The 288,358-nt window shown below is 41.6% G+C and overlaps 1 protein-coding gene across 1 annotated transcript; it reads left to right on the top strand.

The window, feature by feature from the left end:
* The first annotated feature begins 57,803 nt into the window (after positions 1-57,803).
* Positions 57,804-281,603, top strand: LOC110500599 (phospholipid-transporting ATPase ABCA1). Its single transcript, XM_036956518.1, has 42 exons — positions 57,804-57,846; positions 58,439-58,578; positions 61,086-61,202; positions 67,506-67,703; positions 77,223-77,428; positions 78,415-78,591; positions 90,912-91,134; positions 93,999-94,220; positions 106,134-106,335; positions 107,020-107,136; positions 108,890-109,061; positions 114,642-114,773; positions 119,177-119,316; positions 120,723-120,860; positions 135,567-135,781; positions 137,408-137,486; positions 148,234-148,436; positions 153,688-153,736; positions 161,222-161,335; positions 161,477-161,512; positions 163,399-163,538; positions 170,914-171,041; positions 176,269-176,370; positions 178,019-178,208; positions 191,387-191,481; positions 191,775-191,880; positions 201,467-201,541; positions 202,836-203,005; positions 210,736-210,913; positions 213,896-214,011; positions 214,625-214,769; positions 225,856-225,979; positions 232,116-232,245; positions 232,646-232,766; positions 242,429-242,491; positions 244,699-244,805; positions 246,923-247,064; positions 247,977-248,111; positions 254,070-254,173; positions 255,484-255,576; positions 273,743-273,986; positions 280,384-281,603. The coding sequence occupies exons 1-42, from the start codon at positions 57,804-57,806 to the stop codon at positions 280,507-280,509; spliced, it is 5,757 nt and encodes a 1,918-aa protein (XP_036812413.1). The 3' UTR covers positions 280,510-281,603.
* Positions 281,604-288,358: the final 6,755 nt, after the last annotated feature.

Genomic DNA, 288,358 nt, shown 5'->3' with positions numbered 1-288,358 from the left:
ATATATATACCTCTGGCCCTTCTTTGGACACTGTGTTAACTAACCTCCAGACGAGCTTCAATGCCATACAACTGAAATGACATCATTTGAGTCAATTGGAGTTGTACCTGTGGATGTATTTCAAGGCCTACCTTCAATCTCAGAGCCTCTTTCCTTGACATCATAGGAAAATCAAAAGAAATCAGCCAAGACCTCAGAAAATGAATTGTAAACCTCCACAAGTCTGGTTTATCCTTGGGAGCAATTTCCAAACACCTGAAGGTACCATATTCATCTGTACAAACAACAGTATGGAAGTATAAACACCATGGGACCACGCAGCCGTTATACCGCTCAGGAAGGAGACACGTTCTGTCTCCTAGAGATGAATGTACTTTGGTGCGAGTAGTGCAAATCAATCCCAGAATAACAGCAAAGGACCTTGTGAAGATGCTGGAGGAAACAGGTACAAAAGTATCTATATCCACAGTAAAACAAGTCCTATATCGGCATAACCTGAAAGGTCGCTCAGCAAGAAAGAAACCACTGCTCCAAAACCGCCATAAAAAAAGCCAGACTATGGTTTGCAACTGCACATGGGTAAAAAGTTTGTACTTTCTGGAGAAATGTCCTCTGGTCTGATGAAACAAAATAGAACTGTTTGGCCATAATGACCATCATTATGTTTGGAGGAAATAGGGGGAGTCTTGTAAGCCGAAGAGCACCATCCCAATCGTGAAGCACGGGGCCGGCAGCATCATGTTGTGGAGGTGTGTTGCCTCAGGAGGGACTGGTACACTTCACAAAATAGACAGCAACATGAGGAAGGAAAATTATGTGGATATATTGAAGCAACATCTCAAGACATCAGTCTGGAAGTTAAAGCTTGGTTGCAAATGGGTCTTCCAAATGGACAATGACCCCAAGCATACTTTAAAAGTTGTGGCAAAATGGCTTAAGGACAACAAAGTCAAGGTATTGGAGTGGCCATCACAAAGCCCTGACCTCAATCCTATAGAACATTTGTGGGCAGAACTGAAAAAGCATGTGCGAGCAACAAGGCCTTCAAACCTGACTCAGTTACACCAGCTCTGTCAGCAGGAATGGGCCACAATTCACCCAACTTATTGTGGGAAGCTTGTGGAAGGCTACCCGAAACGTTTGACCCAAGTTAAGCAATTTAAAGGCAATGCTACCAAATGCTAATTGAGTGTATGTAAACCTCTGACCCACTGGGAATGTGATGAAAGAAATCAAAGCTGAAATAAATCATTCTCTATACTATTATTCTGACATTTCACATTCTTAAAATAAAGTGGTGATCCTAACTGACCTAAGAGAGGGAATTTTAAATAGGATTAAATGTCAGGAATTGTGAAAAACTGAGTTTAAATGTATTTGGTGTGTGTGTAAGGTGTGTGTGTATAAGGTGTATGTAATCTTCTGACTTCAACTGTACATTGGCCATATAGCACACACCCTCATGCCTTACTTATCCAAAGTACATGCATAGTACTTTGTGAGGGGCACACAATATGCAGCATTTGGTATACAGTAGCTACAGCCTTTCAATAATAAACAGATGTTGAACAGTATTTAAGTTGCTGTAATTAAGAATATTTTCAGTCAACTCACCTGGTAATGCAAGGGTTAAATGAACCACAAAACAACTTACACTCACACTGAGGAACCCCAGTGTTCTCACTGAAAAAAAACAGAGCGGTGCTTGGTTATTCATGTTGTAAATAAAGTCTGGAAATGTCTCAACGTGTTCCTGAATAAACCTTACCAGCTGTTAAAAAATAGCTTGGTAGAAATAAGGGTGACAATACCTTGAAGGGACAATTCCATGGCCACATTTTTATTAAAGCACAGATGTTCTGGGGAATTTGTTTTGGATGTTTAAGAACTATTCTTGAAGGAAGTAGTATCAGGAAAAGAGCAGAAGGCCCTTGGCCCTCCTACATTGCACAGTTGGTGGTATAATCTGCTCTGACTTTGGAAAGCTTTAGTTACCAAACGGTCATTGACAATGCAGGTTAGGTTCCCTTTTAGGTTTTGATTATGTAGTCGAATGTCAAAAAACTGTTATTTTAATCCCAATTCCACAAACACAAGGAGGAGGCAGACAGTCAGTCTCTACAGTCCTTTAAGATCTTTATTTTCTTAGTATTAAAAAGTGGTTTACAGGATAGAAGTAACACAGAACAAAAACACAAGGTCGTTCGGCTTTTCATCCCGAGCAGGGTCGATCCTTTCGGCTCTTTCCGGTCAGACACGGCAGTAGTGATGCGTGTTTCAATCAGTGTAGATGAAGTGGAGAAGACAAGTCAAAAAGAAATGTCTGAAGCTTTGACACATGGATTGTGTAGGTGTGCCATTCAGTGGGTGAATGGGTAAGACAAAAGATTTAAGTGCGTTTGAACAGGGAATTAGTAGTAGGTTCCGGGTGCACCAGTTTGTGCCAAGAACGGCAACCCTGCCGGGTTTTTCAAGCTCAACAGTTTCCTGTGTGTATAAAGAATGGTCCACCACCCAAAGTACATCCAGCCAACTTGACACAACTGTGGGAAGTATTGGAGTCAACATTGGCCAGCATCCCTGTGGAACACGCGCGACACCTTGTAGAGTCCGTTCCTCGACTAATTGAGACTGTTCTGATGGAAAATGGGGGGTGCAACTCAATATTTAGGAAGATGTTCCTCATGTTTTGTACTCCCAGTGCATTTTATTCATTATAAATGAGGCAAAGTGTATAAATGTATTCAGCAGGAGGTCCTGTTTCTATCACAATAATGATCATTGATAACGCAGTACTGTATTTGCCACCGACGGGAAATGAAGGTGAAGTTGGCTGAAAATACCTTTGATCGTGGTTAATTCATCTGCGCTATAATGAAGACCCCATCTATGTCATCTCAAATACAACGATATTCAGAGAGGAAAGTGTTGGTCAAGAATACTGACGTGTCAACCAGAGAATGATTTCTTGGTAAAAGCGGACTGTTTATTTGCGTGACCCAGCAATTCACCTTTCCCCTCAGGTACTAATTAAAACGAGCTGTGCCATCAGCCATCCCTATTGAACCGGCCTCAGAGACTTTTAAGATTCCCACATGTAAAGAGAGCGTGTGAGCTATAGAGAGAGAGATGGAGGGCGAAGAGGGAGCGGAGAGAGAGTCATAACAAAAATAGAGGGGGGGGGGGGGCAGAAAGAACATTAGCTTTTTGGGAGAGGGCTTTTGTAAACGGATGTTAAAACATTCTCTGCCTTACTCCGTTTGGATGACAAAATATCTGTTCACACGTTCTGTCATTGCAGGGGTTGGAATGATGCATTCTGATGTAGCAAGTCCCCAAAAACCAGGCTTGTACTTTTATCTCATACTACATGCTTTAATTTACTTTCTTTCTTTCTTTTTTCCTTCTCTCCTCTTTTTTCGCTCCGTTTCTTTTTCTATTTCCTCTGCCTCGACTGTGCTCTGTTCTCGGATCCTCTTTGGTACTAATGACACCATTGAGACGGCTTGAGTGTAAAAAGTGGCACAGCAACATATTTAAATTATTCAGTAGTGTTTCCTCTGTCACTGAGACAGAAAACAATTATGGAAAACCAGGGAGACTGTACTGTATGGCTATGAACTCACAAGGGCTTGTGTTGTGTTTGTCTAACTCTGACTTAGATGCAAATCTCCATCATCAATTCCCATTTCCTGTTGACTGAATATTTCCCTATTAAGCAGGCCTCTATGTAGCTTGATCCTGCGACATTCACGCTTCTCAAGGTATAGACGATGTGCTGGGAGAGTGTTATTTACCCTTCATGGTTGACGTGACTTCCAACACAGAAGGCTATTACGAGCTGTCCTTCCCTATGTGCAATGCTTGTTTCTAAAGAAGGGGGTTGAAAGCTTTGCAAGCGAATGTGGTACATACTCAATTATACAAGCACTTGAGGGAGACAAGTGTTCATGCATATACAAGGGGGGCTGCTATATAAAGGAAACATGCTGTTTTATCCTGGTGACATTTGTCTGCTCCTTAATGTCAACTCACCTCAAAGACATGGGAAGTATGGGAAGACTTTTTGGAGCCATCTGCTTCAAGGGTCATACAGAGAGTGAATACATGTATATCTGCAATATCCAACTTTTTGTTTTGTTTCATGTGTGTTGACATTTTTCTTTGGGTATGAAACAATATGCGTTATGGTAATATTTCAAAAGATTTATTCACTTCAATGAGAAAATTCCATTGATGCCCCACCTATTCCTATATTTCAATAATTCCTCATATCAGATGTTTGTATATAGTATGATAATAGTTGTATATACACTGTTGTACCTGGACCCAAAATGTTTCTACCTGGAACCTAAAATTGTTATTCAGCTGTCCCCATAGGAGAACCCGTTAAGTTAAAGAACCCTTTTTGGTTCCAGGTAGAAACCTTTTGGGTCCAGGCACAACCCTTTTGGGTGTCATGTAAAACCCTTTCCACAGAGGGTTCTACATGGAACCCAAAATAGTTCTACATAAGACCAAAAAATGGGAATTTAGTCCAGTTGGAGTCTCAGGAGTTTCCAGGTTTGGTTTTGTCTATGTTTTGTCTGTTAGCCTTTACAGCAGCTTAACGCCTAATAGAAATGGAACTTTAATTATTCAAGGTTTTCCGGAAACAGCGTCTGGGGACCTAATTCTCTTTTGCACCATTAGAGTATCTTTCTGGCCACCTGGATGTACAGCTTTCATGACAGTAAATAAAACATCTACGGAGTGATGGTAAATAATGGAATAATACAGGGTGGAAATGGAAGGGAAGGAAATGGAGCGTTAAAAGGGGCACATTTGTATGTGGCTTCGACTCGGGCTAAAACTTGCATCCTCTATTTTTTTTGCTACCAAAGTCCTACTGTTGTTTATGCAGGAAATTAAGCTTCAAAGTAGCCTTAGAATAGCACACTATATACCATGTCTTCAGAAAGTATTTATACCCCTTGACTTATTACACATTTTGTAGTGTTAGAGCCTGAATTATATATTTTGTCTCACCCTTCTACACAAAATACCCATAATGACAAAGTGAAAACATGTATTTATTATACATTTTTGCAAATATCTAATTTACATAAGTATTTACACCCCTGAGTCAATACTTTGTAGAAGCACCTTTTCTGGGTATGTTTCGAAGAGCTTCCAACACATGGATTGTGCAAGATTGCCCATTATTCTTTTCAAAATTCTTCAAGCTCTGTCAAATTGGTTGTTGATCAATTCTAGATAAACATTTTCAGATCTTGCCATACATTTTAAGGAACATTCACTGTCTTCTTGGTAAGCAACTTGTCACGCCCTGGTCTTAGTATTTTGTGTTTTCTTTATTATTTTGGTCAGGCCGGGGTGTGACATGGGTTAATTATGTGGTGTGTTTTGTCTTGTTTTTTTGTGTGTAGGTATTGGGATTGTGGTATAGTGGGATTGTGGTATAGTGGGGTTATCTAGAAAAGTCTATGGTTGCCTGAAGTGGTTCTCAATCAGAGGCAGGTGTTTATCGTTGTCTCTGATTGGGAACCATATTTAGGCAGCCATATTCTTTTGAGTGTTTTGTGGGTGATTGTTCCTGTCTCTGTGTTAGTTTGCACCAGTAGAGGCTGTTTAGGTTTTCACGTTACATTTATTGGTTTGTATTTGTTCGTGTTTATCTTTTATTAAACATGTATCAGAATAACCACGCTGCATTTTGGTCCTCCTCTCCTTTGTCGAAAGACAACCGTAACACAACTCCAGTGTAGATTTGGCCTTGTGTTGTAGGTTATTGTCTCGCTGAAAGGTGAATTAATCACCCAGTGTCTGGTGGAAAGCAGACTGAACCAGGTTTCCCTCTAGGATTTTTCTTGTGCTTATCTCCATCCCATAAATGTTTTTATCCTGAAAAACTCCCCAGTCCTTAACGTTTACAAGCATACCCATTATATGATGCAGCAACCACTATGCTTGAAAGATATGGAAAGTAGTATTCAGTAATGTGTTGTATAGGATTAGCCCCAAACATAACACTTTGTATTCAGGACAAAAAGTTAATTGCTTTGCCACATGTTTTGCAGTATTAATTTAGTGCTTTGTAGCAAACAGGATGCATGTTTTGGAATATTTTTTTATTCTGTACAGGCTTCCTTCTTTTCACTCTGTCAATTAGGTTAGTATTGGGGAGTAACGAAAATGTTGTTGATCCATCCTCAGTTTTCTCCTATCACAGCCATTAAACTCTAACTGTTTTAAAGTCACCGTTGACCTCATGGTGAAATCCCTGAGCGGATACCTCCGGCAACTGTTAGGAAGAATGCCTGTATCTATGTAGTGACTGTGTATATTCATACACCATCCAAAGTCTAATTAATAACTTCACCATGCTCATAGGGATATTACCCATCTACCAATAGGTGCGCTTCTTTGGCATTGGAAAACCTCCCTGGTCTTTGTGCATAAATCTGTGTTTGAAATTCACTGCTCGAATGAGGGACCTTACAGATAATTATATGTGTGGGGTACAGAGATGAGGTAGTCATTCAACAACCATGCAACTTATTATATGAATTGTTAAGCAAATGTTTACTCCTGAACGTATTTAGGCTTGCCATAACAAAGGGGTTTAATACTTATTGATTCAAGACATTTCATCTTTTCCTTTTTAATGAATTTTTGAACATTTTGAAAAATACTTCCACTTTGACATGATGGGGTATATTATGTAGGCCAGTGACAAATAATCTCAATGTAATCCATTTTAAATTCATTCAGGCTGTAACACAACAACATTTGAAAAAAAGTCAAGGGGTGTGAATACTTTCTGAAGTACAAGTAGCTTTTCTAGCTTAACGTTCACCTATAAGGTCCATGACATTGTCCATTTGGGTGATACAATTAACAAATACTGCATGTGGTAAATGGTGTAGTGATAGCTCTGGTCCAGGGCTTTAGTGTGCGTTCCTTCACGTGCTCACCCACGTCCTGGACCATAGCTAGTGTAGATGTAGTACTACCAAACAAAGAGAAACTGAGTTGAAACCGAAACCGAAGTGTGTTGATTACAGTAGGCACTTGTTATTATAATGGTAAATCAGCAGGTTAAATGTATTATTTGGTTTAGAAAAGCTTTGGTGATGTCTAATGTAACGTAATAGAATGCAGGTAAAGGTTACAGTATGTCAGTGATGGATTCATAATCTAATAAGGCCCTGCCTGTTGTGCAATTATTGAGTTTTTAATAAAGGTCACGGTGAGAGTGTAAAATGCCATCGTATATCAATCTGTGTTTATTATCTGATTAATCAGTGTGCCAAAGCCACTAAAATCTTTCGTAAATCCTTTTATTATTATCTGAAATATAAATAAAATCTACATTGACTTGTTAGTCATAAATGAGTTGTAAATACACAGTACAACTAGTTTTTGAATTGACATTTCATTCAATTAATTCCATTCCAAGGAGTAAGACCGATTAAGGTCCACAATGGGTGTATGCATATTTTGTTTTTCATCACAAGTGACCTTTTCCTTTGCACAAATCTGGTATTGAATTCAACTGTGATTTATGTTGCTTAGCTACTGTATGCAGACATAGAACATTGAAATACTCAGAACCAGAACCAGAACCAGTTATTGCAGAATATTGAATACAGCGAGGAGTAAAAATAAATCATGTGCAATGTCCCTGTCAAAACCTTGTTGAGTAAAGTCAAGTAAATACATGTATAGAGTATAGGTTTTCTAGCACACAGCTTTGACCTACTACTGTCACTATGTTGGTATTGTACAAACTATGTGTAGGCAGGTTGCTTGGAAGTCAAACCTTCTCAAACAGCCTAATGTATACTCTTCAGAGGTACTGTATAATGGACTTAACAGTGTCCTGCTATTAAAATGATGTATACTGGTATATATACAGTATATATCACTTGGCTGTATGTATTTTTAGATATAGGCCTATTTTAAAAGTGTATTATTGTTGCGTCACCAACATTATTGCAACAAGAAATACAAGTACAAACATAGCTTTAATCTACACTGAACAAAAATATAAACGCAACATGTAAAGTGTTGGTCACATGTTTCATCAGCTGAAATAAAAGAGCCCAGGAATTTTCCATCTGCACAATGTGCACAAAATAGTTTACATCCCTGTTAGTGACCATTTTTCCTTTGCCAAGATAATCCATTCACATGACATGTGTGGCATGTCAAGAAACTGATTAAACAGCATGATCATTACACGGGTGCACATTGTGCTGAGGACCAGAAAAGGCCACTCTAAAATGTGCAGTTTTGTCACACAACACAATGCCACAGATGTCTCAAGTTTTGAGGGAGCGTGCAATTGGCATGCTGACTGCAGGAGTGTCCACCAGAGCTATTACCAGAGAATTGAATGTTCATTCCTCAACCATTAGCAGCCTCCAACATCATTTTAGAGAATTTGGCAGTATGTACAACTGGCCTCACAACAGCAGACCATGTGCATGGTGTCGTGTGGGCGAGCGGTTTGCTGATGTCAACGTTGTGAACAGAGTGCCCCATGGTGGCAGTGGGGGCAGGCATAAGCTACAGACAGTGAACACTATTGCATTTTATCGATGGCAATTTGAATGCACAGAGATAACGTAATGAGAACCTGAGGACCATTGTTGTGCCATTCTTCAGCTGCCATCACCAGCTTGATAATGTATGGCCTCATGTCGCAAGGAAAATGTCCCAGTTCTTCCATGGCCTGCATACTCACCAGACAAGTCATCTATTGAGCATGTTTGGGATGCTCTGGATCAACTTGTACGACAGCGTGTTCCAGTTCCCGCCAATATCCAGAAATTTTGCACTGCCATTGAAGAGGAGTGGGACAACAGTACACAGGCCACAATCAACCGCCTAATCAACTGTAGGCGAAGGAGATGTGTTGCACTGTATGAGGCAAATTGTGGTTACACCAGATGCTGACTGGTTTTCTGATCCATGCCATTAGCTTTTTTAAAAAGTTGTCTATGACCAACAGATGCTTATCTGTATTCCCAGTCATGTGAAATCTATAGATTAGGGCTTAATGAATTCCTTTCAATTAACTGATTTCCTTACGTGAACTGTAACGCAGTAAATTCTTTGAAATTGTTGCGTTTATATGTTTTTTCAGTATATGATAATGCATCACTGGGTTGTCCCGAACCAGGTACTTTGCTATGAGACCAAGGCCTTGGGAAGTGGGTGATTAGTGGCATTCCCTCCGGCATGATGCACTTGTTCTCTGTATTAAAACCAAAACCCTGCTTTTATTCCCTTTAGGGTCTATTAAGTGGGGGGTTGCCATAACAACGCGTTGGCAGGATATTGCCTAGATACGGCATAATGGGTCTCCTGACACAACTTGGTCTGCTCCTGTGGAAGAACTTCACTCTCCGGAAGAGACAAAAGGTAACTAACTACACACCCTCAAAATAAATCAACCTACATCTGCTAAAATCATGGACACAGGGCCGTAACTAGGGTTAGAGTTTTAGTGAGGTCTGGAAAAAGATTTTACTGCATTTCTATCAAATTAAAAAACTTTAAAATTCTATTTGAAGAACAGCAAAGACAAGGAAAAATTACCTGAGCCATTATCACATTGGCTGCTATAGGTTCATTCATCTCACGCGAAGAGTCGGTCTTTGTTTGTTTGGTGGATGTCTGTAGACATGGCAGCCGCAAAACTTTTTTACTCCTGTTTTAAAATTGCATTTTATCCGGTATCTCGCAAACACACTCATCAACTTCTCTAGACTAGTTGCCTATAAGGCCGGCTGCAAGCGTGATTTGTTTCACGTCACCCTCAGTCTGTGCCACGAGAGGGCGGAGTTAGCCGTTTGAGAGAGTGGCGAATTTGACGCTAAAAAGTTATGGGAGGAAAATCCAGGGGATGCAGGCAAACATAACGAACAAACCACTGTTCATGATTTCACTAGTTGCAAAGATGCAGGCGCAATTAGAACTCGGTCAGATCAATAATATCAGCTTTCTGAGCTTTGATCAACTCTGGAAGCAATATTTATATTATATATAGATATATACAGTGGGGAGAACAAGTATTTGATACACTGCCGATTTTGCAGGTTTTCCTACTTACAAAGCATGTAGAGGTCTGTAATTTTTATCATAGGTACACTTCAACTGTGAGAGACGGAATCTAAAACAAAAATCCAGAAAATCACATTGTATGATTTTTAAGTAATTAATTAGCATTTTATTGCATGACATAAGTATTTGATACATCAGAAAAGCAGAACTTAATATTTGGTACAGAAACCTTTGTTTGCAATTACAGAGATCATACGTTTCCTGTAGTTCTTGACCAGGTTTGCACACACTGCAGCAGGGATTTTGGCCCACTCCTCCATACAGACCTTCTCCAGATCCTTCAGGTTCCGGGGCTGTCGCTGGGCAATACGGACTTTCAGCTCCCTCCAAAGATTTTCTATTGGGTTCAGGTCTGGAGACTGGCTAGGCCACTCCAGGACCTTGAGATGCTTCTTACGGAGCCACTCCTTAGTTGCCCTGGCTGTGTGTTTAGAGTTTAGACCAAAAAGCTCTATTTTTGTCTCATCAGACCACATGACCTTCTCCCAATCCTGCTCTGGATCATCCAGATGGTCATTGGCAAACTTCAGACGGGCCTGGACATGCGCTGGCTTGAGCAGGGGGACCTTGCGTGCGCTGCAGGATTTTAATCCATGACGGCGTAGTGTGTTACAAATGGTTTTCTTTGAGACTGTGGTCCCAGCTCTCTTTGGGTCATTGACCAGGTCCTGCCGTGTAGTTCTGGGCTGATCCCTCACCTTCCTCATGATCATTGATGCCCCACGAGGTGAGATTTGCATGGAGCCCCAGACCGAGGGTGATTGACCGTCATCTTGAACTTCTTCCATGTTCTAATAATTGGGCCAACAGTTGCTGCCTTCTCACCAAGCTGCTTGCCTATTGTCCTGTAGCCCATCCCAGCCTTGTGCAGGTCTACAATTTTATCCCTGATGTCCTTACACCCTCTCTGGTCTTGGCCGTTGTGGAGAGGTTGGAGTCTGTTTGATTGAGTGTGTGGACAGCTGTCTTTTATACAGGTAAGGAGTTCAAACAGGTGCAGTTAATACAGGTAATGAGTGGAGAACAGGAGGGATCTGTGAGAGCCGGAATTCTTACTGGTTGGTAGGTGATCAAATACTTATGTCATGCAATAAAATGCAAATTAATTACTTAAAAATCATGCAATGTGATTTTCTGGATTTTTGTTTTAGATTCCGTCTCTCACAGTTGAAGTATACGTATGATAAAAATGACAGACCTCTACATGCTTTGTAAGTAGGAAAACCTGCAAAATCGGCAGTGTATCAAATACTTGTTCTCCCCACTGTATATACAGTACCAGTCAAAAGTTTGGACAGACCTAATTATGCAAGGGTTTTTCTTAATTTGTACTATTTTCTATGAAATAACACATATAGTTACTACATATCATGTAGTAAACAAAAAAGTGTTAAACAAATCAAAATATATTTTATATTTGAGATTCTTCAAAGTAGCCAACCTTTGCCTTGGTGACAGCTTTGCACACTCAGCTTTGGACATTCTCTCAACCAGCTTCACATGGAATTCTTTTAGAACTGTCTTGAAGGAATTCCCACATATGTAAAAATTAAGAAAAACCCTTGAATGAGTAGGTGTGTCCAAACCTTTGACTGGTACTGTATATATATTACAAAAACGAATTAGAAAACACTACCGCGGTGTACTCATATGTAGTTGGCCATAAGTGAGTAAGAACCTCTAAGGTATTGTGTTAGGGCAAAAATAGAGGGATTTGTCTTAAAAACTAGTACATATCTATGTGAGCTGCTGCCCGAATTCTCTCGCTGGATAAAGGTTTTTACCCTGACACACACAAGCTGGAAGTGTCACATTCAATTTGCAGAGATTCATCCCTTCTAAATGTTATGTCACTTGCCCCCTGTGTTTAATCTGTAACAAAGTCAGTCTGATGGGAATGGATGGGGCTTTGGGAATGAGTGGTCAAAAGTTTGTTTAAAAGCTAGACTATACCTTTACCCACCAAAACATCCACCTACAGTATTACGTTAAATTCGATAACATAGGGGTATGTGAATATGACACACATACAATTGTCTCTGTCCTTGCAACTGCTTTAATAGTGGAGCATAAAGACTGTTTTTTGAAAAATAAAGAAATCCCCCTTGAACCTTCTTCAATGAGATTCAAAAATGGGCTCTTCATGCTCTTTCGTGATTTTATGGTCAGAGAGTCCAAGGACATTTACAACGCCCACTCGTTATTCTGGTCTCTGTCAATTCTTGCTGACTCCTCATCTTAGCCAAGGTTGGAGTGTGACATCCCAAGTTTGTTACCAGCTGAATTTCACTACACAGCTTTGACTGTAATGTCAACTTTTAGTAATTTAGCAGACACTCTTATCCAGATGTCAACTTTTAGTAATTTAGCAGACACTCTTGCTCCAAGGGAGCAAATAAGGTTAAGTGCCTTGCTCAAGTATCAGCAGATTTCTCACCTTACCGGCCCAATGCTCTTAACCGCTAGGCTACCTGACACCCTTGTTGACAACTATGTAACATTGAAGATCCATCCTCATCTTCTCATCTAATACAAAACTACATACAGATGTAGGATTATAATTGGATCACCCTGTTGCAGGAGAACTTTCAAGAAATGTCGAACTTGTAGTGTATTTGAGGTTTAAAAAAGCTTTGGGATTTTGTCATTTCCACTTTTACATTTCAGACTTGATTTCCCATTATGAAAAATGTATCCCCCCTTAAAAATGTCTATTGATTGTAATCCACACAATAATTCACATTTCCTGTTGCTGCAGGATTATTTTCCTACTGTAGAAAACTGTCTCAAATTAATTTCATCACCCTGTTGCAGGAGAAATTTCCTGTGATGCAGGAAATGTAAAACTTGTTGTGTATTTGAGGTTTAAAAAGGCTTCTGAAGTGTGTAATGAATGTCAGGACTCTGTGTCGAGCTCAGGTTAAAGGTTCAACTCCCATTATCCCTGGCAAATTCCCCCAACCCTAGTCGTTAGCTCCTCACCTCACTCTCATTACACACACAACCCTCTCTTTCACACAAGCCTAATGTAGCAGCTAATGATGTATAGGCCATATAATAGTCTGTGATATCACCAACCAGCCATAAGTGAACAGACTATACTGACTAAAGAGAGAGACCCATTATGGCCAATGCTATCCGGGATCCCTGGGATGTCCCTAACCCCATTGAAGATGACATTTAAAATGGTTAAGGTAAGGGGTTATGGTTAGGGTAAGGGTAGGGGTTAAGACAGGATTGGATTGGTGTTTAGGGTAGGGACATCCCAAGAATCCCAGATTGCACCAACCAGAGCCATGTACTTAGGGAGTTGGGATAATGCATTATGATGGATTTACATGACCCGTCAACTTTCTATGGCAGCCATGTTAGCTTCCCATTAACATTACATGGGGAATATTTAAACAACACTTCATAACTGAACATCTCAAATTTGAACAATATTAACAGTTCTAAAAGTTGGCCTAACTCTCAAAATATCTAGGAACATACAGAGAAGAAACTGTCAGATGCATCACAATACCCCCGGAATTAGCCGCATTGGGAGCCATATTTAAAATGGTATACATTAAATACATGGAGCGGGTGGAAAAAAGTCCCGGAAGTGACCCAGTGGTCTCCTTTGTTTGTGCGGTTGTGATGGTGGGAGAGTGTCCACTTCACAGGAGGTTGGTGGCACCTTAATTGGGGAGGCATGAAAGACATGGGCCACTGGAGAGCAGACTGGCCAGTCCTTACAGTGAAGTGTTTGATGGACTCCACTACAGCGAGGAGCTCTCACCGGGTGACACGGTAGCGGTGCTTGTGCTTTTTGAATGTCTTGCTGAAGTACGCCACTACTGTCTCCCCTTCTGGCCCTGGGCCAGCACCCCACCCATGCCCACATTGCTCGCATCTGTGTCCAGGATACAGGTCACAGTGGGGTCGGGGGGGATGAGCACAGGGGCCTCGGTCAGTGCATGCTTGAGGGTTTTCAAGGCCTCCTGGCACTCTGCTGACCGTGAGAAGGACTGGTCCTTTCGTAGCAGGCGGCTTAGGGGAGCGACAACGCTGAAGAAGCCCCATACAATCCTCCAGTAGTACGAGGCCAGGCCCAGGATGCTCTTCAGCTGCTGCTGGTTGGTGGGGATGGGCCAGTCTTCGACAGCCCACAATTTGTCCTCCATAATGCTGATTCCCTCCTCCCCCACTTGGTGCCCCAGGTAGGACACCTCTCTCTTAATGAAGTTGTACTTCCCAGGATTGAGCTTCAGGCCTGCGGCAGCCAACCTCTCCAACACAAGCCGTAGAGCCCCCAGGGCAGACTGGAAAGAGCTGCCATGGGCCAGGATGTCGTCGAGGAAGAACAGCACCTTATCCATCAACCGCTCAAAAGTAGATGCTGGAGCATTGCACAGACCGAAGCACAGGACGTTGAACCACCAGTTCCCAGTCTTGGATCTGGGTAGAGGGGAACCTGGCAGTAGCCACTGCGGAGGTCAAGTGAGGAGAACCAGGAGCACCTCCTAACCATAATGAATCCTTCCTGGTTACCGCATTTAGCCGAATGTTGTCCGTACAGAACCTCAGCTTGTCCCCCTTCTTAGGAATCATGACTACTGCTGCCTTCTCCTGGCATGCCAGCAGGATTTGGTGGAGACGCATCTTGATGGTGTCGATCTCGTGCTGCACCAGATGAGTATGACCCACTTCCTCTTCACTCAGAGCAAAGCTGTCTCTGAACTCCAACAGCAACTGCCACAGCTGTTCCTGCTGCTCAGGGTCAAGACCATCACAGTTCCTCCCCCATATCTCTCTCACTTTGGACAGTGTCCTCTCCTCTCCCTTCTGGGGTTGCTGGGGTAGCTCCAGGCTCACAGAGGGAAGTGTCATGGAGGTAGCTGGAGAATGTAACACACAGCTGTCACACACAGATGTTTGGGCCGCCATGGGTCTCTGCTGCCTTGACAGCCTGAGTAAGGGGGTCGTTGGGCTGCTTGAATGTGACATTAGGGTAGGCCATGGTGACGGCAGGCCTTCGCTGGAAGCTCAGTGTGCCCCCGTCTAGGACTAGCTGGCAGACTGTGCTCCTAAGAAAGTCCAACCCCAGGATACAAGAGTCCTGCACTGCCAACCATACAGGAAGACACATACCGTAGTCCTGCCCCCTACTGTAAAAGTAATCATCCCCTTCCCTTTCATGGATGCCAGCTCACCTGTGATTGTGCAAATCTAAACAGTAAGGATTAGTAAGGATAGTAAGGATTCTGACCAGAGTGACGGAACTGACACACCTCAGTCTCCTGACATACCTCAGGCTCCTGAGCGACCTCAGTCTCCTGGCAGTCCTCAGTCTCCTGCGTCAGACCTACCTCAATCTACCTCCAGATTTTAGATTACAGAGACGTCTCACTCCAGACAGACCTCAGTCTACTTCCAACCCATATCTACCCCTGTCTACCTCAAGACATCACATCCAGGACAGAAGCCAGACTCTGGACCTACTGAGTACTTCCAGACATCAAACTCAGGACAGACGTCAGACTTCGCACCCATCTCCATCTACCTCCATACATTAGATTCTGGTCAGTCCTCTTCTCAAGACTTACTACAGTCATCTGATGATGATGTGATGTTTTCCAGTTATGACACCAATATGTAATTTGACGATCTCTGTGACACATTAATATACTCACCATTACATGATGATTGTATAACGATTGAAGCAGCAGTGGTGACAATACTGGAAAAAGGTCCACCTCAGTCAGATCCAACCTTCAATGTACCAGGCGCATTCTGTCAAAACCAAGCTGATATTGAAGTAACTGAGGGAACACCGCCAGTGACGGAAGGTCCATCCTAGTCATTTGACTCTCAGGATCCAACCCGCAACGAAACAATTATGTTTTTTGAAAACCCAACAAATATAGTTGAAAAGCAAACCATTGTAATTCACAGAGTTAATTGCGTGACTGATATGATTCAAGCCTTCTCAGACAAGAACATACTACATGCCAACATAGAATTCAAACGCCTGGTTGAAAATGGTGAGGATGAAGCTGTGATTGGAAATGGAGTGTTCAAGGACTGTCTCACTGATTTCTGGGAATTTTTTTATGCAACAAAAACTTGTGGAACAATGTACAAGATACCCACTCTCCATCACACCTACCAGAAAGAGAGTGGGAGGCTGTCTCACGGATTGGGGCCACTGGATAGCAGCGCATTGGGTATTTGACAATCCAGCTGGCACCTCCTTTTCTGACAGAGGCACTATCCCTTCCTTTATATCCCTTCCTTAAAAAAAAGCTGTCAGATGGAGGTGTTTTTCAATTACATCAGGTGTTTTTCAATTACATCAGCCCTACAGAAAAGGACGTGTTAACCAAAGCACTCACTGACTTGGTGAGTAGACATGGATGAGATCCTCAGTGTCCTCAGCGGCCACAACTGCTCTGTGCTCCCAAATAAAATAACCTCCCAAATATACTGGAATAAATTGCACATAAGGAGAGGGTGTAACAAACAGCCTTCATAATAAAGTCCTGGCATCCCATTCTGAGATCTATTGGGGAATCCATGAGTGCAGACAGGCTGGAAAAGAATATTGAAGATCTCCAACTAAAGGCAAGAAGTGTGGCAAAATTCATCAAGTTCCCACAATCAATGTGACCATCTAAAACTGTTTACATTTGACATTTTAGTCATTTAGCAGACGCTCTAATCCAGAGCAGTAGTAAGTGCATTCATTTTCGTACTTTTTTCATACTGTTTTCAAACCATCACATCCAATCACCTCCTGTGATTCATTGAGGAGAGAGACCAGATGGAGCTTGGTCTCTTCCTCAGATATTGCAAAGGTTCCAATTTATTTATATCCATGATATCGTTCACAGAATGACTGAATTTGCAAGACAGTCAGTTGTTCACACTTGTACTTATCGCCTAGAGTTGGCATGTGACTACAGCACTTATGCAGAATTTAGGGCAGAGTTTTGCTCTATGCTGAACAGTGGAGTGTGGGTAATGGACATGTTATAGATGTATCTGTACTCAGGTAACAATTCCTGGGTCTAACTTTCTTAGAAAGTTGTGGTTTACTGTTCCCCCTAAAGAAACAATGTCCCGTTTGGGCTTAATAGCAGCAAAAACAAACAAGAAGTAGTTTTGTAAAATGAAACACATACTCCAACATTTCATGTAGTGTCACGGCTTCAATAAGTAGTGAGTGCAGGAGTCAGGCGCAGAGAGCAGGGTAGTTCAAAAGATGTGGATCTTTAATATTCCAACAAAACCAGAGAGACGGTCACGCCACACACACAAGGGCGCGTAAAGTCCCAGTCCAACCAAACAGGACGAAACTGATCGGAAAAAGAAACCACAAGAATAATCAAACACCATCAACAGAAAAACAAGCCCGCACAAAAGCCGGCGGGCCTACTGGGTTTAAATCAAATCAAATCAAATGTATTTATATAGCCCTTCGTACATCAGCTGATGTCTGAAAGTGCTGTACAGAAACCCCAAACAGCAAGCAATGCAGGTGTAGCAGCACGGTGGCTAGGAAAAACTCCTTAGAAAGGCCAAAACCTAGGAAGAAACCTAGAGAGGAGCCAGGCTATGTGGGGTGGCCAGTCCTCTTCTGGCTGTGCCGGGTGGAGATTGTAACAGAACATGGCCAAGATGTTCAAATGTTTATAAATGACCAGCATGGTCAAATTATAATAATCACAGGCAGAATAGTTGAAATTGGAGCAGCAGCACAGCCAGGTGGACTGGGGACAGCAAGGAGTCATCATGTCAGGTAGTCCTGAGGCATGGTCCTAGGGCTCAGGTCCTCCGAGAGAGAGAGAGAGAAAGAAAGAGAAAGAGAGAATCAGAGAGAGCATACTTGAATTCACACAGGACACCGGATAGGACAGGAGAAGTACTCCAGATATAACAAACTGACCCTAGCCCCCCGACACATAAACTACTGCAGCATAAATACTGGAGGCTGAGACAGGAGGGGTCAGGAGACACTGTGGCTCCATCCGAGGATACCCCCGGACAGGGCCAAACAGGAAGGATATAACCCCACCCACTTTGCCAAAGCACAGCCCCCACACCACTAGAGGGATATCTTCAACCACCAACTTACCATCCTGAGACAAGGCCGAGTATAGCCCACAAAGTTCTCCACCACGGCACAACCCAAGGGGGGGCGCCAACCCAGAATAGCCCACAACCAAACCTAAACATGAAACAGGTGCAACAAATCAGACACAACTAAATGAAACAGAAAAGGGAATCGGTGGCAGCTAGTCGGCCGGCGACGACGACCGCCGAGTGCCGCCCGAACAGGAAGAGGCACCATCTTCGGCGGGATTCGGGACATGTAGACCACAGACTGTTTGTTATTTCCGCTGCAAATGGTGGGCAAAATGTTGTGGTGCTGAAAGACAGCTCCGCCATTAATCCAGGTATCCTAAAAACATGTCTAAATGACTAGAAATATACTGTAACACATGCAGTATGTTTGTAATTCCTCGGCTTGCCATTGTTTGTATTTTCTTGCTGGAGGCCCCAGCCTGTACACTACGGTACCACATGGCTACTTACAGCAGATGTGCTCCAATCAACGGTCTTAGATATTTGTAGAGTCTTACCGCTCTGGTGCACTATGCCACTGCTCTAGATCATTTTCCTCCATCACTAGCATACAAAAGTCAAATACAGTAGATCACGTACAAAAGGAATGTCAGATATTCAAAGGCATACATCCTCTTGGAAAATCACTTTGAGTCTGTCAGGATCCACTGGATGCAAAGAGTCCAGTGCACAATGCCATTCTAGTAAGTTAAACACAAGGAAGGTTTTCCATGGTTGAAATCCTGTCCATTGCTAACAGGTCTAATAGAATGGTTGTTCCACATGTTCATAACCGTGTCCAGTTCATCCTATGGCATAAACAATAATTTAATCATAATGATTGCAGAAATAAACAAGAATAGCCTAGAATAGGTCAGGGACACTAAATTACAATCAAATAGCCTACCCTGCTCTACATGCCCATTACTGTTTTAAGATTTGATTGAATCTAAGTGTACCTGAATTGGTGGAAGGGTACATAATTTAACGAGACCCTTGTCAATATCATCGCCAGTGAAACCCCCTTGGACTAACATTCGTGAAACACGTCCCTCTAGTAGTCAGCATTCTGTCTTCAATAGATCCCCCAACAACTTTCAATCTGTTGATTTGCTATACTTGTTCCTTGCAACACACATGGTCTATGCACTGTACCCATGTTGTCTTCGTGGAGAAATTGCTGTAGTCTGTTCACATTGACATTTTCATTCCCCAAATCAGACCTTACTATGTGTGTGCAACTGCCTCTTTCACTAACTGCATGGAAGAAGGACACAGCAATAACTCTTGGGTTATTGTTTGTGAAGTTTGCCTGCATACAAATTACTGTATGTGACATGAAAACCTGTCGATACAGCCGTTAATACTAATTCCAGGCTTAAATATATCATACAAGTCCAAATGCCATACTGTGGCTTGTGAAAGTATTCACCCCCTTGGCATTTTTCCTATTGTGTTGCCATACAACCTGGAATTAAAATATATTTTGGGGGTGTTTGTTTAAAATTTGATTTTAAACAAACACCTACCACTTTGAAGATGCTAAATATTTTTTATTGAGAAACAAACAAGAAATAAGACAAAAAAACTGAAAACTTGAGCTTATATAACTATTCACCCCCCAAAGTCAATACTTTGTAGAGCCACCTTTCGCAGCAATTACAGCTGCAAGTCTCTTGAGGTATGTCTCTATAAGCATCTAGCACATCTAGCCACATGTTTTTGGCCCATTCTTCAAGGCAAAACTGCTCCGGCTCCTTCAAGTTAGATGGGTTTTGCTAGTGTACAGCAATCTTTAAGTCATACCACAGATTCTCAATTGGATTGAGGTTTGGGCCTAGACTAGGCCATTCCATAACATTTAAATGTTTCCCCTTAAACCACTCGAGTGTTGCTTTAGCGGTATGCTTAGGGTCATTGTCCTGCTGGAAGGTGAACCTCCGTCCCAGTCTCAAATCTCTGGAAGACTGAAACAGGTTTCCCTCATGAATTTCCCTGTATTTAGCACCATCCTTAAATTCTGACCAGTTTCCCAGTCCCTGCCAATGAAAAACATCTCCACAGCACGATGCTGACACCACCAAGCTTCATTGTGGGGATGGTGTTCTCGGAGTGATGAGAGATGTTGGGTTTGCTCCAGATATAACGTTTTACGTCATGGCCAAAACGCTAAATTTTAGTCTCTTCTGACCAGATAACCTTCTTCCACATGTTTGGGGAGTCTGTCACATGCTTTTGGGGAACAACAAACGTGTTTGCTTATTTTTTCTTTAAGCAATGGCTTTTTTTCTGGCCACTCTTCCGTAAAGCCAAACTCTGTGGAGTGTATGGCTTAAAGTGGTCCTATGGACAGATACTCCAATCTCCGCTGTGTAGCTTTGCAGCTCCTTCAGGGTTATCTTTGGTCTCTTTGATGCCTCTCTGATTAATGCCCTCCTTGCCTGGTCCGTGAGTTTTGGTGGGCAGCCGTCTCATGACAGGTTTGCCATATTTTTTCTATTTTTTTTATAATGGATTTAATGGTGCTCCATGGGACGTTCAAAGTTTCTGATATTTTTTTATAACCCAACCATGATCTGTACCTCTCCACAACTTTGTCCCTGACCTGTTTGGTGAGCTTTTTGGTCTTCATGGTGCCCCTTGCTTAGTGATGTTGCAGACTCTGTGGCCTTTCAGAACAGGTGTATACAGTATATACTGAGATCATGTGACAGATCATGTGACACTTAGATTTCACACAGTTTGACTTTATTTAACTAATTATGTGACTTCTGAAGGTAATTGGTTGCACCAGATCTTATTTAGGTGCTTCATAGCACAGGGGTGTATACATATGCACACACCACTTTTCGGTTTTTTATTTTTTATAATTTTTTAAATCAACTTATTTTTTTCATTTCACTTCACCAATTTGGACTATTTTGTGTATGTCCATTACATAAAATCCAAATAAAAATCATTTTAGATTACATGTTGTAATGCAACAAAATAGGAAAAATGCCAAAGGGGAAGAATACTTTTGCAAAGCACTGTAAGTAATTAGGCCCCGGGACACTATAGTGATGTCTCCTTGTCCTTTGATGCACTCCCTCTGGATGGAGATATGATTGTACTTCTCACACTATGGCTCTGGTAAGCCGTAACCCGGCCAATCCTTATCTATAATGCACAAAAAATAAATGGATGCGCTGATACACCATGGGCTCTGCTGCCTCAGCCATACTGTCAATCTGTCATCAATATTGTCCACTCCTGTTTACAGAGTTTATCTCGTGATCTCAACAAAACAACTTTTGTTATGTGGTGATCACAAGAAAATGATCTTGTCATCTCATTAAAACCAGGGAATAATTGTTTATTTCATATATCCTTTCTAGATTTCTGTACTAATCAACTGTATGGCAAGAACATAATCCTTTAGATGTGATTACATTGGTAAAATCACTGCTCTATTAAAATATATTAATCTTATGGTATTTCTCCAATGCCGAACCTGTGTGTCTTGTTTGCAGTGAAACTGTCGCTGTATGCAAAGAATTCAATCGGAGATTCAATCGTTTCTATTTACACTTTTATCCAACTGTTGGTACTTGCTTCTGTTTACAGTTCCTTCGGAAAGTATTCAGACCCCTTGACTTATTCCACATTTTGTTAGGTTACAGCCTTATTCTAAAATTGATTTTAAAAAATCTAAATCAATCCACCTACACATAATACCCAATAATGACAATGAAGATAATGGCAAAACAGTATTCAGACCCTTTTCTCAGTACTTTGTTGAAGCACCTTTGGTAACAACTACAACCTCCAGTCTTCTTGGGGATGATGCTACAAGCTTGGTACACCAGTATTTGGGGAGTTTCTCCCATTATTCCCTGCAGATCCTCTCAAGCTCTGTCAGGTTGGATGGGAAGCATTGCTGCACAGATATTTTCAGGTCTCTCTAATGATGTTAGATCGGTCTTAAGTCTGGATTCTGACTGGGCCACTCAAGGACATTCAGAGACTTGTCCCAAAGCCACTCTTGCATTGTCTTGGCTATGTGCTTAATGTCATTGTCCTGTTGGAAGGTGAACATTCGCCCCAGTCTGAGGTCCTGAGGGCTCTGGAGCAGGTTTTCATCAAGGATCTCTCTGTACTTTGCTCCATTGATCTTTGCCTTGATCCTGACTAGTCTCCCAGTTCCTGCCGCTGAAAAACATCCCCACAGCATGATGCTGCCACCACCATGCTTCACCGTAGGGATGGTGCCAGGTTTCCTCCAGACATAAAGCTTGGCTTTCAGGCCAAAGAGTTCAATATTGGTTTCATCAGACCAGAGAATCTTGTTTGTCATGGTCTGAGAGTCCTTTAGGGGCCTTTTGGCAAACTCCAAGCGGGCTGTCAAGTGCCTTTTACTGAGGAGTAGCTTCCGTCTGGCCACTCTACAAAAATGTCTGTTTGGTGAAGTGCAGCCGAGATGGTTGTCCTTCTGGAAGGTTCTCCCATCTCCACCGAGAAACTCTAGAGCTCTGTCAGAGTGATCATCGGGTTCTTGGTCACCTCCCTGACCAAGGCCCTTTTCCCCCGATTGTTCAGTTTGGATGGGTGGCCAGCTCTAGGAAGAGTCTTGGTGGTTCCAAACTTCTTCCATTTAAGAGTGATGGAGGTCACTGTGTTATTGTGGACTTTCAATGCTGCAGACATGTTTTGGTACTCTTCCCCAGACCTGTGCCTCAACACAATCCTATCTGGGAGCTCTACGGACAATTCCTTTGACCTCATGCCTTGGTTTTTTGCTCTATCATGCCCTGTTAACTGTGGGACCTTGTGCCTTTCCAAATCATGACCAATCAATTGAATTTAACACAGGTGGCCTCCAATGAAGTTGTAATAACATTCCAAGGATCATCAATGAAACAGGATGTACCTGAGCTCAATTTCCAATCTCATAGCAAAGGGTCTGAATACTTGTGTAATTAAGGTTGATCTGTTTTTATTTTGTAATAAATTTGCACCAAAAAATAAATGATCTGTTTTCACTTTGTCATTATTGGGTATTGTGTGTAGATAGCTGAGGAGTCTTTATTTACTTAATCAATTTAAGAATAAGGCTGTAACTTAACAAAATGTGGAAAAAGTCAAGGGGTCTGAGTACTTTACGAAGGCACTGTATGCATCCTTTAACCACTGTAGTATGAGATTCTTGTTTCCTAATTTCCTAACGTTATGCCTTTACAATTTTCTGAGTCCCCGGGTGTGTAACTCAAATGTGTATTTGACTCTGGAATGGGAAGGTGTGAAACATATCAACGAGAGAAAGAATCCAATCAATGTTATCTTATAGCCTAAGTTCTCTTCATTATATGTGCTATCACTCCTCATGCCATGAAGGAGAAAACAATACCAGCATTAAACTTTGATTGAATGAAACTATGTCAATGAATTTGAATCATATAGAAAAGTGAAAACAACTGTGATTCCGATTCTGATGTTTGTCCGGCAAGAGGAAATCTTAGCACTTCTCACACATAACATAGGCCTGAACAAAACATAGAAAACACAGCAGGAAAGAAACAACAGGAACAGTCAGACAAATAACTGCCCATATGGGGATGAAACTCCCCCCAAAGCATGTGCGCAACATTTAATTGGCTGATTTCTCTGAGCTGATGGGAGATCAGAGCAGTGGTAGAGTGGGTTGTCTGGGCTGGAGATCATGTGGCGGGCTTTGCGCTGTATAGGGCGTTCGTTCAGTAGGTGAGGAGGATCCAATCCGTTTAGATGCAGTGAAAAAAATGAAACAGTAGGCCACTCCAGTGACATTTTTTTATTTAAATAGGCAAGTTAGTTAAGAACACATTTTTATCTACAACGACAGCCTAGGAACAATGGGTTAACTGCCTTGTTCAGATGAAGAACGACAGATTTTTACCTTGTCAGCTAGGGGATTTGTTCTAGCAACCTTTCAGATGCTGGCCCAACACTTTAACCACTAGGCTACATGCCACCTAAACAAATCTTCAAGACATACAGTGCGAAACTTGAAAGTAGTTGTGGTTCTCACAATCAAGCGAAATGATACAATGTGCACCAGTGATCTGTGGAAAGGAAACAACTCGATATACAGTGTAACAACTTCACGCACAGATGTGAGATTTTTTTCCTGCTAGAGAAGCAATTGTGCTCTTAAATTGTAATTCAAAGTTGCACATGAAAATATTTAGCATCATATGACGGTCTGCTCTGCCATTCCTCCCCTTTACACCGAGGCTTCCAAAAATATAGGGCTGCTATAAGACCTAAATGGGAAAATAATGGACCAATGAAATAACTATAAAATAGCTCACCACTACCATGAGCGGTATATGTTTAAGGTATTAGTTGAATGGGGACAACAGCCTTTCTGAAAATACATTTAAATCATGTTTTAATTCATTTTTTTCCCACCCTACTCAATGTATTCATTGTATTCCATTTCAAATTTGGCTCTCAGTGTGACTTTAGTTCCGGGCTATTATGACGCATCTGGCAGTTCTTTCTCTGTATGTTACTAGCTAAATATATGGACCTGGTACTAAACAAGAGAGATGTTGCCATAAACAGAGCTTGTTGTCATAGAAACTAAACTGTCTCCAGGGCAGTTTCATTGTTTGGTGTAGATACAGTATGGCCCTTATTCTTTTCAGTCAATGTCAATCACATGGTTGTTTTGACTTTACCATGGGGACGGTGTTGAGAAAATCCATCCACCAGTACACCAGGCTCCCTGTGGATAAAGCACAGTAGGGTGGGCCTCATTCCAGCAGAGAACAAAAGACTACATAGAAAGTTTTTAAATCAGCTTTTTTATTAAAGTTTTGACTTTATAATCGATACTGACAACATGTAATTTGAGGCTTGACAAATCTTGTTTTGTAGCTGAAGCATTCTCTTATTAATCGTGTTAAGAAGATGACAAAGATGTTATTTCATGGCAATCATGAAGGGCTCTGTGTGCGGCTTGTTCCGTGGAATGTCGTCGAAGACAACATAGATATTGTGCACAGATTATATGTCAGGGGAAAGAAACAAAAGGGATATTGGCTAGCAGAAACTGGATGGGAGGAGAAAGGGTATTTTAGAGGTTAATGTCCAATTAAATTAATCTCTCACCAAGCATTTGGGGATTTTATAACACGCATTAAACTGATTTTATTGTACATTATTTCACATAATTTCATAGTGAGAGGTTATCTATTCACAAATAAGCAAGTTTAAAGCGGCAGGTAGTCTATAGTGGTTGTAGTGTTGGGACAGTAATCGAAAGGTTGCTGGCTCGAATCGCCAAGCAACCTCTTACGCACGGATCCTGTTATAGGGATCAAAATCGACAACATCCGGTGAAGCTGGAGCGCTCCAAATTCAGATGACAAAATCGTAATATTAAACATTCATGAACATACAAGTGTCCTACATAATTTAAAAGCTTAACTTCTTGTTTATCCAGCCGCTTTGTCAGATTTCAAAAAGGCGTCAAGGCGAAAGCATACCATGCGATTATCTGAGGACAGCGTCCCACACACAAAAGCATTAAAAACATTTTCCAAACCAGCACAGGCATCACAAAAGTCAGAAATAGCAATAAAATAAATCACTTACCTTAGAAGATCTTCCTCTGTTTGCAATCCCAAGAGTCCCGGCTACACATCAAATGGTCGTTTTGTTCTTTATATCCCAAAATTATCACTTTAGTTGCAGCAATGATTCAGTAATCAACCGGTTCCACTAGTTGAACATGCATACAAAGGAGTCCCAAAAGTTACCAGTAAACTTCATCCAAACAAGTCAAACAACGATTCTAATCAATCCTCAGGTACCCTAATATGTAAATAAACAATAAAACTTAAGATGGAGAATAGTGTGTTCATTACCGGAGATAAATAACGAAGTGCGCGCCCTCATCCACGCGCTCCACAAGACTACAATCCAAATGAGAGCCACTTTGAAAAACTACAAATTCTAGCTCATATTTCAAAAAACAAGCCTGAAGCCCTTTCTAAAGACTGTTGACATCTAGTGGAAGCCATAGGAACTGCAATCTGGGAGCCAGTCACCTCAAAACATGCAACCAATTATATGCATATCCTAGCTTCTGGGCCTGAGAAACAGGCAGTTTACTTTGGGCACGTCAGTCATCCGAATTCCCGAACACCCAAACAATATGCCCTGACTCTCTTGAAGCACTCATTAGACTATATACAGTTGAAGTCGGAAGTTTACATACACATTAGCCAAATACATTTGAACTCAGTTTTTCACAATTCCTGACATTTAATCCTAGTAAAAATTCCCTATCTTAGGTCAGTTAGGATCACTACTTTATTGCAAGAATGTGAAATGTCAGAATAACCGGAGAGAATGATTTATTTCAGCTTTTATTTCTTTCACCACATTACCAGTGGGTCAGAAGTTTACATACTGAATTAGTATTTGGTCACATTGCCTTTAAATTGTTTAATTTGGGTTAAACGTTTCGGGTAGCCTTCCACAACCTTCCCACAATAAGTTGGGTGAATTTTGGCCCATTCCTCCTGACAGAGCTCATGTGACTGAGTCAGGTTTGTAGGCCTCCTTGCTCGACTACGCTTCTTCAGTTCTGCCCACACATTTTCTATAGGATTGAGGTGAGGAGTTTGTGATGGCCACTCCAATACCTTGACTTTATTATCCTTAAGCCATTTTGCCACAACTTCGAAAGTATGCTTGGGGTCATTGTCCATTTGGAAGACCCATTTGCGACCAAGCTTAACTTCCAGACTGATGTCTTGAGATGTTGCCTCAATATATCCACATAATTTTCCCTCCTCATGATGTATATTTTGTGAAGTGCACCAGTACCTCCTGCAGCAAAGCACCCCCACAACATGATGCTGCCAGCCCTGTGCTTCACGGTTGGGATGGTGCTCTTCGGCATGCAATTCTCCCCCTTTTTCCTCCAAACATAACGATGGTCATTATTGAGAAGCAGTTCTATTTTTATTTCAAAAGACCAGAGGACATTTCTCCAAAAAGCACAATCTTTGTCCCCATGTGCAGTTGCAAACCATAGTCTGGCTTTTTTATGGCGGTATTGGAGCAGTGGCTTCTTCCTTGCTGAGCGGCCTTTCAGGTTATGTCGATATAGGACTCGTTTTACTGTGGATATTGATACTTTTGTACCTGTTTCCTCCAGCATCTTTGCTGTTAGTCCTTTGCTGTTGTATGCTGTTGTTCTGGGATTGATTTGCACTTTTCGCACCAAAGTATTTTCATCCCTAGGAGACAGAACACATCTCCTTCCTGAGCGGTATGACGGCTGCGTTGTCCCACGGTGTTTATACTTGCGTAATATTGTTTGTACAGATGAACATGGTACCTTCAGGCGTTTGGAAAGTGCTCCCAAGGATGAACCAGACTTGTGGAGGTCTACACATTTTTTCTGATGTCTTGGCTGATTTATTTTGATTTTCCCATGATGTCAAGCAAAGAGGCACTGAGTTTGAAGGTCGGCCTTGAAATACATCCACAGGTACATCTCCAATTGACTCAAATGATGTGAATTAGCCTATCAGAAGCTTCTAAAGCCATGACATCATTTTCTGGAATTTTCCAATCTGTTTAAAAGCACAGTCAACTTATTGTATATAAACTTCTGACCCACTGGAATTGTGATATAGTGAATTATATGTGAAATAATCTGTCCATAAACAATTGTTGGAAAATTTACTTGTGTCATGCACACAGTAGATGTCCTAACTGACTTGCCAAAACTATAGTATGTTAACAAGAACTTTGTGGAGTTGTTGAAAAAATAGTTTTAGTAACTCCAACCTAAGTGTATGTAAACTTAGAAATGTCCTTCTTTTTGAAAGAAAGCAGATTTTTTTGTCCATTAAAATTGATCACAAATACAGTGTAGACATTGTTAATATTGTAAATGACTATTGTAGCTGATTTAAAAAAAATGGAATATCTACATAGGCGTACAGAGACCCATTATTAGCAACCATCATTCCTATGTTCCAATGGCACGTTGCGTAGCCAATCCAAGTTTATAATTTTAAAAGGCTAATTGATCATTTGGAAACCCTTTTGCAATTATGTTAGCACAGCTGAAAACTGTTGCCCTGATTAAAGAAACAATAAAACTGGCCTTCTTTAGTCTAGTTGAGTATCTGGAGCATCAGCGTTTGTGGGTCGATTACAGGTTCAAAATGACCAGAAACAAAGAGCTTTCTTCTGAAACTCGTCAGTCTATTCTTCATTAAATAGTACCCACAAAACACCAGTCTCAATGTCAAGAGTGAAGAGGTGACTCTGGGATGCTGGCCTTCCAGGTAGAGTTGCAAAGAAAAGCCATGTCTCAGACTGGTCAATAAAAATAAAATATTATAATTGGCAAAAGAACACAGACACTGGACAGAGGAACTCTGCCTAGAAGGCCAGCATCCCGGATTCACCTCTTCACTGTTGACATTGAGACTGGTGTTTTGCGGGTACAATTTGATGAAGCTGCCAGTGGAGGACTTGTGAGGTGTCTGTTTCTCAAACTAGACACTCTAATGTACTTGTCCTCTTGCTCTGTATTGCACCGGGGCCTCCCACTCCTCTTTCTATTCTGGTTAGAGCCAGTTTGCGCTGTTCTGTGAAGGGAGTTGTACACAGCATTGTACAAGATCTTCAGTTTCTTGGCAATTTCCCACATGGAATAGCCTTAATTTCTCAGAACAAGAATAGACTGACGAGTCTGGGCATTCTCCAGGCATGGTTGGATCAGAGTGGTGTAGATCGACAAGATCATCAGCGGGAAGGCCGTTTCTTTCCATCACAGTCAGGAAATGGAGATAATAACGTGAAGCCTCTTTCAATGTCTGGTCAGTATGTTGTTCCCCAATGAGTTGGTTGTCCTATTGGAAGCCTTGTTATTATGTGCTTTTCCAACTGGAACAGCCTGTCCACCTATTATTAGTGGAGCTGTTTGGGGAGGATTTTGGGAGAAGCAGATTCTTAGTTTGACAGACTTCTTTCCATTAAGAAGCATGTGGTTCTCTATCGTCCAATCCTCCAGTTGCTTTTCCTCCTCTTCCGTTGAGGTAACATTTTCAATGTTGACTAGCCTTAAATCACAGGACAGCCCAATGTCATCGGCGTAGCAGGTGTCCAGTGTATCCTCAAATATGACTCTCTGAGTGGACATGTGTAGCAGGAAGACGAGACGACCACACCCTGTGGGACCCCAGATGTTACATCTGTCCATGAGCTGTAAATTCCATTTTCCATCACCCTCTGTATTCTCCCTGTTATATAGCTGTGAAGCCAGGTGAGTTGCCTTGGACACAGACCCAGACTGGCCAGATGCAGGAGGAGTTTAGCATGGTTACCACGATCAAAAGCCTTTGACATGTCCGCCAGCAGAACCCAGACCATTATCGGCTGCTTTGAGTCTGTCTCCATAAGCCAGGTGTGTCCGGTTCTGATCAGCGCATTTGTTGTGCTGTGTTCAGGCAAGTATGCATACTGGTTTTTGCATTCTTCAAGTGCAAATGGTATGAGCTTCTTGGCAACGAGAATTTCCTGGAATTCACCCAGACAAAATGTCAGAGAGATTGGTCTCCAATCACTTTTCTATCCAGGGCTGGGGACCTTAGGAATGGGGCAGATGTTGACAGTCTTCCACACTGTAGAAATGGAGCCCTATTGTAAGTGAGTGAGTGACCACTGATGATAGATCCTCAGAAAATTCCTTCAGTAACCAGGGGGATACCATCTGGACCCCTTGCTTTCTTTAGACGGAGTCTTGAAAGACCTTGATTCATTTGTCCAATGTTGCGTAGTTCTCCTTCCCCAACAGGCCTCGGAAGAGGAAAAACAGTGAGGGTTGTATTTCCCAGTCATGCTTCAGCAAAGAACTTGTTCAAGACCTCAGTAACGTCGTCATTTTCCACACAGTCAATCTGTATCGTCTCTCCAGATGATTTTGACCTACAAAGCACTTGGTTGATGAAGTCCCGCACTTTTTGGGGGTTCTTATTTTTGAGCGCTTGAATTTAATTTGTGTAGTAGTTTTTCTTTTCTTTGCCCATCGGATGAGCTTTTGAACAGGGTTTCTCGTTTTTTTTTTCAATTTCTCCGTTTTCCCTTTTCTGTCAAATATTTGTTGCATTTTCTTGGTGGCCGTTTTTAGTTGTTCCGTCATCCATGGCTGATGTTTTTTTCTTTTGTAAGGGCATACAATATTGTCAGTCCCACAGGAAACCCCACACACATTCATATACACTACAAACGCACATATGCACACACTTTTGCACTCATCATATGCTGCTGCTACTCTGTTCTTTATTTTACTCTTATTACTATCTATCCTGATGCCTAGTCACTTTACTCTGCCTTCATGTACATATCTACCTCAAATATCTCATACCTCTGCACTGGTACTCCCTGTACGGGGCGGCAGGGTAGCCTAGAGGTTAGAGCGTTGGACTAGTAGCCGGAAGGTTGCAAGTTCAAACCCTCGAGCTGACAAGCTCACTCAGACGTGTGGAGTTTGTCTAGATTCTGAAATACTAATTTTCACATTCATATCTCAAAACTACCCTTTGATTTAGCTTTCTTTCTGTTTTTTATAATCTGTCGTTCTGCCCCTGTACAGGCAGCACTGTTCCTAGGCCGTCATTGAAAATAAGAATTTGTTCTTAACTGACTTGCCTAGTTAAATAAATAAATATAGCTCCATTCTTGTGTATTTTATTTTATTCCTCTTGTGTTACTATTTATTTTTTAAACTCTGCATTGTTAGGAAGGGCTCGTAAGCAAGCATTTCACGATAAAGTCTACACCCGTTGTATTCGGCACATGTGACAAATACATTATATTTGATCCTTCTGTCTTTCCTCTGATACTGTGGAATATATTATGATAATTCACATTCTCAGTGGTACCACAATTTCCCTGACACATGTAAAGCTGAGGAAAATGGAAGAGATGTGAAATTACCTAAGACATCCCTCAATAAATTGTGGTTTCATATTGATATTCAGCTTTGACTTTGGTTACATACCGTATTACATTGTTGAGCAACAGATAAATATTATGTACTGTAGTAACCATATTCAATTGGTGTGGCTCATTTAAGTTCTCTTTAAATCTAGGGACTGTAAGTCCATGTCACAGCATCGGAGAAGCTACAACACTCAGTAACAACAAATAAAACAACTAAATAACAACTACTGTATTGGCCGAGTACCATCTCACAACGCCGTTGGGCTGAATTCAGAAACCTAAAAGAGTTAGTATGCAACAAGAAATAATAATCACATGCCATAGAGTGGTGTTTTGCGGGTACAAATAAGTTATTCATATTTGAGAGGATTGACAACAACAGACATCCAGTCAGTCGAACAGCAATGGAGATTTTTAAGGCCATGGACTCTATTGAAAGCCGCAGCACAATTGAGGCTAGGGCTGGCTTTGATTCCTCTAAGCAGCTAGGTTATTCCACAGCAGAGAAGGGGGAGATGAACACACCGGCAGAAGAGATTGGCGGAGGTGGAGGGAGGGAGAGGGAAAACGCTGAGGGACACATACATTTCTAGGTGAGGAGGTGAGGTGGAAAGTTGAGGCCGGATGTAGCGTTTTAATACCGTTCTCCCTAGTTGGCTCTTTGCGAAGCCTGTAGACAGCTCACGCTGTGAGAGCACTTTGACTGTTGTTCTAAATTGCCCTCCTACCTTGTCTCTGAGCGACTCAGGTTGCTATGGTATACATATAGTCAAGCTGCATATAGGTGTTGGTTCAACATTAGCTAGCTTGCAGAATCGGTGGCCAGTCTATAGGCATTAGAATGAGATAGCATAGGGCAAGAGTCCCATTGAACTTCTGATTAGCTAGGAGGGTTTCAAAAGGCTCCAATCTCCCATGCCACGGTGAGATTGTGCTCACAGTGTCACTAGCCATCTCTACAAAGGGCAAATGAAGAGATAGAGTAAGAGAAAAACTCAAAGGGAACACATCAAGCCTCCATTGTGTGACTTGTTTTTTCTCCCCTTTTCATTCCCTGGGGTTATTTGGAATAAAAGGCTGATATCTTTGATGTGGTAGGGAGAGATGCAGGAGGGTGGTGAACTGGACACATTAACGAAGAGAAGGGACCCAGGGGTCCAGACACTCAGGTTTAAATTCCATTTATAGCAGGATAGACTGTGTAACTGCGTCCCAAATTATACCCAATTCCCTCAGTAGTGCACTACTTTTGACCAGAGCCTTATGGGGAAGCCCTAAATAGGGAATATGGTGCCATTAAATTGCACATTTTGGGATGCAGCCAGTGTATGAGAAGACGATGTGAGTAAGCTCTGGCCAGGCGAAGTAGTAGAGGAGTCATTGGAGCTTGCAGTCTCATCCTCGGTAAAAGCTCAAAGCTATGGTGATGTAGAAGCCGACTCCACCGCAATGACTATGCTTTGACACACACACACACACACACACACACACACACACACACACACACACAGAGGCACCAATACGCACGCACACACACACACACTGGCGCTTATACGCATGCACACACACGCACACACACGCTCCAGTGAACCCTCATTAACTTCACTGAACCATACCTAATGATTTAAAAAGCACATTCATACATAACAGGTGATTTTGCAGAGGTGCTGCAATTTACTGAAACAGGTGATTTTGCAGAGGTGCTGCAATTTACTGAAACCTCGACTCTGTGATTTGTCACTGTACTTTGAGTTCTGTTATTTCAGAGATGCGTGTTTCGTAATCATAGATGGATGGCTATAGTATTTGTTTCAAATGCCCTTTAATCATCTTTAAATATCGTGGACAGTAAGTGTCATAACCACAGGAGGATGACGGCACCTTAATAGAGGAGGTCGGGCTTGTGGTAATGGCTGGAGTGGAATCAGCGGAATGGTATCAAATACATCAAACACATGGTTCTCTGCTCAGCAGCCTCTACTGGTCATAACATAAAATGCATGACACGTCATTCATATTAGATTATATGTAATTTGTTGTCAAAGTCTATGCACTTGGCATGCCAATTTCAATATACAGGGTATTTTATTGCAATGACAAACAAGGTGACCCTAACTCTTCTTCAATAACACTGACTATATCTTTCAGAAAAGTGTCAGAATGACTAGAATGGGATTCACAAGGTAATATACTTCAATATGATATAATATGATATGATGTAACATGAGGCAATCTCTCTTCTTTAACTTCAATGCAGGTGTGTCTGGTGGTGGAGTTGTTGTGGCCTCTCTTCCTGTTCTTAATCCTCGTCAGGGTGAGATCAACCAATCAACCCATTTATCAGGGCGGATGTAAGTAGAACAGTCCCACTCTAAGCAAATGACAACTTAGAAAGGCTTTATAAAGCATGTGAACTCTCACTGTCAACTGCATTTATTTTCAGAAGACTTGTAAATATTTGTATGAACACAACAAGATTCAACAACTGAGACAAAAACTGAACAAGCTCCACAGACATGTGACTAACAGAAATGGAATAATGTGTCCCTGAACAAAGGGGGGTAAACATCAACAGTTAGAGTCAGTATCTGGTGTGGCCAACAGCTGCATTAAGTACTGCAGTGCATCTCCTCCTCACGGACTGCACCAGACTTGCCAGTTCTTGCTGTGAGATGTTACCCCACTATTCCACCAAGGCACCTGCAAGTTCCTAAACATTTCTGGGGGGAATGGCCATAGCCCTTACCCTCCGATCCAACAGATCCCAGACGTCCTCAATGGGATTGAGATCCGGGCTCTTCGCTGGCCATGGCAGAACACTGACATTCCTGTCTTGCAAGAAATCACGCACAGAACAAGCAGTATGGCTGGTGGCATTGTCATGCTGGAGCATCATGTCAGGATGAGCCTGCAGGAAGGGTACCACATGAGGGAGGAGGATGTCTTCCCCTTGTTGCCATCCTGTACCTGTCCCGCAGGTGTGATGTTCGGATGTACCGATCCTGTGCAGGTGTTGTTACATGTGGTCTGCCACTACGAGGACGATCAGTTGTCCGTCCTGTCTCCCTGTAGTGCTGTCTTAGGCGTTTCACAGTACGGACATTGCAATTTATTTCACTGGCCACATCTGCAGTCCTCATGCCTCCTTGCAGCATGCCTAAGGCACGTGAGCAGGGATGAGCAGGGACCCTGGGCATCTTTCTATTGGTGTTTTTCAGAGTCAGTAGAAAGGCTGCTTTAGTGTCCTAAGTTTTCATAACTGTGACCTTAATTGCCTACCGTATGTAAGCTGTTAGTGTCTTTAAGACCGTTCCACAGGTGCATGTTCATTAATTTTTTATAGTTCATTGAACAAGCATGGGAAACAGTGTTTAAACCCTTTACAATGAAGATCTGCAAAGTTATTTGGATTTTTACGAATTATCTTTGAAAGACAAGGTCCTGAAAAAGGGACGTTTCTTTTTTTGCTGAGTTTATAAAGTATTTCCAAAATATATAGATATATATATAGAGATTTCATCATAGGTACACTTCAACTATGACAGACAACATGAGGGAAAAAAAATCGGGAAAATTACATTGTAGGTTTTTTGCCCCATTGTAGGTAGCCTGGGTTTCACTTTTTGTTTGTGGGTGTTTGTTTCCGTGTGAGTGTTTGTCGCCACACGGTACTGTTTCGGTTTTCGTCTTCATCACATCGTTTATTGTTTTGTATTTCAGTGTTCAGTTAGTTTTTAATAAATCGTCATGAACACTTACCACGCTGCATCTTGGTCCGATCCTTACCCCTCTTCAGACGAAGAGGAAATCTGCCGTTACAGATTTAATTCAACCCCTGCTATCATCTGAACACACATAAAACATGGCAAAATGTTTAGAATTTCAGGAAATTAGCATTAAAACTGCTAAATATTCTCTCTGCCAACAAGAAGGGTGTGAACTGTTTGGGGTCACATGGGTTGTGAGTTGGAGGTTTGTTAATACGCTGATAAATTATGATATCCATTCGAACCGACATTTGTGTGACTGGACCTTCTCAAATAGTACACCTGCTATAAAGGGTGCATAAAGGGTGACATACTAGCTCCATTTGTATGCCAAAATGGGAAATAATTCACTGTGACATAGTCCCCCAAAAATGTCATCCAATGCACTCCAATCACAACATTTCTAATCATGAAATGCAAACTTGTCACTTCCTTTCTGCATCTTCTTCTGTAACTTGGTCACCTGAAAAAAAGTAGCAATGTCACCATGGACCAGCAAATGTCCTACTGTCCACTGTGACACACACTGTTCAGTATCAATCCCCTTACAAACTCTCATTAGTATGATGTACATTTTAAGACACCGCTACTCCCTAGATACATACAGTGCATTCGGAAATTATTCAGACCCCTTGACTTTTTCCACATTCCGTTACGTTACAGCCTTATTCTAAAATTGATTAAATACACATTGTTGCTCATCAATCTACGCAGAATACTCCATAACGACAAAGCAAAAACAGTTGTTTATAAATGTTTGCTAAATTATACAAATAAATATACAGAAATACCTTATTTACATAAGTATTCAGACCCTTTGCTATGAGACTTGAAATTGAGCTCAGGTGCATCCTGTTGAAAAGGCACACTCCTGTCTATATAAGGTCCCACAGTTGACAGTGCATGTCAGAGAAAAAAACAAGTCTGTAGAGCTCCGAGACAGGATTGTGTCGAGGCACAGATCTGGGGAAGTGTACCAAAGCATTTATGCAGAGTTGAAGGTCCCCAAGAACACATTGGCTTCCTCCTAAATGGTCTTCCAGTTTGGAACCACCAAGGCTCTTCCTAGAGCTGGCCACCTGGCCAAACCAAGCAATTGGGGGAAAAGGGCCTTGGTCAGGGAGGCAACCAAGAACTCGATGGTCACTCTGACAGAGCTTCAGAGTTCCTCTGTGGAGATGGGAGAACCTTACAGAAGGACAACCGTCTCTGCAGCACTGCACCAATCAAGCCTTTATGGTAGAGTGGCTAGACGTAAGCCACTTCTCAGTAAATGGAACATGACAACCAGCTTGGAGTTTGCTAAAATCCACCTAAAGGACTCTCAGACCATGAGAAGCAAGATTCTCCGGGCTAATGAAACCAAGATTGAACTCTTTGTCCTGAATATCAAGCGTCACTTCTGGAGAAATCCTGGCACCATCCCTACGGTGAAACATGGTGGTGGCAGCATCATGCTGTGGGGATGTTTTTCAGCGGCAGGGACTGGGAGACTAGTCAGGATCGAGGGAAAGATGAACAGAGGAAAGTACAGAGAGATCCTTGATGAAAACCTGCTCCAGAGTGCTCAGGACCTCAGACTGGGGAGAAAGTTCACCTTCTAACAGGACAATGACCCTAAGACCTGAAAATAGCTGCGCAGCAACACCCTCATCCAACCTGACAGAGCTTGAGAGGAGCTTCAGAGAAGAATGGGAGAAACTCCCCAAATACCGGTGTGCCAAGCTTGTACCCAAGAAATCTCTAGGCTGTAATCGCTGCCAAAGGTGCTTCAACAAAGTACTGAGTAAAGGGTCTGAATACTTATGTAAATGTGATATTTCTGTTTTTAGAAATGCACATTTGTCTAAAAACATGTTTTTTGCATAGTGATTATGGGGCATTGTGTGTAGATTGATGAGGAGAAAAATAATTTCATCCATTTTAGAATAAGGCTGTAACGAATCAAAATGTGAAGGGGTCTGCATCCTTTCCAAATGCACTGTAAGTAGGGACATTTAGCATGGTGAGTAGGGATGTCCTAAAATGTATACCAAACTGGTTATGAGCTCCCCAATGAAATGTCAAATTCAACTATCAATGTGGCCAATTGCCTATTTAAGATGACTGCTGAGCCAGCTGATGGGTTAGGTGGTCATCAGCTGACCATATTAAGATGGTTGAGACAGAACACACAGACACACACCAATCAATTCACTAAATGGAAGCCAGCTGAGGACATTGCAGCAAATAGGGTGGATAAATTAAGATGGCCGTTTACCAATGAAAAAAATGGTCAGGTCCGCAATGCAATAGCAGCTGGGTCTCGTCTACTTTGTTCCTTGACTTCCATTGAAACAAAAACAATTAGGGAGCGGGAGGACTCACTTCCTCTTCTATCTCTGACTGCAGTATGTATCTTTGAAGGAAAGTGGAGGATGAGGACTTTTTGGTGGCCATGTATGAAAGGAAATCATTTTTCTGGTTCCAGGTCATTATCCAAATAAAGCCATGCCGTCCTCCGGGTTGCTGCCTTGGCTTCAAGGCATGATGTGTAACATAGGCAACCCCTGTGTAAACCATCCCACGCCAGGAGAAGCACCAGGACAAGTCAACAACTTCAACAATTCCATGTATGTAGAAGGGCAACCATTTCAAACAATTTCCATACAGTGACAATTTCCAAATGTACTTCAATATATCCTAGTTTGACTTACATTATTTCACCTTGACAATGGTAGGTTGTGATGCTCATTTGGCCATTGATATTGTTTTAGGATGTGAGTTATAACATATGTGAAAAATGTTATAGCTATCTTTATTTAGCCATGAAGTTTGTTTGTTTGTTTATTTAAGATTTTTCTTGAATAATGTTACTTTTTTCAACCTTCCTCTGTCTAACCAGAATTGCTGGGATGTTGATCGAGCTGCAGTCACTTCTGGCAAACAGATCCATCCTAACCAAATTCCAGAGGCTTTCAGAGGATGTGGACCATTGGGCTTTGATTATACAGACATCTAACCCTGCAAACGGTACAGTATTTCAACATTTCAACTCAAATTGTTCAAACTGTTTTTAGGGCCCTGGAAAATCATGAGCCCTTTGGAGTGGTGATCTACTTTGGCACACAAACTCAACCGATCCAGTACCCACTGTTCAAAACTAAGTCTTAAACCAAACCCTGAAAATCTCATGAATAATAAAGCTTTTACAGCTTGTCCAATTACTGGTTCAGCAGTAATTGGAACAGTATAATACTTTACCAGACTGACAATCACTTCGCCATGGATTTGACCAAGGTCCTCTATCAACGAGAGTAGCCCATTCACAATTTGTTATTCTCCAACATCCCTTGAAAAACAATGACAACTGATTATTTATGATCCAATTTTCTGTGTGAAGTGGCAGATCGTTTATCTTTATAAGTTGTTACTTTGCATTTGGCTCATTTAGCCTGATGATATTCAGATTTTCATAAGGCACCTAATTTGCAAATAGGCAAAAGGGGGCTTGGCCATTGTTGAGCCTCGCACAAACACCACACTGAAAACCACATTTGCATTTTGGGGTCGCGGGCTTGTAATATACAAGATTAAATCCATCAGAGATCTGTGCCACAGCTTAATTAATGGGATACGCTGTCTGAGGCGAGATGGCGAAAGGTCATTAACACAAGCAAGAAGCAGAGGAATATCAAAGGGATAGGGATGGCAAAGGTGACTGTATTGTGCTTCTCACCGGAGATGATTAAATGTGCTAGGGTGGGGACGCCAATCTCGCAACCAAGTTCAGTCGGAGGCGAGAGCATGTTTTTGGTTTTGACATGTTAGCGTAATGTTGTCCTACCTGATTGGTGGTGTTACAATGATAATGACAGAGGTAGTAATAAGTGTATACTATTGGTAAGTGTATAGTATTTGTAAGAGCATAGTGGTAGTATGAGTATAGTATTAGCAAGAGTATAGTGGCAGCATGGTTATAGTATTAGCAAGTGTATAGCATTAGTATGAGAATAGTGGCAGCATGAGTATAGTGTTAGCAAGAGTATAGTGGTAATATGAGTATAGTATTAGCAGGTGTATAAGATTAGTATATGTATAGTATTAGTAAGCGAATAGTACAAGTAAGAGTATAGTATTGGTAAGAGCACATTGATAGTCAGAGTATAGTATTAGTAAGAGTATAGCATTAGTAAGAGTATAGTATTGGTAAGAGTATATAATTGGTATGAGTATAGTACTAGTAAGAGTATAGTGATATTAAGAGTATAGTAATAGTACTAGTATAGTATTAGTAAGAGTACAGTATTGGTAAGAGTATAGTATTGGTAAGAGTATAGTATTAATATGAGTATAGTGATATTAAGAGTATAGTGATAGTGAGAGTGTGGTATTAGTACGATTATAGTACTAGTAAGAGTATAGTGATAGTAATAGTATAGTATTAGTACGAGTATTAGTAAGCGTATCAGTAAGGGTATAGTACCAGTAATATTATAGCATTGGTAAGAGTATAGTGAGAGCAATAGTGTAGTATTGGTAAGAGTGTAGTATTAATAAGAGTGTAGTGATAGTAAGAGTGTAGTATTAGTAACAGTGTATTATTAGTTAGATCATAGTGATTGCAAGAGTATGGTGATAGTAAGAGTGTAGTGCTAGTAAGCATGTAGTTATAGTAAGGGTGTAGTATTAGAAGAGTGTAGTACTAGTACAAGTGTAGTGATGGTAATAGTGTAGTGATAGTAAGAGTTAAGTGATAGTAAGAGTATAATGGTAGTAATAGTATAGTGATAGTAAGAGTAAAGTATTAGTAAGGTCATAGTGTTAGTAAAAGGATATTATTCGTAAGAGTATAGTATTATTACGAGTATTTTGATAGTATTGTATGGTTTAAGTGAAAAAGTCCTTAGCATATCCACCAATATTGAAATTAGTTCCATAACAGATTTCATTATGTTCTATTTATTTACTCTAGAATTCTTAACCGAACCATGTAGCCTAGTAGCTAACCACTGCACAGGAAACTAGTACTGGGATGTATTTCGCTTGTGAGCTGCACCCTGACATTCTCATTCAAAGCGGGGAGGTTTGCATTCAACAGTCGATTGGTTTTGATTTTGTCACTGCGATCATGACTATCAGTGGGAATATATAGCTAGCTGGCTAATTGTTTTTGTTTGAATGATGCATCTGGTTACTGTACCAGCTTTTTTGTATCACCTGGTTGCTGGTTCCTGGTCTTTTGAAAATATAAATTGAAGAGTCGTTTGAAGCTGGCTCCTACTCTGAACTGTGTGTGGTGAGCTTTCTGGCTCCCAGAGCTGCTGAGACATCACCCAAGTGGGTACCATACATTCTGGAGGAGGAGAAGTCCAGTTGCTACACGACTCAGGCTGGTTCCCAGAGTAGCCCTCTACATGATCATCACCAGACTCCATCTTTATCAACCATCTCCCTGACCCCCTTCCTCTGAACTGTCCCTCTCCATCTTTGGAGGATGCATGCACTCAAAGACTTGGCCTCTATTGGTTGACCTTACTAAAGCTAGGCTACTCATGATGATGTATCGGTTGACCTAACTATAGGTAGGCTACTCATGATAATGTACTGCTTGTACTGTTTTGCTTTTGAAGCACTTTGAGATTCTTATGAAAGGTGCTATAGAAATGTCATTTATTATTATCATCAGCACAAAATGGCTACTTAACTGACTGATACACGTTTAGCAATGATGTGCGAGCTCTCACTAAAACAATTCAACTGTTCGACCCTCCCTCGCTCTTATCCACATTTTATTGCAACATTCACTTGGAGAATACAATACAATTTCAATTCTGATTCATCAGTAGTTTATGACCCAATGCCCTCCAAAGTGATGAGTAAACGAATCAAAGCAAAGCACTCTGGGGAATTCTACACCTAATGCTGTCAACAACAACATGAGAAAGGAACATCACCTCTTTCAGAAATATCTCCCAATCTTTGATGTTTGACACTTTTAGGGAGTATATTGCATTCCATCTTCCCAAAAGAATGACACAGCTCCCTCAAAAATAGTTTTCACCCCAGATCCATTCTAACACGAAAGCACAACTTGTTCTCTTCTCTCCCTTCCTGTTTAAGGTCAGCCCATTCCTCTGAGAAGTATCCTAAATGACAATGAAATGTTCACTGCATATCTGAAGAAGAACTTGTCCATGCCATTGACAGTAGTCAACAGTCTGATGAACTCAAATATTCACCGGAATGAGGTGAGTCAGCAAAACGCCACACACACATTTATTTCACGTCATAGTACTGCATGCAAAATATGTGCAGAAAGGTCCGGAAACAACATTGCACTCTTAACAAACACAACACAAATGTATTTGCCTGCTTTTCTCTTAAACACTTCGCCCACACAACACACGAACACAGACTTTTCAGCAAGGGTGCAGTGGCCCTAGAGCCAGTTTTGAAATGTCTTGTTCAAGAGCAAAATGGTTGGAGATTGTAGTTGGGATAGTAGACGAGCAGTCTTGCACTTCTTTTAGTACCCAGCTATTGATTCAAACCAGGGACCTCTCCAACCTCTAGGCTACTACCTACCTCCCAAAATGATTGAACATATCACTGAATGTATTGCAAGGACATCATTTTCATCTTTGTTCAAGCCCAGCACTAACACACCTGGTTCAACTCATTTTACTAATCCCCAAGTCCCTGATTAGTAAAATCAGGTGTGTTAGCCTTGGGGGTTCCCAAGTGTGAATACTTGGGGGTCCCCCAGTAGTTGATTGAGGAACACTGCTTTACCTGGCTGGGACCTCTGTCTTTGTGTTTGGGTGAAATAAAGCTATACTGTAAGTGTGATCTATGAGCGACCCATTCAGATGTTCCCAATTGATACGCTGCTCCAACTGATATCAGAAGATGTGGAGGAAGACAATTATGTGTGCCAGGCAGTACACAATTCCCTGACAAGGGTGTTCAGATAGAATGCACAAGGATTAGGAGATCACCATCTCCTCCACTCACTGTCTAATGTGTGCGTGGGCCGGGGGTAGTGTGTGTGTGTTGTCTGTGTCTGTCTGCTCATGTGCATATGTGCAAAGTACAAAAACTGAAAACTGAATCAGATAGGTTTCTTTCACTTCTGACACTCATCATATCCTTAAACAAGATGATGGGCATTTCAAGGCAAGACGACCTGAGAACCAACCTCTGCAATGGAACAGCACTTGATAGATATGTGGAATTCACCAGCGCGTCTGACAAGGAGGCCTTTCAGAATGTCAGCTGCTCCCTCCCAGCACAACAGATGAGACGAGCCAAGGAAGTTTTCCTACAAAACCTGAATACAAGCAAGATACTCACCAACGTAAGTAATTGGAATTAGGCTTACAACTGAATGCTATAAAATGTACCTTACGCCTGGAATCCTTAATGGTGAAACGGCCACGTCCGTTTGGGATATTACAACAACAAAGATGTTACAGCAAACAATTGACACTGTTCCCCCCCCCCCCCCCCCCCCCCCCCCCGACATCATTGCACATGCGATAGAACAGCAGAATACCCACACTGCTCGATGCAATAACGAAGATGCTGGGTCGGACAGTGGCGCTGTTTCCCCTAATGCAGATTCCATCTTCAATTGTGTTGTTTGTTTCACTGTGACACACAGTGCATGTAATGAAGCAGCATCGTATTTCACTGACCTTTTCTCTCTTTTGGATCTTAATTGTTTGAAATCTATGGTAGTCACTGGCTGATGGTTGTGGCATGTGGCATATTGGTGATTTGCAATTAATGGCTATTTTCAGTCCAAGACATCCACATGTCACCAAGTAGGGAACAAATATTAAGGCTAAATAAGGAGTTCTTCGACTGTAGTCAATTGGAGCTTGTTACTGTCAAATTGCAGGCACATCCTGTGCAGCTGTAACACTCAACTTAATACTGCTGTATAATAATACATATTTTAGTTCTATTGAGCTGCATAGTTTCTAAGAAGCAAAGAAAACATTAAATTGGACTTACTTACTTATTCCTTTTAGCTCGCAGTAAACCAAAGGGCCTCAACAGTGCATTGAATTGGATATATACAATATTATACAATATTGTGTAGTCGGCAATCATTTAGGTTAATATTCTAGATCATTTTCTCTGGAGTATTTTCATTACTGAATCTCACTGTCTCCATGAGTTCACTTTTTCAATCTTGCATCGAACAGAGCATCCTAAGGTCAAAACTGTCCAAGACAATCACCATCTTAACCTGCGTTGTTTATTGCACATTTGAAATATGTGAGAGTGTATCTGTCTCAATATGTTGGCATGGTGGTATAACAGTTTGGACGGCTGTAGGGGGAAAGTATGTTTGAATAAACCCAAGGTGAGAGATTTTCCCTAAGCCTGAGAAGCTGAGCTTTTTGCTTTGTTAAAGAGGCTGTATGGAAGTTAAGTTACTAAACTCATGGAACCACACAATACCTAGTTTTCGGCTAACAAAATGCTTTTGCTCATGGGCGTTGGGAGTTGTATCCCTTTTAGTCAAATGAGGTCAATTCTGGGCAAAATACAGTGTATTCAGAAAGCCCTTGACTTTTTCCACATTTTGTTGTTATAGCCTTATTAAAAAATGTATTATATCGTTTTTTTGCCTCATCAATCTACACACAAAACCCCATAATGACAAAGCAATAACAGGTTTTTAAACATTTTTGCCAATGTATTACAAATATAAAACTGAAATTTACATAAGTATTCAGACCCTTTATTCAGTACTTTGTTGAAGCATCTTTTGCAGCGATTACAGCCTTGAGTCTTCTTGGGTATGGCGCTACAAGCTTGGTACACATGTATTTGGGGAGTTTCTCCCATTCTTCTCTGCAGATCCTCTAAAGCTCTGTCAGGTTGGATGGGGAGCATCACTACACAGCTATTTTCAGATCTCTCCAGAGATGTTCGATCGGGTTCAAGTCCGGGCTCTGGCTGGGCCACTCAAGAACATTCAGAGACTTGTCCCGAAGCCACTCATGCGTTATCTTGGCTGTGTGCTTAGGGTTGTTGGCCTGTTGGAAGGGGAACCTTCGCCCCAGTCTGAGTTCCTTAGCGCTCTGGAGAGGTTTTTATGAAGGATCTCTTTGTACTTTGTTCAGTAGATCTTTCCCTCAATCCTGACTAGTCTCCCAGTCCCTGCCGCTGAAAAACATCCCCACAGCATGATGCTGCCACCACCATGCTTCACCATAGGGATGGTGCCAGGTTTCGTCCGGACGTGACTCTTGGCAATCAGGCCAAAGAGTTCAATCTTGGTTTCATCACACCAAAGAATCTTGTTTTTCATGGTCTGAGAGTCCTTTAGGTGGCTTTTAGAAAACTCTAAGCGGTCTGTCATGTGCCATTTACCGATGAGTGGCTTCCATCTGGCCACTCTACCATAAAGGCCTGATTGGTGGAGTGCTGCATAGTGCTGGTTGTCCTTCTGGAAGGTCCTCCCATCTCCACAGAGGATCTCTGGAGCTCTGTCAGAGTGACCATTGGGTTCTTGGTCACCTCCCTGACCAAAGTCCTTGTCCCCCAATTGCACAGTTTGGCTGGGAGGCCAGCTCTAGGAAGAGTCTTGGTGGTGCCAAACTTCTTTCATTTAAGAATGATGGAGGCCAATGTGTTCTTGGGGATCTTCAATACTGCAGACATTTTTTGGTACCCTTTCCCAGATCTGTGCCTCGACACAATCCTGTCTTGGAGCTCTACAGACAATTCCTTCAAACTCATGGCTTGGTTTTTTTCTCTGACATGCACTGTCAACTGTGGGACCTTATATAGACAGGTGTGTGCCTTTCCAAAACATGTCAAATCAATTTAAGGTGGACTCCATTCAAGTTTTAGAAACATCTCAAGGATGATCAATGGAAACAGTATGCACCTGAGCTCAATTTCATGTCTCATAGCAAAGGGTCTGAATACTTATGTAAATAATATATCTCAGTTTACTTTAATGAATATGTAAAAATGTCTAGAAACCTGTTTTCGTTTTGTCATTATGGGGTATTGTGTTTAGATTGACAATGATTTTTTTCATGTAATCCATTTTAGAATAAGGCTGTAACAAAATGTGGAAAAAGGACAGGGTCCGGAAAACTTTCCGAATGCACTGTATCTGTCCATTTAGGGAAACCTTTTTGGCTCTAGAGCATCAAAGCCTAAATGTTTGCATTACCTCTTTAATTTAAGTTTGTTCTCTATACTTCTCCTATCATGGTCTCCAGTGGTCGTAGTAAAGTAAAAGCAATTCAATTTGTTTGAATAAAAATTGATATTTTCTTGATTTCATTTAAACATTATTTCCAGTAGAGGCTACAAAAGAGTGCACAAGTTTATCTTTGAGAGAAAGTGTATGGGACAGCAAAAGCAATAAATAAATGATAAGGCAAGAAGTACACAGGCGGAAAAAAAAGCCATTTGAGCAACTTAAGCCCGGAGGCATTTTCAGTCATAGACAAGAAAGCCAGACAAGCTCCGAGCAAAATGGAGCTGGAAAAACATCCTTTCACACTCAGAGAGATGGGAGTTGCGGAAAAGTGTCGATAACAAAAATATAAAGAAAGGGACTTAAGAAAGAAAGAAAGAAAAAAGAGACAGGGTTTATCGAGACAGAGTTGAGTGGTAGTGGGTGATTTGGACATTTGTTGCAGCTTAGCACAGTGCACGATAGATAGTAAGGTCATAGGAGGTGTTGGACAGTAAGTAACTGGTGCTCTCTACTTCTGTCATACAATGGTCAAGGTGCACAGTAGGCTAGAGATGTATGAAAATAAGATGTTTTGACCTTAAATTAATTTAATTCAAAAAACGTTATTGATCCCCATAGGGCAAATAGGATTGGTCACCGGTGTAGAATGCATACAGTGATTAAAACTCATACAACAGATAGGTGACGTTTTTACAGGATCAGCCATAGCAGTACAGTGCCCATGGAGCAAATTAAGTTTAAGTGCTTTGCTCAAGGGCACATTGACAGATTTTCTTGGGTATTCGAACAAGCAACCTTTTGGTTAATGGCCCAAAGCTCTAACTGCTAGACTACCTGTTGCCTGAGCACTGATGGCTGTTGGAACAAGTACAATACATTGCGTCAATGGCATCAACAGAATAAATATAATTTAACATCTTACAAACTAGTAGTGTTGTTATGAGAACAGATGTTTTACCTCAAAACCAATTCCAGGTTTAGTATCATGATACCGAAACGATACTCAATACCAAAATGATATTTGATAACAAAATGATACCACAGCAAAATAAAAACATGTATTAGGTAAGGACACATAATAACCACTGGGCCTATTTATTTATTTTTTACATTTAACAATATGTTGATAACTGGTAGAACAAATACAAATAAATGGAATATCTTCTATTCTATATTACATTTCTTGCAAAAATAAAACACGTATTAAATAACAGAAGAATACCTTACATTTTCCAGATGAGAAACCATATCGGATACTTTTTTTTTTTTACAATTACATCTAAGCCTTTTTAAAATGTAATTTAATACATATCAGGGTTAATTTGCTCATCCAAGATTCATAAAAGTAGCAGCTTTTTTGTCTTAAATTAAGGTTAGGATTAGGTATAAGGTTAGCGGTGTGGTTAAGGTTAGGTTTAAAATCACAATTTAAGAAAATAAATTATAGAAATAGACGGGGTTTGTGACTTTGTGGCTGTGGTAACTAGTGACAACCCTGCTGGCTAGTGGCTACTGCTAGCAAGCCTAGACAAATAGTCTAAATACTGTATATTGCTGTCAAGTTATCAGTGCATTTCACATTACTTTGGGTTGTGTAATCATATTATAATGCTAATATGAATGTCATGCTGAATATATGTTGATGTCTTGGTCACTCAAAAATAATAAACATTTAGTCTAATAATTATAGCGTTACAATGAAAATCTAACGTGTAAAATGTGTCATTTATGTCATTTTGGAACTAAATCTCCCTTGCGCTGCACTGCTTTGGTCACATTTTGCTTAATAGTTTATGTGGGCTGGTCCTCATCTCCTCTGTAATCAAAGTATTCCCATAGTTCGCTTCTGCAGACAGTGTTGTCAAATAGCTGCAGGGGTAAAGGTATGATGTTTTCATTAGAAGAAGCCATGCTGCCGGCTATGCATATTCATGGCGTGAGGCTAGTATCATAGCATCTCTCTCCATTTAATACCAGTAGTTGACGTCAACAACCTTTACCAATTTTTCAAAAATGGATTACCATAACGAAATGTATCCACCAATCCAAAGAAAGGATAGGCGGAAGCTAGAAAGTCTGCCATGCCGCTTTGTGGACAACGGCTCCTATTGTTAGGGCGGAGAGACATGTATCTTGTCAGTATATCCATAAACTTTGTTACTACTGCTCACTGAGAAGATTCAGACCAAATACTAGACAGACTCAATGCTCTCAATCCATACATGACGTGAGACACACGGAAGTACCGAAAGTAAAAACAATTCTAGTACCGAACTATGTTCTAGTATCGAAAAAGTACAGACGTTTCGGTGTACTGTGTAAACACTTATCCCAGGATAAATATATAATAATAACCAGTGTTATTATTTTTTTATATGATTTGAAAGTACATGGAATTACACAGGAACAATAGTTTTTGTGCCTGACTCATTTTGTGACAATAATATAACTATATATATATATATAAATAATGCCAAGAGTGTGCAAATCTGTCATCAAGGCAAAGGGTTTGAAGAATCTCAAATATAAAATATATTTTGATTTGTTTAACACCTTTTTTGGTTCCTACATGATTCCATATGTGTTATTTCGTAGTTGTGATGTCTTCACTATTATTCTACAATGTCGAAAATAGCAACAACTAAGAACACCCTGGAATGAGTAGGTGTGTCCAAACTTTTGACTGGTACTGTATATATTTTCAGTAACATAATATGCTGCTTGGGTGTTATGGACTCTGAAACAACACAAACCTGAGGGGTCATTTTTGGGCATTCCTTAATTAAGAAGTTACAGTACCCATTCAATCTAGTAAGGTCACTGTCTTACTAACCTTTGTAGTTTCTTTAGTCAACAAGGAAATTTGTTTTCTATTTTTGTAACCCCATTCCATGCTCTTGCCTTCTTTGGAAACACAGCTGAGAAATGACACATAATGCGTAAAATAAAGACTGTAACATCATACAGTTTATCAAATGGCTCTGAGATAGTGCCTTGGGTCTACTTTTAAAGCCTTTAATACGATACAGCCCAAGACCTCTCTCTCTGCCCGTTGACTACTTCGCTGTGATGTCAAGCTGTTTCACCCAAAATGTCCTGAGTGAGATGCCCATGCTTTTCCAATCAGCTTGTCTTAGCTTCCTTGTGTGTTGCTGCCGAGGTTAAAATTGAACCAAAATTAATGTACTCTTGAGTAGGGCTGCCTCAATTGCCGGGATAAACGGGGATTCGAGTGACACTTCCTTGAATTCGTAAACACTTTGTGGCTTATACTTTTCATAAACTCAACAGGGGGATTAAGATTCTCTCTCTCTCGATTTGAGATATATTTTTCTCAGTGAAGGTCACCAGGGACTCATGTCAACATACTCCGGACACATGGAAATGATAGTGTTTAAGGACATGTACAGTGGCTGGGCTCCCTTGGGCCAGTGTGCTCTAGCCATCAGATACATGGTATGGATATGAATCATATTCCTACCATTTCAGTAAAAACACATCCACTTAAAACGATCACTGCACTGTTGGGGAAGATATTGTTCTTGGCCATGTTTGAACTAAGTTAACACATTTTGATGGAGAGCACTATTGGAAAAATGCCTTGTCTAGGTTTTTTTTCTTCCAATGTAACAGTTACTATACTTAATATGGTGTTGTTTGTCCTCAAGCAACCATTGTTTTAAACTGAGAGGACATGCACCTGAACAAGGAAATACAGAAATACTCTCTGTCGGCCACTTTTATTGCAAACACCTGAGGTGTTTGATGTAACATTTGAGGTGTTAGCTAAAAGGGGAAGTTCAGTATTTTACAACTTTATGTTAAATGGTTCCTCACTCTGAAAGTAGTCTATTGGCTACAATAGACTACACCATGGTTTTAAACACCCACTACAAACATTAGCTAACTTGTAAGCTAAAAGCAATGGGAGTTATGGGCAACAGTTTAATTCAGATTGAGGAACCATGCATCTTACATTAAGTTGTGAAATACTGAACTTCCCCTTTAATACCCTTAAGCCTGTTACAAACAAATACGCATTATGTATTGGATATTACTCAACAACATTTGCTAAATCAACTTCTTATTCCCTCATTTAGTTACCTTTGGATGTGAATCCGGCAGAGACATTTGGATTAGTGGGGAGAACTACAGAAGATGCATTACATGTGATTGATGAGGTTGGTGTGGTAGTTATTTACCATCTGAAAGGATAGTAGGCCTACATGGAAATCTAGTAACATTCAGTATGTGTCACCCAGTAACCCCTATATGTCTCACTGTATGGAAATATCAAGACAAGTATATTGAGCAATTGCATGATAATGGATAGAATCCTATCAATTTGTTGTCTTCAAGTCAATAAATGAAGTACTACACTGCCATTTTCTGATCATTTGTTGTTGTAATAACACCCTTCACCAATACAGGTGAACAAGTTGCAGAACTCAATGCTGTTCAAGTCCGCTAACACGCTGGATTTCAGAGCGGATGCGTTAGGTAGTCTGAACATGCTACTATGTGGCAAAGCTCCAGACTCCAACTCCACAAATACCACCATGAATTTCTCTGCTTCTGGACTGACGAGGAATTACACAGAAGACAGTGAATTATCTGATTCCAGGAACCGCAGTTCCAGTAAGTATTGTTAATAGTTCACAATACCTTCTTGACCTATGAAAATATTTTAGAAAACAAGTACTGTCAAACTGTCATAACAGTTTTGGTGTTGTTCTCTACCAGATGATACACTATGAAGCAGACACAAAATTGTATATATTTGTGACACTAAATGGTTCTTCTATTTTTATTTGATACAGTGTATTGTATTGTCGTATAGTCACCTCCCAGTAAGCCGAAATTGGTTCTGTGAAAGTTCCCAGAACATTTAATTGTGGTAAAGGCGTAAGAAATATTCCCTCCAAAAGATATAATAACACAACAGCTGTCCAGTTGTATAGAAAATTATACAATGTTTGTATTAGGGTGCAAAAAACATTCCTCTGATGTTAAACAGAACATATTTCTTTGTGGGGACAATACAAAAAATAGGTTCCCGAAACACAAAATAGTTGATGACCTTCATACAATGTTTGTATCAGAGGTCACAAAACTTTCCCTCAATGTTCCTTAACAATGTTAGTCCTTAACAGTAAATTATATTTTACTGTAAAGGAATTTTGTTGTTCAACAGTCCATGTGGAAACGCATATGGCAATTGTGATATTTATAGACGTTTTTGAATTTTTTAAGAACAAATAATTATATGTCGATCCATTGATTCTTAAACAATATCAAGCCTTGAAATAGCGTATTATTATTGTGAAAAGGGTTCTTCGATCAGTTGTTCTGTCAAACAGCTGGCCATGTTGTGTAATGTACAGTACGTATACACAGCACAGACATGGCACTGAACCATGTTCAGAAATGACATTCATGAATGCTTCAAAGGTCACATTTGTCAAGTGGAATGTGTATGATTCCTCTGAACACTGATGATTTGTTTAAAAAAAAATAGGCTGCAATAGGCTTCCTCCAATGACAACAAATCCATTTAGTTGTTACGGTTTTCTTCCTCCTCTTCCTCTGAAGAGGTAAAACAGGGATCGGACCAAAACGCAGCGTGGTTATTCATAAACATCTTTAATGAAAGATGAAAATACGAACAGTATACAAAAACAATAAACGTGAAAAACCGAAACAGCCCTATCTGGTGCAACAGAGACAGGAACAAGAAACAATCACCCACGAAATACTCAAAGAATATGGCTGCCTAAATATGGTTCCCAATCAGAGACAACGATAAACACCTGCCTCTGATTGAGAACCACTCTAGGCAACCATAGACTTACCTAGACTACTCTACTAAACACAACCCCATCAATCTACAAAAACCCCTAGACAAGACAAACACATAATTCACCCATGTCCCAAAATAATAAAGAAAACACAAAATACTAAGGCCAGGGCGTGACATTAGTACAACAGTTACCTGCTAGGCATACACATGTGGTTGCTAATCCCAACAACATGAAATAAATATGTAGCCCGTTTCTTGGGTTTCTGTTTTCCCGACAAACGGGTGCTTTAAAATGCAGAGCCCTTGACTGTTCTGTTTATTGATTTATTCAGAGAGTTAAAGTTTTTTAAGGTCAGAAGATGCCAAACTAAAAACCCAGTGAGTCAGAGGTCATTCAATTCATCAATAATAAAAAAGCAGTTTCTGTCTAAAGAGAAAAGACGAACAAAGGAAATACATAAACTAATTGTACAGGTAGTTAGCAATAAAAACGATACTACTGTCACGTATACAGCGCTTGAGGTCACCAGACTGATCATTATTACACACACCTGTCTACATTGTTATGCGCACCAGCGCCTCATCAGATTCACCTGGACTCCATCACCTGCCTCAGCTGGCTCGTCGGGCTCCCATGCCTCAGCTGGCTCAACGGGTTCCCGCGTCTCAGCAGAGGCGACTGGCCCGCTCCTGGTCCCTGGGATCGTCCCTCTGGTCGGTGTCCTGCGGCCGGAGCCACGCATCAGTGAGGGGATACTGTCACGTATACTCCCTCTCTGTGCGCTATTACGCACACCTGTCACAATCGTTACTTGCACCAGTGCCTCATCAGACTCTCCTTGACTCCATCACCTGCCAGATTACCTTCCCTATATACACCGCTCAAAAAAATAAAGGGAACACTAAAATAACACATCCTAGATCTGAATGAATGAAATATTCTTATTAAATAGTTTTTTTCATTACATAGTTGAATGTGCTGACAACAAAATCACACAAAAATTATCAATGGAAATCAAATTTATCAACCCATGGAGGTCTGAATTTGGAGTCACACTCAAAATTAAAGTGGAAAACCACATTACAGGCTGATCCAACTTTGATGTAATGTCCTTAAAACAAGTCAAAATGAGGCTCAGTAGTGTGTGTGGCCTCCACGTGCCTGTATGACCTCCCTAAAACGCCTGGGCAAGCTCCTGATGAGGTGGCGGATGGTCTCCTGAGGGATCTCCTCCCAGACCTGGACTAAAGCATCCGCCAACTCCTGGACAGTCTGTGGTGCAACGTGGCGTTGGTGGATGGAGCGAGACATGATGTCCCAGATGTGCTCAATTGGATTCAGGTTTGGGGAACGGGCGGGCCAGTCCATAGCATCAATGCCTTCCTCTTGCAGGAACTGCTGACACACTCCAGCCACATGAGGTCTAGCATTGTCTTGCATTAGGAGGAACCCAGGGCTAACCGCACCAGCATATGGTCTCACAAGGGGTCTGAGGATCTCATCTCGGTACCTAATGGCAGTCAGGCTACCTCAGGCGAGCACATGGAGGGCTGTGCGGCCCCCCAAAGAAATGCCACCCCACACCATGACTGACCCACCGCCAAACCGGTCATGCTGGAGGATGTTGCAGGCAGCAGAACGTTCTCCATGGTGTCTCCAGACTCTGTCACGTCTGTCACATGTGCTCAGTGTGAACCTGCTTTCAGCTGTGAAGAGCACAGGGCGCCAGTGGCAAATTTGCCAATCTTGGTGTTCTCTGGCAAATGCCAAACGTCCTGCACAGTGTTGGGCTGTAAGCACAACCCCCACCTGTGGACGCCGGGCCCTCATACCACCACCCTCATGGAGTCTGTTTCTGACCGTTTGAGCAGACACATGCACATTTGTGGCCTGCTGGAGGTCATTTTGCAGGGCTCTGGCAGTGCTCCTCCTGCTCCTCCTTGCACAAAGGCGGAGGTAGCGGTCCTGCTGCTGGGTTGTTGCCCTCCTACGGCCTCCTCCACGTCTCCTGATGTACTGGCCTGTCTCCTGGTAGCGCCTCCATGCTCTGGACACTACGCCGACAGACACAGCAAACCTTCTTGCCACAGCTCGCATTGATGTGCCATCCTGGATGAGCTGCACTACCTGAGCCACTTGTGTGGGTTGTAGACTCCGTCTCATGCTACCACTAGAGTGAAAGCACCGCCAGCATTCAAAAGTAACCAAAACATCAGTCAGGAAGCATAGGAACTGAGAAGTGGTCTGTGGTCACCACCTGCAGAACCACTCCTTTATTGGGTCTTGCTAATTGCCTATAATTTCCACCTGTTGTCTATTCCATTTGCACAACAGCATGTGAAATTTATTGTCAATCAGTGTTGCTTCCTAAGTGGACAGTTTGATTTCACAGAAGTGTGATTGACTTGGAGTTAAATTGTGTTGTTTAAGTGTTCCCTTTCTTTTTTTGAGCAGTGTATGTCACTCCCTTTGGTTCTTTCCCTAGTCGTTATTGTTTCTGTTTCAGTGTTTCATGTCTATACGCTACTCATGTTTCTAGTTTTTTTCCTTGTGTTATTTATTATTAAAGCCACTCCCTGTACTTGCTTCCCAATTCCCAGCGTACACGTAACAACTACAGAGATCCAAAATAAGCTAAAGGAAAACAAAAAGAAGTGATTCAAGATTCAAGAACGGTCTAATGTAGTCTATTACAAACTGGATGGAATATGGAGAAAAATTCTTCAACACAAGAACACTACCAAAAATAATTTGAAGACACTCATTACTAAAGATGTTTAAAATATAAAGAGGAAGCTAAATATTTTAAGCAGATGCTCTCTTTTCCATCTCATTCTCACCCTCTGAATGACAATTACTGAAAGGAATTCTTTCAACAAAAAAAATTAAAATGAACAAGTGTACAGAAAGATTAGTGCAAATGCCAAATTACAGAGGAATAACTTTTTGAGGCTATTAAATCCTTTTGGTCTGGAAAAACCCCAGGGCTTGATGGCATACCCGTAGAGATACAGTATATCAAGCCTTTTTTGATATAATCAAAGCTCCATTGTTAACTTGTTTTAACTACTCTACTATTATAGAAATGGTAGTCTGCCAGTCTGGCAGGAAGGTCTGATTTCACTATTATTCACAAGATCCAAATGGCAAATATAAAGATCCAGTCTATCTAAAAAACTGGAGGCCTCTTATACTTCAATGCTGTAATGCAGAATTTAAAAGGTTTTACAAGGTATTGTTCATCCTGATCAGACAGGTTTTTTACATAGACGATACATTGGAGAGAATATACGACAACCACTATGAATAATAGAACAACATGAAACATCTAAGAAGCCAGACCTGGTATTTATAGCGGAAAATGAAAAGGCCTTTGATAAAGTAAGGTTAGATTTTATTTATAATGATTTTTATAGTGATTTTTACAATTTCTGTGATTCTCTTATAAAATGGGTAAAAGTAACTTATCTCAACCCCAAGTGTAAAATAGTAAATAGCGGCTACTCCTCAGAGAGTTTTGAAATGTCAAGAGGAGTTTAACAAGGTTGTTCGCTGTCACCATATCTATTCGTCATGGCCATCAAAATGCTAGCTATTAAAATCAGATCAAATAACATTAGAGGATTAGAAATCCAAGGCTTAAAAACAAAGGTGTCCATGTATGCCGATGACTCAAGTTTTATATTAAGTCCACAAGATAGATCCCTGCAATGTTTCATTGAAGGTGTACATAACTTTGCTGGACTCTCTGGACTAAAACTTAATTAACATAAGTGTACAATATTATGTATTAGATCTTAAAAAATACAGCTTTTACATTACCCTGCAGTTTACCTATAAAATAGGCTGATGGTGAAGTAGATATACTTGGTATTCATATCACATAATATAAAAATGAGCTCTCCACAATGAATTCCATTAGAAAACTTGCAAAAATAAACAAGATCCTGCAACCTTGGAGAGGTAAATACCTGTCCTTTTATGGAACAATTACACTAATTAACTCCTTAGTCATATCTCAGTTTACTCACTTACTTATGGCGCTGCCGACTACTGATTATTCATTTTTCAAATCATATGAGCAAAAAATATTTAGCTTTTTCTGGGATGATAAACAAGACAAATAAAGCGTGCCTATCTATATAATGAATATGAACTGGGTGGGTTTCGGTTATAAAATATAAATGCTCTAAACCTCTCTCTAAAAGCTTCACTTATCCAAATGGTTCTCAAATAGATTACTAAGAAAAACTCATCCATTGTTTAAAAATTGCCATTTTGCCTTTGTGCAGATTGCCATGTCTCTTTTTCGATGAATAGAAAATAAAACTTTTTTCAAAGAATCTCTCTTTTACAAACAAGCATTGCAGAGCTAGCTACATCTTGGAAGGCTGGTGGCCTGGCGGTTGTGAGCTTGGGCCGGTGGCTGATGGGTCGCTGGTTCGGGACCCCGTTTTTGACCTTGTGGGAGATCTGTCGATTTGCCCTTGTGCAGGACGTTGACCTTAGTTGCTTCTGTGGGTCACTCTGGGTGGGAGTCTGTTAGATGACTAATGTGATGTAGATGTTGAGCGGCTTCACTGCAAGTAGATCATATGTTTTCAATATTCAACAGACCCCCCCCCCCCCCCCCCCCCCCAAAAAAAAAAAAAAAACGGAGTCTAGAACCTTATCAGGGGTCTGACCCATCAAATCAAGCTATTTATTTACATTGCTGAGTTCCTCATTACACAATTGTTTGTCCCTCTGCTTACCACAGATCGCAATTTCTCAAGTGTGATGTCTTTGGAGTTATACTAATTAGGGGCTGCACAATCCAATTCCATTAATTGCCTATTCGTTTGAGGATCCACAGAAAAAAATGAACGATTTTAATAAGCTTGACTCTTCCCAGGAATAAAGTTACACTCTAAAGTGGATTTGTGTGCTGGTGCCACTACAAATTAGTAAAACAATACAGCAGCCATTTGAAATGAGCGCAAACACCTCTGCCGGCATGCTAATAGCTTTTCTTGCCTCTTTTTATTGTTATGTAAAGTAAATGGGTATGGAATAAACATTTGCAAGGCTCCAAGTGCACTCTGAGGAATATTAAAATAGAAACAATAAAGGCTAGAAAAGACATTTGGTAAATACTCAATTTTGTTATCCCTCCCAAATTAATTCATGATGGCATTCGGCACCATCCAATAGCATCATTAAGGAAAATAACAGTGTGATACATTTCTTTCCTTGGCAGTAAACAGTATTTTTGTTTAAAAGATTCTCCCACAATGAGATTAGCCCTTTCGATCGATCGTTTACAACCACCAATGTACTGGAGAATCACATATCTATTCATTCGTAGAAGAAAATGTGTGTAGGCCATTGACATTTTTGATTTTGAAAGCCTATATAATACAGAATGACACATTAATTTAGCTGTTGTATTTTTATTGGTGTAGTTTTGTACAGGGAGGCTCTTTCTGTGAACTGGCATGATTGTAAAATATTGATTAGATTGATATTGTAGTTGCAGTACAGTGGCAGTGGAGCATTGTGTGTGTGTGTGTGTGTGTGCATGTGTGTTATGTGTGAGTGACAAAAGGAATTGTCTGTCTTTCACGTAAGAGAAATTCCTGCTTGAATGACACATATTCTAGAGAGTTCTATTTCAATGTTGGACGCAAGAGATGTTTGTTGCGGGCAAGAGAAGCAGTGAAGTCTGAGTGAGTGATGTGTGTGTTAGCCCAGTTAGGTAGGTGTGTGACTGACTGTGTGTGTGTGAGTTGTCTTGTTTCTGCGCTGTGCCGAGTTGATCCACTCTCCAGGGTACAACTCAAATTGATTAAATTTGCTAGGTAAGATGAGGGGCTGCCTAAACGCTCTAAGCAATTACTTGGCTGCAGCTCCCTGTGTAAAATATGGATTCAGTTCCTCACCGTTGTGTGATAAATCGGAACCTTTGGTCAGAATACGATGGTGAGTCACAGTTTTGGGGGAGATAAATATTCGTACGGATAAGAATGGGCGGAAGAGATTCATCCTGATGTCAATATTTATTGGACGGAAAGCTACAAGCCATGTGTCCCTGTGTACTTCCTGTCTAAGCAATGTGATTTTAGGAAATGACATCTGTGTGGTCGGGGGAAACAGCTGGCTGCAGTGAGGGCGGCCATTAGCTCTTGACAGAGTCTCCCCGGAGCACCTGAGTAGGGATTGCCGCAAGGCAAAAGGCAAACGTTTATCGCACATCCTGCACTGCAAATGGCCACTAAAATCTTTGACGGCATGATAGGTAGCCAGCTGTGAAGAGAGCACTGTGGTAGAGGAGGTGGAACAGTCTTTTGGGTCGAGCTGACGAGCCAAGTGTAGACATACGCACCTGAGCCCAGACAGACGGACGGACAGAAACACAGAGCAGGACAGACCGTTAGACAAAGACGCAGTTACACATAGGACAGATGGACGGACAGACCACCATCAGAGAAGGACAGCCAGGCTGGCAGACAGACAGGCAGATACACAGAGATGCTGAGCAAGACAGACAGACACATCCGCACACCCCTAGAGAAACACACACAAATGAAGGTTGCAGCACCTGTCACTGTGCTGTTCCCTTAGATCTATGTCTCTGCATAACCTACAAAGCACTCCAACCGACCTAGCAGTATTCACATTGGCAGATTGGATAAATTAATAATGATCCCGCTGCAGCTGAGCATATTGACTTGTTTTCTCCCTCCGTGTTGAGCACTCCCCACCTCCTATGTATTCAGCTAGACTACCGTACAAATGTCTTGCTCCATTCCTCTCTCCCCAGACATTGTGTTATTAGGTACACATTAATGGAGTCATTTGGGGTCTTTGAAGTGTGGTAATTACATTAAATCTTCTGCATAGTGAAAAGTTAAAACTTGACCGATTGTGTCATATCGCCTGCTACTTCTGTTATTAAGATGACTGTTTATTATCTCAGCAGTGACGTGCTGGTTTGCTGTGATTGCCAGCAGATTTCTGGCGATCTTTGTAATTGTGGCTCATCCATTATATTCAGCATTCAGATTGTCCTTTCTCTAAACTAAGTCCCAAATGGCACCCTATTCCCTATATAGTGCAATACTTTTCAATAGGGCTTTGGTCAGAAGTAGTCCACTATAGGGAATAGGGTGCCATTTGGGATGGATATTTAATTTTAGGCTTCTAACCCTGAAACACAACAGATGAACAAACTTGCATTTTGATGGTAATTTTGATGGTAACAGATGGATAAAATGTGATGCCAATATAAAATGTTTTTGATGTTTGTTATTATCAAGATATCATTAATTTATCTTGTGTTGTATTGAGTTGTTTGGCCCATGTACTCGTTCAGACAGATTGCATTTTTCCATTTTGAAGTTATTAACAGGTGTATTATCTCTCACCAGGTGCCTTCTGCAAAACATTGATTGATACTCTTGAGGGAACTCCTGGCCTATATGTTGTCTGGAGTACGTTTCGGCCCCTAATCCAAGGGAAGGTCCTCTACACCCCTGACACACCTGCCACTCGACTAATGGTGAAAGAGGTAAGTAAAAGAGAAACTCATATTGTATGCACATTGGTTCAGGCGCTGGACCAGCAAAAAAAACATAAAAGTGAATATATATCTGCTAGGGTCAATTTGAATAGAAGTCAGTGAAGAGAACTGAAAGTAAACTGATGTCTGCAACACTCATATCAGTGTCATGGACGTTTACACTCGTATCAGTGTCATGGACATTTACACTCCATGACACTGATACGAGTGTAAACGTCCATGACACTGATACAAGAGTAAACGCCCATGATACTGATACGAGTGTAAACGTCCATGACACTGAAATGAGAGTAAACGTCCATGCCACTGAAATTAGTGTAATCATCCATGACACTGATACAAGAGTAAACATCCATGATACTGATACGAGTGTAAACGTCAATGACACTGAAATGAGAGTAAACGTCCATGACACAGACATGAATGTAAACGTTCATGACACTGACATGAATGTAAACGTCCATGACACTGAAATTAGTGTAAACGTCCATGACACTGATACAAGAGTAAACGTCCATGATACTGATATGTGTGTACACGTCCATGACACAGAAATGAGAGTAAACGTCCATGACACTGACACGAATGTAAACGTTATGTACGTTTACACTCGTATCAGTGTCATGTACGTTTACACTTGTATCAGTGTCATGGACGTTTACACTCGTATCAGTGTCATGGATGATTACACTCATTTCAGTGGCATGGACGTTTACACTCATACTGTATCAGTGTCATGGATGTTTACATTCATATCAGTGTCATGGATGTTTACACTCGTATCAGTGTCATGGATGTTTACAATCTTATCAGTGGCATGGACGTTTACACTCGCATCAGTGGCATGGATGTTTACAATCTTATCAGTGGCATGGACGTTTACACTCGTATCAGTGTCATGGATGTTTACAATCTTATCAGTGGCATGGACGTTTACACTCGTATCAGTGTCATGGATGTTTACAATCTTATCAGTGGCATGGACGTTTACACTCGTATCAGTGGCATGGATGTTTACAATCTTATCAGTGGCATGGACGTTTACACTCATATCAGTGTCATGGACGTTTACACTCACACTATCAGTGTCATGGACGTTTACAATCATGTCGGTGTCATGGATGTTTACACTCATATCAGTGTCATGGATGTTTACACTCGTATCAGTGTCATGGACATTTATACTTATTTCAGTGGCATGGACGTTTGCACTCATATCAGTGTCATGGACATTTACACTCATATCAGTGTCATGGATGTGTACACTCATATCAGTGTCATGGACGTTTACACTCATATCAGTGTCATGGACATATATAGTAATTTCTGTGGCATGGACATTTACACTCATTTCAGTGTCATAGATGTTTACAATCTTATCAGTGGCATGGACGTTTACACTCGTATCAGTGGCATGGACGTTTACACTCATATCAGTGTCATGGAAGTTTACACTCACACTGTATCAGTGTCATGGACGCTTACAATCATGTCGGTGTCATGGATGTTTACACTCATATCAGTGTCATGGATGTTTACACTCATACCATATCAGTGTCATGGACATATATACTAATTTCTGTGACATGGACGTTTACACTCATATCAGTGTCATGGACGTTTACACTCATACCATATCAGTGTCATGGACATTTACACTCATTTCAGTGTCATAGATGTTTACATTCGCATCAATGTCATGGATGTTTACACTCGTATCAGTGTCATGGACGTTTACACTCATATCAGTGTCATGGACGTTTATTCTTTACACTTTATCAGTGTCATTTACTTTCATGTAGTACACTTACTCACTAATATTTCCTAAAATGTACAAACCTGTTATGTGACATTACTTGGGTGTCTATGTAAGTAGCTTGTACCATTAAAACTTTTGCAATTGTATCTATTTGCATATTTTCACTCCACAAATCAGTTGGCATTTACATTAGCTGGTAAATAAAAACGTGATGATATACGCCATGAACCCGTCTCCAAAAAAACAGCTAGGAAGAGGAGATGGAGAACACACTCGGGGGAGATGGAAAATGTAATGTATTTTTCATGAAGTTTCTTCCGATATTAACATCATTTTGACAACGGCATAAACAAAACAAACAAATGTCGAGAAGCTGTAGGGAATTGGATGTGGAGAATATCCAGTGAGATGATGACTTCTAGCGGATCCACCAACTTCACAGTGACCGGCTCGGTCTTGGCATAGGGGCCCGTCTTTACACTCGGCACAGGCCGATTGTTTACATCTCAGTGCTCGGGATTAAATAACCCTGTTTACATTAGTCACAACGGGGGGAATATGAATCAGATGGGTCTCTTGGGGGTTAGGTGAAAGTACGAAGAAGCAGTATGTTCTCAAGGTCGGACTGGCTACAAAATAAATTAGATAGCACAGTGGGAATTCCATCAATTGGAGGACAAACAGATATGGCATTTTCCATTTTTTAATCACCATACATCTCTCTATCTTGTTTCAGGCAAATAGCACATTCAATGCATTGGCCATGATAAAAGAGCTGGCGGAAGCTTGGGAGGATTTCGGACATCTTGTTTGGGACTACTTTCAAAATGGCCGCCAAGTCAATGCACTGCGGGTAAGATTTATGACTCCTTCAATAGAAACACGGATATTTGATGTACCGTACTGCACCGGAGAGCTGGTTTACATGTATCCGATGTTAGACAAGGCTGAGTGACTTGTCATACATGCATCAGTGTCACAGTGTCTTATCTATGGTGATTATGTCTAATGTTAAAGTAACTGTCCAGTGTTTCCAGATTTCTATGAAATATGAACTGTAATTAATTACAATATGAGTTAAATAGTTTTCCTTCCCCAAAAATGTTAATTAAGTATGTTAAAAATCAGTTTTTCTGTGTTGGGATGGTGTGGACATAGCCCAACAACAGAATGGTGTGGGCGTATACTAGGGTTGAAGGGTGGGAACCACCGAGATTTCCCGGGATTTACAGCCTAAAACCACTCCCCTTTCCCGGGATAAATAACTGCGAGAAACCAGTAAATTCTAATAAATCATTTATATAAACAGCATGGCGTGAAATGGAACTGTTAAATTACATGCAATGTCTAAATCTCGCTTCTCGTTGGCCTCTGAATGATGAATCAACACTCAGGGTGGGGACAGACAGTCTATCTCAGTATGGAGAACAGTTCACAATGCATGTAAACCTATCATCTCATTATGGTAACTTTTTTTCTTGTGACAAGGAGGCCTACATTTGCTGCAGCATAGCCTATGCTACAGTAATATAAAGACTGAATGTTCGTCTAATTTACCCATCTCCATCTGGCTTTCGGGGGTCACCTTGTTTTTAATTTTACAGATGATAATTTTTTTAACTGCAGCTGCAGTTTTAAAACAGCTATCAAGCACTCTCCTGCCGTCTTTCTCTCTTTCCATCAACTCTAATCAAATTGCATCCAAAATAGATAATCCTGTTCTAAATTGATATATAGCCCTATATATAGGCATCTTAGCCTACCTCTTTCACATAATACATCCAATGCAGTATTAGCCTTATATTTAGCTAATTAATGATGGCTTATGCATAATATGCTTCTAACTTATAGCTTTTGTCTCTTGCGCAATACGCACACACCTGTGCTCTGCTGGCCTCTCAACCTCTTAAGGATCGGACCCTTTATTTCAATTTTCTCCTAAAATGACATACCCAAATCTAACTGCCTGTAGCTCAGGACCTGAAGCAAGGATATGCATATTCTTGTTACCATTTGAAAGGAAACACTTTGAAGTTTGTGGAAATGTGAAATTAATGTAGGATAATATAACACATTAGATCTGGTAAAAGGTAATACAAAGAAAAAAACATGTTTTTTGTATTTTTTGTACCATCATCTTTGAAACGCAAGAGAATGTAATATTCCAAATGTAATATTCCAGGTTAGGCACAATTTAGATTTTGGCCACTAGATGGCAGCAGTGTATGTGCAACGTTTTAGACTGATTCAATGAACCATTGCATTTCTGGTCAAAATGCTGTATCAAGACTGCCCCAATGTGCCTAATTGGTTAATTCATACATTTTAAAGTTCATAACTTTGCACTGTCCTCAAACAATAGCATGGTATTCTTTCACTGTAATAGCTACTGTAAATTGTACATTGCAGTAAGATTAATAAGAATTTAAGCTTTCTGCCCATTTCAGATATGGCTATGTCCTGGGAAATGTTCTTGTTACTTACAACCTCATGCTAATAACGTTAGCCTATGTTAGCTCAACCGTCCCACCGATCCTAGAGGTTGCTCCTTAGCTCTTGGAGTCCCATGCAGGAAAAGCTAGACTAGAATAGCTTGCTGGACATTATATTTTTAGCATTTCTTATACCAATATACTATTCAAAGAGGGACACAAGCTATTTTTTGCTAAATGTTAAATACAGAAGCCAATTGAACTCATGGGTAGTTTGAAAGAAGAGCGAATGCACGATGGCTATAACAGATATTTATTCATACCCATAACCATTCAATCTTCCTGAGGAGAAGTAAAAGCCTTCTGCATCTAATTTTATTCCTATATTATTCAAGGATGTCATTATAATGATGAAGATAAGGACAACAAAATCTATTTAATTGAACTGGTAAAAGCAAGGAATGAAGCAACAATAGAGAGAGAAAGAGGAGGTAGGCTAATAACATTAGAGGAAATATTGTGAAAGGTATAGATGCGTCAGCCTGCTAATTATACAAACAGGCACTATTGTTTTCAAATATTTGATCAAACTCTCTAGCCTGTACATGTAACTTTGTAGACCGCATGTGCGGCACCAGAATCGCAGGTTCTCTTCTGCTTTATCGTGGTTTGAACGATGTGCGTAATTCCAGTCCTTATAATACAGTATAATACAATACAGTAATACAGTTCACACTCAAAAAGATTAGCCTAAAGGAGCTAGTTTAATTTATTTACCCAAGAGAGCACATCGCTAGCTATATATACTGTATATATATATATATATATATATATATATATATATATATATATATATATATATATATATATATATATATATATATATGTATGTATATGGGATTTTATGTTTTTATGCCTTATAATGCTTTTGAATGACACTTCTGGTTTTGGCAGGAAATACCGGTTTACCCGGGAGAAAAGGGATTTATTCTCGGGATGGAACATTTGTAAAATACTGTGTTTTTCAAGTGTTGTTTCTCCAATTAATGCTTTGGCCACAAATATGAGTACAGGATGAGTCAACAACATTATTTGGGTATTAGTTAACAGAATAGGAACGTTTAATGTAAGTGATAAATTAATCAAGTTGAAAAGAGCTTTAATATCCTTATCAATTCGTTGTAATAATCCTTGTCCACTTTCATTTTGAATGACGTACTGTACACAAGCCTGTCTGATGTTGAAAATACCCTCCTGCAGCAAGAAAGAAAGAGTATACTGTTTCCACTAGGAATATTTATCAACCTTTGTATTTATCAACCTTTGTAGGAGTCTACGACTCCTACATTTCCCACCATAAAATGTTTTTAACACTAATTCAGCTGAAAATATATACATTTATTGTAGCATATGGAAATGGTGAAAAAGAAAGTAATTATGGGTAAGTGCTGCGTAACTTTCACCTCGGCAGTCAGGGAAGAGGATTAGCTTCCCTGTTCCCTTGAAGCTGACATTACTCCCGTGTCACCTGAAATGAGCTTATGGGCAGCTAGGGGAGAACGTAGCCGAGCGCTCCATATAGCCAGGGTATTCATTACCCTAGCCCTAACCTTTGCACAAATGGACCCGGCAATTCTCCTTTGTCTTCATTTTCTCCCTCCGAGTGGCGGCCGACCGGACTCCCCTCAGAACGGGTAGCTCTGCTGGTATGTCATCTTCTCCAGAGGTCTCTCAAGGTTTTGGCAACTTTCTACATTGATGGCAATCATGGCACAGCTGAGTTATCAGCCGAGCTGAAGAAAGAGAATTTCTTAAATCCCAAATGAACCCCTTGCCCCTAGACACAGAAAGGATCTAGGAGGATTGAATAGGTCTAAGCAATATGGTGAAAATGTCACCTTGTGTCACGCTCTGACCTTAGATATCTCTGTTTTCTTTATATTTTGGTTAGGTCAGGGTGTGACGAGGGTGGGTATGCTAGTTTTTGTATTGTCTAGGGGTTTTGTATGTCTAGGGGCTTTGTAGGTCTAGGTATTTGTATGTCTATGGTGGCCTGATATGGTTCCCAATCAGAGGCAGCTGTTTATCGTTGTCTCTGATTGGGGATCAAATTTAGGTAGCCATTTTCCCTTTTGTGTTTGTGGGTTCTTTTCTACAGTAAGTTGTCTTTGTGCACTCATTTGTATAGCTTCACGTGTCTTTTTGTTATTTTGGTTAGTTTGTTCAGTGTTCATTCTTATAAGGCTGTGCCTTGGTCTGATTCATACGACGAACGTGACACCTTGACTGTCAAAGGGCAAGATGTTAGTTCAAGACGTTAGTTCTTCACGTTTGGCTGAGAATTCGACTGGAAATTGCGGTCACGACCACTTCGAAAAATATTCAAAATTAGCTCCACAATATCGACAGAAATATGGCAAACGTTGTTTATAATCAACCCTCAGGGTGTTTTTCAAATATCTATTCGATAATATATCAACCGGGACAGATAGCTTCTTAGTAGGAAAGAGAGAAACAATGGCCCCATTTGTCCTTTACGCACAAAACACTGAGAGACTTCAGCTGACCACTGACGCAATGTTGACTTTCAGGCTCATTTTTCAAAATAAAAGCCTGAAACTATGTATTGTGACACTAGACACATTAGGGAAGCCATAGAAAAATGAATCTGGTTGATATCTCATTCCCTGCTCAATAGGGACGCATAGGCACACAGAGGTTTCTAAATAAGAGTCACTTCCTGATTGGATTTTTCTCAGGCTTTCGCCTGCAATATCAGTTCTGTTATACTCACAGACAATATTTTTTACAGTTTTGGAAACTTTAGAGTGTTTTCTATCGTAAGATGTTAATTATATGCATATTCTAGTATCTTGTCCTGACAAAATAGCCCATTTACTTAGGGAACGTTATTTTTCCAAAAATGAAAATAGTGCCCCCTAGATTCAATATAACTAGTTCAAATCTTGCCAACAGGTAAAACTATAGGTTTTACAACATCAATTCAACATTACATTACTGTAAAATAGAAACTGATTATTAACAGTTGCCATTTAGTAGACGCCAAACCAGTGACCATCTTGCAAAATGTCAAGCAGAAATTATTATTATTAGAAAATGCTAAGGAGGGCTGGTTTGAGTTTTCTTTGGCTGTTGGTAGTCTGTTTTCGTTCGAAGACCTCATGTCGGATAATGACATTTGACACGTGGACGCCAAGGTTAAATGGCATATATGCAACAATCTGGCCCAAATGCCACTGAACGTTAAGAGTAGTAGAACAGGGGCGGCAGGGTAGCCTAGTGGTTAGAGCGTTGGAATAGTAACCGGAAGGTTGCAAGTTCAAACCCCCGAGCTGACAAGGTACAAATCTGTCGTTTTGCCCCTGAACAGGCAGTTAACCCTCCTAGGCCGTCATTGAAAATAAGAATTTGTTCTTAACTGACTTGCCTAGTTAAATAAAGGTAAAATAAAAAAATATATGCCATGTTTAAACAATTAAATTTCAGTGACCTCTTACAAATACTATTTACTCTAAAATAAAGACACTGCATTGTTTATAATACAACTCTCTGCAACTCTCTTCAAACCTAAATTAAGTATTCCATTCTCACTGACACAGAATGGTTGAACTGATTTTTCGAAAAGGTCAGGAGAAACATGGAGATGACATCATTTGACACTTTGACCCCATGCTAAACGGAATGTCATTCCCGAAGTGTTGACTTAGAAATGCCACTGAACACATTGCTCAGAATATGTTTGAGGCGTGTGTATGTGTGCGTTTCCAGCATGTTTTGACTTCAAATTATGCACACTACATTATGAGCAGACCATGTTCAATTTATGAAGTTATACAATACAACACTGCAATTATCGTGTTATTACACTGTTGCAATTTCATGGTTGCCAGCATACTGTATGTACCGTACAAAGCACACTGAGTGGAGCAGTCCCAGACAGACGGAAAGTCTGCATCCTATCCCCTTTATAGTGCACAACTTTAATCTGGGCCCATAGGGATCTAATCAAAATAAGTGCCCTATATAAGGAATAGGGTGCAATTTGGGACGCAGACCAAAGTGTTTTAACCAAACCTGTACCAGGGAACGTACAGTACCTGCGTAGGAAGCTTTTATGTAAGGACGCCCCAGTGTTCTACACCAGAGGAACAGGCGGCCGTTAGCTTTTTTTAAACAGCACAAATAGGGCTGTAACAGCAAGGTCGTTTGCATCTAGATTAGCACATCTCTTCGTTAACTCTTTGAGTGCTGAGCGAAATCATGGCACGAGGCTCAAGCCGAGCTGACAGTGAAGAGTTAACGCACAGCTGGTTCTTACCACACTGGGGTGAGGGCTGGGGGAAGAGGGGAGGATGGGGAGAAGGGAGACAGTCACATGAATCGCAGTGTGGGTGTGAGTGTGTGTGTGTAAACAAGTGCATCTGCGTATGTGCAGTTGTGTGTGCCTGCATCATGGACCTCCATGGTCATAAAAAAAGTGGTTGTAAATTCCCAAGCCTGCAGTACAACAGTGCCATCTAGCTTAATGTTTCTAATTAATTCTCTCCTAGAGAAAAAAGCAAAGTCCTGCAGGTGGGATGTCCTGGGATTGTGCAGGTCCACAATTAGCTTCCACTGCATTCATTTCTCAGTGCATTAATTGTTTTATAATCTGATGAGTGTAAATTACCCAAACAAACCCTCTCCTCTTGTTGCCAAACCAGGCCCTGCTGGATAACCCTGTGTTTGTAGCCTTGCTCAACCAACGGCTCAAAGGCACAAGATGGACGGCAGAACTGCTCGCCAACTTCCTGTACAATGGGCCCCCTGAGGGTCGCCCCACGGGCATGCCGACGTATGACTGGCGCAACGCGTTCAACACCACAAGCCAAATCCTGGACCTCCTGAAGAAGTTCATTGGGGTATGTTCATTATTTTGCTTCACATTGTCAAAAAAGTGATTTGATACCTTTCCCCCCACTACAAAATACACTGACATTTTGTAATGTGTTTGTCTATGCACCCTAGCTCCATGATGTGGGCTACAACTTTCAACACTGTGTACTTTCACAGTATGTAATTTGATTGGGTGAATACGAAGCAAGGTTGCCAATTGTTTCAGTATATACAAAAGTCCATATCAATTGACCTTGACAGCATTCAGAAAAACACCTTACAACAGCCAACTGCTGTGGTAATAAAAAAGAAAGATCGTTATAAGCATCCAAGGACACACATTTCTGCTACCGTTACAGCAGAAAACAAACGGCGCACATCTCCACACATGAGGACGTGCAGGCAGTTGGGCGGACATTGACATATTGATCTGTAAGTTGGTTTGCAGCGATACACTACATTCTCCGCTGCTATGTGGCCCCACGAGTAGACTACAGACATACCTCAAATACCCTTATCCTCTTCCTTATTGCTAATACCTGGGAGATGACATCTTAGCCTCCTGGGGTTTAGCCACATGTGACAAATGAATTCCAAAGTAATGCAATCCATTTTTAGTCCTGATGGCATTCCATATCTCAAAATGGATGCCGGAATGAAGATGTTTACTCGCACCATTTACCTGTTCCCTGTCACATAGACTCAATGCATGCTGAGCGTAGACGGGGGGAGAACATTTTAAATGTGCTCTCTTTCTCTCTCTCTCTCTCTCTCTCTCTCTCTCTCTCTCTTTCTTCCATTCTCTCTCTCTCTCTCTTTCTTCCATTCTCTCTCTCTCTCTCTCTCTCTCTCTCTCTTTCCTCCATTCTCTCTCTCTCTCTCTCTCTCTTTCTTTCTTCCATTATCTCTCTCTCTCTCTCTCTCTCTCTTTCTTCCATTCTCTCTCTCTTTCTTCCATTCTCTCTCTCTCTCTTTCTTCCACTCTCTCTCTCTCTCTCTCTCTCTCTCTCTCTCTCTCTCTCTCTCTCTCTCTTTCTTCCATTCTCTCTCTCTCTCTCTCTCTTTCTTCCATTCTCTCTCTCTCTTTCTTCCATTCTCTCTCTCTCTCTCTCTTTCTTCCATTCTCTCTCTCTCTCTCTTTCTTCCATTCTCTCTCTCTCTCTCTATCTCTTCCATTCTCTCTCTCTCTCTCTCTCTCTATTCAAGGAGCTTTATTGGCATGGGAAACATATGTTGACATTGCCAAAGCAAGTGAAATAGATAATAAACAAAAGTGGAATAAACAATCAGAAACTAAAAGTAAACATTACACTCAAAACATTTCCAATAGAAGAAAGACATTTAAAATGTCATATTATGTCTATGTACAGTGTTGTAAAGATGTGCAAATAGTTAAGGTACAAAAAGGATTTGCAATGGTGTTTGTTCTTCATTGTTTGCTCTTTTCTTGCGGCAACAGGTCACAAATCTTGCTGCTGTGATTGCACACTGTATTTCACCCAATAGATATGGGAGTTGGATTTGTTTTCAAATTATTTGTGGGTCTGTGTAATCTGAAGGAAATATGTGTCTCTAATATGGTCATACATTTGGCAGGAGGTTAGGAAGTATAGCTCAGTTTCCATTTTGTGGGCAGTGTGACACAACAGGGGAATTAAGATTCTCTCTCTCGTTCTTTCTCTCTCTCTCTCTCGTTCTTCCTCTCTCTCATTCTTCCTCTCTCTCTCGTTCTTCCTCTCTCTCTCTCTCTCATTCTTCCTTCCTCTCTCTCTCTCTCTCTCTCTCTCTCTTCCATTCTCTCTCTCTTTTTTCCATTCTCTCTCCCGTTCTTCCTCTTTCTCTCTCTCTCTCATTCTTCCTCTGTCCCTTTCATCTCACTCTCCCATTTGCACAACTAAAGAATGTTTGAATTTCTCTCGTGCTTTAACATTTTTTTTATCAGTGTATTAATCAAGAGTTCATGTAGTCAATACATGTCAAGTTGAGGAAACATGGCAAGATTGAACTTTATCTTTCAGGTCCTTTAAACCTAATAAGTCATGTTACTAGTAATACAACATTGATGCTTTTTACATTTGTTGAATACATTTTACACTTTTTGAAAACAAAACACCAAATTGGATCCACGCATTACATCCACAAAATTGATTATTCCACTATTAATTGTGTTAATAAACTTGAAACAACAATGTAGCTAATCATTGATGATATCGTCATTGATGATGGTTGTTAAAGATGTTGACTGGGTGCCTACAAGCTACTTCCTAAAGTGAGCCATAGATGAATTTAACTGATTTATACTCTGCGTTATCACCAAGGAAGCAGGCAGCTAGTCCTACCCAGCAAAATATGCTGGCATCTGGGGGAAAACACACACACAGTATAAAGTATAAACACATGATTATCATATGATGGTGGGCCATATGAGAGGCATGCTCATCTCATCCCGCAGCTGTCAGTTAGCAGTCCTCGTGTGGCCTCTACATCCTCTACAATCACTGTATTTGCTGCTACTCCCTACCCAATGTCCTTCCATATCTGGAAGTGGTTCTACACCCCAAATGGCACCCTATTCCCTTCATAGTGCACTACTTTTGACCAGAGCCCATAAGGTGCCTTCAGGGACGCATCCTGGGTCTAATGTAGGACAGCGAGAGCTTGATGGTGGTAGCACTGTCAGTAGGTTAGTTCCTTAATTGGGATCTAAGTCCAAACATGGCAACGACTCAGGCTTGGCACCATCATGTCAAGTGGTTGGGTAAAAGGATGACGTCTTTAACATACTTCCTGTTTCTCGTAATAGGATGGAGTAGTGTGAAGTTGCCTCTAGACAGTGATTTTGGATCAGTTTTGCATTTTCCACGCTAATGGTTAAAGTTAGGATTGGGGCAGTTTTAAGCTGATCTGATGCCTGTACCACTTAGCTAATAGAATTTCGATGGGTCGACTTAGGACAGTGGGCTTGTGCTGAATGACTGCTTAGCCTTTCCTCACTGGACCACTACAGATTAAAACGTTTTTAATGCAGTTGGTGTTTTTGTGATATGTTGTCATGGAGATGATGAAGTAATTGAAATATGGGAAGAGTTTTAAAAATATGTATTTGTTTAAGAGATGCTGCCACGTGGTTTGTCATAGTATGTAAACCAGTGGTGGTCATGATGAGGAGGACAATTTTTTTTTTCATGAGCATGGACTTATTTCTATTACAGCTGTCACGACGTTGGCCGGGGGGGGGGGGGGGGGTAGGTTTATGACAGTCATAAATACCTCTTCCCCCTTTTTCCTCTCTCTAACCTACTGAGGTTACATTTGCAAAACCCTTGGTTAACATAGAGATTCTGGGAACATCAGAAGGTGGGGGGAAATGAACTATATTCTGGCAATCCGATCAATTGAACATATGCAGTGGTACTTAATGAATATAACGTCAGTTCGGTTGTCATCTGAGACATTGTCATCAATGATAAGATGCCATAAACTCTACAGTGGAAAGTCTACACATCAGAGTTATCAGATTCATATGGAATTGTTGTTCAATTTAAATGTTTGAATATGAAATTATTTGTGATGGGATGAAATGTGATTTTAGGTTCTAAAATGTGAGATTTGGGTTTGTGCTCAATCAGTGGCCCGCCCCTGTGAAGGGACATGGGCTATAAAACTTTTCAAACACGCCCTCCTCTCCCTTCCTATATAAGCCCTTGACGACAATATAACTTCCTGTTCCGAGGATGTAGGACGACGGTCTGATGTCAGAATGGTTCAGATAATAACTACAGAATGAAGCCAACATCAGCGTGAGCTTTGGTTGCGAATGGTATGAACTTTGAACTCTTATTCACTACAGAAGTGATACCTCCTAGCCGTTGAGTTAGCAACAGCAGCAACAAACGCAGGTTAGGACGGAACAGACAGAGTATCCCGTCTATCACACAACAACGTTACTACAACGTATCCAATTGACGACCAGAGACATTCTTCAAAGGACTCGGTTTGGCAACACGGCCTTCCATCTACCACCAACCTACCGGAGCGCAGCTCAGAGTAAATATTTATTGCATTTTCCTTTTCCAAATGGGCGGTAATTTAGAATGCATAAGATACTGTATTTACGATAGCACAGCTTCGCCCTTTGTTTCTCAGTCTTCCCGCTCCTTCACTCAAACCCAGCCCTTTTCTTTTGTGTAACAGGCTGTCATATCTGTTCCGCCCGCTAGGGACGTTTTCCTTCATGACGTAATTTGTAATCAAGTTATGATTTAATTATGTGTATGTGTAATTCTGTGTGATTTTGTAAATAAATTATTAAACCCAATTTTGTATTGCTGATTCAAATTGTTAGCCAGGGTTCGTGCAGATAACCAAGAATTTACAACTTTCAGATGAGACTGAATTAAGATGACGATTAATATTGACTGCTATTGATGTAAAATATTACTAGGTCTTTAAGAGTTTATTCGGAAGATAACAGCTCTATAAATATTATTTTGTGGTGCCCGACTAGTTAATTACATTTACATGATTAGCTCAATCAGGTCATTTTAATTACGGAGAAATTATTTTATAGAATAGCATGTCATATCCCTTAATTCGGCATAGCCAAAGACACGACACAACACAACATATTGGATGACTGTCAATCATATTCCATTCCATTCATCCAGTTCAATGTAAGCTACTACAAGATACTCAAATTGACCCTATAGCTTTTCATGAGGTTGCTACAACCTAGCCTATGAATGACAGTTTACAACGTAGGTGCACACAGGTAGAGAGAAAAAATTGATGACAGACAGAGACACATGAACAGACAGTCCATGTCTCACTGTCTGGGGATGAGAACCAATAGCCTCCCAGTTTTTGTATTGAAGTCAGTGTACCAAGAGGAGGACGGAAGCTAGCTGTCCTCCAGCTACACCATGGTGCTACCCTACAGAGTGCTGTTGAGGCTACTGTAGACCTTCATTGCAAAACAGTGTGTTTTTTTTGCCCTCTCTTCTCCCCAATTTTGTGGTATCCAATTGGTAGTTACAGTCTTGTCCCATTGCCGCAAGTCCCATACGGACTCGGGAGAGGTGAAGGTCAAGAGCCGTGCGTCCTCCAAAACACAACCCAGCCAAGCCGCACTGTTTCTTGACATAATTCCCACTTAACCCGAAAGCTAGCCGCACCAATGTGTCGGAGGAAACACTGTGCACCTGGTGACTGTGTCAGCGTGCATTGCGCCCGGCCCGCCACAGGAGTTGCTAGTGTGCGATGGGACAAGAACATCCCTCCCGGCCAAACCCTCCCCTAACCCAGATGACACTGGGCCAATTGTGCGCCGCTCCATGGGTCTCCCACTCACGGCCCGGCTGCGACAGAGCCTGGACTCGGACCAGGATCTCTAGTGGCACAGCCAGCACCGCGATGCAGTGCCTTAGACCACTGTGCCACTCGGGAGGCAGAACAGTGTGTTTTAATCAATTATTTGGTGACATGGAAATATATGTAGTATAGTTTTATCTAAAAAGGAAAACTGTTTTCAATGTTTTAACATTTTTATTTTTATGAAATTCACTGAGGAGGATGGTCCTCCCCTTGCTCTTCTGAGGAGCCTCCAAGTATGTAAACTGGCTCATGGTAAATACATTTCAGGTATGCCACAATATATAGCCCTTTATAATGCATTGTGAGTATACAAATGCATTAAACAATTGTAAACTTTCCCTACATTCAGGACAAACTGCCCAAGAACCATATAATGTACTCTATAACTAACAGCCAAAAATGTGACATGCTGAATTTGGCCGTTCTGCTAACTCAATAAAAACATGTACATCGTATGCTGTCTGTGAATATAATATAGCATTGTATAGGACCTTCTTTACTGAGAGAGAATGTCACAAGGGTGGAGGAGATGTGTGCATGTGTGGACAGCTGTCAAGACAGACTCACTCCCCTGATGGCTATAGCTCATTAAAGAAGGACATGGTGAGTTCCAGCTAACTACCAAGCCTGTACCTCGTGAGTATGTCTCAGCCGTAGCCCAAAACATATCCCTTGGCACCTCCACATCATTTGTAACTCCGCTGTTGTCCAGTGTATTGTTTTCAGTGTCAGTACCCAAACATGTTATTTCTCAGGCAGGTCTTATAGTTTCTGCCCATCGCTTATTTTTGGAGAGTGGTAATTGTAGAAAGGCTACACTATAAATGTTGAAAACAAATTGTGGGGAGCATTTATGCCAATATGATACGATCATGTTTAAATCTAAATCTTACTGTCTGTGTAGGATACAAAATATTGTGTATGATAGTGCAGAAGAGCCAACCTTTATATGCAGAGGCTCGAACTTGAGATCTACACACTCAAATCAGGTTTACAATAAGTTAGCAGTCTACCCTGAGAGCATTGATCAGAATTACAAATCATGTCATTTTAAACATTATGTACAACAATCTACCCAAGGTACTCTGATGTTGGATGTAGTTGAGTATTGTTGCTCTGAAAGCAGATACATATTGGTGAGTTGAAGTGAGGTGAGTACCAATTGCAGTGTTGGGGAAGCTACTCTGAAATTATAGTTTACCAAACTACCAATTACATCACAGAAGTTAAGCTACTCTTAATAAAATAATAGTTTACTTAACTGAAGCTACTTTGAAAAAGTAGTTCACTACATCCAAGATACTGAAAATGATCATATCTGAATCTGAAATGTCAGACTACAAATTGCAAGAACACATCACACTAGAGTCAGATGTTAACAGGAGGCAGATGTTAACAGGAGTCAAATGTTAACAGAAGTCAGATGTTAACAGGAGTCAGATGTCAGATGTTAACAGGAATCAGATGTTAACAAAGTCAGATGTTAACAGGAATCAGATGTTAACAAAGTCAGATGTTAACAAGAGTCAGATGTCAGATGTTAACAGGAGTCAGATGTTAACAGGAATCAGATGTTAACAAAGTCAGATGTTAACAGGAGTCAGGTGTCAGATGTTAACAGGAATCAGATGTTAACAAAGTCAGATGTTAACAGGAGTCAGATTTCAGATGTTAACAGGAGTCAGATGTTGACAGAATGTGTCATTTAGCCTATTAAATACAAAAAACATGTTTCAAGTGAGAATTTGGTCTGATACCGAAAAAGAAAGGGAATTCTTGCATACTTCACCCGTATTTTATTTTATTTTAGCCAAAAAATGAGTGTGTAGTTCCAGTAGTTAGCTACACCGCTATATGGCAAAAAAACTACGTTTTTAACTACAGTGGGGCAAAAAAGTATTTAGTCAGTCACCAATTGTGCAAGTTCTCCCACTTAAAAAGATGAGAGAGGCCTGTAATTTTCATCATAGGTACACTTCAACTATGACAAAAAAAATCCAGAAAATCACATTGTAGGATTTTTTATGAATTTATTTGCAAATGATGGTGGAAAATAAGTATTTGGTCACCTACAAAAGGTTATCTCAATACTTTGTTATATACCCTTTGTTGTCAATGACAGAGGTCAAACGTTTTCTGTAAGTCTTCACAAGGTTTTCACACACTGTTGCTGGTATTTTGGCCCATTCCTCCATGCAGATCTCCTCTAGAGCAGTGATGTTTTGGGGCTGTTGCTGGGCAACACGGACTTTCAACTCCCTCCAAGGATTTTCTATGGGGTTGAGATCAGGAGACTGGCTAAGCCACTCCAGGACCTTGAAATGCTTCTTACGAAGCCACTCCTTCGTTGCCCGGGCGGTGTGTTTGGGATCATTGTCATGCTGAAAGACCCAGCCACGTTTCATCTTCAATGCCCTTGCTGATGGAATGATTTCACTCAAAATCTCACGATACATGGCCCCATTCATTATTTCCTTTACACGGATCAGTCATCCTGGTCCCTTTGCAGAAAAACAGCCCCAAAGCATGATGTTTCCACCCCCATGCTTCACAGTAGGTATGATGTTCTTTGGATGCAACTCAGCATTCTTTGTCCTCCATATGACATTCTCCCAATCTTCTTCTGGATCATCCAAATGCTCTCTAGCAAACTTCAGACGGGCCTGGACATCTACTGGCTTAAGCAGGGGGACAAGTCTGGCACTGCAGGATTTGAGTCCCTGGCGGCGTAGTGGGTTACTGATGGTAGGCTTTGTTACTTTGGTCCCAGCTCTCTGCAGGTCATTCACTAGGTCCCCCCGTGTGGTTCTGGGATTTTTGCTCACCGTTCTTGTCATCATTTTGACCCCACGGGGTGAGATCTTGCGTGGAGCCCCAGATCGAGAGAGATTATCAGTGGTCTTGTATGTCTTCCATTTCCTAATAATTGCTCCCACAGTTGATTTATTCAAACCAAGCTGCTTACCTATTGCAGATTCAGTCTTCCCAGCCTGGTGCAGGTCTACAATTTTGTTTCTGGTGTCCTTTGACAGCTCTTTGGTCTTGGCCATAGTGGAGTTTGGAGTGTGACTGTTTGAGGTTGTGGACAGGTGTACTTTATACTGATAACAAGTTCAAACAGGTGCCATTAATACAGGTAACGAGTGGAGGACAGAGGAGCCTCTTAAAGAAGAAGTTACAGGTCTGTGAGAGCCAGAAATCTTGCTTGTTTGTAGGTGACCAAATACTTATTTTCCACCATAATTTGCAAATAAATTCCTTAAAAATCCTACAATGTGATTTTCTGGATTTTTCTTCTCATTTAGTCTGTCATAATTGAAGTGTACCTATGATGAAAAGTACAGGCCTCTCGCATCTTTTTAAGTGGGAGAACTTGCACAATTGGTGGCTGACTAAATACTTTTTTGCCCCACTGTACTGAAAACACTACCAAGATATTAATTTAGTTCAACTACCAGCAACCTACTGGAAAATGTAGTTGAATTACTTGTTGAATTACAAGCATTCACTACTCCCCAACAGCGGTCGATTTGAGATTCCTTTCTAAAGGTAATGGGACTCCATTGAGTGCAAAGAAGTTTCATCATGTCTTTGACATTACAACTGGCATCAATGGCCTTGAAGTCTCCAGCATTCAGTGTTGTTGGCAAGATGGTAGATGCCGAGAGTGGGTATAGTGGTTTTGGACATGTTCTTTCTGTGTAATATCTACGAAACATGCAGGGCTGGAATGGCCATAGTGGATAAAGATGCCTGTTTGTTCAGTTTGCTGTATCTTACATTTGCTTTCCGTTACTCTTTTTTTTGTATCGGCATTAGGACAGTATACATGATCACCACCCCAAAAAAAATAAAAACGAAAAAGTAGATTGTGCTGATTTACTGGCACATTGAACAATGGTGCGTGCTGTAGTTTAAGAACAACGGTGAGCTCTAAAAACAATGATGTGATATCTGAATTCCTCCATCTTTATGCACCTTCGCCATTGGTTGGGAACTTTTAAGAAATGGTGTTTCCAAAGTGAAATTCCCAGTATCCTGATATATATTTTTTTTAAACAACTCTCATCTCTAATCTTATATTAACATCATATTCTTGTTTTAGTAAGACCCCTAGCAGTTTGTAAAGAATTACACTAATTTTCTCTCTTTCTTGTCTTTTCATGTTACAGTGCTTGAACCTGGATAAGTTTGAGGCTGCCGACAGCGAGAGACATCTCATGACTAGAGCGTTGGAGCTACTAGAGAGCAATAGGTACTGGGCTGGTATCGTTTTCGAAGACCTCAACCCTGCCGCCAGCCACCCCCCTCCTTACGTCAAGTACAAGATCCGCATGGACATTGATAAGGGGGAGCGTACGAATAAGATCAAAGAAAGGTAGGCCCAGTGCACAGCCTTTGCGCCCTCACCATGTTTTAGTGCTAATGAGAAAACATTGGACAACATGGCCCATATTCATAAAGCATCTTAGAGGAGAGCTGATCCAGGATCAGGTCCCCCATGTCCATAGAATGTAATTCAATAGGATCTAAAGGCTAAATTGATGCTACACTCTTTGAAAAAAGGTGCTATCTAGAACCTAAAAGGGTTCTTCAACTGTCTCCATAGGAGAACCCTTTGAATAAGCCTTGTTAGTTCCAAGTAGAACCCTTTTGGGTTTCATATAAAACCCTTTCCACAGAGGATTCTACATGGAACCAAAAACGGTTATACCTGGAAACAAAAATGGATTTTTACCTAGAACCAAAACGGGTTCTCCTATGGGGACAGCCGAATAACCCTTTTGAAACCCTTTTTTCTAAGAGTGTAGAGCAGCGCTCCTACTCTGAGTCACATTTTGAATACAGGCCCTGATGTTGCTGAGACACATTATCAATACAGGCCCTGATGTTGCTGAGACACATTATGGATACAGGCCCTCATGTTGCTTAGCCAATTTTTTCAACTGACATGTCAACTTTTACCAGACAATTGTAGTAGTATCTGAAGCAAAACAGAAATTTTATTGCATAGTTTCTGTCCTATGTCTCAGGCGATTTATAATAAGCATGCAGTGCCAAAAAAAATATGATTCCATGTTACTCATGGGACAAATGTCATGACCCATGACATAAATATTAGTGTAACGTTTGACTGTTTCATCCATGATGTTTTCAAACCCAGCTTTCTCTTAGGCTACATTTACACGGAAGCCCAATTCTGATAATTTTTCCACTAATTGGTTTTTTGAACAATCACAGATATTTTCACATCAGCTCTTGTTCAGAGCTGATTTGATTGGTCAAAAATATCAAAATTGGATTCCCTGTGTAAACAGCCTTCGACAATGATCGTTGTGTTATGTGTGTCCTTTCAATTTAAAGGGGATGGTCTCCTGGGGCCCGTAGCAACTCCTTTAACGACCTGCGCTATATATGGGGAGGCTTCGCCTATCTGCAGGACATGATGGACCATGGCATAATACGGGCACACACAAACAAATCCCAGCCGCTCGGCGTGTTTGCCCAGCAAATGCCATATCCCTGCTATGTGGACGATGTGTGAGTACAAAAGCTGTTATCTGTCTGTCCCGTGATTAGAGAGGGAAGAAGGCATTACCGCAATAAAAATCTACTCACTTGGGGACTTGCCACTCACCGCTACCACAGGCTAGAGTAATGGGCTTATCTGTCACTTAGCCCGCACAAATTTCCCTGTGGAAACTCTTCCAAAGCTATCTCTCATGTTGTCTTCCGTCCCTGGATACTGCTGTCTGCTGCATCCACAACTCTGGGAGGTAGAGAGAGAGGAGAGAAGTGTTAATATTCAAATTCAAACTTGAAAGTTTGATGCCCTTCATGAGTTTTTTAATTATGAATTGTGTCAAAGCTGGGGGAAAACAAACTTGTTGCAAGATGGAGATACAACAAGACAGAGCTAAAGAAATCTCAGCTATTGATTTAGTCCAACCACATGCAGACCATGTCCTGAGCATTGGAGACCTGAATGCTTGATGTATCTTTAAATTATTCAGGCTACATTCTTATGTTCCCTCCCTTTCATTCAATATCACATTTCCTCCTTAAGAAACTACCCAATTCCCTCATGAAACCACACACAAAGTCCATCATATGTAGAGATTGATAGGGACCATTGTATTCTGTGTGAATCAGGTATTCATCAGCGTTACTGTTCTAAAGCACAATGGATAGGTGTATTTCGCCAAGGGAGATAGACTGCACTATAGCGCTCAATCTTAGGCAGTTAAGATTTCCTCAGAGGCAGGGAAATTACTCCAATCTACACGGCTTTATCATTTCCAATAATATACTCAGAGCTCAATGATGTCATCGGGGGACAGATCATTTCAAAGGAGATCAAAGTCCACTAGTGCAACAAAGTAGGTCCCAAATGCCACCCTATTCCCTATATAGTGCACTACTTTTGACCGGAGACATATGGGCCATTTGCAACAAAGCCACAATGTTTCAGGAGACAGACACATATTTCCCCCGTTGGAAGTCACTGTCCCTGATTAATTTTTATTTTAAATACTCTATACGGCATCAGAGCATATTGCATAACAACCTTCATTGGAATGTACAGTAGCCTTACTATGATACAGACATGCAGTATTAGGACCAGGGCTAGAGGGAGTGGTGACAAGAGTCAAGAGGTCAAAAATCGAATCAAATTGTATTTGTCACACGCGACGAATACAGCAGCTATAGACCTTACCGTGAAATTCTTACTTACAAGTCCTTAACCAACAGTGCAGTTCAAGAAATATAGTTAATAAAATATTAATAAAATAAACGAAAGTAAAAAAATATCTAATCAATCAAAAAGTAACACAAGAAATGTACATAACAATAACGAGGCAATATACAGGGGGTACCGGTACTGACTCAGTGTGCTGGGGTACAAGTTAAACTAGGTGATTTGTAAAGTGACTTTGCACAGATAATAAACAGCGAGTAGCAGGAGTGTAAAACAAGCAGGGTGGGCATTTGATTAGTTGTTCAGCAGTTTAATGGCTTGGGAGTAGAAGCTGTTAAGGAGCCTTTTGGTCCTAGATTTGGCAAAAGGGTACTGCTTGCAGTGCGGTAGCAGAGAGAACCATCTATGACTTGGATGACGAGTCTTTGACAATTTTGGGGGGCTTCCTCTGACACCGCCTGGTATAGAGGTCCTGGATGTCAGGAAGCTTGGCCCCAGTGATGTACTGGTCGTACGCACTACTCTGTGTAGCACCATACGGTCAGATGCCGAACAGTTGCCATACCAGGCGGTGATGCAACCGGTCAGGATGCTCTCTACGGTGCAGCTTTTAGAGGATTTGGGGACCCATGCCAAATCTTTCAGTCTCCTGCGGGGGAATAGGCTTTGTCGTGCCCTCTTCACAACTGTCTTGGTGTGTTTGGGCCATGATAATTCGTTGGTGACCCTGAGGGGTTGGGGATCAGCGTTGCAGATGTGCTGTTGCCTACCCTTACCACCTGGGGGCGGCACGTCAGGTGGTAAGGATCCAGTTGCAGAGGGAGGTGTTTAGTCCCAGGGTCCTTAGCTTAATGATGAGCTTTGTGGACACTATGGTGTTGAACGCTGTGCTTTAGTCATTGAACAGAATTCTCACATAGGTGTTCCTTTTGTCCACGTGGGAAAGAGCAGGGTGGAGTGCGATTAAGATTGCATCATCTGTGTATCTGTTGGGGTGGTATGCGAATTGGAGAGGGTCTAGGGTTTCTGGCATGATGGTGTTGATGTGAGCCATGACCAGCCTTTCAAAGTACTTCATGGCTACGGGGCGTGAGTGGTGAGTGCTACGGGCGGTAATCATTTAGGCAGGTTACCTTCGCTTTCTTGGGCACAGGAACTATGTTGTTCTGTTTGAAATGTGAGGGTGTAACAGACTCGGCCAGGGAGAGGTTGAAAATGTCGGTGAAGACACTTGTCAGTTAGTCTGCGCATGCTTTGAGGGCACGTCCTGGTAATCCATCTGGCCCCGCGGCTTGTTGACCTGTTTAAAGGTCTTGCTCACATCGGCTACGGAAAGCATGAGTATGGTACAGTTGTATATCAGACCTGGGTACCAAATAGTATTCACTTTCTGTTAAATACTTTATCTGTGCTTTATCGACCTAGCCCGATGCAAAGCAACCCCTGAATTAGTTGCATAAGTCCCAACCCTTCCCACCTGGCACTCAATCAAGCTCAAAGTATTCATATCCAATCCTTTTTGAACCCAGGTCTGGTTAGAAATGTGGTGTTCTTTTTAATTATGGCGAGTTACTCGATATGGTTGCCTTGGAAACATAAAGACAAGATCAGTGCTAGTCTTTCTGCACATTGGCATAGTTGGTAATGTCTTTATTGATTTGGCATCAACATCTGGACTAGCAATTGGATCTTCATGAAAAACATGTATTTTCTTAGCCGATAATCAGCTTGTTTCATTGTATAGCTGATGTCTCTTCCACAAATGAAATATATAGCCTACTAAGCCTATACTATGAACAAGGTATTATATAGCTAACACGATCAAAGAAAATAGAACATGTATTAGTTATTTGCAGTTGTTGTGCACATTATAAAAAAGGAGAGGAGCTTCCTTTATCCTGTGATGATTATGGGAGAGAGGGCGACTCACACATACAGTATCCATTGTGCTTTGCTGTAGGCCTGTATTTTTAAGAATGGCCCCCTCACGGCACAGTGAAAAGCATCCATTTCCTGTTCATTATTTTCCAGCGAATGTTGCAAACGAGCTCAAATGAGACAATCAAAGCACTTATATCCTAATGCCTCCGTGAAACATAGGACTAATAATCACTGAAAATGAATGGGGCCCATAAAACACTGCAATACCCCCCGGTCCCCCCGCCATTTACTCTTTCGCTTGCTTAGCCATTTGGGCATTTCCGTAAATTATTAACCCTTGAAAACTGTTATTTCATTCATGAATAATTGAGAGAGGAATTGCAGAAAAAGGGAAGATGCAGGGAAGCATGACAGACAGGACCTTTCAGGGTAATTATTGTGATCTGGAAATGGGGAAAAGTGGGAAGAGCTGCATTGTGCATCCAGATGTTCCTGTTTGTAATCTGCTGTAAACACTTTTTAGTTTAGAAAAATACCAAAAAGCCTAATCTGACTTTAAAATGTAATTTAAAAAGCAGAGAATTCTCCAATAATTTTTAGACAACCCATTAACAATTTAATGTTGTGCACTTCACCTAGGCAGAGCGAAGCAAATGCAATATATGGATTAATGTTATAAATTGTATATGTCTGAAGTTCAATGTAACCTCTGGCAGTTTCTCATAGCTATGTAAGTAGCTATGTATGTATGTATGTAAAGTCCTTTATCAAATCTGTATTTTGTGTAATGCCCTTTAAATTGATAATAACACACTTTCACTTTACCTGCATATTTTAGATACAAATGGCAGCCCAAAAATGCTTTTATGAACAGTACTTGCAATATTTCTTTGATTTACAATGTATTGTTCCATTTGCCGTGTTATAAAAGACCAGCCTTGCACTTTCCTTTTAACATCAAGCTTGGCACTTCAATCATTGCAACTCTTTCTCAAGGATACTCTTATTCAGGAAATAATACATTCCCACTGGGCACACCACGCCAATTGGGTAATATTTGGTTGAGACGTTGATCAATAACATTGCAACCTATTTTCACCCACAAAAAGCTAAATTCCCTATGTGTTATCACTATGCCTTCAGCCATCTAAAAGCAGAATCAACATGAGGACTTAATCCTGTGGTTGAAATTTCACCCTCCAAACAACAGTCTACATTAAAGATGTTTTTACAAATTTAGTGTATTTCAAACGTAAATTCCTCTTCACAATACGTTGACAAATTATGTTGAGTTTTCTTTCTCTTACGGATTCCTATAGTATATTATCTGACAGGGAATGACCTATTGACCCTGTGAGACCCATGGATACCACTGTTTCCAGGTTTACCCTCTCGCCTTCCTCATTGTCTCTCTCTCCCACTTCAGTACCTATTTACAGTACAAGGTAAAGTTAGTCCTTCAACAAGAGCGGGCTCTTTTACATTTTGAATTGGAGATAAACAAACTGCATTAGCTCAATGCTTTTGTCGCATTCACACGCCAACCATGAGATGAAGGCTGAGGATAAGAACTTGTGCTGCTCGGTCTTTAGGGGCGAGATAAAATGGCAGTTCGAATCAGAGAATCTGTTTGTAACTCAATCCTGTTCCATATCAATAGTTGTATAACAATGCCAACTTGATAGTATTGAATCAGAACTTAATTACAATAGCATGTACATTTGTTGGTATTGCACAGGACAGGTTCCCATGAGGCTTTTGAAATTAGTGTATACAAAACAGGCATAGGAAATAAGTATTGTGACTCCATGCAAACATGAAAATGTATGTATTATCTGCAATGCAAGTGACAGATCAACATAAATGTTTCCTTTATTTAACTAGGCAAGTCAGTTAAGAACAATGATATTGCCCTTTTGTGCCTACATGCAAAATAACAAAAATACAACATTTTGTTTTATATAGAAGATACTTTGAATAAATGTTTGAGAATCACCACCATAAATGTTTGCAGCGGCAGTCTAAATTATCTCTGAAACATTCCCACTAATTATGGGCAGATTTGACCACCCCCAACCTAGTAAATTTGCTAGAAATATGGTGAGGACATATTTAACATAATTACTCAATTCTCTGGGGCTTCTCTGCTCCCCATATCACTTGATTTACTAAAACCCCAAGTCTCTTGACTCTCCTTAAATTAGGTCACGGCTGCGATGTAACTCGAGCCCTGTAACATGCACCTAGTAGGACTTGTATTACTTAAGCACCCTCAAATCGATCAGCAATGTATTATTCAGGAGCATCTGGTGGTAAGGTTGTCAATGTCAAACGTGGTATGCATGACTGATCTACTCTAGAGTGACTAGTCTGTGACGAGTCGACAAGGAGTTAATGGTCACAGACTGGACGCCATTAAAGGGGCAATCTGGGATTGGTACATCCATTTTTTTAACACTTTGGTGTTGTTTCAATTCCAGATTGCCCCATTAAAGAAATATTACGATAGAACCAGGACTATGTAATAAAATTATTACTATTCAATCTGATGCAACTGTTAGCTGAGGCAAGATGACATTGTATGAAATCTTTTAGGTTCTTAAAACTTACTTAAGCTCGTAAGCAGACCTGAGAAAGTGATGACATTAATATTTTTATTCAAATTGGTGTCGTCGCATCTTGTGGATTACAAAGCTTCCTGTGAAAGTGATATATTCCACAAGAGAACAGGCAGTGACCTCAAAGAACAGGCTCTCCCATTCAAGCACTCGCATTACTGCATTTTCTCTGAGTCCCATTGGGCACAACAGCTGTCTCTACATTGGGAGGTAGAGGACATGGTACACCATAACTCATTTGGCCTTTAACAAACTTTAAAATCCATTTAACAAATCACTCACTCAAAAGTTTGCAGAGAAATTAGCCCAATGTAAATGCCCTGGAAATGTACTTTGATTAACTATTCATGTTCAATGGCTTGAAAGTGGGATATCGTTTTGCCTATTATGGCATAGTCCTTTTGTTCTGTCTGCCTAACAGTGATAAACTGCTGCTTCATTGGCGTTCTAAGGATTGTATTTATGGTCGGTAAGCATTATTGATATGTGAAATCTACACATTTTCAAATGCTCAGTTCATTTGATATATCTTCTTCACTGAGAAACAGAAGCACTATTATATTGGTGGCGTACAATATATTGACATAGCATTTTGGTGACATTATGAAGCTTGTTTAATATCATCTTGTTGTATTGTAACATCAAATGATCCATCATCCTGAGCATGACGGACGGTTCTAACTGGTTGGATAGAGCTGACGCTCAAGGTTAGCCCAATGTAAAAAATATAGCTGGACCTATAAACCCGTTGGACCCTTGATTAAAAAAACCCTAGAGTGTGTCTATTCTAATGGATCATCCATTGGGACAATGACATTTACCACATAGACAACTTATTTTCTCTCTCCTTCTTCTAAGGGGCAACGGTCAGTTCAACGGATGAAAAAGGAGGAGTGTTCAGACAAAGTGTTATCAAAAACTGTGTTGAATTTATTAAAATTACTAAAAAGGACATTTTAACATTATAATAATGGTTGCCAAGGCTCCCTGTTCAGTACATTATCATGCTTAGCTATGAAAGTAAGACGAGCTAACAACGTGTGAAATACTAGAACATTCAATCAAGCTGATTTCTAGATACGCATGGATTTGAAGACAAAGGATGAGATTGCGCTAGAAGATTGATTTTGTTTTTGTTAATGGTGCAAAATGCCCCGTTCAACCCATCTCTGAAAGCCTGATTGTGAGAGTTCTGTCTTTACATAAGGAATGGGGCTTATACAACAGATTATCAATAAATAATGCATTAGCTCCCATCTGGCTGCATTCATTGCCTTCCCTTATCAAAGCCTGGGTTTGTCGATATTCCCAGCTTCGCTGTTTCCTGACCTCTTTGATTGCCTCCCTTGCCTTCCCTTTGCACCCACCAGCTTCATCCAGAGTAATGGAAACATGTTTCCCATGTTCCTAGTGCTGCCGTTCATGTACACCGTCTGCATGACCATCAAGGGCCTCATCCTGGAGAAGGCTCAAGGAGCTCATAATGGTACCTTTTGGGTTGCCTGGTTCACCAAGAACTTTGTCCTGCTCTTGGTCCCATGCGCAATCATAAGTGTCATGGTTAAGGTCAGTTCTGAAAATGTAGACAACAAAGAAGCAAGGTTTCAAATGTCAAAGCACAATATCACTTCATTACTAAACTAAACTGGTGTGGGGTAACAGAGACCAGTTGTTAGCTAACATTGATTGTCCTTGAGCTTTTATACAGTATATTGTTTTCTGATAGTCATAGTTAGTGTGCACAGTAATAAACTAGAAGATTACTTGGCAAATTAGAGAAACTTTTATGTTTTTTATTTTTACCCTCTTTTCTCTCCAATTTCGTGGTATCCAATTGTAGTTACGATCTTGTCTCATCGCTACAACCCCAGTATGGGCTCGGGAGAGACGAAGGTCGAAAGCCATGCGTCCTCCAACCCAACCAAGCCGCACTGCTTCTTAACACAGCACGCATCCAACCCGGAAGCCATGGACCTCCCGGTCGCGGCCGGCTGCGACAGAGCCTGGGCGCGAACCCAGAGTCTCTGGTGGCACAGCCCTACACCACTGCGCCACCCGGGAGGCCCAAATTAGAGAAACTTTGCCTGAAGATTGATCAACACACATCCGTGTTGGTGTAAACGCATTACAGGAAATGTACACTCCTGGTCAAAAGTTTTAGAACACCTGCTCATTCAAGGGTTTTTCTTAATTTTTAAAATATATTTAGATTTGTTCAACACTTTTTTGGTAACTACATGATTCCATATGTCAAAATAAAGAAACCCTTGAATGAGTTCTTTTGACCGGTAGTGTATAGTAATGTAATTTGTTTAAGGAGAAGTACACATTACAGGAACAGAGCCGTTTAAATATATAATAACGCAATATTGTTTAAGGAGAAGTACAGAGAAAACAAATATTATTTTAAAGAGGTGCACAATCGTTTTTTTTTATACTAGATCTTAAAGATACTTGATTTGTAAAGTGATTGTGTTTTGTTCTTTGGAACTCTTGCTCCTGTTAATTGCGGGACAACTAATACCAATAACAAATCGAATCAGGCATGATGTTGATTATCTCAATTTACACTATCATGCTAATTTATTGAGCATGGCACTGCAATTGTAATTTCCCTCCATTAAAATCAAGTTTGGATGTGTGTAAAAACCTTCCATAGTCTGCGTTGTTTTAATGTTATATGCCCATGGGGAGAAATTATGGTGCTTGTAAATGTAAATGTAAATGTAAATTATTTGTTCTCTTTTTAGGCCTTATCAATAATGAATTTAATATTGCTTATTGACAATGTTTGGCATGTCCATGCCCAGCCATAATGTAATTTACAGAAAGCCTAGCCTCTATATCAGTGTGAATGCTATTGAAACCATGAAATTACTTATAGCAATGTGGACTGCAAATGGGTTCAAATTAATGTATTTAGCAAAGATAGGTCTACAGTTTGTTATTTTGTGTCTGCCATTTAACAAACTTACATTGGAATTGGAGTTGATTCCAAGCTATTCAATAAAATACGGTAAATACACAACTTGAAGAAACCACATATTTCGCCACGGAGCATGTTCTGATTCGCCAGTAAGAGGCTCCGCCTCGACCCACCCACAGCTTTTTCCTTCATCAAAACCCAGGCTGTCGTGCTAACGACAGCAAGTGGGACGATAATTGTGTTGTGAAAATAGCTAAATATTTCTGACACCCCTGAACCTATAGCGCTACTGACCTGCATTTAGGCTTAGATTTACCATTGCGTTAGGCTGTTGCTCGGTAGCTTAAATGTACTTTATGTCACTCTTCTGTGTTATCGAACTTGCCACGTGCAATTTAATGGCGTATCTGTTCAATTGATCCCCTGTCTGTGGACTAATGTGCGTCTAAGCTAAATTGAAGAATATTTATTCCAATGAGATGGGCATTTTGTTTGCTCATCATCACCACACATTTTTATGCATCGTTATCTGCCTCTTAAAGGTATGGTGTCCTTTTCAGGCTCCTAATTCATATTCACGGTTACATGACAAAGAAAATGATTATTCTTAATTTAGATCAGCTAATCAATTTTTTGCAGTTTAATTGGAAAATTCTCATAGTAAATAAAACAGCTCTGGGCTAAATGTAATTTCGCCGTCACCCTAATGTGTTATCCAGCCAACAGCAATTTGTAACATTAATAACAATAAATTGAGTTAGTTGGGTGCCTTGGAGGAACAACTGGGCATGATGTGTATTCAAATCATAGAGCCCTATTCTAAATGTCATGGCCATTTGCAGCATGTTAGTATAACAGGGAATTAGAAGGCAATTATTTGACTGCTGTGTCTGGATTAGGTGTGACTGCCATAAGATTTGTCATCCACACCTGAGTCCCCCTGTTCTTTTCCACTTGCCATTTCACTCCAGGCGGATGTCAACACACTAATGTCCCTCCTATCTAGACTGATTAATTGGAGTTTATTAATATTGTTGGCCCAAACACTGTGGCCCTTTTCTGCTTCCCACTCAAGGCAACAGTAGAGTATAGGGGGCATGTTGATCACCACTAAAGTCATACAGTAAATCACGATTGGTGTATCTCTAATGGAAATACTGTATGACTTTAGTGGTGATCAACATGCCCCCTATACTCTAAATGTAATATGTCCTCATAATGTCCCCTCCCCATTTCACTGAGTCATTTTAGCATCTGTGAACAAAATTCACATTTTCTTTGAGTGTACCTGTCTGTGGTTACCAAAGATCCCATAGCACTTATCGTAAGAGTAGGGTGTCCTGGCTAAATTCCAAATCCCGGCACAAGAGGACTGGCCACCCCTCATAGCCTGGTTCCTCTAGGTTTCTTCCAAGGTTCCGGCCTTTCTATGGAGTTTTCCTAGCCACCATGCTTCTACACCCACCTGCATTGCTTGCTGTTTGGAGTTTTAGGTTGGGTTTCTGTTGGGTTTCTGTACAGCACTTTGTGCACTTTGTGACACCAGCTAAGATCAATTTGATTTATTGATTGATTGATCATGGCCACCTTATTATATTATTTATTTTTATTTTACCTTTAATTAACTAGGCAAGTCAGTTAAGAATGAATTCTTATTTTCAATGATGGCCTAGGAACTGCCTGTTCAGGGGTAGAACGACAGATTTGTACCTTGTCAGCTTGGGGGTTTGAACTTGCAACCTTCCGGTTACTAGTCCAACGCTCTAACCACTAGGCTACCCTGCCGCCCCAAGTGATAATGGTCACTTATTAATCATTACCTCATATCATTCTCATTCTGAACGTCGCAGACTTCTTGAATCTGCACAACCCGAGTCTTACGGATCATTCCATACTACACAATTGTCTCCCCTGTAACTATTCCCAAGGTTGTTGATATTGTCGTGACGTGACTCTCATTAATGTGATGTAATTTATCGAATAATTACCTACTATGCTTAATTGTTACTAGATTAAATTAATAATGTAACAATTAACTCATTAGGATGTTGGGGCACCACGGGAGAAGTTGTTTAACGAGTTACCATCTCCAGAATTAAACTAAAGAATATATATAGTGATAACGGTCACTTATTAATCATTACCTCGTATCAGTCTCATTCTGAACGTCGCAGACCTCTTGAATCTGCACAACCCGAGTCTTACTGATCATTCCGTACTACACAAATGTATTTGATTATTTATTTACTAGCAAACTAAATGATAACATAAGATAGACACACACGGTATAGGTTATTGATTAGAAACTAAATACGATGAAAACAGGTCCCTAGCGGACTAACACAATATGACTTAAAGAGTTAAAGAGAGAGAGAGAAAGCGAGAGAGAAAGAGAGACAACACCTGTACACATTTGGGAACTACGCTCACAGTAATCCTAATACCTTGCCCCGAACTGACACCCTTTTGGAAAATAAGTAATGCATCTATTTTTGTGTTGATGGTCTTCGTCGTGTATCTCTGTTGGACCTAGGCCTTCGTGAAAGGGTTCGATTGGGCCTTCTCCTTCGGATGGGCCTTCTCCTTCATTCTCAGGTGTAAGGCTCTGATTGTCCACAGTTGTCTGTGTTTACTTTCACTCGTTCTGGAAGAGCGGTCTTCTGAGGACAGCTAATCAGCTGTGTCAATGATCCCCAGAGCGGTGATGAGAGCAGTGTAGGTGACCATGATTTGAAGAGAATAACCAGATGGTCCTACTTAAATTCACTTTCTTAGATACAGTACTTAGAACAGCTACTCAACTGTAGCATTGATTGTTAGAGGCTCCTTTGTCTTCTTCAACCTTGTGTTAATTTTCAGGGTTGTGACCAATCTAGACCCAGCTGCAGTGGTCTAGTCTGGTATGTTAATTCTTAACCCAATCTTTTATACCCTCGGCTATAAAGGAGCGTTTCCGTCATACTGACACGTTGTCTGAGCTCCCTCGGGCGTGGCTAGTTACGAGGCAAGGTATCATCACTACTATGATCTTGTTAGATAACTAAAATCACAATCCTATCATCACAAAAATATTGTCTTCATCCTTGATATTTTCCTAATTCGGACTATGAAATATATTGTCCCAGTGTTCATTGATGGATGTTGAAGTTTTGGGGCAGCAAAACCTTCCGTAAAAAAGGGATAGTTACTTCCCAATACTGAGGAGGAAGGGGTGAGAATCCCCTCCTGCCTAATTTACAACCGAGTGTTAATGTGTCAAAACTGGCCCACCCCCCATTTCCCTCTTTTGTGGGTAAGAGAGTTTGGTAGTTGTCAGCTATTTACCAAGCTGATGTGAGGCCTTTGATCCTCACCCATGAGAGTCATGACAATGTAAATACGAATGTGTTTTCAGTCAACTTACCTGGTAAAATAAGGGTTAAAAAACAATGAATAAATAACTGCTGCCAAGGTAACAGAGTTACTTTGCAGAAAATGAATGCGATCAAAAAGTTGGAAATCCATATCTCAGGCCACTTGAATACGCCATATCAAGTAAATTTGCTGTAAATCTAATTGTATCTAACAAGTTTGTTGCTAGAAATCAAGTTACGACTGTAGGTACATCATACACTCATTGGGATTTTGCCACAACCATAGCTCAGTAGAAAATATCAATCAGCATCCGGATGTGACTGGGCCATGTACCCTCTGCCCCCACTTTCTTCCTCTCCCATCTGACCCCTCCCCCTATTAGGTTCCTCCGCTCGCTGGCACGCTCTCTGCCCCTGTACATGACCCTGGCCTGGATCTACTCGGTGGCAATGATCGTGAAGGGCATCGTTATGGAGAAGGAGGCGCGTCTGAAGGAGACAGTGAGGATGATGGGGCTGAGGAGCTCCACCTACTGGCTGAGCTGGGCCGTGTCCAGCATGCTGCCGCTGGCTGTCAGTGCTCTCCTCCTCACCCTCATCCTCAAGGTGATTCACCACTAATTCCAGACATTCACCAGTTCTTGGAGGGCTGTGGGCATCAACTGTGGGCTTAGGCTGTCAATGACTTGACGAGAGGAAAGTGATACTTGTATTATAATAAGCATGTAATAAGCCTGTAATAAACTATAATTAGAAGTAATACCAAACAGCAGACCTGGGCCTAGTGTTGTAACATTTTAGACACATTTGGATGAGTCTATCAGCTCGCATACCACTGCTTGTAATAAAAAAAGTGGTGTAGCATTACTCCTAATGACAGTATTCAGTGGGTTTGGGTTTGTTCAATCAAAATGGTAGCGAGGAGGAGAGTTTAATCAAAGACTTGAGTTGCCCTGGAGCACAAACCTCCAAGACTGGGAAATTATTTCCTTGTAATGCTGATAAGCAGTGTTACGCCACTATAGGGATTATATTACAAATAACCATAGACTAACAAATAAAGGCTCACTCCTACAGAAAAACAACAAAATGGCAGCTCCACCAAATGGATTGCTGTTGAGATCGGGCAGGGGTGTAAGCACTTGCATAGACAGATTTATGGATGCAAGGACTGACCATCCTTTTGTCGTGTCTTTGGCTATGCCGGATAATACTAATCATGTAAATATAATTAACTAGAAAGTCAGGGCACCACAAAATAATATTTATAGAGCTGTTATCTTCCGAATAAACTCTTAAAGAACTAGTAATATTTTACATCAATAGCAGTCAATATTAATCATCAGCTTAATTCAGTCTCATCTGAAAGTTGTAAATTCTTGGTTATCTTCACGAACCCTGGCTAACAAGTTGAATCAGCAATACAAAATTGGGTTTAATTATTTATTTACTAAATACCTAACTAATCATACAGAATTACATGTACAAATAATGAATTATACCTTGATTACAAATTACGTCATAAAGGAAAACGTCCCTAGTGGGCGGAACAGATATGACAGCTGGTTACACAAAAGAAAAGGGCTGGGTTTGAGTGAAAGAGCGGGAAGACTGAGGGACAAAGGTAGAAGCTGTGCTATCGTAAATACAGTATCTTATGCATTCTAAATTACCGCCCATTTGGAAAAGGAAAATGCAATAAATATTTACTCTGAGCTGCGCTTCGGTAGGTTGGTTTAGATGGAAGGCCGTGTTGCCAAACCGAGTCCTTTGTCCTTTGAAGAATGTCTCTGGTTGTCAATTGGATACGTTATAGTAACGTCGTTGTGTGATAGACGGGATACTTTGTCTGTTCCTTCCTAACCTTCTTTTGCAGCTGCGGTTGCCAACTCAATGGCTAGGTATCCCTTCTGTAGTGGATAAGAGGTCAAAGTTTATACTATTCGCAACCAAAGCTCACGCAGATGTTGGCTTCGTTCTGTAGTTATTATCTGAGCCATTCTGACATCAGACCGTCGTCCTCACATCCTCGGAACAGGAGGTTATATTGTCATCAAGGCTTTATATAGGAAGGGAGAGGAGGGCGTGTTTGAAAAGTTTTATAACCCATGTCCCTTCACAGGGGCGGACCACTGATTGAGCAGAGCCCTAACCTTATGAAAACCCAAATCTCTCATTTGGAAGCTAAAATTACATTTCATCTCCTCACCAATAATTTTATATTCAAACATTTAAATTGAACAATTCCATGTGAATCCGATAACTCTGATGTGTAGACTTTCCACTGTAGAGGTTATTTCAAATTATCATTGATGAGAATGTCTCAGACGACAACCGAACTGACATCATATTCATTAAGTACCACCGCATATGTTCAATTGGTCGGATTACCAGAATATAGTTCATTTCCCCCCACATTCTGATGTTCCCAAAATATCTATGTTAACCAAGGGGTTTGCAAATGTAACATCAGTAGGTTAGAGAGAGGAAAAAGGGGGAAGAGGTATTTATGACTGTCATAAACCTACCCCCAGGCCAACGTCATGACACTTTACATCAACATGATGATAAATCATATTTTGAAGCTGTGTTAGAAGTACAATAAGTGATACATTTTTAGGAGTAGTCTTGATAAGACGCTATCAACACCTGGTGAGTAACTCTGCCTACAGCTTGTCAAATCATTAACAATGAGTCATTTTAATCAAAAGCTTTATTTCTGTGCCGCTTTGTGCTGTCTTCACAAATAATAAGTTAATCACCACAATCAGTCGCAATCAATCTGCTTTTGTCTGTGAAGCTTGTTCATTGTAAGATAGCCTTCTCTTGCCTGAGCTGCTAGACGCAAGAAATGGTTATGCCTCGAACATCCATCGGCAATCAATACTCCCAAAGTGATAACTTGGGTAGTTTAGCGGCTACCACTGGAATACTTAAAGAAATACATCCTTCCTTTCTTCCTTGAAGTAATCAAATATGTAAAATGTTTGTATTAGTGAAAGTAAATCCATGATCATGTAGGATTATTTTATAGGATATATTATTGTTTTCTAAATCATGGTTGTGTAGTTCTAAAAATATGGTGAATCAGCTGTTTGGAATTGCAATGGTAATTGCTTATCTACCTAACAACTGCTTTGATTTATGCTGATTGGTCAGATGTTTGTTAATTGTTGGAACAGGAAGTAGTTTAGTTTACGCATGGCTGTAGATATGGTAAATTTGTCATTAAACCTGCAAAATAGTAATCTGTATATATCCATTGTTTATCCGTAGTCATCTATCCACTATTTAAAGAACCCTCAAACTACAACAGCCTTGCTTTCACCTATCACCCATCACTTGCAGATCTGTGATTAACTAATGAAAACGAGGAAGGAAGATGTATTTCGAACAAGATCACAGTGTTGTATCTTCCCCCTTCTTTCCCCTTTTATTATCACTTTCATCCTGACCCTTTCCCGGTGCAGTATGGGAAGGTGCTGCAGTACAGCGACCCCTCTGTGATCTTCGTTTTCATGCTGGTCTTCTGCGTGGCCACCATCATGGAGTGTTTCTTTATCAGCGTGTTCTTCTCCAAGGCCAACCTGGCGGCAGCGTGCGGGGGCCTCATCTACTTCGTCCTCTACCTTCCGCACCTCCTCTGCTATGCCTGGAGGGACGTCTTGGGGTTCCAGGTCAAAATCGCTGTGGTGAGTGGACCTATGGAACTACTCTTGTGTACTGTTACTTCCACCACAAGTCCATAATGGACAGCAGAGACCCAGTGGGTGTTTATTAGGGTTTGGATTTGGAACTGTATTGAAGACTAAGTAAGTGATTTTGTAATGGTGTTGAAGAGAGAGGAAGGTTGTACTTTGACCAAGAGAATTGGATTGAGGTCTGGGCTTTGACTAGGCCATTCCAAGACATTTAAATGTTTCCCCTTAAACCACTCAAGTGTTGCTTTAGCAGTATGCTTAGGGTCATTGACCTGCTGGAAGGCGAACCTCCGTCCCTGTCTCAAAACTCTGGAAGACTGAAACAGGTTTCCCTCAAGAATTTGCCTGTATTTAGCGCCATCCATCATTCAGACTAAAATTGAGCTTTTTGGCCATCAAGGAAAACACTATGTCTGGCGCAAACCCACCCACACTTAAATTCTGAACAGTTTCCCAGTCCCTGCTGATGAAAAACATCCCCACAGCATGATGCAGTCACCACTATGCTTCACTGGTACCACTTGCTTGGTGGTGCCCCTTGCTTAGATTGCACACAGGCACTTAGATTGCACACAGGTGGACTTTATAGAACTACTTATTGTCTTCTGAAGGTAATTGGTTCCACCAAATCTTATTTAGTGGCTTCATAGCAAAGGGTGTGAATACATATGCACGCACCACTTTTCTGTTTTTATTTCACTGAATACTTTTACAAGGCAGTGTAATACCCATAAAATCTAGCTGGAAAACAGGGAAATGGTTCCAATCGTTTTTTACATTTACCCATAGGGGATTTGAGAAACACTTAAAATGAGGGCTGTGTTTCGTGTAGGCTTACCCTGGCATGACGTAATGATAACCGTGTAAATCTCTCTAGGACAAGGTGACTTTTAGCAATATATTCACCTGTATTTACCCCGCCAAAATGAAATGCTAATTTTGCCATGATGATCTTGATGAGATTGCTGAATTTAGGCAAAGGTAATAATCTCTGGACTAACTATATATTATTAGCTAAATGTAGTAATTAATAAATTGGCAACATTTCTTTAAATAGACAATTCTGTGAACTGTCTTGTGCAAGTTTTTTAAATTGACACAATACCTGTTAGCAAAGGTGTCAGCTAGAGATGACGTGCAGGAGCTTGCAGGGATTTGTAGTCTTGCATGATGTCTACTTTGATTCCAATAAACCTTTTTGAATTTGAGAGTAAATTGAGCCAAATATATTGATAAAAGCCAGCGTAAGCTTATACGAAACAGCCCTTATTTTAAGTGTTTATAAAATCCCCTATTGGAAAATGAATGGTGGAGAAACGATTGGAACTTTTTCCCTGTTTGACCGCTAGGTTTTATGGGTATATGACACCACTGTGGTGCTCTATTAATGATATTCCTATGTGCCTTGTAACCATTCTTCTCTCAACCTTTTAACTCTGCCAATGTATCACCAGAACTATATTGTTAACTTCAATAACCCCCTGTTGTTATTGTATTTGCCATTTGATCCAATTATTTATTGATCTCTCCCAACTTTCCCCATTAAGTTTGCGTGTTTTGCGGTGTAGCACATTGCCCTTAGCCCTTACTGTATACAAAATCAATTTGCGATACTTTTTTCTGTGATCTGAAAGTCGGAGATTTCCTCTGACAACAATAATAATAATAATAATAACATTGAGTCATGTTGTTTCATTTCCTATATGGTGCAGTTATTGAGCTTTTAAGGTTTAGTTCACACGGTGATATTACTTTTCATTTTCTGACTGCTCTCTGTCAGAAGTAGGGGAGACCGGGGTTGGTTGTTACACGTTTTACTCTTGTGTGTTATTTCTCAGCACCAGTATATCTCACAAGACTCCTTTCAACATTAATAGAAAGACCAAGGTCTTGGGTTGAAATAGGGACCCTTTTTATCGTCATATCTTCGTCCACTCTGTGCACCTGTGACAACCAGCCCCATCACAGGGTTGGTTGTGTCACACAGTATGGGGTTGGTTGTCACAATGTTTGCTGGCAGCTTATTCCTTTTGTAACAGGAAATTAAGCAATATAGCACAGTCTTAGAAATAGCATTTCTTTGATCGAACAATGTCTAAACTTTAGCATTTTATGCATGTGTATGCATGTGTTTGCACATTCATATGTACACGTGTGGGTGTGGGACAGAAACATGTGTGTGAGAGAGGGAGGCAACAAACCCACATAGCACAGATACCACTGCCCATTGGATATATACAGTACATGATGCGGTTTAGACTTTGGACCAACGTCTCCACACTACATATTCCCAACACACTACACATTCCCAAAGGAGTTTGTGTTTACTGGGAAGGGAGGTCTCTATAGCAACAACAGCACAAAAGAGCTTGAGATGTATTGTATTCTGGCTCTGATCAATGTGGTTATAATGGAGTTGATAGTGACAACCAACCCCACATTCCATGTGATAACCATCCCCAACCAACCCCCAATGCTAATTGCCTCCCAATTTTACTTACAACATGGCTTGACTTAGCAAATCAGAAATAGGTTTGGGATGCAGCTCCCCATTTCCTCTATTCAACAAACCACATTTTTCATGTACACTCCCATAATTCAAACATTTAAATAAAGAAAACACATTCCCCTCACCTCAATGTTTTGCATTGCTGACATGAATTGACCAGGTAGATGAGTAATTTTCAAAGAATTCACACATTTTAATCTTAAAATTTTCACACAGCACCCTCTAGATTGGAAGTGATAAGCAGAGGTGGGACCAAGTCACTATTATTTGAGTCACAAGCAAGTCTCAAGTCACAAAAGTCCAAGTCCCAAGTAGAATGGGTTGAGTCCAGTGGTGTAAGCAGGAATATGTTTATGGCATGGCCAGCAAAAATGTATACCTACACATAATAAACTAGAGGCCTATAATTAATTGATTATGAGACTGGAACATAATGTGCTGATATAATAGTAATAATGACAATAGGCTTGGCAACCTCTCACTGATAGTAGGCTAGCCTAGGCGACCAGGAGATAGTAGGCTAGGATAGGATAGACTCAGTGACCAGGAGATAGTAGGCTATGCTAGGCTAGGCAGCCACAAATGTAATCATTATTGACTCAAAACGAATGTATTTTTTTGAATGACTTTGCCATTTTTAAAGTTATAAAGTTAGTCTAAAGACAAGATTAAACTGACAATAGTCTGAAGGGAGAGAATATTATCAATTGTTACATTGTATATGAAGAACAGCAGAGGCTGGAATATATACAGAGGCAGGGATACGAAACTCAGTGACAAAAAGTGACTTTTGCAAATTCTCCTCCAGAGCCACCAGAGGGTGATCTGTTTTGAGATCTATATAGTATCAGAAATAGCAGATTATGTCATTTCCAAATCACGTACAGTGCCTTGCAAGAGTATTCACCCCCCTTGATGTTTTTCAGATTTTGTTGAATTACAACCTGTAATTTAAATTGATTTTTATTTGGATTTCATGTAATGGACATACACAAAATAGTCTAAATTGGTGAAGTGAAATTTAAAAAATTACTTGTTTCAAAAACATTTAAACGGAAAAGTGATGCGAGCATATGTATTCACCTCCTTTGCTATGAAGCCCCTAAATAAGATCTGGTGCAAACAATTACCTTCAGAAGTCACATAATTAATTAAAGTCCACCTGTGTGCAATCTAAGTGTCACATGATCTGTCACATGATCTCAGTATATATACACACCTGTTCTGAAAGGCCCTAGAGTCTTCAACACCATAAAGCAAGGGGCACCACCAAGCAAGCGGCACCATGAAGAGCAAGGAGCTCTCCAAACAGGTCAGGGACAAAGTTGTGGAGAAGTACAGATCAGGTTTGGGTTATTAAAAGTATCAGAAACGTTGAACATCCCACGGAGCACCATTAAATCCAGTATTAAAAAATGGAAAGAATATGGAGAGCGAGCGCCGCCCACCAAAACTCACGGATCAGGAAAGGAGGGCTTTACGGAAGAGTGGCCAGAAAAAAAGCCATTGCTTAAAGAAAAAAATAAGCAAACACGTTTGGTGTTCACCTAAAGGCATGTGGGAGACTACCCAAACATATGGAAGAAGGTAATCTGGTCAGATGAGACAAAAATGTAGCATTTTGGCCATCAAGGAAAGCACTATGTCTGGCACAAACCCAACACTTCTCATCACCCAGAGCACATCATCCCCAAAGTAAACCATGGTGGTGGCAGCATCATGCTGTGGGGATGTTTTTCATCAGCAGGGACTGGAAAACTGGTCAGAATTTAAGGAATGATCGATGGCGCTAAAAACAGGGACATTTTTTGGGGAAACTTATTTCAGTCTTCCAGAGATTTGAGACTGGGACGGAGGTTCACCTTCCAGCAGGACAATGACCCTAAGCACACCGCTAAAGCAACACTCGAGTGGTTTAAGGGGAAACATTTAAATGTCTTGGAATGGCCTAGTCAAAGCCCAGACCTCAATCCAATTGAGAATCTGTGGTATGACTTAAAGATTGCTGTACACCAGAAGGAACCCATCCAACTTGAAGGAGCTGGAGCAGTTTTGCCTTGACGAATGGGCAAACATCCCAGTGGGTAGATATGCCACGCTTATAGAGGCATATCCCAGGAGACTTGGAGCTGTAATTGCTGCAAAAGAAGGCTCTAGAAAGTATTGACTTTGGGGGGGTGAATAGTTATGCACGCTCAAGTTTTCTGTTTTTTTGTCTTATTTCGTGTTTGTTTCACAATTAAACATATTTTGTATTTAGTAGGCATGTTGTGTAAATCAAATGATACAACCCTCCCAAAAAATCTATTTTAATTCCAGGTTGTAAGGCAACAAAATAGGAAAAATGCCAAGGGGATGAATACTTTTGCAAGGCACTGTATCCTTGCCAAACAACTCTTAAAAATGATCCCTTGAGCTGTATTTATTTTTTGGGGGGCAGAATTACTGCTATTACATGTGCTTCCCGCATGAACTCGCAACATTCAAAGCAGACGGCTTTCGGTCTATTGATGGAGGGGGCGAGATCTGAAAATAAATGTAGTGCTGCTTTGTTGCATTTTCCAAAGGCTCGATGTGATACTCATTGCACTATACATTTTTGTGCGTTTAGATATAGTTGTCCTTGTTTGATAGGTACATCGCTGAAGACATCCAATGGCTCTATCAGTGGATTCATTGCTAAATATACAAGTTGACACATTTTTCCAGTCTCTGAAAGACTACAACTCTGGGGTGGTGCGAACTCTGGCCGTGTTCCTCCCTCAAGGCAGACTTTTTTGAAAGGGAGGCGGATACTAAAAACATAATCCTTTGGGAAAAACTGAAAGAACTGCCCAGACCAGAATGGCGTGATTCAAAGATGGAGCATAGCTACATGGTGACATTCAACCATATATTATTCAACTGAAATATAGCGAAGAGGATTCTAAACAAAGAGTTGGATTTAGCTAGAAACTCAGCTAAAGCACCATATGACAAATATGGTGGCTAGCTAAGTTCGTTATTTTTCCTGCAAGCCACCTAGCTAGCTACCTAACTTTAGTTGATCTACTGAGACCCATTTTATGTATTGCTGGCGATTATACTACAGTGTTACAGTAGGGGGAAATCTAATTATTTTTCTGTTTGCTAACTTAGGTAGCTAGCTAAGTTAGCTAAACAATTACAGGTAGCCATATCTATGACTAAAAATAGAAGAGGTTTTACAATCGGAGATCAATTGTATCTCGATTGTAAAATCTCTTCTCTTTTTATTTATTATCCCCTTTTCATGGTATCCAATTGGTAGTTACAGTCCTGTCCCATTGCTGCAACTCCCGTACAGACTCGGGAAAGGTGAAGGTCGACAGTAGTGTGTCCTCGTAAACATAACATAACATAAGTATCGTTACTTGCACACTCATCTTCTGCACATCTATCACCCCAGTGTTTAATTTGCCATACTGTAATAATTTCGCTACTATGGCCTATTTATTGCCTCACCCCCCTTATCCTACCTCATTTGCACACACTGTATATAGATTTTCTCATTTGTATTATTGACAGTATGTTTGTTTATTCCATGTGTAACTCTGTGTTGTTGTTTGTGTCGCACTGCTTTGCTTTATCTTGGCCAAGTCACAGTTGTAAATGAGAATTTGTTCTCAACTAGCCTACCTGGTTAAATAAAGGTGATGCAGTGCCTTAGATCACTACACCACTCGGGAGGCCCTACCTCTTCTCTTTTTAGTCGTAGATATGGCTACTAAACAGCAAGCTGTAATGTTACAACCAGCCACCTAAAGCTAGGTTTACCAGCAAATGTTAGCACATAACTGGAATTGGCTAGCTAGTTAGCCTGGCACATGCTAAATTGTTATGTAACTTTTTGGCAAAAGTGTAACAACAGCAAATGTAAATACTTCTACTAGCTTGCTATGTAACACAATTGACGAAGGTTGACATTGGTTATGATTATGACTGTGGATGCATTTCAAAATTGTATTATTGGCCATCCAGCATGTTAGCTGCTAGCTAAGTTTACTAACTAACAACGAGGAGAAACAAGAATACAACAATTTAACTGTTATAAATCTCTAAAACTGCCTCCCGAGTAGCGCTGTGTTCTAAGGCACTGCATCACCGTGCTTGAGGCGTCACGTGTCATAGCCGGCCGCGACCGGGACACCAATTTAGTGGTTTTTCTTTCGTACATATAGCCTACAAATCAAATCAAATTGTATTTGTCACATGCATTGAATACAACGTGTGTAGACCTTACAGTGAAATGCTTACTTACAAGCCCTTAACCAACAGTTCAAGAATGCAGTAAAATAAATATTTACTGAATAAACGAAAGTTTAAAAAAATTATATATCAAAAAAGTAACACAGGAAAATTACTTAAGAAGAATGAGGCTATATACAGGGGACACCAGTACCAAGTCAATGTGCGGGGGTACAGGTTAGTCGAGATAATTGGTAAAGTGACTATGCATAGATAATAAACAGCGAGTAGCAGCAGTGTAAAAACAAAGCAGGATGGCGGTCAATGTAAATAGTTTGAGAGGCAATTTGATTAATTGTTCAGCAATCATATGGCTTGGGGGTAGAAGCTGTTAAGGAGCCTTTTGGTCCTAGATTTGGCACTCCGGTACCGATTGCTGTGAGGTAGGCGAGAGAACAATCTATGACTTGGGTGACTGGAGTCTTTGACAATTTTTTGGGCCTTCCTCTAATACCGCCTAGTATATAGGTCCTGGATGTCAGGAAGCTTGTCCCCAGTGATGTATTGGGTGTACGCATTACCCTCTGTAGCGCCTTTTTGGACAGATGCCGAGCAGTTGCCATACCATAACACTCGCTCCACTTCAGCCCCTATAATGTTAATGGAGGCCTGTTCGGCCCTCCTTTTCCTATAGTCCACGAGCTCCTTTGTCTTGCTCACATTGAGCGAGAGGTTGTAGTCCTGGCACCACACTGCCAGGTCTCTGACCTCCTCCCTATAGACTGTCTCATCGTTGTCGGTGATCAGGCCTACCACTGTCGTCAACCAACTTAATGATGGTGTTGGAGTCATGCTTGGCCACGCAGTCGTGGGTGAACAGGGAGTACAGGAGGGGACTAAGCACGCACCCATGAGGGGCCCCAGTGTTGAGGATCAGTGTGGCAGATGTGTTCTTGCCTACCCTTACCACCTGGGGGTGGCCCATCAGCAAGTCCATGATTCAGTTGCAGAGGGAGATGCCCAGTCCCAGGGTCCTTAGCTTTGTGATGAGCTTTGTGGGCACTATGGTGTTGAATGCTGAGCTGTTGTCAATAAACAGCATTTTCACATAGGTGTTCCTTTTGTTCAGGAGGGAAAGGGCCGTGTGGAGTGTGATTGAGATTGCGTCATCTGTGGATCTGGTAGGGCAGTATGCGAATTGGAGTGGGTCTAGGGTATCCGGGAGGATTCTATTGATGTGAGCCATGACCAGCCTTTCAAAGCACTTCATGGCTACCGATGAGTGCTATGGGGCAGTAATCATTTAGGGAGGTTACCTTCGCTTTCCTGGGCACAAGGACTATGGTGGTCTGTTTGAAACGTGGTTATTACAGACTCGGTCACGGAGAGGTTAAAAATGTAATTGAAGACACTTGCCAGTTGGTCCACGCATGCTTTGAGTACACATCCTGGTAATCTGTCTGGCCCCGCGGCTTTGTGAATGTTGACTTGTTTAAAGGTCTTGCTCACATCGGCTATGGCGAGCATGATCAGACAGTCGTCTGGAACAGCTGGTGCTCTCATGCATGCTTCAGTGTTGCTTTCCTCAAAGCGCTTATAGAAGTCATTTAGCTCGTCTGGTAGGCTTGTGTCACTGGGCAGCCCGCGGTTGAGCTTCCCTTTTGTAGCCCGTAATAGTTTGCAAGCCCTGCCACATGCTCCTGCTCCATGAAAGTGGCAGCTCTTCCTTTTAGCTCAGTGTGGATGTTGCCTGTAATCCATGACTTCTGGTTAGGATATGTACATACGGTCACTGTGGGGACTACACCATCGATGCACTTGATTGATGAAGCCGGTGACTGATATCAAGTCCAATCTCAAGTCTGGAGTTAGACTCAAGTCCAAGACATGTGACTCATGTCCACACCACTGGTAATAAGCACTGTTACAACAAACCCCAGTCACCCCTACGAGCACTCACTCATACTGTGTAACTCAAGTCTTTATAATGCACATACTTGAGAAAGAGGATAACTGAGACCGAATAAACCCATGGGGAAGTTTTGTAATGAAAAGATAAATAACACATACATGCTCAACTTTTATTGTAGCCTTTCTGAGTGACCTTTCTGCTCTGTGTAGGATCATTTGTCATGGAGCTGTCTGTTCTGCAGAGACAAAGACACAGCCGTTCGTAATCTTCATTGCCGCGGAGACACATCTTTCGAGACTTTAAAGTAGAACCGTGATTCCTTGTTTCTGAAAATTGAAATATTTAGCCGCGGCCTCAAAAAATAGCCTACCCTGGCACCTGACAATGTTCTGTGTTTATCTTTTCACGCCAGTATACACGCCAGTATACATTTCCTTTAAACACATTCAAACAAGTAATGCCAACTCAACGACACTGATCTTCTCTCTGAAAAGTGTTTTCAGGGTTTTTTATTATGTTCACTTTCAAGTTTTAATGTTTTGTGCACAATTACAGTGAAATGCCTTTCTTGCAAGCTCCAACCCAGCAATGCAGTAATCAATATAAATGTACAGTAGCACTAAAAATAACATAAGGGAGAACAAAAACAAGAAAAAACAAGAAAGTAAGAAGCTTTTTACAGGGTCAGTTCCAGTGCAGTATTTACAATGTGCAGCCATACTGGAGTGATGGAGGTAGGCATGTATAGAGGTAATGTGACTAAGCATCAGGATATACGATAAACAGAGTAGCAGCAGTGTAAATTATGATTGTATGTGTGTGTGTGTGTGTGTGTAGAGTGACTATAAATGTGTGTGCATGTTATGTGTGTGTTGGAGTGTCAGTGTGCGTGAGTGTGTAGAGTCCTGTGAGTGTGCGTAGAGAACGTGGAACACTATAACACAAAGGTCACCTCAGATAGTTCATGTAGCCATTCTGTTGGCTATTTAGCTGTCTTATGTCTTGGGGATAGAAGCTGTTCAGGAGCCTGTTGGTGTCAGACTTGATGCACCAATACTGATAGCCGTGCGGAAGCATAAAGAACAGTCTATGGCTTGGGTGGCTGTAGTCTAATAATTTTCCGGCCCTTCCTTTCACACCGCCTGATAAAGAGGTCCTGGATGGCAGGCACCAGTGATGTACTGGGCTGATGATACTGGGTGATGCTGCCAGTCAAGATGCTCTCAATGTTGCAGCTGTATTTGAGGGCCCATGCCAAACCTTTTCAACTTCCTGTGTTTGTGTGGAAAAGTTGCCAATAATCCTTGTGGCATCTCCCTTATTTCTTCCTAGGTGTGTGTCATATCTTGTGTATGTAGAGGGGCGGAAAAAACACGACTTTTAATGTATTCCGTGCACAAAGTAACTTTGTGCAGTTTTGCCCTTGGCATTGAGATTTCATTCCTCCACTCCCCCTGTTGAGACGGATGGGCTACTCCTCTCATTTGCATGAACAATGTTCCTCTGACCGTGTTGACTTCCAGTCCATCCCTGTAGTTTATTTATTAGAGGGATGTATTTTCATCACCCAACAAAGAATAAAGTACACCGTTTTCAGGCACACACACACTCACAGAGAGAAACACACACAACTCCCACTATTGTCTTTGATATCATATTCATACAATGCATTTTAATAATGGCAAATCATTTGCATTCATATTAATGACTGTTGTGATTTGAGGATTTAGCCTACGCAGAGATATTAGCCTATGCAGAGATATTAGCTGTGTGTGTGATATCACAAGGACAGTAATAATGTGTGGCCTCTGTATTTTCGTGTTGATGTGTTTCATAGCGGGTGGTCTGTTTATTTCTGGGGCTTTTGCCCTTCTCAAAGTCAGATTAGCTGCACCGTCACTCTGTCAGCCTGTCACTGAAAGGTCAGGGAGGGGTCACTTGCTCCCCTGCATCACCCTTTGTACCATGATTGGCTGCCAATTGTTTGGCAGTCGAACGTGTCCGAGCTCGGACTCAGGGGGACAGTTGAATGGGTGCCAGTGGCTTTGCATGTAGAGACTGCGGACAGCGTTCAGGTCAGACCTCGGGTGTTGCAGTAGGGTCTTAACTTCCCCTATTGTCACTCATTCAGAATGTCATTCAATTACAGACATTGGCAGTTGGCGGGTGTTCGATGCGACAGAAGAGGGCCAACATTTACAATGTTTTTTTTGGTGCTGTTGTACATCATGTGTTGGTCTACAAGGCTTTATTAAGTGTTTGTGGCATCTGCCTGGGCTTAAACACTTGGGGTAAATGAAGCATGCCCAAACAGCTGGCAGGCAATATGGCAGAAGAGAGTGATCAGCTGTACCAGAGGATGTGTCATGGGCAAAGCACCATTTGTCATTTCCCTAGCAATATCCTACTGTATCAAAGATGGTTTTGAAGCATTTTAAAATAGGATGGAATGTTTCCAATTAGAATACAGATACTGTTGCAAAAGGTTTTTCTACAATTAGCCCTATTGAACACGACCATGGTTTCCCATAGCTAGGGTAGGCACTGATCCTAGTCAAAGGCTCAATTGAAAAATCACACGATACACTGAGGGTACAAAACATTAACAACACCTTCCTAATATTGAGTTTCACCCCCCTTTGCCCTCAGAACAGCCTCAATTCGTTGGGGCATAGATTCTACAAGTTGTCGGAAGCGTTCCACAGGGATGCTGGTCCATGTTGACATCAATGCTTCCAAAATGACTGTTGTGTCAAGTTGGCTGGATGTCCTTTGGGTGGCGGACCATTCTTGATGCACACAGGAAACGGTTGAGCGTGAAAAACTCAGCAGCGTTGCAGTTCTTCACACTCAGACCAGTGTGCCTGGCACCTACTACCATACCCCGTTCAAAGGCACTTAAATATTTTGTCTTGCCCATTCACCCTCTGAATGGCACACATATACAATACATGTCTCAATGCTTAAACACCATTCTTTAACCTGTCTCCTCCCCTTCATCTACACTGATTTGAAGTGGATTTAACAAATGACCTCAATAAGGGATGTTAGCTTTCACCTGGATTCACCTGGTCAGTCTAAAAGAGCACGTGCTCCTAAATGTTGTGTATAATTCAATGACAGTGTTGCATATCTGGTACAAGTCCTTTTTTTTGCCTTGAGGTTCCTCACATGCTCTGCCTCACGAATGTTGAAGGTGATAATGATGATCTGACATGAAGCCCGACATCCACTCTTGGATAATAACCAATCAGATCTAAACTGTATCCATTTCCAGAGTTTGCTGTCGTGTGTGGCCTTCGGGTATGGCTGTGAGAACTTCGCCAAGTATGAGGAGCAGGGCATCGGTATCCAGTGGAGTAACATTGCCCAAAATCCTGAGGGAGATCGGTACAGTTTCATCGTGTCCATCATCATGATGCTCATCGACGCCCTCATCTACTGGCTGCTCACGTGGTACATCGAGAACGTCTTCCCAGGTAACTCATTCATGAGAAAGCCATCAATAATGCACACTCCAGAGTGAAGTTTCCCCTAGGTACAGATCTAGGATCAGCATCCCCACCCCCAATCGTAACCGTCTTTGGGGAAAAACTGACCCTGTATCCGCGTCTCCCAGGATTCACGTCACCCTATAACGTAATGCTCACAGTACGGTGTCCATATTAGGACTCTCCAACTCCAAGTGACTGTGACACAACTTCCATTAAGGTGTGAATGTCCTAATATGGAAACCATGCTCTGCAAGTGCTGTTCATAATGACATCAGTTAGTGGATAAAGTGCAGTCGATAAGTAACGTATGTCCCACTGACATGAACATAATGTACATAAATGGAACACATTCCACCCGTGTGATGCTATAGTACTCTGACGTTGGGGGTTAAACTGTTTTATAGACCAAATGTACGTTATATTGTAATTACGGAATCCACAGAGTACACAGAATTGATACACTCTTCGTGTATGTGTTGTTGTTGGTCAATAACCAGAAAACAAATCGAATATCCCAGCAGACTGCCATAATATATTCATCTCATCTTCTCTAATTAAAATAAGAGGGGGATTTGTGCCAGTCTAGCTGGATGGAAACATGCACTGCAAAGTGTCATCCCTCAAGCTGTTAATAAAATGTGAATGATGTTCCTCCACTCTTGATAACAGGCCAGTATGGAATAGCCAAGCCGTGGTCCTTCCCTTTCATGGCCTCCTATTGGTGCGGGATGTCTGCGGTGCCCAACGCTGACCCTAGTCAGTTCAAGGATCCCATGGAATACAATGGTATAGTAGCCAGTGGTATTCACACAAACACACCCACACTCAGGCATTACGCAACAGTTATTTATTTGTCTGGTTTAACACAGGTCATTCCCATCACAGACTGAATGCAACCTCAATAAGCCTAGTTCATTATAACTTTAGACTCCTGATTGTTGGCACCTTGATTTTGTGTTAGATAATAATAGACAGATAATGCAGGGGGAAAAACAAGGTTGAGCTCGGAAAGTCAAAGCCTCGTTAGTAAATGACTGCTAATTAACATTTGGTAGAGGGAGGTGCAATGTAGTTTTATTGGCCGTGTCTAGGCCGTTTCGTATTCTGATCATGGAGTGGAATTCCGGAGTCATCATGCGTTTACACTGAAATTTGAACGTGCCCACCATGTCCACATTGTGTCCGGATTCCCTTTTCTCATGCTATATTCAAATACCAGTATGCGTTCTGGAATAGGCTAAATGTGACTCAACACCTGGATTTGGTCTTATGCAGCAACAACATTTTTTACATTGGATAAAAGTAGAGACTCAACTAACATTAGCTAATGAGCCAGCCAGCTAACGTTAGCTAGTTAAACAACAATGAACATAGTGCCAAATTTGGTGTTTTTTAGGCAAAAATAAGAGCAGATTCATGCAGGTTAGTAATGACATGTCATTACGAGCCAGGCCTAAACGCCCAACATCAGTGCCAAACCTCACTAATGCTCTTGAGGCTGAATGGAAGAAGGTCCCCGCAGCAATGTTCCAACATCTAGTGGAAAAGCTTCCCAAAAGAGTGAAGGCTGGTATAGCAGCAAAGGGGGAACAACTCCATATTAATTACCATGATTTGGAAATTATGTTTACGTCCCATGTTTCATGAGCTAAAATAAAAGATCCCCAAATTGTTCCATATGCACAAAAAGCTTATCTCTCTCAAATGTCATGCACACATTTGTTTACATCCCTGTTAGTGAACATTTATCCTTTGCCAAGATAATCCATACACCTGACAGATGTGGCATATCAAGTAGCTGATTGAACATTATGATCATTACACAGGTGCACATTGTGCTTGGGACAATTAAAGGCCACTCTAAAATGTGCAGTTTTGTCACACAACACAAAGCTACAGTTGTCTCAAATTTTAAGGGAGTATGCAATTGTCATGCTGACTGCAGGAATGTCCAACAGAGCTGTTGCCAAAGTATTGAATGTTCATTTCTCTACCATAATCCGTCGCCACCGTTGTTTTAGAGAATTTGGCAGTACGTCCAACCGGCCTCACAACCGCAGACCACGTGTAACCATGACAGCCTAGGACCTCATATGGATTCTTCACCTGCAGGATTGTCTGAGACCAGCCACTTGGACAGCAGTTGAAACTGAGGAGAATTTCTGTCTGTAATAAAGCCCTTTTTATGGGGAAAAAACAAATTCTGATTGGCTGGGCCTGGCTTCCCAATGGGTGGTGCGGTCCTGCCCAGTCATGTGAAATCCATATAGGTCCTAATGAATTTATTTCAATTGACTGATTTCCTTAAACAAGCTGTAGCTCAGTAAAATCGTTTGAATCATTGCATTTTGCATTTATATTTTTGTTCAGTATATTTATATACTGTGTGTGTGTGTATATATATATATATATATATATATATATAAACATCTAATTTCATGTATGCAATGTATTATTTACCATCTATACATGCATTTAAAGACACGTGACATTTGTCTAAAGCAGGATCATCTCTTTTTTTGTGTGTTTTATTTTAAAGATTATTTGGAAAAGCCACCACCCAATATGAAGGCAGGGGTCTCAATCAGGAACCTTGTGAAGATCTATAAAACGGGAAAAAAGCTTGCTGTGGATGGACTTAGTGTGGACTTCTACGAGAATCACATCACCTCTTTCCTTGGTCACAATGGCGCAGGAAAAACAACCACTATGTAAGTAAAATAATAATACAAATTGATTGAATTGATGTAGTACTTTCCCAGGTGCTCAAATATTTAACACTTGACATTATATGGAGGCAACTCACCTCATCCACTGCCAATGTGTAACCTGGTTGATGCCATGGCCCAGGAGCCATTTTGCCCCAGAAAGGTCAGCACACATCAGCTATAACAGTGGAGAGGTGAGAAGAGATCATACAAACTATCAGCTCTCCATGGTTACCACATTACATAGTGCTTTTCAGGGCCATAACACTGCTTACACAAAGTTGATTGTGTGTGTTGGTTTGTGCTGCAATCTGCCTGTCTACAACAGAGCCAATAGCAATATTAAACTCTTAGCTCTGCTGCATTAATCCTTTCATCAAAGAACTTTGGCATCGCTCTACTCTCATGGTGTTAGCAGTATGGCCACAGCGCAGGTTGAGGCAAGTCTTCTGAGAGTACAATAAAGTAAGTTAGCAGCAGTGCCGGGGTGTAAGGGGGAGTCATTTAATTGCTGGTCGAAAAACGAGTGCAAGAGGTTAGGTAAGGTTAAGATGGCACAAAATGAAGACAGTCAACAAGGCCAGAGAGTGAGTGAGGGAGAGGGAAAGAGAGAAAACAGGTGGGGAGATGAAGAGGATGAAGAGAGAGTGGGTGGGGACAGTGAGAACGAGGGAGAGAAAAAGAGAGAGAAAGATATAGATAGACAATGTGTGGGTAGAGGGAGAGAGAGAGAGAGAGAGAGAGAGAGAGAGAGAGAGAGAGAGAGAGAACTGAAGAAGACAACAGGTCTCAGCTGAGCAAGCGGAATGAAAGCCAGAACTGAAGCGAGGGAGCAAAGCATGACAAGTAAAGGGAAGGACGAGCAAGTGCTTAGTCACCATCAAATACCAGTTGAATGTTGTGTCCACAAAGCTCTTTGTGACTTTAAGTGTGGCAATACGATATCAAAGTCCACATAAAACTTTATTGCACATAAATTAAATGAAAGATTTGACCAACTTTTCATCCAAATGGCGCCGGAGGAGATGGCCGCCGTTTTACGGTCTCCTAACCAATTGTGCTATTATGTGTTTTTTTTTTGCGATATTTGTAAATTATTTTGTACATAATTTTTCTGCAACCGTATCTTACGGCAGAAAAGAGCTTCTGAATATCAGGACAGCAATCACTCACCTCGGATTAGACAAATATTTTTTCAACAACAACAACAACAGCAAGCAGAACTCACAAAATATTCTCCAAACACCCCACGGGGCAGACATCCCAATTATTCGCAAAAGGAAGAGATGCAGAGGAAGAAGAGCCGGATACTTCGTCCGGACCCGCAGAAGGCAACTAGGAAAGCTGCCGTTACCATCAATATTACTCGCCAACGTGCAATCATTGGACAATAAACTAGACGAGGTATGATCACGAATATCCTACCAACGGGACATCAAAAACTGTAATATCCTATGCTTCATGGAATTGTGGCTGAAAGACAACATGGATATTCAGCTTACGGGATACACTCTGCACCGGCAGGATAGAACAGCGCCCTCCGGTAAGACGAGGGGGGTATGTGCATATTTGTAAACAACAGCTGGTGCACGAAATCTAAGAAAGTCTCTAGATTTTGCTCGCCTGAAGTAGAGTATATTGTGATAAATTGCAGGCCACACTCCTTGCCTAGAGTTCTCAGCTATACTTTTCATGGCTGTTAATTTACCACCACAAACAGATGCTGGCACTAAGATTGTACTCAGTCAGCTGTATAAGGAAATAAGCAAACAGGAAACCACTCGCCCAGAGGCGGCGCTCCTAGTGGCCGGAGACTTTAATGCAGGGAAACTTAAATCAGTTCCACCAAATCTCTATCAACATGTTAAATGTGCAACCAGAGGGAAAAAAATTATAGATCACCTGTACTCCACACACGGAGACGCGTACAAAGCTCTCCCTCGCCCTCCATTTGGTAAATCCAACCACAACTCTATCCTCCTGATTCCGGCTTACAAGCTAAAATTAAAGCAGGAAGCACCAGTGACTCGGTCTATAAAAAAATGGTCAGGTGAGGCAGATGCTAAACTACAGGACTGTTGCTATCACAGACTGGAACATGTTCTGGGATTCTTCCGATGACATTGAGGAATACACCACATCAGTCACTGGCTTTATCAATAAGTGCATTGAGGACGTTGTTCCCACAGTGACTGTACATACATACCCCAACCAGAAGCCATGGATTACAGGCAACATTCGCACTGTGCTACAGGGTAGAGCTGACGCTTTCAAGGTGCGGGACTCTAACCCGGATGCTTACAAGAAATTCAGCTATGCCCTGCGACAAACCATCAAACAGGCAAAGTGTCAATACAGGGCTAAGATTGAATCATACTTCACCGGCTCCGACGCTCGTCGGATATGGCAGGGCTTGCAAACTATTACAGACTACAAAGGGAAGCACATCCGCGAGCTGCCCAGTGACACGAGTCTACCAGACGAGCTAAATCACTTCTATGCTCGCTTCGAGGCAAGCAACACTGAGGCATGCATGAGAGCATCAGCTGTTCCGGACAACAGTGTGATCACGCTCTCCGTAGACGACGCGAGTAAGACCTTTAAACAGGTCAACATTCACAAGGCTGCGGGGCCAGATGGATTACCAGGACGTGTGTTCCGGGCATGTGCTGACCAACTTGCAGGTGTCTTCACTGACATTTTCAACATGTCCCTGATTGAGTCTGTAATACCAACATGCTTAAAGCAGAACACCATAGTCCCTGTGCAGAAGAACACAAAGGCAACCTGAGTAATGACTACAGACCTCATGTCCGTAGCCATGAAGTGCTTTGAAAGGTTGTTCATGGCTCACATCAACACCATTATCCCAGAAACCCACTCCAATTTGCATACTGCCCAGACAGATCCACAGATGATGCATCTCGTTTGCACTCCACATGGCCCTTTCCTACCTGGACACCTATGTGAGAATGCTGTTCATTGACTACAGCTCAGTTTTCAACACCATAGTACCCTCAAAGCTCATCACTAAGCTAAGGAACCTGGGACTTAACACCTCCCTCTGCAACTGGATCATGGACTTCCTGATGGGCCGCCCCCAGGTGGTGATAGTAGGTAGCAACACATCTGCCATGCTGATCCTCAACACTGGAGCTCCCCAGGGGTGCGTGCTCTGTCCCCTCCTGTACTCCCTGTTCACCCACGACTGCATGGCCAGGCACGACTCCAACACCATCATTAAGTTTGCAGACGACACAACAGTGGTAGGCCTGATCACCGACAACGACGAGACAGCCTATAGGGAGGAGGTCAGAGACCTGGCCAGGTGGTGCCAGAATAACAACCTATCCCTCAACGTAACCAAGACTAAGGGGATGATTGTGGACTACAGGAAAAGGAGCGGTGTCCACATCACCAACAAACTAGAATGGTCAAAACACACCAAGACAAAGAGGGCACGACAAAGCCTCTTCCCCCTCAGGAAACTAAAAAGATTTGGCATGGGTCCTGAGATTATCAAAAGGTTTTACAGCTGCAACATCGAGAGCATCCTGACCGGTTGCATCACTGCCTGGTACGGCAATTGCTCGGCCTCCGACCGCAAGGCACTTCAGAGGGTAGTGCGTACGGCCCAGTACATCACTGGGGCAAAGCTGCCTGCCATCCAGGACCTCTACACCAGGCGGTGTCAGAGGAAGGCCCTGAAAATTGTCAAAGACCCCAGCCACTCCAGTCATAGACTATTCTCTCTACTACCGCATGGCAGGCGGTACCGGAGTGCCAAGTCTAGGACAAAAAGGCTCCTGAACACGTAACCAAATGGTTACCCGGACTATTTGCATTGTGTGCCACCCCCCAACCCCTCTTTTGCGCTGCTGCTTCTCTCTCTTTATCTTATATGCATAGTCACTTTAACTATACATTCATGTACATACTACCTCAATTGGCCCGACCAACCAGTGCTCCCGCACATTGGCTAACCGGGCTATCTGCATTGTGTCCCACCAGCCGCCAACCCCTCTTTTACGCTACTGCTACTCTCTGTTCATCATATATGCATAGTCACTTTAACCATACCCACATGTACATACTACCTCAATAAGCCTGACTAACCGGTGTCTGTATATAGCTTTGCTACTGTTATTTTCAAATGTCTTTTTACTGTTGTTTTATTTCTTTACTTACCTACACACACATACACACACACATTTTTCTTTCACACTATTGGTTAGAGCCTGTAAGTAAGCATTTCACTGTTGTATTCGGCGCACGTGACAAATAAACTTTGATTTGCACATTTGCACTCTATACTAAACAAATAATTGCACGCAACATGTCAATTTTGGTCCCAAGTTTGGTCCCATGTTTTTATTTCTCTCAAACTTTGTGCACAAATTTGATTACACCCCTATTAATGAGCATTTCTCATTTTCCAATATAATCCATCCACCTGACAGATTTGACATATCAAGAAGCGGAATAAAACAGCATGATCATTACACAAGTGCACCTTGTGCTGAGGACAATAAAAGTAGACCTTAAAATGTGCAGTTTTGTCACACAACACAATACCAGAGATGTCTCAAGTTTTGAGGGAGTGTGCAATTGGCATGCTGACTGCAGGAAGGTCCACCAGAGCTTTTGCCAGATCATTTCATGTAAATGTCTCTACCATAAGCTGCCTCCAACATCATTTTAGAGAATTTGGCAGTATGCCCAACTGGCCTCACAACCGCAGATCAAATGTAACCACGCCAGCCCAGGACCTCCACTTCCTACTTCTTCACCTGCGGAATCTTTTGAGGAGGAGGAGGGGGGTTGCTGAGGAGTATTCATGTCTGTAATATAGCCCCTTTGTGGGTGAAAACATTTCTGATTGGCTAGACCTGGCTGCCAAGTGGGTGGGGCTATGCCCTCCCAGGCCCACCCATGGCTGCACCCCTGACCAGGCATGTGAAATCCATAGATTATGGCCTAATTTATTTCAATTGACTGATTTCCTTATATGAACTATAACTCAGTAAAATCTTTGAAATTGTTGCCTATTGTGTTTATTTTTGTTCAGTATAGTTAATTGCACTCCAATTTCTTCTATAAATAATGATGTAGAAAGTTTACACATCTTGCTATTACTTCATGATGAGTTTGAAAGAAGACTAACTGCTAGTGGAAAGTGAGTGGGAATTGACGGGTTATAATGTTTTCACAAGCTGATTTAGATTTCATTCACTTTTTAAAGATGCTACTTCATTACCGCTGCAATGATGTAGCATGTCTAGCTTCACAATTGTATAGTCAGTGTGAATGTTATTGATTGATTAACCAACCATGATACAGGTTGTTGATTGGTTGTTTTCTACTGGGAAATTGACGTCTGTTCCTGCCACCACTTGTTACAGAATTTTATAATCCAAATGATGAAAATATGGTTATGTAAGATACATAAAATTATATTCTTGTTTGTAGATTAATTTACTTCCACCCAATGTGTTTTATGAAGGGTTTCAATTTGGTATCCAGGGATACGGAAGTAAAAATGACTTTCCCAGCACATTTTCTTGTTCTCCGCTTATCCTATAGGTCGATCTTGACGGGACTGTTCGCTCCAACTTCGGGGACCGCTCTCATAAATGGTTACGATATCCGCACGGACATGGACACCATTAGGAAGCATCTGGGAATGTGCCCTCAGCACAATGTCTTGTTCAATGAGTAAGTTGCATTCAACAGGTAAATCAATGTTGTTCAATCGCCTCTTCCATCACCTCTCAATATCGCAGTGGGCAAAACTGGTTGCAATGACGTCACTATGTCACGGTCAGGTTGTATACTGGTCATATAAGGGATAGTTCTAAATGTACTGGGGGTGGGGTCAGGTCCAACTCAAGGTGTCATGAAAGAAAATGCATCCCCCTCCCCAATGTAAAAAGTATTTTCACATGACCCTCCCCTACTGTAAAAAAAGAATCACACCACCCCCCTCATACTCATATACTTAACTCAAAATAATGTTTACAACCACAAATAACAATAACTGCAGCCATCCTCTGTTTATAAACGTGGATATTGTCTTTGGCACAGTCGATGCCATGCAGGGCTACTGACCAGAAGGTTGAGGGTTTGCTGTCCTGCTACTGTGCCTTTCTAGAACATTTTTATTTTTTATTTAACCTTTATTTAACCAGGTAGGCTAGTTGAGAACAAGTTCTCATTTACAACTGCGACCTGGCCAAGAAAAAGCAAAGCATTGCGACAAACAACAACACAGAGTTACACATGGAATAAACAAGCGTACAGTCAATAACACAATAGAAAAAAAGTCTATATACATTGTGTGCAAATGGCATGAGGAGGTAAGGCAATAAATAGGCCATAGTAGCGAAGTAATTACAAGCAAATTACAAGCAAATTAACACTGGAGTGATAGATGAGCAGATGGTGATGTGCAAGTAGAAATACTGGTGTGCAAAAGAGCAGAAAAGTAAATAAAAACAATATCTGGATGAGGTAGGTAGATTGGGTGTGTTATTTACAGATGGGCTATGTACAGCTGCAGCGATCATTTAGTTTCTAAGATAGCTGATGTTTAAAGTTAGTGAGGGAAGTCTCCATCTTCAGCGATTTTTGCAATTCGTTCCAGTCATTGGCAGCAGAGAACTGGAAGGAAAGGCGGCCAAAGCAGGTGTTGGCTTTGGGGATGACCTGTGAGATATACCTGCTGGAGCGCGTGTTGTTATCATGACCAGCGAGCTGAGATAAGGCGGAGCTTTACCTAGCATATACTTTTTGATGACCTGGAGCCAGTGGGTCTGGCGACGAATATGTAGCGAGGGTCAGCCGACAAGAGCATACAGGTCGCAGTGGTGGGTGGTATAAGGGGCTTTGGTGACAAAACGGATTGCACTGTGATAGACTGCATCCAGTTTGCTGAGTAGAGTGTTGGAAGCTATTTGGTAAATGACATCGCTGAAGTCGAGGATCGGTAGGATAGTCAGTTTTACGAGGGTATGTTTGGCGGCGTGAGTGAACGAGGCTTTGTTGCGAAATAGGAAGCCGATTCTAGATTTAATTTTGGATTGGAGATGTTTAATATGAGTCTGGAAGGAGAGTTTACAGTCTAGCCAGACACCTAGGTATTTGTAGTTGTCCACATATTCTAAGTCAGAACCATCCAGAGTAGTGATGCTAGTCGGTCGGGCGGGTGCGGGCGAATGCGGGCAGCGAACGGTTGAAAAAGATTTACGTGGTTTTACTAGCATTTAAGAGCAGTTGGAGGCCACGGAAGGAGTGTTGTATGGCATTGAAGCTCGTTTAGAGGTTAGTTAACACAGTGTCCAAAGAAGGGCCAGATGTATACAGAATGGTGTTGTCTGCGTAGAGGTGGATCAGGGAATCATTTGAGAAACCAAGGCTGTTGAGTCTGCTGATAAGAATACGGTGATTGACAGAGTCGAAAGCCTTGGCCAGGTCGATGAAGACGGCTGCACAGTACTGTCTTTTATCGATGGCGGTTATGATATCGTTTAGTACCTTGAGCGTGGCTGAGGTGCACCTGTGAGCAGCTCGAAAACCGGATTGCACAGTGGAGAAGGCACGGTGGGATTTAAAATGGTCAGTGATCTGTTTATTAACTTGGCTTTCAAAGACTTTAGAAAGGCAGGGCAGGATGGATATAGGTCTATAACAGTTTGGGTCTAGAGTGTCACCCCCTTTGAAGAGAGGGATGACCACGGCAGCTTTCCAATCTTTAGGGATCTCGGACGATAAGAAAGAGAGGTTGAACAGACTGATAATAGGGGTTGCAACAATGGCAGCGGATAATCTTAGAAAGAGAGGGTCCAGATTGCCTAGCCCAGCTGATTTGTACGGGTCCAGGTTTTGCAGCTCTTTCAGAACATCTGCTATCTGGATTTGGCTGAAGGAGAAGCTGGGGAGGCTTGGGCAAGTAGCTGCAGGGGGTGCGGAGCTGTTGGCTGGGGTTGGGGTAGCCAGGAGGAAAGCATGGCCAGTCGTAGAGAAATGCTTTTTGAAATTCTCAATTATCGTGGATTTATCGGTGTTGACAGTGTTACCTAGCCTCAGTGCAGTGGGTTATATAAACTGTCGAGAGTAGACCCACAACAGATCCAAATGGAATTAAATATTCTATTCACAGGGCTTTTGCGGCATTATTCAAATGAAATGTTCACTGCAGTTTACAGCCTAGAGTAGAATGTTGTACTCGCTTGAAAACAATAATGCAATTATTCATTGCATTGTGGTGTTGTAGGCTAGTCTATGTAGGATAATTGTATTGTCCCTAAAACAAGAACAATATTGGAGCTGCATATCTTCACCGTTCTTTCTTGTGCAATGGCCTCCATGATTATATAGAAAATTGGTGTAACTTTGAATGATTTTATGTGTGGTATGATGCTAGTTAGATATTGCAGATCTGGACAAAAGACCCACCTACCACCTTTGTCACTATGAATGATGGATAGACCGTTAGACTGGTAGACTATATTGACCTGTGGTATAGTTATCGTGTGGAAAAGCACAGTGCATAAGGGAAGTACCAGCAGACCTTGACATAGGGGAGACCCATGCAAGCAGGTGAGGAAATTTTGAAACGATGTAGTAAAACCTTCAAAAAGGTGAATGTAAACATGGAAAAAATTGTTCCCAATCAAAAACACAACCCTCCCCATAGCAACAAAAAAGGTTAGACAACCCCCCCCCCCTAGTTTGTTAATTGTTTACTAATAAACTAGTGAATGTACTAGAAAGATCAACAGCCACCTATCTAGCTAGTTGACTGCTGTGGCTAGACAAAAATGACTTGTTTTGAAAGTTAATTTTGAACATTCAATGAAACTGGTAAACATCCATGGCCGGCATTGTTGTCACCTTAACTGCTACATAACTTCTGAGTGATAGGAAGCAAGATTCCCATCACCAATCAGTCTACATCACTGCACACACACCCATCATTACTACGACAACTAGCTTAGCCATGTCAGCAAATGACTGCTGTCTGAATATACAGTACATATCTGATTTGGTCACTTGTAACTTGCTGTTTGGACAGACAGTAGTCCAAAATGCATTTGAAAAGCAAAACTGATTTGAGCATTAAGGCCTGCAGTGTGAACAAGGCTTTAGAGACCATCTGGATGTAATCTGCTTACATGACCTCTTCTCAACAGGATAAACATGTTAACATTTTCATTAAATGTGTCAAATTTTGCCCTGTGGGAGAGCCCACAGTTAATGTTGGACATATTCCAAATTCAATATCTACAGTAACTTGCATCTCAAATCCTTGCAATATTCTCTTCCTCCATCGTCTCCATTTTCAAAAATTAAACTAAGCTTCATTCTTTCCATCCACTTTCTTCCCTCTAATAGTGTCATTATTAACCATGATCCAGACTCACTGGCTGCCATTGTTAGATATGCCCTCTCATAACCGGGTTCTCTTCCATTTTCCCCTCTGCTGAGTGATCACCTGTGACCTCCGATGCCTCACGTCTCTTACATCATGATTATGACTGAGTACTAGCGAATTATGGCCATTAATATTTATCCCAACAGAACTGAAGTGTCTATATTTAAACTGGGGCTCTCAATATTAATGCGCACGGGAGGTAGACGCTAAAACGTACGCACAAATATGCCCGCCGGCGTTGCAGTCAAGATGATTCCACAGGAGTTTGTGACATCATGCTACGAATGGAGTCGGCTCGCTGGAGTGGAAACTGTGGTGTCAGAGTTGTGTGGATTGTATTAACGTGACAGATTGAGAGTTGATGATGAAGGTGCTTAGTAGGAACTAATAAGTCATCTTTGAATCATGAAGGACCATATACAATTGGGTAATTCATATCTTGTTAGAGGAGTCAAGTTAATTTGAAGCCTAGTTCAGGAGGGACTATCCCATGTAACTTGAAGTACACTGAAACAACATATAGAATCAAACTTTTTTCAATTATTATTGTCTCTGGAAATGCAGAAAATATTGGACAAAAAATGTGTACTTAGTGTTGATTTTGGCCTAATTTCACACACTTGCATTTTGGTATTCATTCTGTTGTTGATAAGTCAAATAATTGTTTCTTAATTGTATTTCTTAGCCTTACAGTAGAGGAGCACATCTACTTCTATGCCAGATTAAAGGGTCGAAGCCGTGATGAAGTGAAAACCGAGATGGACCAAATGATCAAGGATGTAGGGCTGCCGCACAAACGCAAGGAACTTGCCAAGAACCTGTCAGGTGTGTGTGTGTGCCCGTGCAAATATTTGTGTCCTTGGGATCTATATGTATCGAGGGATTACAATCATGCACAAATGTTGTAGTAGCTCTCTACCCCAGCCACCACTTGTCAAACCGAGTGTATGCACATACGTGCCTGTGTGTGCCTGTGGAAATGCACCTATGAATGTGTGTTAGGTGTATAATCCATTGTCTGGGGAGCAATAAATATCCTTGATAAATTGGCAACAGTCATGGGTTGCATGTGAACAAAATCCCTGAAATAGAACTTTCAAGGTACGTCTAGTCTGATACTTCCACAACACATGACACATTCACAACAGCTCCCAGTGTCATCCTCTTATGTAGCTGTCTGTCATATATCAATTTCACGCTGGACAAAAGACAATAAAACATGTTCACACACTCTGTCTGACACATGCACACATACATGACCAGTCTTACATCAAAACATATGGATTCCTCATAACCATGTACAGACCTGTTGCATTGCACAATGTCTCATATCTACTGCTGAGATGTCTATGATGTCTACGGTAAAGTTTTTACACTGATGCACAATCAGGTTTCTTCACCATTTGTGTACCTGCTTGTTATAAAGGCTCAATAATGGTATGAGCAATACATGGAAGGTGTGATATTCACACTGGCAATAACACTGTAGCCATCAAAAGTAGAAATGTTACACGTATCTGTTTCATGTACTTGTTGTTCTATCTGCGACAAAATGTCAAACGGACCATTAGCTACATACCTTGCCAATTCTATGACACAGTATTTTCCCATCCTTATTGAGAAAGAGCCCTGGTGGTTTTGATTTCAACCAAAAACTTAACCTTTATGAAAAGAAAAAGCTGATAAACTGTAAGTGTTATCCTGAACACTCAAACACAGTAAAGGAAGAAATTGATCAGAATGAACAGCGATATACGCTTTTGAAATGTCAAAATCGATCAGCCCTATTCTTTGGTAAATTCTAGTTTTAATTTCATTCTGTGGGTTCTCATTCCTTCCCTGTATTGATCAATAAGGTCATTGATTAGCTAGGAAGTCGACACACCTGGTTTTCAGACTCTCATTTAAAGGAAAGAAAAGAAAACCTGCAGAGGTTGATTTGGAATTGGGCCTGTATGTTCTCTGAAGGGCACATGAAGTCCTATCCTATTGGTACTTATTTCCCTATACCTATCCATTTTTTTACGGTCCACACAAGTGCTAGGGTGTATGGGTCAGAGGTCGTTTTGGAATTGGGATGTGTTTCCTTTGAAGGGGGCAGGAAGTGTGTCCTTTGAAGGGGGCAGGAAGTGTGTCCTTTGAAGGGAGCAGGAAGTGTGTCCTTTGAAGGGAGCAGGAAGTGTGTCCTTTGAAAGGGGTAGAAAGTGACCAAACGTAAACTGTATCCTCAGGGGGAATGCAAAGGAAACTGTCGGTGGCCATCGCATTCGTGGGAGGATCCAACATCGTCATCCTGGATGAACCCACAGCAGGGGTGGATCCGTATGCCCGGAGAGGGATATGGGAACTTCTGTTGAAGTACAAAAAAGGTATGGGATCTGTCGGTCGAATTACAAATCCAATACCAAACCACTGTTGAGCTCCTGACTATAGACTATGTATGATGTTGACTTGAAGTATATTTATTATGGGTCTTATCTCTGAACACATTTCTAAGGTTACAGGAATACCCAGAGTTAAATACAACTAAAACATCCCGAGTGACAAAAAACAAATCAAGGTTGATAATTTGGCTGTAGGAGGGCCCTATGATGCTTACAGTTGAAAAAATGTAACATTTACTAAATTGCATCCTGTACAGATCCTAAACAAAAGTAAAATAATGATCTTACATGGTGCATCTCCTTAGACCCAGATGTATATCTTAGTAGTATTGTTGTGTTTTAGTATGATTATTGTGGCATCAGTAGCCTCTGAAACACTAGAAACATGTCCAGTCATCTGAGACCACACTGGTCCCCTACACAAGCATGCTGTAAGCCATCCATGCAAGTACATAACTTGAAATATTTTTGGGGCATATTCTGTAAGATGTAGTGATTTTGTAGACAATAAGGAACTGAGAAACAACATCTAGCCTGACATAGAGGTAGTTTTGTAAGTGTTGCAAAAAAGGCAGTGATGGGATTAAAGGGTTGCTAAACTGAGACATAGCACCACATTCATCTATTGATAGACAAGTTAGATTGTTTCCCTTCCAAATTCTGCAAATATGGCCATCAAATACTTAGACTAACTTTGATGTTCCCTCTACCCATCAAAATAACTACATTAAATATAGTACAAAAAAAAGAAGTGGTTTACGAGTTCAGAATATTGCCATTGACGACCATTCATTTTATGGTAAAGTAAGATAAGAAGTTATCTCTCCAGGTTTAGCCAGAAAGAACAAACAAATATTACTAATAGTAAGTTAGAGGTTCTCCATACATAAAAATATATACAGTGCCTTGCGAAAGTATTCGGCCCCCTTGAACTTTGCGACCTTTTGCCACATTTCAGGCTTCAAACATAAAGATATAAAACTGTATTTTTTTGTGAAGAATCAACAACAAGTGGGACACAATCATGAAGTGGAACGACATTTATTGGATATTTCAAACTTTTTTAACAAATCAAAAACTGAAAAATTGGGCGTGCAAAATTATTCAGCCCCTTTACTTTCAGTGCAGCAAACTCTCTCCAGAAGTTCAGTGAGGATCTCTGAATGATCCAATGTTGACCTAAATGACTAATGATGATAAATACAATCCACCTGTGTGTAATCAAGTCTCCGTATAAATGCACCTGCACTGTGATAGTCTCAGAGGTCCGTTAAAAGCGCAGAGAGCATCATGAAGAACAAGGAACACACCAGGCAGGTCCGAGATACTGTTGTGAAGAAGTTTAAAGCCGGATTTGGATACAAAAAGATTTCCCAAGCTTTAAACATCCCAAGGAGCACTGTGCAAGCGATAATATTGAAATGGAAGGAGTATCAGACCACTGCAAATCTACCAAGACCTGGCCGTCTCTCTAAACGTTCAGCTCATACAAGGAGAAGACTGATCAGAGATGCAGAAAAGAGGCCCGTGATCACTCTGGATGAACTGCAGAGATCTACAGCTGAGGTGGGAGACTCTGTCCATAGGACAACAATCAGTCGTATATTGCACAAATCTGGCCTTTATGGAAGAGTGGCAAGAAGAAAGCCATTTCTTAAAGATATCCATAAAAAGTGTTGTTTAAAGTGTGCCACAAGCCACCTGGGAGACACACCAAACATGTGGAAGAAGGTGCTCTGGTCAGATGAAACTAAAATTGAACTTTTTGGCAACAATGCAAAACGTTATGTTTGGCGTAAAAACAACACAGCTCATCACCCTGAACACACCATCCCCACTGTCAAACATGGTGGTGGCAGCATCATGGTTTGGGCCTGCTTTTCTTCAGCAGGGACAGGGAAGATGGTTAAAATTGATGGGAAGATGGATGGAGCCAAATACAGGACCATTCTGGAAGAAAACCTGATGGAGTCTGCAAAAGACCTGAGACTGGGACGGAGATTTGTCTTCCAACAAGACAATGATCCAAAACATAAAGCAAAATCTACAATGGAATGGTTCAAAAATAAACATATCCAGGTGTTAGAATGGCCAAGTCAAAGTCCAGACCTGAATCCAATCAAGAATCTGTGGAAAGAACTGAAAACTGCTGTTCACAAATGCTCTCCATCCAACCTCACTGAGCTCGAGCTGTTTTGCAAGGAGGAATGGGAAAAAATGTCAGTCTCTCGATGTGCAAAACTGATAGAGACATACCCCAAGCGACTTACAGCTGTAATCGCAGCAAAAGGTGGCGCTACAAAGTATTAACTTAAGGGGGCTGAATAATTTTGCACGCCCAATTTTTCAGTTTTTGATTTGTTAAAAAAGTTTGAAATATCCAATAAATGTCGTTCCACTTCATGATTGTGTCCCACTTGTTGTTGATTCTTCACAAAAAAAATACAGTTTTATATCTTTATGTTTGAAGCCTGAAATGTGGCAAAAGGTCGCAAAGTTCAAGGGGGCCGAATACTTTCGCAAGGCACTGTGTATATTATAATAAAAATGATTGTTGATGCTTTCAAAAATCTATGTTTTCGATTGGTCAAGTTTATACACTTTTGATATTTCAGACAAAGTATTACTTCCTTTCAGATTTAAATACACAGCATGTACAAAAGTATGTGGACACCTGCTTGTCAAACATCTCCTTCCAAAATCAGGGGCATTAATATGGAGTTGGTCCTCCTCTGGTGCTATAACAGCCTCCACTCTTCTGGAAAGGCTTTCCACTAGAAAGCATTGCTGCAGGGACTTGCTTCCATTCAGCCACAAGAGCTCAGGGTCAGGGCTCTAAGCAGACCAGTCAAGTTTTTCCACATTGATCTCCACAAACCATTTCTATATGTACCTCGCTTCGTGAGCGGGGCATTGTCATTCTGAAACAGGAAAGTGCCTTCTCCAAACTGTTGCCACAAAGTTGGAAGCACAGAATGGTCTAGAAAGTCATTGTATGCTGTAGCGTTAAGATTTCCCTTCACTGGATCTAAGGGGCCTAGCCCGAACCATGACAAACAGCCCCAGACCATTATTTGTCCTCCACCAAACTTTATAGTTGGCACTATGCATTCGGGCAGGTGGTGTTCTCCTGGCATCCGCCAAACCCAGATTTGTCAGTTGGACTGCCAAATTGTGAAGCATGATTCATCACTCCTGAGAATGCGTTTCCACTGCTCCAGAGTGCAATGGCAGCGAGCTTTACTCCACTCCAGCTGACGCTTGGCATTGCGCATGGTGATCTTAGGCTTGTGTGTGGCTGTTCGGCCTTGGAAACCAATTTCATGAAGATCCCAACGAACAGTTATTGTGCCGACGTTGGTTCCAGAGGCAGTTTGGAACTTGGTAGTGGGTGTTGCAACCAAGGACAGATAAAAAAAATTCGCACTACCTGCTTCAGCACTCAGCGGTCCTGTTCTGTAAGCTTGTGTGGCCTACCACTTCATGGCTGAGCCATTGTTGCTCCTAGACGTGCCTGAAATAACTCAAATTACAGAAGTGGCTTTCTTACCATAACATGTTCATACCATTGAAGCCCATAAGATTGTTCTACAAACTGATTAATTTCATGATCAGGGACATATTACAAGTATTTCTGAGGGTAATAAAAAAAAAAAAACATTTGGATCTAACACTTGGGTCTCAAATGGTTTTAATGAACACTCTAGTTCAATTAGCACTTCATTTATTTGGTTTTAAAGACCCGTTTTTCACCCTTTGGGCGGCAATGATGCAACTGTCTTCCCAGTCTACGGTTTTGTCATGTAGACCAATAGTGATGACTAGATGACAGCGACAATAAGGCATCTGAGACGCATCCAATTCGATAACACAGTTAACACACTCATTAATTGTTGACATTCAACTGCTTGTCACATTGTAGCCTGCAATTTTGCTGTTTGCCAAGGCTAGACAATGACTGAAAGGCAAGATATGGACATTATAATAACACATTTCCTACAGATGTCAAAGTGTTTAATGTGCATCGAGTGGCATTTCGTCCTCGCTATGTCATTAGCAGTGTTCTTTCTAATCAAGTCCGATTCAGAGCTTGAGATAACTCTCGTTTAATGAGAACATTCACATCCATAATAGTTAAGTGAGTCATACTGTATCAGGTCTTATTGGCACCACAATGTTGATAATGGTGCTAAAGTTGATCACTGGAACAAATTGCATTGAGAGTGTATTTGTTTGAAACAAAACCAAGGTTATATATTGCATTTTTTATTTCCTTCGCTAATTGTTTTGCTGTTTCTAGACTAAGTGTGCAGAGAATGTCCATGTTTCGGGTTGTTTGAACGGCTATTGGTTCTGTTGTTATACTTTTGTTGTTTGTCTTTCTGACAGGATAAAACCATTAAACAGTTTACATTATCGTCTGAAAAAGGGAAGTGCTTTAAGGCTGAAACTTAAGATAAGCTTGAGTAACTCAGACTTTTGGTTAAGTTACAGGTTTCAGCCCTTAAATCTTGATTGTTCAAAGTATTTCATTGATAAGGATGTATATTATATTGTTATGCTAATTGTTTTACTAGGAAATTGTATCTTATTCTCAAAGGTTCCCATTGGTCAGTCTCAGTGATATTGACAGCGAGTAATTGACGACTTTCACACAGTTCTTTTGAAGTAGCCTTACTTGTAACTGTAGATAGTTAATTAGAAAGTACATTCTATTTTCTATGTTCAATAGGCACTAATGTTGTCCTGGGCCTCTTTCTCATGTAGACATTTGGGTCCTCAGAATACATACCATGTTCGCTTTTAGTTATTCCTCAGAAGATCTCTTACACTCTGTAGAAGATCTTTGCTGATCTATGAGCTTCTTTGTTTTCTTCAAAAAACATATGGGGGATTTAATACATTCCAGTTAAACTTGTGCTGAGAGCACTTGACATTCCCCTATATGAATTGTAGATGTGTTAAAGAGTGACTGCCTTTAAAAAGCAACAAATCCCTTTGAAAACGGCTTATGTGGCAGCAATATGAGTCAGAAACAGTTATTCTAGTGTCAAAATTGACTACAAAGTGTTAAGAGGATAATGTTGGTCATAAAGTCAGTCTTGTCTTAAACAGAGTTTGGAACATCTGTCCGTCACAACGGGGGGGGGGGGGGGGGGGGGGGGGGTGGTATGATATTTATGCCTCTGTAACTTTCTCGCTCATCATTATCATTATTCACGATTATCTGTAATCATGTTAGCATCCACATTAATGTAGTAGTAGTAAAAGTGACTCCAAAATGACACAATACATGATGTACCATTCAATTCTATTGATCACAACATAATCCAAAACCAAAACAAATTGCAAATGCACAAGCGGGATGTAGTCACAAGAGTGATGTAGTCATTATGTGATGTAGTCACAAGCGGGATGTAGTTACAAGTGTGACGTAGTCACAAGTGTGATGTAGTCATTGTGTGATAGGAATATGGGTACAAATAATACACTTTTGACTACTTTAATGAACTATAAGTGAATTTCTCCAAATACATATGAAGCCTTCAAACTAGATACATAAAGTGATTTAATTTCTAAACAGTAAATAATATACTGTATGTATGAAAATACCCTAAAATAAAAGGTGTACTGTCACCTCATATGAAACATTTGATCTCAAATCCAACATTTTGGAGTATAGAGCCAAATAAAAAAAAATATCTTTCCAAATAAATACGGAGGGGAGTGTAAATATGGGTATACATACAGCAGGGGTTCTTAAACTCTGTCAGCCTGGGACCCAAATTAGAAATTCTGTGTTTTCCTGGGATCCAAGCTTAGGAAAATATGCAACTATACGTAAATATCGGTACATTTCATTGCCCTTATGCCAAAAAATGCAATATAGACAAAACCAAATAACAATGAAATACCCAGAAATATATTTTCATGTTTATTTTTCCCCATTAAAAACACTCTTACATACCTGTCTAGGTTGGAACTGTTGCTGTTAAAATTCAATAAATAATTTAATTCTGCACTGGAATAAACAGATTAATCACATCACACAGATGTATAACAGAACACACACACACACACAGGCTTTTTGATCGTGCAACCCTAAGTAACAGTACAGATAAAAAAATCTGGCCTACTGTACATCTTACTGTATAAATTATTCTTGATAGAAAGTCTAGGTTGGAACTGTTGCTCTTAAAATACATATTTTTTATTCTGAACTGGAATAAACTGATTGATCACATCACACAGATGTAGACCAGAAAACACACACATACACACAGTCCTAATGAGAGGTGTGTGGCTGGTTGAAGTTTTCAACAAGCGGGTCTATTCTGGGCTGTTTTTTACAGTGTAGCACTGAGGTCATGCTCAGCATTGACACTGTTTCTGTACTTGTTCTTTAAGTATGTCAGAGTTAAGAACCTTGACTCGCATGGGTACAGTGGGGCAAAAAAGTATTTAGTCAGCCACCAATTGTGCAAGTTCTACCACTTAAAAAGATGAGAGAGGCCTGTAATTTTCATCATAGGTACACTTCAACTATAACAGACAAAATGTTAAGAAACAATCCAGAAAATCACATTGCAGGATTTTTTATGAATTTATTTGCAAATTATGGTGGAAAATAAGTATTTGGTCACCTAAAAACAAGCAAGATTTCTGGCTCTCACAGACCTGTAACTTCTTCTTTAAGAGGCTCCTCCGTCCTCCACTCGTTACCTGTATTAATGGCACCTGTTTGAACTTGTTATCAGTATAAAAGACACCTGTCCACAACCTCAAACAGTCACACTCCAAACTCCACTATGGCCAAGACCAAAGAGCTGTCAAAGGACACAAGAAACAAAATTGTAGACCTGCACCAGGCTGGGAAGACTGAATCTGCAATAGGTAAGCAGCTTGGTTTGAAGAAATCAACTGTGCGAGCAATTATTAGGAAATGGAAGACATACAAGACCACTGATAATCTCCCTCGATCTGGGGCTCCACGCAAGATCTCACCCCGTGAGGTCAAAATGATCACAAGAACGGTGAGCAAAAATCCCAGAACCACATGGGGGGACCTAGTGAATGACCTGCAGAGAGCTGGGACCAAAGTAACAAAGCCTACCATCAGCAAGGGCATTGAAGATGAAACGTGGCTGGGTCTTTCAGCATGACAATGATCCCAAACACAACAGCCCCAAAACATCACTGCTCTAGAGGAGATCTGCATGGAGGAATGGGCCAAAATACCAGCAACAGTGTGTGAAAACCTTGTGAAGAATTACAGAAAACGTTTGACCTGTAGGTAGGTTGCACTGGAGTCAGAACGGATTGTTCAGAGCTTCTGCTCTTTTCTGTAACCTATAGGGCACACAATATATGGTCTATACTTGGCATGTACAGTTAGTTTCTCACTTCTTGGTGGAACAAATTGGGATATAGGGAAGGGGAATGGGCAGGTTATATGCAAATAAAATACTGTACTATTTAGTAAAAAAAAGTAGTGTTTTGCAGACATTACTGTAGTATTTACTGCAGAGTTTTTTTGCAGTTAATACTGCATTTTTTCTATAGTACTCTACAGTATTCTACAACATTCTATAGTACAGTATGTACTACATATGATCGAGGTATATTACAGTGTGTAGCATAGTATTCTACAGTATACTACAGAATTATATAGTAAGTACTGTAGTATTTTTTTCCTGTGGGCAGTCCCATGTGATTCGTTACTACTGACGTGGCTAATTTTGCATGGCTGTTCGTGCTCACTGTTGATTTCAAGGGATTGCATTGGTTTACAGGGAGAAATAATAAAAACACACTGCATGATGGAAGTTGGGAGTAAAATAAATGTGTTTGTTTGGTGTGCAGTCCACAAAGGTATACTGATTGATGGTGTGTTGTGGTGCATTACAACACAAAGTGATAGATCAAAGTAGTGGATTATGCAGGTAAATCTCCTGTGCTGTGACTGCATACAACATGGTGCCGGAGATCTGAAATCCTGCTTTTCTTGTAGGCCTACATCAAATGGAGGGATTTAGACTTTCATACACTTTAACAGCAGCAAGATATTGTTCATTGACAAGCAAATTGAGGTGTGTATACTTAGGCTGAAGGAAGCTCATAGTACTGCCTTGCTAAGGCTGGACCCTAATTTACAGAATTCATATTCTGAACATTTTCACTCCTCTTCAGACGTCACCTATCACCTAAACTCTAAACCAGCCCATCGTCACCCATCCTCCTCAACCCTATACCCTTGTCTAGTCAAGCATCAAACTTGACAAGGTGAGGTCTGGGAGAGGTCTGAGGAGAAGGAATGACAATGTTTTTAATATGTATTCCATCCTAACTAGATCAATAATGTGGGCACTTTCTATACCTGAACTTTACCTGTTTCATTAAATGAGAAACGGATAACCTGCCTGAAGTGTTGCATGTTAATACAGCTATTTTTATTACTAAGCCACTAACTAAGACTGACATTCAACACACTCCTCAGCAGCTCTTCACTAATTGATGCCCATTAAAGGGTCTATGTTTAGAAACATTACTTGAACATAGTTTTGAGGTTGTCTAATTATTTTACTTCAAACAGGCTGTACATAAAGAGAATGCTCAGTAAACGTTCTGTTTATCCCATCTAGATAGAACATTTTAATTGATATAAGATGGAAGTTAAAGATGAGTTGGAAGGATAGGGGTTCTTAGTGTTTTGAGAGTGTTGAGTTAGAGCACAATAGTGTGGAGTCTCTCTTGCCACACCTCCACTACAGTCAAACTCTAATCTCTCTCAGTTCAAGGCACCTATGTGTACATAACTAATATACTTACTGTTTATACTGTATACAAGCATTTCTTAAAGTATGGGTCGCGACCCAAAGGATCTGTTAATGGTGTGTCGCAACGTAAATGTATAATTATATAATTAATTACTGGAATTGATTTGGCCAAGTGCAACTGCGCTCTCGGTTCAGTGCGCTCTCTGCTTATCAGCAGTCTGCTCAGTTTGGCAGCTGCGCGAGTGTGAGAGGGAGATGTCCGCGTTCTTCGCGGTTTACCGGATCTCTTCTGCAGTTTTCTTGAAGATCACTCCGCGACACACGCTGCGACGCGCTGTTAGCCACTGACTTGTCATTCCCACTCGCCGGTCACTCACCGCTGTCAAGAAATGGCCTCATGCTAGCTACGTGTTCTGACTGAGCTCAAGCGCAAATACAGTGATGACTTTTTGTCTCTTTCATATAAACTTTGAGAAATAACGAGGAGCGCCCACACTCTGTTTTGTGTGTGGAAGTGCTTAGTAATGAGTCTCTCAAAACGAACAAATTAATAAATCGACACATCCTGACCAAACATCCTTGCACAACATGACGGTAAACCCAGGGAGTTCTTTCAGAATGGGGCCGAATGTTTCAGGAAACAGTGCTTCGAAAGTGTAAAAGTAAGTCAACTAGCATGGCATTGTTGTCATTTTATAACAGGTGAAATAAGCAGAAATAACGGAGTACTAACTCTCATAGTAGTAGATGTGAGTTTCTCTTTTAAACCATCCCCTGGCCTTGTAACGTTACAGAGGCTATAGCTAACGTTAGCCAAAGCAAGCTAACTAGCTACTGATAGTGCAACCCCAAGAAACAGTACAGATGTTGAAGAAATATCAGGCCTACTGTACATTTTACTGTAGATATTATTGTTGAAAACAAGTGTAGGTTGGATCTGTTGCTGTTACAAGTAATAATTTTCATTCTGAACTGGAATAAACTGATTGAAGCAAGATGCTTTTTGAGATAAACACTCACACAGTTCTGGGTTGCTCATCTGCAGCAGGAAACAGTCTCCTGCCTGACTGAGAAGTAGTAGATGTTCCCATCCAGTTTGACACCACACACAGTGGGGCAAAAAAGTATTTAGTCAGCCACCAATTGTGCAAGTTCTCCCACTTAAAAAGATGAGAGAGGCCTGCAATTTTCATCATAGGTACACTTCAACTATGACAGACAAAATGAGAAAAAGAAATCCAGAAAATCACATTGTATGATTTTTAATGAATTTATTTGCAAATGATGGTGGAAAATAAGTATTTGGTCAATAACAAAAGTGCATCTCAATACTTTGTTATATACCCTTTGTTGGCAATGACAGAGGTCAAACGTTTTCTGTAAGTCTTCACAAGGTTTTCACACACTGTTGCTGGTATTTTGGCCCATTCCTCCATGCAGATCTCCTCTAGAGCAGTGATGTTTTGGGGCTGTTGCTGATCAACACGGACTTTCAACTCCCTCCAAAGATTTTCTATGGGGTTGAGATCTGGAGACTGGCTAGGCCACTCCAGGACCATGAAATGCTTCTTACGAAGCCACTCCTTCGTTGCCCGGGCGGTGTGTTTGGGATCATTGTCATGCTGAAAGACCCAGCCACGTTTCATCTTCAATGCCCTTGCTGATGGAAGGAGGTTTTCACTCAAAATCTCACGATACATGGCCCCATTCATTCTTTCCTTTACACGGATCAGTCGTCCTGGTCCCTTTGCAGAAAAACAGTCCCAAAGCATGATGTTTCCACCCCCATGCTTCACAGTAGGTATGGTGTTCTTTGGATGCAACTCAGCATTCTTTGTCCTCCAAACACGACGAGTTGAGTTTTTACCAAAAAGTTATATTTTGGTTTCATATGACATTCTCCCAATCTTCTTCTGGATCATCCAAATGCTCTCTAGCAAACTTCAGACGGGCCTGGACATGTACTGCTAAAGTAGGGCGACACGTCTGGCACTGCAGGATTTGAGTCCCTGGCGGCGTAGTGTGTTACTGATGGTAGGCTTTGTTACTTTGGTCCCAGCTCTCTGCAGGTCATTCACTAGGTCTCACCGTGTGGTTCTGGGATTTTTGCTCACCTTTCTTGTGATCATTTTGACCCAACGGGGTGAGATCTTGCGTGGAGCCCCAGATCGAGGGAGATTATCAGTGGTCTTGTATGTCTTCCATTTCCTAATAATTGCTCCCACAGTTGATTTCTTCAAACCAAGCTGCTTACCTATTGCAGATTCAGTTTTCCCAGCCTGGTGCAGGTCTACAATTTTGTTTCTGGTGTCCTTTGACAGCTCGTTGGTCTTGGCCATAGTGGAGTTTGGAGTGTGACTGTTTGAGGTTGTGGACAGGTGTCTTTTATACTGATAACAAGTTCAAACAGGTGCCATTAATACAGGTAACGAGTGGAGGACAGAGGAGCCTCTTAAAGAAGAAGTTACAGGTCTGTGAGAGACAGAAATCTTGCTTGTTTTATAGGTGACTTATTTTCCACCATAATTTGCAAATAAATCCTACAATGTGATTTTCTGTATTTTTTTATCTTGTTTTGTCTGTCATAGTTGAAGTGTACCTATGATGAAAATTACAGGCCTCTCTCATGTTTTTAAGTGGGAGAACTTGCACAATTGGTGGCTGACTAAATACTTTTTTGCCCCACTGTATATATATTATCAAGAAACCTCAAAACGAATCCAATTAACAACCCAAATGGTACTGTGAAAGTAATCCAAATGCAATCTATATGTACTTTGAATGAATTTACAGAAGATATACTAAGAATGATATGTAGAACAGTAGATATATTAGATATACACTAGATTTCAGTGCATTAGGAAATTATACCGACCACTTGACTTTTTCCACATTTTGTTACTTTACAGCCTTATTCTAAAATTGATTTTTTTTCAAATCCCCCTCATCAATCTACACACCAATACCCCATTATGACGAAGCATAATACCCCATTATCCATCTTGACGAAGCATAAACCGTAATTTGGATTTTTTTGCAAAGTTATTAAAAATAAAACGTTGAAATATCACATTTAAGTATTCAGTATTCAGTATCACATTTAAGTATTCAGTACTTTTTTGAAGCACCTTACAGCGATTACAGCCTCAAGTCTTCTCGGGTATGACGCTACAAGCTTGACACACCAGTGTTTGGGGAGTTTCTCCCATTCTTCTCTGAAAATCCTATCAAGCTCTTTCAGGTTGGATAGAGAGCATCGCTGCACAGCTATTTTCAGGTCCCTCCAGAGATTTTCGATCGTGTTCAAGTCCGGGCTCTGGCTGGACCTCTCAAGGACATTCAGAGATGTCTCAATCCTGACTAGTCTCCCAGTCCCTGCAGCTGAAAAACATCCCCACAGCATGATACTGCCACCACCATGGTTCACCGTAGGGATGCTGCTAGGTTTCCTCCAGACATGGCGCATTCAGGCCAAAGAGTTCAATCTTGGTTTCATCAGACCAGAGAATCTTGTTTCTCATGGTCTGAGGGTCTTTAGATGCTTTTGGCAAATTCCAAGCGGGCTGTCATATGCCTTTTACTGAGGAGTGGCTTCCGGCTGGCCGCTCTTCCATAAAGGCCTGATTGGTGGAGTGCTGCAGAGATGGTAGTCCTTCTGGAAGATTCTCCCATCTACACGGATGAACTCTAGAGCTCTTTCAGAGGGACCATCGGTTTTTTAGTCACCTCCATGATCAAGGCCCTTCTCCCCCGATTGCTCAGTTTGGTCGGGCGGCCAGCTCTAGGAAGAGTCTTGGTGGTTCCAAACTTCTTCCATTTAAGAATGATGGCTGCCACTGTGCTCTTGGGGATCTTCAATGGTGCAGATTTTTTTGGGTACCCTTCCCCAGATCTGTGCCTCAACACAATCCTTCGACCTCATGGCTTGGTTTTTGCTCTGACATGCACTGTCCACTGTGGGACCTTATATAGACAAGTTGGTTTCTTTCCAAATCATGTCCAATCAATTTAATTTACCACCGGTGGACTCCAATCAAGTTGTAGAAACATCTCAAGGATGATCAATGGAAACAGGATGCACCTGAGCTCAATTTCATAGCAAAGGGTCTGAATACTTATACAGGAAATACGTTTTTGTGTTTTTATAAATTTGCAAACATTTCTAAAAACCTTTTTTCGCTTTGCGGTTAGGGGGTATTGTGTGTAGATTGATGAGGGGGGGGGGGGGGGAATAATAAGAATAAGGCTGCAATGTGACAAAATGCGGAAAAAATCAAGGGGTGTGAATACTTTCCGAAGGCACTGTAGGTTCAAACAAGAGCTTAGCATAACACAGTGATAATTCTGTGGCAGAACTCTGCGGCAGAGAAAAATTTAGAAGCCCAGAGGGTGAGAGGGCATAAGAGATGGGAGGAAAAACTGTTTGGTTCTCGATTTCTCCGAAAGAAAGAGCATAGTGTTACGTGAGGCTATGGTTAAGACTTCTGTGTGTGTCCTTATCCCAGGGATAATGCGACCTGTGGGGATACAAATTGAACTAGCTCGGAAGGAGAAAATGCCACGCTCAGCAGATAACCCTGACCTTTTGTAATAATGACAGCAAATCTTACCCTCCAAAATGCTCTAAAAATCCAGCCGGTCAGCTAATCAAGAGAGAATGTGTATCATATCATGGAACTGTATGTCCGAGTGTACAATGCGCTTCTTCTACTTGTGGCTGTTACTGTTTCAACTGAGATAGAATTAATTCTCCTGGTGAAGGACTTCATTGCCAATATTATGCAGATAAAATGCTCAATACCACAAGACACCACGTTGTACATCTTACTTTTACTCTTGTCGTTATCTTGTAACATAGGGGTTACTGGTTTTCCCACTGTTGTTTTACACAATGGTTGCATGCAGTGTTCTCTTCTAATTTCACGTCAGTTTAGCAGTATTAATGTATGTAGCCTGTAACTTCAATATTTCTTCTTAAAATGAAAATATCCTGGTACCCTTCAATCAAGCCACTTCAAAGCAAATCTTTAAGTCCTAATCTTCCTTGCGTTTCAGGGTTTTGATAATGTTCTGAAATGTGGCAAAATCAACAATAACCGAGACACATTTTAATGCTGCCACCATTCACACTGTGACCTAACGACATCCAGCTAGATGACCATTCTGTGACTTCATCACATATCTCATGTCTACTTCCTGATTGACTGGGAATGTGCTGATTAGTATGTGTTAGTTCAGGGTGCATGATATGACCCTCCACTCCCCCTGTGAATAAGCAGGCTCCGGTGTCATATAGATTCTCTGTGGTTGTGATTTGGTTTCTCTCAAATAACTTCTGCTGACAAAAATTGAAACTTAAAAAATGTTAGGAAACACAGCAAAGGAATGGTCTATGCGACATTTTATGTTGGGTCTATGCATAATTTTATGTTGGTTACTTTGTATTATATTCAGGTATGTATGTATGTGTATGTAGTTGTTGTTGTTTCTTACTTGATTTGGAAGGAAGACTGGTATTGCAGAATTTGTCCTTTGTTCCAGATTCCATCCCACACACAATCTCGTTGCTTCGAATACAACTACAGTAGGCTATGACTTGCAAACCCAGAGGGGTGTACAATGAGGAAATAAGCACAACACCACAATATGGAAACAGATTGCAGACTTGGCTCTGTTCAAAGACTTTACATTTATTATAATTTTTTGGTCCAATTTATGTATTTCTCAAGATGGTTGACAGAACAAACAAACTAGTTCCAGAGCACTGACTCACACACATGTACACAAACTCACTCTTACTTTCTCTTTATTTTTGTCTGTCTCACACACATACACAAACACAGTCCACCTACACTCCAAATTGGGCCCATTGAGTGAAATCAATAGTTTTGTTGGCTCCATCTTTCCCCTGCAGGTCGCACAATCATCCTCTCCACTCATCACATGGATGAGGCCGACATCTTGGGAGACCGCATTGCCATTATCTCTCACGGCAAGATGTGTTGTTACGGCTCCTCCCTGTTCCTGAAAAAATACTTTGGCAGTGGCTACTACCTCACTCTGGTCAAGGCCGGAAATGAGCAAATTACCAACGAGCGCAGCGGAGTCAAGCAGGGCCAGGAGAAAGAGGTAAATGGAGTAGGGTGAAGATGGCCCTAGACACTGATCTTGGGTCAGTTTTGCATTTTAACATAGGTTAAAGGTTTGGAATAGGTGAGGGGAATCTGATCCTCAATCTGTACCTAGGGGAAACATCAGGAAACATCACACCAGACCAAGGTAAATACTAAAAAAACGGTGCTGCATTTTGCTGTCTGTTTTGGGACTATGACATTTTGTTCTCGTGTTGTATTGATAACAAATCAATATGATTGCTAATAACAGTTGAAATAACAAAATGAAAAATGGTTCTCTATTTAGGAAATGATGGAGCTGGGTGAACTCCACACATGACACTTTGGTATCGAAAATGACAGATAAGCAAGTGTTACCCAGCAAAAAAAATCCCAACTTTTGTTTCATTTTGATTGGCTATGAGTTTTCACCATAGTTTCATTTGGCCAATGTGAGCTAAACATGTAACTCTGGTGCATATTGATGTCTGATCCCACATTGGAAAACATCATGACACCAATCTATAATTCACCGATAATGATCATTTGTTTGACTTTTTGCATCTGGCGGGAAGCACTCCAATAGTAAGCTCTAAGACACATCAGCAACATTTGCCACACACTCCATTATCGACAAGATTCCTGTGACTTTCCAGAGTGAAAGTTGCCCTCCCCTGTAATGATCTGTGTTTAGTCTCCCCCAGCATGAGAATTGGCAGACACCTCCGCACTGGATGATACTAATTGTCATGAGGGAGGGGGGGAACGAGTTTCTTGATCTAGCTCCTTGCAGTGCCTTGCACACGGTTTTAATCAATAGGAGCAAATTAACAAGATGCACCGATGCAAGCAGGGTTACAGCAATTACCATTAGTCTACAGGGCCTTTGTGGAGAGTGGAGTAATTTGTAAAAAAAAAGAAAAAAAAATCATAGTAAGAACAAACAAACACATTTTGCAAAGAGAGCCTTCATGCTCCCCCAAAATGACTTGCTACATCAGCCCACTGGTGCAGACAGCAGCTAAGCATAAGCCTTAGGACTTGGCCTGTAGTTCTCATAAAAACCTAATTTAATGCTGCCCATTCTGTCCGTTGACTGGAAAGTTGTGCCAATGCTACCATCCAGGTTTTCAAACTTGGGTCGCCTGCACCACTGTGTTATCACATTGAGCTAAATCTTAGGCTTTAGCTTGGGGTAGATAACACACGTCTTCAGGTCTCTGGCCAGGTTACTCATTATATATGGGATTTTGTATTTGCTAAATTAAATGAGTTCATATCATGAACTCATGATACGATGGTTGAGTGAATAATATGATACATGTGCGGTGTCCATATTAGGATAGCCTCAGTCTTAGTATGACTTCTTCCAATCTCAGCAGGCCTGCTGAGGCTGCCCTAATATGGGCAACTTATACAGTTTATGATGGTTTGTAGTGGATCCCCCTTACAACTTCTCGGTATATGGTAAGTACAGCATCTGTTGGTGCTGACAGCCAAACTTAGCTCTAATGAAACACTAACGAGTTGGATCACTGTGGTAATTCCATTAATATGAGATATGAGGGGAGAATTGTGGAGGTGATAATCAGTCTGAGAGCTCTACCGTAATGATGAATACTTTAACATTTCTCTCTAATAGGAGACGGATGAGCCCTTGAGGAGAACCAGTCTGGATGAAGGGATTGCAAGCCAGAACTGGAGCAACTCTGACCCCACAGGTAGAACCAGCAATAACACCACCTAATTTATCCATATTATATTTGGCTATATCCAAACTAATAATGTAATTGAATAAATGACTAGAAGTCCTACTGAGACTGAGGCTGTCCTAATATGAACACCATACATACATCATATTATTTGCTCAGCCAACATATCATGAGTTCATAATAGTGCTTTTTCAAGTACTCAAAGCACTTAAAGTGGAACTGAGAGAGTTTGAGCTTCTTTACAGATACAAAACAGACAATCATAATATCATTCAAAAATATCAAATTTGTATTTTATCCTACATAACCAATTATATAAGAGGTTTTAAAAATAGGTTCTATTTGACTAAGCGTTTCATGACGTACACTAAGGCATTGTTGTCAGAGTAGATGGATGCAGTTCAATGCATGATATAATTCACCAATGCATTTCTTGGTAGTCCAAGAAATGGTACATTGTTTGCTGCCTCCATTCAGGATGCACTGTTTCAGTTTCATTGACTCAATATTTTGGACAAAAACAGACTAATTTAACTAAGGCTGGGAATGTCAATACAATCAAACTAGCAAAGGCAATGACTATAAGGCAGTCATAACGTGGCTCATGTCATTGGAGGAGTGGGTGCGTGACTGACTTTTCCCCTCATATCGTTCTTCGGTGTCTATACACAGCTAGAGATGCAGGTGTCATTTGGTTAGCTAGCAAGAACCTGAACGACTGTGTTATACAGTTAACATATCTCTTGCATTCGCAAATTCACTCTGGCTATCTACTCCGATATCAGAGCACTCTTGTCTGTGTGCCAGAGTGCAGAATAACTGATGAAATTATGAATGCGCAACAGCCACTGAATATGACCGGTGTCAGTAAACATAGGCAAAAAAGTAGTCACGAACGCTCTAGATAACATGTAAACAGTCTAACCAGCTCTGCTAGGGCGAGTAAAATGGTCAGTGAGATGTTCTCTCATTTGTGTCTGGAATTAGCAAGCTAGCCAACTTTAGCCAGTTAGCTTGGGTGCTTGGTTGGGACTAGGCAAGCTGCAGAAGGATGAGTAGGCTACAATTCCCCATCGTTTCAGTGTAATTTTTGACGGCCAACAAGAGGAAAAAGTTTGAGAGGGTTTATCTAATGTTCCTTACTGAGATTTTAGCTCATCTTGCTCAGGCTAGCATCAGTTGTTGATATTGTTGTTGTTGATGTGCATAACTGAGGGAGAGAGAGCCTACCTTTCATGGTTGTTTGATCAATAGGATTGTAAAGTTACCAAATGTAAGAGGACTCCCGGGGTGTTTACATATTTGCAGAAATCCATTCAGGTGTATTTTGTGGCTTTTGGCGAATGCGTTGTAATGATCTAAAGTCAAGCTGTTGCAACTGCCTGTAAACAAACAGTCCAGTTCTAAGTGAATGATGGCTAGCCCGTGTGGCAAATGGCTTGTTTGCATAAAGGCCTACTGTAGCTCTGATTGGCTATGGCGTATCGGTCTGCATGGACTCCAGTCCTGGACGGGACAAATGTTTTTTTTTTAGGTTTTATTTACTGCAGGATCTATTAATTGTCCAAACGCATGGCCGCTTTCCAACTCTATATTGCTAAAGAATTTTCAGAAAATGCCTTAGTATAAGTAATTCCCAAATTTTTTAAGAATTTATGAAAATGTGAAAATGACCATATCTAAGTGCTGGCTTGTCAGATATATATTTTTTAAGTGCCATATTCTTCCTGGGGTGAATATAAACATATTTTAATCAAATTTAATCTTGCTAAATGCTGTCAGTTCCACTTTAAAATTGGACGTTGTGGATCTCACCACCACACATCAGCTATCACAGGAAAGAGAGAAGAAGGAGGGGCTAAAAGTCTGACTGGCTGTAGAATGTCATGTCAGCAGTTGATTGTCTGCTCCTTTTCAGGTGACAGTGACATCTCTAAGTACTCTAGTCCTCTCTCTCCTCTCTCTCTCTCTCTCTCTCTCTCTCTCTCTCTCTCGCTCTCTCTCTCTCTCTCTGAGATCTGTGACACTAGCTAGTGGGTCTGATTTCCCAACCAGTCAGTTCTCTCTCTCTCTCTCTCTCTCTCTCTCTCGCTCTCTCGCTCTCTCTCTCTCTCTCTCTCTCTCTCTGATATCTGTGACACTAGCTAGTGGGTCTGATTTCCCAACCAGAGTCAGTTCTCTCTCTCTCGCTCGCTCTCTCTCTCTCTCTCTCTCTCTCTCTCTCTCTCAGAGATCTGTGACACTAGCTAGTCGGTCTGATTTCCCAACCAGAGTCAGTACTGACCAGAGGCCTAATCAGTAGTAGAGCAGCCTTGGTCTTTTAAATTCAATTTTCGACTTGGAATCATGATCAAGGATCAAAGCGATTGGATGTGGGACTGGATTGTACATATCATGTGGGAAAAAAGACTGGATTTCTATTGATGATGAGCGTAAGGGTGAGAGTGAGTGTGACGGTGGGAGTGAGGGTGAGTATGTATGAATATAATGACATGGCTTCATTTTAATCCATAACCAAACTACCTAAAACAACACAGCGTAACTTAAAAACACAGCGACCTTCCAAAGATATATTAAATCACATTCCCTCTATAGAATTGTCTGTGTATGTCATTTTTAGACTTAAACACAACACAGTTGTACATGACAAATATACAGTACAGCATGTGACAAATAAACTCAGCAAAAAAAGAAACATCCCCTTTTCAGGACCCTGTCTTTCAAAGATAATTCGTAAAAATCCAAATAACTTCACAGATCTTCATTGTAAAGGGTTTAAACACTGTCTCCCATGGTTGTTCAATGAACCATAAACAATTAATGAACATGCACCAGTCGAACGGTCGAAAAAAGAGCTTGCAGACGGTAGGCAATTAAGGTCACAGTTATGAAAACTTAGGATACTAAAGAGGTCTTTCTACTGAGTCTGAAAAACCCCACAAGAAAGATGCCCAGGGTCCCTGCTCATCTGCGTGAACGTGCCTTAGGCATGCTGCAAGGAGGCATGAGGACTGCAGATGTGGCCAGGGCAATAAATTGCTGTGAGATGCCTAAGACAGTGCTACAGGGAGACAGGACGGACAGCTGATCGTCCTCGCAGTGGCAGACCACATGTAACAACACCTGCACAGAATCGGTATATACCTGAACATCACGCCTTCGGGACAGGTACAGGATGGCAACAAGGGGAAGACATTCTCCTCCCTCATGTGGTACCCTTCCTGCAGGCTCATCCTGACATGAGGCTCCAGCATGAAAATGCCACCAGCCATACTGCTTGTTCTGTGCGTGATTTCCTGCAAGACAGGAATGTCAGTGTTCTGCCATGGCCAGCGAAGAGCCCGGATCTCAATCCCATTGAGCACATCTTGGACCTGTTGGATCTGAGGGTGAGGGCTAGGGCCATTGCCCCCAGAAATGTCTGTGAACTTGCAGGTGCCTTGGTGGAAGAGAGGGGTAACATCTCAAAGCAAGAACTGGCAAATCTGGTGCAGTCCATGAGGAGGAGATGCACTGCAGTACTTAATGCAGCTGTTGGCCACACCAGATTTATCACCACATCAAATGTATTTATATAGCCCTTCGTACATCAGCTGATATCTCAAAGTGCTGTACAGAAACCCAGCCTAAAACCCCAAACAGCAAGCAATGCAGGTGTAGAAGCACGGTGGCTAGGAAAAACTCCCTAGAAAGGCCAAAACCTAGGAAGAAACCTAGAGAGGAACCAGGCTATGTGGGGGGGCAGTCCTCTTCTGGCTGTGCCGGGTGGAGATTATAACAGAACATGGCCAAGATGTTCAAATGTTCATAAATGACCAGCATGGTCGAATAATAATAAGGCAGAACAGTTGAAACTGGAGCAGCAGCACGGCCAGGTGGACTGGGAATAGCAAGGAGTCATCATGTTAGGTAGTCCTGGGGCATGGTCCTAGGGCTCAGGTCCTCCGAGAGAGAGAAAGAAAGAGAGAAGGAGATAATTAGAGAATGCACACTTAGATCCACACAGGACACCGATTTAGGACAGGAGAAGTACTCCAGATATAACAAACTGACCCTAGCCCCCCGACACATAAACTACTGCAGCATAAATACTGGAGGCTGAGACAGGAGGGGTCAGGAGACACTGTGGCCCCATCCGAGGACACCCCCGGACAGGGCCAAACAGGAAGGATATAACCCCACCCACTTTGCCAAAGCACAGCCCCCACACCACTAGAGGGATATCTTCAACCACCAACTTACCATCCTGAGACAAGGCTGAGTATAGCCCACAAAGATCTCCGCCATGGCACAACCCAAGGGGGGGTGCCAACCCAGACAGGATGACTACATCAGTGAATCAACCCACTCAGGTGACGCACCCCTTCCAGGGACGGCATGAGAGAGCCCCAGTAAGCCAGTGACTCAGCCCCTGTAATAGGGTTAGAGACAGAGAATCCCAGTGGAAAGAGGGGAACCATCCCAGGCAGAGACAGCAAGGGCGGTTCGTTGCTCCAGAGCCTTTCCGTTCACCTTTCCACTCCTGTGCCAGACTACACTCAATCATATGACCCACTGAAGAGATGAGTCTTCAGTAAAGACTTAAAGGTTGAGACCGAGTTTCGGTCTCTGACATGGGTAGGCAGACCGTTCCATAAAAATTGAGCTCTATAGGAGAAAGCCCTGCCTCCAGCTGTTTGCTTAGAAATTCTAGGGACAATTAGGAGGCCTGCGTCTTGTGACCGTAGCGTACGCGTAGGTATGTACGGCAGGACCAAATCAGAGAGATAGGTAGGAGCAAGCCCATGTAATGCTTTGTAGGTTAGCAGTAAAACCTTGAAATCAGCCCTTGCTTTTACAGGAAGCAAGTGTAGGGAGGCTAGCACTGGAGTAATATGATCACATTTTTTGGTTCTAGTCAGGATTCTAGCAGCCGTATTTAGCACTAACTGAAGTTTATTTAGTGCTTTATCCGGGTAGCCGGAAAGTAGAGCATTGCAGTAGTCTAACCTAGAAGTGACAAAAGCATGGATTAATTGTTCTGCATCATTTTTGGACAGAAAGTTTCACATTTTTGCAATGTTACGTAGATGGAAAAAAGCTGTCCTTGAAATGGTCTTGATATGTTCTTCAAAAGAGAGATCAGGGTCCAGAGTAACGCCGAGGTCCTTCAGTTTTATTTGAGACGACTGTACAACCATTAAGATTAATTGTCAGATTCAACAGAAGATCTCTTTGTTTCTTGGGACCTAGGACAAGCATCTCTGTTTTGTCCAAGTTTAAAAGTAGAACGTTTGCAGCCATCCACTTCCTTTTGTCTGAAACACATGCTTCTAGCAAGGGCAATTTCGGGGCTTCACCATGTTTCATTGAAATGTACAGCTGTGTGTTATCCGCATAGCAGTGAAAGTTAACATTATGTTTTCGAATAACATTCCCAAGAGGTAAAATATATAGTGAAAACAATAGTGGTCCTAAAACGGAACCTTGAGGAACACCGAAATTTACAGTTGATTTGTCAGATGACAAACCATTCACAGAGACAAACTGATATCTTTCCGACAGATAAGATCTAAACCAGGCCAGAACTTGTCCGTGTAGACCAATTTGGGTTTCCAATCTCTCCAAAAGAATGTGGTGATCGATGGTATCAAAAGCAGCACTAAGGTCTAGGAGCACGAGGACAGATGCAGAGCCTCGGTCCGATGCCATTAAAATGTAATTTACCACCTTCACAAGTGCCGTCTCAGTGCTATGATGGGGTCTAAAACCAGACTGAAGCATTTCGTATACATTGTTTGTCTTCAGGAAGGCAGTGAGTTGCTGCGCAACAGCCTTTTTTAAAATTTTTGAGAGGAATGGAAGATTCGATATAGGCCGATAGTTTTTTATATTTTCTGGGTCAAGGTCTGGCTTTTTCAAGAGAGGCTTTATTACTGCCACTATTAGTGAGTTTGGTACACATCCGGTGGATAGAGAGCCGTTTATTATGTTCAACATAGGAGGGCCAAGCACAGGAAGCAGCTCTTTCAGTAGTTTAGTTGGAATAGCTGTAGCTTGCAGCTTGAAGGTTTAGAGGCCATGATTATTTTCATCATTGTGTCAAGAGATATAGTACTAAAACACTTGAGCGTCTCTCTTGATCCTAGGTCCTGGCAGAGTTGTGCAGTCTCAGGACAACCGAGCTTTGAAGGAATACGCATATTTAAAGAGGAGTCCGTAATTTGCTTTCTAATAATCATAATTTTTTCCTCAAAGAAGTTCATGAATTTATCACTGCTAAAGTGAAAGTCATCCTCTCTTGGGGAATGCTGCTTTTTAGTTAGCTTTCCGACAGTATCAAAAAGGAATTTCAGATTGATCTTATTTTCCTCAATTAAGTTAGAAAAATAGGATGATCGAGCAGCAGTAAGGGCTCTTCGGTACTGTCTTTCCAAGCTAGTCGGAAGACTTCCAGTTTGGTGTGGCGCCATTTCCGTTCCAATTTTCTGGAAGCTTGCTTCAGAGCTCGGGTATTTTCTGTGTACCAGGGAGCTAGTTTCTTATGAGAAATGTTTTTCGTTTTTAGGTGTGCAACTGCATCTAGGGTATTGTGCAAGGTTAAATTGAGTTCCTCAGTTAAGTGGTTAACTGATTTTTGTCCTCTGGCGTCCTTGGGTAGACAGAGGGAATCTGGAAGGACATCAAGGAATCTTTGTGTTGTCTGTGAATTTATAGCACGACTTTTGATGGTCCTTGGTTGGGTTCTGAGCAGATTATTTGTTGCAATTGCAAACGTAATAAAATGGTGGTCCGATAGTCCAGGATTATGAGGAAAAACATTAAGATCCACAACATTTATTCCATGGGACAAAACTAGGTCCAGAGTGTGACAGTGGGTCCAGAGACATGTTGGACAAAACCCACTGAGTCGATGATGGCTCCGAAAGCCTTTTGGAGTGGGTCTGTGGACTTTTCCATGTGAATATTAAAGTCACCAAAGATTAGAATATTATCTGCTATGACTACAAGGTCCGATAGAAATTCAGGGAACTCAGTGAAGAACGCTGTATATGGCCCAGGAGGCCTGTAAACAGTAGCTATAAAAAGTGATTGAGTAGGTTGCACAGATTTCATGACTAGAAGCTCAAAAGAAGAAAACGCCATATTTTTTTTTGTAAATTGAAATTTGCTATCGTAAATGTTAGCAACACCTCCGCCTTTGCGGGATGCACGGGGGATATGGTCACTAGTGTAGCCAGGAGGTGAGGCCTCATTTAACACAGTAAATTCATCAGGCTTAAGCCATGTTTCAGTCAGGTCAATCACATCAATATTATGATCAGTGATTAGTTAATTGACTATAATTGCCTTTGAAGTAAGGGATCTAACATTAAGTAGCACCATTGTGAGATGTGAGGTATCATGATCTCTTTCAATAATGACAGGAATGGAGGTGGTCTTTATCCTAGTGAGATTACTAAGGCGAACACCGCCATGTTTAGTTTTGCCCAACCTAGGTCGAGGCACAGACACAGTCTCAATGGTGATAGCTGAGCTGACTACACTGACTGTGCTAGTGGCAGACTCCACTATGCTGGCAGGCTGGCTAACAGCCTGCTGCCTGGCCTGCACCCTCAGATACTGACTGTTACTTTTGATTTTGACCCCCCTTTGTTCAGGGACACATTATTCCATTTATGTTAGTCACATGTCAGTGGAACTTGTTCAGTTTATGTCTAAGTTGTTGAATCTTGTTATGTTCATACAAATATTTACACATGTTAAGTTTGCTGAAAATATTCGCAGTTGACAGTGAGAGGATGTTTATTTATTTGCTGAGTTTATATCATAATTCAAACAATGACAACCCCTTTGTATTACAACTAAACTACACACAAGTAGTTAAGCCAAATGTGTGAAGACGATCCGGTTTCTGACCTCCTCATAAAGCCAAGGTCTCACTTGGTTAAGCAGCTGTAGTTATATATGCCAGCAGCATACCACCCTGCATCCCACTGCTGGCTTGACTCTGATGCTTAGCAGGGTTGGTCGCTGGATGGGAGACCAGATGCTGCTATAAGTAGTGTTGGAGGGGCAGTAGGAGGCACTCTTTCCTCTGGTCTAATAAAGTATCACAATGCTCCAGGGCAGAGATGGGGGACATTGCAGGGTGCCGTCTTTCGGATGTGATGTTAAACGGGTGTCATGACTCTCTGTGTTCACTAAAGATCCCATGACACTTATTGTAAGAGTAGGAGTTTTAACCCTGGTGTCCTGGCTAAATTCACAATTTTTTCACCTTATTTAACTTGGTAGGCCAGTTGAGAACAAGATCTCATTTACAACTGCGACCTGGCCAAGATAAAGCAAAGCAGTGCGAGAAAAACAACAACACAGAGTTGCACATGAGATAAACAAACATACTGTCAATAACACAATAATCATAATCACCTAATCATCCACAGCCTCCAATTGGCTCATTCATCCCCTGTAACTATTCCCCTGGCTGTTGCTGTAAGTGAGAACGTATTCTCATTCAACTTACCTGGCAAAATATATATATATAAAAATCAATTGGAGGTGGTGATGTTTTCTTGGGCTGCATCCCAAATGAAACCTTGTTCCTTATGTACTTATGATCATTTGAGATTTGCTCTTTAGATATCGTGATGATGATAATAATGAATTACACTTTTATAGTGCTTTTCATTACAATCTCAAAGCGCTTATGATGAGGAACTAACAAGATACAGCAATTTTGGTCTCTCTTTGGAGATTTTGAAATCTTCCATAGCTATGTTTTGCCGGTTTATGCAAAACTCAAAAAACCCAGTGTCCCTTAACTCTGATGATGACCCTTGATGAGAAACAGATTCACCACTTTTGAAAAACTATTTGTTGTTGTCCTCAATGATTCTAAATGCAGTGTATTCACTTTTAAAAGCTGTTGGGGCTAGGGGGCAGCATATACACTTTTGGATGAAATGCGTGCCCAGAGTAAACTGCCTCCTACTCTTTCCCAGATGGGAATATATGCATATTATTACTGGTGGATAGAAAACACTCTGAAGTTTCTAAAACGGTTTGAATTATGTCTGTGAGTATAACAGAACTCATATGGCAGACAAAATTCTGAGAAGAAATCCAAACAGGAAGTGAGAACTCAATTTTGAAAAACAGTGCCATTTGATGTCCATCTTAGATATGGATGAGCATGCACTTCCTAGGGCTTCCACAAGATGTCACCGTCTTTAGATTCTGGTTGTATGATTCTATTAGAAAGGAGGGGCTCATAATAGCTCTTTGAGTAGGTGATCTGGAAGAAAGCCTCAGTCTCATTGCAGGCGGTCACAAGAGTGTTCTTGAGTTCCAATACGTTTCTTCAGACAATGAAATTCTCCAGTTGGAACCTTATTGCTGATTAATGTTTAAAACATCCTAAATATGGATTGCATACATCATTTGACTTGTTTCTACGACCTGTAACGGAACTTTTTGAGTTTTTGTCTGGAGGAATTGCTCGTGCTTTTTGAGGCTTGAATGCTGGGCTGAACAAGCTAACAACAAGTGGCTAAATGATGGGCTTTTTGGAACTTTATGGAACAAATCAGTCATTTATTGTCGAACTGGGATTCCTGGAACTGCCTTCTGATGAAGATATTCAAAGGTAAGTGAATATTTATAGTGTTTTGTGTAGCTTCTGTTGACGCCAAAATGGCGGCTATTTCTTTGGGTTCTGAGCGCCGTTCTCAGATTATTATTTTTCTGTAAAGTAAAAAAAAAAATCTGACACAGCGGTTGCATAGAGGATACGTTTGTCTTTAATTCTGTGAATAACACTTGCATCTTTTATCAATGTTTATTGTGAGTATTTCTGCAAAATCACCGGATGTTTTGGAATCAAAACATTACTGCACGTAACGCGCTAATGTAAACAGAGATTTTTATATATATATATATATATATATATATATATATATATATATATATATATATATATATATAAATCTCAGTTTACATATATGCACATTATCGAACAAAACACACAATACATGTATAACATGATGTCCTATGAGTGTCATCTGATGGAGATAATCAAAGGTTAGTGATTCATTTTATCTATATTTATGCTTTTGTGACTGTGAAAAATTGCTGTGTATGTTTTTGAATTTGGTGGTCATCTAACATAAATATATGTTGTGTTTTCGCTGTAAAACATTTTAAAAATCGGACACGATGGGTAGATTAACAAGATGTTTGTCTTTCATTTGCTCTATTGGACTTGTTAATGTGTGAAAGTTAAATATGTCTAAAGAATATTTTTTTCAGCTGAATGGGAGGGGGTGTTCCCTTTAGGGAACTCCTTGTGCCCCAACAGGTTTTAAATATGTGAATTGAAATACAGGTAACTGCCAAAATAAAGGAAACACCAACATAAGGTGTCTTAAAAGGACTTTGGGCCACCACGAGCTGCAGAACAGCTACAATGCACCTTAGCATAGATTCTACAAGTGTCTGGAACTCTACTGGAGGGATGTGACACCATGGTAGCCAAAATATTGGGCAACTGGGCATTTTTTTACATGACCCTAAGCATGATGGGAGTAACTCAGAAACCACACCTGTGTGGAAGCACCGGCTTTCAATATACTTTGAATCCCTAATTTAAGCATTTATTTTATTTTGGCAGTTACCATACATGAAGCACAACAATATGACATAACAATAAGATATTGTTGTTTCTGTATTTCCTTTTCATACATCCATGTCGTCCTTCCTGTTTCACTTCATGTAGAGCTTACAGCTGTCAGTAAGCTGGTGCGTCGGCATGTTCCCGAGGCAGTGTTCCTGGAGAGCATCGGCCAGGAGATCACCTACATCCTGCCTTACAGCGGGGCCAAGGATGGCACCTTCGCCCTCCTTTTCAAAGAGCTGGACCTGGAGATGGCTGACATTGGCTTCACCAACTACGGCATCTCGGATACCACACTAGAGGAGGTATGAGGCGGACGAAACACACACACGCATGTACGCAGGCATCACATACACAGACTCGCACACAAGCTTCACATGCAAGTGCATACACACGCACACGTATACACACTGCATTGTTGGGTTTAGAGCTTGCAAGAAAGGAATTTCACTGTACAGTCGTGGCCGAAAGTTTTGAGAATGACACAAATATTCATTTTCACAGTCTGCTGCCTGAGTTTGTATGATGGCAATTTGCATATACTCCAAAATGTTATGAAGAGTGATTAGATGAATTGCAATTAATTGCAAAGTCCCTCTTTGACATGCAAATTAACTGAATCCCCAAAAAACATGTCCACTGCATTTCAACCCTGCCACAAAAGGACCAGCTGACATTATGTCAGTGATTCTCTCTTTAACACAGGTGTGAGTGTTGATGAGGACAAGGCTGGAGATCACTCTGTCATGCTGATTGAGTTCGAATAACAGACTGGAAGCTTCAAAAGGAGGGTGGTGCTTGGAATCACTGTTCTTCCTCTGTCAACCATGGTTACCTGGAAGGAAACACGTGCCGTCATCATTGCATTGCACAAAAAGGGCTTCACAGGCAAGGATATTGTTGCCAGTAAGATTGCACCTAATTCAACCATTTATCGGATCATCAAGAACTTCAAGGAGAGCAGTTCAATTGTTGTGAAGAAGGCTTCAGGGTGCCCAAGAAAGTCCAGCAGGCGCAAGGACCGTCTCCTAAAGTAGTACCTTCTCTGCTATGCAATCTGGTTTCAGAGCTGGTCATGGGTGCACAACTCAGCCACGATCAAGGTCCTAAACGATATTATAACCGCCATCGATAAGAGTACTTACCGTGCAGCCGTATTCATCGACCTGGCCAAGGCTTTTGACTGTCAATCACCACATTCTTATCGGCAGCCTCAACAGACTCAACGGCAGACTCCAGCATCACTACTATGGACGGTTCTGACTTAGAATATGTGGACAACTACAAATACCTAGGTGTCTGGTTAGACTGTAAACTCTCCTTTCAGACTCACATTAAGCCTCTCCAATCCAAAATTAAATCTAGAATAGGCTTTCTATTTCACAACAAAGAATCCTTCACTCATGCTGCCAAACATACCCTCGTAAAAATGACCATCCTACTGATCCTCGACTTCTGCAATGTAATTTATAAAATAGGGTGGGTAGCCTCCAACACTCTACTCAACAAATTGGGTGCAGTCTATCACAGTGCCATCCGTTTTGTCACCAAATCCACTGCGACCTGTACGCACTCGTTGGCTGGCCATCGCTTCATACTTGTCGCCAAACCCACTGGCTACAGGTCATCTACAAATGTCTGCTAGGTAAAGCCCCACCTTATCTCAGCTCACTGGTCACCATAGCAGCACCCACTCGTAGCACGCGCTACAGCAGGGATATCTCACTGGTCACCCCCAAAGCCAATTCCTTATTTGGCCGCTTTCCTTCCAGTTCTCTGCTGCCAATGACTGGAACGAACTGCAAAAATCACTGAAGCTGGAGACATATCTCCTTCACTAGCTTTAAGCACCAGCAGTCAGAGCAGCTCACAGATCACTGCACCTGTACATAGCCCAACTGTTAACAGCCAACTACCTCATCACCGTAGTCTATTTATTTATTTATCTTGCTCTTTTGCACCCCATCTCTACTTGCACATTCATCTTCTGCACATCTACCACTCCAGTGTTTAATTGCTCTATTGTAATTACTTCGCCACCATGGCCTATTTATTGCCGTACCTCCCTTATCTTACCTCATTTGCACTCACTGTATATAGACTTTTCTTTTTTATACTGTATTATTGACTGTATGTTTGTTTATTCCATGTGTAACTCTGTGTTGTTGTATGTGTCGAACTACTGTGCTTTATCTTGGCCAGGTCACAGTTGTAAATAAGAACTTGTTCTCAAATAGCCTACCTGGTTAAATAAAGGTGAAATAAAACAATTCAGCTGCAGGATCGGGGCACCACCAGTACAGAACTTGCTCAGGAATGGCAGCAGGCAGGTGTGAGTGCATCTGCATGCACAGTGAGGCGAAGACTTTTGGAATATGGCCTGGTGTCAAGAAGGGCAGCAAAGAAGCCACTTCTCTCCAGGAAAAACATCAAGGACAGACTGATATTCTGCAAAAGGTACAGGGATTGGACTGCTGAGGACTGGTGTAAAGTCATTTTCTCTGTTGAATCCCCTTTCCGAGTGTTTGTGGCATCCGGAAAAAAGCTTGTCCGGAGAAGACAAGGTGAGCTCTACCATCAGTTCTGTGTCATGCCAACAGTAAAGCATCCTGAGACCATTCATTTGTGGGGTCGCTTCTCAGCCAAGGGAGTGGGCTCACTCACAATTTTGCCTAAGAACACAGCCATGGATAAAGAATGGTACCAACACATCCTCCGAGAGCAACTTCCCCCAACCATCCAGGAACAGTTTGGTGAGAAATAATGCCTTTTCCAGCATGATGGAGCACCTTGCCATAAGGCAAAAGTGATAACTAAGTGGCTTGGGGTACAAAACATCGATATTTTGGGTCCATGGCCAGGAAACTCCCCAGACCTTAATCCCATTGAGAACTTGTGGTCAACCCTCAAGAGGCGGGTGGACAAACAAAAAAACACAAATTATGACAAACTCCAAGCATTGATTATGCAAGAATGGGCTCCCATCAGTCAGGATGTGGCCCAGAAGTTAATTGACAGCATGCCAGGGCAGATTGCAGAGGTCTTGAAAAAGTAGGGTCAACATTGCAAATATTGACTCTTTGCATCAACTTCATGTAGTTGTCAATAAAAGCCTTTGACACTTATGAAATGCTTGTAATTATACTTCAGTATTCCATAGTAACATCTGACAAAAATATCTAAAGACACTGAAGCAGCAAACTTTGTGAAAATTTATATTTGTGTCATTCTCAAAACCTTTGGCCACGACTGTACTTTAAAACTTTAAAAACTTGAAACACACACACACACACACACACACACACACACACACACACACACACACACACACACACTGCTCTCTCCTGAACAAACCAAATGCTTAGTATGCCAAGGATAGTGTTGGATTATGTCTGTAGGCAGGCACATACCACTAAGTTACTGTTGTCAAACACAACTAATATGTCTCAGAAATTTTTGTCAGATGAAGATGCCCTGCGGGCATTGTGAATAATTCCTTTTCAACGTATCACATTCAGACACAAGGTTATGCTGGTGGAGTCTACTGCATATATCTACTTAGAGAAGGGAGATTAGATGTCAGTTGGTGGTATTTCTAGTGTGTGTGTGTGTGTGTGTGTGTCCGTGTGTGTGTGTGTGCATGTGCTACTAGTGCGCGGGTCCAGTGGTGGAGAAAGTACTCATTTGTCATATTTGAGTAATACATTTGAGTAATAAATAATAAATAAATACCTTATTTTGTTTTAAATATACTTAAGTATCAAAAGTAAATGGAATTGCTAAAATATACTTAAGTTTTAACAGTAAAAGTATTAATAATTTTTAATTCCTTACATTATGCAAACCAGACTGCACAATTTCCAGTTTTTTATTCATTTACAGATAGCCAGGGGCACTCTACAACACTCAGACATGAATTTATAAACAAAGCATTTGTGTTTAGTGAGTCCGCTAGATCAGAGGCATTGGGATGACCAGGTGTGTGAATTGGACCATTTTCCTGTCAAAATGTAACGACTACTTTTTGGTGTCAGTAAAAAGTACATTATTGGAGTAAAAAGTACATTATTCTTTTTAGGAATGTAGTGAAGTGAAAGTGAAACCTGGCAAAAAATGTAAATAGTAAAGTCCGTATTTTTACTTAAGTACTTTACACCACTGCGCGTGTCAGCTGTTTATTCACCCGCACCTGCCCGCAATTGCTAATAACCCATCCGCAACCGCCGATTATATGTGATAAAGTGAAAATCTGAGGCCGCCACCCGACCCTAACCATGTAAAATATGTTATAAGCCACAATCAAAGACAGTCGAATAATTTTTTTGACAGGGTTGCAGGATTATTTGGTTGTTGCCTGATTTAGATATGCTTCTACTCATAATTTAAGTCATTTTGATAGGCTGTTTGTTAGTCAACTTGTCTACTTTGATGCAGATTTTATGTGGTTGAAATACTATCTGCTTTTATAATCCTTTTATGATGAAGACAGCACCTTCCATTTAACACATCTGAACAGTAGGCTAAAGTTCCCTTGACGTGGCATAGGCCTATTTGAAGTGCCTTGTTGTGACTGTCGAATTTGTATAGTGCCTCACAATCATCACACATAACACTGCTATCATCCTCTTTTACCTCTTCACCAAATATTTTCCAAACATGACTTGTCTAGCCCCCCCTTCTCTTTATTTTAAACTCTCCTTTTGCAGCTTTTGTGTTATTGAATTAAACTCGAATGTCCTTCTTGGCTCCGTGGATTGGCGTTGACTTTTTCTACCAGTCCCCAAAAGCATTATTTGGCGCAAACAGTTAAGCCCTAAAGTTTATGCACTTATACCAGATAGCCTAAAATAATGAAAGAAAAACCTCAATGTAGCCTATGTTAATTGCACAAGAATTATACATTTATAGATTTTTTAAAGCTGTTGTTTCTCTTTTTATTCAACCCGCCACCCACCCACCCTTCAGCCACACAATATATAATGACCCTAAACCCATACGCCTCCCGGATATAACCGCAGGGACTGCGGGTCATGAGTCAACCAGCGGATCACTAGTGTTCGCGCATCTGTAATACAAGAGCATGGAGAAAGAAAGGACTGCTTGACAAAGGTTGACGTTTGTCATGAGGCTTGTCCTGGAGGCAGAAATGAGCGATTTACACTAGATAGGCCTGCTGCAAAGACAAAATAGCCTGTATTGTAAAAATTCATTCAAACAGTCATTTGCTTTTTCGTCTTAATTTTAAGGTTAGGGTTAGGCATAAGGGTTAGCGGTGAGGTTAAGTTTAGGGGTAAGTTTCAAATCTGATTTTATGACATTGTGGCTGTTCCAGCTAGTGACCACTCTGCAGAGCTACCTCCAGAACAAGATTAATGATGAAAAACGCTAACCTACCAATTTGTCATTGTAATGAATATAGAGCCCTTGTTTTTGTCATTACAGGAGTGCTGTCGATCATTTGTCTAATAACACACACAGAGGTCAAGTAATTTCACTGGAGATGATGATACTAAGCAATTTCATATCATGCTAATTATGCTGCGTTCCATCTCACAGATTTTCCTCAAAGTGGCGGAGGACACAGGTGTGGATGTGGAAATTCCAGGTAAATTGCAAGTTTTGCCGGTTGAGTGGAATTTGGGGGGGTTACAATGTAAATTGTAGTAGAATAGTTTAATCGTGGACTGATGATATGCAGTATAGACACAAACACTACCGTGTGTGTGTGCACATATACAGTTTACACACACACACACACACACACACCATTGAGAGTCTTCAAATCAGATCAAATCTAATTTTATTGTTCACATACACATGATTAGAAGATGTTAATGTTATGTTAATAAAGTGTAGCGAAATGCTTGTGCTTCTAGTTCCAACAGTGCAGTAATATCTAACAATTAATCTAACAATTACCCAACAACTACCTAATACACACAAATCTAAAGGGGTGAATGAGAATATGTACATATAAATAAACTCAGCAAAAAATAAAACGTCCTCTCACTGTCAACTGTTTATTTTCAGCAAACTTAACGTGTAAATATTTGTATGAGCATAACAAGACTCAACAACTGAGACATAACCTGAACAAATTCCACAGACAGGTGACTAGCCGAAATGTAATAATGTGACCCTGAACAAAGGGGAGGTCAAAATCAAAAGTAACAGTCAGTATCTGGTGTGGACACAAGCTGCAAAAAGTATTGCAGTGCATCTCCTCCTCATGCACTCCACCAGATTTTCCAGTTCTTGCTGTGAGATGTTACCCCTTCTTCCACCAAGGTACCTGCAAGTTCACGGACATTTCTTGGGGGGGATGGCCCTAGCACTCACCCTCCGATCCAACAGATCTCAGACATGCTCATTGGGATTGAAGAACACTTTTTGCCAGTCCTGTCTGGTCCAGCAAAGGTGGGTTTGTGCACAAAGACGACGTTGTTGCCTGTGATGTCTGGTGAGGACCTGCCTTACAACAGGCCTACAATCCCTCAGTCCATCTCTCAGCCTATTGGGGACAGTCTGAGCACTGATGGAGGGATTGTGCGTTCCTGGTGTAACTCGGGCAGTTGTTGCCATCCTGTACCTGTCCCGCAGGTGTGATGTTCGGATGTACCGATCCTGTGCAGGTGTTGTTACACGTGGTCTGCCACTGCAAGGACGATCAGCTGCCATCCTGTCTCCCTGTAGCACTGTCTTAGGCATCTCACAGTAAGGACATCGCAATTTGTTGCCCTGGCCACATCTGCAGTCCTCATGCCTCCTTGAGCAGGGACCCTGGGCATCTTTCTTGTCGTGTTTTTCAGAGTCAGTAGAAAGGCCTCTTTAGTGTCCTAAGTTTTCAGAACTGTGACCTTAATTGCCTACCATCTGTAAGCTGTTAGTGTCTTAATGGCCGTTCCACAGGTGCTCATTAATTGTTTATGGTTCATTGAAGAACCATGGGAAACAGTGTTTAAACCCTTTACAATGAAGATCTGTGACATTATTTGGATTTTTACAAATTATCTTTGAAAGACAGGGTCCTGAAAAAGGGACGTTTTTTTTGCTGAGTTTATAGGGATGAGTAATGGCCGAGCGGCATATAGATGATATAAAATACAGTATATACATATGATATGAGTAATATAAGATATGTAAACATTATTAAAGTGGTATTATTTAAAGTGGCATTGTTTAAAGTGACTAGTGTTTTTTATTGAAGTGGTCAGTGATTGGGTCTCAATGTAGGCAGCAGCCTCTCTGAGTTGGTGATTGCTGTTTAGCAATCTGATGGCCTTGAGATAAAATCTGTTTTCAGCCTCTCGGTCCCAGCTTTGATGCACCTGTACTGACCTCGCCTTTCTTGATGGTAGCAGTGTGAACAGGCAGTGGCTCGGGTGGTTGTTGTCCATGATGATAATTTTGGCCTTCCTGTGACATCGGGTGCTGTAAGTGTCACGGAGGGCAGTTAGTTTGCCTCCGTGATGCGTTGTGCAGACCGCTCCACCCTCTGGAGAGCCTTGCGGTTGAGGGCGGAGCAGTTGCCGTACCAGCCTATGATACAGCCCGACAGCATGCTCTCGATTGTGCATATGTGAAAGTTTGTCAGGGTTTTGGGTGACAAGCCACATTTCTCCTGTCCCCCTGTCTGTGTGGGTGGAGCATTTCAGTTTGTCTGTGATGTGTACGCCGAGGAACTTAAAACGTTCTACCTTCTCCACTGCTGTCCCTTCGAAGTGGATAGAGGGGTGCTCCCTCTGCTGTTTCCTGAAGTCCACGATCATCTCCTTTGTTTTGTTGACGTTGAGTGAGGGGTTGTTTTCCTGACACCACACTCCGAGTGCCCTGATCTCCTCTCTCTGTAGCCTGTCTCGTCGTCATTCGTGATCAAGCCCACTACTGTCGTCTGCAAACTTGATGTTTGAGTTGGAGGCGTGCATGGCCACGCAGTCGTGGGTGAACAGGGAGTATAGGAGGGGGCTAAGCACGCAATCTTGTGGGGCCCCAGTGTTGAGGGTCAGCGAAGTGGAGATGTTGTTTCCTGCCTTCACCATCTGTGGGCAGCCCGTCAGAAAGTCCAGGACCCAATTGAATGTGTACAGCTTGATGATGAGCTTGGAGGGTACTATGGTGTTGAATGTTGAGCTGTAGTCATTGAACAGCATTTTTACATGCAGTGGGGCAAAAAGGTATTTAGTCAGCCACCAATTGTGTAAGTTCTCCCACTTAAAAAGATGAGAGAGGCCTGTAATTTTCATCATAGGTACACTTCAACTATGACAGACAAAATTAGAAAAAAATCCATAAAGTCACATTGTAGTATTTTTTATGAATTTATTTGCAAATTATGGTGGAAAATAAGTATTTGGTCAATAACAAAAGTTTATCTCAATACTTTGTCATTGCCAACAAAGGGTATATAACAGAGGTCAAACGTTTTCTGTAAGTCTTAACAAGGTTTTCACACACTGTTGCTGGGATTTTGGCCCATTCCTCCATGCAGATCTCCTCTAGAGCAGTGATGTTTTGGGGCTGTTGCTGGGAAACACGGACTTTCAACTCCCTCCAAAGATTTTCTATGGGGTTGAGATCTGGAGACTGGCTAGGCCACTCCAGGACCTTGAAATGCTTCTTACGAAGCCACTCCTTCGTTGCCCGGGCGGTGTGTTTGGGATCATTGTCATGCTGAAAGACCCAGCCATGTTTCATCTTCAATGCCCTTGCTGATGGAAGGAGGTTTTCACTCAAAATCTCACAATACATGGCCCCATTCATTCTTTTCTTTACACGGATCAGTCGTCCTGGTCCCTTTGCAGAAAAACAGCCCCAAAGCATGATGTTTCCACCCCCATGCTTCACAGTAGGTATGGTGTTCTTTGGATGCAACTCAGCATTCTTTGTCCTCTAAACACGTCGAGTTGCGTTTTTACCAAAAAGTTATATTTTGGTTTCATCTGACCATATGACATTCTCCCAATCTTCTTCTGGATCATCCAAATGCTCTCTAGCAAACTTCAGACGGACCTGGACATGTACTGGCTTAAGCAGGGGGACACGTCTGGCACTGCAGGATTTGAATCCCTGGCAGCGTAGTGTGTAGGCTTTGTTACTTTGTTATAATTTTGACCCCACGGGGTGAGATCTTGCGTGGAGCCCCAGATCGAGGGAGATTATCAGTGGTCTTGTATGTCTTCTATTTCCTAATATTTGCTCCCACAGTTGATTTCTTCAAACCAAGCTGCTTACCTATTGCAGATTCAGTCTTCCCAGGCTGGTACAGGTCTACAATTTTGTTTCTGCTGTCCTTTGACAGCTCTTTGGTCTTGGAAATAGTGGAGTTTGGAGTGTGACTGTGAGGTTGTGGACAGGTGTCTTTTATACTGATAACAAGTTCAAACAGGTGCCATTAATACAGGTAACCTGTGGAGGACAGAGGAGCCTCTTAAAGAAGACGTTACAGGTCTGTGAGAGCCAGAAATCTTGCTTGTTTGTTGGTGACCAAATACTTATTTTCCACCATAATTTGCAAATAAATTCATAAAAAATCCTACAATGTGATTTTATGGATTTTTTTCTCTCATTTTGTCTGTCATAGTTGAAGTGTACCTATGATGAAAATTACAGGCCTCTCTCATCTTTTTAAGTGGGAGAACATGCACAATTGATGGCTGACTAAATACTTCTTTGCCCCACTGTAGGTATTCCTCTTGTTCAGATGGGATAGGGCAGTGTGCAGATTGATAGCGAGGGTGGCCGGTAAGGTGGAGGTAATTTGATCCTTGACAAGTTTTTCAAATCACTTCATGATGACAGAAGTGAGTGCTACGGGGCAGTAGTCATTTAGTTTTTTTCGCCTTCTTGGGTATAGGAACAATGGTGGCCATCTTGAAGCATGTGGGGACAGCAGGCTGGGATAGGGAGTGATTGAATATGTCCGTAAACACACCAGCCAGCTAGTCTGCGCATGCTCTGAGGATGTCGTCTGGGCACATTTAAATGTAGTCCTGCGAGGGTCAACACGTTTAAATGTTTTACATACCTCGGCCACGGAGAAGGAGGGGCGCAGTCCTTGTTAGCTGGCTTCCAGAGTTTCAGTTTCTCATATTTCCTGACATTTAATCCTAGTAACAATTCCCTGTCTTAGGTCAGTTAGGATCACCACTTTATTTGAAGAATGTGAAATGTCAGAATTATAGTAAAGAGAATGATTTATTTCAGCTTTTATTTCTTTCATCACATTTCCAGTCGGTCAGAAGTTTACATATACTCAATTAGTATTTGGTAGCATTGCTTTTAAATTGTTTAACTTGGGTCAAATGTTTCAGGTTGACTTCCACAAGCTTCCCACAATAAGTTGGGTGAATGTTGGCCCATTCCTCCTGACAGAGCTGGTGTAACTGAATCAGGTTTGTAGGCCTCCTTGCTCGCACATGTTTTTTCAATTCTGCCCAAAAATTTTCAATGGGATTGAGGTCAGAGCTTTGTGATGGCCACCTCAATACCTTGACTTTGTTGTACTTAAGCCATTTTGCCGCAACTTTGGAAGTATGCTTGGGGTCATTGTCCATTTGGAAGACCCATTTGCGACCAAGCTTTAACTTCCTGACTGATGTCTTGAGATGTTGCTTCATTATATTGACATAATTGTCCTCCCTCATGATGCCATCTATTTTGTGAAGTGCACCAACAAAGCACCCCCACAACATGATGCTGCCACCCCTGTTCTTCACAGTTGGGATGGTGTTCTTCGACTTGCAAGCGTCCCCCTTTTTCCTCTAAACATAACGATGGTCATTATGGCCAAATAGTTCTATTTTTGTTTCATCAGACCAGAGGACATTTCTTCAAAAAGTATGATCTTTATATCCATGTGCAGTTGCAAACTGTAGTCTGGCTTTTTTATGGCAGTTTTGGAGCAGTGGCTTCTTCCTTGCTGAGTGTCGATATAGGACTCGTTTTACTGTGGATATAGATCATTTTGTACCTATTTCCTCCAGCATCTTCACAAGGTCCTTTGCTGTTGTTCTGGGATTGATTTGCACTTTTTGCACCAAAGTATGTTCATCTCTAGGAGACAGAACGCATCTCCTTCCTGAGCGGTATGATGGCTGCGTGGTCCCATGAGGTTTATATTTGCGTACTATTGTTTGTACAGATGAACGTGGTATTTTAAGGTATTTGAAAATTGCTCCCAAAAATGAACCAGACTTTTGGAGGTCTATAATATTTTTTCTGAGGTCTTGGCTTATTTTCCCATGATGTCAAGCAAAGAGGCACTGAGTTTGAAGTTAGGCAGTGAAATACATCCACATGTACACCTCCAATTGACTCAAATAATGTCAATTAGCCTATCAGAAGCTTCTAAAGCCATTACATAATTTTCTGGAATTTTCCAAGCTGTATCAAGGCACAGTCAACTTATTGTATGTTAACATCTGACCCACTGGATTTGTGATGCAGTGACTTATAAGTGAAATAATCTGTCTGTAAACAATTGTTGGAAAATGTATTATTGAAAATTGTCATGCACAAAGTAGATGTCCTAACCAACTTGCCAAAACTATAGTTGTTAACAAGAAGTGTGTGAATGCTTGCTTTTCCTTTCACTTTTACGGCTCTCTAGAGACAAGACTGCTTGCTGATTATGGTGCCGGAAGAAATGGCTGCAGTTTTATGGGCACCCAACCAATTGTGCTATTATGTGGTTTTTTTTGGCATTATTTGTAACTTATTTTGTACATAATGTTTCTGCAACCGTATCTTACGGCAGAAAAGAGTGTCACGATTGTCGATGTAATCATACTCAGACCAAAGTGCAGCGTGGAATCGGTTCAACATTATCAATAACATTTCAAAATGTCAGCCTATAGGGAGGAAGTCAGAGACCTGGCTGGGTGGTGCCAGAATAACAACCTATCCCTCAACGTAACCAAGACTAAGGAGGACTACAGGAAAAGGAGCACCGAGCACGCCCATTCTCATCGACTGGGCTGTAGTGGAGCAGGTTGAGAGCTTCAAGTTCCTTGGTGTCCACAACAACAACAAACTAGAATGGTCCAAACACACCAAGGCAGTCGTGAAGAGGGCACGACGACAAAGCCACTTCCCCCTCAGGAAACTAAAAAGATTTGGCATGGGTCCTGAGATCCTCAAAAGGTTTTACAGCTGCAACATCGAGAGCATCCTGACCGGTTGCATCACTGCCTGGTACGACAATTGCTCTGCCTCCAACCGCAAGGCACTTCAGAGGGTATGGCAAGCGGTACATGGAGTGCCAAGTCTAGGACAAAAAGGCTTCTCAACAGTTTTTATCACCACGCCATAAGACTCCTGAACAGGTAACCAAATGGTTACCCGGACTATTTGCATTGTGTGCCACCCCCCAACCCCTCTTTTACATTGCTGCTACTCTCTGTTTTATCATATATGCATAGTCAATTTAACTATACATTCATGTGCATAATACCTCAAATGATCCGACCAACCAGTGCTGCTGCACATTGGCTAACCGGGCTATCTGCATTGTGTACCATCACCTGCCAGCCCCTCTTTTTACGCTACTGCTACTCTCTGTTCATCATATATGCATAGTCACTTTAATCATACTTACTTGTACATACTACCTCAATAAGCCTGACTAACCGGTGTCTGTACATAGCCTTGCTACTGTTATTTTCACATTTATTTTTACTGTTGTTTTATTTCTTTACTTACCTACACACACACACACCCGTACACACACTTTTTTTTTCGCACTATTGGTTAGAGCCTGTAAGTAAGCATTTCACTGTATGGTGTTGTATTCGGTGCATGTGACAGATCAACTTTGATTTGATTTGATTGCCCATTGGGCCAGGTGTGAATGTTCTGGGACCCTAAACCTACCAAGCCAATTTTAATACATTTGGAAGCCCGTCCACCGTTGAAGGCCCAGGAAGAACAAATTAATATCACGATATACCTTTATCATGTTGATGTGTGATATTACCCTCAGCAAGTAATATGACACTGTATAGGCCACAAGCGGTTGCTATTATTTCTGTATGGTATTCAAAACGGTAAATGGGTTATGCCAATACAGCTGACCTTCTGTGTGTTATTTTAGATAACAAAGCACCTTTGGTAAGAGACAAGACAAGAAGTTCAAGGGAATCCAAGCGGCAACGGCAAAGCCTGACCAATGTAGGGAACACTTCAGACAAAGTGACTGGGAAAAGGGGTATGTGCTTATCTTTCAATAATATAAAAAAATAAAAAATAGGCCTATTCTGAGGTAGAGACATGATGTCTTATTGCAAATGAATGGTAATGTTCTGTCTTCTTTCTGTCCTCCCTGTCTATTGTTATGATCCAACTGAAGCTGAAGTGAAAGCCAAGTTCACAAGCAGAGTGGAGGGTACGTATACCGAGTTAAAATTTTAATAGGGATAGCCCCCTTTTTTTTCAAATTTTTGCCTAAAATGACATACCCAAATCTAACTGCCTGTAGCTCAGGCCCTGAGGAAAGGATATGCATATTCTTGGTACCATTTGAAAGGAAACACTTTGAAGTTTGTGGAAATGTGAATTGACTATAGGAGAATATAACACATTAGATCTGGTAGATGAAAATACAAAGAAAAAAAACACTACCACTATCTTTGAAATGCAACAAAGGTCCCAAATCCAGCCATCACTCTGGTTGTTATTCAGTGTATGTGCAAAGTTTCAGACTGATAACTTGAAGTATGAGCAAGCTACATGACATTTAGTGTGAAATCACCCAGGTACATTTGGGCAAATCGTGAAGGAGACATTTACATTTACATGACATTTTTCTGTATACTTGGACTTTGATTTTACCTTCCCAGTATTAGTAGCCATATTGTAAGTTCAACATTTGAAAAACACACAGTTTTCAAAACTTCATAAATCTCCATATTCTTGTAACTTTGTCCAAAAGGAAAAGGCTTGCTGCCGCACAAGGTTCGCAGCAACATTTTGCGACAGATACGGGGTTTCCGCATACTCCCAAAAAGCCCAGCTCATTGGCTATCTAGCTTTGTTTGACTGGTGCTTATTTGACAAAGTTACAGTCAATCAAGTGAAGACCGCCCGTGTCATTGGCGCGCCATGAATGCGATGCTCTCTGACCAAATTTGGTGTCCTATAGGATATAGTACAGTACACACCTAATGATATAGTGAAGTCTGGTTACGTTCTAGGATCTCTGAGGAATAAATACGAACGTGAGTTGACTGGTTGAAACAACTTTTAGGGTTAGATTTGAATGAGTGGAAATACAAAATCGATCGTGCATGCTATATGGACCTTTTTAGGATATGAATAAGGATTTTATCTAACAAAACAACACTTCATGTTATCTCTGAGACCCTTTCGATGATAAATCAGAGCAAGATTTCAGAATGTAAGTACACATTTCACCTTCAGAGGTGAATTTATCAAACCTATCGCTGTGAACATAGTGTTTTGTTGTTAGGAGCTCTCCTTAAACAATAGCATGGGATTTTTTTCGCAGTAATAGCTACTGTAAATTGGACAGTGCGGTTATATTAACAATAATTTCATATTTCTGATATTAGACACTTATATGAACCAACATTTGTTGTTTCTCTAAAACCTGCGATCGTGACACACAGCGCTGCATGATTTACAACTGTCCCGTTGACCGGACGCCTATCCCTAAGAAGTTGGTACACACATTCATATGTTTTCACGAAGCCTCATTATTTGCTGCTCTATGACAATTAACACTGGAGAAGACGCAAAACGTCAGTCATTGTGACAGTTCTTGCTCCAGTTCTTGCTCTCCTTGGTTGGCAACAGAGTCAATTTGTCACACAGGTGCAGCTTTTCCACAAACTGGTGGCCATTTTGGAAAGCCAAACAAAATCCCATAGCTCTTTCAATTCATATTCCACGCAGGGGATTTTCATTTTACACGATGCAATAGTATCAGAAAATGCCCACCTCCTTTACAATTTCTTCCTGAGCAAGCCCACTTATGAAATAAGCTTACATATGCTTTGTTTCAAAAATACTTTTCTTGGACTTTTTAGACAGATAAGAGGCCACATTGCTTATTTTGTGGGCTTTGTTTTACTCATTAAGATAGTGTTATTGAGGTGTTATTTTCTACACTGTGAGAGAGGCTAAAACATTTTCATTCACTTTCTACAAACCTAAGAGCCTAACAGATTGTCAGATGGTTTTCATTCACTTCATGAACACTGTATTGTACCTAAAAATTATTGTAGACATTTTGTATGCCCTCCATTTTAGATGTGGAGAGAGTTGCCAATGTGAATGGGAAGGGCTCCAGTGTGATAATGGGATGGGAACTAATCCGGAGACAATTCCTGGCCCTCTTCATCAAACGTTTCCACCACGCACGCAGGAGCCGCAAAGGCATCATTGCTCAGGTAATGACCACACACAAACCTCACAGTTCTCTATGCCTCTGTTTTCTATACCCTTAAGTGTAGTAGTGTCATGAAAAAAATCCATTCTATTGTAAAAAGAGGTGGCTATGTACCGTAGGGGGAAGTAGTTTGACAAATAGATATGAAAGTACTACCAACTCTTCAATCTGTGGAGGAGAAAAATGGACGCTCAGTCCCTATGTATGCAACAAACCTAGAATGTATTATACGTTTCTTAAGGAAAGTGGATGTTTTATTTTATCTGAAGGGCTTATCTGTCTTATCTGCCAAGGAGACAGAGCCGATCACAACTTTAAGAGAGGCTCTGTAATGTAAACTAAAATCTGTTTAGAACACACACAAACACACATACACACACACACACACCAGCTATGAGAACTTCCTGTCTCCTCTCATAATGGTTTCCACTTTAAATTAATAGGAACCTCAAAGGCAAAGAGATGTCTACAATTTTTTTTTCTAATTTGTTAGTATGCTAATAATGTGGTTTCATTAGTTATGTATCAAATAAGATTATCATAACAATTAGCTCTCTGGCAGGTTGCTATTAGCCTGTAAAGTGTGTGTCCGTATCGTTTTGTGAGTTATTTTAATTTAGAGTCAGAACCAATAGATGGTTATCTATTTACATGACACCTTACATTTACTTTTCGTCAGAGATGATGCACAATTGTTGACGTACAAACTCAGATTTTCTGTTTCTTTGTCATTTATTTTGAGCTCTGTTCCACTAATAATCATATTGATGCAAATCTTTATTCATAACACGTGTGTAGACATGGTGCAACCCCATCAGCGATGAATGATACCACGACATTGAATTAATTACACTCCAAAGGCACCATCATCATGAAGTACTCCACTCCACTTCTCCTATTCGCCCGTGTGTAAACCTACCACCTGCTGAATTTTAGAACACACTTCCCCCTGTAACTCGCTGCAATACCGATCATACCATTAGTCACTGTCAATACCGGACGTGACTATGTTTTGTTAGCGAGGGGAGGTGTGTGTGGAGTGAAAGTGAGTCCCAAATGGCATCCTATTTCCTATACAGTGCACTACTTTGGACTATGAGCCCTCATCCAAAGTGGTCCACTCTAAAGGGAACAGGATTCCAATTGGGACGCAACCTTTGTTTCATGGCTCCTCTCCTCCCTCCTTCTTCCTCTCATTCCACCTCTCTTCCTGCCCATTCATGTCACTTGCGGGCCTGACAAAGGGCCTGAGCGTCATGTAAACAGCTCCCATTGTTAGCTTATATGAATGTGGCGTGAGGCAATCTCTTTAAACAGAGCCGGTGGGGAATTCAAAAGATGAGACTCAAAATGAAGTGATTTATGGGGACGAAAGTTAGGAGATGGACGGTTAAGTATGTGGACTTGAGGAAGTGGTAGGGAGGCAAGCTCTTCTGTCATGTGAGCCCAGGTGACTGAATCGGAACTCGACGTACGTACCTGAGACTGATTGCGATGTCTTTCCGATAGGTTATCCCAGAGCTGTGTGTAGAAGCATTGTGCTTGATTCAAAATGGATGTCCTCTGCCTTCACTGCTGATGACCCTCCTTCCAATGGAGGCACATAGATGTCATTCAGGGCCAGGCCTCTGTTTCCCAGAATGTTCATAGTGTTAAACTTTAGATTCTGTTGTTGGCATCAAAGCTGTTTCCTTAAAACCATTGTTGCACCCAAAGGGATGAATACAATATTCATGGTTCAAGTGACAGGGGGGGGCAAATCAAAGAATTTCAACATTGGGCACCCCCAGACACGTTTGGTACACTAAATAGTTAATGTATAAATTGAACATTGACGGTAGTTTGTGGCAAAGTGTACAGATATTTAGTCACACTTTTGTGTGCTATGCCAAACAATTGGTATTAACTTTACACTTCAGTCATCGTAAAAACAAATAAAAATTGAAGGCGGGAAACCAGGCCCATGACACGGCAACTTTTACCCACAAAGAAAGGAGTCTCTACTTCCTTATATAATTGTAAACTCATATTACATCGACAATTTCATTGAAAAGTGAATTCTGTCAATTTACAAGGTAGCATACAGGGAATTGAAAGAAAATAGTCTGTGTTTTATAATCTCCTACGACATTGACCTTCCAGTCGCTTTGTTCTACAGTTTCTCTATTTTCCTGTGATTCACTAGTCGGTTAATTGATGAGCTGAGCTGCACTCGGTGACTTCCTCTCAGATATGTAACCAATGGTAACAAGGTTACATCTACTTAAGTTGGTACATAAAATAGCTTTCTGTGGTGTTCTGAAATGTTCCATCAATTGCTAACTAACTCTTATTAGTGATCAAATTAGCCTGTGTTTTGCAGTGAGTCTTTGTTATTAGCTGAATTAGTCTAATTTATTATCGTTGTTGTTATTTCCGGTCAATTAACCTTGTTTATAATTTAAAGGCCAACATTGTATATTGTATAATGTGGAAGATTCAGAATTTAGCAGACATTCTTATCCAGAGCAACTTACGGTTAGTGAATCCATCTTAACATAGCTAGGTGAGACAACGACCTTGTCCGAAATCTGTCTTGCCTACTACTTACTTAAACGACATACTGTGTACTAATCGCACTACGTACTGTTTAGTAAAAATGAATACAGCAAGCTACAAGTATCAGCATACTAGTCTCATCCTACTGAGAATGTGTCATCTAATACACAGTTGTGTTGATTCCCTCCATACCTTCATTTTGGTACAGAGCTCCTCTCAGCTGATTATCAGCTGTGGTCAGATACACGTGGCTCTCAAAAGACAACTCTCTTCCTCAATAGTGTGCAACAAATTCTACTAGATGAAAATTAGAAATGACTATGGCATCCTGGCATTTAAAGCATAATACATTTTCGAAATTTCACATACTATAAAACAATTTTTTTAACATGCCCAAAATGCCTACTATTTAGAACGCTAGTACGGGTATTTGGACACGACCAATGACATATCACAGTCATAGTAAGTAAAAAATGTTCTTGATAAAAGTAGTTATAAGCCAAGTCAGTGTTGGCAAGAAAGACAAGTGTGAGTGGTAGGGTGGATTGAGAACATGTTGGCATGAATATGATGCATATCAAAATCCCTGTTGATGGCATAGAATGAAATATTACACAGTTAATAGTGTATCATATACCTCTATGGTTGATGGTCTGTTTTATGTGTAGGTCGGTGTACATATTAGGACATATGCTACATCAGATATTTTAAGATTAGCATTTAGCATGTTGGATGCAGTTTTCTTTTGGATATCTGATGCAGCATGTGCAACCTAATATGTGCACCGCACAGGCCCTGTGCTTTTCTCACGCAATTGGATAGGCAAGCTAGTTGATTCACAAAAACAAATGTTTGACCAAATACAATGCTATTTCTCTTTAAACAAATTAACAACAGACTTTCAGCATGCTCATAGAGAAGGGCACTCAACATGTACTGCACTGACACAAATGACTGATGATTGGTTGAAAGAAATTGCTAATAAGAAGATTGTGGGAGCTGTACTGTTTGATTTCAATGCAGCCTTTGCTATTATTGACCCTAACCTATTGTTGAAAAAATGTAGGTGCTATGGCTTTTCAACCTCTGTCATATCGTGGATTCAGAGCTATCTATCTAATAGAACTCAAAGGGTTTTCTTTAATGGAAGTGTTTCTAATGTCAAACATGTAAAGTGTGGTGTACCGCAGGGAAGCTCTCTAGGGCCTCTACTCTTTTCTATTTTTACCAATGACCTGACACTGACATTAAACAAAGCATGTGTGTTCATGTATGCTGATGAGTCAACCATATACACAGCTAATGAAGTCACTGAAACCCTTAACAAAGAGTTGCAGTCTATTTTGGAATGGGTGGCCAGTAACAAACTGGTCCTGAACATCTCTAAAACTAAGAGCATTGTATCTGGTACAAATAATTCCTTAAGTGCTAGACCTCAGCTGAATCTGGTAATGAATGGAGTGGCTGTTGAACAAGTTGAGGAGACTAAATTACTTGGTGTTACCTTAGATTGTAAACTGTCATTGTCAAAACATATAGATTCAGTGGTTGCAAAGATGGGGAGAGGTATAGCCATAATAAAGAGAGGCTCTGCTTTTTTGAAACCACACTCCTAAAAGCAAGTTCTGCAGGCTCTAGTTTTGTCTAATCTTGATTATTGTCCAGTCGTATGATCCAGTGCTGCAAGGAAAGACCTAGTTAAGCTTAATTGTAATCAGAGGGCTGATATAAATACTATGCATGTCTCTCTTGGCAAAGAGTTGAGGAGAGACTGACAGCAACACTTCTTCTATTTATAAGAAATATTAATGTGTTGAAAATCCCAAATTGTTTACAAAGTCAACTTACACACACACTTATCCCACCAGACATGCCACCAGGGGTATTTTCATAGTCCCAAAATCCAGAACAAATTCAAGAAAATGGACAGTAATATATAGAGCCCTTATTGCATGGAACTTCCTTCCATCTCATATTGCTCAAATAAACAGCAAACCTGGTTTCAAAAGACGGATAAAGAAACACCTCGTGGCACAATGCCGCTCCCCTATTTGACATAGATAATTTGTGTGTATGCATTGATGTGTAGGCTACGTTTGCCTTTTTAAAATGTAATGTGTGTAGTTCTGTCCTTGAGTTGTTCTTGTCTAATGCTGTTCTGTATTATGTCATTCTCTATTATGTTTCATGTTTTGTGTGAACCCTAGGAAGAGTAGCTTCTGCTTTTGCAACAGCTAATGGGGATCTTAATAAAATACCAAATACCAAATATGCCAACTAGCCAGTCTGCCCTCAAATTAAATGTAATAAAATTAATCTGTTATTTTTTTACAGTGAATCTGAAAACACTATAATTTCGTCTTGGTGTTTGTACCCATTTAATATTATTATCTTCCTTGTTTCACCAAATTTGAGAGTGTGGTAAACTCGTAGTCTGTGGAGCACATTGTGAACTTAATGACTTTTCTCTATTGTTTGGCGTGTGTTCACAGAAGAAATACTACCAGATGCCACACACCATTACAGTCTGAGAGAAAGTGTGTGTGTTCGGGATTATCTCATTTAGAGGCTTTTCAGTTGTCGCAGACTATTATTTTAGCGGCGCCCGCATTTACATAGAACTCTGAGGTAAATATAGCATTTTTCATTTGTATTGTATGAATGGGCTCCGGAAATTGCAGCATGTAATTAATTAAGTTCAGCAAACCTCCCTCTTCAGTGGAGTATCCAGCAGTACAAGTGTTTAAAGATGAAAGATATTGTCCATTCTGTCTATGACCTTTTTGTCAGCTCCAAGAATGGAAATGAAAAGGGAACATTTTACATGGAGAAGAGAAAAGGGGGGATGTCGTGGTGGCAGGAAAAGAGAACAGCGCAAAATGAATTATGCCTAAGTAGGCGGCAGTTGACAAAGCAAGTGTTTGAAAGTGTTTAATCAAACTCTTTAGAACATGCAAGGCAGCCAAAACAAGTAAACGGCAAGCATTATAATTGACGAGGGTATAAAAGCGTTTGGTCTCATGTCTGATTGTGTGCATCACTTTCATTGTGGATTGTAACGGAGAGGGTGGGGGTGATGATGGGGGTAGGGGTGGAGTGATGTTACTACAGTAGCGTTGGATGTTATGATTTCACCTCTCCGTGTCTTCCACACCTACGCAAGCACACGTGCACATGCAAATGCACGACACAAGACAGACAGATGTATGCAATCATACACCACATGCACACACGATTTATATGCAGCGTGGTCCAAAATGATTGGATCCCTTGGTAAAGATGAGTTAAAAAGACATAAAAATGAATATGCTGAGCGATAAAAACATGGGAAAATTATTTTATTCTAAAACATTTTATGGGATTGGAGAACACATTGGGAGAGATCTTACACCATTCCTCCACACTTAATCTTTCTAGATTCTTGATATCCTTTGCCTGCGCTTATGGACTGCGCTCTTCAATTCAAACCACAGGTTTTCAATGGGGTTCAAGTCCGGAAGGCGAGATAGCCATTGCAAAATGTTGATTTTATGTTCAAGCAATTTATGGGGTGAATTTAGATGTGTGCTTGGGGTTATCTCGTACCCGCTAGCCGATTAGTATACTGTATACAAGATATGCATGTGACAGGGCGGCAGTTAGCCTAGTAGTTAGAGCGTTGGGCCAGTAACTGAAAGGTTGCTGGAAGATTCACTTGCGGCCAAGTTTCATCCTCCTGGCAGAGGCAGCCAGGTTTTTGGCAAAATACTTGGTAAAGTTCATGATGCCGTTGACCTTAACAAGTGTCCCAGGACCAGTGGAAGCCAAATAGCCCCATACCATCAAAGATCCACCACCATACTGTATAGTAGTGATGAGGTATTTTCTGCTTATGCATTGTTCTTTCCAAGGCCAAACCCACCATAGCAGATTTGTGGTAATGATACTTAGTTTGAATTGAATTGTAAGTATGTAGTCCAGTACAGCACGTTCCACTCTGGATGAAAGCACATGACAAGTGAAAAGACATATTATTATCTTTATCCCCGATCGCTCCCAGCGTTTGCTAATTGGATTGCGCAATAACATTTCAATGCTCCCTCAAGGGAGCCTCAGTCGGACACATGAAACTACACCCCTTTTCTGATTCTGCGGGGAAAATGCTTCATTTGGTTGGCTGGTGAAAGTAGTATTGTAACACATATGACTTTAGATATCCCACTACAAGAAAAAGGGGGATACCTAGTCAATTGTTTAACTGAATGCTTTCAACTGAACTGTGTCTTCCGCAGTTAACCCAACCCCTCTGAATCAGAGAGGTGCAGGGGGCTGCCTTAATTAACATACTGTACACATCATTAGCGCCCAGGGAACAGTGGATGAATTACCTTGTTCAGGGGCAAAACAACAGATTTTTAACTTGTCAGCTCGGGGATTCGATCCAGCAACCTTTCGGTTACTGGTCCAACGCTCGTACCCGCCAGCCGATTAGTATACTGTATATAAGATATGCATGTAACAGGGCGGCAGGTAGTCTAGTAGTTAGAGCGTTGGGCCAGTAACTGAAAGGTTGCTGGATCGAATCCCAGAGCTGACAAGGTAAAAATCTGTCATCCTGCCCCTGAACAACCCACTGTTCCCCGGTAGTCCGTCATTGTAAATAAGAATTTGTTCTTAACTGACTTGCCTAGTTAAATAAGAAAGTTATGTGGATAGTCAGTAATTGTCATTAAATTATATTAAACGCATTGTATCGGCCTTCTGTAACAGTGTTTTCACAGGATAGGATACCTAAAAAAGGCATTGCCAAATAAGTGTAATTTTGCAGCAGATTCTAATATCATGTCAATGTCACACAGGTGATTCTGCCCGCTGTCTTCGTCTGCCTGTCTCTCATCTTTTCCGTCATCATTCCCCCTTTTGCTGAGTACCCTAATCTGGAGCTGCAACCATGGATGTACGGGCTGCCCCAAACGACATTCTACAGGTGAGCCATTGAAACATCATGCTCTCTGACTTTATAATCACACCTTTATCAGTACAGGTGAATATGCTGAGATTTGTATTGCATTTGTGTAAACGTAGCAAACTCAGCAGGGTAACCTGAGCAGGACAGATAGAAAGAATTATAAAAAATATAAAGTCATTCTACTATGATGTTAAGAATAATGGGCATACTGTTTATCTGAATGCAGAAACCACATAGGCGATGGAGGTGGATCGCTCCTAGTGCCAATGTTTGGAGGGAATTTTGTTTTGAAGACTTTGGCATATTGGAATGAATTTGACTGTGTCCCCAATGCCACCCTATTCTGTATATAGTGCACCAATATGGTGATATTTGGCACTGAGATTTACTGTCTTTCTGGGGGAGAGTAGAGAGCAGTGTAGATGCCTCACAAATTCCAATGTGTTCAAACTGACTGGGTAATAATCTGGCTTCGGCCTTGACATGGCAGTGCATGTCAGGATCCAATGTTTGAGCTCTGACTCGCATAATCTGTCAAAGAAATAAAGTTACATTTTTATTAATCTCATGAGGAGACGTATAGCTGCCCATTTGATGGACAGAAGATATACCTTCACTCACAGTAACACTGAGTTGAATCCCAGATGTCAAGGCATAATTAATTGTACACACTTTTAAGGATGCCATCTGAGCTGTGGTGTAGATGGACGGAAAATGGTGGAATCAGTTGCATAGCTGGTTTAACAATGTTTTTTTTCATCCTTGTTTAAGTGTCACAGAAAAACACTTATATTTACAGTGTCTATACAAGGACACCCTCAATCTCAGCTGGATTTTTTTTCTGCTGAGATTGAGGCTGTTCTAATATGGACACCATATATATTCTATACATACTGTAACATATCGGCAAGTTGGTTTTTATAATTACAGTAACACAGATTTTTTATTTTTATTTCTTGCATTGCATTTTGGGGTTTGCTTATAAAATACATTAAAATAAATAGAAGTAATGTGAAAAACATGTTGAATATTTCATAGAGTTCCCTCCTCCTGCTCATTGATATTCTACGGAGGTTTGCTTATTTTATTCAGGGGAGAGCATTGTAATAGATTGATCCAGTTGGACGGTTTAAACAGAACTATCAGGCATGTTGCTATGGAAATCACAGGTATGTTTTTTTTTTTACTGTCTAGAGATTCACCTTCTTAGCATTGTCTTATGTCTGATACCGCAATGATTCCGCCTGCACTGTCAGTTGAGGGACGAGCGACTCATAGCAGTGACTCCACCTAACTATTTAAATGGTTGCTATGGAAATTGCGGGTATATGCCTTTTTCACTGGCTAGAGTTTCACCTTCTTAGTTGAAGTTAGACTAAAGGCAGTGAGTCTTAACTGCAGTTGTTACACCACATTAAATATGCAGTATTCATCAGAACAACCAAAAACTAGCCTTGGTATGTGTCACCATTAGCAAGCTGAAGTTTTTTCACTTCTCTGACATTGTCTGTGGTCAATTACTGCACATAGTCTTCCCCTTAATTATTTTAAGACACTTCCCTATGTGATCTCTGGAAAAGCCACAACAGGCTCGATCCTGTTCTACACAGACAGAGAGAGTATATAGTACATGCTCCAGCTGAAATAGTCAATGTCAACTAAACGTGCCCTGGGAATTTGGCAAATTCAGGTTAAAACGGCTGGTTTAAAAAGCAATTGTTATGCTCCTAATGTTTAAAATGAACATGAATAACATCATGTCTATGCCGTGCAATTTAATGCAACTTCATATCCCTTAATAATGGAGTATTTGAACAGTATGGTCGAACATTGATGACACTTTTCGATTCAAACATAAACATGATTAGGCTTGTCCCATGAACAAAATATTCTTAAGACTTAATTTCTTTAAAAATGTGATATCCATACAATGCGTCTCTCAGATGAGAGGGGAGTTGAAAGGAGTGAGTTGAATGTGCAATCTGATCCCTACTCCATGATATTTAAGTTTAAAGTTAATCCATCTGACATGGAGTGGAGGTTATACAACCAAAGTAATGATGAGAAATCATTCTTTCTTCTTCTTACGAGAAAGCAACCACTTTATTTTACACTAAAGGAAACACATATTTCCTGCCAGAGCATTATGCCTCTTCAATAAATAGCCATATTTTATTTCAGAGAGTAGGCGTCGGCTACATAAGTATTACAACACTCAGATCTGCATTATTTGTTCTAATTCATTGCATCTAAATTGACTATTACTACTACTGTAAGATTTTCTCTTTCAGTACATAAACCAAGATTAGTTCTAGTGTGTCTCTGTGTTCATTTTGTCCCCCCAATAGTCTTGTTACCTTGAATAATTGTTCATCCCAGTTTGTGTCCCAAATCACACCCTATTCCAAATATAGTGTACTGCCCTGGTCAAAAATAGATCACTGTAAGGGAATAGGGTGCTATTTGGGACATATTCCCAACTATCATTAATGGTAAAACAGATGGCTGAGCATAATCCATTTTTGCAATCAACCACTTCGATTTCTCTCCTCGCTTATGGCGGAGGAAATTATATACTTTAGACTGACCTTCATGAGAGATAAATGAGCCTATAAACGTTGTACTAATCCCATTGGCCAGCAGTGACCACGCTGGACCCTAGTTATGATCTTTATGAAATGCTGTGTTTTTAGAGCCAAGATAAAGAGCAGAGTTTGTGTATACATTGATTTGTAAACTGTCTGTTTTCCCTCCAGGCACATAAGTACCGTAGAGTGCTCTGATGTAAACAAACAGATGGAGCATACTGTATGCACATGTGCACACACACACCACACATATATACACACACACACACACACGCACGCGCGCACACGCACGCACGCACGCACGCACACACACACACACACAGAGTTTATGTTATGTTGACATCTGCTCCATTCAGAATGCCAAGAGCTTTTCTCATCCATACCTGCTAAGTGGTATGTTTTCATTTGGAAATGTAATGTTCTCAACAAAATGCCAGTGCCGTAAAATTATTACTCTGTCATCCTTCATTACACTAATCACGGTTGCATGTTAGCTGGGTATCTTGCACTACTTTAAATAAAAACAATGAAATATACACTCCTTTTGATCTAATTTCCTTTTGGCCAATTTCTCTATCTAGTGATGGAAATACTGTAAATATACCCATCCTCCTAATCTTGGTTGATTCAGTGAGCCAAGCCCTTAGTGACCTAATCAAATCCTGATTACAGTATCTAGTCCAGTAACTTAAACCCCCAAAGTTCCACCAGGATAGAACTAATGATGCCAAAGGAGATGGCTGCCGTTTTACGCTCCCGTAACCAATTGTGCTATTGTGTATGTTTTTTCGCGTTATTTGTAACTTATTTTGTACATAATGTTTCTGCCACCGTGTCTTATGACCGAAAAGAGCTTCTTGATATCAGAGCAGCGATTACTCACCACGTACTGGAGGAATTCTTCTTCTTTGACGAGTTGGATGGGAAGGATTTACTTCGGACGCCCGACATGGCCCTCATCCCTGTCATTTGCAGGAGGAAAAGACAGAGATATTGTGGACGTAAGGATCCGTTGCCGAAAGGGTAATCTACCTTTACCATCGGTCCTGTTAGCCAACGTACAATCAATCGATAATAAAATAGACGAACTACGAGCACGTATATACCCTACCAACGGGACATTAAAAACTGTAATATATTATGTTTCACCGAGTTGTGGCTGAACAACGACATGATTAACATATAGCTGGCGGGTGTTAAGCTTTTTCGTCAGGATAGAACAGCAGCCTCTGGTAAGACAAGGGGCGATGGCCTGTGTATATTTGTAAACAACAACTGGTGCATGAAATCTAAGGAAGTCCGAAGGTTTTGCTCGTCTGAGCAAGAGTATCTCATCATAAGCTGTAGACTACACTATCTACCAAGAGAATTTACATCTATATTTTTCGTAGCTGTCTATATACCACCGCAGGCCGATGCTGGCACTAAGACCGCACTCAATGAGCTGTATACGGCCATAAGCAAACAGGAAAATGCTCCTAGTGGCTGGGGACTTTAATGCAGGGAAACTCAAATCCGTTTTACCTAATCTCTACCAGCATGTTAAATGTACAACCAGAGGGGAAAAAACTCTAGACCACCTTTACTCCACACACAGAGATGCATACAAAGCTCTCTCTCACCCTCCATTTGACAAATATGACCATAATGCTATCCCCCTGATTCCTGCTTACAAGCAAAAACTTAAGCAGGAAGCACCAGTGACTCGGTCAATAAGAAAGTGGTCAGATGAAGGAGATGCTAAGCTACAGGACTGTTTTGCTAGCACAGACTGGAATATGTTCTGGGATTCATCCAATGGCATTGAGGAGTATACCACCTCAGTCATCGGCTTCATCAATAGGTGCATTGACGACGTTGTCCCCACAGTGACAGTACGTACATATCCCAATCAGAAGCCATGGATTACAGGCAACATCTGCACTGAGCTAAAGGGTAGAGATGCCGCTTTCAAGGAGCGGGACTCTAACCCGGAAGCTTATAATAAATCCTGCTATAACCTCCGACGAACCATCAGACAGGCAAAGCATCAATACAGGACTAAGATTGAATTGTACCACACCAGCCTCAACGCTCATCGGATGTGGCAGGGCTTGCAAACTATTAAAGATTACAAAGGGAAGGACAGCCGCGAGCTGCCCAGTGACACAAACCTACCTGCACATTGACTCTTTACCACTACCCCCTAGCCTCGCTTGTTATTTCACTGCTGCTGTTTAATTATTTGTTTCTTTTATTTTCTATTTTTCACTTATCGTTTTTTTTACTTCACACTCATTGTTGGTTAAGGGCTTGTAAACATTTCACGGTAAAGTCTACACCTATTGTAATCGGCGCATGTGACAAATACATTTTGATTTGACTTGGTCAGGGCATGATCCAACTGCTTTGAGCATGGACTGCCTGACGTTCAGCTCTTACAGCCACAATGCTTCATTTTGCTTTTCAGTCAACGGCAGACCCACCACTTGGTTCCTTATCAAGCTCGGACGTGGGATCGGAGAAATGTTTGTTATTGTGGGGACTGGAGATGTTTTATTTGTCCAAGATGGGGGGCAATTAAAAGATTAGATGATTGCTTTGGATTATGTTGATAATTAGCCCTCCAGTAAGGCATAGTGTTAGAGTCTAACTAACAAGGTCCAATTTCATTGCAGCAATGATGGACCGCCAAATAATACAGAGGTTGCTCATGTGGTGGACTCTTTGGTGAATAATCCTGGGTTTGGGACTCGCTGCATGGCTAACAACCCTATACCGTGAGTATGACCAGCGGCCATTTTGACACACCTCTCCCTCCTTCCATGTTATTACTGCATATGTTTTGTTTGCAGTGTTTCTCCTGCTAGATTGTCCATAAAGTTCTCCAAGTGAAGCAAGCCGCCCAATATCTGTTCATTTTGAACAGTGGAGAAGGGTGCAAAGCACATAATCAAATTTGATAAAGTGTTGTTCAAGTGTTTATTAGTTGTATGCCATATAGGCCCAAATCGTCCTCTAGCTAGCCCAGACCCCCCCCTTGCATTTGTGGAGATGGAAATGGAAAGGGAGATTCAATTGGATATGGTTACCCTCTGATATGCTTGGTGCAAATGTTCCCACATTGTCTACTTTACTTTATTACATTTATTTTTAGCCATCTGGAAAATGTTCTAACATAGTCCCTGGGCAGGTTATTATTAAAAACACTTAAAAAGATAAATGCAGACAGACAATAAGTGCATACAGAGCAACATGTGACAAGCAACACTTAGCACGTGGACAGATACTCATATCCGATGATTTCAGATCTCAAAAGTGCATACAGGGTAGGGGGTAGGTGTCAATATGGAATTGGGCAAACATCTCCCCCATTGGCACATTTTTTTTACCTCAATAAATCAATTCAAATTTTGTTTTCACCAAATCTGATGCTGAACCTGGTCGATTTGGATTTTTTTTTGTTTTGATAAAATCTGAAGTTGCGTATCTCATGCAGGATAATTCCTCGAGAGACTACATTCCGTTTTATTCTTACATGTTCTGACACAATATCCATGCAGTGAAGAAAACCATCGAATAAATCCTAAATATTGATTGCGTACAACCGAAGGCATATACACGGTATCGTACGGTATATGGTTGAGATGAAATAATACACGTTTACGGCATCAATCTAAGTTATTTAGCACCATTTATTTGATATATTCATTCGTTCGTTCTGGGGTTCTCGGAGGTGAGTGTTTTTTGGGATTGTGCAGATGTGCCTTGTTTTACGGTTAGGGGGTTGGAATTATATTGTCAATAGTTAAGTGAACCTGATCTCTCATAACTGCTCCATCTCCTCTCTGTCAAGCCCGATCATGTTCAACATGCTTTATCAAGCTGTTCTGCTTCCCCAACTCTTCAGCCGGCGCACTAACAACACTTACCGTGCCTCCCTGTTTTAGATAAGGAGACTTCTATGCTGTAGTTGTGTTGACAACGTCATTTGTCATCTACCGTTGCTGACGAATGAAAACCTCTCATCTCCAAAACAGAAATGTTTCAGTAAATTGAAAAAAAGAATCCATATTTTCCCATTAACGAGCATACAGTGAAACTTTTATGGACCTTCAGGAGCTATTTTCCTAGAGTCATGGAATGTTCAGAGTACATTGAGTGGAGTGACTGCTTTCAATACAAAATAAAAAGGTTTTCATTAGAGAGCGATGCTATGTTTAAAAAGAGCTAGACCTAAACAGGTATCCTAAAACTGTGTAAGTAAGTGTACTGTATACATGCTTGAATTTGAATGTTATGTCTTTCTGATGATAACTGTTGAGAAATCCCCTGCCAAGGCATGATATTTCCTATTTTGATTCTCATGGTTAGTCATCTTCATCATCATCTTCATCACCATCATCACCCCCACCCCCCTTTCTCCAGGAATCTCCCGTGTGTCCCCATTGATTCTAAATGGACTACTCCCTCAGTGGAACCCTCTATCAACAACATCTTAATCAACGGGACCTGGAGCATGGCCAACCCTTCCCCTAACTGCCAGTGCAGCACTCCTCAAAAGACTATCATGCTGCCAGATTGCCCACCTGGAGCCGGGGGGCTGCCTCCCCCTCAGGTTAGTCCACAATCTGTCAACCCCAGGTCTGCTTGTAACATAATGGTTTCCAATAGAAATACTTGACCTCTGGCCTGAAATGTGTGTTTAACATGGCAACCTGTGTTGGACCTGAAGACTTGTGTTAGCGCCCCGAACTAATGCTTAAGCTTTTAGCTCTGCCAGCTAAAAGAGCAGGCTTCGAACCCCAGATGGTCAAATTGGTGCAGTGACCCAGGTGCAGTGAGGGGGAGGTCAAAGGAGTGTGAAGTGTAACATAGTTGATTCAGTGTGCGCTGTGTCTACAGTCCTGCAATGGCAATGTAGGTGTCTAAAACTGAAGTTATCATCTTCGCCTCCAAAGTTTTTATTGTGAAAGCATGTTTACCAAAGTATCCCCTTACAATGGGTAATACTTATTGCATGCTATACTTTACTCTATATCCCCTCCATGATGGATCCACCTTACAAATTAATCCATCCAATTTAACTAATGGATCCAGAACCAGGATATTACATGACCATTAACCACATTAACTACTTTACCAGGGTCAGCTAGAGTGTATATATCCAGCTAAACATGGATGTCCAGCTGGGACAATGTAACCATTGAAGTTAGACAGCTTTATTGTATCCATGTTACTATTGTCTCATGTCTTCCTCAATAGCCTTAGGGCTGGTCTTAAGAAAAAAATGTATGTTGAGATAATGTGTCGCACTACTCTTTTTCTGGCATCCTTTGAACTCTGACCTCTCTCAGATCATCCCTTTTAGCCAACCCCTCTCGGAGAGTGGGTGCAGGTTAGCGCTGAGCTTGCAGATGTCCGACCCCTCCCCTATAACTTCCAAGGCCTGGGTTTTCCCTGTGTGTCTCTTGGAAATCAAAGGCAATGTTTTATAAGCCATTACCCTAACAACATACATGGCCAAATGCAGGACCCCATTGAGTCTTAAACCTGACTGTGATCAATGAGGTGGGTGGCCCCGCTGGTCACCGGGCATGCTGAGAGGAATGAGTGGGCTCCTTTGGCCTAAATGGATTTCTCCAATCATAGAAATAAAATTACTAGAATTGACAAAGCTAATCGTGCATGTTTCACCAGTACACTCAATATGGCTGCTGGTCCACATCCAGCGTTTGAATGAGTGTGTGTGTATATGCATGTGTACATGCATACAAACACCTGTATGGCATCAGCCTCAGGCAAACAAGCATTAGATGTAACAACGTTGCCACTCAGTTTTATTCAAATGTACTTTTTGTATTGTTTTATTTTGACTTCATTTTTTGACCATCATTCTATGCCCCGCCCAGCAGCTCCACTCCCACTTGTCTCCAATTCCACATCCCAACCCTCAGCTCCCCTCAGCCCATTCCACCTATCCCTGCTGGCCACCCTCTTTGAATTTCTACACACCATATATCTTTCAATTGTGCTATGACGTTTAACATACAACTTGAATCTTTCTAATCGAACAGAATCCACATCAACAAACATTGACTTGAATAGGAAATACCATTCTAATACTCCAATACCTTGAATGATATTGAAAACGATACAAAATTGATGGACGGGAACTGGTGCATTCTAGCTTTTAGTGGAAATGGCTTTTGGTGTTTACACAAGGTGTGTTCTCAGTGAGTGAATTCTGGATTCTTTTTTAAGGTATGTGAGATGAAAGAGAGAGATGAGAGTCTGAGTGAGCCAAGTGATCTTGGTAATGTACCCACCATAGACTGATAGATAAAAGTCCATTATAGAGGGAAATAGGTAGACAGACGTAATGCTTTTTGTTACTTTCTAGAGTGGTTCATGCTTGGTTTGTTAACAATCATTCATGTCTTGAGATGAGCATTTTCTGTTCTATTGGGTTTCAGGAAATAAACAATGTTACAAGAAAATATGTTGCACTCTAGCAACAGGTTGAATTGAAATGACAAACACCAGTTAATTAAATGAGGCTTGATTAAAGAAGTTAATGAAATCACTCCTGGTTATACTTACGCACACAAGTTATAATAACCTATAAAGCTTTGCCGCAAACGATCAAAACCACTAAAAGCAACATTTTGTTATACTGTACCCAGTGATTTATTTGACTGATTATTTGACTTTTTTCCCTGGTGGCTTAGGAACATGTGACTCGAAAGTCAATATCCCACATTTGCAAACAAAAACTAAAACCAATTCTTTCAGTCATGCTTTTCAAGACACAATCATCGACAGATAAACACTCTGGATGTGACAGACATGACCTTCACGTGATTCTGGGACTTTGTATTGCTACATCATGTGCCTGTCCATATACCAGCTGGGAGAGATACTATGTACTCCTTTAGAGGGAGCATCAACACCGTACTGGTGAGGAGGTTCTGGTGGTTGATTTGATGTGAGGTTACAGCCGGTGTTGAGTGGTCGACATAGTTCATCACCCACCTGGATGGTCAATTCAGTTGATCAAAACAGAAAATAGGGGTGAGAAATCAAATACGGTAGATGTATGAATTGACATCAACCGTGACAGAGGTGTAAGGAGTGACACTTTAAGCCAGCAGCGCTAAGCGAAGGTGTGGTGCCAACGCGTTGGCTTTTCGACAGCGACTGTTCCTCAGTTTATTCCCCTTTTTTCCCCCCTCAGTGGAAGTTAAATGTCAGAGAGACGGATGTAGTACTTACCCAGTTTGCAAACAAGTATCCAAAAGCACAGTCTGAGAAATATGAGATCATTTGGTTCTCTGTAGCTGGTGTGGGAGGTGAGTTTTTATTCTGCTTGGCATCTTGTTCTGAAGTACCGCATCATCTTGGAATGAAAATTGAGATGTTTGACTGCAAAGGCCTCATTCTTGTAAGATGGCTAATTGGAATGTTTGACAAAGTCTTGGCAAAGAGGAACTGTTGGCTTTTCAGGAGAAAAAACAAGAAACTATTTCATGTATATTTTCTTAAACAGATATTTTATTGTCCTTGCTTCATTATAATCTACTGCCGGACACCACACACACATCTATGTGGTGGAAGAGTGACAGGTTCTTTTGGATCTGGGCTGAGCAGGCAGAGTGAAGTAGAGACTAAACAACAGTTTTAAACTAAACAACATATTTAAGAGGACATGTGGCTCAGGTTGGGTACATCTCACATGTTCTATTCCACAGTTTGCTTTTAGCCAATGCATAGTTTAAAATACCAACATCAACAAACCAGACAGAAAGGGGCACAGGAAGTGGCCCTGGAGACATGTGTCTATTTTCTCAGGTTCTCCACAGCTTAAACAACTACATTATCCACGTGCTCTCAACAAACAATGCCATTAGCTTACTGCACACAATGTTCCACCATGCCTCCGGACTGCATTCACTTCCTGTGGGCGGACGCCTAGAACATAAAAAAGAGGGAGGTTTAAACACACACATTGAAATTTCATAATCAGTTCAATTGTACAATGAAAATGCTTGATGCATTAACTGAATGGATGGGAAATTAGTCACACCTGTGACACACACACACGCACATATTCTTACACACACAAACACAAACACACATACACCAAAAAGCTGGAAGCGGCACATGGCAAGCGGCACAGAGCAGGCCCTTGAAGCAGGTTAGGGGTTAAATGCCTTGCTCAAAGTGTGCATTATGTATGCATACAGTACCTCTGTGTGTGTGTGTGTGTGTGTGTGTGTGTGTGTGTGTGTGTGTGTGTGTGTGAGCACTGTATGTGTATACATACACATGTGTGCTGAGCCCTCTCAGACAGACAGTAAGAGGCCTTTGAAAGCCAATGACTTCCCCTACCCGGAGCCCATGCTGTTTTGCGAAACGACTCCTTGAGATGATGCTCTGCTCATCCCCAGACCTCATTTCTCCCCCTCCTTCCAAAAGCTCCTTTATAGTGATGGACTGGACTATCACATGACGTCTGCCCTTGCCGGATATGTAATGCCTCGTTGAGCTTGTGCGCAAGCCTCGCTGTGCCCCCCCCTCTTGTGACAAGCCAGACAAGATGGGTCCGTTTTGAAGTGAGGGTTGGAGAACAGGTATTATGGGATGGGGATGCTTGCCGAGACAGTCGGACAAAAAGAGTACAATTTCCGTGACCTGTCTTATTCTGACACCTGGATGTTCCGGATCTCGACAAGGCTGTCAAGGTGTCCCATTAAAAGGTGCTGTTGGATACATGAGTTTTTTTTTCACGGCAGTCAGTGTCTCTCTCTCTCTCCATTGTCTATTATTTCCCTCCCTTCTTTAAAATCACAGTATTTTTATTTGAATGTCTCTTTGTGCCACCCAACCCTACACACATTCAAACTGACGCACCCTATGCACACACACAGACCACACACGGACAGACACTGCACACACACGAACGGACACACTGCGCACGCACCCACATAGACACACACACACACACACACACACACACACTTAATTTATTAAACAATGAGTGCTATAGATTGCTTACCTGTGCTCCATGGTCCTGTAAAGGGGGGGCTTGAATTGATGTGGCTCTTTGGCCGAACCACCAACAGAAACCCAGAACATTGGGAGAATATATTCCCTTTGACCTAAAAAAAAAAAAAAAAAAAAAAAAAAAGAAGCTAGTATTGAATTAACCATGACATGACGTACAGGCTTTGGAGTAGATTTCTTTTATCTTTTATCCTTGCTATCCTCCCAATATGTCCTTGAAAAACACACACACACACACACAGAGAGAGAGAGAGAGATTTACGTTTCCATGGAAATGACATACAATTTACAATTCTCATGTATTGGCACTCGTTGGCTGGCGATATTTAACTGTAACAAATTAAAAGGCCTTCATGCGTGCAAAGGAATTGATAAAGCCACAGCTCTCTGAGTATTACGTTTGATGTCTTTATCATCAGGAAACTCTACTCAGCTACTGTTGCATAGCCTTGCCACCCTTATCTATCAAATAAATATTTTAAGTTGTGCATATTTTCTTCATTCACTACTTATGTGAGTAGAGTTCTTGAAAATGCTTAAATCCAAATTCATTGAGATATGCTTTAGCAAGCCTTCAAAATGAAGCTAAACAACCCTTGAACAAAGCATTGCACAAACTATTCTGACCTGGTCAATAACAAATGTTTATCTCAATACTTTGTTATATACCCTTTGTTGGCAATGACAGAGCTCAAACGTTTTCTGTAAGTCTTCACGAGGTTTTCACACACTGTTGCTGGTATTTTGGCCCGTTCCTCCTTGCAGATCTCCTCTAGAGCAGTGATGTTTTGGGGCTGTTGCTGGGCAAGACGGACTTTCAACTCCCTCCAAAGATTTTCTATGGGGTTGAGATCTGGAGACTGGCTAGGCCACACCAGGACCTTGAAATGCTTCTTACGAAGCCACTCCTTCGTTGCCCGGGCGGTGTGTTTGGGATCATTGTCATGCTGAAAGACCCAGCCACGTTTCATCTTCAATGCCCTTGCTGATGAAAGGAGGTTTTCACTCAAAATCTCACGATACATGGCCCCATTCATTCTTTCCCTTACACGGATCAGTCGTCCTGGTCCCTTTGCAGAAAAACAGCCCCAAAGCATGATGTTTCCACCCCCATGCTTCACAGTAGGTATGGTGTTCTTTGGATGCAACTCAGCATTCTTTGTCCTCCAAACACGACGAGTTGAGTTTTTACCAAAAAGTTATATTTTGGTTTCATCTGACCATATGACATTCTCGCAATCTTCTTCTGGATCATCCAAATGCTCTAGCAAACTTCAGACGTGCCTGGACATGTACTGGCTTAAGCAGGGTGACACATCTGGCACTCCAGGATTTGAGTCCCTGGCGGTATAGTGTGTTACTGATGGTAGGCTTTGTTACTTTGGTCCCAGCTCTCTGCAGGTCATTCACTAGGTCCCCCCGTGTGGTTCTGGGATTTTTGCTCACCGTTCTTGTGATCATTTTGACCCCACGGGGTGAGATCTTGCGTGGAGCCCCAGATCGAGGGAGATTATCAGTGGTCTTGTATGTCTTCCATTTCCTAAATATTGCTCCCACAGTTGATTTCTTCAAACCAAGCTACTTACCTATTGCAGATTCAGTCTTCCCAGCCTGGTGCAGGTCTACAATTTTGTTTCTGGTGTCCTTTGACAGCTCTTTGGTCTTGGGCATAGTGGAGTTTGGAGTGTGACTGTTTGAGGTTGTGGACAGGTTTCTTTCATACTGATAACAAGTTCAAACAGGTGCCATTAATACAGGTAACGAGTGGAGGACAGAGGAGCCTCTTAAAGACGAAGTTACAGGTCTGTGATAGCCAGAAATCTTGCTTGTTCGTAGGTTACCAAATACTTATTTTCCACCATAATTTGCATTCATTAAAAATCCTACAATGTGATTTTCTGGATTTTTTTTCTCATTTTGTCTGTCATAGTTGAAGTGTACCTATGATGAAAATTACAGGCCTCATCTTTTTAAGTTGGAGAACTTGCACAATTGGTGGCTGACTAAATACTTTTTTGCCCCACAGTATGCAGTCACTTTAACAATACCTATATGTACATACTACCTCAATAAGCCGGACTAACAGGTGTCTGTATATAGCCTTGCTACTCTTTTTTCAAATGTCTTTTTACTGTTGTTTTATTTCTTTATTTACCTACCTACCTACACACACACACACACACACACACACACACACACACACACACACACACATATACCTTGTTTTCCACACCATTGGTTAGAGCCTGTAAGTAAGCACTGTAAGTAACCACCTGTTGTATTCGGCGCACATGACAAATAAACTTTGATTTGATGTGTGCTCAGCCCCCTCCTGTACTCCCAATTACCCATGACTGCGTGGCCATGCAAGCCTCCAACTCAATCATCAATTTTGCCACAACAGTAGTAAACTTGATTACCAACAATGACAAGACAGCCTACAGGGAGGAGGTGAGGGCTCTGGGAGAGCAGTGCCAGGAAAATAACCTCTCAACCAACGTCAACAAAACAAAGTAGCTGATCATGGAATTCAGGAAACAACCGAGGGAGAACCCCCCTATCCACATCGACGGGACCGCAGTGGAAAAGGAGGAAAGCCTGAAGTTCCTCGGTGTACACATCACTGATAAACTGTAATGGTCCACCCACACAGGCAGTGTGGTGAACATGGCACAACAGAGCCTCTTCAACCTAAGGAGGCTGAAGAAATTTGGCTTGGCACCTAAAACCATCACAAACCTTTACAGATGCACAATTGAAAGCATCCTGTCAGGTCGTATCACCGCCTGGTACAGCAACTGCACTGCCCACAACCGCAGGGCTCTCCAGAGGGTGGTGCCGCCCAACGCATCATCGGGGGCAAACTACCTGTCCTCCAGTACACCGACAGCCCCCGATGTCACTGGAAGGCCAAAAAGATCATCAAGCACAACAACTAACTGAGCCAATGCCTGTCACCCCGCTATCATCCAGAAGGCGAGGTCGGTACAGGTGCATCAAAGCTGGGGCCAAGAGACTGAAAAACAGCATCTATCTCAAGGCAGTCGTTAGGATCATCTATCTTAAATAACCATCGTTAGGATCATCACTTTATTTTAAGAATGTGATATGTCAGAATAATAGTAGAGAAAATTATTTATTTCAGCTTTTATTTCTTTCATCACATTCCCAGTGGGTTAGAAGTTTACATACACTCAATTAGTATTTGGTAGCATTGCTTTTAAAATTATTTAACTTGGGTCAAACATTTTGGGTAGCCTTCCACAAGCTTCCCACAGTAAGGTGGGTGAATTTTGGACAATTCCTCCTGACAGAGCTGGTGTAACTGATTCAGCTTTGTAGGCATCCTTGCTCGCACACGCTTTTTCAGTTCTGCACACACATCTACTATGGGATTGAGGTAAGGGCTTTGTGATGGCCACTAAAATACCTTGACTTTGTTGTCCTTAAGCCATTTTGCCACAACTTTGGAAGTATGCTTGGGGTCATTGTTCATTTGGAAGACCCATTTGCGACCAAGCTTTAACTTCCTGACTGATGTCTTGAGATGTTGCTTCAATATATCCACATAATTTTCCTGCCTCATGATGCCATCTATTTTGTGAAGCGCACCAGTCCCTCATGCAGCAAAGCACCCCCACAAAATGATGCTGTCACCCCCGTGCTTCACGTTGGGATGGTGTTCTTTGGCTTGCAAGCCTCCCCCTTTTTCCTCCAAACATAACAATGGTCATTTTGGCCAAACAGCTCTATTTTTGTTTTATCAGACCAGAGGATATTTCTCCCAAAAGTACAATCTTTGTCCCCATGTGCAGTTGCAAACCATAGTCTGGCTTTTTTTTATGGCAGTTTCGGAGCAGTGGCTTCTTCATTGCTGAGCGGCCTTTTAGGTTAGGTCGATATAGGACTCGTTTTACTGTGGATATAGATACTTTTGTGCCTGTTTCCTCCAGCATCCTCACAAGGTCATTTGCTGTTGTTCTGGGATTGATTTGCACTTTTCGGACCAAGGTACGTTTATCTCTAGGAGACAGAACGCGTCTCTTCCCTGAGTGGTATGACGGCTGCGTGGTCCCATGGTTTTTATACTTGCATATTGTTGTCTGTACGGATGAATGTGGTACCTTCAGGCATTTGGAAATTGCTCCCAAGGATGAACCAGACTTGTGGAGATCTACAATTGTTTTATGAGGTCTTGGCTGATTTCTTTTGATTTTCCCATGATCAAGCAAAGAGGCACTGAGTTTGAAGGTAGGCCTTGAAATACATCCACAGGTACACCTCCAATTGACTCAAATGATGTCAATTAGCCTATCAGAAGCTTCTAAAGCCATGGCATCATTTTCTGGAATATTCCAAGCTGTTTAAAGGCACAGTCAATTTAGTGTATGTAAACTTTTGACCCACTGGAATTGTGATACAGTGAAATAATCTGTCTGTAAACAATTGTTGAAAAAATTACTTGTGTCATACACAAAGTAGATGTCCTAACCGACTTGCCAAAACTATAGTTTGTTAACAAGTCATTTGTGGAGTGGTTGAAAAACGAGTTCTAATGACTCCAACCTAAGTGTATGTAAACTTCCGACTTCAACTGTATATATACTGTATTCTGTCCTATTCCACTGTATTTTAGGATATACCGCTCTGACATTGCTTGTCCTAATATTTATATATACTTAATTCCATTCATGTAAATTGAAATTTGTTAGATGTTACTTGTTAGACATTACTGCACTGTTTGAACTAGAAACATATGCATTTCGCTACACCCGCAGTAACATTCCAGTTTATGCTGGTGATGCTGGTGACCAAGCTGGTCTATGCTTGTCCAGCATAGTTTAGCTGCTGGTCTGACCACTCTCATTGATCATATTTCCCAGCATGCTCTTTTGTAGTTTGTTTTAATGTCATTTTTGTTTGTTGTGTTTTTGCAGGTACATTGATTGATTAATTAATCATATGCTAAACAAAGATAAATAACATACATTTTTCTAAACTAATCCATTCTGCTAGTTTGATTTATTGCACCCGTTATTGAAATGTTTGTTCCATTTTACATGGTTTGGGTAGTCTAAGTGATTCTATGTTGGTCACCAGGGTGGGTGGTAACCAAGAAGAAACACTGTAGTCTCGTTACCACCAAACACAAAAAAGTATTGTCGCTATGGTAACACAGCAAAGGCTGGTCACTATGAAAACATAATGACGGTTGCTTACCAGCAGAAACACAGCGAAGGCCGGTCACCAGCAAAAACACAGTGAAGGCTGGTCCACAGCAAAACACAATGCCATGAAAGCACAGCGAAGGTATCACCAGCAAATATGCTGGGCCAGCCTATGTTGGTCTACTGTATGCTGGCTTTTTCAGCAGGGATGTTCTAAAATAGGCCTTGATATTTGATACTAATTGACTTCTCTTTTTTAATTGGCAGTGCTGCACACTTGACCAGGATGGTTTTAATAACTTGCACTTTGCTTTGGGGGAGTTGTCCTGGCATGGCGTTGTTATTCTATTGTGCATGACCAATTACATTGTATTATCTTCGTAACAATATGAATCAGAGTTCAGTTTATTGGGAACGGATCTCCCTATTGGCCAGCCTAGGCCTCTCTTTGAGGTAGATAATCAGATAATGAACCACACTATGTACTGGCAAGTCCTGCAACCTGAATTCAAGCAGACAGAACCCACGATATGGGTCGGTCACATCTTTGCTCTAAGAGGCTACTGTTGATTTGTCATTTTGGCTTCTACCCCCTAGATCCATTCTAGTGTTAAATGACCTGTCCGAAGCGAAGCGTTCAGCAAGGAAGGGCACATTGGAAGACAAAAAGGAAAAGGTTGTGAGGTTGCAAGATGAGCCAGATGGTGGAATGAGGCCCTGTAAATGTATTTATTTATTTTAGTAAAACTGCAGCTAGGCATTGTTGACTTGTAAAGATGGCAATGTCTCTGGCTTATGTTTGTATTATTATTATTATTTTGAACACAGCCTTACGTTGGAGGTTGATCCACTCAGTGATATATTAGCAAATGTATTCAAAACATGCACGTAGGCACACAAATGCACGTATCCACTTGCTGCTGCCAACATATACAGAAATTCCTTGTAATTTCCTGCCAACAAGATACGATTTGAGTCACAATCCATCACTTTAGTTCCTAGTATTTACAAATAACTTACTAGCAGTTACTTTGCCAAGATCCACCTCCACCAACAAGACAGGTGCAGCACTTTTGACAGGAAATAAGAATTACAAGTCATGCATTTCTGAAAATGGCAATTAAATGTTGTCTTTTAAAAACATAAGAAAACAAAATTGACTTGATCATAATTCAGCATTTCTGACAAATCAACAAACTAGATGAGTTAACCTCAGCCTAGGCCTGCATAGCTACGTACAGCAGGTGGTTCACATCGCTTCAAGCAGAACTCTACGTCCCAAAGATTGCATTTGTTTGTGCCAGGTAGAATTGGAAGTTGGTTATTGAGGTTTCCCAAGATACAGAGACTGTGTGCAGAGATTAATAAGAAGCCTATTCTCTTATCGTCTCTCCAACACCGCGGCGTGCCAGCTTATTCCCCAGATTTGATTACTCTGAGTTTACATTTGCCTCTCTCCTGTTTGCCTCTCCTGTGTGTCATCAACCTGCCGTCATGTGGTCTAGAGTGGCATACGTGTGTGGAATGAGTGATGTGAAGTATAGAATGCCAAGTGAAGAGAGAGAACGTTCCAGGTAAATAACTGGGATCAGAAGTGGCAAGGTGGGAGGAGATATCCGAGGACAGGTTCATTGTAATGGCCGAAATGGAATAAAAGAAAGGTATCAAACACATGCATTGATACTATTTCATTCATTTTTTTTTTGCCATTACAACAAACTTTTCCTCTATCTTTCTATGACCTATATAAATATGTACGGTGTCCATATTAGTACACATGCCCATTGAGTGTTGGAAGCAATGGCAACTTATCTGTGGTTTCTATTGGAGGAGGTGAAATGCAGCCAATGCAATTCGACTCTCATGCTGGCTGTCTGAGCTGTGAGCTCAGGCTCATTGTGCATAGTACAGTCAACACTCTAACCATCTGTTTGTTTATTTTGAAGCTCTTGCTGCTCGTAACGGAGACCCAGATTGTTCAACGGTAAACAGTGTGTCGGGTCTCATCTTCTTCCTCTTACAAAACTTCCGAGCTGTTTCACTATTACAGTAACCACATTTTTAACTACATTCAAAATCACATTGTTCATTTTGCAGATAACTAATGGTATGCAGTGGGTATAGAGTCCAAAGCTACATCAATGTACTGTATTTTCATCTCATTTGGAATTGAGTTCTGCTATTACAGACTGCATTTTTTTGCAGCTGGCCTGTATCTACAGTTCGACTAGGGGTGGACCTGGAAAGTCGAACTATATAACCAAATACATCCTGGTTGGATTATTTAGATTACTGGGCACTCATCTGTAAAAACAATAACATAAAACCATTTCAATATGTATCAGGGGGACAGGTAAGCTTTTGGAATGGAACCCCCCTTTCCCCTCTCCCCTCCTAATCAGGCCCCTCGCCCCAACCAAGCTATGAATTAATTAACGAACCAGCGCCTGTTTGCATACAGATCCATGTCATTACCGAACAACAAATAGAAAAGAGGCGTACAAACACTGCTAATCGGTGTGGGGGCGTTTATTTAAACAGTAGTCTCTCTCCGAGTGCAGTGTTTACCCTCGGTTAGCGCGCTAAGCTAGGAACCCAGAGAAGGGTGGATAGAACACCATTTGTTAAAGGGAGTCAGGTTGGGGGGGGGGGGGGGGCTCGATGCTCGGCTTGGGGAGAGTGTGAGGGAATATGGGAGGGAGGGTCGGGGAGTGGGATTCTGGATCCTAATTAGCAGTCTCCATGTGCCTTGCCAAGGAATCATCCTAATCAGTTTTGTATCCCGCTGCCCTGAAATGAACTGGGCCAGACAGGGAGGTGCTAGTTGTTGGATGTGGCTATGGAGGATATGTGGAGTGGAAACGCACCACTGTGTCGTGTCTTCCCTAATTGTCTGAATGTGCCAATGTATGCAGAGTACGTGCTAATTAGAGCCCTTTGACATTAGCCACAGCTTTGGATGCATCACGGGGACGGGGAAGGTTCCAACAGGCTCATTAATTGACTATTATGATCGGGTTCAGAGTGCTTGGTTGGGTTCCACAGCGCCATGCATATATGAGTTGTTTATGGTTCGAAATGTGGCCGGTGCCACTATCATGCAATGATGCTTGCATTGATGGAAGTGTTTCCAACTCTGTTGTGTTAGAATGGTGGCCATTGTTAAGGCTGAACTTCCGTCAGATTAAGATCATGAAGCCTGGATTTCCAAACGTTTGCACAATACACTATTTGGAACCTGCTGTGTCGGTCAGTTCGTAGAGCAAGGCACTTGCAACGCTGGGGGTCATGGGTTTGATTCCCGTTGGGGCCACCTATACGTAAATTGTATTGATGTATGACTGTGTCGCTTTGGATACTGTCTGCTAAATGGCATATGCATGGCACTGCTATTATATCCATTGCTTTGAATGTCAGTTGTTCCACCTTTTTCTCAGAGCCAATGATTGCCTTAGAAGTCTGTATACTGTAGTGAAATGCATGTCACATGTTGATGAGTTCTGGGCTAAAGAAAACCTATATATGTTAGAAGTAATAACATTTCATTGTCATGTATTTCCAGAGGATCCAGAATACTACGGACACACTACAGGACCTGACAGGGAGGAACATGACAGACTTCCTCTTGAAGACGTATGAGAAAGCAGGCAAAAAAAGGTACCTTCACTCTGTGCTCGGTAGCACTTACATAACTTTGAATGTTCAGACATGATGCCAACAACGTGACCGAAGTTATCTGAGATAGCGTGTAATGTCAAGTTCAATGTCCCACTAATTATAACTCATGAGTCAAGAGTCAAATTAAATGGCACTGTGTGTTGTTTCTGTATGTGTGTGTCTGCATGTGTGTGAATTTATTTGTGTGTTTGTGTGTCCATGCTTGTTCATATCTTATTCATTTGCACTCTGATCTTCGCCCGCACCCCTGCCACCACTACCCACCACTCAAGGTACGGAGGGATTTCCGTTGGAGGAGTTAACTCCCAGGTCAGGATGACTGAACCGGAAATTGAAGCTGTAATCAGGGATTTGAAAAGCCTATTCAATTCCCCCCAGGTATGCTATGGATATTGGGATAGTGGTGGCCTTACTGCCAGCTGTGGAACAGCTTGACTTCTGAGGGAAAACGCATTGATTTAATATCTTCCTGTGTGGGAGGATAAAGGTACATTTGCTGTGGTTGAAAGCCAGAAGGGATCTACGGAGATCTCAATTCACAGAGGTGCTTGGAATGTTGTTTATCTACATTCAATTATGCATGGACGTAAGAAACCAATCACTAACGCTAAGCTTGTGCTCTTTTTGAAACACGAGATCGAATCTGCTTGAGTGACTCTTGAATTTCAGACTCTTGAATTTCAACACATTACCTTCAAATCAAACTGGAAGGAAAGTTAAAACCCAGATAGACTTTGGGTGTCCATGGAAACTGGGTATGATTGTCTCAGATGCATCTAATATATTTACTTCTTCCTCTTTTTCTCCTCAACACATTCAAACAAGTGTACACACACCCCTCCCTCTATCTATCTATCATCTATCCACCCACCCACCCACCCACCCACCCACTCACTCACTCACTCACTCACTCACATTAAATGTTCAAACCTGTAGGAGGTATACATTTAAAAAAGGCAAATGAAGTCATACAATCAAGATCAGTGTTACTCTCCCTTGGGTGTATTAACCATCCTTCTCTAGGCTCCGGATTCTCCACACTAACACGACTTTGATTCACAGCCGCAGTGATGATGTAACTCTAATGGCTGAACATCAGCCGTTCCCAGCTCTGTGCCTTTCCCTTTATAAAGCGGGATATGTCTGGCTCGCTGACTGTGGTTGCGTCACCAATTGTACCCCTTGGGCCCTGGTCAAAATAAGTGCACTACAAAGTGAATAGAGTGCCATTTGGGACACATCCTGTGTCTGCTGGGGTTGCAGACAGAGAAAGAACAGTAGACAGTGTACTTTAGCAGTTGAATCTCCTCAGAGGAGGAAGGGGAGGACCTTTCTTCTCAGTGAAGTTCTTAAAAATAGTGAAACATTAAAGTTATCCTTTTTAGATAAAACTATACTAAATATATTCACGTCACCAAATAATTGATTCAATCACACTGTTTTTCCATGAAGGTCTACAGTAGCCTCAACAGCACTCTGTAGAGGGGCACCATGATGAGTTCAGCTAGGTTCCGTCCTCCTCTTGGTACATTGACTATAATACAAAACCTAGGAGGCTCGTGGTTCTCACCCCCTTCCATAAATATTCACAATAATTATGACAACCTCTGGAGGAGGTTTTCCAACCTATCAGAGCTCTTACAGCATGAACTGATATGTTGCCCACCCAATCAAAATATCAGAGAATGAATCTAGTACTGAAAGCATAAGCTACAGCTAGCTAGCATTGCAGTGCATAAAATGTGGTGAGTGGTTGACTCAAAAAGGGAAAGACAATAGTTGAACAGTTTTGAATAAATTAGAAGCAAGAGAGGAAGAGAGATTTTGTTGTATTTTTTTTTCATTTCCGCTTTTTCTTATTTAGCTATCACATGCATCTAAAGTTCAAGTTCAGCAGTGTTGCTACTCTCCCTAGGAGTGGCCATCCAGCAAAGATGACTGCCCAGAGCACAGAGCAGCATGCTCAATGAGGTTAAGAAGAATCCTCGAGTTTCAGCTAAAGACTTACAGAAATCTCTGGAACATGCTAACATCTCAGCTGACAATTCTACCATACGTAAAACACTTAACAAGAATGGTGTTCATGGGAGGACACCATGGAAGAAGCCACTGCACTCCAAAAAAAACATTGCTTCACGTCTGAAGTTCGCAAAAGAGCACCTGGATATTCTGTAGACAGATGAAACTAAAGTTGAGTTGTTTGGAAGGGAGACAATAAAAAGCCATAGCACACCAACATCAAATCCTCATCCCAGCTCTAAAGTATGGTGGAAGGAGCATTATGGTTTGGGGCTGCTTTGCTACCTCAGGGCCTGAACAGCTTGCTATCATCGACGGAAAAATGAATTCCCAAATTTATCAAGACATTTTTCAGAAAAATGTAAAGCTATCTGTCTGCCAATTGAAGCTCAACAAAAGTTGGGTGATGCAACAGGACAATAATCCAAAACACAGAAGTAAATCAACAACAGAATGGCTTCAACAGACGAAAATATGCCTTCTGGAGTGGCCCACTCAGAGTCCTGACCTCAACCTGATTGAGATGCTGTGGCATGACCTCAAGAGTACGGTTCACCCCAGACATCCCAAGAATATTGCAGAACTGAAACAGTTTTGTAAAGAGGAATGGTCCAAAATTCCTCCTGACCGATGCACAGGTCTGATCCGCAACTACAGAAAACGTTTGGTTGAGGTTATTACTGCCAAATGAGGTTCAACCAATTTGTAATGTTCTGGGTGTCGGGAGTGTGAAGTCAGGCGCAGGAAAACAGAGAGTTCAATATAGTGCTCTTTTAATGCACACACGGTGAACAACGGCCACCCCACGAAACACTGGGTGCTCAAGACAAATGCCCCAGACACGGGGGACGAAAACAGTCCAGCAAACTCCACAAACATAAACCAACACATTGGTCTACACCAAACACAAAGGTTACAATAATTAATCCCGCACAAAGAAACGGGCGGGCTGGCTGACTAATAAAGCCCAACTAATTACAACAAACTCAAAACAGGTGTAATCAATAAACACATAAGGAGGGGGAGAAAATAATCAGTGGCAGCTAGTAGGCCGGCGACGACGACCGCCGAGCGCCACCCGAACGGGAAGGGGAGCCACCTTCGGTTGGAGTCGTGACACAATTATTAAATTCAAGGGTTCACATACATTTCCTACCCTGCACTGTGAATGTTTACACTGTGTGTTCAATAAAGACATGAACACATATAATTGTTTGTGTGTTATTAGTTTAAGCAGACTGTGTTTGTCTATTGTTGTTACTTAGATGAAGATCAGATCAAATTTTATTACCAATTTATGCAGAAATCCAGGTAATTCCAAAGGGTTCACATACTTTTTCTTGCCACTGTACAGGGGGAACCGGTACAGAGTCAATGTGCGTGGCTCAGGTTAGTTGAGGTAATTGAGGTAATATGTACATGTAGGTAGAGTTAAAGTGACTGCATAGATAATAAACAGACAGTAGCAGTAGAACTTTTTGAGGATCTGAGGACCCATGCCAAATCTTTTCAGTCTCCTGAGGGAGAATAGAATTTGTCATGCCTTCTTCACGACTATCTTGGTGTGTTTGGACCATGATAGTTTGTTGGTGATGTGGACACCGAGGATCTTGAAGCTCTCAACCTGCTCCACTATATTCCCGTTTATGAGATTGGGGGCGTGCTCGGTCCTCCTTTTCCTGTAGTCCACAATCCTCCATGACTAGTGGTCCTCCATGAGTAGTGCTGCTAATAAGTCCTTCGTTTTGGGATCACGCTCAGGTAAAACAATTTGGCTGATCTCTATTTCCATATTTTCCAAGTCCTATTCTTGAAGATTAAGGGTTATAACATTTATTGGAATGACTGTAATTCTGATACTTTGGTTTTAATGTAAAAATATAATTTAATTGTATTATTATACGTTGTAGAAAGCGACGGGTTAGATGAAGTGTACATAAGCAACCCATAAAGTAAAATTAACATCCATAAATGGGCATCTTTATAAACTGTAACATTGCTTTATCCTGCAATATATGTAGTTCAAATGGTAACATACATTTTTGTCTTCTTCTAATACCTCTTAAGCGGATTATGTTACTGAGTTTGGGTATCCCGAAAGTTACGTTACTGATTACAATTTTGGACAGGTAGCTAGTAACTGTAACTGATTACATTTAGAAAGTAACCAGGGCTCCCGAGTGACCGCGATTGGGAGTGCCATAGGGTGGCGCACAATTGGCCCAGTGTTGTCCGGGTTTGGACAGTTTAGGCCGCCATTGTAAATAAGAATTTGGTCTTGACTGAATTGCATATGACGTTAATATGGCGTCAATGATGTAGGTAGGCTGTGTGTAGTGGTTAGAGGTTATGATATAAAGGTTTGGCTTGGATAGGTTTTTTAGTCTGGTCACAGACAACTGATGTGTTTTGCACATCAGCTACAAGTGAAGGAAAAGGGGGGAGGAGGAGAGCACATGCGAGAAGTAATTATACAACGATCAAAGGGATCATGCTGTTTGTATGTGGCTGCTTGGAAAGTGAACTGTGTTTTCATGGGATCAGGAGTGTATTAATTCCACCAATTATGTTGAAAACAGAAGCAAACGGAACGAGGGAAATAGGTAAAACATATCTGAATTTGTCCAATAGAATCTCTCATTTGCAACTGTTGGACTAATGATTACACCCTAGATCAGATAGATGCGGACAGGTATTGAATGTGTCAATGACTCTCACCTTGATTACAAAAATGTATCTCGACCTGTGCTCCTACCTTGTAAACTTTCATTCGTAGGCTAGGTTGTAGCATCTTCATGATGGGTATCGGGAAAATTGGAGTATCATGTAGTAGCCTAAACCTATCAAAGTTACATTGAGCTGGGTGAATGGAATATGAATGACAGTCATCCAATATTCTTTTATTTTTTTCACCTTTATTTAACTAGGTAGGCCAATTGAGAAAATATTCTCATTTACAACTGCGACCTGGCCAAGATAAAGCAAAGCAGTGCGACAAAAACAACAACACAGAGTTACACATGGGATAAACAAACGTACAGTCAATAACACACTAGAAAAATCTGTATACAGTGTGTGCAAATGAAATTAGGAGGTAAGGCAATAAATAGGCCAATAGTGGCAAAGTAATTACAATTTAGAAATTTACACTGGAGTGATATATGTGCAGATGAGGATGTGCAAGCAGAAATAGTGGTGTGCAAAAGAGCATAAAAAAATATGGGGATGAGGTAGGTAGTTGGATGGATGGGCTATTTACAGATGGGCCATTTACAGTTGGGCTGTGTACAGCTGCAGCGATCAGTAAGCTGCTCTGACAGCTGATGCTTAAAGTTAGTGAGGGAGATATAATTCTCCAGCTTCAGTGATTTTTGCGATTCATTCCAATCATTGGCAGCAGAGAACTGGAAGGAAAGGCGGCCAAATGAGGTGTTGGCTTTGGGGATGACCAGTGAAATATACCTGCTGGAGCGCGTTCTACGGGTGGGTGTTGCTATGGTGACCAGTGACCAGTGAGCTGAGATAAGGCTAGCAAAGACTTATAGATGACTTGGAGCCAGGGGATTTGGCGATGAATATGAAACGAGGACCAGCCAACGAGAGCATACAAGTAGCAGTGGTGGGTAGTATATGGGGCTTTGGTGACAAAACAGATGGCACTGTGATAGACTGCATCCAATTTGCTGAGTAGAGTGTTGGAGGCTGTTTTGTAAATTACATCGTCGAAGTCAAGGATCGGTAGGATAGTCCGTTTTACGAGGGTATGTTTGGCAGCATGGGTGAAGAAGACTTTGTTGCGAAATAGGAAGCCGATTCTAGATTTAACTTTGGATTGGAGATGCTTAATGTGAGTCTAGAAGGAGAGTTTACAGTTTAACCAGACACCTAGGTAGTTGTAGTTGTCAACATAAGTCAGAACCGTCCAGAGTAGTGATGGTAGTCAGGCGGGTGGGTGCGGGCAGCGATTGGTTGAAGAGCATGCATTTCATTTTACTAGCATTTAAAAGCAGTTGTAGGCCACGGAAGGAGTGTTGTGTGGCGTTGAAGCTCATTTGGATGTTTGTTAACACAGTGTCCAAAGAATGGCCAGATGTATACAGAATGCTGTCGTCTGCGTGGAGGTGGATCAGAGAATCACCCACAGCAAGAGCAACAACATTGATATATACAGAGAAAAGAGTCCTCCCGAGAATTAAACCCTGTGGCACCCCCATAGAGACTGCCAGAGGTCCAGACAACAGGCCCTCCGATTTGACACACTGAACTCTATCTGAGAAGTAGTGAACCAGGCCAGCCAGTCAGAAACCAAGGCTGTTGAGTCTGCCAATAAGAATACGGTGATTGACAGAGTCGGAAGCCTTGGCCAGGTCGATGAAGACGGCTGCACAGTACTGTCTTTTATCGATGGCGGTTATGATATCATTTAGGACCTTGAGCATGGCTGAGGTGCACCTGTGACCAGCTAGGAAACCAGATTGCATAGCGGAGAAGGTACGGTGGGATTCGAAATGGTCGGTGATCTGTTTGTTCACTTGGCTTTCAAAGACTTTAGAAAGGCAGGATGGATATAGGTCTGTAACAGTTTGGGTCTAGAGTGTCTCCCCCTTTGAAGAGGGGGGTGACCACGGCCACTTTCCAATCTTTAGGAATCTCAGACGATAGGAAAGGGAGGTGGAACAGGCTAGTAATAGGGGTTGCAACAATGGTGGCAGATCATTTTATGAAGAGAGGGTCCAGATTATCTAGCCCAGCTGATTTGTAGGGATCCAGATTTTGCAGCTCTTTCCGTACATCAGCTGTCTGGATTTGGGTGAAGATAAAGCGGGCGGGGGCTTGGGCCAGTTGCTGCGGGGGGGTGCAGAGCTGTTGGCCAGAGTTGGGGTAGCCAGGTGGAAAGCATGGCCAGCCGTAGAGAATTGGTTATTTAAATTCTCAATTATCGTGGATTTATCAGTGGTGACAGTGTTTCCTAGTCTCAGTGCAGTGGGCAGCTGGGAGGAGGTATTCTTATTCTCCATGGACTTTACAGTGTCCCTAAACTTTTTGGAATTAGTGCTGCAGGATGCAAATTTCTGTTTGAAAAAGCTAGCCTTTGCTTTCCTAACTGACTGTGTGTATTGGTTACTGACTTCCTTGAAAAGTTGCATATCATGGGGACTATTTGATGCTAGTGCAGTGCGCCACAGGGTGTAATAGAAATACGGTCATGCTCCTAAAAAAAAGAATCATCCGCCCTCAGTGGCAATCTTTACCAAGGATCACCTTCAGTGCTCGGTTGTCTCCAGCAAGTCTGTCCCCAAAGAATTTGATTTGCTGGTTTTAAGCATTAAACTTTCAAATAGCTCTTTGTTGACAGTTGCTGGGTGTTTTCGTCCTCCATCCGCACCGGCCTGTACCTTACCTGTCCTAAACCTGTTCTGGAAAACTGTTAAAGACCTGGAGAAGAAACCCTCCTCCTCACAGCTGCCCATGTCCCTTAATGTTGATGATGTGGTTGTTACTGACAAGAAGCACATGGCTGAACTCTTTAATCACCACTTCATTAAGTCAGGACTCCTATTTGACTCAGCCATGCCTCCTTGCCCGTCCAACATTTCCTCATCTCCCACTCCTTCTAATATGACTATCCCGATGCTTCTCCCTCTTTTTACCCTGCCCCACTACAAAGTTTCTCCATGTAGGCAGTCACTGAGTCCGAGGTGCTAAAGGAGCTCCTTAAACTTGACCCCAAAGTTGGGGGTCAAGTTTGGGTCAGATGGTTTAGACCCTTTCTTCTTTAAGGTTCCTGACCCTATCATCGCCAAGCCTATCTCCACCTTTTTTAACCTGCTTCTCCTTTCTGAGGAGGTTCCCATTGCTTGGAAGGCAAGCTGATCCTAACTGACTGTTATAGGCCTATTTCTATTTTGCCCTGTTTATCAAAAGTGTTGGAAAAACTTGTCAACTATCAATGTCTATAGTATTCTCTCTGGTATGCAGTCTGGTTTCTGCGCAGGTTATGGAAGTGTCACTGCAACTTTAAAGGTCCTCAATGATGTCACCATTGCCCTTGATTCTAAGCAATATTGTGCTACTATTTTTATTGACTTGGCCAAAGCTTTTGATAAGGTAGACCATTCCGTTCTTGTGGGCCGGCTAAGGAGTATTGGTGTCTCTGGAGGACCTTTGGCCTGGTTTGCTAACTACCTCTCTCAAAGAGTGCAGTGTATAAAGTCAGAAAATCTGCAAAGTTGAAATTGAAATGAGACTCATGTGGCAAAACATTTTGGGATCGAATAGGATGAGGAAGGAAGATATTACGACATGGCAAAAACAAAACACACCATGCTTGAACACAATTAGGAAAGACTAGTCAATAAAGTAATCAAATACAGTGTTTTGAGTGCCAAAACAGCTTTCTCATCACGCACTTGACAGAACGCATCGTGCCACCATTGTATCGCTGGCTGTGGCTGTGTGGGTGTCCGGGTCATTGGCCATACGAGCACCATCGCCCTTGAGGAGGAAGTCGTTTCATAAGGGATAAGCATCAGTAAACGTTTGCCGTAATTCCCTAACCCCCCTCTGTGTCTCCCGCCATGTGTCTTCCCGTCTGCAACAGAAACAATGCCAGTGGAATGAGGAGCTAATCCTCAGGAAGAACCCATTCCAATGTCGTGCCCACTATGGTGCCATCCTGCGCCAGCACCTTTACTCCCTCCATCTCACCCCACTCCGGTTTCCTCCTCCCTCACTCCCCATTCTTCAAAAGGGAGAAGTAAAAAAAAAAAAAAAATTTTTTTTTTTACTTCAGTTCATTTTGTAAATACTTTATCACTTATTTTTCTTAAAACTGCATTGTTGGTTTAGGCCTTGTAAGTAAGCATTTCACTGTAAGGTCTTTCTACACCTGTTGTATTCGGTGATTGTGACAAATACAATTTGATTTGAAAAGCAAATTATGTTAAAAATCTTGGAGAAAGGCAGAATTACAGACATAAAAAGGGCTTGTAGTTCCTGAGTTCATTACTAATAAATTAGATGGTCGGTGTTCTGTGTGATTCTCCTAAATAGAGAGACGATGAGTAGAGTGTGCAAACACTCCCTCCTCCTTTCTCTTGCTCCCTGTTTTTCTCCCTCTCTCTCTACCCTCTCCCTCCCTCCTTTTCTCCTTCCCCTGTCCCTCTCTTCCTACCTCTCGTATTGTAGGCTTTTGATTTGAGTCGCCTGCAGACCGAAGGAACCATTTGCATTTATATGACACGTGTAATGCGTGCAGTGTGCACCGGGCCAGGCTGAACTGGACCTGGGCACAGGCGTGACGACGGGCCATCACAAATCACACGGTTCTCAGCAGCACTCATCCCAAGGCCCATTTCACATGAAACATGACCATAGTGTGTTGTTTTTTTACGCATCCCATGTGGCCAATCCACACCTGGTCCTGCAACTCCACTGTGTTATATGTTAGAACACCATGTGGAGGAATTTCCATAGTGAGAAAAGAGAGAAAAAATATTGTAAAAAGAGAAAGAGAGAGGTGCAAGTGGAAGGCAGTGCTGGGTTGGCGAAATAATTTGGCTCCAACGTTGACCCATTCGGTTCCCACTCCCACCTGCCCTCTATAGCGCTAATACCCAGGGGTCATATGTATCAAGCATCTCATATGTAGGAATACCCTACCTCCCCTCTAGAACTTTTCTAAACCATGGCAGTGGAGAGGGAGGGAGGGGGGGGGGGGGGGGGGGGGCAGCTGAAGTCAGTGCTGCAGGTTTGCTGAAATAACAAGCCTAATAATGTTACTTCTCCAGCCTATATAAAATACATAAATAAGTGGGCCTCAGCAACATAGAGAGAATGCTGTTCCATGATGTTTTGCATTTCAAAGAGGATATGTATTTTCCCAAGTGTGTCCAATTAAGCCTTGTTCTCTTGTTATTATTATTATTATTCTCTCCTTCATTAGGATAACACGACTGAGCAGATCCTTCTGAACGCCGAGACGCTCCTGAAAGAGCTTGGGACCAGGGATAACGTCAAGGTATTATATCATTGTTCATCTTCAGGCTTCGAGACTCAGAGGCTCCTCACCATTTTTGCTTGGTCATCATCATGAGTGCTTTGTGAGAGGATACAGTATCAGGTATAGTCCAACGCTGGTACACAGATAGTTCTCTGCCTTTGTAGAGCGATGCTAATCACAAATCATACAAGACAAGCCCATCTCCTGGGTTTTACATGCAATCTGAGCTGCATCTGAATCACTTAATTCCCATCACAGACACCTAAACTGCATAGGGAGTGGTTGAGTGGTTCAAATGACTTCATAAATGTATTATTCAGACGGAGATCCTCCATTGAGACAAGATAAAGCAGCGAAAAGAAGAATTGCACAGTGCAAAATGGATCCTGTTAGCATTATGAAGTTATACATTTCCAATGGATTCAACAGCAGCCTTTATGGTTGATGCTTGATGCAATTAGACCGCTTGAATTCTGTGGTAGCAGTGTTAACTTTGCCAGCCTCATACTGTTCTTTATAGCATTAACTTCCACTCTCTTCCACTCTTTTGATGTCCACCATGTTTGATGTATCTAATGGGAGTCTAGCAACAGGTCTCCCCGGGGTTGAGGAAAAAGGAATCCAGTGCATTGTGGAATTTATTAAAAGAAACTGCCGTCAAAATAACTTAAGCACTTGCGTTGTATAAACCAAAATGGCATTTTTTCTGTGCAATTGTTTAAGTCGCTAATACTGTAGTCAACCACAAATATCTTCGGGGAGTGTATGTGGAGATTGTGAGAGACACGAAAAGTGTGAGTGTGCACATGAATGTGCTTGTGTGTGTGTGCGTGCACTTTGAGTATGTGAGTGTGTGTGTGCTTTACTGTGTGTATGTTTGATACAGTGTTACGGTAGGCCCAAAACTCCATCTAATCTTAATTAGACCAGCACTATCAGCGGGGGTGCTCTCTTTCTAGAATATTCTTCTCCTGCACAACGGGAGATACAGGCACCGGGAGCATCTTAAAGAGAAAAATACTCAATCGTTTGTTATAACTTTGTGTTCAACTTGTGAGCGTTGATAGTTATTGCTTCCTTTGTTGTAGTTGCTGTTACTGTATCTAAATCAATTATTATTTTGTATGTATTATCAAGAAGCTAATTTAATACAAGGGCCATGTTTTACAACTGCATTGAACTGGAGTAACTACCAGGAATAACCTGTATAATTTCCATAAATGTACAGTTTATTCTTTTTAGCCCAGGACTAGCCTTAACCTTGGTCTGTATTTGAACTGTAACAGCTATGAACCATCTGCCATGTCTCCAGGTGTGGTTCTACAACCAAGCGTGGCACGGGATCGTTTCGTTCCTCAACGTGGCCAACAACGCCATCCTGAGGGGCAACCTGCCTACGGGCCGTGACCCCAGGGAGTACGGCATCTCCTCCTCCAGCCACCCTCTCAACCTCACCAAGGTGCAGCTCTCCTACCAGGCACTGTGAGTAGGAATGTGTCAGCTCCGGGGGAAAGCTTCCGTTACGTAAAGATCTAAGATCAGCTTCCCCTCCCCCAATCCTAACCTTAACTTTTAGTTGGTGAAATAAAAAAATGACCAAGATCAGTGTCTAGGGGAAACTCACCTGTATACAGTGCCTTGCGAAAGTATTCGGCCCCCTTGAACTTTGCGACCTTTTGCCACATTTCAGGCTTCAAACATAAAGATATAAAACTGTATTTTTTTGTGAAGAATCAACAACAAGTGGGACACAATCATGAAGTGGAACGACATTTATTGGATATTTCAAACTTTTTTAACAAATCAAAAACTGAAAAATTGGGCGTGCAAAATTATTCAGCCCCCTTTCTTCGACGATAAACACAAATCTGACCATCACCCCTGGTGAGACAAAACCGCGACTCGTCAGTGACGAGTACTTTTTGCTAGTCCTGTCTGGTCCAGCAACGGTGGGTTTTTGCCCATAGGCAACATTGTTACCGGTGAGGACCTGCCTTACAACAGGCCTACAAGCCCTCAGTCCAGCCTTTTGCAAGGAGGAATGGGAAAAAATGTCAGTCTCTCGATGTGCAAAACTGATAGAGACATACCCCAAGCGACTTTCAGCTGTAATCGCAGCAAAAGGTGGCGCTACAAAGTATTAACTTAAGGGGGCTGAATAATTTTGCACGCCCAATTTTTCCGTTTTTGATATGTTAAAAAAGTTTGAAATATCCAATAAATGTAGTTCCACTTCATGATTGTGTCCCACTTGTTGTTGATTCTTCACAAACAAATACAGTTTTATATCTTTATGTTTGAAGCCTGAAATGTGGCAAAAGGTCGCAAAGTTCAAGGGGGCCGAATACTTTCGCAAGGCACTGTATATTATATTAGATGAGGGAGGGAGGGAGGGAGGGAGGGAGGGAGGGAGGGAGGGAGGGAGGGAGATGGAGGAAGAGATTAATTCATGTCAGTAGCCCATGGGAAACACACACTTTCAGATACTGTCGCTTTATAACCCAAGAGATCAGCCAGGAGCCCTGAAGCAGCTACCCCATGAGATGTCTTTGATTAATGAGGGCGTTATTGAAGTACAAAACCACCAGACTTCACTGTCTAATGCAGTCAATCATCTATCCAATCTCCATAATCGAGGAAAAGCCTTGCATAATATAAGCTAAAATAACATAATACAATGTAACATTACATAATATAACATGACTTGCAGTATTATAGCAGAATATAATTACATAACATATCCTAGCATAAAATAAACAGTAGCATAACATAGCATCATATCATACAGTGACATATCACATCATAACATAACCTAAAGCCCTACTGCACATCTAACTTAGATTTGTGTGTATTGGTTATATGTTGTGAAATTGTTAGATATTACTTGTTAGATATAACTGCACTGTCGGAGCTAGAAACACAAGCATTTCGCTACACCCGCAATAACATCTGCTAAACACATGTATGCGACCATTACAATTTGATTTGATTTGAACTATGTAGATGTCAATTTAGGCCTATGCTCAGTTTTCACACTTTGTTTGCTGAAATGTCAGTTTCGACTTTGACACCTGATGCGATCCTCATGCCACAGATACCATTTAGTTCCTTGTTCCGTTCTTGTGTTACCTCTATCTAAGTAAGGTATTGATGTAGTAGCGACAGTGTTGAGTTAGAGAGAAAAGACATGAAATGGTGCTAGAAGATAATTGCAATGCCTTACCTTCCATACAATAGATTCAACTGTCTAATTCAAGACTCTCTTTCTCTCCGTCTGTTTCTCTCTCTCTCTCTCTCTCTCTCTCTCTCTCTCTCTCTCTCTCTCTCTCTCTCTCTCTCTCTGCCTTTCTCTTTGTATCTGTCTTTTCTCTCACTCTCTCTGTTTCTTCCTATGTTGGTCTCATTTCTCTCTTTCTCTCTCGCCCTCTCTCTCGCTCTCTCTCCATGTGGTCCCTGCGGGGGAATTTATTACCCATGATCTAAAGATGAACTTTGGATCATGGATTACCAGAGTTAAAAAGTAAGGGAAGCATAGGAGTAAAAACCGTGTGGGTGTTCGTGTCCTATGCGATCGTGCATTGTGTCCCTGCGTCATTACCCTAATTCAAGAGTTGTTTTCCACTAAGTGTGCTTTTAAACGGAGCAGACAGGAACATGTGATGTGGTGGTGGTAGAACATGTATGGGGTAGCTGCTTCCGTCTAGGCATTTTGTCTAGCCTCACTGCAATGCTCTCCTAGCATAAGCAAAATAATCATCATGGTGGGTCTCTGTGACCTGGAGCTTGCTAGGTCTTCAGTATATCAGAGACCTGTTCAGTCACCAAATCTCCCATGTCCATTAATAAAACAGCTTGACATTAAAGGACTCATGTGCCGTGTTCAGTGCAGGTATTTGGTTTTCCTGCGAGTTGAAAAGAAGAATCCTTTGCCATGTGTGTATACGTCTCAATTTCTGCATTATGGCTACACACACTGGCTGGAAAATGATTTACTCAAACAATTTAAAGGTTGACTATTATTTGACTACTTCATTATGGTTTTCTAACCCCCCTCCACACCTCCATGTTTGAAGCCGCACCTCACTCTAGACCTTAGGCAAAAACACCTGGAACGACCAGGAACATTAAATGCTCTCCCCATACTATACTGTTTATTACTTTATTAGCAGGGTGCATGTCTCCTCACAGTGATTAGCCGCTAGTCCTTGTTCAGGGTTACCTCATTAGCCAATCACTTGCCTCAAACATTCCTCGGCCCCGGCGAGCGAGGTCTAGGTAAACCTGTTGAAAACTGCTGAAAGTGGGGCGGCACCCACTGCGTAAATGATTTCATGTTTACGCATCCTAATTGTGTCCAGCCCGCACTGATGAATGTTGAGGTGGCGCGGCGCGACTTATTTAATATGTTAATTACCTGGCAGGTAGTCTGGCGAGAGATTGTGTGGTAGGGCGGAAGGGAGGAGATGTGTGTGTGTGTGTGGTTGATCAAATGATTTACACTGTAGTGTTTTTTTGCAAGGGAAACAAATATAGGCTTTAGGCCTACGTGTTTCTAGGACTGTAGAATTATACAAAACATGTCATTGACTCTCTAAACAAATAACTATTGTTTTTTTTACTGATATCTTCCCATTATTTATTCTTGCAATTAATAATTTACATTAGTTTATGCACTATTTATAAAGCATTTCTTTATCAAGCATGTTTGAACACCTTGCAGGTTGATATGCATCTGATGCATATGCAAAAGGGAACACCCCGCTGCATTCTCTAGTGGGTACTGATATGCTGAACAGCTAGCAATTCAAACTTATCTAGATTAGAATCCATCCTCTTGTGCAATAAACAATAGCCTACACTATTGTCCCCAGATGGTACTAGTTGGTCGGAACTTGTTCCCCAGATGGGTCTTCCTGTTGACACCAAATAAGGAGTTTCCTCTTGGGTCCCCACATTGTTCACCTTCCCAGTCCCCACAATGTCATCTACCCTAATTTCAATGGATCAATTACATTTGAAGGGGTGTATTCATTATAGATTTTTTTTCTTCAAATTTTAATGTTTTCGTGGTCAGAAAGGTGGTGTCCCCAGAATGTGGTGTGAGAACAGGTGTCCACAGTAGGTGATATAAACGTGTGTGTGTGTGTTATTAACTATTCTTGTGGGGACTTGGAAACAAACAGAAATTTGACCAACTGGGGAAATTTTGTTGGTCCCTACAAAGTCAGATGCTATTTCTAGGGGATTTAGTGTTAGGGTTAGAATTATGTTAAGGGTTAGGAGCAAGGGTTAGTTTTAGGGTTAGGATTAAGTAGTCTTTAGCTGGGTGAATCATATTCCAACCGCATGGAGGATCAAGAATTTCCAAGATGTGGCCTCCCGAGTGGCGCAAAGGTCTAGCACTGCATCGCAGTGCTTGAGGCGTCACTACAGACCCGGGTTTGATCCCAGGTTGTGTCGCAGCCGGCCGTGACCGGGAGACCCATGAGGCGGCACACAATTGGCCCAGCATTGTCCGATTTAGGGAAGGGTTTGGCCGGCCGGGATGTCATTGTCCCATCACGCTCTAGTGACTCCCTGTGGCGGGCCAGGCACATGTACGCTGGCACTGTCTCCAGTTCTACAGTGTTTCCTCCGACACATTGGTGTGGCTGACTTCCGGTCTAAGCAAGCAGTGTGTCATGAAGCAATGCGGCTTGGCAGGGACGTGTTTCGGAGGACACATGGCTCTCGACATTCGCCTCTCCCGAGTCCATACAGAGTTGCAGGGATGGGACCAGACTGTAACTACCAATTGGATATCACAAGGTATGGGGAGTGAGCATTGCTTTTCTGAAAAGTTTTTAGTAGTTTTGCCTGATTGCGTTTCAAACAGAAATTTCAGTCAAATTGAGTAATCCTACTGGTAATGTAACGGCTTTCTTCCTGGGAAGGAGAGGCGGACCAAAACGCAGCGTGGTTATAGTTCATGGTTCTTTAATAAGAGACACTTAACATGAACTAACTACCAAACAATAAACGTGAAAACCGAAACAGTCCTAACTGGTGCAGAAAACACAAAGACAGGAAACAACCACCCACAAAACCCAACACAAAACAGGCTACCTAAACATGGTTCCCAATCAGAGACAATGACTAACACCTGCCTCTGATTGAGAACCATATCAGGCCAAACATAGAAATAGACAAACTAGACACACAACATAGAATGCCCACCCAGCTCACGTCCTGACCAACACTAAAACAAGGAAAACACACAAGAACTATGGTCAGAACGTGACAGGTAACAAGCACATAGCTAATACATCATACATCATACAATACTTATAATTTACAGAAGATCATACATACCATTTCCCCAACTGGACATATTTTTATTATAAATTAAACCATGCAAGTCTTGTCTATTAATACTTAGACATTATAGGACATTTTAGTAATACAGTGGAAGTTGGAAGTTTACATACACTTAGGTTGGAGTCATTAAAACTCATTTTTCAACCACTCCACAAATTTCTTGTTAACAAACTATAGTTTTGGCAAGTCGGTTAGGACATCTACTTTGTCCATGACACAAGTAATTGTTTACAGACAGACTATTTCACTTATAATTCACTATATCACAATTCCAGTGGGTCAGAAGTGAACATACACTAAGTTGACTGCCTTTAAACAGCTTGGAAAATTCCAGAAAATTATGTCATGGCTTTAGAAGCTTCTGATAGGCTAATTGACATAATTTGAGTCAATTGGAGGTGTACCTGTGGATGTATTTCAAGGCCTACCTTCAAACTCAGTGGCTCTTTGCTTGACGTCATGGGAAAATCTAAAGAAATCAGCCAAGACCTCTGAAAATAAATTGTAGACCTCCATAAGTCTGGTTCATCCTTGGGAGCAATTTCCAAGCGCCTGAAGGTACCACGTTCATCTGTACAAACAATAGTACGCAAGTATAAACACCATGGGACCACGCAGCCGTCATATCACTCAGGAAGGAGACGCGTTCTGTCTCCTAGAGATGAACGTACTTTGGTGCAAATCAATCACAGAACAACAGTAAAGGACCTTGTGGAGATGCTGAAGGAAAAGAGTCCTATATCAACCTAACCTGAAAGGCTGCTCAGCATGGAAGATGCCACTGCTCCAAAACCGCCATAAAAAAGCCAGATACAGTTTGCAACTGCACATGGGGACAAAGATTGTACATTTTGGAGAAATGTCCTCTGGTCTGATGAAACAAAAATAGAACTGTTTGGCCATAACGACCATTGTTATGTTTGGAGAAAAAAAGAGGGAGGCTTGCCAGCCGAAGAACACCATCCCAACCGTGAAACACGGGGGTGGTAGCATCATGTTGTGGGGGTGCTTTGCTGCAGGAGGGACTGGTGCACTTCACAAAATAGATGGCATCATGAGGATGAAAAACCTCTTACCCACTGGGAAAGTGATGAAAGAAATAAAAGCTGAAATAAATCATTCTCTCTACTATTATTCTGACATTTCACATTCTTAAAATAAAGTGGTGATCCTAACTGACCTAAAGACAGGGACTTTTTATTAGGATTAAATGTCATGAATTGTGAAAAACTGAATTTAAATTGTATTTGGCTAAGGTGTATGTAAACTTCTGACTTCAACTGTAAGTACTCTTATCCAGAGCAATTAAAGTATAGGTCAAATATTTCAGTAGCTTTCAATCCATGTCAAAGGCAAGACTAATCCCACTGGGCACAGGTGTAAATTCAACGTCTTTCCCACGTTGGTTCAATGTCATTTCATTGAAATTATATGGAAACAACGTTGATTCAAACAGTGTGTGCCCAGTGGGATGACACGACTGGTGCAGAAAGTATGAGATTTCACTCAGAATGCAACTCAACACCTGGAGAAGTTGTGAGGCTTACTTCCACCCTTGACCAATCCTCCATCTGTAGCCCCTCAGTGCTATGCAGACATAGGCCTCAGATCCATGGACAAAGTCTGTGTCCCAAATGGCACCCTATTCCCTATATATTGCACTACGTTTGACATGGGCCCATAGGGCCAGTCAAAAGTAGTTCACTAAATAGAGAATAGCGTGCGATTTGGAATGTATCCAATGTTCTTAATAACATTGCTCTAGAACTGGATTTTTTTTGTTCCACTTTCCAGCTGTGACCCTATCTGGCTCCACCCATGTTAGGACTAATTGTCAGCGGTAAAGGTCTGGGTGGCCTCTGGTTCTGGTTTGTTAGTAAAGGAAGTATATGGGTTTCAAGTGTGTCCTCGGTTTTTCTCTGATGTTGGCTTATCGAGTCATTCATCTATCATGGACATCACAAGAGGCTGCTGGGCAGAGAACGGGCTCATGATAATATCTGAAATGTAGTAAATGTAACGGTATCAAACACATGGAAACCATGTTTTCTGATGTTTGATAACATTCCATTTATTCCATTCCAGCCATTACTATGAGACTGTACTCCCCAATTACGGTGCCACCGGCCGCCTGTGATGGGAATGGAGAAAATAAAGTGAAATCCAATTTTGTATGTGGTGACTGCATCATGGGAACACATGGAAAAGAATGACTTATAAAGGATTTTAGGATAAAAACAAGCTGCTCACACACCAGGTGCATCAGTACACTGAATCCTTTTTGGTAGTTTTCGACTGCTCTGTTAGGTTACTGTAGTGTACATGACTGAAGATGTAAAAGGGTAATGAATACATTTAATTGACGGATCGATAGTAGAAAAATCAATCACTCTCAAAGGGGAGGTTCAGTATTTTATAACTTTGTGTTAAATTGTTAAATGGGTCCTCACACTGAAAGTAGTCTTTGGGCCAGGAGAAACTGTAATTCAAACAGCCTCTTGAAAACTTTACTTTCCATTAGCTACCAGTAGCTAATAATTTATGGAAAGGGAGGGAGCATAAAAATCTACTGAAATTAGCTTTTTTTTTTGGTTTGACCTTACTTATAGGTGATTTGTCAATTTTTTTGGCCATGATCACTTAAATAAATGTTTTGCTAGCGTTTGCTAAAGTTAGCCGATGTTTAAAGAAAAAACATAATCTGTGATTTGGTTATCATCTAACATTGAGTTGTAAAATACTAACCTTTCCCTTTAAAGCAAACGACCCTTCTCCAGTCAGTTATCAACCAAACCTATTGATCATGCTAGAATCAAACCTGTACTCAACTTTCTGCTTTCTTTCTCCTTCTTCAGTGCTGCCACCTCCACCGATTTGGTGGTGTCCATCTGTGTCATCTTCGCCATGTCCTTTATCCCAGCGAGCTTTGTCCTCTTCCTCATCCAGGAGCGTGTCAACAAAGCCAAGCACTTGCAGTTTGTCAGCGGCGTCAACCCGGCCGTCTATTGGGTCGCCAACTTCGCCTGGGACATAGTAGGTTATTTTCATGAAATAAAATAATTACAAAATTCAACTGTATTTCCAATGATAATCGGAAATGTGTATTTCTGCTGTTTTATGTAATTCCCAGCCCCCGGACACCACTCATACACAAACGAAAGGCTGGAAGCAGCACAGAGTCAGCCTCTGAGCAGTGCCCCTGGAACACATTTGGTATTAAGTACCTTGCTGTAGGGCATAATGGCAGTAGGTGGCACCTGAGATTGTGATGTCAGCAACCCCCTGGTTTCCTGCCATTTTGCACCTAATGAATGATCAATACTTAATGAGACTGTGAGGAAGGGATGGACAAGCACAAACCCCAAATAAAAGTATTGAAACCCCAACCAAATTCTTTCTGGAAGTTGTAATTGGTAGAGTGGTGATTTCACTTGAATTCAGAGGGATAGACGTAAGGTCACAAGTGAGGCGTGTGTCAAATTATACACCAAACTTTCTGTCAGTGCCACATGATGCATTTTAAATAGCCATTTAAGGTGTCCATATTAAGACATCCTCAGTAAGTAGGTTTGGATAAGGATACATAATCCTAGTGTACCTAGGAATAGATCATCCAATGGCTGACTCAAACAAATACTCATCAGCAGCAATAATGGTAAATATACTTTTGATCGCAATGGCTGTTAAAAAGCCCAGGCCTGAGTAACTGTTATTGACTAGCGCTTAATTATTGACACTGGCAAACAGTGATGCAAAGTGGTACAACGTTGATACTTTCCCTCAGGCTTAATAGCGGTAAACAGTCTATCAGGTAACTTAGAGGAAAAAAATAAGGTGGGAGGCAATAGCTCAGCACTGCTAGCCGTGCGAACAAATTATCTGTTGACGAAAGTGGAGGAGAAATGTTATTATGCAGGCAGCCAAAAGGTTTTGGCTAGGAGCAGTTAGCATTGCCATTTCCATTGACCATTTTCCCAACAATTGTAATATTATATGGCGCCAAAAAATCTTTAAAGGTATGGTATTGCAGAGTTTTGCTATTAAGGATTTATTTTAATCGGGCTCATGGATTTCAATGTTTTATATGACTGTGTAAAGTGCCTCCTAAGTAGTGTTGAAGCCTTAGGGCACAGAGTGGGAAATGTGGAGTAGAAGTTTAAAAATCACATAGGTTTCTGTTATTTTTGTCTTCACACAGATTCATCATGCCAATTGCAGTATTTAGCCATTCTTCATCCAATATCATGATTGTAAGCCTTCAGATGGAATATTTAGATTATTTTATACTACGCTTTGGTAAATTGTGAGAGTTTTCTTTCGATTTTTCCAGTCAGGCCAGCCACAGACTCATGTCCTCCTATGAAGGGGAATAGATTGCTCTCGTGTTAATTAGCAAATGAAAGAGGGGAAGCTTGGAAAGCTAATTAAAACCTAATCTATAGATTTCAAAATCGTGTGGAATTCTCATTTTCTTGAGTTCAACATCTTCATCATTATCATCATCTTCTTTCTTTCAGAGAGAGGGACCTTAGCCTGATATGTCTGGGCGTCATTATAAATATGTAGTAATGACATTATACGCTTAGATGTTACCTTCCCAGAACTCCCCACGAAGTGATAAAATGCTTAATACGGGGTTATGTGTGCTTTTTTCTTTTACAGTGTAACTACATAGTCTAAGAAGTGGTTATGTTCTTTATTACAGTGTTATTACAGTGTAATTATATGGTCTAATAAGTGGTTATGTTTTTTATTAGTGTTATTACCCTGTAATTATATGGTCTAACAAGTGGTTATGTTCTTTATTACAGTGTAATTATATGGTCTAACAAGTAGTTATGTTCTTTATTACAGTGTAATTATATGGTCTAACAAGTAGTTATGTTCTTTATTACAGTGTAATTATATGGTCTAACAAGTGGTTATGTTCTTTATTACAGTGTAATTATATGGTCTAACAAGTAGTTATGTTCTTTATTACAGTGTAATTATATGGTCTAACAAGTGGTTATGTTCTTTATTACAGTGTAATTATATGGTCTAACAAGTAGTTATGTTCTTTATTACAGTGTAATTATATGGTCTAACAAGTAGTTATGTTCTTTATTACAGTGTAATTATATGGTCTAACAAGTAGTTATGTTCTTCATTACAGTGTAATTATATGGTCTAACAAGTAGTTATGTTCTTTATTACCCTGTAATTATATGGTCTAACAAGTAGTTATGTTCTTCATTACAGTGTAATTATATGGTCTAACAAGTAGTTATGTTCTTTATTACCCTGTAATTATATGGTCTAACAAGTAGTTATGTTCTTTATTACAGTGTAATTATATGGTCTAACAAGTAGTTATGTTCTTCATTACAGTGTAATTATATGGTCTAACAAGTGGTTATGTTCTTTATTACAGTGTAATTATATGGTCTAACAAGTAGTTATGTTCTTCATTACAGTGTAATTATATGGTCTAACAAGTGGTTATGTTCTTCATTACAGTGTAATTATATGGTCTAACAAGTAGTTATGTTCTTCATTACAGTGTAATTATATGGTCTAACAAGTAGTTATGTTCTTTATTACCCTGTAATTATATGGTCTAACAAGTAGTTATGTTCTTCATTACAGTGTAATTATATGGTCTAACAAGTAGTTATGTTCTTTATTACCCTGTAATTATATGGTCTAACAAGTAGTTATGCTCTTTATTACAGTGTAATTATATGGTCTAACAAGTAGTTATGTTCTTTATTACAGTGTAATTATATGGTCTAACAAGTGGTTATGTTCTTTATTACAGTGTAATTATATGGTCTAACAAGTAGTTATGTTCTTTATTACAGTGTAATTATATGGTCTAACAAGTAGTTATGTTCTTTATTACAGTGTAATTATATGGTCTAACAAGTGGTTATGTTCTTTATTACAGTGTAATTATATGGTCTAACAAGTAGTTATGTTCTTCATTACAGTGTAATTATATGGTCTAACAAGTAGTTATGTTCTTTATTACAGTGTAACTACATAGTCCCGTGTCTAATAGTCATCATCATCTTCCTGTGCTTCCAACAAAAAGCCTATGTGTCCCCTCCTAACCTACCAGCTTTGATTTGGCTACTTGTAATGTATGGGTAAGTAGCACCAGAATGATATCCATATTTTTATGTGCTGACTTACCCAGTTCAAAGACGTTTTTAGAAAAAAAAGAAAATTGTGATTGGACTATGCATGTAATGTTTATATGGAGCAATGTAGATTCATGTTCAAATCCACCCTCTGAATGGCACACATACACAATCCATGTCTCGATTGTCTCAAGGATTAGAAATCCTTCTTTATCCTGTCTCCTCCCCTTCCTCTACACTGAAGAGAATTTAACAAGTGACATCAATAAGGGATCATAGACTGTCCAGGTGAATCCAGGTGAAAGCTATGTCATAAAAAGAGCAGGTGTGCTTAATGTTTTGTATACTCAGTGTAGTGTGTAGTCAGCAAACATCTCATGCAACCTACAAATAATATTTGAGCCCTGTTCAATTTCAATTCACCCATTTTCCACATAGTATGCCACAGTCAATGCATTTTAATGGTGAAGTGAAGCCTCTTCCCGGAGTTTGTTCTGAAACCTTCATGTCTGTATACCCCTCTTCATATATCTCCCCCTATCTCCTTTCCTATTGTACTATTTAAATAGTAAAATATGAAAAATTAAGCTTCTGTTAATGTAAACGTCTGTATTTTCAGGTGGTCTATCACACCCATGATGTACCCAGCCTCGTTTATCTTCAGTGTCCCCAGCACGGCCTACGTGGTGCTGACCTGCGTCAACCTCTTCATCGGCATCAATGGCAGCTTGGCCACATTTGTCATGGAGCTGTTCGATGATGATGTAGGTGGTGCGGGTTGCTGCTTTCCTAAATCGTCAAATGTACCGTGTCCATATTAGGAGCTTCAGTGTTACAAGGTGTCGGTGTCCTTTTATGTTTAATTGTGAAGTTAGGATTGTGTCTTCAGCGAATGTGCTTCATGCATCTTTCAATGAGCGTCAATGTATACCAAAAGCTTCCCTTTCTCCCGGGAGAATCAAAATACAAAGACGGAGAAAAAATCATTAAAGAAAGCAAGCAAGAGAAAAAGACAGAACTTGAGAGAGTGTTAAAAGGATAGATGGAAACACTGAGGGAAGTAGAGAGAGAGAGATGCCACTTCTCAGTCTGTGGAAGTCAACGTTTTTGACATGTTTACTTGTGTTTAGGCTGAATTACAATCATTTCTTCTAAGGAGGCAATTTACTTAGTTTAGCTGTTCTTTATAAGCTGGAACTCAAATTTACCTAAATGTGTTAACACACACAATCATACAAGTATAGTTTCTAAGTTGTCCTCACCTTTTTATATAATGAATGAACCACATTATATATAAAAGTAAAAATAAGAAACAGTTTGAATTAATGTGGGCTGCTACATAATGGGTAAAAGTGAGTAAAGAACAGTTAAGTCTTGACTAACATTGGTATTCAATGTCTTATTTTTTTGTTAACATCATACTTTGCTGCCTTTATATGCTAAATTAAGATGCAATTTGTGACTTTGAACCTGGCAATTGATTTAATTATAATACCTTCCACTTTAAATCACAATTGTAGATTTTCATGCGTGTGTCTTTTTCATGTTCAGGTAAATGAAATGTGCTAATTATTTTCCTTTGCCACAGTCTGTGTGTGTGTGTGTGTGTGTGTGTGTGTGTGTGTGTGTGTGTGTGTGTGTGAGAGAGTTTGTGTGTGCACGCATGTGGGCAATGCGTGAGTGAGTGTGAGAGAGAGTGCATGCGTGCTTGTCCGTGTGTGTGTGTGCATGAGAGAGTGTACATGCATGCTTGCGTGTGTGTGCGCATGAGAGAGTGTACATGCGTGCTTGTCCGTGTGTGTGTGCATGAGAGAGTGTACATGCGTGCTTGTGCGTGTGTGTGCGACTTCACTCTGACAAATTGCAATATCAGGTTCCCCCATCTGAGTTTCTGCTTCAAACGTCAGCTAACTCTAATCTCCACTCCAAACGGAGCACATTTTAGCATCACTATCCATGTTTCCATACACAGTTTTTATGCAGGTAAAGTCATACGGTATATAAACATTTTTTTATGACAGCTCTGATGGAAACAGGAAGTTTCTGAGATTTTATAAATACCAACAGATAATGGTGGGATCTTTTTGTGTCTGTAAAATTAATTATGTGAGAAATGGTGGTGGAAATGCCTTTATGCGCAAATATTGACATAATAACCATCATATCGAAGTAATATATCTTGACGATATGGTGTGTGCTCCTCCCACTACGACAAGGGAAAGCATGCCGTTTATTAGGCTACAGATAACCTGATGAACTTCACAGTGTGGTGAAAGTGCACAGTGATCATGATGCTCCTTTCCAATAAATATTGAGGGTCTGATTCTGATGACATGATCGAAAAGTTTACTTATTTATTTTTTATGGATGCTTTACTGCCGATTGACCCAAAATATTCTCGCTCTAATCCATAATAATCACATCAGTGGAGGCTGCTCAGGGGAGGATGACTCATAATAATGACTGGAACAGAGCGAATAGAATGGCATCAAACACACGGAAAACAAAAATATAAACGCAACATGTTTTTTATTTATTTGATTTATTTCACCTTTATTTAACCAGGTAGGCTAGTTGAGAACAAGTTCTTATTTACAACTGCGACTTGGCCAAGATAAAGCAAAGCAGTTCAACACATACAACAACACAGAGTTACACATGGAATAAACAAACTTACAGTAAATAATACAGTAGAAAAAGTCTATATACAGTGTGTGCAAATGAGGTAAGATAAGGGAGGTAAGGCAATAAATAGGCACTGGGAGGTGAAGTAATTATAATATACCAATTAAACACTGGAGTGATAGATGTGCAGAAGATGAAAGTGCAAGTACAGTCGTGGCCAAAAGTTTTGAGAATGATAAATATACATTTTCACAAAGTCTGCTGCCTGAGTTTGTATGATGGCAATTTGCTTATACTCCAGAATGTTATGAAGAGTGATCCGATGAATTGCAATTAATTGCAAAGTCCCTATTTGCCATGCAAATTAACTGAATCACACAAAAAAACATGTCCACTGCATTTCAGCCCTGCCACAAAAGGACCAGCTGACATCATGTCAGTGATTCTCTTGTTAACACAGTGAACACAGTGTGAGTGTTGACGAAGACAGGCTGGAGATCCCTCTGTCATGCTGATTGAGTTTGAATAACAGACTGGAAGCTTCAAAAGGAGGGAGGTGCTTGGAATCATTGTTCTTCCTCTGTCAACCATGGTTACCTGCAAGGAAACATGTGCCGTCATCATTGCTTTGCACAAAAAGCGCTTCACAGGCAAGGATATTGTTGCCAGTAAGATTGTACCTAAATCAACCATTAATCGGATCATCAAGAACTTCAAGGAGAGCAGTTCAAATGTTGTGAAGAAGGCTTCAGGGCGCCCAAGAAAGTCTAGCAAGTGCCAGGACCATCTCCTAAAGTTGATTCCGCTGCGGGTTCGGGGCACCACCAGTACAGAACTTGCTCAGGAATGGCAGCAGGCAGGTGTGAGTGCATCTGCACACACAGTGAGGCAAATACTTTTGGAGGATGGCCTGGAGTCAAGAAGGGCAGCAAAGAAGCCACTTCTCTCCAGGAAAAACATCAGGGACAGACTGATATTCTGCAAAAGGTACAGGGATTGGACTGCTGAGGACTGGGGTAAAGTCCTTTTCTCTGATGAATCCCCTTTCCGATTGTTTGGGGCAAAAGACAAGGTGAGCGCTACCATCAGTCCTGTGTCATGCCAACAGTAAAGAATCCTGAGACCATTCATGTGTGGGATCGCTTCTCAGCCAAGGAAGTGGGCTCACTCACAATTTTGCCTAAGAACACAGCCATGAATAAAGAATGATACCAACACATCCTCCGAGTTCAACTTCTCCCAACCATCCAGGAACAATTTGGTGACGAATAATGCCTTTTCCAGCAAGATGGAGCACCTTGCCATAAGGCAAAAGTGATAACTAAGTAGCTCGGGGAACAAAACATCAATATTTTGGGTCCATGGCCAGGAAACTCCCCAGACCTTAATCCAATTGAGAACTTTTGGTCAATCCTCAAGAGGCGGGTGGACAAACAAACCCCCACAAATTCTGACAAACTCCAAGCATTGATTATGCAAGAATGGGCTGCCATCAGTCAGGATGTGGCCCAGAAGTTAATTGACAGCATGCCAGGGCGGATTGCAGAGGTCTTGAAAAAGAAGGGTCAACATTGCAAATATTGACTCTTTGCATCAACTTCATGTAATTGTCAATAAAAGCTTTTGACACTAATGAAATGCTTGTAATTATACTTCAGTATTCCATAGTAACATCTGACTAAAACATCTAAAGACACTGAAGCAGCAAACTTTGTGGAAATTAATATTCTCAAATCTTTTGGCCTTGACTCTAGAGATACTGGGGTGCAAAAGAGCAAGATAAATAAATAAATAAATACAGTATGGGGATGAGGTAGTTGGATGGGCTATTTACAGATTGGCTAACATGTTGGTCCCATGTTTCTTGAGCTGGAATAAATGATCCCAAAAAAGTTCCATACACACAAAAAGCTTATTTCTCTAAAATGTTGTGTGCAAATGTGTTTATGTCCCTGTTAGTGAGCATTTCTTCTTTGCCAAGAAAATCCATCTACCTGACAGGTGTGGGATATCAAGAAGCTGATTAAAACAGCATGATCATTACACAGATACACTTTGTGCTGGGGACAATAAAAGGCCACTCCAAAATGTGCAGTTTTGTCACACATCACAATGCCACAGATGTTTCAAGTTTTGAGGGGGTGTGCAATTGGCATTCTAACTGCAGGAATGTCCACCAGAGCTTTTGCCAGAGAATTGAATCTTCATTTCTCTCTTTTAGAGAATTTGGCAGTACATCCGACCGGCCTCACAACCGCAGACCATTTGTATGGCATCGTGTGGATGAGCGATTTGCTGATGTCAAAGTGAACAGAGTGCCCCATGTTGGTGGTGGGGTTATGGTGTGGGCAGGCATAAGCTACGGACAACGAACACAATTGCAATTTTTTATCGATGGCATTTTGAATGCACAGAGATGCCGTGACGAGATCCTTTGTTGTCCATTCACCCGCCACCATCTCCTCAGGATTTAGCATGATAATGCACGGACCCCTTTCTCAGGGATCTGTAAACAATTCCTGGAATCTGAAAATTCTATGGCCTGCATACTCACCAGACATGTCAGCCATTGAGCATGTTTGGGATGCTCTGGATCGACGTCTATGCAGCATATTCCAGTTCCTGCTTATACCCAGCAACTTCGCACAGCTATTGAAGAGTGGGACACCATTCCAGAGACTACAATCGACAGCCTGATCAGCTCTATGCCAAGGAGATGTGTCGCGCTGCATGAGGCAAATGGTGGTCACACCAGATATTGACTGGTTTTCTGATCCATGCCCCTACTTTTTTTATACACTGCTCAAAAAAATAAAGGGAACACTTAAACAACGCAATGTAACTCCAAGTCAATCACACTTCTGTGAAATCAAACTGTCCACTTAGGAAGCAACACTGATTGACAATAAATTTCACATGCTGTTGTGCAAATGGAATAGACAACAGGTGGAAATGATAGGCAATTAGCAAGACACCCCCAATAAAGGAGTGGTTCTGCAGGTGGTAACCACAGACCACTTCTCAGTTCCTATGCTTCCTGGCTGATGTTTTGGTCACTTTTGAATGCTGGCGGTGCTTTCACTCTAGTGGTAGCATGAGACGGAGTCTAAAACCCACACAAGTGGCTCAGGTAGTGCAGCTCATCCAGGATAGAACATCAATGCGAGCTGTGGCAAGAAGGCTTGCTGTGTCTGTCAGCGTAGTGTCCAGAGCATGGAGGCGCTACCAAGAGACAGGCCAGTACATCAGGAGACGTGGAGGAGGCCGTCGGAGGGCAACAACCCAGCAGCAGGACCGCTACCTCCACCTTTGTGCAAGGAGGAGCACTGCCAGAGCCCTGCAAAATGACCTCCAGCAGGCCACAAATGTGCATTGGTCTGCTCAAACGGTCAGAAACAGACTCCACGAGGGTGGTATGAGGGCCCGACGTCCACAGATGAGGGTTGTGCTTACAGCCCAACACCGTGAAGGACGTTTGGCATTTGCCAGAGAACACCAAGATTGGCAAATTCGCCACTGGCGCCCTGTGCTCTTCACATATGAAACCAGGTTCACACTGAGCACATGTGACAGACGTGACAGAGTCTGGAGACGCCGTGGAGAACGTTCTGCTGCCTGCAACATCCTCCAGCATGACCGGTTTGGCGGTGGGTCAGTCATAGTGTGGGGTGGCATTTCTTTGGGCGGCCGCACAGCCCTCCATGTGCTCGCCAGAGGTAGCCTGACTGCCATTAGGTACCAAGATGAGATCCTCAGACCCCTTGTGAGACCATATGCTGGTGCGGTTGGCCCTGGGTTCCTCCTAATGCAAGACAATGCTAGACCTCATGTGGCTGGAGTGTCAGCAGTTCCTGCAAGAGGAAGGCATTGATGCTATGGACTGGCCCGCCCGTTCCCCAGACCTGAATCCAATTGAGCACATCTGGGACATCATGTCTCGCTCCATCCACCAACGCCACGTTGCACCACAGACTGTCCAGGAGTTGGCGGATGCTTTAGTCCAGGTCTGGGAGGAGATCCCTCAGGAGACCATCCGCCACCTCATCAGGAGCATGCCCAGGCGTTGTAGGGAGGTCATAAAGGCACGTTTAGGCCACACACACTACTGAGCCTCATTTTGACTTGTTTTAAGGACATTACATCAAAGTTGGATCAGCCTGTAGTGTGGTTTTCCACTTTAACTTTGAGTGTGACTCCAAATCCAAACCTCCATGGGTTGATAAATTTGATTTCCATTGATAATTTTTGTGTGATTTTGTTGTCAGCACATTCAACTATGTAGAGAAAAAACTATTTAATAAGAATATTTCATTCATTCAGATCTAGGATGTCTTATTTTAGTGTTCCCTTTTATTTTTTTGAGCAGTGTGTATATCTGTGAACAACAGATGCATATTTATATTCCCAGTCATGTGAAATCCATAGATTAGGGCCTAATGAATTTCCTTCAATTGGATGATTTCCTTATATGAATTGTAAATCTTTGAAATTGTTGCATGTTGCATTGATATTTTTGTTCAGTATATTTGATACCATTGCACTTATTTCGCTCCAGCCTTTAACACGAGCCCGTCCTCCATCAACCACCTGTGAATCTCATCATGTAGACTAGCCTACACGCACAGCCTACCTGCACTTTATCTGTGAGCTGTTGGCTAGAGGATACATGCCAAGACCAGAATAGGGGAATTTGCTATTTAATGCGATGGAAACACATTGAACTTTAGATTTTTATTCAGTACATAAAAACTTAAGCAAAAAAGTAAATTTTATGTGCACTACGTCATCACGCACTGGTTTTTATCTGCAACAAGTCAATTTGGTGGAAACACATCACTGGTGGGATGATCTGTCACCAATTGGATGGAAACCTAGCTTTGTCATACGCTCATGTCCTTTGAACATTCATCTTCTTTCCACTCTCTCTGGTGTCTCAGACACAGCTTAATGTTGGCTGTCTTCCTTTTTACATAATGAGACAAACTCATTTGCATGGCGATTTCATTATCGTCATTGCCGTCGTTCATCATCGGTTTGTTTTTTGTTTGTCTGTTCGCTGGCAACCTCCCCATCAAACAGTCATCTTTTTGTTGTGACTTGTTTTCCCATATATTTATCGGTGTTGTTCTGGCAAATCATTTTCCTAAGGGGCTCTGGCAATATAATAATGGAATGCATGCCGGTCGCTGCCAATCTGGCAAGTGACCTACCGCGCACTTCCTTGTCAAGGGCATTTGCCTAGTGTATTAGAAAGCCTGCTGGGTAGTGTAGCTCTCCGGGTCAATTGAGACATTGCCGATGGGGGACAATGACAGCCCAGCTATCACTCCTGGGGATGTAAAAGCAGATAAGAGCCCTGTAGGTGGCCACGAGCCGGGGCTGATGCATCACTTATCCTACCAGTTAACTGTCACTGTTGAATCACCTGGAAAAAATGGGCTGTGACATGCTGGGATGTTGGTGGTTTCCACATTTCCTCTGTTCCTCTGTTCTGTTCTGATAAACTGGATGAACAGAGGAGCCAAAATGGCTGCCGTAGATAAGAACGCTCAAGACCACGCCCCAGTTCACCGCGGCAGGTTGTAGAGAGATATCTGACAGCTCCATCTTTCTCCGTCGTCTCTATTTCCACACCTTCATTCTATATCGTTCACCCTGCGCTGCGACGATAGCCAAAACGGGAACAGCAAAGTTGAAGTTCTCTTCATTCTTTGTTGTATTTCTCCACTGAAGGTCAAAGTTAATACACCTAGCTCCCCGCTATGGGAAGATGTCTAGTAGTCTAGAGGGAAGGAGTAAAAATAGCCAAAACTGGAGGGAAAAGCAAAGCATGGCTGCAGCAGCACATATATTACATTACGTCCCAGTTTTATCTGGAGACTGAGCGAGGGAGCATGGGAGTTATCTCAGCTCCCTGTGGATCGCATCTATCGCACACTGCCTTGTATGCATGAGACAGTGTTTGAGTCAATAGCCCAGCCGTTAGCCACTCAGACAAGCCGGTTGGGCACCTAAATGGATCTGGCCTGGTTGGGGGCCTGAGTGATTCAGGAGGGGGGCAGTCGATGGGGCTGTATTAGTTCTGCCATGTCATGACCCTCTGTACTGTGTTTTGGAATTGCTATGCTGGGCATTATGTCTGGAACTTGTCTACTCTCCCAGGGAATTGCCGTTTAATTGTACCGTGTGTGTGGGTGGGGTGGGTGAGTGGGTGGTTGGGGGGTATTACATACATGAATATTTGTATTCCTAACAGCATGTACTGCTGTCTACCTCTTTGAGATTAGTATAGTGTTTTGTGTATACAATGTTACATTCTATTTTGGATGTGCATTACTGATTATGACGTTTCCCTTTAACATTAACACATCTAGTTTGAGAAATTGGCTAATGGTCGCCCTCCCCAAAACTCTTTCAGACATATATATATATTCCTTTTTGTAAGTCCCTCCGGTCAAGATGAAGGCGACGCTAGGGGAATATGAACACTAAAGCAATATGGGTCAGACTAGAGCCTTGGAGATTTTTTTCACTTCAGAACCCATTTGGAGATGATTTATGGGCATATAGCACAAACTTTGAAGAAAATTGTCACGCGTTTCATCATCGCCTAAGAGCTTCTTAGATCTCCTTGATGAACACCCAGTCGAGAGAAGATCTGTTATTTCACGTATTGATCTCGAATTAGGTCTCTATTCCTTCACATTCTTCTTGATGACAAATGGGCCCCGGCTGTACAAGGTCATTGGTTTGCTTTTATTATTTCAGTTTTTCCAATTCACTTATGTTTCTAACTTTAGGCTCTTTTAGCCTTTTGCCAGCTTCTTGCCAGCTCCTTTGCTTGATTCCAGCTTTAAATTCTAAGACTTTACTCAAGGGATTGTAGTTTAACTATGATTAATAACTTTTTCAAATGTAGTTGAGTGGGAGTGCGTCCAGTATGTGTTGATATGACCAGATATATTCAAATTGAGCTTCTTAGCATTGACAATAAAAGGTAGCTAAGTAATACATTATATGGATGGCCAGGATCTCATGCTTGACGTTTTGTTGGCCAGCGTGACCTTAAGTCCTTGAGAGAAACGTGTAAAAGTTGAAAAAGGCAAAGATGAATTGGCAGACCTATTGCTGGACATTTGAGAGTCAGCGTTGACACCATGATCAATTAGGTATTTTCGTTATGCATACTTCCCTGCAGGGAATTTAGGCCAGTGCTCGGACAGCCCAACTACTCACAGGCAGAAATGCTCCATTTACTGCTGCATGTAGACTACTATTGACATTCCAACTCTAACCTTTGATCTGTAGCTTAAGTTTGGCCATTAGCAGAGAAAATATTTACTTGAAGTTGAGCTACATCATTACTGCTGTATACCAAGAAGTCATACATGAAGACCTAAATAAACTTTATTTTAATGATGACGGTAGTGAGTTATTTACCCCGAATGACCAAAGGCCCCAATTCAATCCATAACAGATAAAGGAAAACTTTACCTCTAAATGAATTGTGAATGTTTGCACTATATCGAATGTGTTAACTCAGAGTTAGCTGCAAACACTCTGTGTGGACAACGTCATTGGATAATGCCTCTGGACCACACCTGTGCTTGAAAAATATAGCAGAAACGTGTGTGAATCGCAACGCGGTTTACCTTTATCTACAGTTGATTGAATTGCGGGCCAAGTTAGGCCTTTTCATGACGCCATTCCTCAAACTAAAGTAACAAATTGCAGAGCAAGTACAAATCCCGATGATGAAATCTGACAACATAAGGTGTCATGCGTGATTCTCATCTGCCGCTCCACATTGCACTGTGTTAAGCAACGCATACCACTTTTCGCCCTGGGTCTACCGAAGGAGGAAACGGTGAATTTACGGTTTTCACAAGGTACGCTAGCGTCTTTGAAGACTACCCTGAGACCAAACAGATGCATTTTGCATAAGCTGGCTTTAGAACGGCATGTAAATAGAGAAGTGGCAATATCTACTGTATCTCTTTCTTTATCTCTCTTTTTCTCTTTCGCACTTCATCTCTATCATTCACTCTCCCCCCATCTCTCTCTCTCTCTCTCTCTCATTCCCTCAATCTTCGGTAATGAAAGCAATGTGGAGAACCGACGCTGGCGGTGTTGTAGAATCAGTGCAGACTGGCTATCTTTCATTCTGTCTTCATTTAATTAATTAGGGCTTGTGTGTTTTAAAAGGCACCATCGTTCAGCAATATAGCTACAGGGAGAAGAGATTTCAGGAGGGGTGGCCTAATCAGGAAGGGAGGAAAAAGGAAATGTCCGCAACTCTGGTATCTCATGGTGATTTAACCACACCCACAAAAAATACAACGTTTTGATCCGAGTTGGATCTTCGTCAGGTCATATATCACTGTGAAACACCTATTTAAATCAACTCTAGAGGGCTTGTACATCCGGTCAATTCAATACATCCATTACATTGAATACATTAACATCACAATAAGTATTACACAGTAGACATATGGAAAAACATGAATACATCTAAGTTTGTATCTACTTTTTTCTTTGATATGTTCATCTGTCCTGCACCTAATTAATTGGATTTGCATATATTTCTATAATTTGTATTTAAATCAGGAAGGGCCCTAACCTGGGTAATGAAAAGCCAATAAGATGGTGTGTGTGTGTGTGTGTGTGTGTGTGTGTGTGTGTGTGTGTGTGTGTGTGTGTGTGTGTGTGTGTGTGTGTGTGTGTGTGCGCAAGTCCATTACTGTGAATGTGTCTGTTATAGCAAGTGGGAAGGTATATCTTTCAAAGTCTCAGTGCTTGGGATGAGAATGTTTGTATCTGTATGTATGAGCAGCTGCTCCTGCCCTCACGTAACGCGGGTGAGGGAGACATCACCGAGTGAGCGTGCCCTAAATGACAAGTCAAGGCTAATTTCCATGTCATTTAGCAAGCAGTGTGCCTCCACTGATGAGCGCACACAGAGGATGCGCTTTAATTATCTGGGGAGTGTCGAAACACTCTTAATGCCAAGAGCACTCTTTTCCAGCCACCGCAAGCTCCAAATCCGCTGCTTCCCTCAGGTCACTCGACAGACTCGTGCCTCCGCATGTGCAACACAGACAGCGGGTTCCCTGTAATGTGATGTCATGCCATAATGTGCCCTCATGTTTTGCCGTGTTTCTTGTCTTTTATGAGTCGCTAATACGTTGTTGTTGTTGTTGTTTTTCTTTTTCTTTTCCCTCACAGAAAATCTCGCACATCAATGACATTGTGAAGCAGGTGCTGCTGATTTTCCCGCACTTCTGTCTGGGTCGAGGGCTCATCGACATGGGCAAGAATCAGGCAATGGCCACTTTATTTGAACGCTTCGGTGAGCATCCTCCACACCACCTTTGCGCTTAAATACCACACTATAGGGAATAAATTGTTGGGGGGAAGAAAATGTGAAAAAATAATGATGACAAAACTGTAAAAGTGTAAATAATGCCACACTATTTCTGAAGTGATCACATAGGCTTCATCCTAATATATACTCTCACTGTACTGTAAACTGATTTGGATAAAAGTGGCATTTTAATATTATATTACTAAGAGTCATCAGTGAATCATCAGATTCATCAGTGCAAAGCTTTTCCCTCCTAGCAAGATGGAATAACATTTAAGTGGTAGGATGAAAGGTCAAATGAGGCTGAGTAATTTAAGGAAAAGAAAGAAAGTACAGTACAGTGTAAAGAAAGACAATGTCATGGCTTTAGCTTTGGTTTTGTCTTTCAAGACTCAATAGAGAATAACAGGTGAAAACTTTCCACTGCTGCACATTGTTTGTCTAAATATCCTTGAAAAGAAATGGAGGGAATTGACAGATTCATTTAACTCGACAGTTGATTGTTGTAGGTGACAATTAAACAGGTGGGAGGAAGGGTCTGACTATTCTCCAGTAAGAATATTTGGTACCAAACATTTTGGGGTTTAAGATTTACCAAAGGCCAATAGCTTAGCTACTTTGTTTAATTTAGTCCTCTACTTATACAATGCCTTTACAGCATCTTCATAGTTTCACACATAGGGCCCATGGATGTTACCATTACCCTTTACAGGACGAAACACATCTCCTCTTAGTTGTTGCTGCATCATTACCAAATAGGATAATATTTGACCAATAACGTGACCGTAGCCCTCGGCCTCCATTCTCAACGCTACATCTAGAGAGCGAAAGGGGATAGGTACACGGGGGAGATTGAGAGGCAGAGAGACCCATGAAAGGCGGGAGCAAAGGCTTTATCTGAGGAATAGATCTGGCAGGAAATAACCGTTTGAGGAATCATTTGCGGCGGCGAGTGTAAAGAGGAAAGCAATCACCGCTTTAAAAAGCTTGTCTGGAGAGGGCCTATTTGCGAGAAAATGAGACTGAAAACGCTTCCGTTTCTGTCTTTCATCCCTCCAGAACATAGAGGCTGTTGAGACTGCGAGAGAGATGGATAGGGAGGGAGGCAGAGAGAGGTGGGGGGGTACTGAGCTAACATATGGAAGTGTTTTAAGGTCATACCATGTATCATTTAGCTATTTGATTTGGAAATTTAGGACCCCTTTAGGTATCCCCAGAAAATATAGAATTGGGCCTGTACTACTATAGCCCATAGGGTCCTGTTTTAAATGACGTTCAGCTTATAAAGGCTTCATAATGACTTCATAAGCACTGCATAAATGTGTTACAAAGCATCTATAACCATATTTCATGCTTTATAAGGGGTTTATAAATGTGGCTGTGACATAATCACCAATGTCAACCGTGACATAACCCACTATGTCGAATATAATATAAACATGTGCTTTATAAAGGGTGACACGTTGTGTTGAAGGATGGCATAGTCTGAAGTAATGTTACTCACATTATACCTAATCTCATTCCCAGACACTTTCGCCCAAATAGGTGGAAACACTGGTGGACCAACGCATCAAATTTGGCCTTCAGTAGTTAGGATTAGATTTAAAATCAACGTTTAAGAAATGTATTGTGGGAATGGGCATGGTTTAGCCATAATTATGACCTTTTGACTGGGTTAACTAGTGACAATGACAAATACCTTACTCCGGTCACTCCCATAGAATTATATGGTCACTCCCACTAAGGCCAACTTTGAATGGTTGATATCCCAGGCTTATATGTGCTGTGTGCGCAATAGCCTGGGTATGACGTTACACCAAGAAACACTTACCTTGATGAAAGCCAACATAAAGAAATTAAAAGTGGCTTTCTTCTGGAACCAAGATGCATGTACAAAAACATGTACACAACAAAAACTAGCCATACAGTGCAGTGCTGGGCCTAGTCACGTCTTTGACACATTCACCTACTCTCTCGCTTAATGATCAGCCACAAAATGTTGGCACCACTAATAGGTTGCAAGGCCCTCTTCTCCAGCATGGGAAGAGAAGAGGAATACCCGGTGAGGTAGCTTCAGGTTGGACTACTCCAAATCATCTTGCATCTGACACACACACACACAAACACAGACACACATACACACACACACACACACACACGCACACACACACACACACACAGTAGCTTTGCAGGTCCATCAACCTATTTAAATACCTCAATCACCCTTCAGAAAACTGTGACTCACGAGAGAACCTTAAATCAGCAGAACGTTAATAACCTATTTATTTACACTTTATGTAGTATCCTGTATTACTTAGAGTCTTTATGGCTGTGTTATGAACTATGTTGCATGATGCCGTACTTAATTTAAAGTCAGACACCTTTGGTCATTCATAACATAAAGGCTCAATGATGTAAACACAAATGTAGTAACAATTAGGAAATTATCACTAACAGCTTAAACAAATAAACATTAAAGATTCAATTACATTGAATCTTACACAGGGCTGTGAATAGTGTAGTTTGACCTTGAGTTGTCGGACATATGGTTATTGCCTCTCTGCCTGCTGGAGGTACTGCATGTTGGTTCCCACTTTAAAAGTAACAACAAAGAAATTTAGCAAGTCTGTTAGGAAATGCCTTTGTCACATAATCTGGATAAGGCATTTCTGTGCTGCGCCAGAAACTCTAAATGGGAAGATGGGGAAACTAAATTTGATTCATATTATTATATTCCTCTTTCGTTTACAAATCTCATGATGTGACTATGAGACGTGGCTGTACTACTACAAACTAATTTAAATGACAATAAAGGTTAAGTTACTTGTTTTTCACTGTCCAGTGGCACCACAAGTGGGCATTTGATTTGCGAACTCTTCACATGATAAGCATCTCATCAGCAACACAAAAAAAGTACTTCCAGGTCACGGAATTTCGAGAAATTCCCTAGTAATAGTAGAAAAGTGTCAATACCCTGTAGTTTTTGATGATATATGAAAAATAATTGTTTAAACATTAACAATGATTCATATTTGTTCATATTTAATTGACATTTGCATTACATTTGGGTTGTAAAACATGTTCCAAGATCAAGTAAATGCCCCCAATGCGAATCACTGTATATGGAATACTTATTGGCTTAGAGCAAGAACAATTCTGGGTGCCACAGTAAAAGTATTGTAGGAAATACTCCGTAGGGTCTGTGGAATGTATATATGGTGTGTTGCTGGGCTTTTACTCCAGCCATTCCGTTGGCGGCCACAATGCAAATCACTTTAAATGGAATACATAATCATCACGTGCGCTTACTGCGCTACAGAAAACCTGCTAACCAAACAACATTGCAGGGCATGCTTACTGAATTCAAGGGCAACTACAATCAAAAATCTAAGTTTCTTAGAGAGATGCAGCCCATGCAAGAAACTGATATTTCTAGCTTAAACTGACAGATTTTGATCTGGATTTAAAAAATATATGTTGCTTAGATTGGCGCATGGGAGCGTCTATGGACGCAGGATTAAAGTCAGGATTAAAGTCTGTTGCTGTCAACTTTAAAGAGACATCTAGATTTAGATCCAATCCTATTGAGTTCCAGGGGCAGCCATCTGACATGATTATTATACATCGTAGTTGCAAAGAACAGAAAGGCCAGCAAGCTGGCTCCCAATTGCAAACCTCTTACAGCTACCCCCCTACTTTTTTCAATTTCCACCTGAAGACATACCCAAATCTAACTGCCTGTAGCTCAAGTCCAGGACCAAGGATATACATATTCTTGGTATCATTTGAAAGAAAACGCTCTGAAGTTTGTGTAAATGTGAATTGAATGTAGGAGAATGTAACACAATATATCTGGTTTAGATAATACAATGAAAAAAACGTACATTTTTTTTTATTGTTGTATCATCATCTTTAAAATGAACATGACAAAACAAACATTCAGATAGGATGATGGGGACAATTTCAGTGAAAAACATAAGAGGACAGCAGTACTTGTGCAAAGTTTCAGAATGATAACTTCCAAAATGAGTGTGCTACATAACATTTATCATGAAGTCACCCAGGTGTCCCACACAAGTAGCCCAAATGTGGCCAAATTGGTGAAGTTATACATTTTTAATGGAATAACTATATTCAAAATACCAAAATGGTATTCTAACACACACCCCCAAAAAATGGAGAATAAACATGAAAAAAAATATTTACAAAATAACACTTTCAATATTTGGAAGACCCTCCTCTTCACAATATTGTGCTGCTGAGGCCAGGTGCCATAGCAGTCTCTTTCTGCTGTAAAGCAGAGGGTCACCAAGCATGTGGTGCAGGTGAAGGGGGACTTCATTTTGCAAAGAACACAGCTCCATGCTGTGCCCTTTTGCCCTGAGGCACATCCATGCCTGCAGAAATAAATTTGAGCAGATGAACACCACTTGTGGCAGGAGCTGGATGAGCCAGCTTCAGTGGGGGATGGACACCTTGACACTGGGGCCTGCAATTCGGAGTCAGTGTTACTGTGAAAGAAATTGTTCAGTTAGAATAGTTTCACATATGAGCCCTGTATCAACAGGTATAATAAACAGATATATATAGAATACAGGGAACATAAGGTTGAATATATTATTATAGACCTGCTAGATCTACTGTCTCATTTATATTATGACAGACCAGCTAGATCTACTGTCTATGTTATATTATGACATTTCAGCTAGGTCTACTGTCTCTATTATATTATGATAGACCAGCTAGATCTACTGTCTTTATTATATTACAACAGACCAGCTGTATCTACTGTCTCCATTTCACTTTGGCCATTATTGTGGGCCTGCCCTCCCCTCAACAGCCTCAAATAGGCTATTTCATGTGGGGGTGGAGTGGGGCGGCAGACACACGCATCTCACATTTCATTACATTACATTTTTATATATTGCTACAAAAAAAAATTAAATCACAAATAATATTTTATATTATTAATTTCAAACAACGGCATTTGCATGAAAAGAACTTACCAGTCCAAAATGATGTCCTCTCCATTAAAAAAATATTCCTCCATTTGGGAATCGCTAAATTAATCGTTCTCCAACAATCTCTGTCTCACTTTCCCTATCAATTTCTTCTAAAATTGTGTGTACATCTGTATATCTAGACTTAAATGTAGCTTTCCCTGACTTAGTCGCCATACTGATTGATATATAAACAGCTGAAGATGCGCTTTACCAAAACAATGCTGTGCGTAACATGCGTGGCTCCTTCCGGTATGAAACTTCAATGGCGAATGACCCTCTTTACGCCGGAGTTTACTACATGGGTTGGTCTTCCAATACATAAACATTACGTATTGCCGTTTACCTCAGCTCATTGGCTATCTACCTAGCTAGATTTTGGGTTAAAATACAGTCAATCAACAAAACAGCGGTCATATCATTGGTGCACAATGATGTCATTACTTGTTGTCTTCAAATCGGTTTCTTTCAGTCAATACGTACCCGCAAAATGACCCATCAGGTTTGGTTGTGTTACAAACAAACCAGTTGATTGCAATGAAACCAAACATGACTGGAAAAGTCACGTTCTGTGTGTGTATTTACATCGAATGTGTCGTCGAAAATGCAATGAGACGGGATTCACGACACAAGCGGTTCACAAAATGTTTTGTGTTAGGCTATAAAAACTGATTTTATCAAACAAAAGACCATTCATTGTGTAACAATGAGCATTGGGATTGCAAACAGAGGAAGAACGTCAAAGGTAAACTATTTATTTTATTGCAGTTTGTGATGTTGTTACGCTTGTGCTGGTTGAAATAAAATTAAAATATGGGGCTTTGTTCTTAGATAATCGCATCGTAATCTTTCGCAGTAAATCCTTTTTTCAATCTGACAACACAGTTGGATTAGCAAAATTCTAGGCTTTTGACCCATGTGAGACACTTGTATTTTCCTGAATGTTTAATATGACTATTTATGTAGCGATCACCGTATGTTGTCAAATATAATCCCGCTAACGGTTTCGGTGCGCAGAGAGGTTAACAAAGTTTTGATCCACAAAGATCTTCATTAGGTCGTTAGCAGTTTAAAACAATATTTTTCCCTTGATGAAGAACAGTGTGTTTTCTCTCTCCCAGGGGAAGACCGTTTCCAGGACCCCCTCAGCTGGGACATGGTGGGGAAGAACCTGTGTGCCATGGCCATCCAAGGGGCAGTCATGTTCACCATCACTCTCCTTATCCAGTATAAATTCTGCTACAAACCCAGGCAAGAATAGAGGAAGAATATATTTAAGGAAAGATGCTTCCATACAGTATCAGAGATGATTTCTCAAAAATGTTTAGACCCAGTCCTTGTTTACCATTTACATATTTTATGCATTTATCTTTTTATTAGCCCAATAATGAATATTCGTCATTCGACATCTTGTTAACATTGTTAGTGAAATATCATTGTGTCCATCCTTTTTGCTTCACCTAATTATGAACCGAAGTTGTCATAGTAACTTATCTCCATTACCTAAATTGCATTTTGTGAGAAATTGAAACAAATTCTCCCATTAGAGAAAAACATTAGCATATATTACTAGGTTGTCATCATTTGGGATTTATAATGTTGGCTCTATAGGGATTGTGAGAATGTGGGGTTTAAGCATTTTCTTCTTCAGACTGATTTCTGGAAAGTCATTCTCCAAGGAGGACGAAGATGTGGATGTCGCTCGGGAACGTGCACGCGTCCATGAAGGCGGTGCCGAGAATGACCTGTTGAGAATCTGCGATCTCTCTAAGGTACATTACCACCGTTTATTACCACACTCATGGTAGCAACATCACCTTACAAGATTATATTCATTAATGCATGCAGCAGCAAAACATTGCGCAACGGAAACAAGCGTTTCTTATTGGACAAGATCAGGTAGTCCCTCTGGGTTTCAGCCTGTGTGCTTCTGTTTCATTCCTAGTGAATATAACCCAGGTCCTCAATCCTCAAGGGCTAGGGTCTGTTGAACTTTACAAACCTTCAGGTAGAAATCTATAGAACAAATATGATTTCCCTTCACGTAGCATTGGACATCATGGCAGCTCTATTCATTACATTTCTATTTGCAACAATCTGAAGTTCTTAACGTTTCACCTCACTGAATGCGCCCCGGCTGTTTCTATTGGATTCCTCCTCCCTCAACGTTGATACTGTGATGTCACTTATCGGTCACAGTATGCCTCTTGCCTGGTTCCCCATATTGAAATAAATCTAGTCGTTCCACAAAAAGAGTGCATTTTGCGTCCCTTTTGGTATTTTAGGTAGAAATTGTGCACTAATATTTAAATTTAAAAGCATGTTATATTAAATTAAGTGCCCTATAATATAGACCACATGGAGAATTCAATCAAAATATTTTTTTATATGAATAAAGGCTTGCTAAAGTTTCTAAATTCTTAATTTTGCCATGTCCCTTCGTCAACCCTGTGTCACTTCTAGGAAGAGTTCAACCCACTAAACCAAAAAAAATTCACCACCATTGTAAAGCCCTAGTTATTTTGTTGCTTTGACAAAGTCATTTCTGAAGACTATTATGGCTCTACTCTTTTTGGCTGTTTTCTGGTGTTTTGTGGTGGATGACTGAGCTGGTTGAGTAAATTACGTCAAACCTGTTACCCATATATAGACAGCCTAGAAATGGTTAGCAAGTTTTTTTTTGTGAAGCTTGCATTCGCTTGCACATCCCTATTGCACACGATAAGCTTCCATTCCCTCTGTCACGAGGGGATGTATGCCAGATTTAAGATGTTACTTTATTTGGCACTTACTGTAGTCATTTACCATAATATTTTTCAAATGTAACTTTTTGAGATGGGAAAATCAGGTTACACTACTCAAAAGGCAACAAATTGGTGGAAAGACCCATTTGCTGATTAGATTACAAGGCAAGGATGAAAGTGAGCGGACATACGCTGTGTCACAAATAGCACCCTATTCCCTAGGTAGTGCACTACATTTTATCAAATCGCTTTTGACCAAATCGTCTCAGATCTGCTAATAAGTCTTTAATTGAATGTTACTGAATCTTTTGACAGGATGGGCTCCTTCCATCTAGGTTGTTAAAGAGAGAGATTTCTGAAAATGTGCCACTGTCCATATGTGTGGGATTTGAACATGACTCCTCTTCAAATCAGGGCTGAGTTAAGAACACACCAGCTGTTAGTCCCTGGTGACTTCTTAAATATGTCATCCAGGTCTCAGAGAGTCGGAAGGCTGGCGAGGTGTCACTCCACAATGTATTTAGTATTTATTAGGACTCCTGATTAGCTTCTGCCGAGAAAGCAGCAAATCTTCCTGGCGTGCAAACAGGAAACAGCACAACAAATAAAATGCATAATATACATAAATATACATACATAGCACTACATTTACATTACAATTGATCCATCCAGAGCGACCAACAGCTAGTGCATTCGTCTTAAGTTAGCCAGGCGAGACAACCATATATCACTGTCATATCCCACCCACGTATCACATACATAACACACTGTAAAATACAGTACAAAATACTGAAAATGGTCTGTGTCTCTCTCGCTGTAGGGAGAAGTGTGCAAAAAAGGGAAGGGTTTGATTTTCTGCGAGGCAACACCAATGAGGTCTCTCTCGTCGGGCTTAGCGGCACAGCTCAACACACTTCCCCCTCCCCCCCGCCTCGCAGGTTTGGGAAGTGAGTATGCGAGTGGTGCTTGGTATGCTACAGTAGGTAATGGGCACCGCTTAATCACCGCCCAGATTAACACCCTGGCTAAGACCAGATGTTTCTTCCACGAGCCCGTAATGGCAAGAAGCATGGCCAAGGCAACAGCCCTTCGTCGACATCTGTTCAAACTTGACGTCTCTTCAAACCCTCCCCCGCCATCTCTCGCAATCGCTCGCGCACTCCATCTTTCCCCCTCTCAATCTATCACGGACACACTCACCTACACTCACAAGGTAATTAACGCTCAAGCTTTGAATAAAACAGTTGGGACGGATAATGCATTGCCGCCCACAGCACACAAGGTGGGAACAGGAGTTACTTTATAAGGTCTTCTTGACTCACACTTTGCTCGTCTTCTCTGACTTTTCATAGCTGACTTTCACATTCTGTAACCTGTGATAAATTATCTTAGAGCGATGTATGGTAACCTTCCTTTATTTCGTCCCTTGTCAGCCAAGAAGTGATGAGCATCACAAGAGCACAGTGCAGTAATCTTTCTATCATGTTTCAATTATAGACACATCTGTTTTGTTGTCATGCATCTCTTCGCTACTGTAGTACAGACAGTGACACTGAAACATGCAGAGAAAGACATACACAACAACAAGACTCTTCAAGGTGCCTCAACATTTGATTTGATTTACGTTGGAGGGGATACATGGCGCCCAAAAGCATTGGCACAGAAGGCATCGAAGCGCTTCCAGTGGGCTCCCATCACCTCCCATCACAGCTGGTGCAATCCGGCCGTAGAGCAGAGATAACGAATTGATCAATGAGCGCGCCACCTCGACCGCTGCACCGCCTCGGTCTCGCCATAAATCTGAACATGTCTCTCTCGCGATTGACAGCCCATCAATCATCTGTCAGCTGCCTCCTCCTCCTCTTCCTTCACTCAGGAAGAAGCATTTACCACCCAAGAACGACTGTTGAGGCCTCATAGGTTAGCATTTAACCTCAGGGTTAGCGGTTACCGTGGCGGCATTATTGATGGGGTCCGTTTTGACGGCGCGTCCGCCAGTTAGCATTTGTACGCCCGAGCTGTCACTGTGACCTTCCAGTCACTCAGAAACGCAGAAAGAAACTTTTTTATGACAGCTGTTTGATGTTATAGGAGTCATGTGAGTACGGTGTCCATACAAATGTAGGATCTTAATTTGTGGGTTATTTTGCTGCTTATTTTGCTGAAAATTTGCAGTGTATTTGAGATTTTAAAATGCTTCTAAATTTTGTTATTTCCAATTTGAAATTTCAGACTTGATTTGCCCTAACACATTTATCAACCCCTCCAAATATGCTCATTTATTATAATCCACATAATAATTCACACTTCCTGTTGCGGCAGGATTATTTTCCTGCTGTAGAAAACTGGCTCAAATTATGATCCTACATCTGTATTAGGACGTGTGAGTTCTGAGCGGTGAGGCTCAATGCTTGGGAGATACATACTGTAAGACCCTAGCATCATTTTGATTTTACCGCTGATAGAATACTGATTGTGAAAGGGATATTTCATCCAAATTACACAATTATATAATGGTTTCCTTATCCTGATAGCAGTAAATGGACAAGAATTAGAGCGTTGGACTAGTAACCGAAAGGTTGCAAGATCAAATCCCCGAGCTGACAAGGAAAAAATCTGTTGTTCTGCCCTTGAACAAGGCAGTTAACCCACTGTTCCTAGGCTGTCATTGAAAATAAGAATTTGTTATTAACTGACTTGCCTAGTTAAATAAAGGTAAAAAAAATAAGTAAATAAATTGACAATCCATGCTTTTGGTTTCAGTTCCCTGGCACTGTTTTCAAATGCTTACATTTGACCATTTGTGGCTCAAATCCCATCCAAGTCATGGTACTGATATTGTCATTTTTCATGCATCATATCCAAATCTTTCACAAAGTCACTGAAAGATGATTGGAACTTCTGTACTGTCATGACGTTGGCCTGGGGGATAGATTTATGACAGTCATAAATACCTCTTCCCCCCTTTTTCCTCTCTCTAACCTACTGATGTTATATTTAAAAAAAAACTTGGTTAACATAGAGATTCTGGGAACATCAGTAGGTGGGGGGAAAAACTATATTCTGGTAATCCGAACAATTGAACATATGCGGTGGTACTTAATGAATATGATGTTAGTTCGGTTGTCATCTGAGACATTCTCATCAATGATAAGATGACATAAACTCTACAGTGTAAAGTCTACACAGAGTTATAGGATTCACATGGAATTGTTGTTCAATTTAAATGTTTGAATATAAAATTATTTGTGATGGGATGAAATGTGAATTTAGCTTCTAAAATGTAAGATGTGGGATTTCATAAGATATTGCTGCTCACTCAGCCCGCCCACGTGAAGAGACAGAGGTTGTAAACTATGAAACACACCCCTTTTCTTCCTTCCTATATAAAGCCTTGACGACAACACAACTTCCTGTTCCGAGGATATGAGGATGACGGTCCTATGTCAGAATGGTTCAGATAATAACTACAGAACGAAGCCAACATCAGCATGAGCTTTGGTTGCGAATGGTATGAACTTTTGAACTCTTATTCACTACAGAAGTGATACCTCCTAGCCGTTGAGTTAGCAACAGCAGCTGCAAACAAAGGTTAGGAAGGAACAGAGAGAGTATCCCGTCTATCACACAACAATGTTACTACAACGTATCCAATTGACAACCTGAGACATTCTTCAAAGGACAACACGGCCTTCCAGCTACCACCAACCTACTGAAACACAGCTCAGAATAAATCTTTATTGCATTTTCCTTTTCCAAATGGCCGGTAATTTAAAATGCATAAGATACTGTATTTACGATAGCACAGCTTTTTCCCTTTGTTCCTCAGTCGCCGCTCTTTCACTCAACCCAGCCCCCTTTCCTATGTGTTACAAGCTTTCATATCTGTTCCGCCTGCTAGAGCCGTTTTCCTTTATGACGTAATTTGTAATCAAGTTATGATTAATTGTGTGTATGTGTGATTAGTTAGGTATTTAGTAAATAAATAATTAAACCCAATTTTGTATTGCTGATTCAAATTGTTAGCCAGGGTTCTTACAGATAAAATAATTTACAACTTTCAGATGAGACTGAATTAAGACGGTAATTGATATTGACAACTATTGATGTAAAATATTCCTAGGTCTTTAAGAGTTTATTCGGAAGATAATAGCTCTATAAATATTATTTTGTGGTGCCCGACTCTCTAGTTAATTACATTTACATGATTACCTTAATCAGGGGATATTAATTACAGAGAAATTATTTTATAGAATAGCAAGTCATATCACATAATCCGGCATAGCCAAAGACACGACAGTACCATGACATAGATTTCTGTCATTTTGTCATTTGGGTTAACTATCGCTTTAATAAAATATTGATGTGATTGTTGTTTCTGTAAATGTTGTCATTTGTTTGACATTTTCTGTGTTTACTGTAAAGTACTATGGATCTGAAGTACTATGGAACAGCATGTTAATACAAGAGCAGCCCAAAGGAACCATTTCACAAATCAAAGTTTGTCAGATGTTTTCAGGTCTCAAAAGTAGACTAGTGTTGATCAGTGGGATGTGGTTTCATTTTTGTGATTCCAGCTGTTTGGGGCAGTAGAGACAGATGCCTTGCTCTCTCTCTCTCTAAACCGTGTGTATGTGTGTGTGTGTGCACGCAAAAGTGTGTGTGCGCGTTTGTGTATGAGAAGGTGTGTGTGGGTCATCGACCGTTGTCTCCTCCGGTTAACCGCCACCCCCTTGCCGCCACCATGACAGCCATTATAGCTTTCGGGGCACGAGGGAATTATCCGCTAATTGCCTCTGTTAGGATAGGAACTTTACTTCTTCCGCCCGTCTCTACTAGCGTTGTAGAAGAGCTGTGGCGCAGCATGCTATCACCAAAGTAACTTGCAAATCTTGGGGAGTAGCATGTCCAAGTCCCAAGTCCCCAATAATAGCGGATGCCCCCCAGGCTTTTAAGCAAACATGCTTCACATTTGACACACTATCGTGGCAATAAGACATTGTTTTTTTGTCAAGGTTGAACTGGCATCACTGGGGCTCTCTTGTTCTCAAGGTTGCATTGTTTGCGTCTCAAATGGCACACTATTCCCTGTAGTGCCGGTCAAAGGTAGTGCACTATAAAGGGAATAGGGTGCCATTTTGGACGTATCTTTAGAAATGAGTGGGAAGGGTCGGCTACTACAGTACAATTAAAACGGATGCCTAATCATTTCTTAATGATTAATCATTTACCAAGTGTTTCACTGCACCAAAAGGTTGTAACTTAATTTCTGCTCTATTAGTACTGCTCCGAATAGACAAGCTGACCAGGAAGAGAAAACATTGCTGTAAGTAGGTATTTCATGGCCTAATATTCATTCACCTTCATGAGACTTGAAGTACCTTCTCACAAACATAAATGGAATTGTGTCTCATGACTTCAGAGAGAAGGCTTCTACATGCGTTGAACATACCGTGGCCTGCACTCAGTCGTATGCTAATTTCAATGCAGTAATGACCTGGAAGTGAACATTAAACTTACATTTACTCATCATGTCCATTTTACTACTAACTCATAGCAAATGCATTACATGGATAGGAAACGGCTGGCCAGGGAAAATCTAGAGACACACAGATACAGTAGATGGATGGACAGACAGGCAAGCAGGCAGACAGACATACAGATAAACAGACCATAGTGATGTCATTACAGTATGCCCCATGGCGCTCTCCCCAAGGATTGTATGATTCAGACCTGAGAACAGGTGGGCAGAAATACAGCTGGCACAATTATCCTGAAATATTCCCCAAAGGAGAGGAGGGATGTGTCAGTCCTTCCTGTCAAGGTCTGAATGAGATCTAAATTGCCAGACCTGACAAGAACCTTGTTGAGACTTGTTTATTTTTTCCTACAAGTTGCCTTTGAAACCACTTCAAACTCTGTCTTTGTGGTTGCGCGGTGGAACTTCTGCTCGATGAGCTAAGTGCTTAATTTAGTCAACCATTTGTTATTTGTGTACTCCCGGAACCCATTTTGCTTCTCTAAGTGTCGGTTTGTTTTGCCGCTACTCGCAACAGCAGCGCCGATGATGCCGACTTGAGAATTTATACTTGCCGGAGGAAGGTGATTAGCCTGCTTGGGCCTCACCTCTGGCAGGTGATATTTGATATTTGCTCGGGAAGAAGATGAAAAAACTGTGTTAAATGCAAATTCAAATATCACACAGAGAGTTAATTTGCAGGCTAGGAGCGGTGAGACTCCAGACACCTTCTTATCTGCAGTTTGCTACAAGATCTAGGCGGGAGCCGAATCCTACACAGAATACCAAACTGTTTTACTCTCTGTACAAACTGTCGATTGATTACTGAGCCCCAGCCTCAGTCTCAGACATGCCTATATGCCCAACAATTAAGTATAGTGCTGTTATTTCACCCCTTTGTCCATTGTCTTATGTTATGTGCATTAAAGAGACATCCCACCCCTTTCAACATCAAATTCGTCATCTCCAGCACCACCCCAACATCGACATACAGTATGTGAAATCAACGGTTTTCTATGTTTTGTAAAAGATAAAAGACGATAAGTGCATCTGACCCTGCTGGTCATCTATGAACATTTGAACACCTTGGCCATGTTCTGTCTCCAATTGGCACAGCCAGAAGAGGACTGGCCGGCCCTCATAGCCTGGTTCCTCTCTAGGTTTCTTCCTAGGTTTCCGGCCTTTCTATGGAGTTTTTCCTAGCCACCGTGCTTCTAGACCTGCATTGCTTGCTGTTTGGGGTTTTAGGCTGGGTTTCTGTACAGCACTTTGTGACATCAGCTGATGTAAGAAGGGCTTTATAAATGCATTTGATTGATTGATTGTTTCTTATGACATCATCCTGAGACACTGATGGCATCATCTGGTGTGCATGACCTGGTTGCGTTCGGGGCGAGAGCATGTTGAAATAAAATGGACTGGATGACATGATAGGTGGTGCTCAGGAAATACTACGCTGATCAAAAATATAAACGCAACGTGCATCAATTTAAAATATTTTACAGTTCATAAGAAAATAAGTCAATTAAAATCCATTCATTAGGCCCTAATCTATGGATTTCACATGACTGGGATTACAGATATGCATCTGTGGAAGAATGGCACGACAATGGGCCTCAAGATCTCGTCACGGTATCTCAGTGCATTCAAATTGTCATTGATAAAAATGCAATTGTGTTCGTTGTCCGTAGCTTATAACTGCCCATACCATAACCCCACCACCACGGGGAACTCTGTTCACAATTTTCACATCAGCAAACTGCTCGCCCACACGATGCCATACACACAGTCTGCCATCTTCCCAGCACAGTTGAAACCGGGATTTGTGAAATAGGTTACGAACTGTAGTCAGGTCAAGGCCTTAGTGAGGACGACGAGCACGCAGATGAGCTTCCCTCAGAAGGTTTCTGACAGTTTCTGCAGAAATTCTTTAGGTTGTGCAAACTCACAGTGTCATCAGCTGTCCCGTTGGCTGGTCTCAGACATTCCCACAGGTGAAGAAGCTAGATGTGGAGATCCTTGGCTGGTATGGTTACACGTGGTCTACGGTTGTGAGGCTGGTTGGACGGTTGGAGGTACTGCCCAATTCATTACAATGATGTTAGAGGAGGCTAATGGTAGAGAAATTAACATTCAATTCTCTGGCAATAGCTCTTGTGGACATTCCTCCAGTCAGCAGGCCTGTGCACGCTCCCTCAAGACGTGAGACATCTGTGGCATTGTGTTGTGTAACAAAACTGCACATTTTAGAGTGGCCTTTTATTGTCCCCAGCACAAGGTGCACCTGTGTAATGATCATGATGTTTAATCAGCTTCTTGATATGCCACACATGTCAGGTGGAAGGATAATCTTGGCAAAGGAGAAATGCTCACTAACAAGGATGTAATCAAATTTGTGTACAACTGTAACGAATTTCCTCCTCTTCATCTGAGGAGGAGTAAGGATCAGACCAAAGCGCGGCGTGGTAAGTGTTCATGATGATTTTAATTAAAGAAAGCACTGAACACTGAATCAAAACAATGACGTGAATTTACAAAACCGAAACAGTACTGTGTGGCCCAAACACTCACACGGAAACAAACACCCACAAACCAAAAGTGAAACCCAGGCTACCTAAGTATGATTCTCAATCAGAGACAACTAACGACACCTGCCTCTGATTGAGAACCATACTAGGCCGAACACAAAAACCAACCTAGAAAAACAAACAGACTGCCCACCCCAACTCACGCGCTGACCATACTAAAACAAAGAATAAAATAACAGAACTATGGTCAGAACGTGACAACAACATTTGCGAGAAATAAGCTTTTTCTGCATGTGGAACATTTATGGGATTTTTTATTTCAGCTCATGAAACATGGGACCAACACTTTGCATGTTGCGTTTATATTTTTGTTCATTATAGTTGATGAGCGTTGCATGTGTTCTGTATTCATATATTTGTATATACAGTATGATGTAATATACTGAAGTCCACAAACTGACTGAACAGCAGACATACTATAGTAGTGCATTGCTTGGGCTCTGGTCTAAAGTATAGTGCACTGCTAAGGGTGCCATTTGGAACGCACACCAGTTTATATAACATTATTGCATCCGTGTCGAGAGTTCCTTGTATCCCTCCCTCCCTCCCTCCCTCTGATTAATTATCATGTCTGTTCCTTGCAGGTGTACTCAGGGAAGAACATTCCTGCTGTGGACAGGGTGTGTTTGGGTGTTCCAGCCGCAGAGGTGAGCCACACGCAAAAACACACACTCTCTCAAAAAACAAAACAAGGAAACACATGCACTCAAACTAAAAATAATATCCATGTCTATGTACACAGGGCAGCAGCCTCTGAGTTGCAGGGATGAGTAACCGGGTGGAAGCCGGCTAGTGACAGTGACTAAGTTTAGGACAGGGTACTGTGTGGAGTTCGGCTAGTGATGGCTATTTAACAGTCTGATGGCCTTGAGATAGAAGCTGTTTTTTAGTCTCTCGGTCCCATCTTTGATGCACCTGTACTGACCTCGCCTTCTGGATGGTAGCGGGTTGAACAGGCAGTGGCTCGCTCGGGTGGTTGATGTCCTTGATGATCTTTTTGGCCTTCCTGTGACATCGGGTGCTGTAGGTGTCCTAGAGGGCAGGCAGTGTGCCCCTGGTGATGCGTTGGGCAGACCGCACCACCCTCTGTAGAGCCCTGTGGTTGTGGGCGGTGCAGTTGCCGTACCAGGCGGTGATGCAGCGTGACAGGATGCTCTCAATGGTGCTTCTGAAAATTTTGGGGCCAAGCCAAATTTCTTCTGCCTCCTGAGGTTGAAAAGGCGCTGTTTCTCCTTCACCATACTGTCTGTGTGGGTGGACCATTTCAGATTGTCGGTGATGTACATTACCAGTCAAAAGTTTGGACACACCTACTCATTTCAGGGTTTTTCTTTATTTTTACTATTTTCTACATTTTAGAATAATGAACAATGGTGGACATCTTGAAGCAAGAGGGGACAGCAGACTGGGATAGTAAGAGATGGAATATGTCCGTAACACTCCAGTCAGCTGGTCTGCACATGCTCTGAGGACGCGGCTAGGGATGCCGTCTGGTCCGGCAGCCTTGCGAGGGTGAACACACTTACATTTTTTACTCACATCGGCCACAAAGAACGAGAGCCAGTCCTCAGGAGCGGGCCGCGTCGGTGGCAATGTGTTATCTTAAAAACAGGCAAAGAAGATGTTTAGCTTGTCCGGGAGCAAGACGTCAGTGTCCGGCAAAAAACATTATGGGCTAATAATGTAAGAAATAACACAAAATATATATATATACTGCAAAGTTGCTTAGGAGCTAGAATTTGAAATTCCATGTCTGTCTGCGCCATCTTCCCATCTATCTCTACTCTCTCTCATCTCTCGCTCACACACACAGTCATACACACACAAACACACACACACAAACACACACACACACACACCATCACACTCACATCCCAGAACTCTTTGATTTCAACACAATTTCCATCGCTGACACGTACACGCATGGCGTGGTGTTCCATATTCTCCTCACCCTGTTTACCCAAAAACGTAATGTAAATGCCAGCAGAGTATAGTGAGTCAGACCAGAGCGCACCGCGGACCCCACACTGTGTTTCATGCATTATTTACAACCGAGCTTAGCCTTACCGCCGCACATTCACAAGACGGGGTCGCAAACAAGAATGGATCAATGAATGACAAAAATCTAATATTTGCTCCGTGGGTTGCTTGGATAGGTGACCTGACCAGCAGGTCTGTTGTCTGACCAAGTGCCCTGAAGGAGGAAGTGGAGGAAGTGGAAGTATCAGCTCTGTCAGATCGGAGGAGGAGGAGTAGTACATCGGTGGTTAGGGAATAGTGTTCAGAATGCTGTGGGGTGGGAGGGAGGTTCAGGGGAGGGAGGTTCAGGGGAGAAGGGTGTGTGTGTTTGCGTATTTAGAATTTTGTGTGTTTCATGTGTGGACAGTTTGAGTTGTGTTTCTAATGTAAGACACTAAATGTTGCCACTGTGTTATTATGTACATAGATGCCTGTCAATTAGTTGTGCTTCTATGTGTGGATAGCTAAGATAATATTGACACAGTGACGCAAAGTATACTTCTAACAACACACAGTTCCTACAACACAAACAATAACATTTTCTCAATTAAGTCAACAGTTTCAAAAGGTCTGTACCAATCATGCATGTTGAATGACCCAGTCCATTTATTGAGTCGAATAAGTATGCTGTACTTGGCCATCAATTACTCCCACAGAGTCAGGAAAATGTTTCCCACTCCATTATCTACAACCAATGGCTTCACCTCAACAAAGTGTCAAGGCAGAGTAGAGCATCTTGATCTTGGCAATCTTTGTCTAATTGTCTACGGTATGTTAATGGTGTTCCACCTGTGTGTGTGTGTGTGTGTGTGTGTGTGTGTGTGTGTGTCAATAGTGCTTTGGACTGCTAGGGATTAACGGGGCAGGAAAAACAACCACCTTCAAGATGCTGACGGGGGACATCGCCGTCTCCGGAGGAGAGGCCTTCCTAAACAGATACAGGTGAGGAGGAGCTAACTGGCTGTTAGCACGCACATGGACACATGCACACACACATACTTGCCACCGGCTGCTACCCCAAGCTAGTCATCATAATTACCCACCCACGATGCTCCCTATAAGGGATAGAGCTCAGGGAGTTTTCTTCGCCTTCTTCTTTTTCGAAACCTATCCCAAATGGCACCCTATTTCCTGTATAGTGCACTACTTTTGACCAGAGCCCCATGGACCCTGTTTATGTCCTATGAGCCCTGTTCACTATGTAGGAAATAGGCTGCCACTTGGGATGAAGTCCTACTCGCTTTCTCAGCAACTTTTGCTCTCACTCACTTTGGGTTTTGCCATCCCCCTCTCTCGCTCTCTCCCTCTCTTTCTCTCTCCCTCCCTCTCTCTCTCGCTCTCTTGTACATTCTGTTTTCTTGTCCGTTTGAACTCGTGTTCTCTCATGTCCCTTGTTCATTCTTTCAACGTGCTGTCTTGCACATTCCCCATTCTCTCTCTTCCACTCTCCATCTCCCACATATTTCATTCTGTTGCACACCCCCTCTCTTTCCCGCTCCGGCTCCCGCTCCCTCTCCCTCAATCCCACTCTTGTTTTCTTTCCCCTCCTGCCACACACACATTTTGAGAGAAACAACGTCTCCCTTTCCTCAGCTCCGAATCTAGAACTCATCTCTATGGAAACGATGTGAGGCAAACGGTGGATGAATACTAGTTTCTTGCAGTCTCCACTAGTTTGCATCGCCATAGTTGTGTTGACATACAGTAGTTATTCATTTATTAAAACTGGTAATTGACTTTGTGGTGAAGCAAAACACAGAGGGGCCTTGCCTTAACAAGACAATGTTAATGTTGATGAGTGTTGCCGGCAGTGATCAAAGGCAGTCTCTTGAACCTTCAAGGATAGAAAAACTGACAGAACGGGGAATAAATGACAGACGTATGCCCGCCCTCTGTTTGGATGAGAGAAGACTGAGAGGAGGATGAGAGAATGATTATCGGAGCCGCGGGAACAACAACTAGGAGGAAAATATAATTTCTCTCCAAATAAAAGAGTTTGTGTCGAACCCCCAAATCTCAAATTTGTTGATTGTCTGTTTACATTCCTAAAGCCTGCCACAAATAACCTCCATCCCGCGAGCGATTATTTCCTGCCAGCCCACTGCTGGGTAGAGCTTGGTAGAGCTCGTTTTTCCATTTCCCCTCACAACATCAATATTGTCACGCAGTATATTGTGTAAGGCAGATTAACGAAAACCGTCTGTAGACAGCGGGAAGCAGTTTAGATGTTTTTCCACTACCTTCAGACTGCAGATGACATGCAAAGATATGCCCCAAAGCGCCGTTCATTTTGCATGACAGATATTGTTTGTGAAAAAGTCACCTGGGACTAAGACTACGTAATGCAAATTGAACTGCTATGTTGTTCCTCATGTTTGGCTCCATGTAGAAAGCGGAGAGTTTTTCTTTTTCTTAACCAAGTTGTAATATTTATTCTGGTAATAGAACAACTTGCTTCATGAGGGCCTTTCGCCATGAGGACATTTTCTTTTCACCCAGCCTTTGTGAGATACAATACATGGAGTTATACTTATTGTACTTCCCGAGTGGCACAGCAGTCTAAGGCTAGAGGCGTCATTACAGACCATGGTTCGATTCCAGGATGTATCTCAACCGGCCGTGATTGGGAGTCCCATAGGGCAACACACAATTGCCGCAGCGTCGTCCGGGTTAGGGTTTGGCCGGGGTAGGTCACCATTGTAAATTATAATTTGTTCTTAACTGACTTTCCTAGTTAAATAAAGGTTAAATAAAATAACAAATAAATAAAAAGAATGTTCTCTCTTTTAAATGAAGGTATCGCCCAGGTGCTGAGTTTTTGAATAGTCGAACTGTTTGAAACAGTTAGTAGATGTAATACTGTGCTGCACATACCAATTGTATAGGGATGGTGATGTTGAAGATGATGAAGATGCCACATGATTTGGATCGCTTATTATCATCATCATCAACATAATGAAGATCATGATGCTGTTTTTGTTGTTGTTGATGATTTTGACGATCTTGATCATGTGGCATTATGTGTCTTCATACAAGTTCTGTGGTGATGTTCCTCCCAGCGTACGGACAGAGATGAGGGACGTTCACCAGAACATGGGCTACTGCCCGCAGTTTGACGCCCTCAACGACCTTCTCACCGGACGAGAGCATCTGGAGTTCTACGCCAGACTACGAGGCGTACCGGAGAAGGAAGTCACCATGGTAACATTTCCCCTTGTCTGACCTAAATAATGTCATTTCCTGTTCCTGTATGACGCAACACCATTTGATTCCTAAGGTTATACCGTTGCCGTTATAGATGTTTCTTCCCCCCCATACAATACATGCACTTCCTTCCATAAAAGAGACATAGACAGCACACTGCACTTGGTCAAAGTAATAAATAACCTCTGAAGTGGAAGACATGTATAATACATAAGGTTCTGGTTTGAGAGGCTGGCCACGGCTAATGCCTTTACATTATTCACCAGCATGCCTAGCAGTGTGGCCGCCCCGCCACCCCCAGTTTCTCAATGGCCCCCTCAGCAACAACAACATAAAAAAACTCAGCTGGTCAGTTGCCTCAAACTCAGGCCCAGGCGCAGGCCTTTGATCTCACAGCAGCCCCACTTGGCCAAGGGACCCCGTTTCTCTGGTCTCTAGTTCGTCAGGTCCACTGAGCTGTGCTTTGTGGCAGCCATTTTGGCTCTAGGGAGAGCCCCGGGGAGCTGGTGTCATTTCCGCATCATTAGTCCACCAACATGTCAATATAGGGTAAATGAATGTCTGGATGGTTGAACTGGAAACCTGCCTGCACATTGGGGATACCTGGACAGGACAGGGATTGGGAAATCGCTAGGGGGATGAATACTGGATAAGTTCCTGCTGGTTAGTACAATTTTTGGGGTTGTGATGTGGCCCAGAAACCCTCAGTGCAGCATATCAGCCTTAAAAAGGGTCCTGTGGCGATGCCAACCACCATGCATGTCTCATTCCAGGGGAATGGAAGGGATGGGAGGGTGTGAGAGCAGAATGGCAGCACAAGACACCCCACACCAACATGGATTATTGGGTTACTGTCATAGAAATATATAATTAGTAATTATATTTATATGGTTTCTGTGTTGTTATTAGGTGGCAGAGTGGGGCATCCAGAAGCTTGGCCTGGTCAAATATTCCAACAAGGCAGCCGGTACCTACAGCGGAGGGAACAAACGCAAGCTCTCCACTGCCATGGCTCTGATTGGTTGTCCTCCTGTGGTATTCCTGGTAAAATGATAGCTGATTGGCTGAAAGGCCAAAAAACAGCCTTGTTATTGCCTTATGACAATGTTATTAACACCTACCAATGTATAGTGCATAGAGTTTGATGGAGGAGGAATAATGGTCTGGGGTTGCTTTTCATGGTTATTTAGTTCCAGTGAAGGGAAATCTTAACATTACAGCATAAATTACATTCTTGACAACTTTGTGGCAACAGTTTGGGGAAGGCCCTTTCCTGTTTCAGCATGACAATTTCCCTGTGCTCACAGCAAGGTCCATACAGAAATGGTTTGTCGAGATTGGTGCGGAAGAACTAGACTGGCCTGCACAGAGCCCTGACCTCAACCCAATTGAATACCTTTGGGATGAATTGGAAGGCCAACAGTGAGCCAGGCCTAATCGCCAAACATCAGTGCCCAACCTTACTAATATTCTTGTGGCTGAAAGGAAGCAAGTCCCCACAGCAATGTTCCAACATCTAGTGGAAAGACTTCCCAGAAGAGTAAAGGCTGTTATAGCACCAACTCCATATTCATGCCTATGATTTTGGAATGAGATGTTCGACAAGCAGGTGTCCACATGCTTTTGGTCATGCAGTGTATATTAGTTTATTTTAAGCAGTGATTAAATGTTCAGTGTGAGCAAAAGAATATCACCTTTTCAACTCCAAATTGCTTTTGCCAATTTGCCAAGACTAGAATTCCACTTTGTTTTAATTTTACAGCAAAGAGGAGATATAACAAATTAAAGGATGTAGGCTGTATTGGTATGCATGCATGACAAAAAAAAAAGAAATCCTGCCTCAAACTTACAAATGCTTATTGAATTTCCCTGAGGATTATATGTCAATTACTAGTAGATGAAAAAGGGGGCTATATTTCAGTCGGGTCGCCATCCGGTCACGTTTTAAATTAGTTTTTCAGAGTCCATCCGATCTCGTTTTAAAATGTAAAGCTAACATAACACTGTTTGCAGGATTAAAGCCTTATACTGGGATTTCTCGAGGAAAGAAAATGGCATAGAGAGGGTTGAACAAGTTTTATAATGGCATAGCCTCAATGGGAGGAACCAACTTGGGGACCTGACGAATCCTTTTAAAATCTTACTGATTTCATGAAAATAGAATCTCTCAAATATTGTACACACACACCTGATGAGGTGAATTAACATTTACTATTATTAGACTGAAGTATTAATTCATTCATTAATTCATTCAACCTGTCAGTCAGTCAGTTAGTCATTCAAGACATAGGAAATCATTCTGATCCCCTCACTAGCTGTAGTGTGCGTAGTGTTATATGCATGTACTCTGCATCATATAGCCTGCCTCCCTACACAATATCCCCTATTATAACACTGTGCCGATGCTAGTGTTCATTCAGTCAGATAGTTCACTTGCAGTTGTTTGGTGGGCCTGTCTCCTAACTTTGAGACTGAGGGATAATATAGTGTTAGAGTGAATTTCCATTTGTGTGGTAGGTAGTCTTGCTCGGATGCCTTAAAGCAACTTTGCACAGCGACAGAGTCGGCTTGGTGATGGAGATCCCTGGTGGGATTTCGGGGATTCTGGTGGTGAAGGGAGAGGGGTTGGAGCACAGGCAATGGGCTGCGTCCTGTCTCTCTCTAATCGTCCATGGACACACACGCCTGGGGAGAGAGAAATGGAATGGGGAATGTGTGTGTGTGTGTGTGTGCCGTGCAAGCGTGTGTCTGTGTGCACGCGTGCAAGCAAGTGCAAGCGTGTGTGTTGCATGACTGTGTGGGCATGTGTTTGTGGGGATTTACATGGCGTGTGTGTGTGATTATGTCTGTGTCTGTCAGAGAGATGTCCCCTGTGAATTTGTTTGGCCTGCTCTAAAAGTCCCTGATGCCATCGGCTCTCCTCATTTAGCTTCCTCAAATCCAAAGCTTCTTTATACTGTTTTGATTCCACTGGTTAGTGTTGGCAGCAGAAGCCTTTAAAACATTACGCTTTTATGTCTAAATGTAGACCTCTTCCAACTGGAAGGGACATGTCAGTGTAGTGTCAGGAGCATGATGCTGTGTGATGTCAAGGTTCGGGACAAAAAAAAGGATATGAGACCTTTGCTGGGCATATTCTGAGGGTATAAGGCCCAATCTGTAATTTTGACAGACTGACCATTCCATGACGAATCAATCGATAGCCTGACTTGTGAAATTGTTTTAAGATGGTCATACTATGGATCATTTGGCAATTTGATTTTGCATTTTTGGTCCCCTTTAGGTATGCCCCTAAAATATTGACAAAATGATTTGATAAAGTATTTAATTTTGCCTGTAGTCCAGAAAAACGCATTGAAAAAGAGTTTGTCCTATATCTTGGATAAATAAGAAAGCTCAGTAAATGTATATACATTTGAAGTCATAGGTTTACATACACCTTAGCCAAATACATTTAAACTCAGTTTTTCACAATTCCTGACATTAATCCTAGTAATAAAATCCCTGTCTTAGGTCAGTTAGGATCACCACTTTATTTTAAGAATGTGAAATGTCAGAATAATAGAAGAGATAATGATTTATTTCAGTTTTTATTACTTCCATCACATTCCCAGTGGGTCAGAAGTTTACATACACTCAATTATTATTTGGTACCATTGCCTTTATATTGTTTAACTTGGGTCAAACATTTAGGGTTGTCTTCCACAAGCTTCCCACAATAAGTTGGGTGAATTTTGGCCGATTCCTCCTGACAGAGCTGGTGAAACTGAGTCAGGTTTGAAGGCCTCCTTGTTCGCATGCTTTTTCAGTTCTGCCCACAAATGTTCTATAGGATTGAGGTCAGGGCTTTGTGATGGCCACTCCAATACCTTAACTTTGTTGTCCTTATGCGATTTTGCTACAGCTTTGGAAGTATGCTTGGGGTCATTGTCCATTTGGAAGACCCATTTGCGACCAAGCTGTAACTTCCTGACTGATGTCTTGAGATGTTGCTTCAATATATCCACATAATTGTCCTCCCTTATGATGCCATCTGTTTTGTGAAGTGCACCAGTCCCTCCTGCAGCAAAGCACCCCCACAACATGATGCTGCCACCCCCGTGCTTCACGGTTTGGGATGGTGTTCTTTGGCTTGCAAGCCTACCAAATCTTTCCTCCACACATAACAATGGTCATTATTGGCAAACAGTTATATTTTTCATTCATCCGACCAGAGGATATTTCTCCAAAAAGTACGATCTTGGTCCCCATGTGCAGTTGCAAACCGTATTCTGGCTTTTTTATGGCGGTTTTGGAGCAGTGGCTTCTTCCTTGCTCAGCGGCCTTTCAGGTTATGTCGATATAGGACTCGTTTTACTGTGGATATACAGTGCCTTGCGAAAGTATTCGGCCCCCTTGAACTTTGCGACCTTTTGCCACATTTCAGGCTTCAAACAAAAATATATAAAACTGTATTTTTTTGTGAAGAATCAACAACAAGTGGGACACAATCATGAAGTGGAACGACATTTATTGGATATTTCAAACTCAATCAAAAACTGAAAAATTGGGCGTGCAAAATTATTCAGCCCCTTTACTTTCAGTGCAGCAAACTCTCTCCAGAAGTTCAGTGAGGATCTCTGAATTATCCAATGTTGACCTAAATGACTAATGATGATAAATACAATCCACCTGTGTGTAATCAAGTCTCCGTATAAATGCACCTACACTCTGATAGTCTCAGAGGTCCGTTAAAAGTGCAGAGAGCATCATGAAGAACAAGGAACACACCAGGGAGGTCCGAGATACTGTTGTGAAGAAGTTTAAAGCCGGATTTGGATACAAAAAGATTTCCCAAGCTTTAAACATCCCAAGGAGCACTGTGCAAGCGATAATATTGAAATGGAAGGAGTATCAGACCACTGCAAATCTACCTAGACCTGGCCGTCCCTCTAAACTTTCAGCTCATACAAGGAGAAGACTGATCAGAGATGCAGCCAAGAGGCCCATGATCACTCTGGATGAACTGCAGAGATCTACAGCTGAGGTGGGAGACTCTGTCCATAGGACAACAATCAGTTGTATATTGCACAAATCTGGCCTTTATGGAAGAGTGGCAAGAAGAAAGCCATTTCTCAAAGATATCCATAAAAAGTGTTGTTTAAAGTTTGCCACAAGCCACCTGGGAGACACACCAAACATGTGGAAGAAGGTGCTCTGGTCAGATGAAACCAAAATTGAACTTTTTGGCAACAATGCAAAACGTTATGTTTGGCGTAAAAGCAACACAGCTCATCACCCTGAACACACCATCCCCACTGTCAAACATGGTGGTGGCAGCATCATGGTTTGGGCCTGCTTTTCTTCAGCAGGGACAGGGAAGATGGTTAAAATTGATGGGAATATGGATGGAGCCAAATACAGGACCATTCTGGAAGAAAACCTGATGGAGTCTGCAAAAGACCTGAGACTGGGACGGAGATTTGTCTTCCAACAAGACAATGATCCAAAACATAAAGCAAAATCTACAATTGAATGGTTCAAAAATAAACATATCCAGGTGTTAGAATGGCCAAGTCAAAGTCCAGACCTGAATCCAATCGAGAATCTGTGGAAAGATCTGAAAACTGCTGTTCACAAATGCTCTCCATCCAACCTCACTGAGCTCGAGCTGTTTTGCAAGGAGGAATGGGAAAGAATTTCAGTCTCTCGATGTGCAAAACTGATAGAGACATACCCCAAGCGACTTACAGCTGTAATCGCAGCAAAAGGTGGCGCTACAAAGTATTAACTTAAGGGGGCTGAATAATTTTGCACGCCCAATTTTTCAGTTTTTGATTTGTTAAAAAAGTTAGAAATATCCAATAAATGTCGTTCCACTTCATGATTGTGTGCCACTTGTTGTTGATTTTTCATAAAAAAATACAGTTTTATATCTTTATGTTTGAAGCCTGAAATGTGGCAAAAGGTCGCAAAGTTCAAGGGGGCCGAATACTTTCGCAAGGCACTGTAGATACTTTTGTACCTGTTTCCTCCAGCATTTTCACAAGGTCCTTTGCTGTTGTTCTGGGATTGATTTGCACTTTTCGCACCAAAGTAAGTAAATCTCTAGGAGACAGAACGCGTCGCCTTCCTGAGCGGTATAACGGCTGCATTGTCCCATGGTGTTTATACTTGCGTACTATTGTTTGTACAGATGACCGTGGTACCTTCAGGCATTGGAAATTGCTCCCAAGGATGAACCAGACTTGTGGAGGTTTGCAATTATTTTTCTGAGGTCTTAGCTGATTTATTTTGATTTTCCCATGATGTCAAGCAAAGAGGCACTGAGTTTGAAGGTACATTTACCTTTTTTTAAAAACTGGTACCGGTTACCTTCACATGAGTCCTTGGACACTTCTGGGGGTCGTAGAGCACCATCGTGTTCGTGAGAATCTCCCCTCTCACATTAGTTTGTAGCCCAAATGGTTTATATGCTACAAACAGAAGTTGGCACATCGATGGTACCGACAAATCCCCTAACACTTGTGGGGGTCATAGAGCAATCATGCTAGTGAGAATCTCCCCTTTCCATAGAGTTGTCTTAATAGTTAGGTCAAACCGTTTGGATGCTACAGATGTTTTCGTGAGAAGACAGATTTTTGGTATGTCTCATGGTCTGACAAACACCGCTCTAGCTCTTCCACCTTTCACCGCAGATGCTGAAGTGCTACATCTGCCGATGCGGTATCTCTACCTTAATCGGACAGATTTTAATGGAGATGTTCTTATTATGTAACTTAGATTTAATTTAGTGTGTTAATCGACTCTAGGGGCTTTGAAAAGGATAGATAGATTAAATAAAATACCCCAAAATATATTATTTTTATGGACAATCATTTTAAGCTTAGAATGTTTGTCTACGGATGTGGAACATGAAGTAAGATTGAGAGAATTTTAAGGGAGAATAGGAGTAGAGATGGGATAACATCGAACTTAATGGAGGTCAAATGTTGAGGGAACGTTTTTTTCCCATTACTCTAGGACGAGCCAACGACAGGGATGGACCCCAAAGCCAGACGCTTCCTGTGGGACTGTATCCTGAGTGTCATCAAAGAGGAACGCTCGGTCATCCTAACATCACACAGGTACGTATTCTTACAGTTTTAAGGCCCAATTCTAACTTGAGATTTGTGAGTGTGGCTCTGAATGGCATTTTCCTGTTTTACTATTGGGTTCTCGTTCGCAAGGTTGAAAACATTAGCAATACAACACTTCTTCACGTCCTTGCAACATATGTTTTGGGGATTATGCTAAGGTAATAAAGCAATGCTAAACTAATTAAGGCATTTCTGAGCTGTGTCCTTCAAAAACCATGAGGAAATGAAAATTCCTTGAAAGTTACTGTTGGTCCTTTAAAGCTATTAGATCTGATTTTCAGAGTTAGACTTTACTGTCTTCATACACAATTAGTGAATGGGCCAGGAGGAGTAGACAATGGGGCAATAACCAATACGACACACCGGAACTCAAACTGAGAAATCCACGAAGTACAAACAACGAGATGGATAGTACTTCACTACATTCATGTTTATTCGTGACTCCAATGTTTTCTCTCTCCAACCTGCAATATTGTTTTCAAATCTTAACTTCTGTTTTAAGCGGGTGGTGCAAAACCCTTTTGTACAGTTTAGTTTGTGAATCCATTAACACCACTCCATATTGTGTTGTTTTTCTGAGAAACAAAGTACATTTGTTATATTAGCAATAGCGGGAACACGGCTCAGTTGCGTTCAATCGTCCATATCCCAACCAGGTGCTTTAGTTTGTCGAGTGGCTCATTCGGCAGGTTTTTACATCGTCATAATCCTAATTGCTCCATCCCTCAGCAAAGCAATACAAAGCCTCCACCTCAGCAAGAAATGAATCTGTCTGCATCCAAAATGGCTGCTGAAACTCAAAGAAACATAAAATAATACAAAAATGTACAGATGTTCTCCTCCCTTGTCTCACGCCCACTCTGTCGCGCCCTTTCAACGAACAGCGTGAAGCGAATCCCGGGGAAAATAATTGTTCAGCTAAAAGTTACCCATTGTCTGCAGTATTAACCACAGAGCAGGCGAAATGTGGATGCGGCAGGCATATTTCAAAGACGGACCAAATGTTTCTTGTTTTATTTCTTCAAATAAGGAAAAAGGCTGAGCTTGAACATTGGTCATTAGTCAGCCCTCTGTGTGCAGAGAGGACATTGTAGACAACAAAACCCCAAAAATGCTTATCTTACTGACTCTTGATTCAGGTCTGCAAATCTTTTGACTAATGTTTACATAGAGTCAACACCTTTTCACATAAACTTAATTATATAGTCCTATAGTACACAATTGAACCTCTCTCTCTCTCTCTGTCTCTCTGTTTCTCTGTCTCTCTCTCGCTCTCTCTGTCTCTCTGTCTCTTACAGCATGGAGGAGTGTGAGGCCCTGTGCACACGCATGGCCATCATGGTGAATGGACAGTTCAAGTGTCTGGGCAGCATCCAGCATCTCAAGAGCAGGTGAGGCCTCAACAGTGTCACTAAACACTAGGCCATAGGCCACAGCTTTAATGCTGCTCTCAATGTGAAATTCCAAAAGCAATGTATAGCAACCGATACGCCACACCTGCAAAATGAGTGACATACAAAAACAAGATTACATTTAGCATTTACAGGATCAGTTAGGGTTAAATGCATAGCCACAGTAGGGGTGCTGCAGCTCCCTTGAAAAATAAATCATAAATAAATAATGAATACATAATTTGTATTTTTTTATTCTCACAAAAGTAGTGCACTGGGACTGTATATAGCAGACTGATATAGCTGTAGCATGGGCAACCCACCCCCCTTTCCCCCAAACATCCTGCGGTTATGGTTAAGTGCCTTGCTCAAGGGCACATCGACAGATTCTTCACATAGTCAGCTCAGGGATTTGAACCAGAGATCTTTCGGTTAATGGCCAAACACATTTAACTGCTAGGATACTTACCTACCTCTAAGGCATGATGCCATCTAAGGTTTGTCTCTATTCTATGAAAACCAGCACACTTATAAAGGGAATTTATTAACACTCATACATCATCAGAGGTGATTCTGTCTTGGCGGTTCTCAAGAACATTATGCTCTAACTATCCCCCATGCTATTTTATGTAGGTGGCCTTGCCATAATAGATCAACTCACCCTAGCCCTCTCTTGACATGATAGTTGGCCTTGCCTTAAAGCTGTGATCCACGATAGGCGAAAAAAGGCATTTGCTATTATTTAGTTTTGAGGAAATGAGCATCTCATGCAGCATCGTGGTAAAAGCAATTGTAGTACATAATCTGCTGTGCTATCACACGTGCCATGACAACAAAAATAACGTGCTGGATGTTTTAAGTAACGTCTTTGTTGTTGTAATATAGCAAACTGACGTGGCCGTTTCACTGCTATCGATTCCAGTCTTTGATTAAAGAGGAAATGTAGTACTACTCTATAGAGTAGTGTGTTATTATGTAGTATTATGTGAATAGCTCATGTTGGTTTTTCCCCTATTTCATGATGAAGTGAAAAAAAATTCAAGTCAGAGCGGGAGGAGTGGAAAGTGGGAGGTGGGAGGGGAGAGAATGTATGTTAGGTCTGAGCAACGATGTCAAGGGTATTTCCCATCAAGAGGTTTGATGTCATATAATCTCTGTGGCTGTTAAATCAGAGGAGAGAGAGCGAGAGGGTGTGGGGGGGGGGAGTGAGTGGAGAGAGAAAAAGAGAAGGAGACAGAGAAAAAGAGAAGGAGAGAGAGAAAAAGAGAAGGAGAGAGTAGGGAAGAGAGAGAAAAAGAGAAGGAGAGAGTAGGGAAGAGAGATGTGCTTACCTGTCCTTCCCAGCTGTAGCCGTAATTAACAGATCCTCTTTGTCAATTACTTCCTGTCCTCATGGAGAACAAGACCGTCTTCAATATGAACAACACTGTATGGATAGGGGATGTGGAAAGAGGGAGGTGCTGAAAGGGTTAACCCCTGATTAAGTATTGTGTAATCACTCACTCCACAGATTAAAGCAGTTAGGGGGAACAAGTAAACGTTACAGGTACATTTAAATGTTTCTGTTTTGTTTGGTAATTGTGGGTCGCGAGAGTTTTTGTAGTGAATTGCTATCGGTCAGTTCTTGGGACACAGTGAATACTATTAAATTAATAAGCATCACTATCTCTTTTGTGTAATTAATGTTTCATGAGGTGTGGGGCCGTTAATGACTGAAAAGGCAATTAAAGGTCCAATGCAGCCGTTTTGATCTCCATATCAAATCATTTCTGTGTAAAAACTTTACTGCTCTAAAAAAAAATACAAAATTGCTTCTCAGCAAAGTGCAATTTCTCAAGCAAGAATTTTACTTGGACTGTCAGGTAGTGAGTGACCTGAGAGGGGAGGGGAAAACTGAAAACCAGCAGTTATTGGCAGAGAGGTTTGGAACTCTTATTGGTCTATTAACTAATTTACCGCCTGGTGATGTCACCAGGCAGACCAAAACTCCATTCCACCAAAAACAGGCTGAAATTTCAGGTGGTCTTTTCAAACAGCTCTTATACTAAAAGGCCATTATCATCATTTTCACAATTTCACAGCATTATTCGAACCTCAGTGTGGAAATATATATATAAAGCACAAGAAAATCGAGTTGTTGACTACACTGGGCCTTTAAGGACTGTCTCTTTCCTTTCCACTCTCTCCCCCTGCCACGTGCGCCTATGAAATGACAGAGAAACGGGACAGACGGACGGACGGGGGACGGGGGGCGAGTGTTTGATCAACCATTTTTAAAGTCAAGCTGCGCAAACCACTATGCAACGTAATCTATTCACATTGGAAGCATGCTTTTCTCCTGCTTGTTTATGTAAATGCTCCCCGCCATGTGGCGAGGGAGGTGTGTGTGTACGCAACGTCTCCCTAATACCCAAGCTGTTGCAGATTTGGAGTGGAAACTTCCATCAGCGTGTCACTGGCGGGGGGGCGAGGCAGGTGGTGTACTGCTGTCGCATTAGTGACTGACCTGCATGGTGGGCAGTGCGACTTGTTCTCTCCTCCACCCTCTCCTTCTCCCATTGCTGAGAGAGAGTGTGGAATCTCGCCACAGGTGCCTCTCACATTTTGACCCCCTATAGCGAATGTGTAATACACGCTAGCCCACCTCACCCCCACTGATCCTCCTCTCCTCCAAACATCTCGCTACATTACCCGTGTTTATTTATCCTCCTGCTGCCTCTCTCTCTCTCTCCTCCCATCTCTTTCTCTCTTCCCAGCTCTCTCTACCTCCTCATCTGTCTCTCTCTCTCTCTCTCCCCTCATCTCTCTCCCCCATCTCTCTCTCTCCCCTCATCTCTCTTTCCATCTCTCTCCATCTCTCTCCGTCTCTTTCTTTCTCCCCATCTCTCTCTCTCATCTTCCCTTCTCCCATCTCTCTCTCTCCCCATCTCTTTCTCCTCATCTCCCCCCTGTTGCCTCTCATCGCTCTCTCTCTCGCTCTCTTCCCATCTCTCTCTCTTCCCATCTCTCTCTCTCTCCCCATCTCTCTCTCTATCTCCCCATCTCTCTCCCTCTCCCCATCTCTCTCTCTCTTCCCATCTCTCTCTCTCTCCCCATCTCTCTCTCTCTCCCCATCTCTCTCTCTCTCCCCATCTCTCTCTCTCTCCCCATCTCTCTCTCTATCTCCCCATCTCTCTCCCTCTCCCCATCTCTCTCTCTCTCCCATCTCTCTCTCATCATCTCTCTCTCTCCATATCTCTCTCTCCCCTCATCTCTCCCCTCTCCCATCTCTCTCCTTTTCTCTCTCTACCTCCTCATCTGTCTCTCTCTCTCCCCTCATCTCTCTCCCCCATCTCTCTCTCTCCCCTCATCTCTCTTTCCATCTCTCTCTCCGTCTCTCTACTCATCTCTTTCTTTCTCCCCATCTATCTCTCCTCTTTCTCCCCATCTCTCTCTCTCTCATCTTCCCTTCTCCCATCTCTCTCTCTCCCCATCTTCCCTTCTCCCATCTCTCTCTCTCCCCATCTCTCTCCCCATCTCCCTCTCTCTCCCCATCTCTCTCTCCCCATCTCTCTCTCCTCATCTCTCTCTCCCCTCTCATCTTTCTCTCCCCTCATCTCTCTCTCCCCTCATCTCTCTCTCCTCTCATCTCTCTCTCCTCTCATCTCTCTCTCCCCTCATCTCTCTCTCCATCTCTGTCTCCCTCTCCGTCTCTCTCTCCATCTGTCTCCCTCTCCGTCTCTCTCTCCATCTCTGTCTCCCTCTCCTCAACTCCACACTGCTGCCTCTCATCTCTCTCCTCATCTCTTTCTCTCTCCCCATCTCCCCACCACCCCCCCTTGCTCTCAGGTGGTGGTGGAACCAAACAACTGGCTCAAGCCTTTGTTTGTGCTGCCCTCTTTAGGCCACACCAATGACCTGTCTTCCCACCTTCTCATTGGAGCAGCCTGGCCAACAGCCGCATTGTTTTAACAACCCAACCCTGTCTATAAATCTGTCCCCAAATTAGCCAAAATAGCCCCATTCAAATCAGAGAGAGCCCACTTAACGCAGATAGGGGACGGACAACGTTTTAAGAGGGTGACATTTTTCAAGGCCTCATGATTGTTTTGCATTTAAGAGTTCCTTAACCTGATCCATGACCAGGTTGCATTTCAAATTAATCATTCGTCTGAAGGGGGGAGTTATGAAAGCCCAGCACAAAAAGAGAACCCGGGAGATGAATAAGTGGTAGTAAATACATGTTTTACAATCCAGAGGGATCCCAGGTGTTAAATAAACTGAAATGAAGTGCAGGGCAATGAAAGAGCTTCTACATCTCCTCTATTAGCTTGTCAGGGAAAGCGAGAAGGACGCGGGAAACGGGACCCTAACCTTTTCTTTTCCTGTGAGTTACATCATTCATCTGTCTGCAGATTGAGGGGTTATATGTTGTTTTTTTTGTCCTTACTTAAGGGGAAGCAGTGAAATAAAATATAAAAGAAAGCTGCAAAGTGCCTTTAATGCATTAAGGTAATTCGGCGTGCGCAGCAGGAGAGTTTTATAAGAGTGTCTAAAAGTTGGGATCAATCTAAGGATGTTGGCTTTGAAAAGTCTAATAAATCTGCTCTCGCTCTCTGTGCGGATTGACTCGGGTGCACTGTAGCTAAGTAGTACACTATCTAACTGACTGTCAGTGTCTGAGATGGATGGGAAAATAATACCCCTCACGGTTTATAATGCATTGGCGCATAGCTGTAATTAATAGTGTTTGCACACGGACAGATATCTAAAATCCTCTACGGCCAGAGAAAGCATGTGTGTTCATGAATGCAGTTTATGTATGCAGAATGTGTGTGTGTGCGGGCGCGCGCGCGTGTGTCTATTCCAGACCTCATGTGAACAGTGCGTTTTGAATTAAACATGCCTGTGCTGTGTGCATATCCATCGCCTGTGGGTTCTCTGTGCCGAGGATGCTTCAATGATGACCCCTATGGGCGACCTCTGTGTGTGACCCCCTCAAGGACTTCCTGCCCGATTAAAGCACGGCAACTCAGGCCCTTGGTGTGACCCCCCCCCCCCTCCGGACACAAGTATGGCTGAAGTTGGTGACCCTTTACCTCTATTCTGCCCTCTCTTTTCACACTCTCCCTCGCTCCACACTACACAGCACTCCAGCAGGTCTCTGCCCCTCTTTCTGAAGCTGGATGTTATTTGTTTAAAATTACACGGTTTGGGACTCTCCAACTGAGTCGGGAGAGGGGAGAGGGGAGCGGAGAGAGGGGAGAGAGGGAGAGAAGGGATAGAAGTGAGGAGAGAGGAGAGCGGATCCAGTATAATCAGAGAAGTTAGACATAGAGGCTCTGTAAAAAGCTGTGGAGCTTCACTTGTAACAGCCCTCGTAGGGACCGAGTCTGAATAATGAATGAATAATGAACTGTTGGATGAGATTTAAACCTCTGCCAACTAGACAGACAGGCAGGCAGACAGGCAGGCAGGTAGGCAGGCACCCAATCGGCAAATCAACCCCTAGCTCCCACTCTTGTGTATTTGTGGATATCTGAATGAAGTAGATAAGTTTGGCAAAAATTCACCTAGCATATCAGTGAGCAAAATAGTTATGTCAATGTTACTTATACCTTCCTCATCTTCTCAGATCTCCACAAGTGCATAACGTGTAGGGGAATATAGGGACAAGTGGTCCATTTGGGATTGGGCAAACAATTGACGAGTGAAGATGCTAGCATTTTCTATCGTGTTGAGATTATCTTATTGTGGTGAGAACAGAAGGGTATAAAGGGGGAAAATGAATATATAGCCCACCATTCTTCCTATAGCCACAGTGTAGCAGAGAGAGAGAGAGAGAGAGAGAGAGAAAATTGATCAGCCGCTTTTTACCACCGCTAACAAGAAGCATTTGATTACACATGCAAGCCTGAAACCCTTTCTCGCGACGCTACCGACCATTATTGCATTGTTTAAATGTTTTCGTCTTCGCTGAGCTCGGGACTTCTGAAGCTCGGCTGCTCCTCGCCGGCTTCAGACAGGCAGACTTCCTGTCTGGCCCAAGCCCATCACTAAGTGGAGGGGATTTTGTCAGACTCTTGACTGGATGATGAATCGGGCTTGATGAAAGCAGGCTTGATGAGAGCTAAGTCTCAAAACGGGTGAGATGTCAGAAGACTCCTGCTCAGACTGGCATCTCTATTAACTTAGCCTTTTGTTCATTCAAACTTTGTACTGATGGCCTATTTCAAAATACTATGGAAGGAAGTCCACTCTACTTTGTAATCACAGGGAATTGGACATTGCCTACTACTTACTAAAACTCCATACTAGGTACTACATACTATTTAGAACGTACTGTTTAGTAAAAAGGTATGCTGGTATGAGTACGAAACAAATATAAGCAGCAACAATAGACTCACCCTCATTATTTCAATTTGATACAGTGCCTTATTTCATTATCGGCTGATTATCAGCTTTTGTCAAACACAGGTGGGTCTGAAAAGATGACTCTCTTCCTCAATAGCATGCAAATAATTATACTAGATGAAAAGCCAAAATGAGTATGACATCCTGGCATTTAAAGCATCCTCAATTTTCAACATTTCACATTCTATAAAATGTTCTATTATCGCATATTCAGACACGACCATGGCTTGTTATTCGGTATAATGATGTATTGGCATTGAAAGGCTCTAGGGGTCGACAGACATTTTAAAATATGCGCTGTGAGGCTCTGTTCAAATACCTACACTAGCATACAGCTTATAATGAAGCAATGTACTGGCCGTGGATTCTAAGTTGTATGCTAGTACGAACATTGAAACATAGCCTTAGTGTGGTACTTCGAACACTTCCGACCTCGAGTAGCCATCTTTGTATTGGAGGACTCGCCACCCGGGGGAACCATTCGCCTTTTCACCACCACCGAGCTTCACAGCTCTCTCCCACAGCCCCCTGAGATAGTGGAGGCTGAGGCTTGCACACCATATCTCTAATTACTATTAAGGGATTGCTGCCTTTCCTTGCATGTAGCACTTAACAGCCCACAATGGACATTTCCACAAGTAAATATAACATTAGGAGATTAATTAAGCAGAAAACAACGGGTCATAGAGCACTAACGACAAAATAACAAGGTAAAGTGTCTTATTTTGTGCTTACTAGACACAGCGTCAAAGCCCAGCAAAATGCCAAATTGTAATTAGCGGATATAAGGCTGTGGCGGTCATGAAATTTTGTCAGCCGGTAATTGTCATGCAAATGACTGCCGGTCTCACGGTAATTGACCGCTAATTAGCATAAACACATTTAGCAACTCCCGACCTCCACAAGTACAAGCCTTTGGAACATATGCATTTTAAAAAGTCTAAGAAATCTATTTAATATACACCATCACAATAAATCCATTGTTTATTTTAGGCAGGTGTAAATAAATATTATGATATGAAGAAAATGTATTTCAGAAGAACATAATACAGTGCCTTCAGAAAGTATTCACACCCCTTGACTTTTTCCACATTTTGTTGTGTTACAGCCTGAATGTTATATTGATTAGATTTTGTTTAACTGGCCTACACACAATACCCCATACTGTACATGTTGAATTATATTTCTTGACATTTTTTACCAATGAATTAAAAACCTCATCTCTGTACCCCACACATACAATTATCTGTAAGATCCCTCAGTAGTTTAGCAGTGAATTTCAAACACAAAGAAGGGCACCTATTTGTAGATGGGTAAAAATTGAAAAAAGCAGACATTGAATATCCTGTTGAAGTTATTGATTACACTTTTAATGGGTGTATTGATACACCCATTAAGTCTGTAAAGGTCTGGGTGTAGCGTGTGCAGAGGAGTCAGGAGCAGGACAGCAGAGATGAGCAATAAAAGTAACTTTACTCAAAATCAAAATACATTTGAAATACCAAGCCCACAAAATCGGACCGAACAATACAAAAACAATCACGCATAAAAACCATGGGGAAAACAGAGGGTTAAAAAATGAACATGTAATTGGGGATTTCAAACCAGGTGTGTAAAACAAAGACAAAACAAATGGAAAATTAAAAGTGGATCAGCGATGACTAGAAGGCCGGTGACGTCGACCGCCAAATGCGCCCGAACAAGGAGAGGGACCGACTTCGGCGAAAGTCGTGACACAGTCACGACAAAGATACAGACATTCTTCCTAACTCAGTTGCTCAATGGCTGAGATAGGAGAAAATTGAGGACGAATCTACAACATTGTTGTTACTCCACAATACTATCCTGAATGATAGAGTGAAATGAAAGAAGCATGTACAGAATAAAAAAAATCCAAAACATGCATCCTGTAAGACACTAAAGGCACTAAAGTAAAACTGCAAAATAAATTAACTTTATGTCCTCAATACAAAGTGTTATGTTTGGGGCAAATCCAACACAACACTGAGTATCACTCTTCATATTTTCAAGCATGGTGATGGCTGCATCATGTTATGGGTATGCTTGTCATAGGCAAGAACTAGGGAGTTTTGGGGGATAACAATAAACAGAATTGAGCTAAGTACATGCAAAATCCTAGAGGAAGGCCTGTTTCAGCCTGCTTTCCAACAGACAATGGGAGACAGTACTATAACCTAAAACACAAGGCCAAATATACACTGGAGTTGCTTACAAATATGACATTGAATGATCCTGCGTGGCTTAGTTACAGTTTTGACTTAAATCGATGGCAAGATTTGAAAATGGCTATCTAGCAATGATCAACAACCAATTTGAAAGAGCTTTAATTCATTAGAGACTTACCCAGAAAGACTCACGGCTGTAATCGCTATTCTAACATGATTCTAACATGTATTGACATATGGGATGTGAATACTTATGTAAATTAATTATATTTCTGTCTTTAATCTTCATAAAATTTCTTAAAACATGTTTTCGCTTTGTCACGATGAGATATTGTGTGTAGATGGGTGAGGAAATAGATAATGTTAATCCATTTTGAATTCAGGCTGTAACACAACAAAATGTGGAATAAGTCAAGGAGTATGAATACTTTCTGAAGGAACTGTAGCCACTTCAATGCGCACTCGCTTCATCTTGGGAAAAATATCCTTTATATTTTATTCAGCTAAGTTCAATTATATTGCTCTTACTATAAATTCATATAATATAAAATAATGGCACAGGACTTACTCTTGTCTTCTAAATGAACTAGCTTACAGCATATGGTATGGCGCTTAGTCAGACAACATACAGTACAGTAGGCCGACTCATACAGTATGTTGTACTTAAAAGTGGTCATTTGAAACAGGTCTTGTACGGTAGATTAAGAGTTATTTGCCATCTTTAGTTGTGAATGATACAAACCTGATACAACAAAATGTCTGAGAAATCAAAACATATATGGGCTGCATAATAGGCTATTTATGATTCAAAATAAATAAAGCTTGCGCTCTGTTCCTGCACACGCTGACCTCTCAAGCGATCATATTTTCACCCATCAGACTATTCTTAATTTTACCTTGTTTATACTAATATGTAAAATTGGTTTCAATTTAGAGTGGCCCATTGCGAAATGGGCAGGAACAGAAACAGGGGGAATAGCGAATAGCAAAAGGATGCCGCTTTCTCTGCCTCGTTTTTCAATCCGGCTCCTCCGGTTTTATAGTGGAAGCATGTGAGGACAGCACACTGGGATAGGGATTGATTGAATATGTCCGTAAACACACTAGCCAGCTGGTCTGTGCACGCTCTGAGAACGCGGATAGGGATGCCGTCTGGGCCGGCAGCCTTGCGAGGGTTATCACGCTTAAATGTTTTACTCACGTCGGCCACGTTGAAGGAGAGCACATAGTCTTTGGTAGCGGGCTGTGTAGGGCGCACTGTATTGTCCTCAAAGCGTGCCAAGAAGTTGTTTAATTTGTCTGGGAGTGAGACATCGATGTCCGCGACGGGGCTGGTTTTCTTTTTGTATTCCGTGATTATGTGTAGACCCTGCCACATACGTCTCATGTTTGAGCTGTTGAATTTCGACTTTCCATCGTCTCTATACTGAAGTTTTGCTTGTTTGATTGCCTTGCGGAGGGAATAGCTACACTCTTTGTATTCAATCATGTTTCCAGTCACCTTGCCATGATTAAACTTGGTGTTTTGCGCTTTCAGTTTTGCATGAATGCTGCCATCAATCCACGGTTTCTGGTTAGGAGGGAAGGTTTTAAAAGTCACAGAGAGAACAAAACATCTCCAATGCACTTCCTAATAAACTCACTCACCAAGTCAGCGTATACGTTGATGTTATTGTCTGAGGCTACCCAGAAGATATCCCAGTTCACGTGATCGACGCAATCTTGAAGCGTGGAATCCAATTTGTCAGACAAGCGTTGGATAGACCTAAGCACGGGCGCGACCTGTTTTAGTTTCTGCCTATACGAGGGGAGCAACAAGATGGAGTCATGGTCAGATTTGCCAAATAGAGGGTGGGGGAGGGCCTTGTATGCATTGCGGAAGTTTGAGTAGCAGTGGTCCAAAGTTTTGCTCGAAAGGGTGCAACAATCAATGTTCTGAAATTAGCTTTGTTAAAATCCCCAGCTACAATAAATGCAGACTCAGGATATATGGTTTCCAATTTACATAGAGTCCAGTGAAGTTCTTTCAGGGTCGTCGAGGTATCTGCTTGGGGGGGATATACACGGCTGTGACTATAATCGAAGAGAATTCTCTTGGAAGATAATGCGGTCGGCATTTGATTGTAAGGAATTCTAGGTCAAGTGAACAAAAGGACTTGAGTTCCTGTATGTTGTTATGATTACACCATGAGACGTTAAACATGAGGCATAAACCCACGCCCTTCTTCTTACCAGAGATGTTTGTTTCTGTCGGCACAACGCATGAAGAAACTCGGTGTCTGTACCGACTCCGACAACATGTCCCGAGTGAGCCATGTTTCTGTGAAACAGAGAATGTTAAAATCTTTGTCTCTCTGGAAGGCAACTCGTGCCCTAATTTAGTCCACCTTGTTGTCTAGAGAATGTACATTGGCGAGTAATATACTCGGAAGCGGTGGATGGTGTGCTCGCCTTCTAAGTCTGACCATGAGGCCGCTCCGTCTGCCTTTCCTGCGGCGACCACGTTGTTTTGAGACGGCCTCTGGGATTAGAACCAATGTCCAGGGTGGAGCTCCGAACAAAGGATCTGCTTTGGGAAGGTCGTGATGTTGGGAAGTTAATGTTGCTCTTATATCCAATAGTTCTTCCCGGCTGTATGTAATAACAGTTAAGATTTTCTGGGCTAACAATGTAAGAAATAATACATAAAAAAACGAATTACTGCATAGTTTCCTAAGGACGTGAAGCGAGCTGACCATCTCTGTGGGCGCCATCTTGCTCTTTTCGACTCTCCAACCCTGTTCCAGCAGCTACCCAGTGCTTAATTTGGGAAATGTGAAGTATGTTCGGAAACATCAATAGTAACATGTTTTCACAACAAAACATATTTCATTACACTGTTGACAGCCCCTCTCTCTGCGCTCGAGAAAGGAATAGAAGCACACGGTGGTGAGATATTCTGTTGCTAAAGGTAATGTCAGCTTATTGATTATGAAAATATAAAAAATGCCCTATTACTATGCTATTCAAAATCAAATACAAATTCACTGTAATTGTAGGCTAACTCTGTAAGCCGCCCTGCACAATCAATGAACCAACAGCATCGCCTATGTTCTCTCCCAGACTCATTGATAGAAATGTTGGAGCGAAGCATTAGGTAACCAGTCCATCCAGTATGCATAAAACAGTCCACACTCAAAGGCGATGACTAGAATTTGTAGAATTTTGGAGTATAGGCTAGACCAATTACCAAGTACCAAAGAAATCTTAAATCTGTGTTTCTTTCTGCCGTGCATAATATGCGGTAGGCTATTCGGCTATGTATTGTGTAATGGCAAAATCATTATTAAAAAAAAATATTGGGCTGAGATCCCACTAATGGGATCGATATGACAACAGCCAGTGAAAGTGCAGGGCGCCAAATTCAAAACAACAGAAATCTCATAATTAAAATTCCTCAAACATAGAAGTATTTCACACCATTTTAAAGATACACTTCTTGTTAATCCCACCACAGTGTCCGATTTCAAATAGGCTTTATGGCGAAAGCACCACAAATGATTATGTTAGGTCAGAGCCAAGTCACAGAAAAACACAGCCATTTTTCCAGCCAAAGAGAGTCACAAAAATCAGAAATAGAGATAAAATGAATCACTAACCTTTGATGATCTTCATCAGATGACACTCATAGGACTTCATGTTACACAATACATGTATGTTTTGTTTGATAAAGTTCATATTTATATCAAAAAATCTCAGTATACATTGGCGCGTTATGTTCAGTAGTTCCAAAAACATGCAGTGATTTTGCAGAGAGCCACATCAATTTACAGAAATTCTCATAATAAATGTTGATGAAAATACAAGTGTTAATGCATGGAACTTTAGATACACTTCTCCTTAATGCAACCGCTGTGTCAGATTTCAAAAAAGCTTTACGGAAAAAGCAAACCATGCAATAAACTGAGTACCAAACAAGCCAAAAGATATCGGCCATACTGTGCAGTCAACAGAAGTCAGAAATAACATTATAAATATTCACTTACAGTGGGGAGAACAAGTATTTGATACACTGCCTATTTTGCAGGTTTTCCTACTTACAAAGCATGTAGAGGTCTGTAATTTTTATCATAGGTACACTTCAACTGTGAGAGACGGAATCTAAAACAAAAATCCAGAAAATCACATTGTATGATTTTTAAGTAATTAATTTGCATTTTATTGCATGACATAAGTATTTGATCACCTACCAACCAGTACAAATTCCGGCTCTCACAGACCTGTTACTTTTTCTTTAAGAATCCCTCCTGTTCTCCACTCATTACCTGTATTAACTGCACCTGTTTGAACTCGTTACCTGTTTAAAATACACCTGTCCACACACTAAATCAAACAGACTCCAACCTCTCCACAATGGCCAAGACCAGAGAGCTGTGTAAGGACATCAGGGATAGAATTGTAGACCTGCACAAGGCTGGGATGGGCTACAGGACAAAAGGCAAGCAGCTTGGTGAGAAGGCAACAACTGTTGGCGCAATTATTAGAAAATGGAAGAAGTTCAAGATGATGGTCATTCACCCTCGGTCTGGGGTTCCATGCAGGATCTCACCTCGTGGGGCATCAATGATCATGGGGAAGGTGAGGGATCAGCCCAGAACTACACGGCAGGACCTGGTCAATGACCTGAAGAGAGTTGGGACCATAGTCTCAAAGAAAACCATTAGTAACACACTACGCCGTCATGGATTAAAATCCTGCAGCGCATACAAGGTCCCCCTGCTCAAGCCAGGATGGAAGAATGGGAGAAGTTCATGTGGTCTGATTAGACCAAAAAGCTCTATTTTTGTCTCAACTCCACTGGCCGTGTTTGGAGGAAGAAGAAGGATGAGTACAACCCCAAGAACACCATCCCAACCGTGAAGCATGTAGGTGGAAACATCATTCTTTGGGGAAGCTTTTCTGCAAATGGGACAGGACGACTGCACCATATTGAGAGGAGGATGGAGGGGGCCATGTATCGCGAGATCCTGGCCAACAACCTCCTTCCCTCAGTAAGAGCATTGAAGATGGGTCGTGGCTGGGTCTTCCAGCATGACAACGATCCGAAACACACAGCCAGGCCAACTAAGGAGTGGCTCCGTAAGAAGCATCTCAAGGTCCTGGAGTGGCCTAGCCATTCTCCAGACCTGAACCCAATAGAAAATCTTTGGAGGGAGCTGAAAGTCCGTATTGCCCAGCGACAGCCCCGAAACATGAAGGATCCAGAGAAGGTCTGTATGGAGGAGTGGGCCAAAATCCCTGCTGCAGTGTGTGCAAACCTGGTCAAGAACTACAGGAAACGTATGATCTCTATAATTGCAAACAAAGGTTTCTGTACCAAATATTAAGTTCTGCTTTTCTGATGTATCAAATACTTATGTCATGCAATAAAATGCAAATTAATTACTTAAAAATCATACAATGTGATTTTCTGAAATTTTGTTTTAGATTCACAGTTGAAGTGTACCTATGATAAAAATTACAGACCTCTACATGCTTTGTAAGTGGGAATACCTGCAAAATCGGCAGTGTATCAAATACTTGTTCTCCCCACTGTACCTTTGATGATCTTCATCAGAATGCACTCCCAGGAATCCCAGTTCCACAATTAATGTTTGTTTTGTTCGATAATGTCCATGATTTAAGTCCAAATAGCTACTTTTGTTAGCGCATTTTGTAAACAAATCCAAAGTCACGAAGCGCGTTCACTAGGAGCAGACGAAATGTCAAAAAGTTCTGTTACAGTCCGTTGAAACATGTCAAATTATGTATAGAATCACTCTTTAGGATGTTTTTAACATAAATCTTCAATAATGTTCCAGAATTACTTTGTCTGTAGAAAAGCAATGGAACGCGAGATACCTCTCACGTGAACGAGCGTCTGACTCAAAGAGCCCTTATGAGCCCCTCCTATACAATAGAAGCCTCAAACAAGTTTCTAAAGACTGTTGACATCTCGTGGAAGCCTTAGGAAGTGCAACATAACCAATTTCCCACTGTATCTTCAATAGGGAATGAGTTGAAAAACGACCAACCTCAGATTTCCCACTTCCTGGTTGGATTTTTTTCTCAGGTTTTTGCCTGCCATATGAGGTCTGTTATACTCACAGACATCATTCAAACATTCTTAGAAACTTCAGAGTGTTTTCTATCCAAATATACTAATAATATGCATACAGTGCCTTGCGAAAGTATTCGGCCCCCTTGAACTTTGCGACCTTTTTCCACATTTCAGGCTTCAAACATAAAGATATAAAACTGTATTTTTTTGTGAAGAATCAACAACAAGTGGACACAATCATGAAGTGGAACGACATTTATTGGATATTTAAAACTTTTTTAACAAATCAAAAACTGAAAAATTGGGCGTGCAAAATTATTCAGCCCCTTTACTTTCAGTGCAGCAAACTCTCTCCAGAAGTTCAGTGAGGATCTCTGAATGATCCAATGTTGACCTAAATGACTAATGATGATAAATACAATCCACCTGTGTGTAATCAAGTCTCCGTATAAATGCACCTGCACTGTGAGTGTCTCAGAGGTCCGTCAAAAGCGCAGAGAGCATCATGATGAACAAGGAACACACCAGGCAGGTCCGAGATACTGTTGTGAAGAAGTTTAAAGTCGGATTTGGATACAAAAAGATTTCCCAAGCTTTAAACATCCCAAGGAGCACTGTGCAAGCGATAATATTGAAATGGAAGGAGTATCAGACCACTGCAAATCTACCAAGACCTGGCCGTCCCTCTAAACTTTCAGCTCATACAAGGAGAAGACTGATCAGAGATGCAGCCAAGAGGCCCATGATCATTCTGGATGAACTGCAGAGATCTACAGCTGAATTGGGAGACTCTGTCCATAGGACAACAATCAGTCGTATATTGCACAAATCTGGCCTTTATGGAAGAGTGGCAAGAAGAAAGCCATTTCTTAAAGATATCCATAAAAAGTGTTGTTTAAAGTGTGCCACAAGCCACCTGGGAGACACACCAAACATGTGGAAGAAGGTGCTCTGGTCAGATGAAACCAAAACTGAACTTTTTGGCAACAATGCAAAACGTTATGTTTGGCGTAAAAGCAACACAGCTGAACACACCATCCCCACTGTCAAACATTGTAGTGGCAGCATCATGGTTTGGGCCTGCTTTTCTTCAGCAGGGACAGGGAAGATGGTTAAAATTGATGGGAAGATGGATGGAGCCAAATACAGGACCATTCTGGAAGAAAACCTGATGGAGTCTGCAAAAGACCTGAGACTGGGACGGAAATTTGTCTTCCAACAAGAAATGATCCAAAACATAAAGCAAAATCTACAATGGAATGGTTCAAAAATAAACATATCCAGGTGTTAGAATGGCCAAGTCAAAGTCCAGACCTGAATCCAATCGAGAATCTGTGGAAAGAACTGAAAACTGCTGTTCACAAATGCTCTCCATCCAACCTCACTGAGCTCGAGCTGTTTTGCAAGGAGGAATGGGAAAAAAATTCAGTCTCTCGATGTGCAAAACTGATAGAGACATACCCCAAGCGACTTACAGCTGTAATCGCAGCAAAAGGTGGCGCTACAAAGTATTAACTTTTAAGGGGGCTGAATAATTTTGCACGCCCAATTTTTCAGTTTTTGATTTGTTAAAAAAGTTTTAAATATCCAATAAATGTCGTTCCACTTCATGATTGTGTCCCACTCTTGTTGACTCTTCACAAAAAAATACAGTTTTATATCTTTATGTTTGAAGCCTGAAATGTGGCAAAAGGTCTCAAAGTTCAAGGGGGCCGAATACTTTCGCAAGGCACTGTATATTAGCAACTGGGACTGAGTAGCAAGCAAAAACCTCTGGGCAACTTATTCATCCAAGCTACTCAATACTGCCCCCAGCCATAAGAAGTTAATTCCGTTTTTTGTGAGGGCTTGGGGTCAAATATGGGCGTATGGATAAGCTGTATTATGCGTATGGGTGTTTCGAATTAATCTTCACCTTAGAAATCGCTGTCCATTTTGTTGCGTTTGGATTTTAACAACATCCACAACGACCATGTTTTCCATTCAGTTTCAACCTGTTGTTAAACTTGTTTCTTCAAATTGATCATCACAGTGAAGTGAGTTTTTAAATCATTATACTGTTTTGATGAAGTGTTTGATGTGATCTTCGGTTGTTTTTCCATTGATGTCAGAGTGGTTAGAGGGACAATAGAGCCCTGAGTACCAGGCCATTAGCGAGCTGGCGATTGTTAGTGAGTTGGGTACTACCAACGCATGTCCAGAGTAGCCTATTCCAACTGTGAGGGAGCATTTAATGAGAATCGGGAAATATTTTTTATTCATGTCAGAATGCACCATGTTACTGAATTGGAAAGGGAATGAATGAGCAACGCTCAATACGAGCGAACCTCATCACGTGTGCCACAATGTCTTTGTTTGTACATTCTTAAGAGACCCCGAAATAATGAGTCAGAAAAATCTGATTTTGGATTCACAATAACCTCCAAACAACTAATTACTACTCCTACCTAATTATTTTGAGGCATTCAGTTTTTTCTATTTTTATTTTTTAGTAAACATATAAATAAATACTGGGACTGAGACATTAGACTTGGCAGAGGTATACATACCCTGAAAATATATGTCCTTAGATTGGGATCGGCTTTAAGATGGCCAAGATGGCTCATATCAAGGTGTTTCAAGTCTGATGACAGAGAAGACACTATACCCCCCAACCTCGTCCATAGCACAAGGTGTGTTCCACATATGCACAGTCTGTACAGAGTGTTACATAATGTTAATGTGATTGCTGAGATATTAAACACTTAAATAGTCCAGATATTAAACACTACCGTTGAGTCCCAAATGGCACCCTATTCCCTATACGGAACCATTTGGGACACAGATGATATTCAACTCCCCAGGTATTGCAAAGATTTGATCATTTTTACAGACCTGTGTAGGAACTGTGTGTCTGGATGCACCCCACATGTCACACCATGATCCACTACTTATAGGTACACCCAAAGCACCATGGGTAAATCTACATGCCAACTCATGGCTTTGTGCAAACTCAGGACTTAGACAGTGCTCCTAGCGTCAGCACCTTATTAACAAACACAAACAAGGGAGGGAGGGATAGATAAGGATGGGAGGAAAGGAGGTGGAAGGAAAATTCCTTCAGGAGACAAACAACTCACAAGTTTCTCGGTTGTGCCGACTCACACCGCTCTTGCCTGCTTGTGACGCACCTGCTCCTCGACTTGCAGCATGCACCGGGAGCTTTCAACCAGCTGGGGAAATTAAGATAAATTATACGTCCCCCTCCCTCGCTCACTCTCTCTTACATTCCATCCCTCTATCCCTCCTTCTTTTATCACATGTTTATGTTAACACTAGGGCACCGCCACTAGGGCACCGCCACTAGGGCGTGTGTGTGTGTGTGTGTGTGACTGTGTGTGTCTGCTTGCACATTTGCCTTTGTGCGTTGCTTGATGTGTGTACTTGTAGCTATGTGTTTGTGCCTTTGTCTGTCCATATGCTTTGATTGATGTGTATGTGTTTATTCATTAGTGTATGTTTTCTCCAGGTTTGGGGACGGCTACACTGTGATCGTGAGGGTGGGCGGCTCGCCCCCCGCTCTGGGCCCCGTGGAGGAGTTTGTTCACGAGACCTTTCCGGGTAGCATACTGAAGGAGAAGCACCACAACACTCTGCAGTACCAGCTCCCCCTCAGCAAGGGCGCTCTGGTCAGCATCTTCAGCCAGTTCACCACTCATCAGCAGAGGCTGGGTGTGGAGGACTACTCTGTCTCCCAGACCACTTTGGATCAGGTAACCCTTCATTCAGTAGTTTTTCAGTAGTTTTTCAGGTTGGATCAGGTTAACCCTTCATTCAGTAGTTTTTCTGGGTGAGGACCATAGAGATACTACAGTGTTTCTATGGTATTTTATTTAACTATGTTGTGGGGACACACAGGGCATTTTCTTCCTTCCTTGCACTAACATTGCTGAGTCAACAAATCAAGTTGTAAGGCTGGTGAGGGCAAATCTGATCCTGGAGGGCAAGAGGGTGTTTCTTTTTTTGGCACGTGTGTTAAAGCTGGGTGAACATCTGCCGGCACTCCAGGAGTGGAGTTGCCCATCCCTGTTATGGCAATGAAGGCATATATTATCTATACAACACATTTCCTTTAAGACTTGTACACTGAATGCTGTTAGTCTTGCTGTTGAATGTCAACTGCCTCACCTCACGTTTCCAATTGGATGTGTGAAGCTTGAGATCTGATGTAATCAAGCCTCTGAGAGGAGAGTGTGCCTCGCCCTCAATGATGAACATTAGCACAGCAGTGGAGAGGTCTGGGTAGACTAGAGCACCTTAAGAGGGCCCAGCAAAGGTCACCTGTCCACTCATCCTTTGGGAGAAAAGGAGGGGAAAGAAGGCCTGCCTAGATAAAAACAACCCTCAGTCTGAGAGCCTCTCGAAAGCACCTGCCAGGAGAGGAAAGAAAAAATAAAGAAAATAATGAAAGAAAGAGATAAAATAATAAAGAAAATAAAAATGAAAGAAAGAAAGAGAGAAAGAAAGAAAGAAAACAAGAGAAATGTTCGCCAATGCAGCTATGGAGCATATTTACCAGATCACAGCGTAAGTAAAAAATCACACGCAGGCTATAAGGTCATTGCACTAAAACACAAAGGGGGTAAAACAAAAAACACCTATGGGGACGGAGACCAGACAGTCACCTTTCAGCTGGTGATTTATTGAGGAGAGCTCTGACCTACAGGGTTCTATTTTCGGCTGGTGTTACGACGGCACTAGTATCAAACGCACGTTAGTTTGCAACTTCGTCATGTAAAAACTGACGCACTGGCATTTTACAGCCCTAATGCCAGGTTTTTAATTTACCTGTCTTATCAGCTCGCTGGCGCACAGATGGGCGGGTGGAAATATTTGAGGAGTGTCATTAAAAACATGATCCAAAGTGCTAATTTCAGGAAGCGCTGATGGGGATATTTAAGACCAACCAAAAGCTGATTTTAACAGTAACGCAGTTGGTTATGGAATGAATTTTGACAGCGGAAACTCAGCCTATACAGCTGTGATGCACACTGCCCATATGCGCATGGAAGAATATTTGCTAAATGTGCTTTGGGTGCCTGTATACTTTGTGTTTATAAACATAAAAAACTTTTTCCCCCCATTTAATTGTATTTGGTTAGACACCAAGCATAGCCTCCCCTCTCAATTAAGTTATATATATTTTTTCTGACCAATGCAATCGCGAAGTAGTCAAGACTGTCGATAAAGGGTTTGGCTCCTAAGACTGCTTGGAAATAAATCTTAATCACCAAAGCTTTATTAAAATATCCAGTTTGAAAGGAGTAAAACAGCTGATATACCCTTTTTATCTATGCATTGTAGGCAAGCACACATGATTTTTAGCCATGCTGGTCCTGTATTGGATATGCGTAAAACCCCCTCCATGATTTAGGCTAAGTGCCCATGCCCATCATGAAACGAGAGATGAGAACCTTTGTGAATACCGGTGAACCTCATATTTAGAGGTTATCTGTAACCTGTAAAAAATAGCTTGTTTTCCGTTTCATATTTTCAAAACCCGAGCCGAGCCCACCCTTAGGCCTGCTATATCGAAGGCTGGTTCAACAGCAATGCGTGTCTTTTTATTATTAGAATGATTCACCTTCCTGGTTTTATAGTGACAACGTCCGTGGCGTGCTTGCAATGGAACTTCTGGAGATGTGTGAATGCGATCTGTTAGATCTGATCTGTAAGATGTTTCCGATTAGGTTCATAAAACATAGGCCTATTTAGGAGCAGTATAACGGTGAGTGGACATTCTCCCTTTCTATTTATATTGGATCTTTGTCCAGCTACTGTGAAATGTTAGGATGTGCGTAAAACCCTCCATAGTCTGCGTTGTTTTAGTATTATATGACCGCAGGGAGAAATTAAGGTGCCTGTAAGTGTGACAGCCTATTTTAAAACAAGTTTTGTTTAGTTTAGAATAATTTGTTCTTTTTTTAGACCTTATCAATAATTAAGTTAATCTTGCTTATTGACAATTTTTGGCTTGTCCACGCTCAGCCATACTACAATTTACAGTAGGCCTTGCCCTTATATCATTGTGAATGCTATTGAAGCAATGCAATTACTTAGACCAATGTGGACTGCAAATGGGTTCAAATGAACGTATTTAGCAAAGATGGGTCTACATTTTGTTATTTTGTTCCTGTAAGCCATTTAACAAACTATAACAGACTAACAATGGGATTTGAGTTGATTCCATGGAAATACATAGAAGACGTAAATACAGAATTTGAAGCATCCACATATTTCGCCATGGAGCAAGTTCTGATTGGCCAGTGAGGGGCCATGCCTCGACACACCCACATCTTGTTTATTCATCAAATCCCAGCCCTTATGCACCAACTCCAGCAAGTTCCCGGATAATTGTAAAAATAACAGAAAATTGTTCTGATACATGCCTGAACCTACAGCGCTACCGCCTGCGCTAAGATTTACCATTGCTGTAGGTTTGTTAAAATAGACCCCAACATGTAAGATCTGGCTCACACTACAATTCATATTGATCCGGCACTAAGGCTGAGGAATTAATGACTTTATTGAAAGAAAGGTTCCGTGTCCGAAATGTGTCTTGCCTACAACTTACTTAAACAACCTAGTGGTCTTGTCTGAAATCTGTCTTACTTACTAAAACTACACACTAATCGTACTACATACTATTTAGAATGTACTGTTTAGTAAAAGCGAATACTATAAGCTACACATTTCAGCATACTAGTCTCATCCGACTGAGAATGTGTCATCTAATACACAGTTGTGTTGATTCCCTCCGTTCATTCATTTTGGTACAGAGCATTCCCTCAGCTGATTATCAGCTGTTGTCATGACGACTCTTCCTCAATATTGTGCAGTGAATTCTACTAGAAGAAAAGCAGAAATTAGTATAACATCCTGGCTTTTAAAGCATACAACATTTTTTGGACCGAGTTTGGGAAACCCTGATCAAATGCACATTTGCGTTGTTTTCCGCCATCTGTTCATTGTTTCTCTATAACTAAAATACACAATTAACTTGAGCACTTGACATTTTCAAAGATACAGTATCTTCCCCTTTATGGAAAACAAAGGGTTACCTAGTGTCTGAGAATGAGTAGTAAACACTGATGCAGCTTCTATGTCCCTTATACATGGAAAGCTAAGTGTCACCTCAATCTACTGTGTCACCACTTCTACTGTTCGTCCCTGAAGAAACGTTTTTTGTTTTTTTGCACCACACACTACAGAGAGCATTTCAAAGAACAACAGAACAAACTAGCATATAGCTGACGTGGACTGGGGTGGCCTGTATTTAAAACATGCATTGTGGCGCATGTGGCGCACTGGGACTCCACCGCCACGGCAGCGAGGTTAATTGAGCGCCTCTGAGTCCTTCTCCTTGCCACGCGTCGGCGGCCATCTAATAAACACCCAAATGCCATAGTTAATACCCATACCCATCTGTTATTAACTAAATGTCAGTCACAAGCGCCGGAGCGTGAAGTCTAAGTTATAATAAACTAATGCTTAGAAGATTAGAGGTGATTGGAGAAACATGTTTGTGGTGAGTACAGTGGGAGAAGAGATGTTAATACTGCATGTGGCGTATGAAATGCTAGTATTTGAAAACATTACAAGCACAGCTGCACACATCCAATGCCTTTTTGAGCAGATTGCGGGATATCAAATATATTCACTAAAGGATAAAACTATGTTGCATAGTGCAATCTCTGCTCCCATGTGGGTTATTGGTGACAACATTTTGACCACTTACGTAGCTCTGCTATATAGAATTCTCTATTGTTCAGAATGGGTGTTGGAATGCGTTCACAAACAATACATTATTTCCAACCTTGACAAATACACAGTAGTCAACCTAGAATTGTGTTCCAGTATGTGTTCTGGGTATTATATAGTTTGCGCAGAGAACATTATAGTATATTTAAGTAATACTGCCTGAAAACCCAGAAATGATTGTGTGACAACTCCCAACAAGGGCTGTTCTGAGGCCTGAAGCGAATCCAAGGCCTGTGGTTGGTGGCAACCAGTGCTTCCTCTTCTTTGGCAGAGAATGGTACGTCCCACTCACGTTGTAGCCAGATAAAATGGTACTCCGGCGTTTTCTGTTCTCCATGTTAGGCTGCCAATAACTTTTTAGTGAGCTGTCACACCGATGGCCACTCACAGCCATTATTTCCCTTGCCTCCAGGTCTGCATCGGATAACTTTTGCATTCTGAAGTTCTTTTACATGTTTTGACCAAGTCGTTAATTCTAATCATTCTATTCATTAGACGTTGCTATGCTAAACAAATCATTGGCATGTCGGTAGCTCGCAGAGATTCAAAGATGATGAGAGACAAGAACTTCATAAAATTATGATTTAATAAATATCCAATAGGCCTACATAGGCTGCACTGCGCTGAAAATGAATGAATGGAATTCCGAGTGTTTATGGTTTCCATGGTGAATTATTAGTTCCACATTCATTCTTGGGCTAGCTAGCCTGCTGGCATGGGAGAGATCCCATTTGTAAAATGAAACATTGTTGCACAGGTCATAGAGGCAGACAAGTAGGTTTAAACAACCCCAGAATGTTGCAAACCAAATAGTAGCGAGATTAAAACAATGGAGGACAATGGAATTGTGACATTAACACGTCATGGTATTTTGTTGGCCCACCACTCCCGCATATCAACCAATCAACACCCAGGATCCATACAACCCGTTTTATAAAGCGCTGTCAAACTCTGATATGGAAAGCTAAAGGCATAAATGTTTTAAGTCTCTCAGCATACTGTATTCAACCAATGGCATCTGGGGTTAAGATTCAAATAATCCCCTGATAGGTGGAATTGAAGATAGGCATGGAGAAATGCATTGATGTTGTTTTTACACTTCCTCATTCCCTCCTTAATAAGATGTAATAATGGTGAAGTTATAGAAAGAAGTTTTGTCAGCCATTCTTTTGTAAGGAAGCCTGTTGCATTTGCTAAACTTTAGTCTGTCAATCTCAAAATCCCAAAGAGCCCAGCAGTACGGTTCTTCACAGCACTAGTCCTCCTCAATTTAACAGGAAGTGTGTTTCAACGGGATCTAACGCCCAGGATCCTCCTCCATCAAAGGTATCACATACCTACCGTACCGTCTGACGTTTCTCTTGAGTCTCAAACGAAGACTTTCTAGTTCCAATTAAGATGGCCGACATTATCTGAAACCGGAACGGATCACGAAAATTGGTGGAACCTTCCCCTTTCATCTCAAATGAAACATGCCAGGCTGATTTAAAACAGAGTCCGGGCTTTATCTTTGACGCTGAAGTTAGAAGAGTGAACTTGATTCCACAAGGGATTCAGAAGATGACTGTGTTAGGAGGAAGAGCTGAGGAGGGGTGGTGGAAGTTTTTGGTTTTTGTTTTCATCGTTCCTCCTTTTGTCTGTCTTTGCTGCCCAAAGAAAATAAAAGGGCACTTGTTTTATGCCTCAAAGGTGATCGTAGGCATATTGTGTGGCATTATTTTATAGGCTGTAACTGTTGAGAAAGATGTACTTCATAGGCAGCGCCTAATGGACTAGGCGGAGAAGAATAAACATCCCCTGTAAACTGTTGTTTCACTGCAGAAACAATCTCCGCTTAAGTGGCTACACTCGTTCCCTGAGATAGCATGGCATAATATTAGTTGTGTTGATCCGAGACATGGGATTTGTTATACAATCTGGCCATCCCCCATTTCCTCTTAGGCCTATACATATAAAGTCACTTCATATCTTAAAATATATGGTGGCTTTCACAGGCCTTTTTTGCTTTATTTCGCTTTCTTCTTTTCTTCATACTTTACCGTTGTTTCCTCACCCCGTTACACAGACCAAGGTTAATAAAGAAAGTGTTGTAAATATTGTTGTGGGGGGGAGGGATCATTATCATGATGCCTTCGGTCTCGTTTCACAGTGTGTTTTGTTGAAATGTCATTAGGATGAACAGATCGGATACGTTGAATGACTTTCGGTTGAAATTCTTCAATAATTCTGAAAACCTAACCAACTTCAAACTAACTAAACTGAGACCCATTCATATGAGCAGATGTGTGTGTGCATGTGACATGCAAGGCCCTCCTGCATCTACTCTTACCACCCTGTCTTCATCCACAGGTCTTTGTCAACTTTGCCAGGTACCAACATGAGGAGGACAACCATGCTACTTATGACAACAAAGTGGACGTGTCCGGCGAAATGCCTATGAAAACTCAGAACTCACCTGTCCCAGAGAGCGCCTGAGTCCCAACGTTCACCACATATCACTGAACAGCACCTAGCGCTGTATATCTCAGGTCTAAGCTTGTAGATAGATTTAGTTTGTTTTACTTCTGCCAGTTGGCACAATAATGTTATAGTATGTTATTATGCAAATGTTAACCGTAAATAACACATATAATGCAATTGCAGAGTGAAATAAGGGCAAGTAAATGATTGGTAAGTGATTGGTCTACCTGCTTCATCAATGTATACATTTTGTCCATGAAGTTATTTTTGGGGATTTCTTAATTATGATGAAAAACAGACACACTTAATCGTGGTGTGGTGAAACACAGATTTTCCTCAGACCTTGTCATGCCAAATGACATGGCTAGGAAACAGCTCTTCCTCAAAGGTCAACACATGCTACTATGTTGCCCCTTGACATTCTCTTATGACTGTTGTTGCAATTGTTTCACTAGCTACTGATGAAACATTTAATACTTCCCAAATCGCACCCTATTCCCTATATAGTGCACTACCTTCTTTTTTTTTACCAGATCCCTATCAGTCTTCCAGGGCCATACTGTGGATATTTTCATATTATCCTCTCCTTCATTCCAAAATTAGAATGGCGTGCCCCACTTCGCAAAATATGCATTGAGTGCGAGACAGAGTCGAGAGCCTTACACTGTGTACTTGCAGGATAAAGTGTGCCTTCAATATAGCCTATCCTCTGTCTCAGGATCTCTCTGTAGAGCTGTAAAGATATATTTGTTCGCATTTGTACTGTTTACGTTTGATAAAACCCATGTAGATCTGCGTATAATGCAACTATGTTGGGAGAAAATGCAGGTAGATATTTTTTAACAATGGTGAAACCACACCAAGCACTTTGTCAGTTTGCCTGCATTACTTTTGCAGGTGCACTTAGCACTTTCTACCTAAAGCGAATAACTTCTCTGTATGTGTGTGTTTCCCTCATGAGCACTAGGGTTCACTTTGAGAGCTCAATGTAATTTGTATGCCGTTCAATGTCCCCCCACATTACTATCTTGTTCATTGCAAAGAATAAGAAATCCTATTTGTACTGAATATTGCTTTGTGCCAGAACAGATTATTAAACATTTGCACAAATTGTCATGCGACTAGGAGTAGAATTTGTAACTCCTTTAACTTGATATGCTCCGGGATTCATTAGGCCGTGTTCAAAAGTCGATTTGAGCTATGTGGCAGCCACTTTCAATATCTCACTCTGCTGCTTCAATAAGTGCACCGTTCTTTCCTTCTTTGTTGTCACCCTCCCCTTCGTTCTTTTAGAAGCCTTCAATTGTAGTCTATCTTTGTTGTCACTCGCGTGTGCAGCACTTCAGCTTTGACATAGAACTCTGCAAATTGTATGACGTTCGGTCATTTATTTACAGCCAACTGAACAGTGGTGGACCATAATACACAGACAGGATGTGTCGCACTTTTTATCATCCCCCTGTCGATCATTGTTTTCTATCATTCAAACACACCCGTTGACTTCAATACTTTTTCTTCAGTTTACATTTTTGCAAATTTTACATTTGAAAGAGTGAACAGTATTCAGATGGGTAAGTCAAAAGCACATCAAAACATGATCTTCCTTTCTCAATGGGCCTGAAAACAATGAAAACCTCTCAGAAAACCATGAATAAACAATGTCAATTTTTACAGTGTTGTTATTGCGATATCAACACTCTTATCCCCCTAATCACCCTGCCACTCCTGACCATCGTACCCAGAGGTCTTTGCTCTCTCTGCTACCAGCCCCATGAATCCTCCAGGTCCAAAGCACCTCTTACCTCCACCTCAAAAAGACCCCTCCTCCACTATGTATGCATTTAAAAAATAGCACCCTCGGCACCCCTACTTCCTGTGGCTATATATATAGAGAGGGTTCTACCCCTACTCCAGAGTGTAATGGAGATTTTCTTTAAAAAAACAGGTATCAAAAGCGAACCCAGTCACATCAAACTCTGGAATGACTTCTAGGATTCCCTTTTTAATTTGTTTCAGCTTTTTTGCAATGACATTTATATCCCTATAAATGCTCCTGGTGCATGATCTCGCCTGTTCAGAAAAATGGCTAGCTGACGTCTGACACCGTTAGCTCGCTATGGCAGGGGGAGATCAAATTCATATTTAGTAACATTGTTGCCGAAGTCTAAGTGGCAAACAGCTAGGCACATACAAACCTGTGCTGTTACAAACTACAGTGCCTTCAGAAAGTATTCAGACCCCTTAAATTATTCCACATTTTGTTGTTACAGCCTGAATTCTAAATTGATTAAATATATGTTTATTCTCACCCATCTACAGTCGTGGCCAAAAGTTTTGAGAATGACACAAACATTAATTTCCACAAAGTTAGCTGCTTCAGTGTCTTTAGACAATGGTAGCCTAGTGGTTAGAGCGTTGGACTAGTAACCGGAAGGTTGCAAGTTCAAACCCCCGAGCTGACAAGGTACAAATCTGTCGTTCTGCCCCTGAACAGGCAGTTAGCCTACTAGGCCGTCATTGAAAATAAGAATTTGTTGTTAACTGACTTGCCTAGTTACATAAAGGTCAAAATAAAAAAATCTTTGTCATGTTACTATGGAATACGGAAGTATAATTACATGCATTTCATTAGTGTCAAAGGCAGTTATTGACAATTACATGAAGTTGATGCGAAGAGTCTATATTTGCACTGTTGACCCTTCTTTTTCAAGACCTATGCAATCCACCCTGGCAAGCTGTCAATTAACTTCTGGGCCACATCCTGACTGATGGCAGCCCATTCTTGCATAATCAATGCTTGGAGTTTGTCAGAATATATGGGTTTTTGTTTGTCCACCTCTTAAGGATTGACCACACGTTCTCAATGGGATTAAGGTCTGGGGAGTTTCCTGGCCATGGACCCAAAATATCGATGCTTTGTGCACCGAGCCACTTAGTTATCACTTTTGCCTTATGGCAAGGTGCTCCATCATGCTGGAAAAGGCATTGTTCTTCACCAAACTGTTCCTGGATGGTTGGGAGAAGTTGCTCTCGGAGGATGTGTTGGTACCATTCTTTATTCATGGCTGTGTTCTTAGGCAACATTGTGAGTTTTTGATAATTTCAATGAAGGATATATACCTATCTACTTTCGAAGAATATCACTCCGAAATGCCACAAAAGCTTAGTTCAAATCACAACCCACGTTATATGGTTATTTTAATCCATTGGTTGTACTGCATGCTGAAATTTTGTGCAATTCACTTACCAGGAAGTTTGTATCATGATGGATAAACTAAGCCAAGCACCAATCTGAATGGAAAAAAGTGGGGCTTAGAGTCATTGATATTAAGAGGACAAATTGCCAATTTTCCGTTAGCTGTGTACCAAATGTGAAATTTGGTGTTAACAAAACTACTACATGCAATCATGTTATCTGCAGGTAATGCATCTGTCACTGCGCCTGACTCCACACCCACCTCTCCTTGGGGAGAACCTGACAGAATCCCGCACCGAATATCATGGAGTCAGCAGGAGCGGACGTGCCCTCCCTGTCCATGGAGGAGCGTGTCCTCCAGCATACAGCCGTGCTACACCGTCTGGGGACGGCTATGGATCAAGTGAGAGAGAGATGGGAGAGATGGGAGAGGGGCGGCCTCCCTACCCTGTCTTCAGCCACTTTCCAGCCTGCACCACCACCTTCTCCGGCGGCGGCCAGCCCTAGCGGGATTCGGCTCGCGCTCCCGAGGGATTACGATGGGACGGCTGCCGGGTGCAAGGTGTTCCTGCTCCAGATGGAACTTTACCTGGTGACCGTTCACCCGAATCCCTCGATAGAGAGAGAGAGAGAGAGAGAGAGAGAGAGAGAGAGAGAGGAGAATGTCAACGTCCTTGTCTCCTACCTTTCGGGCAAAGCCCTGGAGTGGGCCAACGTGGTCTGGGAGGGTCCAGACTCGGTGAGGGACCATTACCCAGAGTTCACTCCCCGCTTCTGGGCTTTGTTCGATCACCCACCGGTGGGCAGCGCGGCGGGTGAGCGGCTGTTTCATCTAAGGAAGGAGACGAGGAGCGCTCAGGATTTCGCGCTGGAGTTCCGGACACTGGCCGCTGGCGCTGGGTGGTATGACAGGGCCCTGATGGACCTTTATACAGTGGGGCAAAAAAGTATTTAGTCAGCCACCAATTGTGCAAATTCTCCCACTTAAAAATATGAGAGAGGCCTGCAATTTTCATCATAGGTACACTTCAACTATGACAGCCAAAATGAGGAAAAACATCCAGAAAATCACATTGTAGGATTTTTTATGAATTTATTTGCAAATTATGGTGGAAGACTGCGGAGGCCCTGTTTACACACGTCTTCTGGCACTACGGGGTGCCTGAGGGTCCCCAGTTCACTTCCCGGGTTTGGAGGATGTTCATGGAGCATCTGGGGGTCTCGTTCAGCCTGACCTCTGGTTTTCACCCCAAAAGTAATGGGCAGGTGGAGAGAGTGAACCAGGATGTGGGCAGGTTTCTGCGGTCGTATTGCCAGGACCGGCCAGGAGAGTGTGCAAGGTTCGTCCCATGGGCCGAGATGGCTCAAAATTCACTTCTCCACACCTCCACGGACCTGTCGCCGTTTCAGCACGTGTTGGGCTATCAGCCGGTCCTGGTACCATGGCATCAGAGCCAGACCGAGGCTCCTGCGGTGGAGGATTGGGTGCAGCGCTCAAAGGAGGCCTGGAGAGCCATCCAGGACACCCTGAAATGGGCCGGTGGGCGACAGAAGGTGAGTGCTGACCGCCACCGCAGTGAGGCCCCCGTGTTCGCACCGGGGGACCGGGTCTGGCTCTCAACCCAAAACCTGACCCTCTGCCTCACCTGCCGGAAGCTGGGCCCGTGGTTTGTGGGGCCATTTAAAGTCCTGAGGAGAATAAACGAGGTGTGTTATAGGTTACAGCTCCCCCTTACTATCATATTAACTCATCGTTTCATGTGTCTCTCCTCGGGCTGGTGGTAGCTGGTCCACTGCAGGACGTTCAGGTGCGGGAGGTCCCTCCACCCCCCCTGGACATCGAGGGGGGTCCGGCGTACAGTGTGCATTCCATCCTGGACTCTAGGTGTCGGGTGGGTGGCCTGCAGTACCTCGTGGATTGGGAGGGGTACGGTCCGGGGGAGAGGTGCTGGGTGCTGGTGGGGGACATCTTGGACCCATCTCTGCTGGGTGAGTTATACTGCCTCCATCCAGATCGCCCTGCGCCTCGCCCTCCGGGTTGTCCTCGAGGCCGGCGTCGGCGCGCTACGAGAGCCGCACGTCGGGGGGGGGTACTGTCACGACTTCCGAAGGTGGCTCCTCTCCCTGTTTGGGCGGCGCTCGGCGGTCGCGGCCACAGATCCTTTTTTCTTTTCATTTGGTTTTGTCTGTCTTGTCGTTCACCTGTGTCCCATTTTGGTTAATTAGTGGGGTACTCTAATCTCGCCCTACCCTCTTGGTTTTGTGTGGGATTGTTTCGATTACTGTCATTTGTTTGGGTTGCGTTTTCGTGTGTTCTGTTGAACAGGTGTTTTTCTGGACTGCATTCTGGTTGTTTTGAGGCTACTGTTGTGGTCCTGTTCCTGGGATGTAAAATAAACACTATTTTCTTTACATTAGCTCTCTGCTGCGCCTGACTCCACACCCACCTCTCATTGAGGAGAACCTGACAGCATCTTGGTATTTTTACCATGTTGGTGTATTGTGGACAATGGACAAGCTTTTACTGTAGAGCCAGGTGGAGGGAGTACAGGTGAGTTCAGGATAAATAACTCCATTACCTGTAGATAGAGGTAGAAGGCGATTGTCCATAGCAAATAGAAATGTGTCTTCTGGTTTATCCCCTCATTCATCTATGATTCCAGGATACAATTCTGGCCTGGTATTTGGAACGGTGATTGCTGGTCCACCTCTTTAACCATTGGACTACATATTAGTAATAAACTCCCTTCATTAATCCATCAGATCATATGCCGTTTTAAAAGCAAAAATGTTTTGTGAAATATTTTGCACTGGGAAATCTTTTCTGCCTTTGTTGTCGGGTTGCCATTCATTCTGTGCTCATTAGAAAGGATTGCCTCTGGCAACCTTCCTGGAAGCACAGCTTCTGAGGTGCGTGGGAACCTCACTCTATACCTCCATTATTGAGGTACAGTATGATATTTTCTCTCTTAATCCTGCTCCTCCTTTTTTTGTTGATTAATAGTTAGGATGGTGCAGCTTGAGGGCATAGCTCAGTTCGGAGAAGGTGGGTGAGGAGGTGAGCAAATGTATGCAGGCAAGTGAGTTTGTTAGTGAGCCAACAATTTATCTCCATACTGTAGATTTACTTAATCTCTCTTATATTACATTACATTACATCTTTTGACACACTAAGAGGCCCTTCATACAAGCTTTATCCCATCAAGGTAAAATATATGTCTTTCCAGTTGTTGCAATCGTCGACAGGTTCACAGATCATATGCATATTTCAGACATACTTACCTGTCTCGTTGTATCTGGCCGGAGAGATGTTGATGCAGAGGTTTCCAAACTCACACAGCTGTGGTAATGGCAATGATGTGTACCAATTAGTAGGTTTCTTGTCTTTTTTCTACTTGCAACATACATATGGTAATCAACTAGAACATTATTAAGGTTAATACTAAATGGGAATTAAGTAACCATATTTGAACAACATTTGATTGGAACAAGGTTAATTCAAACAGCAATGGAATTGACATTTTCCAGCAACTATTGTAAGTAGTCAAGTAAAAGTTTCAGAGTTTGGTGTCTGAATTTTGTGATAAAGTATTTGTCAATATTTTCAGTAGAAGACAGCATTTGGGAATGAATTACCATATAGATTTAAATAGACATCTCTCCTATAAAAATAGCCAGGCCCAGATTGTCATGTATCAGATTATTCCCTTTCTATTCAATCCAGAAAAACATCCTTTGAAATGTTGTTTGCACGACAAACAAAACAATTTATATCCAGGACTGGATGCTTCCATGATGATGAATGATTAATGAATTACCGAAAGATGTGTGAGATGTGTTCTATTCAAGATGCCCCCCCCCACCCCCCCACCCCCCCCCCCCCCACACACACACACACACACACACACTGTACATGCTCCTGATTTGTTCCCTGACTGGAGTACTGGCATGTCCTTGTCTTTGACACCTTGCACGTACCACGTTCACTGTTAATGAGAATGTGGCTTATAACCCCTAGGAAGCTAATGCTGAGCTCCTGCAGTGAGCTCGGATGTTCTTTCCTCTCCTCAACCTGCTCAGACATGAGCCCATCTTAATCATAACCCCCTGGTGTCTCTTTCACAGTGGAGAGATTGAGAAATATATACCTATGATGAAAAGGCATTCTTTTGCGCTTTGAGGAAAAAGGACTATTCGAATTCTGCCGAATCTCTTTCGGGCTTTAATGAAAAAATGGCGCTCCTGTTTCTGAGGGGTGGGGTAACGTCCAGCTGTGGCTTGATGAGACTTTAAACTCGCCATGCAGCCGTGTTTTTTGTTTGATTCAAGTTCATTTAGAATCTCCTGCAGGGACGAGCGTCGCCTTGCCGCTGAGATGTCAGAGATACATTTTTCAGCGTCGCCCAGAAGTTTCTAGTGCGCTCGTGGCCCTGCCTGCTGCCGAAGTAGCCACGCTGCTTTGCTTTATTGAAGGATGTGGGTGTCCTCTATGGGTTCACGTTCATGGTGTGATGTGGCCGAGAGCTGACTGATTATGTACATTTTAATAATTTAGCACGCTTTATGTCACCTTAGCAATCACTCTCCGATTAGTTTTCCTCCAAATGTATTACTTCACCTCTCCTTTGCTCAACTCATACAAAAGATAATTGTCTTTTCTGAACATTT

Source organism: Oncorhynchus mykiss, chromosome 21 (assembly GCF_013265735.2).
Source record: "Oncorhynchus mykiss isolate Arlee chromosome 21, USDA_OmykA_1.1, whole genome shotgun sequence".
NCBI lineage: Eukaryota > Metazoa > Chordata > Actinopteri > Salmoniformes > Salmonidae > Oncorhynchus > Oncorhynchus mykiss.
Note: the sequence above shows the minus strand (reverse complement) of the source record. Positions and strands in the feature narration are given on the sequence as shown.

Excerpts from the sequence above, each read along its gene's own strand:
- LOC110500599 (XM_036956518.1), top strand. The coding sequence starts at position 57,804 with ATGTCTTGCTCCATTCCTCTCTCCCCAGACATTGTGTTATTAG. Across the intron at positions 176,371-178,018 it reads ATGGCTAACAACCCTATACC|GAATCTCCCGTGTGTCCCCA; the intron begins GTGAGTATGACC and ends CCCTTTCTCCAG. Across the intron at positions 214,770-225,855 it reads TGGAGCTGTTCGATGATGAT|AAAATCTCGCACATCAATGA; the intron begins GTAGGTGGTGCG and ends TTTCCCTCACAG.